The following is a 288,358-nucleotide window of genomic DNA, read 5'->3' on the forward strand; positions in this document are numbered from 1 at the left end:
ACCACTGACCCTGGCTCTGGCTGGGGCTGGAGCTGCAATGAGTGACTCTGGCGATGAAACGAATGTGTTTAGCAAGTGTCTGGCTATACAACAGACCTCAGAGGCTGCCAGCCTCAGCATCCACCACCTGTCTTCCTGTGGCCACCTCAGCCCCACGCATCAGTTACTGGTGAGTTCTGTGTTGGCCTGCATAAGAATGCCCCCTACAGGCTCACATAGGTTTGAATGTTTAGTCACCAGGAAGTGGCAGTGTTAGAAAAGACTGGAATGTTAGACCGACTGGCCTTGTTGGAGGAGCTGTCTCACTGGGAGTGAACTTGGAGGTTTTAAAAGCCCACACCAGGCCCGGTCTCCCTCCCTCTGCTTACACATCAGGAAGTAACACATGTAGCTACTGCCCCAGCACCTGCCTGTCTGCTGCCATGCTCCCCACCATCATGGTAATGGACTGACCTCTGAAACTGCCCCAATTAAGTGCTGTCTAAGAGCTGGATTGGGGGCTGGAGAGATGGCTCAGTAGTTAAGAGCACTGACCGCTCTTACAGAGGTCCTGAGTTCAAATCCCAGCAACCACAGGGTAGCTGTAATGGGTTCTGATGCCCTCTTCTGGTGTGTCTGAAGGGAGTGTCAGTGTACTCACATACACAAAATAAATAAATCTTTTTAAAAAAAAAAAAGTTGGATTAGAGCCAGGCAGTAGTGACACGCATCTTTAATCCCAGCACTCAGGAGGCAGAGGCAGGTGGATTTTTGTGAGTTCTAGGGCCACAAAGGCTACACAGAGAAACTCTGTTTAAAAAAAGAAAGGAAGCAAAAAGAGTTGGCCTGGTCATGGTGTCTCTTCACAGCAACTCAACAGTGACTAAGACAGACTCCTTTAAGAATACAGCAGGTCTACCTTCCAGAGCCTATCTCTGTGTAAGTGGGAGTGTGGCCAAAGCCATTGGCATTGCAGACTGCTGCATCACAGACTTCAGAGCATCCAAGCTACAAACCACAGATGCAGCCCCCAGACTGCAGACCCACTCATGGCCGCCGGTCCCCAGACAGCACTGGCCCCCAGGCCAGCTTTGCGTTGTAGTATTGTCTTATCCAAAAATAAATGCTGGCAAAGGCACGACACACCTCCATGCTGTCCCGGATGAGTGGACACCACCGTGCTTGCCACAGAAGGGAGTGGCTCGGTTGCAGATGTGATTGTGTGTGGATGACAGCTGTAGATATATTTCTTACGATGTCTATCTTAGTTAAAGCAACCAATCTTTCTTGAAGAAGAAACGTCTCCTCTGGGCTTCAGCCCCTGCCGGCTGCAGTGTCCATCAAGGCCTGGGAGGCTTCCCTGGGCCTTCCCTGTTAGGCAGTGATCACGAGTCTGAGCCCTTGGCCCCACTTCTGAAGGGTGATTCTGGTCTGACACTAGCAACTAGTCCATAAGCAGAAGCTTCCGTTTCTATAGCTGTGAGACAGGATTAGTAATGAGTAAGTCAGGCTTTGAGGAGAACTGGATGGTAGCAAGCACACAATGGTAGACCTCAAACGGTGCCCACCGAGCAAGCGCAATAGAAATCTGGCTGGCGAGACGCTATCATTGCAGATGGAAAATAAAAACAAAGGGAGTCGTAGCCACGGGACACGCCCATTGGCCTAGTCTGGAACTCGGTGGGGGGTGGCAAAGAATTGTGAAAGACGTGAAGAGGCTTTGGGTCAGTGAGAGCACCTGCCTGCTTCTGGGTGTCCCTCACTCCAGGGGTCTGGGTGTCCCTCACTCCAGGGGTCTGGGAGCCGCCGCTGCTGCTGCAGGTGGTCCTGTGAAATCTGGCAGCTGAAGGTGATGGCTAGAGCCCAGGCCCTCTTCCTTTGGCTGGGAGCAAGGAATCGCTCAGCAGGTGGGCTGTAACCCAGCTGCGCCCGCCTGCCCCGCCGGCCCGCCCGCCCGCTGTGACGGCTGAGGAAACAGGGGTGAAATAGACGAGGCTCTGGCCTTTCCCTGTGCATGACTAGGCACTGTGGGGAACACAGCTTGAGCTCCAGCTGGCGCGAACCAGCCCAGCATGGAGCTGGGGGATATTGGGAGTCATGGCCTTGGGCACCTTTCCAGGGGTCACAGGCGTGTGGGAAGGTGAGCTATGTACGAGTCACTCGGATCTGCCTGGATGGGCAGGACGGCCATCTTTGCAGGGGCGGTGAGGTATCCCCCTGGGAAGTGGAAGAGCACGAGCTACCAAGCTACGGAAAGGCCTGGGTGTTCAGGGAGTGGAAAGGAGACCCATCACTTAAGGTTATGGTCAGGAAGAAGGCAGTAAGTACCTGTGGCTCAGGATTCAGAGCAGGGGGTAGAAAGGGTCTTACGGCTCAGGGTCCGGCCTCCTGGGAAAAGTAGCTCTTAGCAGGAGGGCTGGGTCAATCTGGCCCCCGTGGTAAGCGCAAGGCCTGGTGCAGACAGACACCTGGGAGTTGGGACTGTCTCTAGGTGTAAGGAGGAAGCTTGTTTATACTCTATAATTGTGGAAGAAAGCAAATGACACGGCACTAGAAAGATCTCAAAATGTTAAGCAAGGGTCTTTAAGGTTTTAAAGGAAACTTCTAGCCTTCCCCGTATAAAAAATTATTCAATAATGTGCTTCACTTATAACTAACTGACTGCCAAAACTTCCCAACTACGGACTTTTAGCCAACCTGTTGTTGACCTGCACTGGCTAAAGAACATTCTCTGAGAAATTACTACAGGCTGCAGGGCAGTTGCTAGGTTGACCTTCGATGGCCTGGTGCCCCTCCCTACCATTAAAGAACACTGCAGAAATGATCTCCTTAGGGGGACTTGGGTGCGCAGGTCAATGAATCCAACTTCTTTCCTGTCATGGATATGGACTGTTAATAATTCTATAATGGTGCAAAAGGATTTTCATTAAAATCTAACTTTAAAAAAAAAAAGTCTGTATTCCAAAACAACAGAGAAATTTCCGGAGGAACACAGATGCCACTTCATCAGGACTTGAGTCATAGGACAAACTCTACATGCAGAGGAAGCCAAGGGAACTTTTATAGAGTTGAAGTTTTGCTTTAGGTTTAGACACTTGTCATGTTTGAATCGTATGCCACTTGGTTGTTCTCATAGTTTGCTTCTCTGTTGCTGTGACAAAATACTGACCAAAAGCAACCTGGGGCGGAGAGGGCTTACTTGGTTCATACGTCCTGACAGTCCATGCCTTAGGGACATCAGTGCAGGAACTCAGGCAGGAGCAGAAGAGGAGCCGTGAAGGAACTCTGAATGCTAGCATGCTCCTCAAGGCCTGCTCAGCTTTCTTTCTTACAAACCCCAGGCCTACCTGCCCAGAGGTAGCCCTGGCCAAGAGTGGACTGGGCTCTCCCACATCAATCATCAGTCAAGAAAGCATTCCACAGACATACCCGCATGACATGTGGTATGTCTGTGGAATGCCCGTTGTGATGTGACAACGTGAGGCAATACCTCACCTGAGGTCCCCTCCTCCCAGATTATGACTGGGTTTGTGTCAAGTGGACAAAACCTGACAAGCACCACCCTTAAAATATGTCAGTGAAATATATTATTTCTTCCTGGAGTGTTCTCACTGTTCAGCCTGCTGGGTTGGAGGGGTCCTATATCTTATATGTGCATCTTCAACGGTATCATACAAAGGGCATGCTCTGTTATCTGTTTCTAGCCTACCCCAAGCATAGCATCGAGCCCACAAATGTGCGAGGCCTCACTGATTTGGCTATAAAATGGTTAACCTCAGGACTGGCTCTTTAAATGGATCTTGATAGTTGTGTGATCTCCTGAGCCAGCTGGCAGGATATATACAGTACAAAAACTACACAGAGACCCTGTCTTCAGCAAGGTGTAAAGCAAGAACTGATAGTCAAGGTTCTCACCTGACTTCCACACTCACTGGGGCACCAGCACACCCAGGGATCACATACATTCACACACACACACACACACACACACACACACACAAACATAAATTGTGTCAAACTTGTTTTGACTACATAAGATACTACAATATTATAAAATAAAAATACCCTCATCATCGCCAGGCTGTGGTGGCACACGCCTTTAATCCCAGCACTTGGGAGGCAGAGGCAGGTGGATTTCTGAGTTTGAGGCTAGCCTGGTCTACAGAGTGAGTTCCAGGACAGCCAGGGCTACACAGAAAAACCCTGTCTCGGAAAAAACAAAAAACAAAACAAAACAAAACCAAAAAACCCAAAATACCCTCATCATTTTATTATTTTGTCCTCAGATATAAATATTGCTTTAAATATCTTCAAAAACAATAGTCTGATATAAAATTCCACTAAAAAAAAGACATGTGGCTGATTAAAATCAAAAGAACAAGAAAAGGACGAGGAAAAAAGACAGATGGAAACATCTCAAGGAAACTCTACTTCAGAGCATCTGACCCAAGACATAATAACACTGAATAAAGACTCTGCTACTGTATGCCACAGTAAAATTACAAAGTGGCATTAATTCAAATACTAATTATTTTATACTCACACTGAAAATTTTTCTGAAAAGGAAATCATGGCTAAAGCTCTTACCTGTGAGACAGTCCTATGAGAAGCAGCAAGGGTATCCCTAGGCGTGGTCTGATGGAAATGAACGAGGTAACTCTCATGTTCAGGTAATATACAGACAGCACCATTCAGATGGTATCAGTGGTAATTATCACATGAAGACCCAGGAGTGGTTTTCAAAAAGAAAAAATGCCATTATTATAAACATTTGCACCCTGTGTCGCTGTGGTGTGACTGTAATGTGCACTTACAGCCGAGGTCGGGTGTTTAAAAGCTACCATGTGGCATGTGGGAACTGTGCTCACAACATCTGAACCAATCCATACAAATGGTTTAGGTGACACAGAGTTCCATGGAGGATGACACAGACTAAAACGAGGGCTGGTCCTCAGGACGGCCAACAGGAACAGCTCAGAGCCAAGACCAGGGAGGCTCTGGGGTGTAGTTATCATTAGATGAAGGAGCCGGCTAGCAGCGACAGGGGATGGGCACAGCTTAGAGCACTCGCTCGAAATGTCCCAAGAATCCAGCCCTGGGACTCTAATGAGCAGCGAGGGAGATGGGAGGAGTGTCAATGTTGACCTCACTGGTGCAGTGTCCTCGAGGGCGTCCCTGGGTGCCTGTCACCAACAGCACCACTGATTTTTCTGCAGCCACCGGGGAGCGACTGAACAGTGCAAGCTTGGGCCAACCCTAACCGAGCAGTTCAGCCAGACTCACAGCTTACAGGGGAGCCGGCAGGGAAGCCAGAACATAGCAGGACTGCCCCACAACCAGTACATGGTAGAGTTTATCCAGATGGGGTGAGGGAACGGGGCCGGCCTTTAGTGGCTATCAGGAAAGCTCTAGATTCCTTCCTTCAGACATCTTCTTTTTCCTATTTTCTTGTCATTTCACAACCTGTATATGAGCACTAGCTTCAGCCAACAAGAGTGAAAGCCCAGGTGCACACTTCTGATTAGTAGACTAATTTGCCTGCAACTTGTATTATTTCAAAGGTTTCAATTGTAAGAAAGTTGGTTTCATAGCAATTTGTGCTTAGTGTGTGGTACCAGAAACTGCCATGCAGAACCATGGATATGAAATGCGTATCTCGTACAGACTAGTTACCCAGCAATCGGCTTGTGCACAGCTTATTACACTGAAATTCATTCGCCCCGTCTAGAAAAAGCCACTTATATTCATATCTCCTGTTTCCAGTCATACTTATTGCCTAACTCAAAGGATAATACATTCAAAGATTCTGGACACGCTCCAGGGAATTTCCGAGAAACTCACATTTGGATTCGTTGAGGCAAAAGAGAAGGCTGCAAAAAGTTGTGTTTTCTGAAGTGCAACCCAGCAAGTAGACATTCAGAAAATGTGGAAACTCTGGTCTCTCGGTCACACAGGATCAGCAACAAACATGTTCACCCTGGAGTCTAAAAGTCTGGCTGTCTTACTTAGAGTTACCACTGTTGTGATCAAACACCATGACCGAAAGCACTTTTCTGAGAAAGGGGTTTATTTTGCTGGCAGTTCCACATAACAGTTCATCATCAAAAGCAGTGAGGGCACAAACCCATGCAGAGCAGGAACCTGGAGGCAGGAGCGGATGCAGAAGCCACGGAGGGGTGCTGCTTACTGGCTTGCTCGTCCTGGCTTTGCACGGCCTGCCTTCTTACAGAACGCAGGGCCACCAGCTCAAGGGTGGGTACCCCCTGCAATGGGCTGGGTCCTTCCCTGTCAGTCACTAGTTAAGAAAATGCCTTACAGTTGGATCTTATGAAGGCATTTTCTCAATTGAGGTTTTCTCCTTTTGGATAACTCTAGCTTGTGTCAAGTTACCAATGAGTCAAGCCCTGTCTCCTAACGGTTCCACATTTCTCCCAATAGTGCGTCCGACCACCTGGGAACATGTATTAAAACAAACAAACAAACAAACAAAAAAACCTATCTTGCAGAGATACTTCAGATTCAAACCGTAACAATGCCAACTTAAAACTTATGATATTTGACAAGATAGGGTAAGAACTAGGTGGCCATTACCTACTTCAAAGTTGAAATGGTGTCTGAGTGGTGGGAGCACTGACACAGTGATTGACAAGGTGTCTGAGTGTTTGGGGGCGGGCACTCACACCGTAGTATAAATTTGCATTTTACTTTCCCTTAACACCTCTCATTCAGGACTTACACTCATTTTTTGGTACTATTAGAGAAAATCAGAGCAGTGGTCCTTAACACCAGTCTCAAGTGGTGGCCGCTCCAGGAAACCAAGTCATCACAGGCTGGGGAGGGGTAGAGTCTTAGGCACACTAATCATCCATCGGGAGAGGTGGCGTCCCCATTGCTGCTGTCCTGACACTCCTCTTATAAACAGCCTGGAGATAAGTTGAGGCCTCAGGGACTGGTAGCCTGAACAGCTACCATAAATTGTCACCTACTCATCTGAGAAGATTTCCTGCCGGAAGGAAAAACCCCTATGGTGAATGCATCATTCTCTCTCCTCTCTCCCTCCCTCCCTCCCTCTCTCCCTCCCTCTCTCTCTCCTCTCTCTCTCTCTCTCTCTCTCTCTGGCACTGGCAGCTCCCATGAGCTCTGAGCACAGGGCATTGGAAAGGTAACCCACGGCAGTGTCAACAGTAAGGAGGGAACTTAGGCAGAAGAAACAAACCAAAGCAAGTTGATTCTGATTAGAATGCGAATGTACTTTGGTTGGAAATACAGGGAATAAAAACAAGAAAGAAAATAATGGAGTGAAAGAAGGGGTTTAGGGCCACACCCTTTTTTGAAGAACACACTCAAATGAGGCATTTCTATGGGTCAAATTGTGGCCAGGCATATAGTTCAATTTCCAAGTAGCTCAGCTTCATCATAATGCTGAAATCGAGCTTCTAGAGGGTCTATTGCTGGCGCCTATGTGCCCCGGGACCCACGGATGCTACCCCATGTGTATACTTTCTCCTTACTCCACTAACCACCTGTCACACGGGGAAGGCCAGCTCCCTCCCAGAGCAGGCTTTTGGAATGCAGAGTGGCTCCTTTAAACTGGGTGAAAAAGAATGAGGCCCACATCTGCAAAGAAAGCCTTTCAAGGGAATGGGAAAAATGAACAAAATTTGCTTATTCCAGAAGGTCTGGGCCAAATCCCTCTGTGGTCAGGCTTGGGACCTCAACCACATTCTTGCTTTGATGTCTTCAAACACACGGATGTGCCAATGTTGAGCAAATCCATGACATATTCCTCAGAATATGAATCATTTTATCTTTCAAATACCAGAAGGGCCCCTAAGAACCGTCTAATGGAGGCTGAGGTGAGCAGAGTGCACATGCCTCATCCATCTTCCACCCCTGGGTTGTGCTCAGGAGAGCAGGGCGGGGCGTCCAGGTGAAAGGCACAGGGCTGTGGCGTCCTTGACACCCTGAACCTTCAAGTGCAGCTGCCACAGTGGCGGGCATGAAGCAAAAGGCTACCGAGTGCAGAACGAGACGAACTGGCTACGGCAGTGCCCAGTGCTGCTCCGGCCACACCCTCTCTTCTCTCTCCATCTCTACCCCCCCCCCCAAGGTAGGTTCACAGTCAGGAAAGAGGCACTGGCTCATCTTTATTGAAGAGTATCATTTCCACTATTCCTGAGGGCTTTCTTAAGAGGAGGGACTCTCAGAAGGGGGTCAGTCCTGCAGAAGAGGAATCCAGCAAGGGCCTCCTGTGGAAACCGCCCACCCGCTTCAATAGCTAAGCCGTGGATTCTTTCTCTCCTTTCTTCTTGTATGCTTACCAGCAGGTCGGCTGTCACTCGGCCACAAACAGCTGAAGTTTCCCGTCTAGGGTGGCTGTGACGAGCTGCAATAGAAAGTAGAGCACTGTATTAAGTGCTCTTTCACTTATTGAGTGGCCAATGAGAAAAGCTACGAATTTTACACGATATTTGTAATGTTCAGGTCAAAGAGCAAAATCTATTAAATTATTAAATGTGCTGCAATTGTGATACCTGCACACCATCAGTCCAATGCACACAGTACAATGCCTGCACGCCATCAGTCCAAACATATGTTCCACTGATGCTTTCGTATCTGAGATACTTTGACCTTAGAAGCATTCTGAGCCTAAGGGTAGCCATGGAGACAAGATCTTATCTCCAAAAGGGATGTAGAGAGCAAAGGACCCACGGGACATTGTCAAGCAGGCCAACTGTGCCTGCAGGAGTCTCAGGACAAGAAGGAAAAGAATCAGAAAGAATATTTAAAGAAAGATTTTATTTTATATATAAATGTCAAGAAAATAAACACCTGTGCTCAACAAGATCCCAAGATGAACTAAAGGAGCTCTCCACCCATCCGTGATGTAGTTAATATCTCAGAGCCAAACCAGGCTGAACCATAGAGATAGCAGGAAAAAGGTAGCTCACCACCAGAGTAAGGCGGTTGACAGACTAAAGAGATTGAAGGAAAGGGTGTCTGTCAACCAAGTATCCCGTGTGGAGTGAATACACTTGAGTCATGGTTGACACTTCCCAGGTAAGCAAAGGCCAAGGAAGTTCATTACACTAGACCAAGTGTCCTGTAGAAGGGTTGGGAGGTGCCCTGCAACTGAAGGAAAGGACTTTACTTCAATTCCTGAGGACTTTCATGAATGTGGGAGAGGGCTAGTAGTGCAGTCCTCCCTGAGCTTAAAGTGGGGTAGCGAAAACTACACGCTACATGTTCTTACCTCCATTGAAGGAAGGTAAGTGTACAAAAGGCTTAAACAATGTAGTAAACCAACTGGATCTAGAAAACTCAGAAAACACCAAAGAGGGTGTGCTTTCTTCTCAATCACCCTAGAGAAGTGCTCTAGAACAGACCAATTGTTAAATTACATTTCAGTATATTGAACAAGGCAGGTATAATACAAATTACCCTCTCTGTCCACATTAAATGAAGATAGACCCTAGCAATCCTAAAAATTAAATTCTTCTTTTGTTTTTTGTTTTGTTGTTGTTGTTGTTGTTGTTGTTGTTGTTGTTGTTGAGGATCTCACGTATCCTCAAACCCACTGTGGCAGAGGATAACCTTCAACTTCTGATTTCCCTGATTCCACCTCCCAAGTGTAGGGATCACAGGCATGTACAGAGAACTGAGTCACACAGTACCAGAAATTGAACCCAGGATTCATGTGTGCTAGGCAAGCCCCTGAAAGAACCAATGAATCACGGGAAACATCTTTGAAATACGACTATAGATGAAAATCTAGGATGCAAAAAGTGAGCAAAGGAGTAGGCCTAAAAACTCGTTATAAATGATTGCATTAAAGCAGAGCTCAAACACGCAACCTAACTTTACGACTTAAAGAACTAGAAACAAGTCTCTTAGGAACCACAAATCTCAGAGCTGTCCGAAGAAAGGAAATAATATTAAAAATACCTATGAACATGCAAACGAGACCGGAAGTTGACCGCTTGGGCAGAAGGGGGAACTTTTTTTTGGTGATGTAGTCACTGAAAGCTGGTCATGGTCCTGTCAACAATCCCTCATCCATTACCATGTAATAAATTCTTTGGGACACATACACACACATACATGCACACACACTCACACAGAGGACATAAGAAAGCAATGGGAGATTAATAGGATCAAAATACATTATATACATGTAAAATTCTCACTGGGACATTAAGATCATTCTGGGTTTTTAAAAATAATTTATATATATTAATTAATTTACTTTTTACCTTTTCAAACTTGACAAAGATTACACAGAAATATATACAGTGTTCAACATGACATTTTAACATATATACATTGTGAAGTAAAACTAGTTAATATTAAAAAATAGGAAAAAATCAATGAAACCAGAAATTTATTCTTTGAAAAGATCAACAGAATTGACAAATCTGGCTAAATGAACTAAGGAAAAAGAATATTAAAATTACTTAATTTGAAACTGGGTGCCATTCCCACTGATAGTACAGAAATAAAATCATTGTAAAAAGTATTATGGACAATTTTTTATTATGAGATTGAATATCTTCCCACCTAAGTGCATACACAGCCACACAAACATAAACATACCACACATATACACCACAAACACATACCTACATACATAGCACACAAACACATACATACCACACACATACACACACACCAATGCTCCCCCTCACATAAATATACAACATATATATATACAACATATATATATATCACATATACATTCATATACCACACACATATTATACACACACATTATACACATATATGCATACATACCATACACTCATAATAAATACATATCACACACACATACATGCCATACTCACATTCCCATACTGATACATACCAAACATACATATATATATATGATATATATATATATCAAACTATACACATGTACATACCACATAAACATACATACCACAAACATATTCACACTACAAACTACACAGAGAGACCATACACATGCATTCACTCCACACATACATATCCCAGACTCATTTACATGCCACATACACATATTCAAACATACCACACTACACACATATTCACATATTATACCACATACACATATCCACACATAATCACACCACATAAATATTCACATATTACACCACACACATATGAATACCAACACACACACAGTCACTTATTACACAACACATTCAAATCTGAAGGTGCCTGTAGCTAGAAAGAGTGAATCATGAATACAATCCATTATCTTGCAATGGATCTGTGTGGTAGTACACATTTGTAATTCTAACACACTAGAATCTGAAACAGGAGGATCACAGCTTCAAGGCTAATCTGGATTACATAGTAAGACCATATCTCTAAAATCACATTTTTTTTAATTAAGAAAAAAATTTAGTCCTGATGATTTCACCAGTGAATTGATTGAAAATTTAAAAAATTTTTCTTAATATTTGATGTAATATAATCACATCTTTCCCCTTCCCCTTTCCTTGCACCAAATTCTCCCATATACACTTCCTTGCATTCTTTCATAGCCTCACTTTTAATTAATTTTTGTTACACACACACAAATATATACAAACATATATATGTTTGTATATATATATATATATATATATATATTCATTCCTAAATATAACCTGCTATACACTGTTACCTGTATTATGTTTTCAGGGCTGGCCATTTGGTATTGGGTAACCAATTGGTGTGTTCTTCCCTGGAAGTCTGTTTCTCCCATTCTAGCATACCTTAGTTGCCTGTAGTTCTTTGTATAGGGTTGAGGCTTCCTGGGCTTTCTCCTGTCCACTGTGGCATGTCTAATGTTCTTCTACATCTCATGTTTAAGTAGTTATGTTGATGAGACTTTATGGGTGTAGCTTCTGACATTATCAGGAGACACAGTCTCACAGCAAAGATCCTCTGGGTCTTAGCAATTGTTTTGCCACATCTCCTGAAATGATCTCTGAACCTTAGGGACAGGAGTAATATTGTGGACCTATCTGTTGGGACTGGGATCCATAACTCTTGAGTTTTGACTGGTTGTGGTTTCTATGATGGTCTCTACCTATTCAAAGAGAAATCTCCTTGATGACAGACGAGGACTACACATATCTGTTGATATAAGGGTGAATATTTAGAATGTAGGTGGGGATCATGCTGGTTTAGTAAAGTGGTGATTATATATTCTCCTCCAAGATCCATGACTTAACTAGCCAGCTTTGGCTAGCTTTCCAGGACCAGGTATAGTTTCCCACTTGTTAAGTTGGTCTTAAGACCAAATGAACGTTGGGCTACCACCAAGGATGTGTACCACTACTACATCCTTTGGGTTATCTTGCCATACTGGATGTTGTGGTGGTTCATAGGCATCAGGTAGAGCTTTGGGTTGCTTTCTTCCATCAAAAGCTTGCATGGCACCTTCTGGAAACAGGAAAGGTAGTTCTCAGGGAAGAGGCTTTCAGGTCATTTTCAGGCTAGCAGCCTCTGTGCCCTGTGTCTGAAATCCATGGTGTCTTTAGCAATGAGGACTTGCCTTGACTTCTGAGAGAAACCAAGGGCAACAATAGTCTATAATGTTCTGAGAGTCTTTTGAACAACCCTGACCAAAAATTCAAGAAAGGGCTTCTAATTCCTTTTATTGGGGTTCTTGTTAGATGGCTTTGGGGTATTGAAGAGAGCCATGTTATCCCAGAGGAGAAATTTTTGCTTTAAGAACACACAGACACATATGCAAAGAGACATACAGACACAGACATCATAGAGAAAACAGACTCACACACACACACACACACATACACACACACACGTATCACAGAGTTTAAGGTTCGCATTTAAGGTTAGTAGTGTGATTCTTTATGGCCTTTTCCCATGCGCTCTTATGTCTCGTTTACTCCCACTCTTCTATGTATCTCTGCCTGTTCTGAATTAGAGCCTCTCGTCCCCGTGTCATTGTTCCTTGTATTCTGCTCTCTACTGCACCTCCTCCACCACGTGCCCAGAAATGACGCCTTTTAACCTTGCTGGTTTTGGAGTTAGGCCAGGGTATGGACTCACACCTGAAGACTTGGGGTTAGGAGTCCCGATGAGAGAAAATGCGTGACCTTTGTATGTCAGGGTCTGTGTCATCTCACTCAATATGATCTGCTTTAGTTCCGTTCTTTTACCTGAAAAGCTAGTTACTTCATTTTCCTTTACAGCTGACTAGTATTCCATCACTTAGATATACTACATTATCATTATTAATCAATTAAAGAGCATTTAGATTGTTTCTATTGCCTAGCTATTGAGAATTGGGCATCAGTAAACATGGCTGACCAAGTATCAGTGAAGTGGGCATATTCCAGGAAGTGAACTATCTGGGTTATGTGATAGGTTTTTGTAGCCCTTTGAAAATTATTTTTCCCACATGCTGTCCAGAATTTCTTATCTGCTGTTTTGTTGTTCTTTTCCATTCTAGCTTGGGTAAGACAAAAGTCTCAAAGTTGTTTTATGTATGTATTTCTAGTTATGATTAACATTCTTTGAGATATGTCTTAAGATTGTTTTGAGAATTCTGTTCCAGTCCAAGACCCTCGTTTTGAATGGGACATTATTTGTTGCTGCTTGCCGAGTTCTTCAAATAGTCTGGATCTTACTCCTCTGCCGGTGTGTAGCTGGTAAAGCTTCAGTTCCACACTGTGGGCTTCCTCTTCATCTAATTGAGCGTTTTAGCTGTGCAGAGCTTTTTAGGTTTACAACGTCCCATTTGTCAGCTGCTTGCTTTAATCCTTGGGAAAGTGAAGTCCTCCTTTTCCACATCAATGCCATGTAGGGCTCTGCCTGAGTTTTCTTCTAGCAGCGTGGTGCTTCAGGTTTCATGCCTAGTTCTTCCATCCATTTGGCGCTGGTTTTTGTTAAGATGATATATGGAGTTGATTTCATTCTTCTGTCTGTGGACATCCAGTTCTCCCAGCTCCATTTGTTGAAGATGCTCTTTTCCCCAGCTTACGGGAGTGGGGGATCCAAATGGATGGCATTACATGGACTCGTGTTTGGGTTTTTAATTATTGCTACTGTCTGATGGGTACATATCTGCTTTGTGCCAATGCCATTTGTTTTATTAATGTGGCTGTATAATGTATCTAAAGAACTGGAATTGTACTCATTGCTACATTTCGGGATACTTTTGGCTATATTAGAGTCTTCTGTGGTTTGATATGGATTTTAGATTACTGTTTTCTGATTCTGTAAATGAAATGGGGACTTTGATTGGGATTGCATTGAATCTATAAATAGTTTTTAGTGTAATGATCATTTTCACAATGTAATTCTACCAACCCGTGAGCATCTCTTTTCAGTTCTTAGTGTTTTTCTCTCTTTCTTCAGAGGTTTTCATTGTGGAGGTCCTTCACCTCTCTGGGTAATTTCATTCATAAGAAATTTTCTTTTGAGACCATTGTGAATAAAATTGTATCCATAACTTTCTGTACATCTGTTGGTGGTGTATTAAAAGGCCGTTTCTTTGTACAAGTTGGTTCTGAGTCTTGCCACATTTGCCGAATTTGCTTATTGTTTGTAAGAATTTTCTGGTAGAATTTTTAGGATCCCGAATGTATCATGTCATGTCATCAGCAAATATGGGTAGTTGGAGTTCTTTCCCTATTTGTATCATTTCGATCTTTTTCTCATCTTATTTTCCCAGCTAGTGCTTGAGCACAATGCTAGACAGACATGGGGATACTGGGTATCTGTGTCTTATTCCTGACTGAGATGGGATTGCTTTACGGTTTTCTCCACTGAGGATTATGATGGTTGTGGGTTCTCATATATAGCTTTCATTATGTTGAGCTGTGTTCCCTCTACCCCTACTCTATCTTGAACTTTTATCACAAAGGTATGTTGGATTTTGTCAAAGGCTTTATCTGTGGCTATTGAGATGATCATGTGATTTTTATCCTTAAGCCATTTTATGTGATACGTTAACATTTATTGACTTGCATATGTCAAATCACCCCTGCATTCAAATATATAGCCAACTTGTTCATAATCTTTATGTATGTCTACATAGCATCCATATATTCTTGAGAATTTCAATATATATTCTTAACAATTTCTTCATAAATGTTCATCAGGAATAATGTTCTGCAGTTTCCTTTTCTGTTGCTCTGTCTTTACCTCATTTGGATGTTAGACTGATACTGCATTGTATAGTTAGGTGGTGCTCCTTCTGTTTCTGTCTTTTAAAAGGATTTTAACAATGGCTGCTGTAATCTTTGAATATCTGGCAGAATTCTGCTGTGAATCCTTTGGACCTAGCCCCACCCCTTTTTATAAATCTGTAAAGCTTTTTATTAATATTTCAATCTCAACTTTTAATGTGTCTTTTTGGGTTTTTAATTTATTCTTGGTTTAATTTTGGTAGTTTGGTTCAACCTAGAAATACATCCATTATTTTTGTTTTCCAGCTTAATGGAGTACATGTTTTTAACATATTACCTTCTAGGATTCTGAATTCCTTTAGTGTCTGCTGTAAAGTTTCCTTGTCTATTTCCGAGTCAGATAATATGGTATTCTTTCTTTTGGATAGTTGAACAAAGAGTCTGCCAACCTTGTCTACCTTCTCAAAGAGCTAGCGATCTTTAGACTTATTAGTTCTTTGTGCTTTCTTTTGTTTCTATTTCATTGATGTCAGCCCTGATTTTTATTATTTCTTGCCATTGACTGGGTTTGGATCTAGTTTGTTACTTTTCCAACTTTTAAAGTTGCATCATTAAGTCACTTATGTGTGGACTGATTTAGACACTTCCCTCATAGGACTACTTTCTATGTGTCCCACAAATTTTGTTGTGCTATTGTTTTCATTTAGTTTCAGAATTTTATTTCTTTCTTGATTTCTTCTCTGACACATTCATCATTGAGTAATGACTTGATTGGTCTCCATGAGTTTTGTAATAATTACTAGAGATTTGTTTGCTGTCAATTTTATGTTTTATTGCATTGTGATCAGATAGGATAATATGGAGTTATTTCAATCTTTTTGAATTTTTAAAGATTTGGGTTTTATCCCAGTATGTGGTCTATTTTAAAAGTTTCCATGTGGTGATGAGTGTAAAGTGTATTCTTTGTTGTTTAGCTGGAAACAGTCTGTAGATAACTATCAGGTCTAATTGATGTATGGTATCAGTGAATTCTGATATTCTTGTCTAGAAGGCCTTTCTATTGAAGGAAGTGAGACAACAAAATAGCACACTATTAATACATTGTTAATATGTGTCTTTATTTCTAGTAGTAGACTGTTTTATGAAATTGGGTGCCCAGTGTTTGGCGCAATTGTGTTTGGGATAGTAATATCTTCTCAGTTAACTGTTCACTTAATTAGACTGTGGTATCCCTCCTTGTGTCCTCTGTTTAGTTTTGAAGTTTATTTTGTCAGATAGTAGAACAAAGACACCTACTTATTTTGGTCCCATATGACTAGAGTATTTTTGTCCATCCTTTTACTCTAAGACAGTACCTATCTTGGAAAATACAGACCTGTTTCTTATAGACAGCAGAGAGATGTATTCCATTCTGTCTGTATCTTTTGAAGAATTGCAGACCTTGATATTTAAAAGTTATTGAAATGTGTGAGTTGATCATAGCCATTATGTTTAGCTTGGTATTGTTTGTATTCAGTGAAACTTTGTCTTTTAATAATTATGGCATCATTTGTCTCTCCGTGATCTCTACTGAACTCATTCCTCTCTTCAGCCTGAAGTAATGTTTCCTGTATTTTTCTTAGTGTGTTGAATATACATTTTTAGGCTATTTATGTCATAAAATTTTCTTTCCCCTTCAATCAGGGCAAATAGTTTTGCTAGGTATACCATTTTAGGGTGGCTTTAATAGTTTCTCAGGATTTGAAGTACATTGCTCCATATTCTGTCATTCAAAGTTTCCATTGATAATTCAGTCATTATTCTGATGTATTTTCCATGTGACTTGGTGTATTAGTCCAGGTTCTCTAGAGTCACGGAACATATGGGCAGTCTGTATATAGTTAGGGAATTTGTTGATGACTTACAGCCTGTAGTCCAACTCCCCAACAATGGTCAGCAGCAGCTGTGGATGGAAGTCCAAGGATCTAGAAGTTGACCAATCCCACAAGGCAAGCAGGCAAGGAAGAGTGAGTCTTCCTTCTTCCAATGCCCTTATATAGGTCTCCAGCAGAGGGTGTGGCCCAGATTAAAGGTGTGTACTGCCACTCCTTTAATCCCAGATGACCTTGAACTCAGAAATCTCCTTGTCTTAATCTTCTGGAATCCATAGTCACTATGCTTCAAGATCTCCATGCCAAGATCCAGGTCAGAAACTTATATCTCTGAGCCTCCAAATTAGGATCACAGGTGAGCCTTCCAATTCTTGATTGTAGTTCATTCCAGATATAGCCAAGTTGACAACCAGGAATAGCCACTACACTTAGTTTTTTTTCTTCTGACTTTCAAAACACTTTGCTATGATATGCTGTGGGATTTTCTTTTCTAGTTTTGTCTATTTAGTGTCCTGTGTGCTTCTTATATCTGTACAGATTCCTTATTTGGGAGTTTTCTTCTCTGATCTTGTAGATCTGGTTCATTCCTTGGTTTGGGTTTCTTCTTCTCCCTCTGTGCCTATATTTTGAGGTTTGGGTTTTTTCACAATGTCCCACATTTATCCTGTATGTTCCTTTCCTATATTTTTGAAAATTCTTCATAATCCTTGCTTACTGAGTGCCAAAACAGGGTCCAGGAATGAAGTCATGCGAAGCGAATTCTAAATGTTTGTGAGAACACTTCAAGCAAACAAGACACGAATCTCATGAGTTGTTTCTTTAAAACATAAAATTGTTCTTAGCATATGTTTCTGTGCTCCTCCTAGGTATAGAAGATAAAAATGAGTTTGCTTCACATTACTCATTGTTGTTGGGTACCGTGTGGGACTTTAGCCTGCCTCGCTTATCTGCTCCAGTCTGCCAAGTCCCACGGCCTCTACAGCGGTGACACTGATGATTATCACTGGACCCAAGAGAAGACTGACATGAAAAATATCTTTAAAAATGTGTTAGTGCCAGGCTAAGCACACATAATCCTGAAACTAATGCACTGATGCTGACAGAACAGAATTTGGCCTCATGTCCATACTGTTCTGGAGGAAGAAGTTTATTTCTGATTTTAAAGGCCACAAACTATATCTGCTTTCATGTTTGAATAAATCTTCACTTATTCTCAAATTTCAAAGTGTTATACTCACTCATTTGTGCCACGGTTGAAACTCATCTTTAGCAGACTTTATCAGAGAAAACTACATTAAACTGCACACATTCTGGATTTTAAAAAATGGAAACAAATGAGACAAATGTGAGTACTTCTCAAACGCCTGTGGCATTTCTATCTCCAAACTCTTGAGCCATTAAGACAAGGGGGAAGATAATAAAGAACACACAGACACACTCAGGGGTCCACGTCTCAGTTCTGAATCCAAGGATATAAAAATTCAACCCTGCCCTCATCCTGTCCTTAATTCAAACATGGCACCCAGAACCTTAGGTCCTGTTGTTTGTGTGTAAGAGCAAATACCCACAGGCTTGTAGTAGATAAGGGGAAATATGACCTTTTCCCACAGAGAATTACATCCATCCTCTTTAATAAAAGAATAATACATAACGATTAGAAGAGACTTTAGCTGTTCCCTAAGGTTGAGTTTAAGGTCCACGACATTGAGGAACCAAATACTTGCTCTGGCTGGTTCTTCAGCTCAAGAGAAATCAACACAGTAACACTTCAAGATCAAAACGTGGAGGCCTGAGGCTCTTTTTCGTGTATATAGCCCCTGCTTTGTATACTCCTAGTGTTAGTTGCTACGCATTTGCTAAGGGAGTGTGGGGACCTGGGAACTTCACAGAAGATGAATGAGGAGAAGAGGCAAACTGAAGGACACAGTGTCATTTCCTGGGCCACTTCCGGCTGCTGCCCGCACAGTGACCATGATGTGAAGGTGATTCCACAGCTACCTCTCCTGAGGAAAGCTGAGGCGGGGTTTGTAGATATCATGATAGGTATATTTGCTAACCACATCTGAGATGTAAAAATCCCAAAATCCTAATCCTTTTTACAGGCTTATTAATCCACATTCAAAAATGATACTTCCAGCCAAAATTAATACCTCAAGGTATTTTGTTGTAAACATACACAAAATTAGTAATAGGAGAAAACCTCATGTAGCTTAGCACAAAAAAGTACGGAAAGGTGACTGAGAGATAATAGATGAAGGAAGGAAGAAAGAAAGGAGAAGGGGAGAAGGGAGGGGAGGGGAGGGAACGGCAGGAGAGGGGACAGCATGGGAAGGGAGGGAACGGCAGGGGAGGAGAGGGGAGGGGAGAGGAGAAGAGGAGAGGGGAGGGGAGAGGAGAGGACAGGAGAAGAAGGGAGGGGAGAGGAGAGGAGGGGAGGGGAGAGGAGAGGAGGGGAGGGGAGAGGAGAGGAGGGGAGGGTAAAGGAGGGGAGGGGAGGGGAGAGGAGGGAAGAGGAAAGGAGGGAAGAGGAGGGAAGAGGAGGGAAAGGGAGGGGAGAGGAGGGAAGAGGAGGGGAAGGGAGGGGAGGGGAGAGGAGGGAAGAGGAGGGGAAGGGAGGGGAGAGGAAGGGAGGGGAGAGGAGGGAAGAGGAGAGGAGGGAAGGGGAGAGGAGGGAAGAGGAGGGGAGGGGAGGGGAGAGGAGGGGAGGGGAGAGGAGGGAAGGGGAGGAGGAGAAGAGAGAGAGAGAGAGAGAGAGAGAGAGAGAGAGAGAGAGAGAGAGAGAGAGAGAGAGAGAATAGTTGCCTGCACAGCAGAGCAAAGAACAGAACCAGGCTCTGGGTCTCGGGACTCCTGACACAGTCCAGCAGAGTGGCAGCAGAGTATGTCCCAGAGCAGATCCCAGAGCAGTAGATCCCAGAGCAGTAGATCGCAGAGCAATAGATCCCTGCCAGACTTGCAATGAGACTGGCAGGACACACTAGGACCCAAGACTGAGGACAGCCTACATGGTACCTGAGGGAGATATGAGGGCAGCCACACTGGAAGATGCATAAGAAAGGTGCTAGCGGCTGCCCATTCAGACCCTGGTTCCTGGCATCCTCTATCCTTCCATCTCTCTCTCCCTCCCTCTCTCTCTTTTAAAAGAATTATGTATTTTATGTATAGGAGTACACTGTAGCTGGCTTCAGACACACCAGAAGAGGGCACCAAATCACATTACAGATGGTTGTGAGCCACCATGTGGTTGCTGGGAACTGAACCCAGGACCTCTGGAAGAGCAGTCAGCTCTTAACCGCTGAGCCATCTCTCCAGCCCCTGGGTCCTGGCATCCTGGGGACTGGAAGTACTGCTCTAAGTTACTAAGATGAAGTTCTGAAGAATTGAGAAAGGTGGCACCGCAAAACCAAAATTTATCAAGAAATGAACAAAAAAGAAAATGGAATATTTTTCAACTAAGAATCAGTCTGATGTGCAAAGCACATATTGAAAGCAAAAAAAAAAAAATGGGTAGCTGAATACTCCATCGTTGGTGACAGCGCTGCAGGTGCATCTGCAGCCATGACATGCTCTTAAAGTGAGAGTGCTCAGCCCTAAGAGAGAGAAACAGATGAAGGTCAAATAAAAGACAATTAGCTTTCAAATGTTGGCAGAACACAGAGAGTGGGTGTTAGGGGCATTAGAAATGAGAACCAGACTGGGAAAGACATTGTACGGATTAACAAAACCAAACACATTTGAAGGGGGGGAAACTTGTTTGTTAAAATACTGAAGAGTTTCCCAAAATGCAGCTTAGAAAGACAATTGATTTTAAAATAGGAAGGATCAGTGAAGACTTAGAGATGGTATGGCGAGAGTTTCAAAACTATATCCAATAGAATTCAGGAGACAAACATAAAAGCAATGTTTAAGAAGCAACTTTTAGAGAACAGCAAATTACACATCTTAGATGCCAAAAGAAAAAGAAATTTTCAAAGTGTTGATAATTTTATAGTAGTGAAAATTTTACATCAAAATAAGTTTCCATTCACATAGAAGGGAAAAAAAGCAGACATTATCAGGTATATAAGATCAAATGTAACTTCAAAATATCACTGAAGGGAAAAGTGAGATAAAAAAAGAAGCAGCAGCAGCAGCGAGTCCATAAATGAGTGGGAGCCCAGGCTCTCTCTAGCAGCAGAGACAGCAAGCCTGCAGAACTCACAGACAGCACCGCTCCCGTGTACCACAAGCAGCGATTGTTGGGAACTTTTATTTGTTCAGGAAGAAACAAACATAACGGCTTCAGGATTTTTCATGGTTAAGTAATAATTGGTTAAATTTCATTTAAATTTAATTTTCATTCATTAAAAGGTAAAGGTAATAGTTAAAACAGAATATTAAAAAGAAAAAAAAAAAACCAACTACCTGGAACTTGAAGCAGGTTTGAACTCACAGCAGCCAGGACAGCATGCACAGAGCCCTGTACAAGCTCAAACCAGACACAGTCCCAGCAGGAGAGGGGAGGGCATGAAGTCCTACCCCTCGCCAAGGATCTACTGGCAATCAACAGCTACTGGGAGATGGAGAGTCCACTTCCTTTATGGTTGTGACTCCTGCTTGGTCCGTGCTTTAGTGGACGGCCATGCATCCAGGAGTATGTGGGCCACACAAATTAAATTCGATTTTTTTTTTTTTTTAAGAAATAGAGTGGGCATCTGAAAGGAGTTGGGGAAGGGAAAATAAACACGATCAAAATATATCATACAGATTATCAAACAACATGCAGAAGAAAGAGATGGATAAGGGAGTCCAAGTCAAAGGAAAGCCGTCACTGCCTGTCTCTAGTCTCCCCGCTCAGACCTGAGGAAGGTTCCATCTCCATACCACTCGGTGTCTGGGTCTAGGAACCACTTCATAAACTTCACCCACTACTCGTTCACTACTAACTGTGCTCTGAAAAGATTAGTGTTCCATTAGTCTGCACAGTGGCCGTGTTGTTGGCAATCTGCTTTCTTGGAATTGAAAGTTAACAGTAAAACTCTCTTGGAGCTCTTGTTCCATGGGCCCCCGGGGCAAGCTCCCCCACGGTCTGAATCCCTAGTTTGCTTGAGCTGTGGCCAACCCAAACCTGTTTGTTTTTTTTTAAATAGGATCTTACTAATCCAGGTTGGCTTCAACCACCTGAGCGGCTGGCATCGCAGACCTGATGACCACGCCTGGCTTGTTTACTCCCTTTCCCAAAAGAATATATATTATTTCTTTTCACAAGTTGAAAACAATGAAAAAAAAAAGTCAACAAGTTAAGAGGTACTGTCTCTGCAGTTATAAAACAGTAACTCCAACAATATATTTTGGTCATTGCAGTTTACGTTTCCATAAATAACTACATATTATGTGTAATTTCTATTAAAGAAAGTCTGTTTTATCATAGCCAAACTGAATCACTTCAATCCTTTTCTTACCTGTTCTTGACAACAATTACCACAAAGTACCCACACTCGTCTATACAATGGGCGGTTTGTCTGTCAGACAAACTGCTGTTCTTGTATGGCCTCCCCTCAAAGTCTGTTGCTCTCTAACCTGCCTGCCCTTGAGGAAAACATGCTCATCATTCTTACAATTCACAAACTTCATTAGCAAAGCTCAGTAACACAACCAGCTGTGTAACTGGAATCCTATGTGCTGAGAAGAACAAAACTGCTGCAGCTTATTTGAGATGCATTTTCAAGTTGGGTTTATAAATCACTCAGAAAGAAATTGAGCAGAACTAAAATTATGGTCCAACTGTCACATTCCTACAGTGTGACCACAGTGAGCTGGGGCTGGAGGCCACGGCAGTGAGTGTTTGCAGACCTGGCAGCTTTGCCAGACCATTAGGGACAAATATCCTCGCCAGCCAGATATTAGATCAACAACCATTAAACATAATCTGAACCATCTTCCATGGCCAACGCTCAAGAGCTGCAATCCAGACAGCCGCCCCGCTGCTGAGTGTCCACGTGCTGTGTGAGCCCCTGGGGACCTCCAGGAGACATGCGGAGGACAGGGCCAGTGACTGACATTAGAGATGTGCCCGGCCTTCATCCCTCCTCACATAGCTTGGAAATCTTGGTTCAGGAAGAGCCTCTCCAGTGTCCCCTACACAGGCCACGCTGTGGATGTACAGAGGAGTGCTCGGGACTTGGTGTGTACACAGTATGACTCACAGCTCCCTGGGTCACTCAGACTGCATAGCTGGCTCCACTGTGTGCAGGACTGCTAGGGTTTGTTGCTGGGGCAACAGTACTGCTCTAAGATGGGAGGTCAGAGTTCTGGGAACTGTTTTCCCTCCCTCCCTCTCTTCCCTTTCTCTTCCCAAGGCATTCCATCTCTCTGCTCTATCTGTGCAGCAAGTTTAGGGAAAGGAATGCTTCTGTGACCAAATCATCCATGTCAGAGGAGTAAATTATATGATTAAAAATTACATCTCTGAGCCGGGTGGTGGTGGCACACGCCTATAATCCCAGCACTTGGGAGGCAGAGGCAGGTGGATTTCTGAGTTCAAGGCCAGCCTGGTCTACAGAGTGAGTTCCAGGACAGCCAGGGCTACATGGAGAAACCCTGTCTCTGAAAAAAAAAAAAAAGAAACAAATTACATCTCTAAACAATATTACTTGTTTCCTTAAGGAGTACATGACTGCACTCACCCACTCACAGTCATACACACTCACACACACACACTCATACACACACCCTCAATGCTGAGGTCAGCAGTGTTTTTGTACTCACAGTCTGCCTCTGCCACACAGTGTCACCGCTGACACTCGGCCTACAGTAGGCCCCATCCTCATCATATCTGCTCATATGTCGACTGTCTGCTTCACGCTAAGCTCCGTGAAAGCTCGCCTCCCACTGTCTTGTTAGCTCTGATTTTCAACATCGAATGAGCTGTCTCCATTTTGCACCTTATGTGACTTCCTCATTTATGACCTTCTGTGTCCTGTATTGCTTTTGACTCTCTGTTTTCTGGACTGGCTCTCCCTCAGGCTCCACTGGTGTGTGTGTGTGTGTGTGTGTGTGTGTGTGTGTGTGTGTGTGTGTGTGTGTAAGCTGGGAAGCAGTTCTGTGGAATTAAGGACAACACTCAAGCTTTTCCTACTGCGGTCCCCCATGGTGGTGCTTTCTCTAAAGCTGGTGTTGAATGAAAGGCCCCAGTGTGCTCATCCTGAGGTATGCACCTGCTGTGAAGCAGGCTGCTGCCAAGGATGCTGCAAACACTGCAGACAGACACCAAGAGCTTCCTTCCAGGGCAGAAATCTGAGGAGTGCTTTTCTGCCATCATCTAGAGTTGACATCACATGAGCTGACAGGAAATCACAGCAGGTCCACATGGCATCAAGGTCTGGTTTGCACACAGCATAAACCTCTCTGCAGCTGTGTGTCTGGACAGAGCATGCATGACCTGTAATGATTGATCTTAACACTGGTATGCAGGTCCTGGACACTGTATTGCAAACTGTTTTTCTTTCCTATGAAAATGTTTAATAAGATTTCTTTAGTCTTTTTGGTTTTTTCGAGACAGGATTTCTCTGTGTTGCCCTGGCTGTCCTGGAACTCACTCTGTAGACCAGGCTGGCTTCGAACTCAGAAATCTGCCTGCCTCTGCCTCCCAAGTGCTGGGATTAAAGGCATGTGCCACCACCGCCCGGCTTCTTTAGTCTTAAGAAGACTAAACTATACCATCTTCATTTAAAGTTAGAACATAAAAAAATCAAATATGAATTATACACTTTTAATTTTAATGAAAGTGAAAATTTCCAAATAATTGTTTAAATCATATTATAAAATTCATTTTTAAATCATTTTACCTCTTGAAAATTTATTCTTTGATAAAAATGTTTTCTATGTTTTTGTTTTATATAATCATCCTTTATTTGTGAATGCTCTGGGTGAAAGATGATGAAGAGATGAGACCTGAGGGAAAAAGAACACCAAGACTGGGCTAAGTGGAACTCCACAGAGACGCCAACTGACACAGGAACTGGCACTCACAATATGGCCCCCAAGACTACATGGAAGGACGCAACATTCAGGGACACTTTGAGGCTTCACTCCTAAATTCTGTGTTGCATAGGAAAAGCAGAAAGAAGAGGCCTGCCTCACATACACACACACACACACCTTTAAACCCTTGAGGGTCAGCCTGTCAGCACACCTGACACGTGAGCAGGGGCTCTGCGGATCTGTCTGCTCAAGTCTGGCAAACCTGCGTATTTTTTCCTAAGGTGATGTGATACAGACATTTAATGGGATCATGAATAAAGTGCAATTCTTCATTGCTTGTTAGTTGGTGTGAGAATTCCAACCCTTCCTCTGATGATACCTCAGAACAAGTCACCAATAGCAGATGGACGTACCACGTAGCTGCAGAGGATTCTGCATAGGAGGGGTTCAGAATTGTGACAGAACCGCTAAGCTAAGGTCTAAGCACGTGACACCTAGACCTGGGAGTTTGGAGAAGATAGGAGAAAGACAGATGTGTACCAAGAAGCTGGGCCAGGCCCACTACACTGTCGTAAGAAGGTGGGTCCCTTACAGAGAGTGACCATGGGCATGGGAACTCCAGCGTCGTAGAGCCAGCAGAAGCTGGGGAGACTACAGCAACAAGAAATCACGGCACACAGGCACAGCATTGCAGACAACATAACATGCACGATGGGGAGACACTGACATGTGATGTGCGACAGCAGAAGATGCTATATATATGGTGAGGGATAGCTGGGAAGTGAGACCCTGCCCCAGGCCCGGAGTGGCTGGGATTGTTGACATTTTCCTGGCGCAGGAGTGACAGGTGTGACTGAGCAGGAAGAAGGCAACAAAGACCTTTCATGAGAGAACAGAAGAAAGGCATTTATTTCCAACTAGAAACTCACAAGCTTCCTGGGGACTTCCTGGGATCAGGTTCTAGCACCTTGGCCAGAGATCCCAGATTCAGAAGTCAAAAAGAGTCAAAATAGCTCCACAAGATCCTACAGCTGACACGGTAGGCATGGCATTATACATGCAGTGTAGCCCTAAAGAAAGGTGTGCTGAGCAGAGCCTCAGAAGGAAGCCCCCCACTCTCTTTCTCCTGCAGTGTGGCAGGTTAGATAGTCTTATGTCACCTGGACACACAGAACCTTAAGTGAGAAAATGCAAACTCCAGCTGTAAGGTATTTTCTTATTCAATGACTGCTGTAGGAGAGTTTAGCCCATTGTGTGTGGTTCCATCCCTGACTCCTGGTCCTGGGTTCTTTAAGAAAGCAGGAGGGGCAAGCCACCAGTAAGCAGCCCCTCCGTAGCCTCTGCAAGAGCTCCTGCCTCCAGGTTCCTGCCCTGTTTTGAGTTGCTGTCCTGACTTTCTTTGATGGTAACCAACAATATGGAATTATAAGCCAAATAAGCCCTTTCCTCCCCAACTTACTTTTTTGTCATTGTGTTTTGTTGTGGCAATAGAAATCCTGACTAAGACATTGTGTTTACGCCAAAGTATGGGGACATTGATGAGCCCAAAAACAAATACAAATCTCTTTCTGATAATAGTGCTCAAAGGGAAGTGTGTATATGTGTGTGTGAGAAAGAGTGCGTATGTGAGAGAGAGAGTATGTGTGTAGATGTGTGTGTCTGTGTATAAGTGTGTGTGAGTCTATGTGAGAGAGCATGTGTGTAGGTGTGTGTGTGTTGCCCGATTGCCCTGACTGCCGACTTTAGCACACTAGTGACGAGAGAGCAGGAAAATGGGCATCCTCATCTTTGTTCCATTTACCTCTTGCTGTCAGCTATGATTCGAGCCACAGCTTTGCACACGGCAGTTCTAACGAGTTTAAGGTCTGTTCCAGTTTGCTGTTGCTGTTGAAGGTATCAGGGGTAAGTTTTAAATTTTATCAAAGAATCTTCTATTGAGACAATGGTTTTTGGTTTATTTGGTTGATATGATACATTATATGAGTTAATTTCCTTAAGTCAAGCCTGCATGCCTGTGATGAATCAGCTCATTTATGGAGTAATACATGGCAGTGATCGTATTTATATATCACTGGATCAATTTATTATAACTGCTCGAGGAGCTTCGCAAGCTCATAAAAGGTATCGTCTTGGTACTCTGTTCTTGGGATGCTCTCTGGCTTGGGATCGCAGAGATCCCAGTCGCACAGGACGATCTAGCATGCGCCTCATCTTTTGTAGACTGAGAGCGTGGGAAGAACCAGTGCTGGTCCTGAGAAGGCTCGATGTCCCACGTGACTTACTGCCGCATGCAACGCGTGTTCACCCTTATTCCCTTGTTTCTGTAAGGTTGGTAGTGATGTCCCTCTTCATTCATGACCTTGATAATTTTAAGCCTTCTCTCTTTTTTTGTATTCTTTTTTCAATTCTCCACTTTGAGAATTTCATATATTCTAACATCTGGATATATAAATGGTCTGGCAGGTAAAATATGAATTATTTATATTGTAATGATATTTTAGGCTCATCATTTTTCATCTCTCCTCAGAACTACACAAAGTATAATTTCTTTAAAAAAGCTCATCCAGAAGTAAAGAATTATTCACAGGTAATAAACAAAAGGCCGAGCTACGGGCTGTGATACAGCAGCAGGAGCGGCCCCAGCTCAGGCCTGCGGGGTGGGGCGGGGTGGGGCGGGGTGCTCTGTGGCCTCAGGCCTGAGATGAACAATCTCCAAATGCAATGAAACAGTTGACAGTTAGAAGGTGTCAGGAGGGAGGTGCTGCTCATCTTAGGGCTCACCTGTTCCTGTCACAGTTCTCTGTAACTCCAAGGTCTCCTACTATATTTTCTTTGGCCCAACAATTAAAAAACATGTGTAAGTTCAGCAATGGGGAAAAGTGGGCTCATCCTCCCTCATTCTTGTATTATCTATTATAAATCATAGAAGACCAAAGACAAAATTAAAAAGCAATAAGGAATGTCCAATGGTTTACCTTGACCAAGGAAATGAGGCTGTTCTACTGCCCAGATGAACTTAATGGGGATTAACCCAAGTGCAGCTCAGCCTTACAGCTCAGCTCAGTGACTAAATAATTTGCTAAGCTCACGACCACCCACACTTGAGAACTGCCGAGCGTTCTTTGAAAACGGCTTCCTGCAAAGCCTACAAGTCTAGGAGAGGGCCACAGAGGATGACACCAGTAACATTAGAGGTCTGAGGCTGTGTGGGGATTTATGTAGGTTGTTGGTAGGGAAGGAGAGTACGAATCTGGTACACTGCAGTGGAAAATGCCAGGCCTGAGCCACTGCTCCAGATTTTGTCCCTGTCAAACCCAAGCAAGCCCTTCCCACATTCTTTAATTTAGAGGAATTATGACCAGTAACTACACACACAGCTAAGGGATCACTTTACAGAAGCATGCCCAGAAGCTACAGCATGCCTGTCAGATTTCAGCCTTGGAAATATTAAGTTCTCCCTACTGTGCCAGTAAGAAAAAAAAGACTCAAAGGAAGTAAAATTGAAGCTCTAGGATAATAGCTCACATAAAAGGAAACCTTCTGTGATTTCTAACTATAAAAGTTGCTTCTTTGAGCTTCCATAAGGGGAATGTTTTAGGAATGCAACTGTAGTATTAGTCCAGGGTCATCTCTACCATGTACACTGTGCAATACCCACTGCATTTGGGATAACACTTTTCTCAACCATTTAATTCCCAGTTACTCCAGATTTCCATTTTCACTCTAAGGGCTGGAAGGCATCAGCCATTAAATATTTGCAAGAATACATTTCCAAACTACGTCAATTGTTTTTATGATCCTTGATGTTAACTGTGGCCATGATAAATATGGCTATTTGTAGATATTTGAAGTCTCCCAGTTAATGTGATAAACAAATAATGAAATTGGGCTTGCTATGATACAAATAACATGAAGTATGCTGGAAACATGAGCCTCCTGACCCTCTCATAAAGATCAAGCCTACTCACACAAAAAGAACATACTGGGGTCTTTCAAGGCAAGCAACAGTCTAAGCACTGGGGTCAAACAGTTGGCCACAAACAGTGTCTCCTGGTCAAATCAAACACAATCAGAAGTCCCACAGAAGACAAGGATGTAGCATGCAATCCCAGGACAGAGACATGGTTCTAAAAACTATTATACAGACAAGGATTCTATTCATAGCAAACTCCAGCTGCAGGGTAGGAAAAAAAGGAGGAAGGAAGCACAACAGAGAGGGTATGCAGAGGCATGCCAGGCATCCCGGAGGATGGCCAAGTGGGGTAATGGTGACCTAGAAAAGGTGGAGGAAGACAGAAAAAGGAATCTGGACTATGTACTAACACTATTGCCAAGATAATATAAACTGTTTCCTAGTCAAGTTATTTTAAAGTGGGTCCTCATCTTCTGTCAGTTGTCAATATCACTAAAGTATGTATAATTAGGATTTTCCTCTATACAGATGTGAGATACAAGAAGATAAACATAAAACAAGATAAAAATTGACACAGTTGAATCCAAGTTTCAAAAGTTGGAGAAACCCACACCATAACAACAAAATAACAGGAATCAATAAACACTGCTAATTGATAACATTGATATTAATGATCCTAATTACCCAATAACAAACACATAGATTCACAGATTGGATTAGAAGACAGAACAAATCTTTCTGCTTTGTCCAAGAAACATACCTTATCAACAAGGATACTGATTACCTCAAGGTAAAGACTGAGAAAGAGTATCCAAGCAAACAGACTAAAGAAAGTTTTTGTAGACATTTTAATGTCTGACAAAACAGATTTCAAACCAAAACTAATCAAAAGAGACAAGGAAGGATACTGCTTACTCGTCAAAGGAAAAATCCACCAAGATGATATTGCAATTCTTAACATCTATACGCTAAGCAAAAGGGCACCCATGTTCATAAAAAGAAACATTATTCCAATAAAATCACATATTGACCTCACACAGTGATTGCTTCAGCACCCCAACAGACAGTCTTGCCAATAGATAGACCATGCAAATAAAAAAACTAAACAGAGAAATGCTGGAGTTAAACAACGGCATTAATCAAACAGACCTACCACATACTTCAGAACCTTTTACCCAAGCACAGCGGAACATTCTAGCAGCTCAGTCAGCAGGTTTAAGGCTTGCTGGGCACCAGCTCTATTTCTCAATGTTCAGGGAGACACATAGGGTTGTCTTCAGCGATAGGACTTACCGTCATTTTATGAACAGCAAGCAATAGCATGAAATGTTTGGGAGTTTCCATGGGTATCCTTTGGCCAATGACTCGACCACATAGAACCCATTCCTGGCACTGGGCGTTTCACTTGATGGCAAAGACAATGATCTGGGGCACTGTGTCCCCCATTAGTTAGTGACTCCATTTAGAGTTCTTTCATAATGAGTATTTTTATGAAGCTCACGGAGTTATAAATATTTACAAAAATTCTACTACCTTATTAAATATCAAGACACTGCAGTTAGTAACATCAATAAGGAAAATCATATACCATCAACTGGTGCAGAAAGAACATTCAGCAAAAGTCAAGGAGTAACTGTGGGAGCAGCTTCAGCAATTTCAGAAGGGCGAACAGTTACTTCAACCTTAGAAAAAGCCTCAACAAAACATCTGTGAATCGTATCTTGCCGGATGGTGTACATGCTACTGAGAAATCGGTGTAAGAAATGAAACAGATTAGAAAGGAAGGACACTGCCCCTGCGTGTAGATCATTAAACAGGAATTCTCCCAAGAAGTCTCAAGGAAGTAAGGGAAGGAGGAACAAAGCTAACAGGGCTCACAAATTATCAAAAGCTGAAGGCGTGACTCCACCACAGAAGACTCCATCTTAATTCTGTGGCCTCGCCATGACTGTGGAGAGCAAGTCTGTGGTCACTTGTGAGAACACTGACAGACTGTTGCAGATGGCTCGCCAGGCAACTGTCCCTTTGCTTCTCTTAGTATTCTCATTGAATTCTCAGAAATGTGGGAGAGAGATCACTGAAGAAAGGGACTACATTATCTACCCCTTCATCTAGACCAGTGGTTCTCAACCTTACCAACGCTGTGGCCCTTTGATATAGTTCCTTATGTTGTGGTGAGCCCCGTAACCATAAAATTATTTTGTTGCTACTTTATAATTAAGTTTGCTACTGTTATGAATCACAATGTATATATCTGATAGTTAGGATATCTGATATATGACCCCCAAAGGGGTCATGACCCCCAAGTTGAAAACTGCTCATCTAGACTCACCTAAATGAGAATTTCACACCAAGCATGGGAACTAAGGCATTTATTTCCCTCCATTCAGACCATTATCATAAAGGTTCTATAGCACAAGCAACGTTTACCATGTATCTAATAGGAATCTAAAAATGAAAAATCTGTTAAAAATCTCCATCTATCTTGCCACATGTCCAAGAAGAACTGCATCTGGCAAGATATGTACTTTGCTAAATAGGCTCCTAGATCTTCTGAGGTTGTAACAAGAGTATCTGTTTCCATTAAAGCAAACACTTTGAATGGCTGAAACTGAAAGCAGTCAGGCTCCTAGCACCTAGCATTGACCCAGCCTTAGTCTACAGTGGGCTCCGCAGCCACTGTTCTGGTTTGGATCTGACTTCTGCCCAGGCAGTAAGCTATGGAAGCTCACATATTTTTTCTGAAATGAAGGCCTGATGGAAGTTATTCCTAATTATACGCTGGGTACAATGTCATGGCAGCCATCTACAGAAGGACCTTCTCAAGGTACAGAGCACCTGAAATACCAGATGCACACACATGTGGAGTGTCCTAGTATGTGGAACATGTCTGGAGGTATTGGCTGGGTAGCAGCTCAGGGCCTGCGATCCACTGACACAATGAGTTCTAAGAACAGAAGAAACCCTTTTTACTGTATTAAACATAATTGTCCTGGGATTGAAGAAAGCTCTCAGTGAGGGTGTGTGTATCACACTCTCTTCCATATCCTCACTTTCTGCATATGTCCAGGACCCCACTCCAAGTTACAAGGTTAAGTAAGGATTGGGAAATAAAAGCTAGGGGGAAAGGGGACAGGGAACAGGGGGGGAGGAGAGAGAGAGAGAGAGAGAGAGAGAGAGAGAGAGAGAGAGAGAGAGAGAGAGAGAGAGAGAGAGAGAGAGAGAGAGAGAGAAGAGAGAACAAGTAGGTGCTCCAAAGTTCAAAAGCACCACTGTTTATATTCAGGGCAACAAAAGTACCTACACGGTACTTTCTAAAGACAACTTTACATATAAAGAAATTAACACGTCATTTCCTTCCAGGCACTATGAAAACAGCAGCTGAGGGGCTGGCTCCACACCGTCTGTCCCCAGACTATTTTCCTTACTAATATTATCTCCACAGAGCTGCTGCTGGCAAGGATCCCTGGAAACCAAGTACCAGAGCCCCCCTATGAACACAAACACTGTTCCAAGACCTCTAGGAGCTGCCTAAAGCCACAGATAGCACAAAGCCCTATAATTCAGTACATTTTCCATCTTAACTAAGCATTTGGCAACAAGTCCTGCACTCTGAAGTACAGCAACAAAACCAATACAAATTCCTTTTCCCTTCTTTACCATCTGATGGATTGAAAGTCTGTTCTTACATAATCTTAGCAATGTCAGCATAAGCTTTGCCTTTTGTCCCCTTAAGTCAAGAAGTTACAGCTTTTCAATGGAATGTCTTCTCTGTGGTGTGGACTTTGGGAGCATTATGAAGTCAAACGAGGGTCACTTGAACACAAGCACTGTGGCACCGACACATAGCTGACACAGTATGTAGCTTAAGTGTCCGGTGTGTAGGTGGTGATCGCAGCATGGGCTCACGGAGCAAACGGCTGACTAATGTCTGGTTCAAACAGAGCAAGACAGACAGCACAGAATACTCAGGATGATAAAGAATTTTAAGCTTATACACTATTTATTACTGAATTTTTTATCACCAATGGGTGTTGAAGCTATAGATAGCAAGACTATAGAGGAAGTACTGTATTTGTTTTGTGATGATTAACTTATCAAAACATGATAACGCACAGTCAACATAGCAGAGTGTATTATATGAATTGACCTCGTGATAAATGCTAAAAATTACAGCACATGAGAGCATGCCTCCTAGCTCACTGGGCTCAGGACATTCCTGAAGCCTGCATAAGGCACATGAGGAGGCTCCAAGTCCTCAGACACAGCAGGGGTACCAGGGTCGAGCTGAAAACTAAATATACAAGAGGCTTTTCATCATCCAATAAGTTAAAACAAAACCAAAGTTTCAGTATTTGTTTCTTGGATAATGAACCATTTTGTACTCTCTGAGGTGCTACAATATTAATGGCTAACAGAGAATATGAGGAAATGATACAGACTTGAAAAAGAAAAGAATAGATAGTGACATTGTAGACACGAGGTCTTGCTGGAAATGAAGGACAATGGTAGAGGGGAGGCTTGGTACATGTCACAGCACCTGAAGGAGCAGGGTTCATGTGTGACAAGGGACAGTGGATGTGGAACAGAGAGTAACTACACTGAGTGGCATTTTCATGTATGGACTGGAGAGGGCCAGCTCAAGGGAGATGGTGGGAACTGGAGAGGCCCTGCTCACAAGGGAGACAGTGGGAACTGGAGAGGCCCTGCTCACAAGGGAGATGGTGGGAACTGGAGAGGCCCTGCTCACAAGGGAGACGGTGGGAACTGGAGAGGCCCTGCTCACAAGGGAGATGGTGGGAACTGGAGAGGCCCAGCTCAAGGGAGATGGTGGGAACTGGAGAGGCCCAGCTCAAGGGAGATGGTGGGAACTGGAAAGGCCCTGCTTACAAGGGAGACGGTGGGAACTGGAGAGGCCCTGCTCACAAGGGAGACAGTGGGAGCTGGAGAGGCCCTGCTCACAAGGGAGACGGTGGGAACTGGAGAGGCCCAGCTCAAGGGAGACGGTGGGAACTGGAAAGGCCCTGCTTACAAGGGAGACAGTGGGAACTGGAGAGGCCCTGCTCACAAGGGAGACAGTGGGAGCTGGAGAGGCCCTGCTCACAAGGGAGATGGTGGGAACTGGAGAGGCCCTGCTCACAAGGGAGACAGTGGGAGCTGGAGAAGCCCTGCTCACAAGGGAGATGGTGGGAACTGGAGAGGCCCTGCTCACAAGGGAGATAGTGGGAACTGGGGAGGCCCTGCTCAAGGGAGATGGTGGGAACTGGAGAGGCCCTGCTCACAAGGGAGACAGTGGGAACTGGAGAGGCCCTGCTCAAGGGAGATGGTGGGAACTGGAGAGGCCCTGCTCAAAAGGGAGATGGTGGGAACTGGAGAAGCCCTGCTCACACTGGGAGATGGTGGAAACTGGAGAGACCCTGCTCACAAGGAAGATGGTGGGAATTGGAGAGGCCCTGCTCACAAGGGAGACAGTGGGAACTGGAGAGGCCCTGCTCAAAAGGGAGACAGTGGGAACTGGGGAGGCCCTGCTCACACTGGGAGACAGTGGGAACTGGAGAGGCCCTGCTCGCAAGGGAGACAGTGGGAACTGGAGAGGCCCTGCTCACAAGGGAGACGGTGGGAACTGGAGAGGCCCTGCTCACACTGGGAGACAGTGGGAACTGGAGAGGTCCTGCTCACAAGGGAGACGGTGGGAATTGGAGAGGCCTTGCTCACACTGGGAGAGGGTGGGAACTGGAGAGGCCCTGCTCACGCTGGGAGAGGGTGGGAACTGGAGAGGCCCTGCTCACAAGGGAGACTATGACCTAGCGAGACCGTGCTCATCCTGGGAGGGGACTGTACCTGGGGAACTGCTGGGTTGAAGGCCACTTCAGCAACCGTATCTGTGTGTCCTGCGAGGCGGTGCAGAAAGCTGCTTGAGCCCATTTCGTACACGTAAGCCTAGGAGACAACACAAGCAGATGTCCAGGGACAGCGTGGCTAGTGACCGGCTCCAAACTATGGCTCAACTATGCTCTGTGGCTGACTCAGCATACAGTGACAGCTAACAAGACTGACATCGTGCCAGCCAAGTCACTGAACTTAGTGACAAAGCTCCTCTTACCTCTAACTGCAGGCATACCCTCTATCCCCTGTCATAAGGTCCGGCCGTCTCAGCGCCTGCTGTGAGGTTCTGCTGGGCATGGATGGACTGTATGTGAGGTGGGTAGGAGGTGACGTCACTGGCTGCATGTGGTGCTACAGGATCCATGGTTCTTACCCAACAATCCTCTGACTTCACCACAGGCTTGAGTCCCAGGCTAAGTGCTACACGCCATTCAGTCCTACAGCCTAAATGCACACACTCTACTTTCTGTTATGAGCGTCTGTGACTCCCTCTGAATAGTATGAAGCAATTATTCTTACTTATGACTGATACTTAGGAAGGTGCACAGCCTTTGATGCCAACCCTACTTAAGTTCCACATTCTAGGAGAAGATGCTACATTGTTCCTGTCTTTCGCCTGAGAGAACTGGGCACCTTCAAGTTAGAATGTAAGTGCTTTGTGGTTTTCTGCCACTGACTGGGAAGTATCTCTACCAGAACCAGCTGTACCTCCCATGTGTAGTAGCTACCTCTCTGTTGATGTGATAAAATACCATAGCCAAAGCAGCTTAAGAAAAAGTTTATTTTAGCTTAAGGCTACAGGTCTCATGGTAGGAAGGCACAGTAGCAGGTGACCAAAACAAGAACTGGCTGGTCCCATGTCCACCCACACACAGGAAGTAGAGAGAAATCTGAAGTGGGCGATGCTGTAAACTTTCCCAGCTTGCCCCAGTTACATGCTAGCGAGGCGGCATTTGCTAAGGTTCCATCTCCTTCCCAAACGGTGCCGTCAACTAAGGCCCAGTGTTCAAATGCTCAAGTCCATGGAGAGATTTTTCATTCAAGCTAACATACTACATATGTGTGTGTTCATGTTGAACACTTCATCTGAAGGACAAAATGAAGCAGGGTCACCCATCCTATTGGGATGCCGTGGGTGTGTCAAAGGCAAAGTCTGCTGCTAATAAAAAAAACCAGCCATGGAACAAGAATCCCCTTGGAACTGACTCCTGCTCCTGTGGGGAAAAAAGCTCTTTGGGTATGAAACTCCCTAGTGGCTCTATCAGTGGCTGAATGGTGATTCTGAAGTAAAGTCTACAAATGGAGTTCTGCTACATTTTAAAGTAGAGAAATAAAATGTCTGGGTTTTTTGTCTTGTTTTTGTTTCTTCATCTCTGTGTATCGTAGGCAGAAGCTGCTTCAGGTCTGACACAGCCAGGCCAAGCCAGCATCCTTTGAGGCGGGCCTACCTACAGCCTGCTGGTGGGTACTTGTGTCTTCACAGGTGAGACAGTGCTCCCAAAAGCACTGAGATACAATTATCTCTGTGAGCTGCCGATTCCAAGGCTTCGAGTAAACATCCAGGTGTAAGAATATGGATAAGCCCAGGATTCCACTAGAATTACTTTTCTGCATTTATGGAGGGGCTTAATTTGCTGAATAGCAGGGATAACGCTGGAGGGAGGGTGTGCTTCGTTTTTGTGTTTTGAGGGCATCATACTGTCTGCATACTACGTCTCTAGCAACACTGGGTGGGGTGTTCCAGAGTTTCCCATCCTCGTCTGCATGTGTCATCCCTGTCTTTAAGAAGTAGCTTTAGTTGTGTATGTGCACACATTTGTCGAGAGATGGCCACGTGTGAGTGAAGGTGCTCATGGAGGCCAGAATACAATGTCCAGTACCCTAGGACTGAGGTTACAGGCAGTTGTGCGCCACCCATAGCTGCCAGGAACCCAGAAGAGCCCACGCTCCAACAGTTGAGCCTCTTTTCCACGCCCCCCCCATCCTGCCCTGTGGCTGTTAAGGTCTGTGCCCTCTCTCCAGCCCCACCCCTTATCAAGCGGTGTCTCCTGGTGGCTGTCTGCTTTTCCTTTGTGTCGATGACACAGCCCTTTAGCATATGCCTGATGACCACACAGAGAAGTGTCTATTCAGGCCACTTTGGGGCCATCAGTCTTTGACCTTTACCTAAATTCCTTGCTTCATTTAAGACTTCAAAGAATTCTCTAACTCCACCATTCATCCCTACTTGTCCAGAATTCACAGCTCTCCATCATCAAGTAGGATACCTGGCTAACTAGACATACAGTCCACAGTAAAGACCAGACAAATGTCACTCCTGCCCTTAAAACAAAGTAAGCCTTGGCATGGGGACTGTGCTGTCACCGTTCTGCAAGAGACTGACCTGGGAAGTAAGCCTTGGCATGGGGACTGTGCTGTCACCATTCTACAGACCAACCTGGTCTGGTGTGCTGGTTCGACTTCTGTCTTTGGCTATTAGTTTTGTGGTTCTAGCTATTATCTTGGGCATATAGATTTTTTAAGTGATGTCTTAAAAATCAACTGTAGTTCTTTCTTTGATACTCCACCCCTGGCCAGTGTCCTTTGATGCTGTCTCAATGGCTTACATGTCCGGCCTACCTTCCTGCTTCTCTGTTATGACTTCCCTATGTGGCCAGGACACCCTCTGCTTTCTGCTATAGCCTCACTGATGTCTTCTTTCGTGGCCTCATTCTTTCTATGACCTCACCATGTGTCCATAATGCCCTCAAACTTTTTCCTATCAATTGGCTCAGCTATCCCTGGCTATCCTCACATCTTCTGATACAGAGCTGACCTACCTGTTCACCAGAGTTATCCGGTGTCTGTGAGTTGGGACAGAATCCAGAGAGCAGAGTAGAATGCTGAATTCTACCATTGGAGTGGCATTGCTTTTAAGTTCTCTCCATGTGGGATGTGGAAAATCCATTCACTCTTTTATGTGGACACAATCTTCTGATTTACTTTTAAAGGCTCTCTAATGTCACCATAATGGGTAGGACAAGATCTCCACCTAGATGCTTTTCACAAGTAGCTGATCAGACAAACCAGATGACTATTGGTTTGTCAGAGTACAGAATCTTTTTATCTAAGACAAAGTTTCTTCAAGTCTACTGTGGTACAGGAAAATAAAATTTCCTTTAAACTAATATTTCCTTTTCTTGTTCATGATGGTCATTACTTCTTCTGGATTTTCTAGATACACATTTTTTTTCTACAAATAAAGATGGCTTCACTGTGCCTTTCCACAGTCACAATCATGAATTTCCTTGTCTAAGTGAACAGGCAAGAGCCTCCGGTACCCTGCTGAACAGCGGCAGACTTCAGCGTTCCCACCAATGGAATGCCTCTATTTTTCCTTAGGAACATGCTAGCTTCAAGCTAAGATAATCATTTTGTCATTTTAAGAGAATAGATTTTCTTTTACTTTATGAATAAGTCTAGGATTCCACGAAGATGACTTTTCTGCATCTATAGAGATAATTGATTCTATTTTAATATTGGTTATTAATGCAGTAAGTTTTTACTAGTAGATTTCTTGGTATTTGATCTCTGCATTTCTTGACAGTAACCCATCTTGGTGTGATATACTGCTATCAACATACTGGGTTCTGCTTGTTCCTGTTTCATTTCAAAGTTATTCATTGATAAATAAACTAAATGTAGCTTTTCTCTGAAAAATTAGAAAGTTTTTCACATCAATTATATTCACTGAAAAAAGAATAATCATAATACATTCTTTAGATATTTATGATTTAAAATGGGTATTATTGAATCTTGGTGATCAAAGGAACTCTTGAAACATTTCTCTACTTTCATTCTGTAAAACTAGATCCTTTTCATTTAATTTTTCTTTGGGGGTGGGGATTTTGGAAGGAATGCTGGAGGGAATTCCTTTCTATGGAAAACTAGACTGGATATGAGTCACTCATTTACAATAGGACCTGCAGGAGTACATTAATATCATGATCAGAGGGTGTGTTGTGTCCCTCTGAACACTTCTGATTTGTATCCTGTGAGAACAAAGCGGCTGGGAGGCTGAGGCAGAAGAGTTAACTGAGCTATAGCTAGGTCCTGTTGTAAACAACCTCAAGGATGCCTCAGCATCCTCTAAACAGAAGGTGCTATCAATTCTTTTCTTTAGGTTTTATGCTTCTTGAGGGGACTGAATTATAATTGTGGCTTTTAATACATTACAAACAGATGTGATAAATGATTAAATTATTCAGTGAAGACAATTCATAGGTAAGAAGATGGTTATACTTGTCTTGCCTTTATATATTATACTGAGTATCTGCTTGCTATATACCAGGTGAAAGGAACAGTTACTGTTTACTCTTTGGCCAATGCCCATGTCCTTATTGAAAAAAAATGTCCACTTAAACCGCCAGTGATTCTCCTGTTAATATTCAGGCATGGTTTTTGCAAATGTTCTTTCATAGAGAACATAGAGGTATACAATAAAACACTTCAAATCCACTGACTTGAAGGTTAACTCTCAACCTTCCCTTTAATGTGGTTCCTCATGTTGTGACGAACCCCTATCCACAAATTATTTTGTTACTACTTCATAACTGCAATTTCCTACTGTTATGAATTGTACCATAAATATCTGATATGCAAGCAATCTGCTATGTTATCCCCAAAGGAGTTGTGACCTACAGGTTGGGAACTGATGCTCTACATGCTGTCTGCAAAAGCAGAACGACGGCCATCACTTTTCATTCCAACATGATAAAGGAATAACTGTATCTCTTCCTGTTTGTGACAGTGGGACACTGTGGTGCTTAAATGCTCAACACTCATTTCTGTAAAAAGCCAAGGTGCTGTGATATAAAACACCACAAATGAAGCCAACTGGTGACCTCAGAAAAACACTTTTCTTTCCTTACGTTACTTGGATGCAAAGTGTTAGTCACAAAGAGATTGTAAAAAAAAAAATGCACACAAACAAAAGTATGGTCAATGATGCGCAAGCCTTCAAAGCTTCCTAGAAACGCTTGCCATTGTTTCTGAAAGTTCTGCCGTATCCCAGAGAAACCAATGAATGCTGGATAAAGGGCCCGGTGCTTACATCTCGTCTTTTCTAAACTTCTTTTTTTCTCTGTGATTTCAGTGATCATTGATCTTACTTTGCATCTCTTTGAGAAGAAATCAGCTGAGCATGCAAGCATCTTGCCATCTTGATAACCTGTCCTGCTCGTTGACAGCGGCCTCTTTCTTCTCCCATGGAACCCTGAGCTCATTTTGGAGACTATGTTGGGTCAGAACAAGGAGTGATGGGCACCAGCACTACCCTGCACCAGTACCTCAAGGACAAGGCACACTGGGCACCGGCACTACCCTGCACCAGCACCTCATAAGCATCCCTCAGCTCACTCAGACCCAGGCTCTGGTTCGGGTACGACCATTTTTGTGCCTCATGTGACTCTCAATATGGAATTTTATGAGGACACTTTATAGAAGACAAGGGACCATCAAGTGACCTTTCAGACAAAGCAATTTGAGGCACACAGTGGAGAAGGAGGGAGGAGCAGCATAGTTTCTAGCCAAGGAGCTTCAAGGTCCCCTGAGGGAGCGGCCTCTCTGTGGGCTCCAGCTATGTGGCAATGTCCCACAGCCCTGGGGCACTATAAGATCTCTGAGTTCCACATCTGCAGGAGATGTGGATCTGGCAGAGAGGAAAGGTAGAGAGGAAGACAGGCAACCTCACAGGGAGAAGCCTGCAGTTCTCTAAGAACCCGGCAGAGACAGGGAGTGCCTTGTTACACACGAGCTGCGCCTATGTGTAACACTTGGTGTCACCACCTTGTAGCGTCCTACACCACACCACACGCTACAATCATTCCTGGAGTGTGTACCCATGCCTGGGATGACTAACACATGAAGACATGAATGGCGTATGTGAGAGAGTATTGTGACTCAGTAAAAATGAGCCGTTTGCAGTCACAGCTTCCTGTTACGGACTTCTAATGCTGGGTAACCGTCTTAAAATACTGTCAGGCATGAAAGAGATTTTTATCCCTGGACTCAGTGGTGCTCAAGCTCTGTTGGAAAACACTGCCTAGAAATCTGCATGCAGAGCAAGCACGTGTACATACATGTCTGTCCTCCGCACCGCAGGCTACGAGCCTTCCACAAGGACTGAAAGCAGCTCCACAGGGGTAAGAGCGGTTTGGATGCCCTTGGAAGCAGCGCACGCACCTAAGGGCAGAGGACCAGTGAGCGGAACGTGCTCGCTACGTCTTAAGACACATTAAAAGACAACAACACATTTTTCCTTTACAAAGTAAACAAGCTAATATCTTTAAAAAATTATTTCTTTGATATCTGTGTGTATACTGAGAATCAATCCCATAGCTTTTTTACATCCTAGACATCCTACAACTGAACTACATCCTTGAAAAAACTTCATATTGAGAATTACTAAATGGTATATAATTAAGGGGATCTTTAAAATAACGTAAACTCTTTTTTAAAAAATAATAAATTCGCACAAATGACAAAACTAATAGCTCATGTGCCTTTATATATGGGAAATGTTAAATAAACATTTTCTGGATATTATAAATTTTTTCAAATCGGTTTTATAAAATCACAAATTATGTAGAGAAACAGCCCATAGCTTTAGGGGAGGTATAGCCCTCCAATAGGAGGACTGAGTTCCTCAAGCACTTGATAAATGCCCTCACAGACACAAGTTAATGAGTCTATGCAACTTTAAGGTAGAAACAGACCTCAAACACCAACAAGCACGGCCCACACCCAGTGGGCACCGTGGAGTGTGTGAGGCCAAGCAGGGTCCTGGAGTGGCAGGCAAGCGCTCACTTCTGCCTTATCACGAATGCAGCGTGGGACTTTCACATTCCTTCTACTGACCAAGAACAAAACAAGCGCGCTGCTTGTTTCCTTATGAATATCTGTGTACTATGACCATATAGTAACATTTGTCAGCTGTGTTGCATTCCATATGCTCTACACAGTAATGGCTTGCAATTTGTCTCTGTCAGAGACGAAGGCTAAGGCTTAGATAGAAATGTTTTCACAAGTGGGAGAGTAAGCAGCCGGAGGGGAAGGACCAGCAGCTCAGCTCCAGGGGGCCGTGGGAGCCCAGTGCAGATGTGCAATGGAAGCAAACCACGCATGACAGGAATCCGTGTGGGGGATGGCTGTGGCTACAGTGTAATGCCACCTCTCACATCACAGCTGCATATGATGGCCCTCAGGGAAAAGACTGGCACTGTGCTCCACCACCCCAAAGTGACTACACCAAACCCATATAGCGGGCAGTCTTCTCCCGAGCATGTGCAGCCCGGTCACAGCCTTGTATTATCTGTGACCAGGGTCAGGCTGCATCCCCAGCTGAGCCCCAGCTTCCCTCAGGGCAGTGCTGTGATGCCGGCTGGCCTTACCTTAGGTTCCTCAAGTCCCACAGTCGAATCCCATCACCAACAGCTGTAGTCAGGAAAAGATTATACGCCAGGGACTGCTGGGCTATAAAGGATGACCCCTGTAATCAGATGGGGAAAATAAAAAAGTAAGAGTTTTCTGAAAACATTTACTTACTTAATTCAGGAGGGACGGGCGCATGCCACAGTGCATGTGTAGACAGACCTCCGATAATTCGCAGGAGTTGGTTCTCTTTCTACTGTGCAGGGCCATGGGATGCAACTCACATCATCCTCAGACTTCACCTCAAGCACCTTCATCTGCTATGCCATCTCACAGGCCCTAAGATAACGTTGTAAAGACTAATAACACCTAACAATACTGGAATCTAAACCCAGAAATCAACGTAACCTTTCTTAAGTTGATAGCTTTAGAGTGGGGCTCTAAACTTTAGCACGCCAACCTATGTAGACAACAGAGTGCGCATGCAACAAGGCCGGTGTCGACGTGTCGCAGCCTATGTAAGTGTGCTTGAGATACTATAACAAACTGAACATAAGATGGACCTGGAAGTCACTTTTCATTCACAAACAGGAAATGAGGACTGTCATTAGGTTTGGTGGTAACAAGCCGCACTCTAAGGATGAACGGTGCCAGAGAGCATTCTGCACGCGTCTTTAGCTCTTCATCCTTTCAGCAAACAAACCACTCAGTCTCCATTTATAGTCAAGGGATCTGATACACAGTGCTATCATAGCTGTGACGCTCACGTTAGTTATACCTAGAGTCATCCTGCAGCAGAGCTTCCAGTGAAGGACTGCCCAGAATGGATTTCCTGCGGCATGCCGTGATTGTTAACTGGTCCAGGAGAGCCCAGCTTGCTGCACACAGTACCATCCACAGGGCGTGTAGCCCTGGGCTGTACGAGAAGGGCGGCTGTGTGGACAGTACCATGCACAGGGCGTGTAGCCCTGGGCTGTACGAGAAGGGCGGCTGTGTGGACAGTACCATCCACAGGGCGTGTAGCCCTGGGCTGTATGAGAAAGGGCGGCTGTGTGGACAGTACCATCCACAGGGCGTGTAGCCCTGGGCTGTATGAGAAAGGGCGGCTGTGTGGACAGTACCATCCACAGGGCGTGTAGCCCTGGGCTGTATGAGAAAGGGCGGCTGTGTGGACAGTACCATCCACAGGGCGTGTAGCCCTGGGCTGTATGAGAAAGGCGGCTGAGGACGACAACCTACATTCCATTAGGAAAGACCACCATGGTGTCTACTGACTTTCTTGGCTGAGCGAATGAGTTTCCTGGCCAAGGGTCAGGCTGTGTGTAATAAGCAGGTCTGCTTTCAGGTTCACACATGAGGTCCTGCCCTCTCTCAGTGATGGACAGTGCCTAGAAATACAAGCCAGATTAGTTTTGTCTTCTCCTAAGTTGTTAATGTCAGGACTCTATCCATAGCAATGTTAAGGAACCGAGAACACTCGGTAAGTATTCTTAGAATGCTTTTAAATAAAGAAGAAATGTCTGATATGATTTTAAGATATCAATAAACATTAAGACAATATTTTCAATCTAAAAAAATTAATTTTATGATATAATACATAGCAATAGAAAAGTCTAGCCATCAACCCAGCTCAGGGGAGTTCTTATAGAAGAACAGTGAATTAAAGCCTGCCTGTCCAGCTTTGCACTGGAAGGCATCCTGAGATCTGGACTCTAGGTGGCTCATGGGACCGCTCCGGAGAGGCCTCCCTGACCCTGACCGCAGCGACCACTCTCAGTCCTAAGCTTCACAGTGAGAACTGGCCTGCTTTATACCAACTGAAATGTGATATCTGGGTCAAGCATGACCTAGATGTGTCTGGGCTTGGACTTGAAGGATCTCATAAACCACAGCATCCGCATGGCTGTGGTGAGTCTGACTGCTCTGAGGTGCTCTGTGTACATGTATGAAAATTTTAGAGGCATCTTCGGAAAACTAGCCGCTAAAGATGGCGCCAGCGTCGGTGACCTCATACTCTCCCCGGTAGTCCACCCCATCCCATCCATCATGTTTATTTTCAGGAAGTTAAACCAGTTATTTCCCCATTAAAAAATAAAAAAGAACTTTTTTTCCTAACATAACAGCCCCCATTTAAGAGCACACCACGGTGGCTCTCACAGGACTGTCGGGCCACAAGGCCACAGGGGTAGGGACTTGCGCACACAGCAGTCACTACACAGAAGCAGGCAATAGCCCTTCTAGCCTCAGGCAGACACATTTGATGGGCAGGTTCCTCTGAGAAAAGCATGCCTTGAACCATCACCCAGGAAGGGAACAAGCCAAGCCTGGCTTCCTCACACCCTTGAAGGCTTGCAGGCCTGTCCTGTAAAATGCGGCAGCATCACCAAAGTTTCTCAGAACCACTTTGACACTGACACAGACACAACCCCATTTTAGAGCCTGTGTCCTGGTGTCCTCTGAAGAAAATATCATCTTCAGGCTTTATCTACCATCTGACAACACACGGAATCCAGAATCTACTGCCTGGCCAGCACTGGCTCTGCCTGTAGAGCAACAACAGGTTTCCCTAACTCTGTGCACCATCCAGTCTGCTGTCCCTATCTCAGCCCTATCCCAAGAACCATGGTGGACTTGTGAGCAGAAGATGTGCCTTCTGAGGAGGGGCTACACAAAATGCTTAGCTGCTAAAGGAGGGGTACGTACCCAGATTGTGTGTGTCCTGGGAGAGTTGAAGAAGGGCTGATTTAGCTCCTGCTGAACCCTCTTAGCTTGGAGGAGGCAGGCCTGGGGGTTGGGGGTTGGGTAGGCCTGTGACACTACCCAAGGGAAGAGAGCCAGGCCAGTGGATACTGCAAGTCAAAATGATGCTAACTCTCTGTGTAGGGAATGAAGCACTGAGCACGGCTGCTGGAGGAGGAAAGCTGCTTCTGCCAGCGCGAGAAGCACTGGCCGCTGTGGCACAGCAGGGAGGCCGAGAGTGGGTTCCTTGTCCACAGCACAGCAGATAAGCCGTAAGCAAGACCGCAAGCATCTCACCCTCCTCTCCCTGTCGTGCTGTGCTCGTGACGCTGACACAGCAAGCAGACCATCTCATGAGGTTACTCCAGCACCTCAGAGCACAGCACACAAAGCGAACAGTGACTAAGAAGCAACCAGGTAACTCACAGCAGGCCCAGGCCTCCAGGTGAGGCCCAGCAATCCCACATGCATTCCCACTCGGCAGTGACAGCTCTGCTCCACCTCAAGGGGTGGCAACCTCGGCAAACAGCTCAGACTCCACCCCAGAGAGAGAGAGAGATGCCAAGTTCAGTCACTGTGCTGCACACCCTCTTAGTCACACCACACTCCCTCTAGCGTCCTTGCCACTCGTGTCTAATCGTTGAGCCAAACCAGCAGCCAATCCTGAAGTCCATGGCTGCTGCGAACCACAAGCTCATGCCCAGTGCCCCAATTCTGCAATGGCTGTTGCCATCCCCAGAGTCCATCTCAAGGTCCTAATCAGGGTCCACCAACCCAGGGAATGTTTCTGCTCCAGTCATTCATTGTCCATTCTTCCCTTTGCTTTGCCACCAGAACATAACAACCAATGTGGACTTCCTGCACGCTGGTCCTATAGACACACACACTCCTGGCCACCCCTTCTTTCTCTACCCTTTGTCCACATGTGTTTAATCAGATGGACATTGAGTCTGTGTGATTATACATTCTTCTGATGACAGTATGAGTTCCTCAGCCACAAGAACCTTGCTTGCTTTGCACCTATCTATCCTGGGAGAATAGCAATCAGAGTGCCTGCCTAGGGATATGTTAGGTTAATAAGCAGTGTGCACACATACATGCCCACAAGCATGCATGGCTCTCCGTGTACACAGATACACACCAATGCTGAGGTGGAGGCGATGATACGAGCACACACAAATGTAACCAAGCTTTGAGGAGAGGATACTAGACTAAGAGATCATCTCAAAGACAGATGGAACTGCCTTCCCACTCTATTTGATGGAACTTAAACATTTGACGAATTGTTTAAAGAAAGAAAAGGCCATTTTAAGCACAAGACTGAAATAAAATCTAAGAGATTTTGATCTCATTGAAGAGAAACTGAAGCCGATTAAGTCAGCCAGCACTTACTTTGTCTCACTAAAGAACAGGGCGCTCTTAAAGAAGACAGACCCACCTTCATAAGAGCTGCCCTCACTCCTTCACACTTGCACACAATTGCGCACAATGTCCAAGCCCAACCCTCTCCTTCCTCCCGACCCTTCTCAGTAGTCCTTCCACCTTCATGTTCTTGCTCTTCATGCCCCACTAGGTTGGATTAGCGCTGCCTGTGCTGTGTGCATGGCTGTGGGGCATTCTGTAGAGCACGGGCAACTATCAGGAGCTACAACCCCACAGACAAGTCACTATCGCCTCCTTCCAGCAGCCATCGACCACGAATCGCTCCTCACCCTGGGTAGAGCCTTCCATGCCCCTCTCCCATCCATTCTGGAGTATAATAAGTGCCTTCATCTTGTGCAGGTAGCCATAGCTGCTATACGCAGTGGCCACGTGAGGTCCAGAGCACAGCAATTCACATCACAACTTCCCATCCTCTGAGCCCGTGGGGCAGGAGAAGAAAGATTTGTTCTAGAAGTCCTACTTAGGGGTTGTCTCAGTCAGGGTTCTATTCCTGCACAAACATCATGACCAAGAAGCAACTTGGGGAGGAAAGGGTTTATTCAGCTTACACTTTCCACATTGCAGTTCATCACTAAAGGAAGTCAGGACTGGAACTCAAGCAGGTCAGGAAGCAGGAGCTGATGCAGAGGCCATGGAGGGATGTTTCTTACTAGCTTGCTTCCCCTGGCTTTCTCAGCCTGCTCTCTTATAGATCCCAAGAATACCAGCCTAGAGATGGCACCACCCACAAGGGGCCCTGCCCCACTTGATCACTAATTGAGAAAATGCCCCACAGCTGGATCTCATGGAGGCACTTCCCCAACTGAAGCTCCTTTCTCTGTGATAACTCCAGTCTGTGTCAGGTTGACACACAAAACCAGCCAGTGCAGTGTTATAACATGCAGGGTCCACTGCTAGATATGTGGCCTGCATAGTGTCTAACTATGATAGGTAGCCAGCAGGAAGTTAGTTTCCAGGATAGCTCCAGCTTGATTTAACAGGGTCCCATGGTCACGGTGTGCAGTGTCTTCAGCGATGGGTCTCACTGTTGAGCTATGGTGGGAAGTCAAAAGCACCGGCCACAGCCTGGGTTACTTGGAAGCCTCTGAGGCCTTTCGGCCAGTAACGTGTGGGAAGCAGCCCAAACCTAGCACTGGAAGACCACATGTGTACATGTCTACACTCACCCACAAACACATATATACACAGATCTTTTTCAAATCAGCATCTTTCATGCCTTAGATGCTCTTTTAGGCAATGACTACCCTTGTTGGCTGTTTTGTTATCTTTTGGTTTTGTCTTGTCATCTTGACAAAGTAGAGAGTTATCTGGAAAGAGAAGCCTCAGCTAAGGAAATGCTTCCATCAGAGGCAAGTCTGTGGGGGAATATTTTGATTTATGAGTAATATGCAATGGCCCAGCCCCACGGGTGGTGTCACTACCCCAGACAGGTGGCTCCGAGCTGTATAAAAATGTAGGCTAAGCAGGAGAAGCAAAGCAGTAGACAGCACTCCTCCCAGCATAGGCGTTAGTTTCTGTCTCCAGGTCCCTCTCTCAGTTCCTGCCCTGGTTTCCATGATGGAACTATAAACTGTAAGCTGAAAGAAACCCTTTCCTCTCCAAGTTGCTTTTGGCCAAGGTATTTTATCACAGCAGTAGAAACCTAAGAAAGTACTTAGTCCCTCAGACTGTTAACCTCGGCCTCCAATGCTTCTGAGCACATCTTTAAAACCCACAATGTGTCAAACAGGGTAACTGTCCAACAGCTCAGGGAGAAGCCGTGACTCGGAAACTGCCATGGCCTGTAGCGTATGTGACTGTCGCTCATTCCCACCGTCACACATGCATCCAGACCCACCCCAGCTCACGGGAAGACGCACTGCTAGCCATAGAGATTCACAGTTAGTCAAAGACAACGAACAAAAAGTGCCCTGCACTGTTGCCGAGGCATCTGCAGGGGCTGGAGACCCGGCCCACACACTGCTCGCACAGGGCCCGAGTACAAGTCCCATATAGAGCTCCTTCAACTCCAGCCCCAGGAGAATTCAAAACCTCTGGCCTCCAAGGACACTGGCAGCCATACAGATACGCACAAACACACATAATTTAAAAACACTAACAAATAATAAGAAATCCAGAAAAAGTTACTGTTGGCTGTGGCAACAGTTCCAAAACTGTAAAATGATAAAATAATCGGGCTCAAACACTTGAAGCTCAGAGTCTCTAACTGACGCATACAGAGTCTCACCTTATTTTGGCAGATCCGATGGGCGGGCCGGGAGTGGACTTCAGCTAGCACTGCAGCGCTGCAGCCAGCATTGAGGTCAAAAACTTCCACAGCCCGGTCCCGTCCAGCTGTGAGCACGATGTCTGCAGCAAGCCAGTCAAGGGTCCTCTCAGCAGTCTCTCCTGTGAGCACACAATGGACCTCACAAGACTCAGACATGGAGACTGACTAAAGGACTTGTGGAGTTCCAGAGAAAATACTCAGCACAACTCTACATCACCTGCCTCCCAGCTAGGGCGGGAACCGAAGAAGCTGCGTGGAGGCCACGCGGAGGCCGCGCAGAGCCTGTGAGTGGGAGAGCATCTGGTACAGGACAAAGTGGAGCTGTGCACCAGTGACTGAGATCACCGCGTAAGCTAAAGAGGAAAAGACAGAGCCCAGCTGGGTGAGGCCCCCACAGCCCTCTATGGCTTTTCATCACCGCAAGCTGTAGACCAGCACCGTGCTCTGTCACATGACCACGGCTATGAGGTGTGCCAGTCCAGTCCACGTAATCCAAGGATGCCTATCACAAGCGTGACAGGTTACTAAGGAACACACTAACTGACAAGGCATGACTCAGTAAATACAGTCACGCCTTAGGGGCTTGTCCTGCTACATCACTGCCCAGACTGTTGTTCCTCGAGGGAGCGCCTAACTATTAAGAGAAGGTTACTCCGCTACAATTACTGCAAATGATCCCACACTCCACAAGGAGAACCATTCCCCCAGCCTTTATGTCCAGCATGACACCTGCAGATTCTCAAATACCCAGAAAGGGCTTTGCCAAAGAGCAATGCTCAGTGTAAGGCACAGCACAGACTGAGAGGAAGGATACGGGAATAAAAGTCATTTACCGCGGACAGGCTGGTTATGTCTGCCCCACTCGTCATTGGGAGCCGGAAAATAGGCTTATACCTGCTTTTTGGTTTATACCTGGAAGAAAGAGAAAAGGAAATAACCAATGTTTTTCCTTCTGACTACAACTAAACATTCTACATTTAAAATCATAAAAATGAAAATAAGATTTTGCATTGTTTAATCATGATAAAATACTACGGCATTTAATGAACAAGCCCCTCAGCTTAATTTTCTAACACAAATTCTAGGGTTGTTTTTTCTCTAGGAATGCCTCGATGTAAATAATGGCATATTATATACCCCAAACACCCATTCCTAACTATGAGAAAGCAACCTTGTTCCTTAATTCTAAAATAACTATCTATTACCTTATAGGCACGCAACCAGTTACAGTGTTGATATCTCATCTTAAATATTAGTCTTTATTATTTTCAAAAAGATAACATGAACATGGGGTATTTCTTTAGTGGACGCATGATCTTAATCATGAATAATTTCCCAAGGGAAACTAACGGGTAGGGTAGCCCAGTGGGTAGCCTCAGCCCAGCTGGAGGACAGGTTAGCAAGGGCAAGGCAGAATGTCAAGAGTCAGACTGGTGGCGCAGGAAGCTAGGCCAGACCCAAGGCAGCTGCCTCAGTGTCCAGGGTGAGGACAGGTGTGTCCTCAAACAGGCGGTAGGGGGTGCTCCTCAGAAGAAGTGCTCCTCACTGTACCTGAGGCTGAGGAACTCTGGGATGGCCCCGGGGCAACGGAATCAAGAGACAGGCCCAGGCCTGAAGAGGCATAAGAGAGGTAGCCATAGAGAGACGGGAGCAGTGCGGCTGAGTCTCAGAGGACGCTTGAGAATAAATGTTCGGAGAGGTTGGCGGTCCCGGGACGGCTATGATGAAACACTGCTTCCGGCAGTCCCAGGACGGCTACGATGAAACACTGCTTCCAGCAGTGGCTCTCAACCCTCCTGACACCAGGACCCTTTTATACAGTTCTGTGTGCTGTGGGGACCCCCAACCAAAGGTTATTTTCATTGCTTCATCATAACTGTAGTTTGCTACTGCTATGAATTGTAAGTATTTTTGGAGATAGAGGTTTGCCAAAGGGGTGGCAGACCAGAGGTTGGGAGTTTCTGGCTTACAGTTACACAGAAGGATGGCCGAGAAAGAAGTCATTTAATCTAGAAAAACATGTTGAAACTAGAAAACAATATGCTGAGAGAAGACTTTCCAGAAGGAGCCAAGCAGAGGCAATCACAAGAAAAAGAACCTAAGAGAAGGCCAAGCAGCTGACCCGGCAGGGACACACAGCCAGCACCCTCAGCCATCTTCCCGGAGTGAGAGCACACCATGTAGAAGCCCTGGCTCCAGCTCGTATTGCCACCAACCGAGCTGTAGTTTGGATTATTTATTCTGTGTCTACCTAACCAGGTAAGCAGTAAAACTCTGGCAGACTGAAGCCTACAGTGCCGATCACAGAAAAGAACCAAGAGTTTGACACAGCAGTTCACCAATGGCTGGAAGGCTTTGTTGGGACCCACTTCACTCTACTTTAAGTTGTGGTGGTCCTGACAGCAGCTGCCAATTAGAGTAGGAAGTGCTTTCTGTTTTGGAATGAGATGAGGTAGGACAGGATGGAATGTGATGGGGTGGGCTGGGGCAGCATGGGATAGGATGGGTAAGGGTGGGGTAGCATGGGGTAGGATGGGCAGGGTAGTATAGGGTAGCATGGGATCGGATGGGTAGGGTAGGATGGGGTAGCAGGGGTAAGATGGATAGGGTGGGATGGGGTAGGATGATAGGATGGGTAGGATGGGGTAGCATGGGGTAGGATGGGATGGGGTAGCATGGGGTAGGATGGGTAGGATGGGGTAGCATGAGGTAGGATGGGTAGGGTGGGGTGGGGGTAGCATGGGGTAGGATGGATAGGGTGGGGTGGGGTAGCATGGGGTAGGATGGGATGGGGTAGCATGGGGTAGGATGGGTAGGGTGGAGTGGGGTAGCATGGGGTAGGATGGGTAGGGTGGGGTGGGGTAGCATGGGGTAGGATGGGTAGGATGGGGTAGCATGGGGTAGGATGGGTAGGATGGGGTGGGGTAGCATGGGGTAGGATGGGTAGGATGGGGTAGCATGGGGTAGGATGGGTAGGGCGGGGTAGCATGGGGTAGGATGGGTAGGATGGGGTGGGGTAGCATGGGGTAGGATGGGTAGGATGGGGTAGCATGGGGTAGGATGGGTAGGATGGGGTGGGGTAGCATGGGGTAGGATGGGTATCATGGGGTAGGATGTATAGGATGGGATGGGGTATCATGGGGTAGGATGATAGGATGGGCAGGGTGGGGTAGCATGGGATGGGGTGGGGAGAGTGGGATGGGATAAAGTAGGATATGGTGGCTGAGGTGGGAAAGCTATGATGGGTGGCTGGGGTAAGCAGGGTGAACGACGTAGGTTGGGTTTGGCTCCACCCTGGTTCTGACATTGCAACTCTGGCCCGGCACATGAGGTCAAAGGATGCAGCAGTCAATTAGCAGCCCTCACTCTAGCCTGGGTCATCTCACCGCACTACGATGACATGGAGTGCCCTGCCTAGGAGCACTGAAGGGCTGGGCGGTGCTGGTGCCCCAGAGACGTGATGAGTCCTGGTAGGCACACGTAGTCACTCATCAGGACATGTTTTACCTGTGCTGTTAACAGCTTTCCAATGATAACAAAACTGGAAAACACCACGTTTGATTGTATAAGGTGGTAAATATAATAGGAAAAAAGTCTCTTGATGAATATTGTGCCAGACATTTTAATACACAACCATCTTTATACTAAAACATGGTTTAAGTAGGAAGGATCTCTCATTATTATTAGAAAGTCTTCTACGTGGCTTCTCAGTATTTACACTGAATTACAGAATGTGAATACCACTGTTAAACCATGAATTACATTTCCCAGGGTTCCTACGTTAGAGCAGCGACTTAACACTTAACACTTATTGTTCATCTTTCCATTTGCCCATGGAGATAGAGGCCCAGGCAGACATGCCCTCAGAACTCCTGCAGGCAACACTGGCCCCTGCTCGTGTGGAGTGGCAGGGTGAAGGTCAGGGCAAAATCAGTGAACGAAAGGGAAGAGTGCAGAGAAGTGTGTGCTACAGCCAGGGGAACTGCGACGCCAATAACTAAAACTCCCTCTTGCAAAAGTTTGTTTCTTTTAAGTTTAAGATTTTAAAGCTCATGTCTCTAGGAATGAAGAGGCAGGTGGGGCAGCATGGGAAGTGGGCTGGCTCTTTGGGATCAGAGCAGGAAGGCTCAAAGCTACCTACCTTCGTATGTCATCCCTACAGAGGTCAATGTGGTATTTCAGCAGACAGAATTCAGGGCCAGAAGACAGCAGTATGAAATTATCCATGTAGTAGAATTGTGCAGATGTTACTGGCTTGGGAAAAGCATCTGGAGCCTGTGAGGCAGAACAGTTGTGAGAACCCAGTGGCACACTAGCAGTCTCTCCCCCAACATTACACACATGCACACACACACACACACACACACACTGTCCTCATCTTGAACATGTCTTGTCACAGCCAACTCACAGTGCTGATTTTGCTTTCTGACCCTTGCCCAAGCTTATTTGAAGAAAATTTGAAAATCTGGAGGTAAAGGAATTTTGAGACTGAATCTCACTGTGACCCATGCTGTCCTCACACCGACTCTAAATGAGGACCATCCGTCCTGCCTCAGCCTCCCTGATCAGGGCTTACAGGCTTGTGTCAGACAGCTGGCTCAGAAGACTGGAACAGTGGGGGAAATGAAGCCTTGAAGATCAAGGGTAGTCAAGCACGGCTGAAGCACAGGATGTGATGTGAAGCACAGAATAACTAAGAAGCAGGGCTCTAAAGGAGAGTGCAGACACCCCCGGACCCCAGGGTAACCCGCCAGTATGTAAAAGACCCTTTTGTTTTAATATTAAAGGAAGACCAACTTTGTGTCTCATGCAATCAAGCCCACACAGAGACCAGCACTGATCCCTGTCACAGGACATTCATTCCTCTGGTGCTGCTGAAAACTTCCAATGAGGGCACTGACCCTGACAGGTCCATCTGCCCTCTGCCCATCTGCCCATCTGCCCTCTTCAAAGGTGTCCTGTGACAAAACACCTGCCTGTGGTCATTGTTAATGCAATGACTTGCCAACCATCCAGCATCTCAGCTTAGTATCCAGACCCTGCAGAGTGTGTGTCATAAAATGTGGGTCATCCCCAACTGAGCATGTGCAGCCCAGCATTACCAAATAGTATTGCATGCACCCTTGGGTCTCTAGATCAAGAAAAGGTCAAGCTTTTGAAGCACAATATCTATCACTATCATAAACTGTTAAGTTTAAATCTCATAAGTCTCTCTGAATGTCTAAAGTGTTCACCGCCTCCGGGTTATATGCTTGCAGTTCATAAGGTCATAATTCATGAACAGAAGCGAGGTTTCTTAGCATCCTCTCTTCTCTCTACCTTAGTAGTGAGAGTTCCGTGCCCTGTCTCTCCTTTCTCACTCTATTTCCAAACAACCTTACATGCTATCACATCCAATCACTACGCTACTTCACAGCATCCTCCAGACCATCATTATTACCTCTGTGATAGAACAATGAACTAAGGTAAAGTTAGCTGTGCTTGACTGTGGCTATTTTGCCATTTTTACACCATAACAAATGTAAATATATATTACACGTGTCAATGTACATATCACACACCAAGAGTGCGTTACTATGTATTATATATGCATGCATTTCACATGTGAATGAATGGAAGAAACTGTTCCACCATCGTGTGTCTACTGTAGTAAAACAGATCCTCATTGTATCTGTTGCTGGTCTCCCCCAGAGAGACAGACAGCTGTGACCATCCATAACTCAGGGTCACTAAGACTTCTGTCTGACATCACTGACCACCATAACACAGGTGCTCACGTACACATTACCAAAAGCAGTGTGAGTTCTGTCCTGTGAACTGACCACACCCTCAGTGTCCGGTCTCGGCCTGTAGTCAGCAACCACCTCTTGTCATGGCTCCAGTAGACAGTGTTCACAGCTCCATCGTGACCTAGGTATTCAGGATAAAGAGAAGCCAAGTTTCTGCTGTAGAAGAACAGGCCGGAGCTGCGTCTGCTCAAGGAATAAGGGAAGCAGGTTCTCGCTGCCAGGCTAAAAGACTACGTCTAGCATCAGATAACCTTGCGTTAAGGGTGTTTTAAAAAATGAAAATTCAGGTTTTTCTTCTTTCCTTGCCTCTGCTTCCGGAATGATGACTCTGAGACTAATTATTTATTATTAAATACCTAGGCCATAAGCTTTGGCTCATTTCCTGACTAGCTCATAACTTATTTAACCCATTTAAACTATTCTGTCTACCATTTAGTCGGTCACCCCACCCCCTTTGGTCCTAGCCTGCTTTTCCTTTCCTGGCTCCTCAGTGTCTCTCTCAGCATTTCTGTGTTCATTTACTTGCTGGTTTATATCTATTTCCCAGAATCCTCTCTCTTCCTGCTGTGTTCTGCCTCAGCTCACTGGCCATTAGCTTTTTTATTGACAAGTGGTGCTTATAAAAGACTCTATACAAAAGCCTACTGATGAGGCTTATGGAGTAGGCCTTTCTAAAGTTCTGCCTCCTTGTGCCCAGGTTGGAGGAAGTTCTAATACCACAGTATAAGAAGTAGTGCTCTAAGAGAGAGTACAGAGGTCTCTGGACCCTGTGATAATCTATGAGTATAACTAAGCCTTTTCTTTCCGTTTTAAAGGGAGAAAGCAGAAGAACTCACTAAGGATGTGTGGGCATGCTCTGATCATCTGGCCTCACCAATGGCTGCTTTGGGTGCTGGCCTGTGCAGGTGCCAGCACCGCAGTGGACAGCACCTGCTAGGAAACCCACAGGCAGGTAGGACGGGCCTTCCGTTATGCGGCTCCTTCCGACAAGGAACACGCTGTCTCCCGATGCCACCTTTGCCCTTACAGTCTCCACAAAGCAAGCTTGAAACCACAGCCACCTGAGTTTTTTTTGTGAAAGACCCAAGGAATCAGAAGCAGAAACTTGGAGACAGCATCACGGGCTCTTCCCTGGGCGAGCCAGTGGAAGTCGGTAGAAGGGGAACTGGAGGCTGCAGCGTCAGGCATACGCAGAGCATCAGTGACTGAAGACATGCTGAACCATCACATTCCACCCCAGGGGGCCCTGTGGTAAAATCTTCAGTGTAAGGAACCACAACGTTGACAAGAATCTCACTAACAGGAGCCTCCCGCCCAGGCTGCTCTCAGCCCGGGAACTCATACACTGCAATTGAAAGGGCATTCTGTGAATCAGTATCACCCGAGCACACTGGCCAGAAAGCCACCAAAACAGAAATGGAAAGCCATAAAGTACTGTAAGTAGGATGCTACTCTGAAATGGGACCTCAAAAACAGAGCAAAAAGTTACCACGCGGAAAAATTATGCCAAATGGCTTTGCTGCCCTCTTGCGTTGAGCTCTGGCATTTTTCACAGAAGCACAAAGGACCTCTCAAATGCCCAAAGAACATTCATTACTGTGCGAACACCACATGGAGCACTGTGAAAACCTGTGTGGAAGTTGCTCAAAAGACTGGAAAACGAGTGCTGCCTGATCCAGCTATAGCATTCCACACCCAAAGGACCTCATGTCCTACTGCAGAGACGCTTGCTCGTCCGTGTTCTCTGTCGGCTCTGTTCATAACAGCCAGAACAGGAAACAGCCAGGTATCTACCAGCTCACCTACGTACAATGAGACATAGTACGTTTATTTAATAGAATATTATTCAGCCCTTGAGAAAAGCAAAATTATAAAATCTCCAGGAAAATCGACATGGATGGAAACAATCGTCCTGAGTGTGGCAACCCAGACTCGGAAACACCAACATTCCAATGTTTTTCTCTACTTCATGGGTATTATCTTTGACTCTTTCAATACTTGTATTTCATCTGGAATTCCTATGGAAGCCAGGAAATTAGTAAGGGGCCCTGGGGCGGGGCTTCAAGGGAGCAGGGAGCAGAGAGCGAGTGAAATGGTATAAAGAGGTGAAGGGCACGTTAAATGGGGCGGGGCTGGGAACGCAGAGCAGAGGAGGGGGACTGCCACTGACGAGCTTATGAAAACCTCACATGGACGCCTACGACTGTCAAAGTCAGTATACCTTAAATGTATACTACAATTGCAGGGCAGTGGTGGCGCACGCCTGGAATCCCAGCACTTGGGAGGCAGAGGCAGGCAGATTTCTGAGTTCGAGGCCAGCCTGGTCTATAAAGTGAGTTCCAGGACAGCCAGGGCTACACAGAGAAACCCTGTCTCTAAAAAAATGTATACGACACATATAAGAAGGATTTAAATGGAGCTACTCTTTAATGAGGTGACAAAAGCTACCATAGACTAACAGGCGAAAGCCCAGAGTCCAGAATGGTTACCACTGTTGGACTTACTGGCCGCTGGGGTCCCACAGAACCCCAAACATTACAGGCCATTTCCAATGCTATTGTCTACCATCCAGAAACTGCCGGTAAGACCCTGCTGATAAAGACACCACGTGCTTGGGTCCTCGACTATAAAGAGTGAAGCTGGCTGGCACCTGAAGCTACCTCCCTACCGGTGGTAAGTACCTCAGTACTGGCTCCCAGTGCTCAGAGGCTCAGTACTGGCTCCCACAGTGCTCAGAGGCTCAGTACTGGCTCCCACGGTGCTCAGAGGCTCAGTACTGGCTCCCACAGTGCTCAGAGGCTCAGTACTGGCTCCCACAGTGCTCAGAGGCTCAGTACTGGCTCCCACAGTGCTCAGAGGCCCAGTACTGGCTCCCACAGTGCTCAGAGGCTCAGTACTGGCTCCCACAGTGCTCAGAGGCTCAGTACTGGCTCCCACAGTGCTGAGAGGCTCAGTACTGGCTCCCAGTGCTCAGAGGCTCAGTACTGGCTCCCACAGTGCTCAGAGGCTCAGTACTGGCTCCCACAGTGTTCAGAGGCTCAGTACTGGCTCCCACGGTGCTCAGAGGCTCAGTACTGGCTCCCATGGTGCTCAGAGGCTCAGTACTGGCTCCCACGGTGCTCAGAGGCTCAGTACTGGCTCCCACAGTGCTCAGAGGCTCAGTACTGGCTCCCACGGTGTTCAGAGGCTCAGTACTGGCTCCCACAGTGTTCAGAGGCTCAGTACTGGCTCCCATGGTGCTCAGAGGCTCAGTACTGGCTCCCACAGTGCTCAGAGGCTCAGTACTGGCTCCCACGGTGCTCAGAGGCTCAGTACTGGCTCCCACAGTGCTCAGAGGCTCAGTACTGGCTCCCACAGTGTTCAGAGGCTCAGTACTGGCTCCCACAGTGTTCAGAGGCTCAGTACTGGCTCCCACGGTGCTCAGAGGCTCAGTACTGGCTCCCACGGTGCTCAGAGGCTCAGTACTGGCTCCCACGGTGCTCAGAGGCTCAGTACTGGCTCCCACGGTGCTCAGAGGCTCAGTACTGGCTCCCACGGTGCTCAGAGGCTCAGTACTGGCTCCCACGGTGCTCAGAGGCTCAGTACTGGCTCCCACGGTGCTCAGAGGCTCAGTACTGGCTCCCACAGTGCTCAGAGGCTCAGTACTAGCTCCCACAGTGCTCAGAGGCTCAGTACTGGCTCCCACAGTGCTCAGAGGCTCGGTACTGGCTCCCACAGTGCTCAGAGGCTCGGTACTGGCTCCCACAGTGCTCAGAGGCTCGGTACTGGCTCCCACAGTGCTCAGAGGCTCAGTACTGGCTCCCACAGTACTGAGAGGTGCTGTGCATGCTACCACAGACAAGTTATTATAAATTGTACCTGGCTTCAAACTCGGAATGCTGCAATGGGCCTGACGGGACACGGCCACTGTAATAGTGGTGTGAATATAATAGTGATAAACTATTTTCTGATTGGATTTAAGGCCTGTGCACAAATTGAAACCCATACCGGAGACCAATATCATGGCTAAGAGCCTGTGGCTAGTAGACACAGGTCCTAGGGGAGAACACAGTGCTCGTGCTCTGCTGAATGGCCATGGTGCTACACTGACTCCTGATGACGTAACCTTCGTACATCCACAGACTAGTGCGCCTCTCAACCTTCAGCACATCCACTGCCGTCCTCAACAGGCAACGACTGACACAGAGACCTACAACTGGTCAGGGTGCAAACAGTGAGAAACCATTCCCCAAGAGGCGGATGGCCCACTCAGAGCTGGATAACTCCCCTCACCCATCTTCCACTCACCACAGCATAAGCTCGCATCCTAGACTGCACCACCTAGAATCTGAAAACCAGCACACGCGATGGACCAGGGAGAATGATACAGAGATGCTCTGTATGGACGGTCACAGCCTGGTCCCTAGATCTACCACAGGAGGCTGGAAGCTGGTACTCCCCAGGCACATCCCAGGACAAGCCCATCATGGATGACTGCAGATCTACTGGGGGCATCCTCCTTTTCTCTTTCAAACCGCCCTGGGCACTTTGAGGATCCTAATGCAGACTGAACAGCTCAAGCCAGGCCAGGGACCCAACACACACGGGCCACAGGGCACATCAGGTCATAAGCGTGACCTTACCTGGTCCTGACCCATTTGCCGTCTTAGTACTTCATGGACACCCATGTCTGTGCTCTACTCCTAGGCAACCCTTAGAGTGTCTGTTCACTGCTACCCAAGCGGGTATAGAATGCAAATGGACAGAAGTCAAAGGATTTTATGTGTGTATTTGTATTCAGTAAAAATATCTAGCAAGTATACATTTCTAGAGCAGCTCCAAGATCTTATTGAAGAGCTAAGAATTGATGGCTGTAAAACCAGAAAAAACTTATGTGTCAGTTAGGAAGTTACCACGGTAGCAACTTAACGTGGCTGCTCTTAAAGGTATTGAGCTGCTTAGTGTATTAAATATCCACTAAAATCTTAAATTTCAAAATGCACTTCACTGACCAGAACTGTTCAAATGCTTTTGCCCATGAAGGCCCTGGCCACAGCTGGCCGTCTTGTCAGAGAGCTCATGCACTGGGGAGGACACCCCACCCCTTCCCATCCCTCAAAAGTAAGGAAACCTGAGAAGGCAGCTGGTGCTCCAGAGAGGCTGGCGTCGAAGACCAGGGACAGGTGGTTACCTAAGCCACAGGCCAGCTGCTGTCCATCCCCTGTTTAAAAAAGAAACAACTCTATAAAACCATAACATGGTCAACGGACAGAGTGGAGAACATTTAGGTAAAAGGTCATTTTCTCACATAGAGAAGAAGTTGATGCAGCACAGAACAAGGCCCACTCACCTTTCTCATGGCCTCCCTCCCAAGGAGTGTGCCAGGCCCTGAACCAACCCTTCCTCAGGGCCGTCATGCTGTCCACCACAGAGCCAGGCTCTGAACCAACCCTTCCTCAGGACGGCCACGCTGTCCACCATAGAGACAGGCCCTGAACCAACCCTTCCTCAGGACCATCATGCCATCCACCACAGAGCCAGGCCCTGAACCAACCCTTCCTCAGGACCGTCATGCCGTCCACCACAGAGCCAGGTCCTGAACCAATCCTTCCTCAGGACCGTCATGCTGTCCACCACAGAGCCAGGCCCTGAACCAATCCTTCCTCAGGACCGTCATGCTGTCCACCACAGAGCTAGGCCCTGAACCAACCCTTCCTCAGGACCGTCATGCCGTCCACCACAGAGCCAGGCTCTGAACCAACCCTTCCTCAGGACGGCCACACTGTCCACCATAGAGACAGGCCCTGAACCAACCCTTCCTCAGGAGTCACACTATCGTCCCCAGGGCCAGGCCCTGAACGGACCCTTCCTCGGGACCATCACACCGTCCTGTCCAGACCTCACAGAAACAGCTGTCACCGACACCATCGCAGCCTTCTGCTCACAAAAGAAAAATAAAAGGGACAAGGCCCAGGCTGCAGACACAGTGACAGCACTTTCACAACCGCCAAAGTTGAGGCATTGTCACCAAATGTGCGACTTCATAGAAGGAAACAGCAAGTATCAAAATATCCCCGACAAGAACTGCATATTAGATTTTCCAAAAGTATTTGCCTAGAATTATCTGAAAAGCAGAGTTCTGCGAGCCAGAGTAATACATTTGAATTTTTCGGGGACCCGCCAAAAACAGTGAAGAAGGTGAAGGGTAGCCTGACACCTGAAATTGCCTTCCTGAAGCCACGGGGACTCACAAGCAAGAACTTCACTCCCTTCAGACACTGTATCAGGAAAAGTGTGAGAGCCCACGAGGAGCTCCAGGAAGGCAGGCAGGGGGATGCCTCGAGAACACAGCAGCACCGGGGAAGTCGCGAGTCATGGTCCATCGGAGGAAGGGACGCGGCTCACAGGCCAGCGTCAGGACCACCTTGTGATGCCCCTGTGGTCAGATCGCTAGCTTCTGTCTGTGAGGAGAGGTCATCACAGAAGTCTGAGAGCCATCATCAGGTGCAACTGCGGTCTCGCTCCTCTGCAGACCCAAGCATGCTACAGGGCATCAGTACCAACCTCATGACTTGGTTTGGCTGTCAGCGTGACCACATCTGGAGTCAACTAAAACCCGATCAGATGGGCACACCCGTGCCGTTTTCTGCATGGGATCATTTGTGGCAGGAAGACCCACCCTGGATCTAGACCACGCCTGGTGGCCGCCCACATAAAAAGCCCCGAAAGGAGGAAGCTTTGCCTCTTTGCCCCTCATTGTTGCTGGCAGCCTCATCCACCCTGCTGCTGAGACATCCCTTGCTGGTATTAGAACCTGCTTCTTCAGGATTCCAACACAGCCTGAAGACCAGCCGACACCTCCGGCCCCATGGGCCCTTGGCCTTTCGGTCAGGAGATGGACATTATCAGACCAGCTGGACCACAGCCTCTAAGCCACTCAAGTCCTAAATATATTTTCATTATATCAGTTCCGTCCCTCTCGAGAATCCAGACCACATCAGCCAAGATTCATGCTGGGGCGGTAGGCAGAAGCCGGCTGCAGGTGAGCTGAGCAGGTGGCTCCCGGGGGAGGCCGGCTTACCTGAGAACTGCAGGCAGTTCACAGCGACAGGCTCCCGGGCCACTGCAACCTGTCTGCTGAGACTGCTGGGCAGGAAACTCTCCAGAGAGTACTCTTTACTAAGGAAAGTCACGGTAAAAAACAAGAAACAATTTCAAGTAAGATTAGAAATAAACTACAAATTAAGTATATTTCCCTTTTTGTAAATATATCATTTTATATAATTAAAACTAAAAATCTATCTAAACTTAGAAGTCACAATCATGAATAATTCTTTAAAACTGATTTGTATTTTGTATTGTCAAAAAGACATGTATCTGTGGATTTGTGTGCACACATGTACACGCATGTGCATAAGGAGGTCACAGGTCACCTCAGATGTCATTCTTCAGTGAATCTCCAGGGTCCTCCTGTCTCCTTCCCTCAATACTGTGCTTGTGAGCATGAATGCCCAGCTTTTATGTGGGTGCTAGGGATTTAAATTCGGGCCCCCTCGTTTGCATAGCAAGCACTCTTAAGCACTAAGCTATCTTCTAAGGTCCTGGTTCCACACAGCTATGAGTTGGTATCATAATACTAACTACAGGTATTTTTCAACTTACAGTGGAGTCATGGTGGGATAGGGATATGTTCTTCTAGTTGGGCTGCCTTCTCCAGCCTCAATGGAAAAGGATATGCCTAGCCCCACAGAGACTTGATGTGCCAGTGTGGGAGACACCCGGGGGGGCACCTGCTCTGAGGAGAAGGGGAGGGGATAGAAGAAGGGTGGCAGTGCACAGGATGTAAAGTGAATAAATAAAAATTAATTAATTTAAAAATCATAAGTTGGAAATGCCCTAAGCCAAGAATGGCCTTTGCACACCTCACTAGAGATCTGCAGGGCTCAGGCTCGCCCTCTGTGAACGTATGCAGACACTCCCACACGCTCAGCACAGGCACCAAGACCTGATCCAAGGCTTCCCATGGCAGGCATGGGGCGCCCCTGCACCGTACTGAGCATCTGCATCCAAAGCACAGCAGTGACAATGCCAGACTGGGCACCGGCTGCCCGGTGGCTCACTGCAAGTCGCACCTCAAGGCACTGCTCAGAATCCCAGGAAAGAATTGCACTCACACCGCTTACTCAGAAAACATACAAGTCCAAAACCAGAGTGGGTTATGTGGAATGTGTATTGATTTTTTTGTACCCATAAAGATGAAAATTTATAAATTACAGCACCTTAAGTTGGGAATGATTATATTCAGATAATCTACAATCAGTTAATAGTTGCCATGAAAAAATTGCATTCTACAGAAAACCAAGTTTGACGAGGGAAGGGCACAGGTGCCTACAGGGAGGGGCTCAAGAGTGGGCAGCACTGAAGAGAGAGCAGAGTCTACCAGGGCCTCAGCAACCTGCAGCCTGAGGACTCACTGCACCAGGAAGGCCCACTGTCCTCAGGCAACCTGCCGGTCCTGTCACCCCTCTCTTCCGGGTTCCCACATGTAAAGGGGGCTTGCCTGCTACAGGGCTAGGGCAGAATCAGTCACTAGGAGAGGGAAGGGCACATCTAGCCGGCTCCCTTGATACTATTCTGAAGATAGGGAGCCTGGTTTGCCTGTGTTTGTCACACGTTCACATCCAGCACAAGCTGGCGGCCCCCGCCCACCTCCAGCAAGAGAGCAGCACTCACCTGTTGGCATCTGGAAACTGCATCCTAAGAAAATGCCGTTCTATTTTTTATTTTTTGAAAATATAATTTTAAGCACTAAAAATACCATTTCTTTTTTTTTTTTTTATTTGTTTTTTTTTTCAAGACAGGGTTTCTCTGTATAGCCCTGACTATCTTGGAACTCACTCTGTAGACCAGGCTGGCCTCGAACTCAGAAATCTGCCTGCCTCTGCCTCCCAAAGTGCTGGGATTACAGGCAAAATACCATTTCTTAAACCTTAATGACCTTTAAGAGCCATGTCTTTTTGCTGCTTCTTCCCACAAGAGCCATAATTATACAAAAAAAAAAAAAGATTTCTCATATATAACGCAGGCTCATCACAGTAGGAACCGGCCCAGTGCAAACCAGGCTCCCTATGCTCTGGAGAAACTAGTCGGAAGAGGCCCAGGGTCAACCAGGAAACACTAAACACTCCATTAGGTCAAGAAAAGGAAAAAAAAATGTTTAGGAAAAATGTCAATATGCATGGTTGAACTCTTATCTAGAATATCAAGAACACATTTAAAATGCTATGAATATATTCTTCTTAACAGCAGAAAGTACATTAAAAAACTCAGTATCCTGACGACAGGCTAATACAAGTTAATGTGATGTACAGTGTCATTCCAATCTAAGACTACAATTCTCAAACCGAACCAAACAAGCGATAGTAAATACTCCTGAGACTGAGGACAAGAGACGCTGCTCCACTGTTAGGGGAGATTTAAGGTGGGCGTGACTTAAAAGAATTCCATCAAGATTTTTGGATCCAGCAATTTTAATATCTTTACTTGGGCCAGTAACAGGACCAAAACTGCCATATGTCCTCACTCACACGTAGACACAAGACTGCAAATACTGTATGTTTTTGCTCATGTGTGGACACGGGACCTCAACTACTGTCTGCTCCCGCTCATATGTGTAAGCTTTTTTAAAAATTAAAAAGTTGGCCTGAACATAGAATAGTGAGGACTCTCGCGGTTGGGAGGGGCCTAGTGAGAGCAGTGGATAAAGCAGGTCAGGCCCATCAGGGAACGCAGTAACACACGTGTTGAATGTCACACGGTGAGGCTGGTAACCTGTGCAATTGACAAAAGTCAATCGCAGACACTCAGCGTTCCAGGCAGCGTTTCTGTATAAATAGTAGGGGGTGTGGGGTATGTTACAGTGAGTGTTAACTTAGGCAACCCACAGTCTGTTTTTGCATTATATATTTTAAGGTCAGCCTGAGACAACCCAAGGCCCACACCCTCTTCACAGACATTCGGGCTATTTGCAGTACATCCAGGTCAACGAACCAGCCATGACCTCTAAGAAGCAGCAGTAGCTCTGTCGCTGTCCCCTCTGTGGCCTGAAATGCTTCTGGGGGGCGAAGGGGGGGGGTCAGCCATCAAATACAGTGTTTTCCTACAACTGCATTTTACCAAAAATTCACTACTTCAAAATTAATAACATAATAAAAAAGAGCAAACTGTCTAAAAACTACTCAAATGAATCAACCATATATGATTTGAAGGATGTGTGTCAGTGGCATACTTGTAGCGAAGAACGTATATCTAGTCTTAAGAATTTCACATATAGTCTTTAAGATTATCTAATCACATAAGAAGGCTGCTAAGCTGCTTCAACCTAGAGCACGCACTCGATCACATACCATTTGTACCTGTCCTTGTACTTTGAAGATCTCTTGTTATTATGTTTGATGTTAGTCTTTGGAGAAAACATCACCATACTGGAAGGAAAACATACACACAAATGTATACATAACTCTCACCAATTAGGACTCTACATTTCCTAAGATACTTATGCTTTACAAGGAAAAATTAAACATGTACGAACTTACATCATTGTTTTAAGCTGCCCCCTCTTCTTCGTGGGCTCTAAGGAGAACAGGCACGTTCTCTGACTCAGACATGTCACAACGCCACACACGTTCTCCTTAGTGACCGTGTCTAATGCTTCTCGGCTCATCATGCTGGGGCAGCCTCAGGACCACCATCATCCACATGACCTTACAGATGAGAACGCTGCACTCTTGTCCTACAGCATGACCTTCCGGGCCACCCAACCCATCCATGCACCACCATCATCCTCTCAGGGGCTGCCTTCTCGGGGCCACACTGTCATCTGTGAACTTCATCCTCAAAAGTGTGCAATTGAACTTACAAAACTCAACACACTAAAATCTCACGCGGTGTTAAGTAGATTCACAGTTTTGTGTTGGCTGTAGTCATAGCTATCCTGGTGCTCATGTGGTGAGCAGACCACCCCTGTGACACGCCCGTGACTAACTCATCCTCCTGGCAATTCATCTGTTTCTCCTTGCCGTGATCTCCCCCTCCATCTATCCATCTCTCTACCCATCCCTCCTCTTATCTACCTGCCATCTACTCAGTTTGAGGAGCCAAGGCTGCCCTGGGCTGAGTCGACACAACAGACAAGAAGTCACACTTGTCACTGGGGAAAGGGAAAGATGGTGAGATAGGGAAGGGCCGAGGGGGCAGCGGAGCTGCAGTGGCATACGGGATGACCTACCTCGGTCCGAGGCCAGGGAGAGTCCTGAGCAGGGACGGAGACCTCAGCCTACCCTGCCACGTGCTCCACATTCAGGAGACCCACTGGAGCCCCAGACTCTAGAGCAGCTATGGCTACTGTTAAAGGATTAGGTTTGATATCGTGAGCTACATCACACAAGGTCCGGCTCTGAGATAAGAGAGCGGTGTGACTACACATTATAAAGGAAAGCAGATTTGCCCCGAGAGATCTGAGGCTTTTGAAGGACTGAGGACTTGGAGACTTGGCGGCCCCATCTCCCACTGACATGATGCTCTGTTTCCTGGTCTCTACCGAGCCTCACTGTCAGACTTGCTACTTCATGTTTTAACTATCCTGAGTTTACACCCCAGCATGGGAACAAAGCCGTTCTCATCAAAGGTCTGTGGTTCAGGATGACTTTACTAATAGGTTATACAATCCCGACTGGACAGCCCTAAAAACACGCATAGAAGCTGGACGGGCTGTATTTATGAAAGGGAGGGATGGAGGGACTGGTCACAAACTTGAGAGTGAATGAACTCAAAAAAATTTAAGGCGTTTGCCAGGCCTTAGTGCTACATGGAGTTACTGTATCAGCCGTCTCCACTTCTCACACACGTCCTTAGCACAGCCGACCTTATGACTTGACGAGAACACAAGGGCCTGAGTGGAGATTGAAAGCCAGTAGGCGTTTAACAACCACTAGCTGTACAGATGCTGCCCTTGTGCTGACTGTGGCATTCTGCGCTCTTGCCCACATTTGACCCTCCTTAGGCCCCTACCCCCCATGCTCAGGTGGGAACCCAGGGCGTATCAGTTCTCTATTAAACCCCACTCCAATGGTGTGCCTGCGGCTCTGCTGTCACTGACACAGAAGACATGAAGGCTTATACTCACTGTGGTGCCGATGTGTAGCCAGATGACCTGACTTTAGTGTGGAAAACCAGGGGCCTGTCCTCCACGACACTCTTCACAGCTGTATGACATGGGGTGAAAGAACAGCATACACTTACTATCACAATTCACTGTCCTGGGAAAAAAGAACAGTCGCCCAAAACCAGGAAGAGTCAATCAAAATGACCTCTGACCTCTGAAATGAAGAGGCTCCATCCAGAAGCTAAGCCACTGAATAACAGCCAGAAATGCATCAAAAAGGTTAAAGGTTCAGAAAAAGTACTGCAAACTAAACTAAGCACGTTATGTGGGGCTCTGCTGTCTCTTTGCTTCTCTCTCTCTCTCTCTCTCTCTCTCTCTCTCTCTCTCTCTCCCCCCCCTTTTTTGTTTTGTTGCTTTGCTTTGATTTAGTTTGTTTGTTTGTTTGTTTGTTTGTTTATTTATTTATTTATTTATTTTGGTTTTTTGGATTTGTTTTTTTCCAGATAGGGTTTCTCTGTGTAGCCCTGGCTGTCCTGGAACTCACTCTGTAGACCAGGCTGACCTCGAACTCAGAAATCCACCTGCCTCTGCCTCCCAGAGTGCTGGGATTACAGGCATGCGCCACTACCGCCCAGCTTTATTTTTGTTTTAGACAGAGTTGTTCTGTGTAACAGTCCAGGCTCCTAGAACTCACTCAGTATACCAGGCTTGCCTTAAACCCACAAAAGTCCGCCTGCCTCTGCCTCGCGGGTGCTGGGATTAAAGGCATGTGGCATCATGCCCAGATAATAGCTTATGTGTCAAGCACATTTAGAATATAGTCCAGAACAGGGTCCCTGTAGGAAGAACACACAGACTGGGCCACAGCACACAGACTAACAGGAATTCCACTGAGGGGACCGCCAAGAAAAGCCACGATGCGAACAGGGGCAGGCTGCCTGCCTCACAGAACAAATTCAAGAGTTTAATAACTTACTCCTCAGCGTGGGGGGAGGGGCACAGTTCTAGATGACAGGGACCCTAGCAACACAAGGGACCTTCGTGGCCTCACCTAAGCCAGGCTGGAGATTGACAGCCAGAGGGCAAGAGGTAAGGATACACGTAGATGTGGTACAGAGATACAGATATGCAGAGTGCATCGGTAACGCTGACGGGGGGCCTCCATCTTCTTCACTAAGTCAAGAGACTTTATGAGGCTGTGAGATGGCCATTGAGGGGGGAAACGAAGGAGCACCAATCACCAGAGACTCCTACAACATAAATAACTGGGCAGAATTCTGCCATCTTCACACAGAAGTTAGCTTTAAAAAATATATTTTAGAAAAATCAATATGAGGACTATTTGGCTTCAGTTTACAACAAACCAATCAAAACCTATTCTTTAGATAGTCAAGAATAATTTATTGTGGACTGGATAATACAAGGAATTACTTCTAGTCATGACAGGATATGGCTGTGTCTAGATATTTCAGAAACTCACACTGAAGTGTGCATGATGTGATAGCAACTGCAATCACCCAGAGTCCACCACAGCATACTGCAAGTCCCCAAAATATCCCAGCAGCATTTAGACATGCCTGAGGAGGATGTCAGACCCTCAGGGGGTAGGGAGAGAGAAGGTTGGTGCATGTTCCTACCAATGATAATGCAATAACTCTGAGAGGGGCAGGGGAGGCTGCACTGGACTTAACTTTCGGCAGATGTGAATTCACAAAGTGATTCAGCAATGCTGACTGAGAGGAACTGGCTGCCTCTTCATGTGCATTTCAAAGTGTACTATACTAACCGTGTCGTTTGGTATTGGCAAGCTTGGGAAATTTTTCCTTAATAATTCCAAAATACAGTGGAGAAGTCGGCAGGACACAGGAGCTAAAATAAAAATTACCACATTGCGAAAGAAACAATGATATTATATAAAACCATTTCAATGCAACATATTACTTTTAAGGATAATGTAAGATTAACTCATGCAAATAAATATACATGTACAATATTTGGAAATTAAACTACCCATGATATTATATAAAACCATTTCAATGCAACATATTACTTTTAAGGATAATGTAAGATTAACTCATGCAAATAAATATACATGTACAATATTTGGAAATTAAACTACCCGGGCCATTATCTTTATAAATATTGACATTTTAATGGAAGTGCTATTTTAGAATTTACATTCTATTTTTTAATAAACTATTTTATGTCAAACTATGAACCATTTAGGTGTGAGTAAAATCAAATCATGACATAACAAATTAGTTCTTTCATATAGCATTAGGATGGTTGAGAGTCCCTTTTTGACCTGTGTCTCTTCCCATGAATAAGGTCTAAAATGTTGTTCACTGTAAGCACTCACACGCAATGCAATATCCAAAGACTGTACCTTGCCAGCACGGAAAGCATCCTTCCTGCACGAGGGCACTGCTGGGCGCTCAGCAGGGCAGCCAGGCTGATTTCCAATATGGCGATCTTACTCCCAAACATAGATGAAAGGATGCAAAGTGCCTACGAGACATGTTGAAGATTAGCAGCGTGGCGGGGCGGGGTGGGACCGGAGGCTTGTGGGTATGCCCAGTCTCTCCAGTCAGGAGCACAGCTTTAACAGTCTGTTCCATGTGTCAGACACGACAGCCAGGTACAGTAGTCATAATATCACATGTGAAATATCACCAGGACTGCTATTACACTGGCCCAGTGGAGAGACACACACCAGAGCACAGAGGCCTCGTCTGACACACTGCCCACCGCGCACCTGCTCGGGTCTTACACTCAGCTGCCCACCTCGCGGGTCTCACACTCACCTGCCCACCGTGCAGGTCTCACACTCACCTTGGTACTGAGGGGCTCGCTCTTCACTACACACGACCCAGCAACTTGGACACTCAGGCTCTGAAATTCTTTTTCATTGAAGACAAATATTTGCGACATTAATACAGGGGAACAAGTAGCTGGCTCATTGGTTGAGCCTGGTTATAAGCACTAAGTCAGTACTACTGACCCATATGATATGCAGAGTTGGGGCACAATGTGCAAGACAGGGTCCTTTGTCATACAGTCAGCTTGCACGGAATGTGCCGTGGCACAGATGCAGGGGAGTGAGGCTGTGAGCGCTGGCGAGGGTGTGCAGCCAGAACCGGCAGCTGACAGGGAGCACATAGTATACTACATATCCTATGCTTCTGGAGAAGCAGGAAATGACAGGAAAGTCCCATCTCACAGCACTCACAGGAGCAGAGTGGTACCGAGGCCAGAGCTGAGGGCAAGGTACCCTGCTCACGCTGGACAGCAGGCAGGCCTCAGAAGACACAGAGGGAGTTGGCCCTACCTCCCAGACAGACAGAGAAGAGCCAAGGCACACAGAGCAGGGGGCTGCTGAGCAGGGGAGGGGTGGGTAAGCATCCCTGCCTCTCTTCCAGGGAGAGACCAAGAGCACAGTGCTAGAGAGGTCAACTCCTACTGTGGGCTGTCTAGACCATGTCAGGTAATAAATCAGTACTGACCAAAGCACACATGAAGAAATGAGCCTGCGGGAGCTTACACATGTCTAGGTGCCCGGTTTGTGTGTGTGCGTAGGTGCCCGATGGGTGTATCTACCTGTCTGGTACGTTTGTCTAGGTCCTCAGTACACGTGTCTAGGTGCCTGGTACATGTGTCTAGGTCCCCAGTACATGTGGCTAGGTGCCCGGTGCGTGTGTCTAGGTACCCGGTGCATGTGTGTAGGTGCCCGGTGCATGTGTCTAGGTCCCCAGTACACGTGGCTAGGTGCCCGGTGCATGTGTCTAGGTGCCCAGTGGGTGTGTCTAGGTGCCTGATTGACATAGGGGAAAGGAGACCCTCATCAGGAGCCCAACACAAGGATGGATGGAGAGCATCATGGGAGCCCAACACACTTGGAGAGGGGAGGGTTCCACAGAATCCTGGCACACAGGGGGAGAGCCTCACAGAGTCTGAGAGACATATTTGAGAAGTGGAGGTGCTGAGTGACCAGGAAGAGCAGAAGTAAAGCTGTCCTTCAGGCTCTGCAGCACAGGGGTCACTGGCAGTCTGATCATGTGCTGTGTTTGCTTACTGATAAACTTATCCTCAAATGCAAGTGGCCAGGCTTTCTACCCCAAACTTTCACTCCCCATCAATCTTTTTAAGAAAACCATCAAGTTACAAGAGACTGACATAAAAGATTACTGAATCCGAGGTCTTACCCTTGAAATGTAAAGCAGCTTCCAATTCAAAGCTTGCCAGGTTCAATATGAATAAAGCTGTCGAGCTTCCAATCCATAGGCATTTGGTGTGCTCAGAAGCAAAACTAATCTTAGGAAGAAAGAAACAGCCTTCCTTCAGGCTAGCCCCCAACATGCCCCCCTGGCATCCCTGTTCCAGCCTTCCTTCAGGCTAGCCCCCACCATGCCCCCTGGCATCCCTGTTCCAGCCTTCCTTCAGGCTAGCCCCCCCCAATCCCTGTTCCAGCCTTCCTTCAGGCTAGCCCCCTCCCCCGAATCCCTGTTCCAGCCTTCCTTCAGGCTAGCCCCCACCATGCCCCCCCACCCCCGGATCCCTGTTCCTGTGAGGATGGACACACACCTGTGTGAATGAGCAAAGCTGTCTCCACCGACACCTCAGTTACTCACTTCTCCTATAGCTATACTCTGGAACTGGGGGCTGGGTTTCCATCCCACTGAGCGGCTGAGCACCCCTTCTGCCACTGGAAACCGGTGTCCCCAGTGGTGGCCCAGCACCCCTTCTGCCACTGGAAACCGGTGTCCCCAGTGGTAGCTGAGCACTCTCAGCTCTCATCTGTGTGGTTTGTCTTTTCTTCTGAGTTTATGAAAGTGGTTGATGCTTAAGTCATTCAGGAGCTTACCAGACCACGTAAGGATCTAGACACGTGCTCACATCCATGTCACCAATGTACCTGAAGGTGCTGCCTGTTACGCTTATGAAAACAAAGATAAGCTCTGACAGGAGCTATCTGGTCCACCGTGGCAGCACTCATCAGAAAGCTCCTATTAATACATGTCATTCAAGCTAGGTTTGCACTAAGCAGTCCCCTTCCAGCTGAACTGTCTGTCCCCTCAGAGTATCCCAGAACACCAGCGCTGCAAGCCTTCTCACTAGAGCAGTCAGCACGCAGCCCCTCCGCAGGCCCACACTACACAATCCAGCACCTTCCCCGTCACCTCACAAGTCATAGGGAACAGGAGTCAGCAGAGTGGTCCTGGCTTTGCCTGCAGGAACTCCCAATACTCTGCAACTGCAGTGCAGGCAGCAGCCCACAGCACGAGCCCAGCTGCTCTCCTGCCCTACCTATGTGGATTAGGAGGGAGCGCTCTATTCCCAGGGTCACAAGCAGCCCTGCTTAAATCTGCTCAGCTTTCTCGGGGACATGACCAGCTCAGACCACACTTCCTGTGTTCACATTTATTTCTATCGTGCTCTCAAACACATGAGTAAGATCACTTGGAGTTGTTTTTAACAGGGGAGGGAAGAGCGTGAGCTATGTGTACATTGTCACAACCCACGGGAAAGGCCTACTACCAAGATCCTACCTGTCTAGGTTTGGTAACAAGGCTTGAATTAAACTGAAAAAAATTTACTAAATTTAAGGCTTAAAACATGCACTTTTAGGAACATTTACAGTCAGTAATAATAAGCGACACACAATACTTGGTCTTTACTTCGATCATTCACAAAACCCAATTTAATGCCCACTTAAAGTTAGAAGGCATTCTGCCTGTGGCTGGGGCTCTGCTCATCATACGTACGCTTCGCACTGGGAATCCGGCAGGCAGAGGTCACAGCGCGCCAGGCTCAGGATAGGAAATGTGGCTTCAGCCTCTCCCCTTTCATCCACCTCATGTCTACAGTGGTACTGACGGTCTTCTAAAGAACAGAGTTGTTGATTATCTAAGAAGCAACGTTGCTTAGCAATCAACTAATAGAGAAGAGATGTAGGGAAGTTTCAGAAACACGTGTTGAAAGAATGAATCATAACTCAAAAGAACATTCAGACTTGGAAGACCAAGAGAAATAAAGTTAAAAACCAAAGAGCAGCCTAGACTGTGTCTGTAAGGAATGGGGCTAGGGAGGAGACTGCCAATGTAAGGAGGCTGATGCCACACTCCTAGAATGGAGCTGAGGTGCAATAAACAACGACTGTCTATGAAAGAAAGAACAAGGGGCTGGGGTTTCTCTCCATGTGGAGCGCCTGCCTAGTGAGCACAATGCTCTGGGTTCAGTCCTCGGCTCTGAAGAAAAAAAGAAAAAAAAAAAAAAAACGAACAAAAGAATAACAAAAATCATGGCTTAATACATTTGGGGGAAGTGAGATACAAATTTCTGGCCTAACTGAAAGACCAACAATTCAATCTAAAGACAAAAGTATAATGTAAAGAAAAGCAGCCCGGGGCAGGAAAGTGACGAGGAAACCGCACACACCAACAGCGCTCAGCCTTGCTCACTTCCCAGGGGCCCGGGGGGTAAGTGCAGCTGTGCAGGAGACCGATGCGGATGAGGGGACGTGATTTTGGACAGCAGAGCTGGTCAGGAGCTTAGGGGAGCGGGTGCAGTGCAGACACAGCACCTGTGATGTGTAGGGCGTGGCTGGGGAGCTGGTGGTAAAAGCAGGATCTGAGGCCTGAAGGAAATAGGTCTGCGCTGAAACTGACAGCGATGCAGTCCCTTGGGGGACAAGGCACACTGGGCTTCTCAGACAAGCCATCCATGACAGCGGTGGGCGGGGCCTGCCCTCTTGAGCTCCTGCTGTCATGACAACCCTAGGGTGTGTGCTCTAGTCTCACAGTCCCCACGTGAGAGTTAGCCTCCAGCCTGGGGCACAAACCTATGGGGCACAGTGGTATCAGGTGTCAGGCCCCAAGGCCTTCCCAAATCCGAAACCTCCCATCTACCCCACCCCACTGGGGCCCTCGAGTGTGCCACGCAGGAGGCCTGCGGGCTACACGAAGCACACCTGGCGGGTTGCACCGCTCAGCCATCACTCTCCGGGTGGCGAAAGTCTCCCTCTTCTTCCTTAGGTCCACACGTGCCACACAGTGGTAGTGATGTCCCTCCATCAAACTAAAGATCCACAGCTACAAAATCAAAATGGTAGATACAGATCTCTTTCAAGAAGGGATACTTACTGCAAAGGCCAACGGGAAGTGGGGCAGAGCACAGATAACTGCTTCAGATATGCTCTGAGGTTCTCTCAGACACTTGGCTTGCCCTCAGTGTTGCTTTCAGTCCCTTCCTGAAAGCTGCTTAGCTCCCACACAAGCGCTTACAGGGGGTATTTTGTCAGGAGCCTTTGTTCAGACACAGCTGTGATCCAGTGTCACACAGCCCATGCTACAGCCTTTGAGCCGTGAACATTTCTACCATGTGACTGGGCTCTAGCACATAAGATAATGGCTGTTGAATGGATGAAAAAGAAAGTTAACTGTCATAGCTTCCCAAAGTACATCTTCATCATGTCTGTATCAACAACCTTTATAAAATAAGCCTAAGATGTTTACATTTTTAAGAATCTGAAATAAGTGTTTTCAGTTTTAAAGTCATACAAAGCTCATGCTAACAGCTGAGCAGGCAATTCTAACTTCCGCTACATTCAAATACTACAGAGGTTTTGGGGGGTTTTTTGTTTTTGTTTTTGTTTTTATTTGTTGAGACAGGGTTTCTCTGTGTAGCCCTGACTGTCCTGGAACTCACTCTGTAGACCAGGCTGGCCTCGAACTTAGAAAGCCACCTGCCTCTGCCTCCCAAGTGCTGGGATTAAAGGCGTGTGCCACCCCTGCCTGGAACTGCATAGGATTTTTAAAACATGGACACCAAGGTCCCATTTGCAGACCAAACATCCCCCAAATCCCACCACTGACATGCACAGTGGGACAAATCCTGGCATATTGCTGGTGACAACATGAAACAGAGACTGTGCGCTTGTCCATCTTCTGTCTGCTTGAACCTCAGATGGAGCTGCACAGGGCTCTCACCTGGCCATCAGCACTGCCAGTGACCAGCTGTTGGCTTTCTTCATTGATTAGCAAGTTCAGGAGCGGGTAAGCTGTAGAGAAAACATAGGGCATTCAGTGTGGGCGGTGCTTCTTCTACTCAGCACCATTCTGAATCTTCACACCGGATTTAAATGAATACAATTTGGAAACATTCATAAGCAAAAGAAAAAAGAAAACTAAGCAAAAGAAAAAAGAAATGCTGTCCCAAATAAGACGGTGCGTATGAATTACAGCTGGCCGGGTGGGCCCAGCTGTCTGCTCACACTAAGCATCAGCACCGCCGGTGCTCTAGGCCCAGCCTGGAGGAAGAAAGGGTAGCTGCCCTTCCACCTGCCCTTCAAACCAGCAGAGCAGTTCTGCAGACTGACAACAGTGAAATCATTAAGTTAGTGATAAAAACAGCAGTTAAATAGATATCTTGCTTTAAATAAAAGAAATCCATAAAATTTAATTTTACCTAAAATATAGTCTAAAACTATCAAGAATTTGGAAGAACTACGTAAACATGTTGCGGAACACTGTATGTCCTAACTAAGCTGTAAATGGTATCCATGGTGAGTTTATAGAACAGTCTAAAATTCTGTTCCTCAAATTGTTCCACAGGATTGTCTTCAGAAAACCCAACAAGCTTTCAGAAAATGTGCTTCACTCTCCATGTGGGTAACCAGCTTGAAAGGCTCAATCTGGGGAAATCGCAGCAGTGACTCGAGCAGGTCACCAAGGCAGCCGCGTTTTCACAAGTGGGACGTCATGGGGCATCTCAAGGCAGAGGAAAGCCCCTGGCATGGCTCTTCCTGCCGTCCCAAGACACTAGTGCACATGTGGTGGAACATGGGGGAGGGGGGCAAGGGGATAGGGAGACTCCAGAAGCAACCTTGTTAGATGCAGGGAGGAAATACAAGGCTCCAGGTGAAATAGTCCCCAGATGTCACACACAATACCCCCCAGGCTTCAGGAAAGAGAGCTGGCCCATAGAAATTGGTCACACATCTGTATAATCAGATGATGGTCCAAAAGGACAGTTTGATGAAAGCAACAATTATCCTAGAATTTATAAGATGGAAAAGCTTACAACCTAATCAGTGGATTGCATGCTGTCCAGTCCTCCACTCCCAGGGGAGGACAATGTCCCAAACTTTCCCAGCTCTGACCCTGGCAGAAGAGGGCCCTGTCTCAGGCACTTTATCGGAGAGCCAATCTACTCTGCATACTTACCTAGAACAGCTGCTTGGAATCCAAATGCATATACGTACATATAAGTGTAAGTCAAGATCCTCAGAGACAGTAACTGTGACCGTCACCTGCTCACTACACAGGGGAATCACTGCTGTCTGGCTACATAATACCCACAATTCTGAATGGCTACTTAAGCGTGTGGCTGGTGATTCAGACCTCCTGTCTCTGGGACGATTCAGACCACCGTCTGCTGCACTGTCTCTGGGGTGATACCCACACCAGGACAGTTCGTTTACTCAGCCTACCAGCTAGAATGTAAGAGTCAGTCTTTCATTTACCTGTTAAAATGGATGAACTGTATATCAAGGATCCCACACAAAAGTCCCAGACCTTCAAATGAAAGACAGCTCATTAAAGACATAAAAATGCTGCCATTATTGCTAACCATGAACTAAGTTTTAAGCAATAAAAACTAATCCATATAAATAATAATTAAAGAATTAAAATTTACATATTGAATCTCTGCATTATTAAAACCCAAGGTTTCAGAACAACGGTGAAAACATCCTGATCCCCCAGAGATAACCAACCACCTACGGATCTGGGAGAACTCCTCCAAAGGTGCTAAGAAGTTAAGATGTGCCAGCATGCCCCTGGGCCTACGCCCCAACTGTAAAGGGTGCTTGCCCGCAGGACTGCATTCCAACCATGACAGCCACATGTCTGCTGTGCCCACCATCCCTTCTATGGTAGACACAGCTGCAAGGACATTCCAAAACATCAACTCTCTTCACTCTCATGACCAGTAATACAAGATGCACCATGTGTCTATGTGAAATACAAGAACACTGAAACGCAAAATAGTTTATCCAAGTAGGGCAACTTGGACTTCTGCCTCAGCAGCTGCTGACTCCCCGTGGAAGTCACCCGGTCCCATCAAATGAGTATTTCAAAAGGACCGTAGAATGTATTCTCACAGCTTCTGTGGTCAAATATATACATGTGACTTTAAGTTTTTCTTTCAGGACAATGATAAATGCTCACCCTTTATTAATAAAGTTATAGTAGCACTAGCTAACTTGGGACTGCTAGAAAGCGAATCTGCATTTTGCTTTGTGTTTTCTGAAGCTTGGTGTAGTGCTAATGGAATCCGCTCACCTGCTGGTCCTTGAGAAACAGTGTAGATATGCTCTGCTCCCTCTAGATTTAGAGTCAAGAAAAATCCTCACGGGTGTCCAGCGGCCAAATGCTGGAGACCCAAGAAATGCAACACAGAGTAACCCAGCTCCACTGGAAAACCAAACTGCACTTTTCTGTGATGGAAAAATAGCCTCCTCAGGTGTGTGCTGTAAACTGCATTCATTTTTATTTTATGTGCATGGGTGCATTGCTTACATGCATGCATGTGCATCACACATGTACAGTGCTCAAAGAGGCCAGAACAGGGCACTGGATCTCCTGGAACTAGGATTATGAGCCAATATATGGACGCTGGAACAGAATCCTGCTCCTCCACAGGAACACCAGTGCTCTTAATCACTGGGTCATCTTCTCTCCAGTTCTGCCATATTTATATCACAAGAAAAATATGCACGGTAAAAGCAACCAAACAGCAGCAGCAGATATGTCCACAATACCCCAGCATGCCAAGTCGTTCGTGCCCACCTTAAAGCTTCTGTCTTCAGACACAGAGATGAGGGTGTGTGCTTGCCAGGGACAGAACTCCACTGCTGTCACCGAGCCCTGATGGCCCTTCAGCTCTACCAGCACAGACTGCTTCTACAAGGATTTATACAAGAGGTTACTCGTGGAATTTTCTAGAATGACTGACATCATGAGATCATCGTCCACCACATAAAAAAGAACTTGTTGAAATAACTTCTACAGGGCAAGATGAAGGGCTTAGGAGGAAAAGGCACTGGCCACCACGCCTGAAAACTTAAGTTCAGACACTGGAACTCACATGGTGGAAAGAGAAACAACATCACAGTTGCCCTCTGACCTTCAGACATGTACTGTGCCATGTGTGCTCAAGTGCATATGCACACAAACATGTACAGCAGAGAGGGGGGAGGGAGGGAGGGAGGGAGGGAGAGACAGAGACAGAGAGAGAGAGAGAGAGAGAGAGAGAGAGAGAGAGAGAGAGAATGTTTTAATTTAAAGAATAAATTCTTTTTTACACATCACTTCTTCCAAATTTGGAGCTGCCCTACCTGTACCAACTTAAACCTCCGCTGCTGACGCTCTGAGGGAGGCACACGGTCAGTCAGAGATAAGAAGCATGCCTGCTGCTCACACAGGGCACCCGTGCCTGGGCACATCTCTGATGTCTTAATTGTGATGCGCAGCACCGTTGATTTGCTCTCTGAGCATTTGCCCCTCTTCAAGCACGCAACCTTAACCATCTTTCTAATTCATCTGGGCTTCCTCGGCCTAACTAATGTTAGCTCTTCCCATTGGTGGTCAGGTTTGTTATGTAGTAAAGTGTCCTAATGGGAATCTGTTGACTGACGAAGCTAGCGATGTTAACCACACCATCGGTGCTAAGAACTGAATATCACTTTCTCCAGAAGGTGCCTTCCCATACACCTCTGACCTAGAACTACCCAGCCCTCCAGCCATGACTCAGCCTCTCTCTCTCCATCCCCAGGCTCTGAGATACGGCTTACATGAGGGAAGATGTGATTTCCCTCCATGTGATCCTCAGTTTCACTCACAATAAGCCCAAACGTTGTCTAAACATAGAACTGTGTGCCTTCGTGTGGTAGTTTGGATAAGAACGGCCTCCACAGGTTCATATTCACCATGGCTCAAGCACCAGTGCCCAGCAAACTCTGGGTTAGAAACCCCCAACCTAGGAGACATTTACTTTTATATAAAGTGCCTCGATTTAGCAGCAACTGAGAAGTGAGTCACAGTGGAGAAGACTTTCGACAAACGGGCGGCTCAGCCCTGTGTTACACAGATTCTTGGGGAGCTCTGAACTCAGGAGACTGCTCAAAAAGAACTATTTTCCTAAATGTGTCTGCTGAAAGGTATCCCTAACACAAATTAGTGTAAACACCAATTCTGGTGGCTTGTCAATTACAAGATCAAGATGTTTTCCTTGGCTTCTCCCCAACATCTTTACAAAATACTTTGAACCACAATGCCATTGTAAAAGGGGAAGCAAGAATCAAATACTCACCAAGAAGAGCCACACATGAATGTACGTTTGGTTCCTCCTTGGGGTGACATCAGTCTTACCTCCACATCCATCACAGATATTCTGTTTCCGGCACACACTGCGACAGTGCGATCATCCCGACTAAATCGCAAACACAGCACTGTTTGTAAAAGGGAGCCCAGGATAGTCCCTCGAGGAGTCAGTCCTAGAGCACATTTCAGACATTTGTGTCAGCTTGTCAAGTGTCAAAAGTCCTGTGTGCAGGGTGCTGTGCAGTTCTCTACAGAGCCGCAGAGCAATGATCTCCTATGTGCTGATGGAACAGTCTTTTTCCTGAGGTTTTTCAGTTCAGGATCAATGTTGTAAGGAAACGAGTCTCTGGAGGGCCATGGGCTCCCAGAAGAGCCGTACAGAGCAAGCTCTTCACCCAGCTCCTCTCTCTATGCCCACTGTCATCCAGGCTCTGGCAGGGACACACTATGACCAAGGAGGGCAAACAGGAGACGGTGTGCCATGAGAACGCTGGCCTCTGAGGCTCTGTCCACCACATCATCACCCCTGACCAGCCTGCTGGTCCCTGGACAACAGTGCTAGATGTGCAGAGAAGATTCACATGTCGTCTCACCAGCCAGGCCAAAACTGTGAGACTAGAGACTATGGTGCCTGCCGTCCTCCTGGAGCCCCCGAAGCCACCAATAATTAGTGCAGATGTATCATCAGCTGACAAAAACACCCCGTGTGGTGGCTAATCTTAGTCCTCAACTGACTACCATCTGTAATCAACTAAAATCCAGAGTGAGTTCCAGGACAGCCAGGGCTATACAGAGAAACCCTGTCTTAAAAAAAAAACCAAACCAAACCAAAAAACTAAAATCCAAGCAGCTGTGCACAGCTGAAGGATTTTCTTGACAGGATCATTAGATTGGAAGAGCTACCCTAAATCTAGGACACGCCTTCTGTGATGGCACACAAAAAAGAACAAACAAGAAGGGAGCTTCCCCTTCCCCCCCCCCCCACTCCATTGTCTGCCTTCTCCTTCTCCCCCACCCCCTCTCCTGCTGACAAATTCAGCTGACTTGTTGCTGGGGCATTCCTTTGCTATTGGAGGGACTCTAAGACAGAATGAAGACCAGTAGCTCTCTGGGAATTCCACAGGACTCTAGCACCAAATTGGAACTGCTGAGACATCCAGTTCCATGCATTGAACTAGCAGGTTTCCAGCCTTCCGGGAGCCAGCCAATGTTGAACTATTGGGACCACAGCCTCCACTGCTCTGATAATCCAGCCCCTTTACTCACAGAGACAGAATTTCATGGGGCTCTGACCCGTAAGAGAACCCTGATAAAACACCATGGAAAGGATCTGCAGGGTCAGCTTCCAACTAGACAGGTATCCGCCTTCATGGAAATTTAGCATGCAGGAGGAGACATAGCACAGCCAACCGCAGGAAGCAAAGCAGACAGAGGAGTTACACAGAGGACTAGTGATGGCAGCCCACGGGAAGGGTCTGCCACATCTGGGAGAGGGGAGAGCGGCAGAAAGGACCAAGTGTTACAGAGTGTCGGAAAGGGCCTGTGACAAAGCAGCTCCTGAGCCCAGAGACTCCGCAGCACAGGCGGCAACCAAGACAGAACTGAAATAAAGCCCAGCAAGGGCCGAGTCCCTGCTCCTCCAGGCACAGCGTGGAGCCTGTGTGTGTGACTCTTTCTCTACCTAAGTTGCTGGACTTTGAGCAAACAATAGACATAGATGACTAACCGAGTACCCCCGGGTTGCTGGGCTGAGAATTAAATGCAAGCACAGAAAGATCAGGGCAAAGACAGACGGTAGGAAGTTAATGTAAGAACCCAGAGGGAGGCTTGTGGCTTGTGCTTGCAGCACATTCAGGTGTGTGAGAGATGCCCAGTGTGAGGCAGGGTTTAACGGTAAAGAGATGCCCAGTGTGAGGCAGGGTTTAAGGGTAAAGAGATGCCCAGTGTAAGGCAGGGTTTAAGGGTAAAGAGATGCCCAGTGTGAGGCAGGGTTTAAGGGTAAAGAGATGCCTAGTGTGAGGCCGGGTTTAACGGTAAAGAGATGCCCAGTGTGAGGCAGGGTTTAAGGGTAAAGAGATGCCTAGTGTGAGGCAGGGTTTAAGGGTAAAGAGATGCCCAGTGTGAGGCAGGGTTTAAAGGTAAAGAGATGCCCAGTGTGAGGCAGGTTTTAAAGGTAAAGAGATGCCCAGTGTGAGGCAGGGTTTAAAGGCAAAGAGATGCCCAGTGTGAGGCAGGTTTTTTTTTTTTTTTTTTTTTTTTGTGTTCAGTAGTTTTTATTACTGCTATATTACTATTAATGAAATAGTGTTCCCCAATGCACCCTCAAGACTATGGAAAATAATAGACAAAATTCATTTAGGTACTACTGAAGCTTTTTACAGACATAATTCTAACACACACATTACAATAATTTATCTGTCTAAAAATACACTGTCTGGAAACCTTGTGCCTTTAAAAATCCCATTTTTCTTTTCTTTTTTTTTTTTTTTTTTTTGTTTTTTGTTTTTTGTTTTTGTCTTTTTTTTTATTTGATATAATTTATTTACATTTCAAATGATTTCCCCTTTTCTAGCCCCCCCCCTCCCCGAAAGTCCCGTAAGCCCCCTTCTCTTCCCCTGTCCTCCCTCCCACCCCTTCCCAGTTCCCCGTTCTGGTTTTGCCAAATACTGTTTCACTGAGTCTTTCCAGAACCAGGGACCACTCCTGCTTTCTTCTTGTATCTCATTTGATGTGTGGATTATGTTTTGGGTATTCCAGTTTTCTAGGTTAATAACCACATATTAGTGAGTGCATACCATGATTCACCTTTTGAGTCTGGGTTACCTCACTTAGTATGATGTTCTCTAGCTCCATCCATTTGCCTAAGAATTTCATGAATTCATTGTTTCTAATGGCTGAATAGTACTCCATTGTGTAGATATACCACATTTTTTGTATCCACTCTTCTGTTGAGGGATACCTGGGTTCTTTCCAGCATCTGGCAATTATAAATAGGGCTGCTATGAACATAGTAGAGCATGTATCCTTATTACATGGTGGGGAATCCTCTGGGTATATGCCCAGGAGTGGTATAGCAGGATCTTCTGGAAGTGAGGTGCCCAGTTTTCGGAGGAACCGCCAGACTGCTTTCCAGAGTGGTTGTACCAATTTGCAACCCCACCAGCAGTGGAGGAGTGTTCCTCTTTCTCCGCACCCTCTCCAACACCTGCTGTCTCCTGAATTTTTAATCTTAGCCATTCTGACTGGTGTAAGATGAAATCTTAGGGTTGTTTTGATTTGCATTTCCCTAATGACTAATGAAGTGGAGCATTTTTTAAGATGCTTCTCCGCCATCCGAAGTTCTTCAGGTGAGAATTCTTTGTTTAACTCTGTACCCCATTTTTTAATAGGGTTGTTCGGTTTTCTGGAGTCTAACTTCTTGAGTTCTTTATATATATTGGATATTAGCCCTCTATCTGATGTAGGATTGGTGAAGATCTTTTCCCAATTTGTTGGTTGCCGATCTGTCCTCTTGACGGTGTCCTTTGCCTTACAGAAACTCTGTAACCTTATGAGGTCCCATTTGTCAATTCTTGCTCTTAGAGCATACGCTATTGGTGTTCTGTTCAGAAACTTTCTCCCTGTACCAATGTCCTCAAGGGTCTTCCCCAGTTTCTTTTCTATTAGCTTCAGAGTGTCTGGCTTTATGTGGAGGTCCTTGATCCATTTGGATTTGAGCTTAGTACAAGGAGACAAGGATGGATCAATTCGCATTCTTCTGCATGCTGACCTCCAGTTGAACCAGCACCATTTGTTGAAAAGGCTATCTTTTTTCCATTGGATGTTTTCAGCCTCTTTGTCGAGGATCAAGTGGCCATAGGTGTGTGGGTTCATTTCTGGATCTTCAATCCTGTTCCATTGATCCTCCTGCCTGTCACTGTACCAATACCATGCAGTTTTTAACACTATTGCTCTGTAGTATTGCTTGAGGTCAGGGATACTGATTCCCCCAGATTTTCTTTTGTTGCTGAGAATAGTTTTAGCTATCCTGGGTTTTTTGTTGTTCCAGATGAATTTGATAATTGCTCTTTCTAACTCTGTGAAGAATTGAGTTGGGATTTTGATGGGTATTGCATTGAATCTGTATAGTGCTTTAGGCAAAATGGCCATTTTAACTATATTGATTCTACCGATCCATGAGCATGGGAGGTTTTCCCATTTTTTGAGGTCTTCTTCCATTTCCTTCTTCAGAGTCTTGAAGTTCTTGGTGAGGCAGGTTTTAAAGGCAAAGAGATGCCAGGTGTGAGGCAGGGTTTAAAGGCAAAGAGATGCCCAGTGTGAGGCAGGGTTTAAGGGTAAAGAGATGCCAGGTGTGAGGCAGGGTTTAAGGGTAAAGAGATGCCCAGTGTGAGGCAGGGTTTAAGGGTAAAGAAATGCCCAGTGTGAGGCAGGGTTTAAAGGCAAAGAGAGGCCCAGTGTGAGGCAGGGTTTAAGGGTAAAGAGATGCCCAGTGTGAGGCAGGGTTTAAAGGCAAAGAGAGGCCCAGTGTGAGGCAGGGTTTAAGGGTAAAGAGATGCCCAGTGTGAGGCAGGGTTTAATGGTAAAGAGATGCCCAGTGTGAGGCAGGGTTTAAGGGTAAAGAGATGCCCAGTGTGAGGCAGGGTTTAATGGTAAAGAGATGCCCAGTGTGAGGCAGGGTTTAATGGTAAAGAGATGCCCAGTGTGAGGCAGGGTTTAATGGTAAAGAGATGTCCAGTGTGAGGCAGGGTTTAAGGGTAAAGAGATGCCCAGTGTGAGGCAGGGTTTAAGGGTAAAGAGATGCCCAGTGTGAGGCAGGGTTTAAGGGTAAAGAGATGCCCAGTGTGAGGCAGGGTTTAAGGGTAAAGAGATGCCCAGATGTGAGGCAGGGTTTAAGGGTAAAGAGATGCCCAGTGTGAGGCAGGGTTTAAGGGTAAAGAGATGCCCAGTGTGAGGCAGGGTTTAAGGGTAAAGAGATGCCCAGTGTGAGGCAGGGTTTAAGGGTAAAGAGATGCCCAGTGTGAGGCAGGGTTTAAGGGTAAAGAGATGCCCAGTGTGAGGCAGGGTTTAATGGTAAAGAGATGCCCAGTGTGAGGCAGGGTTTAATGGTAAAGAGATGCCCAGTGTGAGGCAGGGTTTAAGGGTAAAGAGATGCCCAGTGTGAGGCAGGGTTTAATGGTAAAGAGATGCCCAGTGTGAGGCAGGGTTTAATGGTAAAGAGATGCCCAGTGTGAGGCAGGGTTTAAGGGTAAAGAGATGCCCAGTGTGAGGCAGGGTTTAAGGGAAAAGAGATGCCAAGTGTGAGGCAGGGTTTAAGGGTAAAGAGATGCCCAGTGTGAGGCAGGGTTTAAGGGAAAAGAGATGCCCAGTGTGAGGCAGGGTTTAAGGGTAAAGAGATGCCCAGTGTGAGGCAGGGTTTAAGGGTAAAGAGATGTCCAGTGTGAGGCAGGGTTTAAGGGTAAAGAGATGCCCAGTGTGAGGCAGGGTTTAAGGGTAAAGAGATGCCCAGTGTGAGGCAGGGTTTAATGGTAAAGAGATGCCCAGTGTGAGGCAGGGTTTAAGGGTAAAGAGATGCCCAGTGTGAGGCAGGGTTTAAGGGAAAAGAGATGCCCAGTGTGAGGCAGGGTTTAAGGGTAAAGAGATGCCCAGTGTGAGGCAGGGTTTAAGGGTAAAGAGATGTCCAGTGTGACGCAGGGTTTAAGGGTAAAGAGATGCCCAGTGTGAGGCAGGGTTTAAGGGTAAAGAGATGCCCAGTGTGAGGCAGGGTTTAATGGTAAAGAGATGCCCAGTGTGAGGCAGGGTTTAAGGGTAAAGAGATGCCCAGTGTGAGACAGGGTTTAAGGGAAAAGAGATGCCCAGTGTGAGGCAGGGTTTAAGGGTAAAGAGATGCCCAGTGTGAGGCAGGGTTTAATGGTAAAGAGATGCCCAGTGTGAGGCAGGGTTTAATGGTAAAGAGATGCCCAGTGTGAGGCAGGGTTTAAGGGTAAAGAGATGCCCAGTGTGAGGCAGGGTTTAATGGTAAAGATATGCCCAGTGTGAGGCAGGGTTTAATGGTAAAGAGATGCCCAGTGTGAGGCAGGGTTTAAGGGTAAAGAGATGTCCAGTGTGAGGCAGGGTTTAAGGGTAAAGAGATGCCCAGTGTGAGGCAGGGTTTAAGGGTAAAGAGATGCCCAGTGTGAGGCAGGGTTTAAGGGTAAAGAGATGCCCAGTGTGAGGCAGGGTTTAAGGGTAAAGAGATGCCCAGTGTGAGGCAGGGTTTAAAGGCAAAGAGATGCCCAGTGTGAGGCAGGGTTTAATGGTAAAGAGATGCCCAGTGTGAGGCAGGGTTTAAGGGTAAAGAGATGCCCAGTGTGAGGCAGGGTTTAAGGGTAAAGAGATGCCCAGTGTGAGGCAGGGTTTAAGGGTAAAGAGATGCCCAGTGTGAGGCAGGGTTTAAGGGTAAAGAGATGCCCAGTGTGAGGCAGGGTTTAATGGTAAAGAGATGCCCAGTGTGAGGCAGGGTTTAAGGGTAAAGAGATGCCCAGTGTGAGGCAGGGTTTAATGGTAAAGAGATGCCCAGTGTGAGGCAGGGTTTAATGGTAAAGAGATGCCCAGTGTGAGGCAGGGTTTAAGGGTAAAGAGATGCCCAGTGTGAGGCAGGGTTTAAGGGTAAAGAGATGCCCAGTGTGAGGCAGGGTTTAAGGGAAAAGAGATGCCCAGTGTGAGGCAGGGTTTAAGGGTAAAGAGATGCCCAGTGTGAGGCAGGGTTTAAGGGTAAAGAGATGTCCAGTGTGACGCAGGGTTTAAGGGTAAAGAGATGCCCAGTGTGAGGCAGGGTTTAAGGGTAAAGAGATGCCCAGTGTGAGGCAGGGTTTAAGGGTAAAGAGATGCCCAGTGTGAGGCAGGGTTTAAAGGCAAAGAGAGGCCCAGTGTGAGGCAGGGTTTAAGGGTAAAGAGATGCCCAGTGTGAGGCAGGGTTTAATGGTAAAGAGATGCCCAGTGTGAGGCAGGGTTTAATGGTAAAGAGATGCCCAGTGTGAGGCAGGGTTTAAGGGTAAAGAGATGCCCAGTGTGAGGCAGGGTTTAATGGTAAAGAGATGCCCAGTGTGAGGCAGGGTTTAATGGTAAAGAGATGCCCAGTGTGAGGCAGGGTTTAAGGGTAAAGAGATGCCCAGTGTGAGGCAGGGTTTAAGGGTAAAGAGATGCCCAGATGTGAGGTAGGGTTTAAAGGCAAAGAGATGCCCAGTGTGAGGCAGGGTTTAAGGGTAAAGAGATGCCCAGTGTGAGGCAGGGTTTAATGGTAAAGAGATGCCCAGTGTGAGGCAGGGTTTAATGGTAAAGAGATGCCCAGTGTGAGGCAGGGTTTAAGGGTAAAGAGATGCCCAGTGTGAGGCAGGGTTTAATGGTAAAGAGATGCCCAGTGTGAGGCAGGGTTTAATGGTAAAGAGATGCCCAGTGTGAGGCAGGGTTTAATGGTAAAGAGATGTCCAGTGTGAGGCAGGGTTTAAGGGTAAAGAGATGCCCAGTGTGAGGCAGGGTTTAAGGGTAAAGAGATGCCCAGTGTGAGGCAGGGTTTAAGGGTAAAGAGATGCCCAGTGTGAGGCAGGGTTTAAGGGTAAAGAGATGCCCAGATGTGAGGCAGGGTTTAAGGGTAAAGAGATGCCCAGTGTGAGGCAGGGTTTAAGGGTAAAGAGATGCCCAGTGTGAGGCAGGGTTTAAGGGTAAAGAGATGCCCAGTGTGAGGCAGGGTTTAAGGGTAAAGAGATGCCCAGTGTGAGGCAGGGTTTAAGGGTAAAGAGATGCCCAGTGTGAGGCAGGGTTTAATGGTAAAGAGATGCCCAGTGTGAGGCAGGGTTTAATGGTAAAGAGATGCCCAGTGTGAGGCAGGGTTTAAGGGTAAAGAGATGCCCAGTGTGAGGCAGGGTTTAATGGTAAAGAGATGCCCAGTGTGAGGCAGGGTTTAATGGTAAAGAGATGCCCAGTGTGAGGCAGGGTTTAAGGGTAAAGAGATGCCCAGTGTGAGGCAGGGTTTAAGGGAAAAGAGATGCCAAGTGTGAGGCAGGGTTTAAGGGTAAAGAGATGCCCAGTGTGAGGCAGGGTTTAAGGGTAAAGAGATGTCCAGTGTGACGCAGGGTTTAAGGGTAAAGAGATGCCCAGTGTGAGGCAGGGTTTAAGGGTAAAGAGATGTCCAGTGTGACGCAGGGTTTAAGGGTAAAGAGATGCCCAGTGTGAGGCAGGGTTTAAGGGTAAAGAGATGCCCAGTGTGAGGCAGGATTTAATGGTAAAGAGATGCCCAGTGTGAGGCAGGGTTTAAGGGTAAAGAGATGCCCAGTGTGAGGCAGGGTTTAAGGGAAAAGAGATGCCCAGTGTGAGGCAGGGTTTAAGGGTAAAGAGATGCCGAGTGTGAGGCAGGGTTTAAGGGTAAAGAGATGTCCAGTGTGACGCAGGGTTTAAGGGTAAAGAGATGCCCAGTGTGAGGCAGGGTTTAAGGGTAAAGAGATGCCCAGTGTGAGGCAGGGTTTAATGGTAAAGAGATGCCCAGTGTGAGGCAGGGTTTAAGGGTAAAGAGATGCCCAGTGTGAGACAGGGTTTAAGGGAAAAGAGATGCCCAGTGTGAGGCAGGGTTTAAGGGTAAAGAGATGCCCAGTGTGAGGCAGGGTTTAAGGGTAAAGAGATGCCCAGTGTGAGGCACGGTTTAAAGGTAAAGAGATGCCCAGTGTGAGGCAGGGTTTAAAGGTAAAGAGATGCCCAGTGTGAGGCAGGGTTTAAAGGCAAAGAGATGCCCAGTGTGAGGCAGGGTTTAAGGGCAAAGAGATGCCCAGTGTGAGGCAGGGTTTAAGGGTAAAGAGATGCCCAGTGTGAGGCAGGGTTTAAGCGTAAAGAGATGCCCAGTGTGAGGCAGGGTTTAAGGGTAAAGAGATGCCCAGTGTGAGGCAGGGTTTAAGGGTAAAGAGATGTCCAGTGTGACGCAGGGTTTAAAGGCAAAGAGATGCCCAGTGTGAGGCAGGGTTTAATGGTAAAGAGATGCCCAGTGTGAGGCAGGGTTTAATGGTAAAGAGATGCCCAGTGTGAGGCAGGGTTTAAGGGTAAAGAGATGCCCAGTGTGAGGCAGGGTTTAATGGTAAAGAGATGCCCAGTGTGAGGCAGGGTTTAAGGGTAAAGAGATGCCCAGTGTGAGGCAGGGTTTAATGGTAAAGAGATGTCCAGTGTGAGGCAGGGTTTAATGGTAAAGAGATGCCCAGTGTGAGGCAGGGTTTAAGGGTAAAGAGATGCCCAGTGTGAGGCAGGGTTTAAGGGTAAAGAGATGCCCAGTGTGAGGCAGGGTTTAAGGGTAAAGAGATGCCCAGATGTGAGGCAGGGTTTAAAGGCAAAGAGATGCCCAGTGTGAGGCAGGGTTTAATGGTAAAGAGATGCCCAGTGTGAGGCAGGGTTTAAGGGTAAAGAGATGCCCAGTGTGAGGCAGGGTTTAATGGTAAAGAGATGCCCAGTGTGAGGCAGGGTTTAATGGTAAAGAGATGCCCAGTGTGAGGCAGGGTTTAAGGGAAAAGAGATGCCCAGTGTGAGGCAGGGTTTAAGGGTAAAGAGATGCCCAGTGTGAGGCAGGGTTTAAGGGTAAAGAGATGCCCAGTGTGAGGCAGGGTTTAAGGGAAAAGAGATGCCCAGTGTGAGGCAGGGTTTAAGGGTAAAGAGATGCCCAGTGTGAGGCAGGGTTTAAGGGTAAAGAGATGTCCAGTGTGACGCAGGGTTTAAGGGTAAAGAGATGCCCAGTGTGAGGCAGGGTTTAAGGGTAAAGAGATGCCCAGTGTGAGGCAGGGTTTAATGGTAAAGAGATGCCCAGTGTGAGGCAGGGTTTAAGGGTAAAGAAATGGCCAGTGTGAGGCAGGGTTTAAGGGAAAAGAGATGCCCAGTGTGAGGCAGGGTTTAAGGGTAAAGAGATGCCCAGTGTGACGCAGGGTTTAAGGGTAAAGAGATGCCCAGTGTGAGGCAGGGTTTAAGGGTAAAGAGATGCCCAGTGTGAGGCAGGGTTTAAAGGTAAAGAGATGCCCAGTGTGAGGCAGGTTTTAAAGGTAAAGAGATGCCCAGTGTGAGGCAGGGTTTAAAGGCAAAGAGATGCCCAGTGTGAGGCAGGGTTTAAGGGCAAAGAGATGCCCAGTGTGAGGCAGGGTTTAATGGTAAAGAGATGCCCAGTGTGAGGCAGGGTTTAAGGGTAAAGAGATGCCCAGTGTGAGGCAGGGTTTAAGGGTAAAGAGATGCCCAGTGTGAGGCAGGGTTTAAGGGTAAAGAGATGCCCAGTGTGAGGCAGGGTTTAAAGGCAAAGAGATGCCCAGTGTGAGGCAGGGTTTAAGGGTAAAGAGATGCCCAGTGTGAGGCAGGGTTTAATGGTAAAGAGATGCCCAGTGTGAGGCAGGGTTTAATGGTAAAGAGATGCCCAGTGTGAGGCAGGGTTTAAGGGTAAAGAGATGCCCAGTGTGAGGCAGGGTTTAATGGTAAAGAGATGCCCAGTGTGAGGCAGGGTTTAATGGTAAAGAGATGCCCAGTGTGAGGCAGGGTTTAAGGGTAAAGAGATGCCCAGTGTGAGGCAGGGTTTAAGGGTAAAGAGATGCCCAGATGTGAGGTAGGGTTTAAAGGCAAAGAGATGCCCAGTGTGAGGCAGGGTTTAAGGGTAAAGAGATGCCCAGTGTGAGGCAGGGTTTAATGGTAAAGAGATGCCCAGTGTGAGGCAGGGTTTAATGGTAAAGAGATGCCCAGTGTGAGGCAGGGTTTAAGGGTAAAGAGATGCCCAGTGTGAGGCAGGGTTTAATGGTAAAGAGATGCCCAGTGTGAGGCAGGGTTTAAGGGTAAAGAGATGCCCAGATGTGAGGCAGGGTTTAAAGGCAAAGAGATGCCCAGTGTGAGGCAGGGTTTAATGGTAAAGAGATGCCCAGTGTGAGGCAGGGTTTAAGGGTAAAGAGATGCCCAGTGTGAGGCAGGGTTTAAGGGTAAAGAGATGCCCAGTGTGAGGCAGGGTTTAAGGGTAAAGAGATGCCCAGTGTGAGGCAGGGTTTAATGGTAAAGAGATGCCCAGTGTGAGGCAGGGTTTAATGGTAAAGAGATGCCCAGTGTGAGGCAGGGTTTAAGGGTAAAGAGATGCCCAGTGTGAGGCAGGGTTTAAGGGAAAAGAGATGCCCAGTGTGAGGCAGGGTTTAAGGGTAAAGAGATGCCCAGTGTGAGGCAGGGTTTAAGGGTAAAGAGATGCCCAGTGTGAGGCAGGGTTTAAAGGTAAAGAGATGCCCAGTGTGAGGCAGGGTTTAAAGGTAAAGAGATGCCCAGTGTGAGGCAGGGTTTAAAGGCAAAGAGATGCCCAGTGTGAGGCAGGGTTTAAGGGCAAAGAGATGCCCAGTGTGAGGCAGGGTTTAAGGGTAAAGAGATGCCCAGTGTGAGGCAGGGTTTAAGCGTAAAGAGATGCCCAGTGTGAGGCAGGGTTTAAGGGTAAAGAGATGCCCAGTGTGAGGCAGGGTTTAAGGGTAAAGAGATGTCCAGTGTGACGCAGGGTTTAAAGGCAAAGAGATGCCCAGTGTGAGGCAGGGTTTAATGGTAAAGAGATGCCCAGTGTGAGGCAGGGTTTAATGGTAAAGAGATGCCCAGTGTGAGGCAGGGTTTAAGGGTAAAGAGATGCCCAGTGTGAGGCAGGGTTTAATGGTAAAGAGATGCCCAGTGTGAGGCAGGGTTTAAGGGTAAAGAGATGCCCAGTGTGAGGCAGGGTTTAATGGTAAAGAGATGTCCAGTGTGAGGCAGGGTTTAATGGTAAAGAGATGCCCAGTGTGAGGCAGGGTTTAAGGGTAAAGAGATGCCCAGTGTGAGGCAGGGTTTAAGGGTAAAGAGATGCCCAGTGTGAGGCAGGGTTTAAGGGTAAAGAGATGCCCAGATGTGAGGCAGGGTTTAAAGGCAAAGAGATGCCCAGTGTGAGGCAGGGTTTAATGGTAAAGAGATGCCCAGTGTGAGGCAGGGTTTAAGGGTAAAGAGATGCCCAGTGTGAGGCAGGGTTTAATGGTAAAGAGATGCCCAGTGTGAGGCAGGGTTTAATGGTAAAGAGATGCCCAGTGTGAGGCAGGGTTTAAGGGAAAAGAGATGCCCAGTGTGAGGCAGGGTTTAAGGGTAAAGAGATGCCCAGTGTGAGGCAGGGTTTAAGGGTAAAGAGATGCCCAGTGTGAGGCAGGGTTTAAGGGAAAAGAGATGCCCAGTGTGAGGCAGGGTTTAAGGGTAAAGAGATGCCCAGTGTGAGGCAGGGTTTAAGGGTAAAGAGATGTCCAGTGTGACGCAGGGTTTAAGGGTAAAGAGATGCCCAGTGTGAGGCAGGGTTTAAGGGTAAAGAGATGCCCAGTGTGAGGCAGGGTTTAATGGTAAAGAGATGCCCAGTGTGAGGCAGGGTTTAAGGGTAAAGAAATGGCCAGTGTGAGGCAGGGTTTAAGGGAAAAGAGATGCCCAGTGTGAGGCAGGGTTTAAGGGTAAAGAGATGCCCAGTGTGACGCAGGGTTTAAGGGTAAAGAGATGCCCAGTGTGAGGCAGGGTTTAAGGGTAAAGAGATGCCCAGTGTGAGGCAGGGTTTAAAGGTAAAGAGATGCCCAGTGTGAGGCAGGTTTTAAAGGTAAAGAGATGCCCAGTGTGAGGCAGGGTTTAAAGGCAAAGAGATGCCCAGTGTGAGGCAGGGTTTAAGGGCAAAGAGATGCCCAGTGTGAGGCAGGGTTTAATGGTAAAGAGATGCCCAGTGTGAGGCAGGGTTTAAGGGTAAAGAGATGCCCAGTGTGAGGCAGGGTTTAAGGGTAAAGAGATGCCCAGTGTGAGGCAGGGTTTAAGGGTAAAGAGATGCCCAGTGTGAGGCAGGGTTTAAAGGCAAAGAGATGCCCAGTGTGAGGCAGGGTTTAAGGGTAAAGAGATGCCCAGTGTGAGGCAGGGTTTAATGGTAAAGAGATGCCCAGTGTGAGGCAGGGTTTAATGGTAAAGAGATGCCCAGTGTGAGGCAGGGTTTAAGGGTAAAGAGATGCCCAGTGTGAGGCAGGGTTTAATGGTAAAGAGATGCCCAGTGTGAGGCAGGGTTTAATGGTAAAGAGATGCCCAGTGTGAGGCAGGGTTTAAGGGTAAAGAGATGCCCAGTGTGAGGCAGGGTTTAAGGGTAAAGAGATGCCCAGATGTGAGGTAGGGTTTAAAGGCAAAGAGATGCCCAGTGTGAGGCAGGGTTTAAGGGTAAAGAGATGCCCAGTGTGAGGCAGGGTTTAATGGTAAAGAGATGCCCAGTGTGAGGCAGGGTTTAATGGTAAAGAGATGCCCAGTGTGAGGCAGGGTTTAAGGGTAAAGAGATGCCCAGTGTGAGGCAGGGTTTAATGGTAAAGAGATGCCCAGTGTGAGGCAGGGTTTAAGGGTAAAGAGATGCCCAGTGTGAGGCAGGGTTTAAGGGTAAAGAGATGTCCAGTGTGAGGCAGGGTTTAATGGTAAAGAGATGCCCAGTGTGAGGCAGGGTTTAAGGGTAAAGAGATGCCCAGTGTGAGGCAGGGTTTAAGGGTAAAGAGATGCCCAGTGTGAGGCAGGGTTTAAGGGTAAAGAGATGCCCAGATGTGAGGCAGGGTTTAAAGGCAAAGAGATGCCCAGTGTGAGGCAGGGTTTAATGGTAAAGAGATGCCCAGTGTGAGGCAGGGTTTAAGGGTAAAGAGATGCCCAGTGTGAGGCAGGGTTTAAGGGTAAAGAGATGCCCAGTGTGAGGCAGGGTTTAAGGGTAAAGAGATGCCCAGTGTGAGGCAGGGTTTAATGGTAAAGAGATGCCCAGTGTGAGGCAGGGTTTAATGGTAAAGAGATGCCCAGTGTGAGGCAGGGTTTAAGGGTAAAGAGATGCCCAGTGTGAGGCAGGGTTTAATGGTAAAGAGATGCCCAGTGTGAGGCAGGGTTTAAGGGTAAAGAGATGCCCAGTGTGAGGCAGGGTTTAAGGGTAAAGAGATGCCCAGTGTGAGGCAGGGTTTAAGGGAAAAGAGATGCCCAGTGTGAGGCAGGGTTTAAGGGTAAAGAGATGCCCAGTGTGAGGCAGGGTTTAAGGGAAAAGAGATGCCCAGTGTGAGGCAGGGTTTAAGGGTAAAGAGATGTCCAGTGTGACGCAGGGTTTAAGGGTAAAGAGATGCCCAGTGTGAGGCAGGGTTTAAGGGTAAAGAGATGCCCAGTGTGAGGCAGGGTTTAAGGGAAAAGAGATGCCCAGTGTGAGGCAGGGTTTAAGGGAAAAGAGATGCCCAGTGTGAGGCAGGGTTTAAGGGTAAAGCTCATGGGGCTCGCTGAGGTCGGAGCCTGAACAACCGAAGGACTGAGCCCTGGAGAGCCCACACAGAAAGACAGGGGAGCGGGAGCTGTGGGCCAGAAACCTAGGTACCTGCTATCTACAATGCTTTTAGACATGACAAGAAATTTCTAGCAGAAAGATTTAGTCAGGAGGCTAAATTAGAAGAAGGCCCAGTAAGAAAGAAAAGAGTGCGCACGTGAGTGGCTGAGAAAAACCACAACCGAAACAAGCAGACCCAGAAGTGCTGCGAACAGACCTACCCGCAGTGTGCCCAGGAACCAAATACAACTAGGCTCCAACTCCTGTGGGGACAGGAAGCCACGCTAAGAACTGAGAGCTCTCAGGAGCTACTGTCCCTTCAAACCCAAACTTCAAATTCATTATTGCCCCAGCATCTTCAGCATAGTAAATCAGACATGGAAACGATTCATGTACTGTGACAGGCACCAAGTGGGCACTGGCACGATGACTCAGACAGAACCTTCCACCCGGGCCAGTCATCATCTACATCCACGTGAGGAACCAGAAACGTGGTAGCCATGAGTGTGGGAAAACAAACACCTCAGAGAGCACCTTATGACACAGACAGTTTGGGTCTACAGCCCCAGCAGGGCAGCTCCTTCCAACACTGTGACCGCCATTTTGTCAAAACCTATTTTTAATGGTGGTTCTTAAACACTTTAACCTCTCTTTTAACCCACCACCCACCAGAGGTAGTGGAAAAGAAGGGATCCAGGGGAAGTGGACCTGTTAGAAAGGCTCTCTGGAGCAACCCCCGTCTGGGCTGTCTGGATATCGGCAGTTCATCTCACAGGTCAGCAGTGACCGTTCAATTCACTTGAAAACACTTCATAGATATATCAGCAGTCCAGCTCGGTAGAGTCAGGATAGCAACCACGAATCAGCAGCAGCAGAGACAGCCAGGCCTCAGCCTCAGCTCAAGTCAACAGGAGGGACCAGGGCCAGAAGGAACGCCAGGCAAAGCTCCCAGCTGCGCCTCTCTCAGCGAGGAAGGGCAGCAAAGAGGAGCCATCAACAAGCCTTGCACAGCTCGCTCTGTAAGCAAAGCCTAGCTCAGCCTCCATCGCTGTCCTCCTAGCCTCACATGTCCTCCAGGGGTCTCGGCACAGGAGTCTGTCTGGGTGGACATCGCTCTGCCAATCAGCCTGAGTCCGCAGAAGCAGCAGAACTGCAGTGCACCACTAGAAGCCCTTCGGTGCATTTCTCTCTATGGAGCCCCAACAAATGCAGCTCAACTGTGCATATAAGGGAACCAATACATAAGCTGTTAGCGAAGAACCCTCTATCACGTGTCCTTTCACGTGCTTGCTTCAGCAGAACGTCCTTCCGCCTGTGTCTGCTTCAGTCAAACATCCCTTCACGAGTCTGCCTTAGCCTTTCACCTGTGTCCACTTCAGGAAAACACTCCTTCACCTGTTTGCCCCAGGGAAACACCATCTGACACACTGACTTCCCAAAGAACCCTTCAGTTTCCACTTTACCACACAGAGGACCTACAGCTTCAGGAGTGCAGCTCTTTCTAACACAGGACTATCTATATACAGCCTCGGGAGGATAGAGAGGGCTGTCTACCTATAACTCTAAGTCTATATGTAAAGAAGAGTTTACTTGGGGCTCACCATTCCAGAGAGAGCCCAGCACCATCATGGTAGAGAACATACCAGCCAGCAGTCAAGCAGGAAAAATACGGAAGGCAACTGAGATCTCATGTTGCAATCCAGAAACAAGAGCAGAGTGAGTATATGCAAGTGGTTCTTTTAAAACCTCACAGCCCAACTCTAGTGACACACCTCCCTTAATAAGACCACATTTCCTAATTCACCCCAAACAGTTCTACCACATAGGACCAAGTACTCAGACATATGAGCCTATAGGGTTGCTTCTCATTTAAACCACCATAGTACAGGTCCTTCTAACTCAGAAGTGTCTACCTATACTTTAGGAACACAGCCCCTTATAACAGAGGGCTGACTGGCCACAGCGTCAGAGATGTAGTTCTTTTTAATGTATACAATAGCAATGGCCTGTCTTCTGATAGCTGGTGTACCTGTCAAAGCAAAGACAGAGCCTCCCAGCTGTCCCTGGGCTTCGGGTCTGCGTGGTTCACTGATGCGGAGACAGGTTAAACACCATCCATCCGCCTGTCCACTTGTCACCCGTGCACTCCTGCTGCTGCTCTTCCAACCCTCGTCTACCTTTTCACCTTGCAGCTAAGCTCAACTCTCTCATCCCCTTTACCCCTAACTCTGCAGAGGCCTCAGCAGCAGCTTCTCCCTACCACTAGCGTGGCTGCCTTAGCTTCTCAATACATGCTCTGCTCACACTTCTATTGGCCCATTTCTAAAACCTCTTTAACTTGTGTTCATTCTGTAACTCGGATGGATGGATGGATAGATTGACTTACTGTGTGCTATGTGCTATGAAAGTTAATATTAGTAGTAAAACTGAAATTAAAAAAATACTGTATTCATCTCAGTTAGATTACAAGGTAGAATAAATTGGTTGAGTTGGTTGCGACTGAAACCGCCACACCTTGATAATTATTATTCAAAAGAATTGTTAAATTGTAAAAAGAGGCAAATCTGTCCGGCTGTGTTTCTGGCACACTCCACTCACCACACCAGTGAGGCACACACTGGTAGAATTCTGTGGTCACTTGGTGCCATTCAGCATCACCCTAGAAATGTACATCTGGGGTGTGGCCCTGCCTGTGCCATCAGCCTCAACTGGGAGAGCTCTCATAACACGTACTCTGTTTCTACCAGCCAGACCCTTCACACCCAGACACTCTCTGCAGACATCCAGGCCCAAGCTGAGACTCTTGACTTCAGCTCCAGTTACCTTTCTGCAGAAGTCAACAAACTTTTTCCTTATCTACACTCCCAGGTCTTACTATTCACCTGTGTGGGGGAAAATACGTTTTCTACTTAGTCTGAGTGGGAAACTTCCCTGCAGATAACAAGCTTTGCTCCTTCCTTGTTGTTTGCAACATGAAACACAACCCCCGGGGTACCTACGCGTGAGCTAAGACACTCCAAACTGTCCACAGATCCTCGGGAGTCTGCAATATTGATATTTAAAATAGGAAAATACGGAAGAAAACGCCAACACGAGTCTGCATCAGCAACGGTCAGTGGGGCTAATGACAAGGTACACTAGACCTGCAGCACTGAGGGACAGTCTCACTCCATGACCGTCACAAGTGTGTTTATACATGAGTCACTCCCTCGCGGGGCTAGGATTAAACCCACTGTCTTCTCCATAGCAGGTTTCTTAGTTAGGGTTTCTACTGAAATGATCAAATGTGATAGCCAAAAGCGACGTGGGGAGGAAATGTTTATTTCATCTTACAGCTTGTAGTTTATCATCCAGGAATCAGGGCCTGAACTCAGTGCTGCAGACTGTATGAAGGCTCACCGACTTGCTCTTCACGACTTGCTCAGTTTGCTTGCTTATATACCCCAGAACCACCTGGCCAGGAAGGGACCGCCCACCATGGTCTGGGCCCTTTTAGATTAATTATCCATCAAGAAAATGTTCTATATGTTTGCCTAGAGGACAATCTTATGGAGTCTTTTTTATCAATTAAAGTCCCTTTTCTCAGATGACCCTAGCCTCTGTGAAGCTGAAAATTAACTAAGACATCAGGCAGACAGTGTACCTGCCAGTATACATACAATAGGCATGTCCTCACTAAGACATCAGGCAGACAGTGTACCTGCCAGTATACCTACAATAGGCATGTCCTCACTAAGACATCAGGCAGATACTGTACCTGCCAGTATACCTACAATAGGCATGTCCTCACTAAGACATCAGGCAGATACTGTACCTGCCAGTATACATACAATAGGCATGTCCTTACTAAGACATCAGGCAGATACTGTACCTGCCAGTATACATACAATAGGCATGTCCTCAGCATCTCTCCATTTAGAACATTGTTAAACTGTATCTGTTTACCTTTAAGTGTCTTCTCTCTGCATTCGACCATGTTCCACATTATAATATAGTCCTCCGATGCAGAGCAGAGTAGGAGTGGATCTATTTGATTTCCAAAAGCCACAGCAGTAATCAATTGATGGTGTCCTTGCAGGGTGAGAAGCTTAAAAAACAAATAGGTTACTTATAACATCAAAAAATATAGAAGAACAATATAATTTCAAACCTAAAGTTTTCAAATGTATTTATTAGATGTGTTGACTTTTAATTAATTCATTATATTCATTAATTCATTATAATCCCTGAACACACTGCTTGCTTATTCTCTCAAGTGATCTCATCACTACACAATGAGGCACATTGTCACAAGCAGGTACATTGTTACAATGAGGCACACTGATACAATGTTACAATGAAGCACACTGACACAATGTTACAATGAGGCACACTGATACAATGTTACAATGAGGCACACTGACACAATGAGGCACACTGACACAATGAGGCAGGGTACCCACCCTTTTCTACCTTACTATTTACTAAACAGATTTGTACCCAGTACTCAATGGATGAGAAGGCATGCTGGTTATGCTGACAGCTAAGGGAGGAGCTGGAAGAGGATGAACACATTTGGACCATTACACAGCAGGGGAGATGGAAGCTCTGCTGGCTCTAACAATAAGTAAGCAAAGGTAGAGGGTGTGTGGCCTGAAGCTGCTGCTCACAGTATATAAGGAGACCAGAGAGCAAACGTACCAAGAAACTGGAAACCAGTAGTTAAGTCCAAGCAGGAAGATACTGGGATGTAATTGTGTATGCTTGTGGAGGAGCGACTAGCAATGCGAACCTGTGGGCTAGAGAACCCGCAGCCCTGATGCAGATGGAGAGAGGAGATGGACAACATCCCCCTGGTCACAGGAAGAAGGGACTGCATGCAGAGGGAGAGAGGGTTAGATGCTCAGTGGTCAGGCAGGGGGCCTTTGGTTCTTTGGAAGTTCAAGTGCATACAAGTTGATATGGCCATGGGAGCTGGAGGCGCTTGTCTCTATTAATGATATTTGCCTGCTATCCACTAGGCGCTATCTAATCCCCTGTACTCCAGAGAGAAAGAAAATCTCCCTCAAGAGTGACTTTTGGATGTTTTATAAAATGCTGCTGAGAAACGGAGACATTAAAAGACCTAAGAACAAAGACACAATATAATCAAATACATCCTTTTCAATGCCATACCATGAACACCGTATAGGATAGATACAGACCATTCATTCTGTCATATTGATTGTGTTGTATAGCAAATCTGAAATCAATCTAGGGGATGTAGAAAGTGTGGATGGATGAACACAATTCTGCTAGAATTCAATCCACTAAGACTAGAGCATTGTGCTGCCAACTCTCAGCCTTAGAATAGAAGTCCAGGAAAGACCAAACCCAAGAAGCAAAGAAACACCTGCCCTTAGCACAGCAAGCTACCAGATGCAAGCATAAAGCCTAGCTTGAAGAAGAAAGTTCACCCTGAATCACGAGATTCCAGCACTGCAAACAAAAGGGGTGGTCCCTGAACATGCGCACCTGCCAAGTGAACACCTAGTGGCCAATCAGTATACAATGAGACTCCACACCCCAGCCTTCAGAAGCACGACAGGATGGAGTAACAGGACTGCTACATCCCCCAGGGCTAGCCTGAAAGGGTAAGTATAGACAAAGTGCTATCAACCAGAACTCTGATCATCAGAGAAGACACAGCTTGGCACAGTCACTTGAGGGCTTCCTGGATATTATCCACTACGTACATACATGGCCTGTAACTCAGCCATTTCTTGTGGGTGTAGCAGAAAACAGCAAATAAATAAAGCAAGCCAATTTCCACCAGCAATACAATGGATAAAACGGAGTCTGTTCAGTATACTGAAGAGTTCTCAAAAGGAAGAACAGCAAAGCTCTCCTAAATACATGTGAACAAAAGAAACTGCTACAGAAGAATGCCTCGTGTGAAATTCCATTCACATCAAGTTTAAACCTGAGGAAAATATGTCTCTGCTGCACGGGTCAAAATGGCATTGAATACAGCAAGAGAGAAGTCCTGACCTAGCCACGGTTTCCCAGGCGTGCATACCAGTCTGGGTCACTTTTCTCCTAAACAATTTATCCTTCACTACAAAGTAAGAAAGCTCAAGCTGGCATGTGAACAGAGGCTTCATTGAGAGGAGTCTTTTCTTGTTCATATTCTTGCAAAGACCTTTTAAAGGAAGTTAATGCACGACCATTTGTATTTTAAAAATAAGAATGTGACATAATGTTGTTGTTTATCAACATCGTCCTGCCACGGCTCGGAGTTGATTCCAATGAAAGCTACTGTTTATAGAATATTAGAGAAACAAATGGGCAGGGCAAGGCCTCTGCGACCCTAGACCTAACAAGAACACCGCTGCTTTGTAACCTGCCTGGTAAGAAGGGGCCTTGAGGCTCCACACGCAGAGATGGTTCCCATCTGAAGGAAAGGCACAGTGATGCATGCTGCAAGCAAGTGGAGCGTGTGCTGCAGACTTCTTCCACTCCACCACGTATCGTTCTGCAACTATATCACTCGTGGGGCCATCGGGAGAGGGCAGCTCTGGAGGCCTTTCCATTATCATCCTGAGAAGACAAAACATAAGTAAGATGAGGACCCGTGCTGCGTGTGATGCACATGGAGGTCCAGCTAATTCACCTCTGTGAGCCTGAGCATGCACACCATGCTTACCGCTCACCCCAGCTCCCCAAAGGGAAAAGGGAGCAGTGAGCACAGAACGAGCTCTTCTGGGCCGCCACGGTCCACACTTCACAGGCCTTCCTCCACCTTCCAGGTCTCCCTCGGGACTGTGAAGGTGAACGGTCCCCTCCCAGTGACCTGGCCTGAATGAAGAACCCTGCATAAGTCGAGTTGGTGAGAGACTGCAAGAGAAATGAGGAACCTCAGGGGGCAGCATTCGAGTATCTCAGTACTCTGGTGGAAGTTAGGTTACTGTGGGTTACAACATCAGTGATTTATTCCTAAGTCTCAACAAGCATTAAATGACAAAATGTTTTTATTTTATCTACTTTATTCAATAGTTTCCTGAGCATAACCACCTTAGGCACATGTGGCAGTAAGCTAGAGGAATGACTCCACTCACCCCATCCCACTGTGGGTACAGATGTACTTGAAGGCACAGCCCACCAACCTTTAGTCGTGTGGTTTCTGGTGATAATGCTGCCTGTACCTCTCTACAAACAGCTGATGGTGACCCAGTCCATCCTTTACATTTTTATCATCAGAAGGAAAAACACAGACCTTCTTACAGAAAACCAAGAACCATGGGATTAAAGGAAAATACAGAGTAGTCGAACTGTTTAAAACTAGACCCTGGATGCTCCATCAAGTGGCCATGCTTGGTGAAAACACACGCTCCTGCTCCTGAAGCATCTATCACAGAGGATCCCAATTTACACTCACTCTAGTGTAACACACTGCTGCCAGGACTATAGAGTCTGATGAGGCTGCTCTGCTTTATGGAGGAGTAATGGTGTCAAACTGCCTGCTAAGTATTTATCTGCAAGGATTAGTGTTGCTCTCAGCTTTGGTCAGAGAACCTTCCTTCTGTGTGTAAAAATAAGTGAATGCTGAATGATCATCCATCAACGGGGCATCTATATTACCTCCTCCAAGGCTCAGGGAACAGTACTGAAGGAGGAGAAGGAAGACGGTACGAGTCAGAGAAAGCTGTGAAAAGTTGTGGAACACAGTCTTCTGGGAAGGACATGGCCAATTCCCCCTTGAATCCACAGTATCTGTGATCACCTACATGAACGTGACCCTGTCAATGTTCTGACACAGGAGAGCAAAGTGGGTCATGAGTCCCCACATCTCCCTTGGGATTTATAGGTAGCTAATTGTTGCTAGGGGGGGAAAAAAAGAGACATTTTCTTCAGTGGCTAAGTAACTGGTGAGGTGCCCACCTTCCTGCAAATACTCATTGGGTCACAAAAAAATAAACAAATGATATGAAAACTAGGAGGAATAACTGGAAAGAGGAGTGGGATTAGTCGAGGTGAGAGAAGGGGCTATGATCAAAACATAACATCCATGTGTGGGAATGTCATATAAAATCATCACTGTCTGATTAATACACACAATTAAAAACATTTCCAAGGTGGAAGAGAGCTGAGCATCAGTCAGCTGTCAGCTCCCTGACCATGGCTGCAGTGTGACCTGTGACCGGCCACCACACCCTCCTGCCGTCCCCAGTACGCCCTCCATGTTCATATCACACATGCTCTACCATCCCCACCTCCCTCAATGCCTCCTCTCCCATCCCCAGGGCCCATCACTAGTTCCCATGTCTCTACAGACATCCCAAGTTCAACAAAGAAGGAAATCAAAGCTATAATCACATCAGAGGACACGCAGCGTTTGACATTCTGAACCTGGGTTACCAAATGTATTTTCCAGTTCCATTCATTGCTTTTCAAAATTCACTATTTCATTTTTCTTTACAGTTGAATAAAATTTTATTGTGCACACACTGTTTTATTAGCCATTCTTTGGTTAAGGGACATCTAGGCTGATTTCATTTGCTAGCTATTGTGAATAGAACAGCAATGAACATAGATGTTCCAATATCTCTGCAGTAAGATATAGAGTCAGTTAAATAGGTAGGTAGGTAGGTAGGTAGGTAGATAGATGGATAGATAGATAGATAGACAGATAGCAGAAGATAGACAAATGAATAGAGAGATGATAGATGATAAATACATACATGCATACTTGACAGATGATAGATACATATATACATACATACATACATGCATACATGGCAGAAGATAGATAAATGAATAGAGATGGTAGATATAGATGACAGATGATAAATACATGTATGCATATTAGATAGATAAATAGATGGCAGAAGACAGATAAATGAATAGAGAGATGATAGATATAGATAAATGATAAATATATATGCATACTTGACAGATGATAAACAGATAAGTAGGTAGGTAGTAGATAGATAGATAGATAGATAGATACATACATACATACATACATACATACATACATATACAGTGCTAAAGGCCAGGAGCCTCCCGGCCCAGAGAACATAGTGGGGGAGGCACAGAGTAGGACTCTGATGATAGCTTTGAAGTCTGAGGGTCTCAGAGCTTTCTATAATAACTTCTAAAATGTCCTAGAAACTTTCTTGCTCTTTCTGAGGGTGAAAGACTGCTGGCTTAGGTGATTAACACTTGCGGCCTAACATCAGAGGATTAAGCAATGTGGTTTTTGTTCTATCTCAGGAGGAACTTCTGGCCTCTAACTTTCAGCCTGCTAGTCAGAAGTCAGGGAGAAAAACTGGACACTTAAAGAAATAGTTGGTGTCTTAGTCGGGGCTTCTATTCCTGTACAAACATCATGACCAAGAAGCAAGTTGGGGAGGAAAGGGTTTATTCAGCTTACACTTCTGCATTGCTGTTCATCGCAAAAGGAAGTCAGGACTGGAACTCAAGCAGGTCAGGAAGCAGGAGCTGATGCAGAGGCCATGGAGAGATGTTTCTTACTGGCTTGCTTCCCCTGGCTTGCTCAGCCTGCTCTTTTATAGAACCCAGGACTACCAGCCCAGGGATGGCACCACCCACAAGGGACCCTCCCCACTTGATCACTAATTGAGAAAATGTCCCACAGCTGGATCTCATGGAGACACTTCCCCAACTGAAGCTCCTTTCTCTGTGATAACTCCAGCCTGTGTCAAGTTGACACACAAAAGTAGCCACCAGTACAGTGAGTTTATTACTAAGTTGTAAAGAGTTTTCTTTGAAAGCTAAGGGGAAAAGTGGAAAGATCCTTAGTGGGGAAAGGGAAAAATTCTTCTAGGCAGGGAAAGGTAAAAAGTGAGAGAGAGAGAGAGAGAGAGAGAGAGAGAGAGAGAGAGTTTCTCTCTTTTGTCTTCGGTACTACATACATCTTTCAGAATACATAATCACCTGTTACAAAGTTCATCACAAGTTCACACAAAATATCAAGTCATAAACTGAAATAGACGTTTACAACAGAGAATGTTTACAAGCATATCTATTAGGAGTAATTATCTAGCTAAACAGCTATCACTTGTCTTTCACAAGTTCATTGAAAGTTTAAAACCATAACTAAGTTATTAGTGAAGTTTTGTCTAGATAAGTCAATATTTTATCTTCTGCCCTAACACCTATAACAAATCCTAGTTCCCTTTTTATGACCTTTGGTTAATTGTTTTACAACCTCTTGGAATGTGCTCTGAAAGTGAGAAAGTCTGGTTGCCATCTAAGAGCAATTAACTGATGACACTTGGGAGACTGGCAGAGTCCTCATTGCAGTTTTGACTATCAGAAAGGACCTAATATAAAAGACCCACCATAAAAGAGCATAATAATCACTGTTTTAGGAATTCTTATAGGATCATCATGAAAACTTAAGTCATCTATTTGTCTACATAGTGTCACTATAAGACAGTACATCTGTAGATCTGCTCCAAAGGGGTGTGCTATTACTTATTATATGTTTAATAATAGCAGGAAAAGCATATTAATAGCAGGAATCTTTCCTAAAATTATTCCCTCACAGCCTTGCTTAACGAGTGCTCACCTGCCACAGATTATATAATAATCCAAAGCAGGCCATTTCAGGATGATCACCTGCCAGTATATTAGCTTGTCCCATTATGGCTCCTGACAACATAGATACATAGATGCATAGATAGATACACAGACACATGACAGAAGATAGATAAACAGATAGAGATGGTAGATATAGAAGATAGATGATAAATACATGTATGCATACTTGACAGATTGATAGATGGCAGAAGATAGATAGAGATGATATAGATGATAGATACATACATGCATACTTGACAGATGATAGACAGACACATACATATATATATATAAATATATATATATACATACATACATGGCAGAAGATAGATAAATGAGGAGATGATATAGAGGATAGATGATAAATACATGCATGCATACTTGACACATACATACATACATACATATACATGCATATATGCATAGATATATAGATACATATAGATGACAGGGATAGCTATATACCAGTAGTAGTATAGTTGGGGCATGCTTAGTTCTTGTTTTAATTTTTTGAGAACCTGCCAGACTGATTTCCACAGAGGCTGCACAAATCTGCACTCCACCAACAGTGATGAAGCATTCCTAATGCCCACAGCCACACTAGCATTGCCGCCATTTGGATTCTTGATGAAGGCCACTAGGAGTGGACAGAGGTAGAATCTCAAAGTAGTTTTAATCTGCATTTCTCAAGTAAGGATGTTAACTGGACTTTGGTTTTGGTTTGGTTTTTGTATTTTTTAGTGTTTATTAGATACATATAAGCTGTTAAGGTCTTTTGTGAACTGTGCTCACCTCCAGAGCCTATTATCAATTGGGTAGCTTGTTTTCTTGTTTAGTTTTTTTTGGGTTTTTAGTATATTCCACACAATAATCCTGTCAAACAAATAGCTAGCAATGACTTTTGCTGACTGCACTGTCAACATTTTTCAGAAAGTCTGTCTTATGCCCTAATATGAGGCTTATGCTGTACTAGTAGTTTCAGAGTTTCAAAGACCTCAATTTCATAGCTCAGACCACCACTGGTCTGCTGAAGAAAAAATGTCTATCAAATGGTAACACACCATTTGATAGCACCAGCCAGACTTGGCACACAGCAGGCACCCATGAATACCCATGACAGATCGACACAGGACAGACTTGACACATGGCAGGTACTTTGTGCATAGCTGTGAGGAATCTGCATGGCCACCATGCACTGGGAACCCTGAAATGTCCCTCACCTTCAGGACACCTGCCTCTTTCCTCCAGCTCAAACAATGGAAGAGTCTTTCTGTTGCTCTGTGAATTAACAGTGTGATCTAAATTAGAATATAAATTCTCTGCTTGGGGCTTGGAAGTTTCTATGTAGCTAGTGCTTTTGTTTCTTGGAGTGGTGCTGGTGTCTTCCATGGGCAGATGCTTCAACAGGACAACTCTTGTCTGACTGAAGGGGTGGATCAGTACAGTGAGGCAGAAATCTGCAATGCCCCTCACTGGCTATAGAAACAGAGACATTGCTTTGAGACACTGAAAGATGGGTCCAGACTTTAATGTTAAACAGACTCCTGGGGTTTTACCTCAGCAACAGCGTGGGTCTGGCTGTGGCTCACGCAGAGCAGCTCCTGGCACATCCACGCTTAGGGGCACAGAGGGGAGATGACAAAGCAGCCCTGCCACCCGATGAGCCCCGCTCTCCAGTGGATAACGGGGGCTGGAGGAGTCAGCCATGCTTCCTACGTTGTTGGCCTGAGCAGCCAGGACTACTATTTCTGAGACAGAACAGTGTGAGGTATCATAAATTAACTTGTAAATGTGATCATCAGATGTAAACCTTCCACTGCGGCATTCTCTGGGCTCAGAACCCAACCTTCTTGCAGGTACATGGAAAGAAAGAGGACCCACTTTCCTATCCCACAGTGTGTAAATTCAGAGGGCAGCAATTGGAGCACCTCATGTTGCTCTTACCGTCCAGGAGCTAACGATGAATTTGTCTAATACACAGAAGGAGGAAAGAAGGCATGGCAGTGGCGCTCGCCAGGGTGGTGCTCGCCAGGGTACCACGTCTCAGGTGGGGCAGCACACGCAAGCCTCTGAGGAAGATGGTGAGTGTGGGCGATTCTACAGGAAGAAACCCAACACATGTGCACACATGTGCTGATACTTGGCCGCGCTCATGCGTGTGCCATACACATAATTTGATGCAAATTGGACCAGGGAGAAAGACTGTGATGACAACTCAAGGACAGTGTCCTAGTAGGGATTCTCTAGAGCAACAGAACTGAGAACAGGTCTACATAAAAAGGGAATTTTTTAAAAGTTTAGTCTAGCTAAATCAACAATGGCTGTCAACAAACAGGAACTCCAAAAATCCAGTAGTGTTCAGTCAGTGGGGCTGGATATTTCAGATATCTTCAGTATAAGCCGGGATCCTGAGGAAGTAGGCACTTGTGCCCAGGCAGGATTCAAGTCGCCAGCCAGAGGGAGGACAATCAGAAGAGCAAAGAACTTCCTTCTGACGTGTCCCTTAAGCAGACTGCCACCACAAGGTGTGGCACGGCTTACCTGTGGGTCTTCCCACTTCGGATGGTTGAGAAAAGTTACTCACAGGTGTGTCCAGCCACTTGTGTTTTAGTAAAGTCCAAATGTGGCCAGTTGGCAACAAAAAAATAAATGTCACCGATACAGTGCTGTGTCTTCTTTTAACATATAGTATTTTAAATGTATCCCTTGAGAATTCCATATATGTAAACAAAGTATTTTGATCCTTTCTCTCTCTCTTCCAACTCCTCCTGGACTCCCGCACAAACAAATGCCCTCCCATCTTCCTGTCCTCCTCTTTTTAGTTTTTCTTTTAAAATAACCCACTGGGTCCAATTAGTACAATCAGTATATGCGCAGGTCAGGGATACTCAGTGGGGCATGAACAACCTACCAGTCGCCACACCCCAAAGCAAGATGACTCTCTACTCCTTCTCCCCGAGAAGCTATCATTTTGCCAATAGTTCCTCGGGTAGGGGTGACGTCTCATGCTGGACTTTTGACTGGCTTGATCTTGTAGAAGTCTCATACTGACAAAAATCTTAATAGTAAAAGCAGAAAGCAAACAAACAGTGCTCTGGACTCAGCATCTGAAGTAACTGAAACTGTTTCCAAACAAGAGTGAGTGTGAGCGCCCCTGGTAGGCTAACATGGCTGCCTGGTGTTAATCCACTACAGCAGAGTGCCTTGATTACCCGCCTTCAGGAGCAGCACTGTGCCTGAGGTCCAAGGCTCTGTGGCCAACCTGTACAAGTCGCACTGCGGCTGCAGCCAGCCTCCCCTCGCTGCTGATGCTCGGCACGCTCAGCTGAAGCGCCTGTCACTCCTGCAGGCAGCAATGTGCAAGAGTCAGAGATGCGGGTATCTAGAAAACGAGGTCTTTCTACACAAAGAATCAGAGACTCACACACTGGCAGTTCCAGAGCCCGGGATTCGCTACCTGATAGCCTCTCCTCTCTTTGATCAAAGGACAGATGGCCTCCTAAAACTGACGGTCATCACAAAGTGATTTTGTCTTGAAGACATTTGTTTTTCTGACTAATAGCCAGGCAGTCACCTAGTAGTTTTCATGTAATATTTTCAGCTTCCTCCCTAGAACCAGGGGAATGTAGCAAGACTTGCATTTCCCAGCTCTCTAAAGGTCAAGGGAAGCCTGTGCTACAAGGCTCTCGCTAGCACAGCTCCACAATTATCCCACTGGGGCGCAGGCAGGATCCATGATGGTGCTCTGTTTTCTCCCTAACGATGAAGAAGGCGGAAGACCCAGAGCAGGGCACCCGTCCTCATCAGGAGGCAGCATGGCCTGTCTGCTGTGTGGAGAGACTTTGCTGTGGTAAGCTACTAATGTCCTGGGATTCCTTCCCACAGCTTTCCATACTAACATATAACCAGGTACCTGGACAGGAGATTCCGTGACACTGTGGAACCCTGCTCAATGGCTGGGGTTGGGGGGTGGCAAAGGAGGTCCATCAGGACCCAGGAAAGGCAAAAATTCATGTCATACTAACAAAAGACATGCCAAGACCTTCTAATAAGAGCCTGGAAGCCTGACCACATGTGGGCTGAGCACAGGGCCCTCGGCCGACCGCGGGGTGGGGGTGGGGGGGGGTAGCCTACATGGTAAGTCGGTGAGACTGTGAGAGCAAGCGGAAGTGGAAAGTGTGCAGCAGCACGGGGGCTTCCCGGCCAGCCCCCAGCACCTCAAGGTGCCCACATCAGGCACAAAGAGTAGTCAGGACTTGGCCTTTTAGGCAAAAGCAACTCAAAGGCAGTTACTTTTAATCCATGTAACTTTAAAGTATGAGCCAACAGGAGAGAAGCTCTATCAAAAGCAGACTTGATGAGAAGAACAGGAACGGTAACAGTAGGGGAGGCAGACGCACCTAGAGCAAAGGGGACTGTACTGGCCAGAGCCTACTGCTTCACTGAGTCTTTCCAGAACAAGGGGCCACTCTTCCTTTCTTCTTGTACCTCATTTGATATTAGTTTATGTTTTGGGTATTCCAGTTTTCTAGGTTAATATCCACTTATTAGTGAGTGCATACCATGATTCACCTTTTGAGTCTGAGTTACCTCACTTAGTATGATGTTCTCTAGCTCCATCCATTTGCCTAAGAATTTCATGAATTCATTGTTTCTAATGGCTAAATGGAACAGGATTGAAGATCCAGAAATGAACCCACACACCTATGGCCACTTGATCCTCGACAAAGAGGCTGAAAACATCCAATGGAAAAAAGATAGCCTTTTCAACAAATGGTGCTGGTTCAACTGGAGGTCAGCATGCAGAAGAATGTGAATTGATCCATCCTTGTCTCCTTGTACTAAGCTCAAATCTAAATGGATCAAGGTCCTCCACATAAAGCCAGACACTCTGAAGCTAATAGAAAAGAAACTGGGGAAGACCCTTGAGGACATCGGTACAGGGAGAAAGTTTCTGAACAGAACACCAATAGCGTATGCTCTAAGAGCAAGAATTGACAAATGGGACCTCATAAAATTACAGAGTTTCTGTAAGGCAAAGGACACCATCAAGAGGACAAATCGGCAACCAACAAATTGGGAAAAGATCTTCACTAATCCTACATCAGATGGAGGGCTAATATCCAATATATATAAGGAACTCAAGAAGTTAGACTCCAGAAAACCAAACAACCCTATTAAAAAATGGGGTACAGAGTTAAACAAAGAATTCTCACCTGAAGAACTTCGGATGGCGGAGAAGCATCTTAAAAAATGCTCAACTTCATTAGTCATTAGGGAAATGCAAATCAAAACAACCATGAGATTTCATCTTACACCAGTCAGAATGGCTAAGATTAAAAATTCAGGAGACAGCAGGTGTTGGAGAGGGTGTGGAGAAAGAGGAACACTCCTCCACTGCTGGTGGGATTGCAAATTGGTACAACCACTCTGGAAAGCAGTCTGGCGGTTCCTCCGAAAACTGGGCACCTCACTTCCAGAAGATCCTGCTATACCACTCCTGGGCATATACCCAGAGGATTCCCCACCATGTAATAAGGATACATGCTCTACTATGTTCATAGCAGCCCTATTTATAATTGCCAGATGCTGGAAAGAACCCAGGTATCCCTCAACAGAAGAGTGGATGCAAAAAATGTGGTATATCTACACAATGGAGTGCTATTCAGCCATTAGAAACAATGAATTCATGAAATTCTTAGGGAATTGTCTTTTAAATGACAAAAATACAGAGAATTAACCATTTAATTAATGAAGGTGCCACAGCAGTAACGCAGGGTCTACCATCCTGACCCGCTGTCTTACTGTGTTCCCTCAGAGATAACCTGGAATAGCACATCCCAGGCATCCTACACATAGGAGAATCAGACAGATAAGGATAAGAAAGACTACCTTTATTTTTCTAGTAAGATTACAGTGTGTGAGAGACTAAGAGAGCAACCCAAGAAATGCAGTGATGAGTGAAAGATCAAGGTACTCTGGTTGTAAAGCTAAGCCAGTGGGAAAACAAAATCATTTCAGATATGCTAAGAGCTATACATTATACACAAGTATACATGTGATTTCTCTTACTCAGGGTGCGCTGTGGCTAAAACTAGTTCGTTCCATGTGTGTATTCTTAAGAAATAAAATTGTTTCCTTCTGATTATACAATATTAAAAGTGTTTCTCAGTAGCTACACAGGTAGAGTGATGTCACTTCATTCTTGAGTATGGACACCATTAGGCAATTCAGTATCGGATGGGCTCCCACAGAAAATGGCAGCCTTGTAAAAATACCCTTGAACCTTCACTTACATCAAAAGATAAAGTTCTCCACCTTAGCTAGGAAAGGAGCTGTGCTCCAGTTCTGGTACTCTGGAGACCTAGAGACTGAGGAGAGCACTAACAAAAAGCTGTAGCTAACAGAAGTGACTTAACACAGCAAAATGGCACCCAGGTTCTTACTAAGGCTTCAAGTTCTTCCTAAATTATTAAATATGACAAAAGATCCTATCTTTATACTTAGGAGTTGGTTTGGTTCCCCCCCCCCTTGGATTTTGTAAACTAAGAAATAACTGGTATCCTGCTTGTGTCAGCCTACGTCACCAGCCACTAATTTTGAACTTTTGGGCATCATATGCATGTATTACCTAATGCTCTTATTTGAATGTGTCCCCCACAAATTTTCCATGTTGAACTCTCTTTTCCGAGGTGATGGTCTTAAGACTCAGAGGGAGGTCATCCCGGTCAGAGTGTGGAGCCTCCATGATGAGATTGGTGTCCTTGTAAAAGGTGACAAAGAACTTCTTGCCTTTCCAGTACTGAGGCCATCCATTTGTAAAAGGTCTCCAGATGTGCAATCTAGCCTGAAGAACTGTGTGCATCATCAAGGGAAAGGCCAGGCTGGGGCGCCTGGTCCACAGGAAGATGTGCACCACTGGTTAACTTGGAAGACAAGGGTGCTGGTGGAAGCTATTAGGACCAATTATAACGACAGATATGACAAGATCCGCCGCCGCTGGGGAGGCAACAACCTGGGTTCTAAGTCTGTGACTCGCATTGCCACGCTGGAAAAGGCAAAGGCTAAAGAACTTGCCACTAAACTGGGTTAAATGTACACTGAGTTTTCTGTACATAAATATAATTACAAAATTATCTTCCAGAAAAAAAGAATTAAGTGGGGGAGGGGTGGCGGGGGGCAGTGGGGTTGAGAATTGTTTCTCATATGGTGTGCTGTTATAAAATAATGCAACGGACTTGGGGGCGGGGATCATTCCTTACTAGTAGTTCTCATGTTGAAATGTATATTTTCCTTCTGCCGTGGTTTAAGACAAATCCAAAAGCGTCCCTCCCGGTACTGCCCGCGCTCAGGGGCGTGTGCTGCAGGGCTGCGGGAGGCCACTCGCGCGCGGTACTGGGGGTGCGGGAGTAGGCGGCGGGAAGGGGCCGTCGGGGACCGCAGCACTCGTGCGCACAGATCGGCCCTCCGCCGTCCGGGAGCAGGTCTCCCTGTCCCCTCCTCCCGGGAGCTTGTCGCCCGACCAGCCTGGACGAGGAGCTGGTGCGAGCTGCAGTTTGGGGCAGCCCCGCCGACCGTCCAGCCCGCTTTCTCCGGAACTCACCGAGAACGCTCGCCGCGTCGCTATGGTTACGGGGAAAAGCTGCTCGGTTCTCGCGACAGCCTGGCGTGGCCTCACTTCCGGCTCCCTTAGGCCCGTAGTTCATTCCCGAAAGCCCTCGCTTCCTGAGGGCCACACTTCCGGGCGCGGCTTCTCTTCCGCCAGCTGGGGCGAGTTCCAGCCTTTGACGCTGCGGGTGCTGCGTGGCCTGCGGGGCGTGGCGGTGAGTCCGGGGTCGGTGACCTCGCCATTCTCCAGACACCTGCGCCCCCTCCCCCGGGGGCCTGTCCTAACGTCCCCTTTCCCCGCCCGCTTCCTCCGCTCCGCTCCTCCCTCTCTGCTGTTCCCTACTCTTTACCCCTTCTCTCCCTCCCCTTCCCCACCGTCGGTTCCCGGGACCCAGGTGCCCGCATCTTGGTCTGCGTGAACGAGCACCTCCGGTCAAGCCTGTCACCCGTGCCTTCCCAGCACAGCGACTGCAGATGAGGGAGTCCCCGAGTTGAGTGTCCCAGCGATGGCTACTCCCTGGAGGTGCGCCCTGTGGATGATCCTGGTGTCCCAGGTGGTGACCCTGGTAAAATGTTTGGAAGACGACGACGTCCCGGAAGAGTGGCTCCTTCTGCACGTGGTCCAGGGCCAAATAGGAGCCGGGAATTACAGCTACTTGCGGTTGAACCACGAGGGTAAAATTATTCTCAGGATGCAGAGCCTGAGCGGGGATGCGGACCTGTACGTGTCTGACAGCACTCCGCACCCAAGCTTCGATGACTATGAGCTGCAGTCTGTCACTTGCGGCCAGGACGTGGTCTCTATACCGGCACACTTCCAGCGGCCGGTCGGGATAGGGATTTATGGACACCCATCTCACCATGAGAGTGACTTTGAGATGAGGGTGTACTATGACAGAACTGTGGATCAGTACCCATTCGGAGAGGCTGCCTATGCGGCTGACACAACAGGAGCCAGTCAGAAGCAGGCTTATGCTCCCGAGGAGGCAGCCCAAGAAGAGGAGTCAGTCCTCTGGACGATATTGATTAGCATTTTGAAATTGGTGCTTGAAATTCTCTTCTGATTCCTTGAATATGCTGGAGCACAAACCATTTTTGCACGGATCGATTACAGTTTGCTGCGAACCTTGCTACTTGATCTGGTCAAATTCTGGTTACCTTTTTCTAGACTAGGATGGAAAAATAAAGCCATACAGTTTTGTTACCTCCGTTTACTCCCAAGCAGGAAAAGCAGCAAGCACAATATTTTAGAGATTAAAATTCCTATAAAAAGGAGTCTGCTCAATAAAATGTTTAATTACATTTTGGTTAGGTGAGTAAAAAGATTACAGTAACAGGCTGTATAAATCAGATTAAACTTTCCTGCTGGTGCAGAAGTTGATAACTGTAGGATTTATTCTATAGACATTTAAATGAAGTACAGAACTTCGAGTTTTAAATAGGTACTATATAGCCAGGTTGGAAATGCAGTGACAGCTTCGCCCTTCCCAGAGCCTCTACACAGTAGGGATATGGTACCTGATACCCAAGCAAGCTTTCCTGGCAGCAAGTATTTATAAATTGTTGCTGTGCCAGTGATGACAGATTCCAAATCCAGTTGTACCAGAGGCCATTTGCCCTTTCCTCTGCTTAGCTAGATTGGAGCTCTCTGGTTATTAGGTAACTAATACTACCTAATCAGGTCAAGACAGAGTCTTAACAAGTGGTAACTTTGTTATATTCAAGAAGAAATATTTCAAATTAAGTTGCTACCTCTTTCTGCTGATCTCTGGAAAAAGACAACACTACGAAATTAAAGTCTGGGGAAATGAGCCATTTCTCTGACTTTGAAGTTGCTAATAAAGAAATAAATCAACTTGATGTTTAAGGTCATAGTTAATTTCAAAAAAAGTTTTTATTGGCATAAAAATGAAAGTGTTGAAAATAAATTGGCACCAAATATCCCAAGCATGAGGGTCGAAGCCTATTCACCCCTCTTTGCTGCTTTTCCCCCTTCTGCCCACTTTCCTGGGTGCTGGGGGAGCTCGCTGGCAACAGTCACAAATCCAGCGACCTACGAGAAAAATTGTTAGTTAATACAGAGTGGGATTTCATTTTTATAGGACTGAGTACAAACCATCTAAACTCATCCCTGAGCTATCTGTAGTGATCACTCCCAGTGGGAGGGAGCACTGACTGGTTCCTTAAGCCATGGAAGAAAATGTAAACAACCCTTAATCAGTGTAACCAATGCAGTGTGAACTCTTAGTGCATGGCCAAAAGGCATTATAGCAATCACTTGTACCTTTTTAAAAAATTACTGTTATCCTTCCTAAAATTCAAATACCATCATGCTTTTGAAAGCTCAACAACACAATTCCTAATGTGGAACCTGTTAAAGAAGCTGCCTTTCTATGGCCTTTTCCTCCTAACAGCTTCTCTCTCTTTCCATGCACTTTAAAACTAGCATCTATCCCACATACTTGATCTGAATTACTACAAAAACCTAAGTGACTATTCAAGTTGGGTATTTCTAAAGGATTTCCAGGAACCTTCTTTTATAGAGCACTATACAGTGTTAACTATGCAACTAAGTTCTTCAAATTGCACAATTACCTGTATAATGTTTTAATAGAATTACTGTGATTTATTATTTGAATCTGTGTCCATCGTAAAGTTATCTGGAATTGTCATGCTGCCTCACTTTATAAAAATGTCTTAGCGTTATGTAAAGACATAGCAGTCACTTTGTTAATAGATAAACTTTAAAAATAAAATCAAACCATTGAGACAGACTGGTGCTGTTACTTTAGTAATTTTAGTAGAAAACACCAGCTCATTCTATACCTCAAATTATACTTCCCCCAAAACCTAACCTAGGCTTTCTGCCATCTCATTTGTGCTTTGGTCCCTTGACTGCAAGGATGAAAATCAAGTATCTGTGACATGGACAATAACAGCTTGATCATAATTGGGGCATGTTCCTGCCACTTATGCAGCCTTAAAATACTGCTGGGAGATCTTCATCACACAAGATAATGTGGGTTTTGTTTTTTTCATCTTTACCTGAAGGAATAGCACCAAGGCCCACACAAAAAGTATGATAACCTCTGTCACACACATCACAGAACATCATCTCTTCTTCATGGTGGGGCTGTCCACATATAATGCATGTCTTACACTCCATACACTGCCATGGGTAGGTCTTAATCATAGAAACAAGCTCCATGGTCATATCCAAGCAAGAAGGGTGGCCTAAATCAAAACCAACACGGATAGCATTTCACAAGAGAACGTTTCACTTACGGCATATAAAATATTAGTTCCCAAGAATGGCTGACATGCTTAATATCACTATAGAAACATCAAAATACAATGTAGAGAATACACGGGGCTTTGTCTAATAAGGCACTATTTAATTGATTCTCTGATGGACACCTTGTTGACAACAATAACCCTAGCTTTTGAGGCAACACGCAGGGTGAGGTTAAAATCTTATGGAGACATCTCTACTTACCACTGTTATCACACTGGGAGCAGTGTATAAGTGATTCAGCCTTTCCTTTCTTGTTGGACTCCTTACCCTTCAGACAAATTCCACACAGAGCATTTGGAATGACCTTTGGCTGGAAGGGTAGAAGAGGGCTATAAATTCATGCCAGAAGAACTCACTATGGGTTCAAAAGGGATTCTGTTATTACCTTATCTTTACTTTTCATAATTTTCTAATGAAAATGTTTTTGTAAGACGCAACTGGCTTTAAGACAGATATAACCCTCCCCTACTGATGAAAGCCTGGCCTGCACTCCATGCACAGGGTAAATGCGTGTTGCCTAGATTAGCGCTCTGCTGCCTACACACATCTACACAAGACCAAGAAGGGAAATGGAGCAGGATGTCAAATGCCACTGATGACTGGGAAAGAAAATCCAGGTACCAGTGAGCACACAAAAGCTAAGCCTAAGGTTTAAACAACCTATAAATTCTCTTTATTTCAAAGATGGCATTTTTTCAGAGATATAAAGCTGAACCTATTAAAAAAAAAACTAAAAAGTCAATATTTGACCATTTTAATTAAAAGATGTCCCATCCATACAGTCATACCTGTAGGAATCTGAGTTATATGCATATTCTTGTTTCCTGTCTAAGGAATGAGGAGAACTATGCTAAAGGAGAGAAGTATTCACTGTGACATGTAATCTGACAAGGAGAACGTTGTCAAGTAGGAAACACACAACGCATATTTTGAGTATTATTTTTCAAATTAAAAACATACACAGAATTAGGGCTTTGAACATGGACTAGAACGAGTATAAGATGTTCCCTACACCTGAACTACCAAGCCAAGGGAGGGGCACATCTGCACATCACTATCTTGACCGTCACAAACGGTGCTCACCGTACTACAGATGCACGTGAATAAATGGTTTTAAAAGCGGGGGAGGGGGACAAAGATGATTACAGGGCAATTGTATCTCTTTTCTAAATTACTGCACCAGAGATCTAGACTCACTTTAAATATCTCACTGCCACTTGTGTACTTTGTCAGACCTAAATAATTTAATTTTTTAAAAATATTTTCTTTGCAAAAGATGACAGAGGCATTCAAAAACAATTTTTGGCTTATTTATTTTTTAAAAAGTCAACCTTATACATAAATATGATAAAAAACAATAACTAAACAATCACAAATGTCTCTACAAAATAATAAATATGGAGTTAAACAAACATATAAAATGTCCCATTGACTACTCTCCACCTCTGTTTTATACCCTGCTCTCCCAGCACCTGACCGCAGTCAGTCACTCTGCTATTCCTGCTGCATCTGCATCCTAAGCACATGCTTTAATGTGTCCTGGACATCAGCTTAAAAAAAATAGCTAGGAAATTCACTTCTAAGATTGAGTCTTAATTGCTATAATATGCAGCAGAATTTTCAATAAGCTGTACTATATGTAAAAGATAAACTTACGGTTTAAGTTAGATACTATCAGAGTAAGTCCTCTAATATCTTTTACTAAAGTCAGGGAAGAAACCACACAATATTAAATTGTGAAAAGAGAATTCCTCATAGACTCTTTACAAAGCAATTCAAAAGGAATAAAACACAAATGAATTCACATTCTAGAGCAATTCAAGTTCTATAATCACTAAAGTACACATAATGCCTATAATAAAAGGAGACACTAAGAAACTTCAGGGTTTACCTTTAAAATTATACATAATGTTCTGATTCACCACTTCACTTTGTTTCTTACCCAATGCTCTTCATCTTGTTGAAAAGAAAAATGTAGAGGGATGGGAGGGGGAGGAGGGATGGGAGAAGGGAGGAGGGATGGGAGAGAGGAGGAGGGATGGGAGAGGGGAGGAGGGATGGGGAAGGAAGAGAGGCCAATGGGGAAGGAAGGAAGGCAGTAGACAGGAGGGCAGCAGTGGGTGCAGGACACAGACCACTGGCATTTTCTAGAGATGCTATACAGTTCCACACACCAAAGCACAGTTCCTGCAGCACCCAGGCTTTAACAGGCCACAGCCTGCATCTAGGGCCTCACAGACAACGTAAAGACCAGCACTCAGAGAGGGAGAGGATGGCTCTGTGCCTCACTAAGACCCAGGGATCGCCTTTGCACGCTGCCACAGCCTTTTAGTTTTCTTCAGCCAACAGCCCTCAGCATCTCAAACAAAAGGCTTGTGTGTACTGACTTGTTAAAAAACTAGCAAAGTAAGTTGAAACTTTCCTGAAAGCACTAACATAGTATAGATTTTAATTATGTGTGCAGGCCTGAGCCTGACAGTTACACTTTTAATTTCAGGTTAATGTAACCCAAGCACTACTGTCCTAGAAGTTGAGGGAAAGCACCAGTCGTCCTATTACATCACATACATTATGTCTAACTTCCTATTCTAAAGTGTGTGTCTCAGCTTGAAGTACCCTAATATTTAGGCACATCTTGGCTCATTAATACTTTCCATACAGAGGTTAACTTTCAATAATTGTGTTCACATTAATATATACTATCTATATATTGGCTGTTCCTATCTTTGAAATACCTGAAACATTTTTAGTTACTAAAAATGTTTACAGATTATAAAATGTTTATTTTGCATATGAGGCTCCCTTGAGTACTTTAACTGAGCTTAATCTAGATGATTTACTCACTAGATGAGTGATACTATGGAGTTCTTCGTCTCTAGCCTGCACTAGCTGTCTTTCCAACAACTGTCTCTATTTACAGTGCATGATGAAACAGGCTCCTGGTTTAAATGCTTCCTCAGCCCGACGGCTGGCACTCCTGCTGGCACCTAAGACAGTGACACTGCTGGCTCCTGCAGGCTGCCTCTGAAATGTAATCTTTGGAGGTTTTTTTTTTTTTTTTGGTTTCAGTTATTAAGCTGTGACTGAAATCTTTAGTTTAAAAAGCATAGCTAAGCTATACACGTTTAAAAAAAAAAACAAACAAACTCACACAGCAGCCTCCTGAAGCTGCCCTCGGAATGGGTCCTTGCTGAGTAAGCATCAGTCCTGCGGCTATGCCACACAAGCATGTTCTAAGTGGATGGCACATGTGCACTGTCAGACGTGCTCCAGTGGGACTGACAGACAGGGACACGCAGCTCACATCGCTCTCTTTCTCTGTGTGCCATTATTGCAATGCTAACTCGCAGGTGTTTAACACTCACTCAGTGAGACTCTTACTTACAGCCTTCCTTTTGGATGCATATGCTAATACAGCCAGGCCCTGGAGGGCATGCTGTACTGTCACCACGCCCGCCCGCCTCCGGCACAAAGCTCTGTCCATCCCTTCAGTGACCCTCCTACCTCCCCTTGCACCATTACAGCAGCTCACCTCTCATCCAGCTTCTTAGGGGGGAGGCAGATAGAAAACAAATGTTAAAAATAATAGTTTCTGATAATCTATGGCCTTACTCTAAGAATATCAGATCCACAAATTAAGTTTTAGTCCTTGTAACAGAATGGTATACCAGCTATCTCCCAATGGTTATACAAAAACAATGATGTAAGTTTTCTATCCAAAACTCGGCAGAATTTGGCAACTGGATCCAACAATCCTTAGAGTAAGCCTGAATATTTTCAATGAAAGGCACTACAGAAATACCACCTCATGTGGTTGTCCACCCATCCCTACTTCACAGCTTGCCAAGGTAAGCGTCACCAGCTGTTCAGATATTCAAACTGCTAGGTAAGAATGCCCTGCACTCAAAAACAAAAGGTTCTGCCTTAAAACAGTGTTTTAGAAACTCCTATTTGTCTGGTTATTTACTTAAAGAGATGAAAACCCATTAATTGTTTATATACAGGAAATAGAAGCTATACCATGACCAAAAGTGACAAGAAAGCCACCAGAGAAAGAAAGCAGTGGACAGGTGCACAGGACAGGATGGCGGAGCGCAGCCAGCTCAGCTCTGCAGGCTCAGAGTTAACGGGGTGAGGGAGAGGCTGGCCAGGGAAGAGGCCGGTCAGGGGCTTTTTTCTTCTACCTTGTACCCAGGAACTGATTTGGACAGTACAGAACGTTTGGAGCCGTCTTTTCTTGGAGTGGCCATTTTGTCTTTTGATTTCTGTCTTCCCTGGAAGGTGTCTTCCTGGCTGTCAGGGGGGCTGTCTCCTTCAGACACATTGCCTGAGGAGCTGTCCTGTAGCAAACAAGTGAGAGCAAAGGTTCCGTGGAATCAGGACCTAGCTGAGGCTCAATTTTTCAAATGACAGAAAACATTTTTTTTTAAGTTTTTTTCCAATGAAAAATAAAAATGATTTTAAGAAATTCATTTCTAAATAGAGTAAGAAAAGCTATGTGAAAAGTTATTTACCCTTCTAATAACTATTTCTATTAGCAAGTATCCTAGTCAACTACTACACTTTCTGATATAAGTCATCAAAAATGGAATTAACAGCTCAACTATTATTACATTTACACAGCTTCAATATTTCTCATACCATGAGGATGCATAGTTTTGTATTTATAGAAATACTTATTTTTCCTGAGAGATAGAAGTCATTATGAAAGTCCTTCAAATTCATAACCATGTTCAAACTGTGAAAGATCGAAAGCCATGTCCCAAACTACCCACAACAGTACGACATATTTGTTCAAGAACAAGACCTCAGTATCTGACCATTTAATTCATAATTCAATGCTTGGTAACAACTTTATATTCACATAAATTATGAAAAGTGAATGAAAACAAATCAAGCTATCCACAGGCACCTGCGACACATCCTGGAATGACTGGGCACATAAGTGTGTCTCCTGCCTGGTTTCTGTGCATTTATACTCTGTAGAGACCCAGGCTCCCTCATATACACCCCATGCCCTCCTAATATGGCTTCATGCTGGCAGTGTAATTCACAAAGTTGGTTACTATACTGCATGTGTGTACACATGTGATCACACTGTATGCATCAGTAAACGTGATTATTATGTGCACAGAATCACACATATGTGCATAACAGATGTGTGCAAACGTGCTGTCAGGTTGGTAAAGTACATGCATTTTCTCATATTCTTTAAACTAGTTTCTTTTGTGTAAATATATCACCACTGTGGATAAAGATTTATTTCTAAATTCTGCAACATTAAAATCAGCATTTTTTTCTATTTAAATTTTGCTAACATCTAATTAAGTTCTTAGAATTAACTCTATTAATTCTGCCAGGTCAAAATCTGTGAAAAAAATTCTGGGTGTGGTATGAAAATGCTTTCCTCAAAGATTTGATTAATTTCTATTCCACAGAGCAGTGTGCTAAAGCTGGGTTCATCGTTAGTAACTTCCAGAGCTAGCTCCTCTCTGGGGACTGACAGGAGGCATCACCACACAGCAGTGGACAGAACCTTGTTTCATGGAACACAGAAGATTAACTGTTAGAAGTTGTTGTAGACAAAGGAAGAAAAGGCCAGTCAATGAAGACAGACATTTGCGTTGGCTAAAATATAACATAGAAAAGGGCTGGGGCTTACTATGTTTTTCTGAACCATGAACCACCCCAGAGCTACTGTCCTTCATGCTTGGAGAGTAAACAGCCTGCTTTTTAGCAGCTAAATTTTTGATATGAGTGCACTCTTTGGCAGCATATATACGAAATTTTTTTATACAAAAAAGGTACCTAGAAAAACTAAATATACAACACATTAGTAAACTAACATTTTCCTACAGGAAGCCCCAGTTTAAGCAAAAGGAGCACAGGGTAATGTGTGCTGCCTCAGTCCAAGAAAACTACATTTCTCTGGGACAAAGATCAGTCTATTTTGTTCAGTATTTTAATGTGCATAAATAGCACACTGGGTAGAAGAATATTAACGCTGAGTACAACTGCCTATCTTGCTCAAAATATTAAGTTTTTAAATATAAAACTTGCCCCCCAAAAAGCAATGCGAAACCTATTTATATCAACACACACTAAATATTCTTGGGAAATTTTTCTAGAAATGTATGTGACTGTCCCAATCAAACAGTCTGGTAACAGCATTCAATTTCACATTCCTCCCGTGAAGGTGCACGGTCCTACCGAAGTGCCTTTGTTCTTCCGCTTCTCATCCCCTCCGCCGTCTTCAGCATCGTCTGAGTCTCCATCACTGTCTAGTGCCGGGAGCTCTGGGTCCAGGGGCGGCTCATACAGGGCTGTGTTGAGTGGCAAGTACCGAAGCTCGTCTGGTGAGTACCTGCGTTTACAAAGACTGCCTTCATTCTTCCTGAATAGCACATACGTAAAAACTACCTTTAAGCCATCAAACTTGCTTTATGCTTCTCGGATATACTTCACACAAGTGGGTGGGGAAAATTTCATTTTGGTCATCAGGTGGGGATAAGTAATAAATTTTAGTAATCACAACACTTTTCCCCAACTGACCACACAGCTTACGCACTTGGTCCTATCTACACATAATGCCAGTCTTCCCCTTTACCCTCAAAGCAAGAACACAGTGATGACTGAGGTGTCAGCAGACAGAAGTCCAGGCAGCAAGGAGCATGCTCCTGCCCAGCCGCACAGCCGAGCTGTGGTGACTTGTGCACTGCATCCTTCCATTCGCCGAACAGGCTCAACGGAGAGCCAACGTCCTAAGACTGACAGAATGACCGCACAATGCCATCAAGTGCATGGTGTGTAACAATTAGATAAAAATTAGAAACAGTTAACAGTGATGACTCCAAGACATCGCAGAGCATGTCCTGCACCGTTTAGGGCTCCCCTAGCTCAGGCTGCACATAGCCCTCCTGGTCTCAGGGGCTCTTGTTCTGGAGGCACTAAAACACCATATCAGAACATAAGAGTTGGCAGATCACCACCAGAATTTTAGAAATTTCTAGACTGAAATTTTTTTTAAAGTTAAGATTTTGCACAATCTAAATTAGAATATCAAACAGCAAACACTCTGCCTGGCTCTACTGTAAATCCTGTTTTCTGTAGAACACCTACTCTGAGAACAGGTTTCCAGAATGAGGTCAACTGCTGGAAAAGCTGAGATTTTTGAAACAAGAGGAACCCATCTGTCCTGGTCAGAAAGGCTTGGGTGCCATTTAAGATGGAAACAGGAAGCAAGCACACATACAGGGTGTGGCCATGTCTGCCATGGACTCATCTGTCCCTTCTTTATCTCACCCTCACTACTGTCATGTCACTCTCCACACAAGTAAAGACTCTGGAGAGATCTGAAGCTGAACCTACCCGAGATTCTCGGTTCACAAAAGCTTCCCAAGGATACCAAACTCCTGGGCCATGTGCCATACTGAAAGCACTAAAGGCTGGTGCAGATGGCAGGCAGGCAGGGGTGGCACTGCAGACCGCACAGTAGGCCTTCAATAATAGAGTGGTGTTCGTTACACAGACCCAAGAGGAAAAGTGCAGACACAAACCCTACACACCTTTTGGTGTCACTGATAAACATAAAATTCTAGGAGGCCCCAAAAGCAGTGATAATTAAAGTCCTGACTACCTCTTATAGTACTCCTGGAACTGTCCGGGGATGAGAGCCACCGGGTAGGAGCCAACCTTCGTCCGCTCTGTCGGCAGCACTCTGTACTTCCCTTGAGGCACCTGGATAACCTGTGTTAAGATCAAAAGTGTGAAAAAGGATCCCAACCCCGGAATCAAGGCTGCAAGAAAAGAACTCCCATGTGATCACTGCGTCCGTGTCCCACACTGTAGAAAGCTAGCAATCTAAGTCACACAGCAGCAATAGCCTAGGGGACAGCTGGCACCTCCTGGCTGTGTGCTTTAGTTCTGAGCCTGTCATTCTCCATGTGCACAGGTTTTGAAAAAGGCAGTGTAAAAGTCTCTGGCCCACCATGGTCTTTTGTGAGGTGTGTACACTTCTTTGTAGCTCACCTGGCTCCTTCTCTGAAATGTGGGGACATCTGTGTAACCTCATGGGACTCCCATCAAAACCAAACAGACAAACTCAGCGTGCTGCTCCCACACACACTCTGGGGACAGGGCAGTTAGATACAGATGGTTCATCTTACTCATTAAACTCAATCACAAAGCCAAGGCGTTTCAGAAAGGAGGAAAGGAAGGAGGAGGAGGGTGGGAGGCAGGCAAATGGCATTTCCAATACATCATTACTAATGGTACCTTAACTTGTGGGGGAAAATAAACACAGCTGGCACCATAACAACAATGTAGTAATAATTAATAATAAATAATGATAATAATGATGATGATAATAATAATAATGGACTGGTGACCATCCTGCAGTAACAAAGGAGACCCAGGTACCCCTAAAATAAACTAGGCCACCCTACATGTGTCTGTAAGTCAAAATACGCTCTTCTTTCCTCCATGCGCTCCCGGTTTAAGTTGCTGTTAAACTCGGCGGCCTTCTTGGCGGCTTTCTTAATGTACTCAGGCACTTTGCTGGCCTCGACTTTCTGAGTGCTTTGTTGCTGCATTTGCTGAAAGGAAGACATTACAGCTAGAAGTCATACACAGTTTTATAAAAAGTCCCCCTCCCCCCAGACAGACATCAGACACCTTAAATCACTTACGGAATACTCTTTATAATGATCTGTAATCCTCTGACGCTCCTTCTCTTGTAGAATAACCGAATATTCAGCGTGTTTCGCTGGATATTCTTTTATCATTAAGTCAATCACTTCATCACTGCGCAAGGCTGTTAAACCTATTTTAGAGCACCCCCCCCACAGAAAGTAAACATTTTAAGGCCGAGTGAACATAGTGCTTAGTTACAAAACTAGCTTCTCTTTACTATCCTACAGTAACTAAAGCAAAATTAATACATTGTAAAACATAATAAAGTCAAGCAATTAAAAAAAGATTATCTTGTAAAAAAATAAATTCTTGAGTCAAATGAGTTTCTTTTCTATTTTATGCAAATTGTAAGAATACACTTAGAAATAATTATGAATGGTATACACTAACCACTAATAATTAATACAGAATATGTAAAAATTATTTCTTAATATATATTTCTTAGTCTCCAGATCTATATATCAGAAATATTACTTAGTCACATATCCAAACATTTGCCAGTCTACACACGCCATGTAACCTTCACAACATCAGCATCAGACTTTCCTACTGGCATGATGAATTCATCCTGTGAAGTGCCTGTTGACACTGATGCACTCACCAAAAACAAACCATCAGTGAAGCATATTCCATAAGGAACTAAAAGTCTGACACGATTTGCCAAAGAGAAGAATCTAGGGTTCAGTCCCCAGGACTACCGAAGATAAAGATCTGCACTTAGACACAGATTCCACACCCAAGACAGATGTTTGACAACTCTGCTAAAGCTATCATTAGACAATTACATTGTAGAATAAAAACTTTAATCATGTCTTTTACATTTTAAAAATTAAAAATGAAATGAACAACTTATTATTTAAATAATTAATTTTGTAAAATATTTTAGGAGATGGGTCGTTTATTTAATCATCTACCACCTATAAATGCTCAGCTTATAAGACACAATAGGCGCTGGTTACCTAGTGTGCACTGTGTCTCTGTGATGACGTTTAGTTCTCTCAGATACAGTTTCTCCTTGTGGGATAAATCCCGTCGCTCTAAATCTCCAAAAGCAGAACAAAGGGACTATTAAGAACTGAACCTATACATTTTACAACTTTTAAAAACTCAAAAAAAAAACCTATTTTAAGTACATTTGTTATTGAATATTGTAAGTGTAATTAGGTAACCACACACACACACACACACACACACATTACAAATTCAAGAAATAAACATTAAAAAACCAAAAACTAGAACAGTCCAAAGATAAGCGTTTACTCCACCAGGGCAGCTTGTCACGAATGGCTTCCTACAATTCAAGCTCAGCTTAGACACTAACTCTATTCCTGAGGTCATGGAGCAACAGTTTAAATTCAAAACATTGGCTAGAAAGTGATTTTTCTTTTCAAACTTATCCTCAAATAGTTAGGTATGATGTTATGCACTCTAATCTTAGCAGTGTTCTGCCCCTAAAGAACTCGGTGACACAGAAGCATATTAGCTTCATAGTAGGACATAAATTAAACACGGCACGTATGCTTGCTTTAAGCTGTAAGTACCTGGATATTTCCGCTTGAAGGAGGTCACACCCAGATATTCACTGACTTGTTCTTGAAGCATATAGTACTCTCCTGTCTCATCAGGCGGCCATTTGTATTCTATTAAGTTTTCTGCTGGGTAGTAACTGAAGCTAAGACACAAACACACATTATGCCTTATATGTGGCATTAAACCATTCAACCATATTTATATTCCAAATTATTTTCAAAACAATTTTAAGAATTGTAATTCTTTTTATTACTGCTATGCTTATGGAGAAAAATTACAAAATGGGTAAAAGGAAGAAAAATAATGATCTAAAATTTCACATAAAAAAATCCACTAAATTTCTATACATGCAAATGTATGCATGGCAATTTCTATACATGCAAAGAACCTAAGGCTGGAAAGGTGGCTCAGCAGGTAGGATGAGCATTCAGTGGCCAGCAGCACCTCAAGCAACTCGCAACCATCTTTAACTCCAGCTCAGGACCTACTCTGGTCTTCTGGTCTCTGCAGATGTCCACACCCACATGTCCACACACATAAAGATGTACAAGTTAAACTTTAAAACTCACGGCTCCAACTACTAGGACTAAGAAACCAAAGCAAGGCAGCAACTCTAGAGTATTTTTAATTTAACATTCACTACAATTACTTCATGTATACCAGAAACAACTTAAGTAACGTCTGATGCTATCTATAGATCCGTAAGTCACAGACAGCTAGAAAAGCAGAGATTCCAAGGACCACTTATTATATTGTCACCTTGAGCTTATTCTCAAGGTGACAATAAGCTATAATTTTATTTCTTTACACTTTACAAACCCAGAAGCAAAGAACAGAGCTATTCTGGAAGTTGCAGTATACTGCCCTCGACTGCAATCCTGCGTAGTGAAGTCTGTACTGAGCGTGTCGATCTAGATCATCCAACTTCTACAGGAGAGGCAGGAGTGCGACAGTGATCTGCAGCATTTATTCATTTTAAAACTAGCTCATGAAACAGCCAAACCTAGTGCTAGAAAGAACAGAAACACACAAAGCTACAGAAAAGAACCTTACCTCCTGCCATATCACATGCAAAAAAGTAGCTCAGAATGAATTAAAATCCTAAATATAAGAGCTGCCTAGAAAATCCTAAGTTAGCAACAAATTCTTAGACTTAACACTCAAAAGTTATAAAAATAGACATTAAAATTAAATTTTAAAAAGTGACACTATCAACTATAGAGGAGAAAGAGCCATCGAGTGCTAGAAATTATTTACAAACCTGATAAAGGAATTCATATGCAAATACATAAAGTCCCATAACTTGTCAGCAAAAAATAAAAAGGGAATGGACAGCTGGGCATGGTGGTGCATGCCTCTAACCCCAGCACTGTGAGCCAGCCTCATCTACATAGTGAGTTCTAGGACAGCCAGAGGAACATAGGAAGACCCTGCTGCAAAAAACAAAAACAGGAGATGGAGAAATGGACAGAGAAGTAAGTAGACATTTCTCCAAAATATAAATCAAATAGTTAAAGAGCACCTAAAAAATAAACACCACGAGCCATGGTATACAAAACATAATCCCGGTCGGTGGGTGATTACGTTATGTCTTTCTGTATGCCTGTCACCAAAACAAGCAAAAACCGAAAGTAATGTTGCAAGGTGTTGTTACTGGTGAGACTGCGGAATGGTATAGAAGGTCCTTAAAACAGCTGAACACAGAATTACCGTACGGTACAGCTTCCTACTTGTAGTTAGATACCAGGGCACCAAGAACAGGGGTTCGGAATGCCAGTGTGCACTTCAGCATTGATTACCCAGCCTGCAGGTGAGCACACAAACTGTAGCAGAGCACACAATGGGCTGTGGGTAAGGCCGACAGCACAGGCAGGCACTGCCCAGGTCACTCAGGAGCAGGGGTGGAACTGTGGCAGCCAGCAGCTCCCGGAATGTGGCGGGAAGGAGAGGGAGGAACTGGAGGGCTACACAACGCTGAGTTACTGAAGTTTTGGAAAGGGCCGAGAAAGATGGTTGTACAATATTATAAATGTAATCAGTATCTCTGAACTATACTTTTTATATATGAGAAGTGTTACAACGGTGAGTTTTATATACCAATTTTACCATAATTTTTTAATCATTCTCAGGAGCAAGACCTACTTTGATATTATATGACTTTTTTTTTATTATTATTATATGACGTTTTTAAAGATGTGGTTGTTCGTTTGCTTTGTGTACATGTACATGAACATTTGTGGAGGCCAGAAGGGAACATCAGGTCCTCTGGAGTTTACAGGAGATTAGGAGATATGGGTGCTGGTCACCAAACGCCAGTTGAGCAAGATTCTGAACATCCGAGCCATTTCTCCAGCTGATACATTTAATTCTTAATAGCTGTTTCTGCTGCCTGGGACGGGCAAGGAAAGACAAACAGTCCACACAAGTCATTACTGAGCCCGAAAGTGGCGGTACCTAAGATCCTGACTTGAAGTCTCGCAGCTCCTCGAGCTGTCTCCTGAGCCCGTTCTCCTCCGTTTAGACGGATGGGTCCCATCATTGGAGTTGTCTTCGTTATCATCCTGTTCATTAAAATGATTAAAAAACAGAACATTTAAAAATGAATTAAAGACAGTGATTATGGAATGTTCTAGTCCGCCTAAGTATCAACAAGAGAAAGCATATTTCTAACTAGTGTCCTTGGAAAACTTAATTTCTTAGACTAATTGAAAGGACAAAGAATTTGTTACGAGGCATGGAATAAAACTAAAATCTGACCTTCAATCCAAACAAAATTAAATTTTCTACTATATTTTAAACGTGCTCCGCTTTCACTTTCTTGGTGAAACACAACCAAATAGGTTGTGTTCAAATATCTTCTGCTTTTTAATAGCCACAACACTTTAAAATCAAAGCAAGCCCTCCTATTTGAGCTGGGAAATAAACATTAGCAGATTTTATAGTGCCCTTCCACTTAAAACCGGCCCACAGGAGCGCATTCTAATGAGCTACTTTGGAGATGAAGAAGGACTGGACACAGGTTACCAAGTCTAACTACATTCCTTTTCTTCCACGGCATAAATTCAACACACTGTGATAAGCTCATAGGAGATATATGTTGTTGAGCCATTCCATTAAGGAAATATGTAATCAAATGTTTTTAAAACAATTCATTTACACTTTACTCAAGGCTTAAACTCCTATTGCTTTAACCAAGGTACTAATGCTCCTAACACTACTACTCTTTCTATATATTTCAATAAAGGCCCGAGACAGAGAATGAAAAGGCAGTAGAGTCCAGCATGCCAAGTCAGCATGGCACTGCGGGATGCCCGGAGTCTCGCTGGGCAGTGCCCCGGCCATGTGGTGATGCTGCAAGCTTCTCCCAGTCCGAAAACCTAGTGGCTGAAGCAAACACCCAGTGAAGTGGCACAAGAGGACACCAAGAGCAAGGGCCTGCACAGAACTGTCCGATATATGCAAACGTTGTGACTAGCAGGAATTTTACATTTCCTTATGACTCTCTAGCACCTAGGAATTTACTAAAATTATTTTCCAAATTAAAAAACATAGAGACCATTCTCCTTTTCACTCATCAAAAATGAAGTCAAGACTTAATATTCCTTTTTAAAACTAACAATCAATTAGAAGTTGAAAGATAATCTATTTTCTAAATATTATTTTTTCATAGTATTCATATTCCATACTTGCTTGACACCCACCGTTCGTTTTAAGCACCGGAGCACTTTAAGCACTATTTTATTGATTTGTGGACACTTTAAGGATTTCTGTATGTCAACACTTGGAGTTAAAAACAATGATCCACTCGAAAAGAAACAACTACGGAAGTTGACAGAGTTGACCAGCTCACAACCATAGGAATCCTAAGGGCCAAGTTCCAGGTAAGGCCCTCTCCTGCGCACCGTCCTCGGTCAGGACCGGGCGCCAGCAGCAGCCGCCGGCGCTGCCCGGACTCCGGCCACGGACCCGCCGTCTGAGGCCCCGCGGGGAGGAACCGGCACGCGGCGCGGGCCGCCTCGGCTGGTCGGGTCCGTGGGTGCGAACCCACGTCCCGCCAAGTCGGGACCCCGAGCGCTCGTTTCGCCCGGCGTCTCCCAGACTGAGATCCCCCGAAGGCCGCCAACTTTTCCGACTTTCCCAGGCTAGGGGCGCTTCTTCTCGGCCATTCTTGCCGAGTCTTCCGGTCCCTACCGTTCCCCGACAACTTCCCACCGGGCGCACAGCTCTCTCCGAGGTCCGCGCCCACCTTCCGCCGCACTTGTTGCTCCAGGACCCGCCGTCCCGTCCCCACTCCGCTCCCGAGCCCGACCCCGGCCGCTGCCGCCGTTGGGCGGCGCGCTCTGCTCACCTTCGGGGACTGCGCTCCGGGGGAGGCCGGGTCGCTGTCGCACCGCCGCGGGGACAGCGCCGCCCCGGGCCCGGCCGCGGCCATCAGCCCCAGCGCCCCGCGCCTCCGTCGTCGCCGCCGCCGTCGCTTAGTCCCAGCCGCCGCTGCCGCCGCCGCCGCCGCCGCTGTCGCGCGGGCCGCCCGGCGCCCCGGCCCCGCCCCCTCCGCCCGCCCGCCCGGGGGCCGGCCCCTGCCGCCGCGCGCCCCGCGGCCCGCCAGCGCCACCGCCATGGCCGCCAGCGCGCCGCCGGCCGGGGCCCGCACGCCGCTCACGTCAGCCGGCCGCAGCTGCGCGGCTCCGGCCGGGGCCTGCCGCCTCGCCGCCGGCGCCGCGCCCGGCCTGAGCTCCGCGGGCCAGCCGCCGCCTCCGCCCCGGTCCCGGCCCCGGCGCCACCCGGGTTCCCGGCCGACCGGCGAGCTCGCTGCCGCCCCTTCCCTGCGCCCCCGGCCCGGCCCTCCGCGTCAGCCGCGGCTCCGCGCCGCCCCGCCCCGCCGCGGTCCCGCCCCCTCCCCTCCTCCGCGGCGCGTCAGCCGGGGGTCCTCAGTCGGCGGGGCCTGCCTAGTCCCCACCTGCCCCGGCTCCTCCCCTCAAAGACGGATCCCCGCCACGCGTGTCCTCCAACCCCACACCCGGTGCCCAGCTCCTCCCCTCGGCCCGGGGTCTTCACCACGCCGTGTCCTCCCGCCCCCCACTCCCGATCGCCAGCGCCTCCGCTGAGGGTCCCTGCTACGAGGTATCCGCCCACCATCCCTACCCGCGCCCGTCCCCAGCCCCTCCTTTCAGCCCGGGGTCTCCATGCCCCGGCGACCTCCCCTTCTCAAGGGTCCTCATCCCTCAGGGTCAACCATCCCAGGAGCTCCGCCTCTTCCCTCTTTGAGATCCCCTCTCCTGCAGTGCCCTCTCCCCAGCCCACATCCTTTGACTTTTCCACCCCACCTCTCCATCTTCACTCCGCACACCCCAAGGTCCCCAAGGCGTCCTTGGCTCCTTTGTTCTACAAGTGCCTTTCCTGCGACCTTGGCGCAGTGGCCCGGGAAAAGTCACAGCAGCACTCTGAACCGGACCCAGGCCAGGAGAACAGAGGGAAGGTCCCCAAAATCATATGGCAGTGTCAGAAAGCACGATCACGTGCAGGACACAGGATTGGGAATTCCTGGAAATGGAAGCCAGTGTGCATAGACAGTATTTATATTGATGTTAGTTCTTACACTTCGCCACATAAAAGACCCTTTGAAAGGAGCACCAGGAAGACAGCAGGCCCAATGGGCAAAGGCAAGGGGCAGAGTGCCTGCCTTAGAGCGGGATATCTGCATTATAGAGCAGCAGCTTCAAGTTAAAGTGATACACAAATGCACAACTGAACTTAAGGGCAGTGTAGGTGGGAGAGAACTTATTTGCAATTAAAAAGAAAAGATGTTAATGTTATAAAACTTGAAAGTTAAGAGACAAGAAAGACAAATATAGTAGATCTAATGTGGAAACTGGGATTCATCTATTTCTTTCCCTGCTGTAATAAAGAACTCTGACAAAGCAACCTGTGGGAGAAAGGGTTTCCCTGGCTCCGTTCAAGTGTAAATACAGCTCAGGAGTCACATCACCACCCAATCAGACTGCAGAGAGAATGCACTCTGCTCAATCTTCCCTTTCTGTGTGGTCCAGGATCCCATCCCAGGCTCGGGTGCTACCCACAGGGATCCTGTTTTGCCACCTCAATCTAAGCAAGCTATTCCTCAAGCATGTCAGAGGCTCAAGGAACCAAGTTAATCCCTCACAGGCATTATATATGAGTCTAGATTCTCATCAAGTATACACTGAGATCAAGTACCACCCGTTTGGAGACAGAAAGAGGATATTCAGGGTTATCCTTTAGTTTGGCTTGACAACAAATGAGAAGGGGTTAAGAGTTAGAGACAGGCCAGGCAGTGGTGGCGCACACCTTTAGTCCCGCACTTGGGAGACAGAGGCAGGCAGATTTCTGAGTTCAAGGCTAGCCTGGTCTACAGAGTGAGTTCCAGGACAGCCAGGGTTACACAGAGAAACCCTGTCTCAAAAAAAAATAAAAATTAAAAAAATAAAAATTAAAAAATAGAGAGAGACAGAAGACAAGGTGACACGGATAGAGGACAGGGACTTACAGTTAAGACTGGTTTAAATCTAAGCTTTAGAGGAGGAGGGATCTAGATAAGAAAACACTAATACTTTATCAGTTTTTTTCCTTTAAGCTTAGGGAGTCCTTTCAAAAGAATGAACACAAAATATTAAAACACCATGCAAAATGCATCTGCCCTTATAAGTTTTCCAAAATGTATCTTGTATTTACATTATTTGAGACTTCAGCATTTAATTTCCTATGGCAAGTCCTAATTTCATCTATTTCTGAGACACATACTCAGACTTGCCTATCCTGGAACTCACCATGTAGACTAGGCTAGCCTCGAACTCAGAGATCTACCTCCCTGAGCCTCCCAAATGCTGAGATTAAAAAGGCATGTTTCGTCATGACTGGGTATCCTCATTTTCTTAAACCTAAGAATAACTGTACCTCTGTATTGGAATCTGTAAGAATCCATACCCACCTTCTCTACGGCTTTCGCTGTGTGTTTCGCATGTGCGAGGTAACACATGAGGCTCACAGATCTGTACATGTCATTTATTTTGAAGGGGGGGGGTGAACTGCTGGTCCTGAGCTATTCACAATAAAGAGCAAACACCAAAACCAATGCCAAGTAAGACTCTGTTTCATGCTTGGCCTCCACCCAGCTGTCCCATGCCACATCCCAGATCCATCTGCTGGCGATCTGTGAGACAAAATTTAAAAGACTCAGATGGAATGTGTTAAGTAACTTAAATTACAAATAGTTTGGCTTTTTAAAATAGTGTCAGTATCTCAGAAAGTTGTATTTAAGAAATAATTTGTTAGGCTGAGTAGGGTAACCTAAGTGATAACACACCGGCTCAAAGCCCTGTGTTCTACCCTAGCACTACACAGAGACGGCTCAGCAGTTAAGAGTATGCATCATTTCCAGAAGACACAATTCCCAGTACCCACATCAGACAGCTTACATTAACTGTAACTCCAGCTCCTAGGGAATCCATCTCTCTGGCCAACTCAGGCACATGAACTCTCGAGCGCAACCCCATGCTTCCAAACGCACACATCCATGTTTAAAAAGTAAGTAAGTTTACAGGATAAGCCCAATTTTCCATTTCATGGAGAATCGGGAGTGATACTGACCGCCTCCCTTATTTTCTGGAGGCTTGAGTCGCCTTATAGTGAGTCCAGGCAGGCACAGAGAACTCTGTAATGGGGCCTATAAAGCCAGTGTACTGTGTTCCAGACAGTGGTAAGGAATCCTTCTTGTCTGGCAGAGATAGTGCCAGGTTATAGACATGCCATGGCTTCTTTGTGATGCCTGCAAAGACAAGGCAAGTGAAAGTCTATCTGTGATGGATCTAAAATGGCCAGAGACTCCTCGTGCTTCCTCCTAAAAGACAATTCCCTCACCCCTAGAATGAGGTGGCCCTCTGACTTGCTCTAAGTAACAGAATGTGACATTGTACACCTTAGGCAAAGCATCAAAGGTCTGGTAGTTTCTGGGCTCGCTTTTGTGCAGTGCTGTGCTGAGACTCCTATATGGGGAGAATCAGTCCACAGGAGGACGGCTAGAATGTAGGGAAACCCGATGGCGGCCAGCACTGGCAGGGGGCAGCATCAGGCAAGGGACAGGTTGTGTGAAATGTTCAGGTCCCGCTGCTGAGTCAGCAGCAGTTACAGCCTGTCAGTGAGCCTTCAGGACTCCACAGGTAGTTACATGCTGAGCAGCCTGACGGAATGGTGAGAGGATGCTGTTGTCTGAGAGCCTGAGTGCCAGGCTGAGTGCCAGCCAGCTTGCTATTCAGTCGTACTAGCATTCTAGCGCTTGTAAGTCCCCCCATCCTGCTAAGCTCAGCCTTGCCTTAGACCTCTGCTAAGATGTTCTTTCTGGCTTGGTAGAGCGGGTTCCTCCCACAGGCCAGCAGCCAGCCTTCCCTTTTCTGGGAAGTTCCAAGCAGCTGCTCTGGCATACCACCCCTACCTTAATTTTTCTACAGAGAATTTACTGATGTCAAATAGGATAAACACATACGAGCATTGTTATATTCTGTATTATACAGCTCCATATTATAAAAAGAAATCTATGTTTATTAAGTTTCAAATGTGTCACTTTTAATGAATGGTTTGTTGTGAGTTAACCGTTCCCTATCCCAGCTTAGAAGCACCCAGATGCATGTCAGGTTTGTACCAGAGACATAGCCATTGCAAGTGTCAGAAATGCAATTTGAGGCAAGACTGAGCTCTGGAGTGACTGACAGCCTTCTTTCCGGCCCCTTTCTACTTGTAATCTGCTGTCTGAGGTGGAGAGTAGCCTACAGGGATTAGCCTGTTGCCTTCTCTGAATAAAGTGCAACCTAAAGATTCAACTCCTGTTTATCCATGTCCCTGCCTGAATCGCATGAGCCGTGCTATTCAGTCATAGCAACACCACCTGTAACTTCCCTGCTCTTCAGTGCATGGACTGCATATGGGACAGTTCCCCATAGACACAGGACCACCTCAGCACCCATCTGCCTGTCTGTCACAGGTAGGGCCACTATAGTTGTGACAGCACCCACCTGCCTGTCTGTCACAGTTAGGGTTACTATTGTTGTGATGAAACTTCATGGCCAAAAGCAACTTGGAGAGGAAAGGGTTTGTTTGGCTTGCATATCCTCAATAACAGTCCACTCAGAGAAGCTGCAGCAAAAAAAAGCCAGCTGACCAGGAGCCTGGAGGCAGGATCTGGTACAGAGGCCATGGGGGAGATGCATACCGGCTTGATCAGCACCCAGTGCCCACCAGTCCGGCATGTCAGCATCCACAATGGGCTGGAGTCTCCCACATCAATCACTAAGAAAGTGCCCTACAGGCTTGCCTACAGTCCAGTCTTACAGAGGCAACTTTTCAACTGAGGTTCCCTCTTCTCATATGACTCTCTATGTCAAGTTGATACAAAACTAGCCAGCACAGGTTAGAGAGATGGCTCAGCGGTTATGAGCACTGCCTAGGTCCTGAGTTCAATTCCCAGCAACTATATTGTGGCTCACAACCATCTATAATGGGGTCTGATGCCATCTTCTGACATGCAGGTGTACATGAAGATTGAGCACTTATACATTAAATAAATAAAATTAAATCTAAAAAACAAACTAGCCAGTCAACTTAACACATAAACATACTATTGCTAAACTATAAATTTCCTTTCTTGTTTATCCCTAAAAATCACAATTAATACCAACATCAAATTGTAAACATTCTTCATTATCTAACATGCCTAAATGAAACTTACTGGTTAATTAATTAATATTTATTTATTGTGATCTTTTCGAGATAGGGCCTCACTATGTAGTCCTGCAATCCTGGAACTTGCTATGCTGAGTAGGCTGGCCTCAAACTCACAAAGCTCCACTTACCTCTGCCCCCCAAGTCCTGGGATCAAAGGTGTGTGCCACCAGGCTTACTGGTTGATTGATTTAAATGATACTTAAATTACCAAAATTGGTATGACCAAGAAACAAGCTATGTAATCTAGCAAATTATTGATAGCAAAATTGTATTCCTAGGTTAGTACTTTTCAGGGCCTTTGCAGTGAAAAAGCAAAGTCTCTTAAACAAAATGACCCTTGCCTTTGAGCTCCTTCAGAATGTCTCGTCCCTGGGGACACTTCACAGCTGAAAGCAACAAATGCTGGGTCACCGGGACACTTACATTTATTGCTTGGCCAGTCTTTTGAATAAATAACACTTTTATAATGAATTTGTAACGATGGAATGCAAATTCTTTGACTGCTGCCAATATTCGATCTGCCAATTCAAGGGACAAATGAGAGAAGGCTTTGTCATCGTATTTGACTTCTTTAAGACTGTCCTTTAAAAAAAATTAAGAAAGATGCTTCAATTCTCAAACCAAATGTTTTTATGTAAATAGAAAGCACATATCTAAGTAATACATACAACTGTTTTAAAACACACAAGTTCCTGAAAATAACCATTTATTTATACTTAACAATTTATTTTTAATAACAATTTTGGAAAAACTGTTTTCAAAATTATGTTCAGTTGTCAAATCCAGGTTTGGTGTCAAATGCCTTTAATTCCAACACTCAGGAGGCAAGTGGCTCTTTGTAAGTTCTAGGCCATCCTTGCCTGTCCAGTGAGGTCCAGACCAACCAAAGGTCTCAACAGTGAGACCCTGTCCCAAAATATTAATTTCAGTTGCCCTTCGTGCTCAACACCTGAGCTCTAAGTTTCTGCTTTTAACGCTGCTTTGTCGACTTGTTGTAAATAACCCAGTTTCTCACTATTTCTCACCATATCTCACTAGGGAGACGATAGAATTTCAAAAAGTTTCTAGAAATTCATAGTAAAAGAAGGAAACATTTTGTGTGTGTGTACAAACATTTGGATTGAATTTTACAAATGCCTGTTATTTCTGGGCCCAGAGTTGGTTTATGTCTGGTCAAAGCTTACTGCTCTCTCTCTCCCTACGACAGCTATGACACACCATGTCTACCAATAAACTAACACTAGGAAAAGGAGATGTAGCTCACAGACCATGAGGCAGGAGCCTTTCTTTAAAAAAGGATTTCAGATTTGCTTTAAATGTGTGATTGTTTTGCCTCATCTGTGCCCGTGCACCACGTGTGTGTCTGTGCCAGCAGAAGCCAGAGGAGGGCGTATGTCACAGGACTGGAGTTATAAATGGCTGCAAGCCACCATGTGGGTTCTCCGACCTGCTGAGCAACCATCTCTTCACCCGGGAGCCTTTCTTACAGACTGAGAGCGAAGCTGAAGCCATGGCGGAGCTGGTCAGTAACTAAGCCTTTAATTACCTGGCTTTCTGGAGGGCACCCAGGACGCGCACTGAGTTCTGGTGATAACAGGGAGTCCCCTATCAAAGCGATCCACAGGAAGGCAAAGGCAAGTCAGTGCCCTCCATCCATCCTCCTGCCCAGCTCCCTCTGCTGCGGCTCACTGACAGGTCCCTCCGCTGTATACAGCGGGCTGGAGGCCTGCACCTGGGCTGGCACCTATCGTCTTAGCCTCACTGGCTTTCCTTTACTCTAACTCAAGTGCAAGGTCAGTCTTCTCTGAGAGTAGTCCCAGCCCATTGTTTGTTTGTCTAGGAGTCTCTCCAGCTCCATATGCTGATGTCACTTTGGCCTAAGGACCCTGGGGTGGTTTCTGTAAATGTGGTTCATACCCAAGCCATTTATTCAATTTTGTTTAATTTCATTTATATGATAGGGTCAAGTAGGAGACCAAAAGTATACACTCTTAGATCGCCTATGCTATTTGTGGTGATCACAATTCTGTTCCCAAACTGTAAGGTATAATATATTTGCCAATTATCACTTAGTTTCAAATATATGGTTAGCAATGGAGGGATGGGAGCTAGTACAGAGGTTCAAAATATGCTACCTTAAAATAAACTTCTTTCTCATGTTATTTTGACCCAAAAGTACTTGAAAAATTGTGGGTGCAGTAGCCTGGCCTTCCTTATACGTCCTGAAAGCAGGAGATAAACTCTCACAACAAAGTTCCTCTCCAGTAGCAGGAGAAATGAAGAATACTGTCAGAGATGGAAGAGGAGGCAGAGCACACCACGTCTCCACGTGGCCTTACGCTCCTAGGCACAGAACCTTCTAGGAGTGCCTGCTCAGCCCACACAACTTTAATCATACTTTTTTCAATGTTCTAATCTGTATCCCAGCTAGTACCCAGGAGTTTGACTCTGCCTTTCCACACCTTAGTTATTTTGGAACCCATCAGTTGATCGATGGAATGTGAATGCAAATCCATTTCAGAAATCAAACATCAGGTTCTCCAAACCCACCCTGAGCTAGTTATAGAAAGGCATGACTGGCACAGATACACTTAGCAACTGGCAGAATGTCCACCTTGATTCTTTGACCTGCGAAAGCAAGATTTTTTATCGAAGGAAACCTCCAGTGAAAGCATTTAGAATAATCACTACCTTACTTAAACTTTACTAGTGTAATACCCACGACTACAGGGACTGTGTCAATCACTGCCACTGGGATTTTGCACAGCCTTTTTCAATGCATCTATTTGGCCTGTTCAGAAGAGATAGGGAAAGGATCGTGAGCTTAGCCAGGCAGCATCTGCAGCAGCAGCGGTTGCACAGGACGTGGTTTCACTGCTGAAGCACATTGTTTGGTACCACCTATGTAGTTACTGACCTGGAAAACAAGTGCCCTTTCCCATACCACTAAAGCCAGTTTGCTTCCAACCAGCAAAGCCACCAGTGCACGTTTCCGGTCTAATCTGCAGCGTGTCAAATATCTAACCCATGGCGGAATTGAGTTTACAGGGAACTGGTTGTCTTTCCCCATAGATTCAGACTGAGTTCAACAAACACTAAGAAGATTATAGAGCCATTTAACCACCATATTTTCACAGGCAGTCCCCATAGTGAACGAACAGACAAACAGGCAGACAAACAGACACACACACACACACACACTGGCCCAGGGTGGTCTCATACATGCTAGGCAAATGTCTATCACTGCGCATACCCCCGGTCCCTAATTACCTTTAAGATCTGCTGGATCTTAGTTTCTACCGAATGTGCTTGAAATTTCTTCAATGGCTCCATCCTATATGAGTTAGCAAACTTTAGTTTTGCAAGGGCACTTTTCCATTCTTTGCCTATGTCAGCGATTGAGTCATCAAACGGAGGTTCCACGTACTGGACATCATGGAAAGACTCTCTCAGCCTTTCTCTTAAGATCTGTGCATACTGAAAGAGGAAGGGAGAGACTACATTTCAGATTTTAACAGTTTGCACCAGTGGAGACAGAGCTAACCACCCTGAAGTCTTTCAGGCAGCCACTGCTGTTCAGTCCGGAATCCCACGTTGTTAGCTCTCAGCTTGGGGGAGCCTGTGCTTTCTGCACACAGCACAGCAGGTCTGGCTGTCAGTCTGAGACTAAACAGCCATCTAAAACAGCCCTCTAAAGGGAGGCTTTGGGTTAGCCTGTGAAGAGTACCTTGACTTAGTTAACTAAAGTGAGAGGACCTACCCACCGTGGGTGGCACCACTCCCTGGGAAGGAGACAATGGTGTGCATGAGTAGCCACTGCCCTGTGCCTCCTCAGTGTGGCTCCAAAGTGATCAGACCCCTCACACCCCTGCTGCCTCCTCTGCCTTTCTGGGTGGTACCCTGGGGCCATGACGCTAAGACGGACTCTTGTTTTATTAAAGTTACCTTTGTAAGGGTATTTTATCACACAATAGGAGCAGCAACTAAGACATACACTGTACAGATATACAAAAGGGGGCGCATATATTTAGAATACCCATAAAATATCGAAAAGGACCAAAAACAGGAGTAGCCTGAATAGAGTGGCTGGGGGAAACAGATAAAACAACTTTTTCTTCTTCCTTCCTACCTACAATCATTAAAATATTATCCATAAATTTATTTTACATATAGTTATTTTAAAAAGTAATATCTTTGGGTTACGCATTTATAAATCTTAACTTGAAAAGATAGCATAAGCAGATATATGTATGTGTACATGTATATACATCAGTTCATGATTTTTGACATGTGATTTTTTTTGACATATTTCCTTCTAAAGTATAAAATTTATATTATAAGAATTATTTAGATCCCTTTAGGTGTATCCAACCTGTGACTGGCTGGTGGGCTGCATGCACCCAGGCTATCTATGAATGCTGTGAATACAACTCAGCACACTGTAGGTGGTAATGTCATACAGCAGTTTCAAAAGGCTGAATACTACTACAGTCGTTCCTGGACTAATCTTCAGTCTCTCGTTTAAAAGTGGTAAGCTTCATTTTCATAATAACCAGACGTTTCTTCTTCATATGTAATTGCTCGGATAGGAGTGAATAGACATGTTTGCCCTACTTCTGATAGTACAGGACAAATGTTTTATTGTTTATTAAATATTGTTTATTAGATGACAAATTCAACCTCTGAATATGATGTTAGCTATGGGTTTTTAATATATGGCTTTTTAATGTGATAATTCCTGTTATTGTTTTGTTCAGTATTTTTATCGTGAAAGGGTAAATTTTGACAAAAAAAGATGAGTTTTCTTATTAGTTGGATATAATTATATATCATGCTGCTTCATTTTATGTACTGTGCTATCCTGGGAGGCTTTTAATGACTTGTCTTTGCATTCTGGAAAACTTAGGCATGGCACATAATTCTTAGAATTGAAAAAAGGCATGCTAGTTTTTTTTATTAGCATGTTTAATTTTTGCATCAATATTCATTAGGGCAATTAATTTTATTTTGGTTTATTTATTTATTTATTTACCAGCAGTTGTATATGCTATGGTATTAAAGTAACTAAGACATACATAAACATACAAGTTCAAATTTGTGTGTGTGTGTATATTTATGTGCTAGTCTAACTGAAGAGCAGCTCACTGAGATGTATAGATTTGGGATTTAGTTCATTTCATCACACAATTTTTTTATTTGCAATTTCTTAATAGTAAAATTTTTAAAAATTCAAGGGCTGAAGATCAAACAAACTTAGGGCCTCATGCACAGCAGGCAGATACTCTACAGAAGCCAAATCCAGCACTTCCTTTCTTTTTTGACAGACTTATACTCAAATTCCCCACTATAATAGATTAGATTACTTCTCTTTTAAACCTATACATTTTCCTCTCATATTTTGATGCTGTATCATTAGTGCATATTTGCAAGAATTAATGTTTCCTAGGCAACTGGCCCCATTCTTAATAAACAATGCCCCACCATTGGTTTTTGTGCTTTGGTTTTTGCCTTGTCTGAAGTCTATAGCTACTCCTAGTTAATCCTGATATTAGTGTATCTTCCTTTGCCTGTCTCCTTTTATGGCTGTATATTTTAAGTGAGTTTATTATAAACACAGTTGAGTCTTCTTTTTATCCATTCTGACAACTGTGTTTAAATTGCTGTACCTAGACCACTGACATGCAAAGTGCTCTTTTTCACATCTGGATTAGTGTTGATCACATATGCTACTCTGTTCTATGTGATGCCCTTGTTTTCTGGTCCTCTATTATTTTCTGTTGTGCTTTAAACTGAGCACTTGACAAGGCTCCTCTAATTCTTTAGCGCGTTAGTTCCTCTTCCCTGACTTCCTCTACCTCCTCTCTTACATGTAGACTTTGGCAACACGCATGTGCAGCCAATCCAACCATGTTCAGCTGACACTTCAAGGTTAAAGTGACTGGAGTTCGTCCCTCCCTCTCCTTCTCTTCCACTGCCATTCGTCTCACCTGTGTAGTACATCAGCATGTGTTTATGTGCAGACGTAATTTTATGTCTCTCCTGTTATTTTTTAACAAGCCATTATCTGTTAGAGCAATGGTTTTCAACCCTTTAACACAGCTCTTCCTGTTACAGTGACCCTCGACCATAAAATTCATTCATTGCTACTTCATAATTAATTTTGCTGTTATGAATCATAATGTAAGTATCTGATATGCAGCCTCCAACAAGTTCAGAACAGCTGTTAGAGTAAAAATAGGAACATTAAAAGTTTTAAATTAATCTTCATTTACTCACTTATCTAGATTCAAATTTCTAATTTCTCTTTTTATTGACATTTTTGTATAACGTTTTGTTTTATTGGATATACATTTCCTCATTATTTTGTCCAAAAATCTTTTCTCATTTCAGAGTACTTTTGCAGGATATAAGATCCTAGGTTGTCACATTTCTTCTCTCAATACTTTTACTTCACTCTATTCTTCATAATTTCTGAGAATGAATATAATTCTTATAGTTTGTTTGTCATCTGGCATCCTTTTAGACTTTTCTTCATCTTTAATTTCTGTTGATTGAGAATACATGCCTACATATAGATTTTGTTTGGGCATGTTTTTTTTGTTGTGTTCTCTGACCTTCCTGGCACTGTGATATGGCCTTGGAGTTATTTTAATTCACTGGACTTATATTTCTTATATTCTATTTTCTATCTGGAATTTCTATTATAATTTACAACTTTTATAACTACCTCAAAAATGTAAACATTTTTGTCTCTTTTTCAGCCTGTGGTGTTTTTTTTTTTTTTTAAGTTGTTGTGAACATTTCTATTGATACCTTTATTCTTGTACTATGTGGATCTAGTACCTACTGTCTTTGTGGTGTTCTCCATCTAGTATGCCTTGTAAATTTTTTTAAAAAAGATTTATCTATGTGAGTACACGGCTGCTCTCTTCAGACACACTGAAGAGGGCATCAAATCCCATTCTGGATGTTCGTGAGCTACCATGTGGTTCCTGGGAACTTAACTCTGGAAGAGTAGTCAGTGCTCTTAATTAATAAGCCATCTCTCCATCCTCATGCCTTGTAATTATTTTTCTTGGTAGTCAGATCAATTCATAGTGTGAGAACTTCTCTAAAAGGCCTCAAGTTAATATGGTTGAAATGCACAGGAGAAAAAGATGTAGTCTAAATCCTATGATTAGGTCTTAGGTCTTAAATGAGCCTATGCCTATGGACTGTGAATTTCACAAATTTTTCTCAAGTATTTTGTCCCCACTGCCTTCTCTCTTCCTTAAGAACAGACAATCTAGAAAGGGCTGGAGTTGGTTCACTTTCAATGGGTCACCTTTGCTTTGCAAATCTCAATAGCTTAAGTCTAGTTTACTAATTTCTCAAGAGGGCAGATTTTCTGAAGAACATAAACACATGCACACACACACCACCACCACTCCTTGCTAAAAGCAAGACTGCTCAATGACTAAGTTTCTCTGGAAACTTTAATTCACATATATAAATTAAATATTAATAATCTTAATACATGTATGTATATATTCACATATATGTGTGAATTATTCATATACCACATATACATGGGAGTGGGTAACTCTAATAATTCATCAGATACATTTCAGGTTTTCATACCCTATCACTAAAAGTTTGCGCTTTGGTGTGTTGAGTACCTGTTCCATCACTAACTTCCATGGTAGCAATCTGTCCTATAATCGCTTTTCTAACTAAGAACTGATTTTCAGTTTGCCACTTTTGTTATTTAAAATGTAAGGATTTCAACCTCCTTACATTAAGAGATTGGAATTCTGCTTTTGACATACATTGTAGCTGTGTGTGGTATTTTGGGTCTAGTTTTATTTTAGCTGGGCATAGTATTCTAGTTCTAGTTTTCTTTCAGTAAAGATGATGTTCGTGATTCATACTGTATCTGAGAAGCCTGCTATTTTCTCTTCCCTAGTTAGTTTCCTTAAAAATGTTTATATCACTGGTTTCAAGTACACCTTGGCAGGAGTTCCTTTTCTTATGCCTGGAATTCCCTGAGACTCTAATTTGAAGGCTTTTTCATATCTGTGACTTTTCATCTATTATTTAAAATGGTATTGTCACTCTTCCTTTTTCTTTAGGGACTCAAATATCAAGACTATTAAGGCACTTTACTGACAGAATACCCTTCCAGAACTTTCCCCTTCCTCATGCTAGTTTTCTGATATTAAATCTGTTCATTCTATTCACTGCACATAATCTTGGCAGTGTATTTATGAATGGAAAGATAACTCAACCTGTCGCTTAAGAAGTGCTTACTATCTTCTCTTGAACTACAATATACTCAAGGGATACAGCTACTAATGCACCATCACTAATAGTGTTTCCAAGGTTACATGATTCTTCTGGGAATAGAACACATGGAGTCTCATATTAACTCTTAATGAACCTACTACTTTTAAAATTGCATTTCTGACATTTCTTTATGTATACTAGTCACATGATTTATACTTATTAAAAGTATTTTATTCTTTCAGCTGATATGAAACCTTTATTATCTTTTAAAATACCATCAAATTTGCTATCAAAACCAGCTACTAAGACGCATTTAATCTACATGGAACCTTCTTACAAAACTTAAATAAACTGAGTTTACTCCTGTCATTATTTCAATTAGATATTCAATTATTTAGCAAAAGTGTTATTTGCTAATGTTTATGGTTTTCAAATACATGCACTAGAGAAAATGATAAAGTTGCCAACGTCTAATAATATTTTTAAGATTTTGTAATCTTTGGTGACAATGACCTGCTAATCAAATGACCTGCTAACCAAATAAGATGCCTTGCTCTGTGGACAAGCTCCGGATTTTACTAAATGGGTATATTTGGGTTGAATCCAGGCTCATTCAACTTTCACAATAGGCAGTAGATTCACAGAATCACTCGTCTGTCTCAAAGTCTAGATATCTTTAGTGTTCATAACCCAAACATTAATGTAGTATGTTTGGCAATTAGACATAGTTCACTGTTCTGCTTTCTCCCAGGTGTGTGAACGGAGCATGCTTACTCTTCTATTTGTTCTTTTCTCTGTAAAACACTGACACTGAAAAGGCATTAAAACCTGAAGTGTTGCCATCCCTCGGGGGTCATCTCCGAATGGTTCAGTCCTAAATATTCGTGTTTTCTGTTATATCTCGCTCCATCCCACCAATCACTCATGAGTCACCTGAAGTAGGTATGAAAAGAAACCACCAGTATCCTCGGACAAAGGTCCTAAGCTCAGCACTATCAGTTTTGCATTCTTGTACAAAATGTTTTCCCTGGTTACCTCAATAGAAGATGGAGCCCTGGTTGCACTAATGGTTTTCAAAGGATAATCATACAGAAATGACAATGTTTTACTGAAATATCCTTTTTTTCACTGATATCAGAGAAATGGCTAAATATCTTATATTTTTCATCATATATTCTTCAAATAACAAGGTAATATTCTTTAAAACTAAAAGCACTTCACTGATCAGAACATCAGTTTCCCCCTACCGGGGTATGTGTATGTGTGTGCTTGTGTATATTAATGTGCATATGTACGGTTTAAACTCACTAGAGGTTGTTAAACTACAGATACACTAAAACTACATTTATAAGGTGTAATGCAACTACTAGATAATTCTGGGCATTTGCAAGTCTGAAAAGAATTGAGGATGCCTGTGTAAAATCTTTGGATTTAAGAACAAAAACTCCTGAGCCTTCAACATCTAAACGATGTTGTTCTGCCCAAACTCAGTTTCGCGATGGTCAGAAAACCGGAAGGGCAGCCGTCGGTCCTGGGCTCCGGGTGCAGACAGGGAACAAGCTTCATTCACTAAAGGGTGGGAAGGCTTCCTTGGGCCTCCAGTCTCCACTCACTGACTCCTTCTCGAACATGCTAGGCCTCCTTTCTCTCTTAGACGACACCGGGGATTGATGCGTTTGGCTGGAGGGCGCCTTCGCCATTCGGCCTCGCCGCTCCATCTTGATCGGTTCACCGGGAGGCCGCGCCTCCCTCCGCCGTGTAGCCGCCCAACGCCCTGGCCCAGACGCCGCAGAGCACTAGTCTCACGCCCGCGACGCGCGCAGCCGAGTCCCGGAAGCCAGCAAAGAGAGGCGCGTGAATCATCAGAGAGCGCCGCGACCCGGAAGCCCGAGGAGAGAGGAGAAAGGCGCTGAGTCATCAGAGAGCGCCGCACCCCTGAAGCCGGGGAGGCGGGGCGCGTGAGTCATCAGAGAGCGCCGCCATGGAGCCGGAAGCGATGGAGGTAGGGCGGAGCGCTGGGTCTCATCGCTTATTCCGAGTTGTTATTCCAGGAACCCGTCCTAGCAGGCCCGCAGCGGGAAACTGTCACGCGAGAGTGTGGGTGCGCTTACAAGCTATAGGGGAAGTCAATTTACAGAACACTGTGTTTGATGAGAGGAGGGAGGGATTGTGAAAAAAAAAAACGAAAAAGGTAAATCACCTCAGGGCTGGCATCTATCACTCTACACCCTTAACTTGGTGCTTCTGGGGCGGAAGTTGTGTTTCACACCAAGGTCGAGGATGCCAGGTTTCCTCTTCTCACACTCCCTTGTAAAGTATCTCTGATTTTTGTAACTGCGGTATAATAAAGGAATGCCGAAAGGAGTGATGCATTTGTTCAGAAACCCCCCCTCCCCCGAGCCTCCGAACTCTAGAGGCAGCAAGTGTGATTAACGAAACGATTCCAGTTTCACAATGAACATTTAAAAGAGATGCATAAAATACCCTCTGTTCGACACTGTTAATAAGCACTGTTCTACACATAGAGCTATTATGGTGTCCAGAAATCGTATCAATAGCTATTATGCCTTTGTTCAGTCTGTTAAGATAGGATTCTCCTTCCACTTGAATGTAACAGTGCCTTTTACGTTTTATGTTTCAGATTTTAACTGGGGATTCCATTACCACATGCCTTTCTCCGTTAGTGCATGACTTGATTTGTAACCTTGGGTTTGAACTCACAGAAATTTGTGATATCAATAACATTGTAACTCAAAATGGCGAAGTACTATGGAAAGCAATTACAGACCGTGTGAGCTACTCGGAATTAGGTTTGTATTCTCTCTGTACTTCAAGCGTCAGTTAATACTGTCACATTAGAAATTTGTTGTCCAGTAAAACCTTCATTTGTTCTTCTTGAAGAGCTGTATATCAGAGGAGAAATATGCAAAAGTCAAGAGATGCTTACTTAGGGGAAGAATGTAACCAGAAGGGCCAAGCAGCCAGGGCCTAAGAGATACTAGACTATTCTAGTATCTTAGGGTTTGGATCCACTGGTCACTAGCTATATATACCGCATGGATTCTCTGGATAAAAGACAAGACAGAATTGGGTAGCATCTCATCATGTTACACAGAATAGCACCTAATTAACAATATGAGTTATTTCTCAAATTCCATATTTTTGTAGTTGATCAAGAACAACTAAACCTGCAGCTACACATTCTGTTCTGGTAGCAAAACCGTTTATGTTCATTTCTATTGAACTGCAAGTATACTTACCATATGTCCAGTCATAAGCTGCTCAATTTTGTGGACATTTTGTCATTAAAGGATTTCTCTGATTTTGATGTTTTTTCCATCCCCTGACATAGAGCTGTGGAGTTAAAACATTTTCTCCTCCTATAAGGGCAAAGTCTGGACTATAGGAGAAGTGTGCAGCAGTTGGGTCCTGTGAGTGAGGCTATCCATCTACACATCTCATCTCTCACCAGAGTACAGTTTGAAATTCGATATTCACCATGGTACCAGTGGACAACTTACCCAGAGGTTTGGCATTTGCATCTCTTAGAAATGAAAGAGTTTACAAACTGGAAATCCTTGTTACTTGGCAAGTTAAGGGTATCTTTTTCCATCTTTGGTCTGCTGTCGCAAGCAGGCAGGTAGATACACGTAGTTAGATAAAATATACCGAAAGTTATATTTTATTATGCTCAGTGTCATCACATACTATTCATACTCTAAATTTCTCTTAGACGACACCAGGGATTGCCTTGTACATGAAGCTTCAGTTAATACTAGAACCCTAAAGCTATCTCCCTAATTATGTGACATGTCTTAGCTGAAGGTCAGGTCCACTCTTCAACAGAAGTTCCTGATTTGAGGGTCAGGGTCCTAGTGAGAACCTCCAACTGCAGGGCAGATCACATTGTCATCTCTCCAGATGTGCAGAGTAGAGCACTGCTCTTGGTCTCTGCTTGTATACTGTCCAGTGGTCGTCACAGGGTTCTAGGCCTGTGTCTGACTGTCTTGAGTGGGTGATGTCACTGAGTTCTGGTTATCAGGTGCAGCTTTCGGTGTAGTGGGGATCCTAACTACGTTATTTTTCCATGTATTAAAAGCATTTTTACTATGCTCACTCTCCCTTTCAACTTTGAAGAGATCCCTGGGACTGCAAAAGAAGTCTAAGTAGTTTATATCCGAGGCCTGAGTTAAAGATAATACTTTGAACAACTTTGTGGCTCAGTTAGGCTTCAGAAGATAAAGTCTACTTATGCGCATAGAACAGACCTCCCAGAGAGATAACAAGGTTAGGAGATCAGAGAGTAGGTGCTTGCTTTCTTAACAGTGAATTGAAAAGAAGGTAATAATATGGGGTAAGTTCTAATGCAGATCTTGTGTGCCTTGCTTTCTGTCTTTTCCTGTGTTTCATTTGACATGTTAAAGGACTTTAATAAAGCAGTACCTGTAGTATGTCTGATTCTAGAACAGTGAGGTTAGCTGCCTTATGGAAGAGCTAAACTAAAAATCATTATAGGAAAGAAGCACATCAGAATATTTGGTTTCAATTAATTATAATGCCAAATTTGTGCTTTGAACAAACATTTAAAGAACCTTCAAAGAATTCCTTAGGTATTAAATAATTTCCTTTATTATAGTGTTTCGATATAAGCTGTTTTTATTCCAAAAATTTTAAATCTTTAAATCTTTAAAGCTTGAGTTTGGTAATAGTAAATGAATAAACATTGTTGCCTTGAGAAACATCTTTCATTGATTCTGAGCTCTAGTGTGTGTCTTCCTCTCAACAGTTGTTTCTTGAGATATTTGATGCCTTGGAAAGCTCGCAGTCTGCTGCCATCTCCCTCAGCGTGATGAAACTAGCTGCCTGTCTGGAACGAGCTTTAGGCGATGTGAGTGTGAGAATCCTCACTGTCTGCTAGATTACCTGGATGAACACAGGAACTTCAGCTCTCCTGCTTTATATTACCGGTTTCCTGTAAAATACAATGATTCTCTTTGTACATGATTAAGAAATCCTAGTTCTTGAGATCTGGGAGATGAGTGAGTAAATAAAGATACTTACTTCATAAGCGTAAGCACTTCTTGAACTTAGATTACAGCACCTGTGTTCAAACAATAAAGCTACGTATGGGCTTCTAGACCTCCTGTGACACTATGCTGCGCAGAGAGGGGGTAGAGACAGGCGGGGTAACTGGGGCTTTCCGGCCTCCATTCTAGCTCCAGTTTTAGTAAGAGACATTGTCTCACAGGAGTATGGTGGAGTGGGATGGAGGACGCTGCCTTTCTCTGGCCCCTGGGCATGTGTGGTCACCTCTGACATGTGTGCCTGAAAGCACTCACACGTGCACAAGCTGATGAGCGTGCGCTCTCTCTCTCCCTCCCTTCCTCCCTCCCTCTCTCTCTCCCTCTCTCTCTCTCTCTCTCTCTCTCTCTCTCTCTCTCACACACACACACACAAAGGAAAGGAAATCTGTGTCTAAACACTTTTCATTGTTTATTTGTACCATACTTCATACATTATGCTCTGTTTTAAAGATATTACTGCTGATTGTCATGTAATTATGTGATGGCTGCTTGAATTTTAGGTATTTTTACTGATTGGGAAAGAATGTCCCTTTCTCCTAAGAGATCTTCTTGCATCTGCAGAGCTCACACAAGTCTTTGGACATGCCGTGGTAAGTGAGCAAATTAGACATAAGGCGGAGAGTAGCGGGCCGGGGCTGTGCCTTTGGTCTTCCAAAGCTCCGGCACTCTGGGAAGGCATTAACTATTTCACCGATTAAGTGTGTTCTTCTCTTCCTTCTGGAATTGTCCCGCTTCCACATATTCCACAGGGTCTCTCGCCCCAGATTGATGATGATAGAGTAACCATATGGATCCAGCCAGAGAGGCAGGCAGAAGCACGTCACTTTGTTCATTTACGTAGTCATGATGATATTTCTAAGTCACCATAGACTACATTTACCACTTTGGAATGGTAGTATTACATTTTTGTCCTAAAATACTTGTGTTTTTAACAGGTAGGAATTTATGCTCTTTGCAGCCATTCAGACTTATTCACACACATAATATGTGTGTGTGTGTGTGTGTGTTATATTCGCCTTTATACTTTACAGAATATTTTAGAGGGACTATAACCAAGAGACTTCAAACTAAAGGGTCATCCTGGTTGTACCAGAGATCCACCAAAGTCCCATTTGGGGCTGAGAGGCCATCTTCAGTGTACACACCTCCCCCAACAGCTCACTCCCTTGCCAGCTTGAAAATAATTTTCTGATGGAGAGCCCAAGATGAGCCTGGACTGCAGACTCTTGTTGTTTACTGAATCATTAAACATATTCTATTCCCATTAGCCATCTTCTTCTGAATGGCCACTTTCATCCTCTAGATGATTTTCTTAGCCGCTGATAAACAGGATATAAAATGGGGGACCGGGACAGAGTTCTGAGGCTGCCCCAGGGAGATGTAGCTGTTGGACATGGATGTTGGATTAAATCCCTCTGAGCTTTCCCCCTGCTGGTTCTGCTTAAGAGGCCCCAAAAGCGTTTTTCACTCTGCTCTCCAGCAGCCCTCCATAAACCAAGACGGTTTCCATGTCTTTTCTTGAGGGCTGACTGGTCTCTCTCCTGAGTCTTTGCAGGCAGGCAGGAACACAGGACTTGGACAAGGCCTAGCCGGGGCTGCTGGTCTCTTTTTTTTTTTTTTACCATATAGGCCCATGCTGTCTGGTATGGAGTTTGTATTTGCCACTTTCTGCTATGTCCAGATCCTGGGTGCCTCTGATGTCTCGTGTTAAAGCCGTACATTCTGAGTGCATGGCTAGCTTCTAGCATGCCGGGTCTGGTTTCTGAAACTCTGGGTTTATTGGCTTCACTTGTGTTACTTAAATGCACAGGGGGAAATATTATTGCCTTCCTCAAGGGTCTAGGGATAAATGAGTTGATGAATCATTAAGAAATGTGTCTAGAATGTGTTAAATACTCAGTAAATGTTGATTTCAGGCCAGTGAAATGGCTCGCTGGGGACAGGTGCCTGCCACCAAGGCAGACAATTCCAACCCTAGTGTGCACTTGGCTGACAACAATTCCAACCATAGCGCACACTTGGCCAAAGCAGAGACTCAGTTCCCTCAGGTTCTCCTCTGACCTCTAGACATTGGCACACACTAAATAAAAATGTAATAACATTCTCATGTTAGTTTCATTATTGTTACTACTTACACTAGCAGAAGATGCTGGCTTTCTTAGGTGTAAGGGAGAGCATGCATTTTAGGGCTGAGTTGACGTACTCCACGATTCGGTAATCTGCTGTCTCAATGGGTCAGATGGACGTCCTGAAAGTCTTCATCGGGTCTCCCTGTGGACTCAACCTGAGAAACGTCCTGTGGCACGGCTTTGCCTCCCCTCACGACATCCCTCCGAAGTAAGTGGCTGGGTCAATGGTGGCTCAGTGGCTGGCTCAGTAGCTTTCTCCTTAATCTGCTTAAGAATTTGCTGTGTTTTGAATTTCACAAGAAGAAATGATTCTTTGTGAAAGACAAAAGAATTTGAGACATGGATGGTGAAGTTGCACATCAACAGCCGAGCAACCAGAGTGGGATAGCGTGTGCTTCAGCGCCTTTGCCCCTGGGAAGAAGCATGGGCGCCTGGATCAGTGGAAAGCCCAGGCATTCTGACACAGCGCTAGCTTTCCTCTGTGTTGTACGGCTTCATCCCATCCACGAAGAGTTCTGAAGTTTGATGGTTTCCTTTCTTAATTCCCTTATTTTTTTTTAACATTTATTTATTCCCATATGTGCCACAGCATTCGTGTGGAAGTCAAAGGCAATAGTGGGGACCGGTTCTCTCCTTCCAAATGCAGGCCTAGGGATTGAACTCAGGGCATCCAGCTTGGCTGCAGATGCCTTTCCCCACTGACCCATTTCAACCCTCCCTGCATGATTTTAATACCCCTCTCTAAGAAATGTTCTGCGTATGTGGCTATATTCATTCTCCAGGGATCTCTGTTTCCCTCCCTAGATACTGCTCTACCATGTTGCTGTTGACGGCAGGACTGGGTCAGTTACTGAAGAGTTACCTTCACCACACCAAAGTCCCACTGGCACATCGACCTTCTGTGACACTCGCAAACTTAGAGGATGTGATTGTTTTTCCCGGTAAGTTCTACATTTCACACTCCCCCTTACTATGTCTTCACAGAAGCATTTACACAGTTGGTAAGTAGCATCAGACTTGAATTCTTGGTGAAATACTCCCCTGCCATTGCCAAGATAGCCTTGTGAGTCCCTGGAAGACCCTTTTAAACTTCACCTCTTCCCACCGCTCTGGGAGGCTGTTGGCCCCGAGAGTCACAGCTAGAGCTGGTGTCTTCCTCAGAGGCGCTGCCATTCAGAAATCTTGGGGGCATTCGTGGTGTGTGTTCTTCTCTCCTCTCACCTTGTCTGCATCTGTGCTTGTGGCTACTGTGTCAGCGGTGCCAACAGTAGAAAGTTGCTGTATTTTCTGAGAATACATCTTACTCTTCTAGGTCAGTGTCCCCAGCTAGGGCACCTTGAGCCCTACTCTCAGCTGCTGCCCAAGTCCCTGAAGAGATTCATTTGTCCACTTGTCCTCTTGGCACCTTCCTGAGGCCACTCCACTGTAGCTGAGGCCTCTCCTCTGTAGCCGAGGCCTCTCCACTGTAGCCGAGGCCTCTCCACTGTAGCCGAGGCCTCTCCACTGTAGCCGAGGCCTCTCCACTGTAGCCGAGGCCACTCCACTGTAGCCGAGGCCTCTCCTCTGTAGCCGAGGCCTCTCCTCTGTAGCCGAGGCCTCTTCTCTGTAGCCGAGGCCTCGCCACTGTAGCCGAGGCCTCTCCACCGTAGCCGAGGCCTCTCCACCGTAGCCGAGGCCTCTCCACCGTAGCCGAGGCCTCTTCTCTGTAGCCGAGGCCTCTCCACCGTAGCTGAGGCCTCTCCACTGTAGCCGAGGCCTCTCCACCGTAGCCGAGGCCTCTCCACTGTAGCCGAGGCCTCTCCTCTGTAGCCGAGGCCTCTCCTCTGTAGCCGAGGCCTCTCCTCTGTAGCCGAGGCCTCTCCTCTGTAGCCGAGGCCTCTCCTCTGTAGCCGAGGCCTCTCCTCTGTAGCCGAGGGCCAGGTGCTCTCCCTTCTTAGGGATGTTCTGCCCCAGGCCACAGTCATCAGCCCAGGGTGCTGACTGATTGGCATGTCTGTCCACATGTATTCCTGACATCTTTCCATTGCTGACTGTGGTTGTGTTTACAAAGATACTTGCTCTTTTACAGGTGTGACTTACGAGGTACTCACAGCATTAGAGACAGTAATGATGAAATCCAACTTCCTATTAAAAATTATGTTGCCATATTGGGAACTGGCAGTGAGCAAGTTCAAGTCCCACAGGTAACAAGGGTGGCACGGTGCTCTTGGTGCCGAGATGCCAGGCCTGCTCGGTGCCGAGGGGTAGAGGTGAGAGGTTTCAGATTAGGCTGAACGCACGACACCTTCCTCTGGTGACTCAGACAAGCCGTGACTGTTTAAAACACTCCGCATCATCCTCTTGGTGCCACGGATATAACGGTTTTTGTTGTTGTTAGAATAAGCTTCTTAGTATTTTAATGAGTTCTTACTATAAGTAAAACATTGTGCCTCTCATTAGAGAACTCTGGGGGCGTGGATAGGAAGACAGAGAAGCCACGTGTTCCCTCAAACACAAAGCCAGGCACAAGCCAGGCACAGAGCGTTTTCAGATGGTCCGGCCATCCGCAGATGCAGTGTTTATAGGTCCTTGATGACATTTGTTCTACTGAAACTACGAAAAATGCTTCATCAAGCTTTAAAACACCCCCCCATCCCCCGCCAAAAAAAAAAAAAAGGAAGGAAGAAAAATAGCTTTAAAGTCCTTATTCTATTTAGAATTGGATCCTAGTATTTTGCTTCTCATATTAGCCAGTTATGTATCCTTGTTTTCAGTGCCATACTGTTTGAGTGGAGGCTGCAGTGCAGTCACTGAGACACCTGCTGACATACTCCGGTCCCACAGGTTTGCCGACTGCGCCATGTTGTTGCTGTCACAGCTAGAAGCTGGACTCAGGAGAGTTTTTGCTGCAGTTAACAAATGTCCTGAGAGACTGCTCACAGCTGAGGTACATGTGTTTGTCACTCACTGCAACTATAGTTACTATGTTGATAAGTTTCTGTGCTTATTAAAAAGTTTTAAATACAGAAAATTAGCTGAGCGCTTGCCTAGTATGTGCAAAACCCCAGATTCAGTCCCCAGTCCCTTACACCACACACATACACACACACACACACACACACATGCACACATGCACTCGCCCCGTGTTTTGTTTTCTGTTACAGCACACATTTATTTGACTTGTGATTATGTAAGATAATCTGTTTCTAAATTGTCCTTTAAAATTCATGATGTTGTGAAAGCATTAGCATTTTCTAAAGCCAGAACTGCTTCCGATTTTGCGTATTACCACTGTTCTTTTTAATTGTTTCTCTTTTATATCTTCCCTTTTCTGCAGTCAACAATTCTGTATACCACGTTTGATGAAGTAAGTAGCCAAACTTGGAGACAAAAATGTGAAAAAATTGATTTTCTTTTAAGATACAAATTAAAACACAATGATTAGGGCTGGAGAGATGGCCCAGAGGTTAAGATATCTTGCTTTTCTTGCAGAGGATCTGGGTTTGGTCCCAAGCCCCCGTATATTGGCACACAGCCAGGTGTCGGCATGCACTCAGTACACATATGTACATGCAGGCAAAAATACTCATGCACATAAAATAAGTGAAATTAAAATACTACTACTAATAAAAACCCACAAAGATTAACTGTAAGCATGCTTACAGGAAAATGTTGACGGTTATAGGCAAGAAGAAGAAGCTAATGCAAGATTTAACTGTGCCTCTGGGGCTGGGCTTTAGTGAGTTGAACGTTTGTCTGGCAGTCATGAAGCTGTGGGTTCATGCTCAGCACTGAATACACCCAGCATGGTGGCACACACCTGTAATCCCAACACTTGTGAGGTAGATGCAGGATTTGAAGCCAATCAATCAATCAATCTTTCAGGTTAATATTGAGGCCCAATATTGTTACTCTTATTTCTGTAGTTGTGCAAAACACAAAGTTTGAAAATGGAAACAAATGGACACCATTGGCTATAACTACTGCTGTGAACAACTGTTTTTAACCAGGGCAACAACTTTAGAAATACAAAGATTCTAATTGCATGTGTACACATGAATGTCTGTCCATGTACATGTCTGGGTCTTGTGTATGTGGCCTATGTTCATGTGTCAGCTTATTGACTCGTCATGTTTGCTGTTGTAGATACTGGCACAGCACATGGGTGACGGTAGCATCAACCAGCTTCCGGGTCTCCTTGGAGAGCCTGTCATGGTAAAGCCCACGCATCTCCAGTCACACGTCTTCCTGGTTGTGAATGTCATTTGCAGTGTGCCCAGGAGCTAACCTGCTTAAGGATGTCACCGTGGCCTGTCACAATCACCATCAGAAGTGACTGCAGTGTAGGCCTCGTGTTTTATGAATGCCTGATGACTTGACTGTCCTCTTTCTAAACTTTTTATTTATCGAGTCTATGAATTTTTACTAAAGAAAGGACTATATATTTGTTTGTAAAACTTAGCAACAGTCAGATGTCTTTTAGAATAAGTGTTGGATGATACGATTAATGTTTTGGCCCATTTTTCAATCAAGGTTTTATATTTTATATGAATACTACAGTGAGTCTTCTCTACAGACTGTAGTAAATCCTTTTGTCTGTTCCACCTTACTGAGAGAAGAGCTGGATTACACTTCCCATTCCTTGTGTGACTTTGACATCCCTCCCTGCCCTCAGACAGCACGATGACTAATCTAGCTGATAACCTTTTTCTTTTGGTCTTGAGTCCCCTGGACTCCTCCTCTGCTGGCAGTCTGCCCACATCAGTGGCTTTCTGACTTTCCCCCATCGTCTTGTAGAGAGAGGCATTGGGCATGTGCTGTCAGAGGAGGGAGCAGCCATCTTTGTTGGCTTCAGGTGCAGGAGCAGTCCATGGAGAATGCAGGGGTAGCAGGGGGCCAAGGGACAGCTGCCTGGCTGTGCTCCTTCAAGCCAGAGCAGTGACTTGGGCTTCTTTAGGGAAGTTTGTCTTCCTTCCCTCGGTGGTTGGCGCTCCGCCCCCCCACAGCAGGCTGTACTGAACAAGGGCTCCCCACTACAGTTGCAGCTGTAGGATGGGGTGAGACTCACAGTTCCCGTCCGTCTAAAACCAAGCCAGGAACTGCCTGGGACCCCTGCCATTCTCTCTCCGTCTGCCCAGAACTCTAACTGAATGTGTCTCTGTTAATTCTAAAAGGAATTCTTGTGGGATCTCCTGAACTCTCAGGAGGGCCCTCGCATCCGGGATCGTTTAAGCCACGGGGAGATGAACCTACGAGAATTCCCAGAAGCAGCGGCCAGCCATCTCCTCTCCTTCTCCTTGGTGCTCCTGCTCAGATTCACCGAGGAGGACACACTGTCGGAACTGAAGGTACCGCCAGGGGAGGAGGGCGGCCTGCCGGCGGCATGCACCGCCGCAAGCAGCGAAAGGACACGTCTTCTTACATCTGTTGATAAGCTTTCATCTTAATTTGAGTTACAGTACTACTCTGTCAGAATATTTACACAAATACATTGAAAGTCAGGGTTCTGGAGTTAAAATAATTTGTCTTCTTTGAAATGCATTTCTGCCTCTGTTCTTGGGAAGGGGGGCTGCTTGAGTACCAGCCGGCAGCTGGTGTATTCCTCACTAAAGCACAGCCACAAGAAAACAAAGCCACAAGCCAACAAAAACAGTTTTTCTAAAATGTACTCAAAATATTTGTTTCCATCCCCTAAAGTATCTCTGTTTCTTCCACCAAGGTCAACAGAATCTTAGGTCCCTGGCCTGAGACTCAGGTGCACCTCCTCCTATCAGCCCATGCTTCCAGAAGGCCCCACCTGCCTGGGCTCTGCCTGCCAGGCGGCCTCTCCCTCTCCCTCTCCCTCTCCCTCTCCCTCTCCCTCTCCCTCTCCCTCTCCCTCTCCCTCTCCCTCTCCCTCTCCCTCTCCCTCTTCTTTTCCCTCCCCCTCTCCCTCTCCCTCTCCCTCTCCCTCTCCCTCTCCCTCTCCCTCCCCCTCTCCCTCTCCCTCTCCCTCCCCCTCCCCCTCCCCTTCTCCCTCTCCCTCCCCCTCCCCCTCCCTCTCCCTCTCCTTCTCCCTCCCCCACCCCCTCCCTTTCCACCATCCCATTCCACCCTCCCCCTCTCCCTCCCCCTCCTCTCCTCTCGCCTCTCTCCTCTCTCCTCTTTCTCTCTCAGAGAAGTGGCAAATAGCTTCCAACAGACCACAACAATCTTACAAAGGAAAACGTTTAATTAGGGTTAGCCTACAGTTTCAGTGGGTCAGTCCATTATCATTACGGTCAAAACATGGCAGCCTGCAGACAAACATGGTGCTGGAGAGGAGTCGGGATCCTATATCTGGATCCACAGGCAGCAGGAAGAGAAACACTGTGCCTGGCTTGAGCATATGAATCCTCAAAGCTCACCCCAGTGACACACTTCCTCCAGGAAACCTCACCATGTCCTAACAGCGCCACTCCCTATGGATCTCTTCCTTCCCATGCTAAGGCAGTCCAGTTAAGTACTGAACGTGCAGTTCCTGGGCGCTATCATCTGTTCTTACTAGCCGTGTCAGTGGTAAAACCCAAAGAGCAAGTTACACAACATGATTGGCCAAGTGTTGGACATGCCCACAAGTGCCTGCTAAACTGGTGGAACAGAATATTTACATTTCTGAAACTAATGATTTTGATGTTTTAAAGTAAATAGCTTCAGTTGTAATAGGGTAGGTGACACTTTTGTTTTCAGTTTCAATGCTTGACAGTTATTTTTAAAGCTGTTTAAAAGTCTAAGCAAAGTTGACATCAAGGCATCAGGAATCCCCACTGCTAGAAATGAAAACTGTTGAAAGTTGGACGTCCCCGCTTCCTTCCATGGGAAGCAGCGCTTTGTCCTTTGCAGCATTCTCGTTAGCTGTGTTTGGGGGTCTCTGCTGTGCTTGTTCTTTCTGTCAGTTGTCTGTCATTCAACTGCAGTTGCAGACCGTCACTTATCTAAGTGGTCTCCATGGATGTGCGGGCCGTCCTTTGACTGTCTCTGACTGTCAGGGCGAGCTGACGGACTGTGCTCACTCGGACGGGAGTGTTAGTGAATTTGCAGAGGTAAAGCCCTGTGGCGAGCAGGAAGAACTGTCTGCTTGGTTTTGCTCTCAGTGGTGGCTGTCACTCCTTTCCGTCTTGTGCTCACATGTGTATTTCCTTCTGGTTTATTAACCTCACTGCTCTTCTCAGTGATGTGACTTGTCTTTAACTCTGGATTCTTTCTTTCCCTTGGCTTCTGCCTTCGATGTCATTCTTGAAAGCTTCTTTGCATTCTAAAACTTATAAAAATATCCATAATTTTCCTAGTGGTTTTTTGTTTTGTTCTGATTTTACCATTTCTCCAAGTAGAATTTAGTACCTTTGAGGGGTGAGATAGAGCATCCAGCTTTATGTTTTCTTGTTAAAGTTACTAGTAGCTTTCCCAGACTCCATGTGGAGAACTGGTATCTCTCTTTTGTGTCACCAGGACCCAGCCCTGGGCTCTCCTGCTAGAAGCTCTGCTCTTTGTTGAGTCTTCAGTTTAGTACTTTCCAGATATTAAAGACAACTCCCATTCCTGTGGCCTTAGAATTGTCTGTTCTCACTGTTTCTGTTCCACGTGAGCTATGTCATTAAAGTAGACACAGACCCAGAAAACACACGGAGAATAGTGTAGAATCACATAGGGAAACTGACGCCTTTTACTATATTGAGCACTACTCAAAAACTAAGGCTAGAGTTCAGCTGGTAGGGTGCTTACCAGCATGCATGGATACCTGGGTTTGCCCCAGCCTGCATGAACCAGGCGTGGTGGCACATTCACTCAGGAGGCAAAGGCAGAAGGATTCAGAGGTCATCCTTAACCAAGTAGAGTTTGAGACCAGCTTGGGATATATAAGACCCTGTCTCAAAGACAAAAGAAATTATCGAGAGCAAGTAGGTCCTGACTTGAGGCCTGTGGTGAGCCCACCCTCCCATTTAAGGTTGCTTTGGCAACCCACAGACTCCCACGGTGCCCTTCCTGTTTCCACATTCTATACTCAGGGTTCTGTCTTAAGATACGTCTTGATCTTTTACTCAGTGTTATTCCATTGCTTGAGGAAGTCACTATCACTTCCTGGAGAGGCACTTGCATTCTCAGTCCCCTCCTCTTTCCTCAACACAGCAGCCAGGCCCTTCCCCACACATCATGTCCCTCTGTGCAGAGGCTGCCTGTGCGTTCTAAGAAATGGAGTTTCTAGAGCAGGAGTGGGTGCCCTCTCCCGTCCGTCCGTCCCAGCACTCACCCGAGATTTGGCAGTACTGCTATGAGGATGCTGCCCATGGCGTGGCTGTGACTTCCTGTCAGTGAGTGAAGGTTGGCACATGTCCTGGCACTTCAGTCTGCTGCTGTCCCAGTCATTCCCTCTGCGCCATCGAGAGCACAGCAGCCCCTGCTTCTGGCTTGGACCAGCTTTTGGCTCCACAACCTTTCATTGTTTCCAGGGGACGACTTGGCTTTTCAGTCACACGTTTACATCAGTTACACACTCTGTTAGTTATATATCAGTTAGAATATACTTTAATACTTTATGTCTTTTAAATATTTATGTCTTTGGCAATTAACTGCTTATGGTCATGTACTTTCCTTCTAATTGTATTGATTTTTCAGTCCTTACAGATGCTTCCATTCATTTTGGGATCTTTTTCTCCTTGTACCTTTGTAGCTTTGCTGTGTTGGACAGGGTGCATGGGATCTTTGTAAGTCACTATGGTTGGTCAGCCCTATTTGACCGCTTTGTTGGTTATGGTTGACCACCAGGTCCGTCCTACTTTATTGAAGAGCTTTACCATGCTTCAGCTGAATAGAGTTATTTTGAAGATAGTAGTGGAAGGCTACGACTCTAAATGGCATGATGCAGAAGAAGGCACAAACCCCAGCACAGACCCATAGCGACTGCTATCACTGTTTCTACACCAGGAGGAAGCAGCAGTACAGTTGCTGGTCAGTCTTGCAGAAGGATACAGGTCCCGCTGCCACCCAGCCTTCCAGCTTCAAAAGCAGGTATGCACTGCAGGGGCGGGAGAAGGGACACCACTCCTCCTTCAGATGCATCAGCAGGGTCCCAGGGCTTTGTCCTCACAGATTTCCTGACCAGTTGGTCATTTCCTGTGTGGCCTGGTCAAGTTGCTCAGTCTACTGTGCTTGCAGCTCAGGTTCTATGTCGTAGCGTGAAGGTGGTTTTAGTCTCAGGAATGACATGTGGAGTAGTTAGTGTGGATCCTGGCTGACTGCTCCGTCACTGCCCAGAGGGAGAAGCAAGTTTTACCAAGTAAGAGATGTCATTTTTTCATCTACTATAAAAGACAAGCTTTTATTAACTTATAATTTTAAGCAAACTTTCCACCAGGTAGTTCCAATTTAGAGATTAGCTCAAATGCTTTCTGTTTTTTTATTTTATTTCATTTTTTTTTTTTTAAGATTGTATGGACGAGAGTACAGGTGCCCTTGGAGGCCAGAGGCTTCTGATCTCCTAGAGCTGGAGTCAGAGGTAACTGTGAGCCACACAACAGGTGCTTGGAATTGAACTCAAGTCCTCTGCAAGATTAGTATATGGTGTTAACTACTGTGCCATCTTCCCAGGCCTCAGATGATTTGTTTTGTGCACGGCAAGAGACAGGACCAGAACAATCCCCATGAATGCCACACTCAGGATAGCTGTTGCATAGATGCTGGTACATGCTTGCAGGGAAAGGCCTAGAGAGGCCATGCTAGAGACCCCGGCCTGACCAGTGCTGACAAAAGCATCCACTGTGAGACCTTTCCTGGGAAGAGGTGAGAGGCCCCACAAAAGATCAAAGAGACTGTCCACCTGAATCAGCCTCAGTCACCTGTGAGCTTTAGGGAGTTATGGGATTCTAGATGTCTGGGACGTCCATCCCAGCACTTGAGACAATTCACCAAGGATGCACTGCAGAGTCCCCACCCATATCCAGCTGACGTCAGCTAAGCCGGCAGTGCCCTCTTCCCAGCAGTTGCCTTCTGCTTTTATAACCTTGGCGAGGGGCTTTGACTCTCGTCAGTTCTGTGAGCTCCAGCCTTGAAAAGCTCTCTCTAGAAGGGACGTTTCAGGTAGGAAACAGCTAGAGCAGTGCAGTGACAATGTCCAGGTCATCAAATCCGCCCCATCCCCATGTCAGTGGGCTCTGGTTTGGAGGCAGGAGCATGGCTGGTGTCCCCCATGCATCTGCTTTCCAAGATATCCTTAGAAAGGTAGATACCAGAACGTACCTACAGGTATTTTAAAGAGACGGTGAGGGCGGGAGAGACAGGTTCTGGGTGATGACTGACTGCTGAGCCTCTAAGCCTGTCTGGAGACAGTCTCCCTTTGCTGGCCCCTTCTCTGGCCTTGGCAGCCCCTGGCTATTTTGGACTCTCGCCTCTTATCCGTCTTCTAATTGGTGACAGTCCTGTGCTTTGTAACCAGGTTGCCCTGGTTATCACCCCTGCAGAGAATCGCTCACGTTCAGCGGTGTCACACGGCTGCCTCTTCATTTGCTCCTGTTTTCATGGGTCAAAGCCTGCCGAAGGTTCCTCTGTGAGGCGTCCTGGGGCTGCTGACCAGTCACTGACAGTGTTGGCACACCTCCATCATCTGTGCCGTGCACTCTCACTCACACAACGCTTGCCTAAGCTAGTCACACAGTTCAGAGGAGGGGAGGTGGGCTGCCTCTTAAGTGAGGGGTCATGCCGCAAACATGGTCCTAACCACAGCAGTAGTCTGAACTGTTCGTGTGAAGTACTTGGGCTTGCCATATGGCTTTCAGATATGCAGCCTGTAACCATTTGACAGATATTTTCTAGGAAGTGATTCAATATCTGCAACAGTCGAAAACATCTGTCTGAGATCCCGTAAAACCTACGACTCAACTCTTTCCTCTCAGGTGCTGAACTGTGAGAGAAGCCTCAGGGTGTGGCCTGTGCCGCCCTTGCCAGAAGAGTGTTGTCAGGAAGTAGGCAGGTGCGTGTCCCCGGGGCTGCTGCACGTGTCCCCTGGGTCGTAGGCATCACTCCTGGACGTTGTAGTGGGCACCAGGTGCCCATCTTCCTCCCTGTGGAGAGCTGTTAGAAAGCCTTTGGGAAGGGAACTTTGGGCGCAGCAGTCGGCGGTGAGCACAGCCTGGAAGATCAAGGGCCCTTCAGCCGGGGTCAGCGATATGACAAAGGTCTGGACGCAGGAGGGCGAGAAGTGGGGACATGGGGAGGGTGGGGCAAAGCAGACTCGCCTTAGACCAAGGTTGCTGTGCATTAGGCATAATTTTGTATTACCAATAAGGAAGGAGTTTTAATTATTGGAATATACCTTTAAATATTGTGTCTTCAGATTGGAAGGTAATTCTGACGCCTGTGACTGCAACTCTTTAATTAGCAAGATTCTGTGTGAGCTCTGCCGCTACGTGCCCGGGAGTGCCTGTGCTGCAAATGGCTTGGTCGGGCTTCCCTCGGAGAAGTGAGTACTGAAGCGGCGGAACTGGAGAATTTAATGATAGCAGACTTACTGTTTCCGTTCTAAATTTCAGCAGTTTAGTATTGTGCCCCAAACGGGGTCCACGTGCCTAGTGACGTCAGTCACACCCTCGTGCATGCTGTTCGCTGCAGTTGCATTTTCCCTGCTGGGTCTCTTCCTGAGGTTCCACTTCAGATTCAGGGAAAAGGAGCTGGCAGTGACTGGTACCGTGTGTCCCCTGATTGTTACGCTGTCACTTGCAGGTGGTCCCAGCTGCTCAGTGGACTCTGTAGCACACGCATTCCTACCCTGTTCTGCCCCAGAATCGTTCTAGAAGTCCTAGTTGTGCTCCGAGGCATCAGCTTGCAGTGCCAGCGCGTGTCCGACCAGGTCATCGCCTCCTTGCAGCTGAGACACAGGCAATGGGTGGAGCGTAGGTTGCGCTCAAGGCAGCGTCAGAACTATGTACGCATGCTCAGCAGGTAGGCCGCCCCCACCCCGCCCCATCAGCGCCCCTCTTGCTCAAGCGTGAGTGACTGCCGATCTTTTCAGAGAGTAGTTACAGTGTATACCGGCTTATAGAACTTTTAAATTTGGCCTTTCGGTGTGGTCCCACCATCCAAAATGACCATCCGGGTTTAAGCCCTGGAACTGTTCACTTGAATTTGCTGGCACTACTGTTCTTCACAGTTTCTTTAGAAAAACCTGCTTGGGGCACATTTCTAGAACTCTGGGCTAAATGGTTGGTGTTTCTACTACTGTCACTGCACATACATATGTGCTCCTTGCCTTCCGTATGTTTCTCACTCGTGTAGTGTATATATGGAGTACTGTTTCAGTCCCCTCCCAAAATGGAGCGAAGGATTTGTAAGCATCCCCCTGGTCTCATGGGAAAAACAAGGTCTGGCTATAAATGGAATTTCTTGGAATCTGGCAAAGTTAAGCACACTTTCTGCTCTTGTAAGAGTCCTGTCCTGGATGATCTGCTACAGAAGGTGCTGCTGGGCACAGAGCAGGACCCAGCAGCAGGCTGGGGACAACTGGGACTGAGGCAGACTAGGAGCACTTGCTGCAGCCTGGGGGTAGCGTCACCTTGTGTTCTGAATGTGAAGAGCAAGGAGGGGCTGGGCTACGCGTCCTGTAGGCTTGAAAGATAGGCACTGGGCCGGGCGGGGCGAGCAAGGGCCGAGCAGGACTGAGGAATGGTCCTCCCGGGTGTTTGCTTTTAAAGGTCTCGGCAAAACAACTCCATATTTTTTTGTTTTGTTTTTGGCTTTTTTCCCCTTTGTGTTTTGTTTTTTCATTTTAATTTCTGTGGTAGTTTTATGTGGTGTGTGTAGTATGTGTGTATGGTGTGTGTGTGCTGTGTGTGTGTGGTGTGGTGTGTGTGATGTGTGTGTGTGTGTGTGTGTGTGTGGTGTGGGTGTGTTTGAGACAGAGCAAGCGTGTTTACAGACATAAAGCTGAGTATGTAGGGAGATGGGGAGGATTTGGAACATTTGGGAAAGGGGAAAAGTATGATCAAAATACACTGTATGAATTTTGTAATGACATAAAAAGGTGTTGATGAGGTGAAGGGTTGTTTTTCCTTATGAAACCGGAAAGAACTTGGTCAGGACGGTGACCTGCTTTCCTCCTCCTTCAGTATTGGGCTTCTGCGTGCCGTGCTTTCCCTGCTGTCATTGCTCCTCGCACTGGAGTTGGTCAGTGTTCACGCTGTTCATGGCAAAGGCGCTCAGGAGCAACAGCAGTATCTGAGGTAAGGCACGCCTGCTCAGGAGAGAGGGCATGGTGCCGAGGTGGTCTTAAGAAAGGTGGACTCTTCTTGGCTATTCCCTTGGCGATGGTTTTTAAATCCCCACAGGCTCTCCTTGGTCCTTGGCTGGTCTTCTCTGTGCATTGGATCCTAAGTTTGCGGATCACAAATTTGAACCTGATTTACTTGCGACCCCACTCAGCTTGTCAGGCTGTAGTTCTGTGCCCAGGTGCATACTGAGTGCAGACTGTGGAGAGGGCCTTGCAGGAGGGTCATAGGTCAGGGCCATGAGGCAGATCCTACCACATCCAGGTGACTCAGTTAGCCATATTAGTTGTATATAGCTGATAGTTTCAAACTTAAGGATTCTACTTTTCAGCCACATCCAGATCTAGGGAATCTGAAAGGAAGATAATCTTTTATGTACACCACTCCACATATGGAGATCCCAGTGCTCATGACACCCCCTGGACAGGGCTGTAAAATGGCGTGTCATGGTCAGTTGACTACAGCACTGTGACGCAGCCTTCATCTGTGTCCACAAGTTTTTCATAAATTAGTCAGGGAATAGGAGTCCTTACATATTGTAGCATCTTATGGATTGAAGTAGGGTGTGTATGAGAGGGCTGCGTGCCTATGTGTTTTAGACAGGGTTGCCCTGACTGGCCCTGACTCACTGTATAGACCAGGCTGGCCTTGAATTCACAGAAGTCAGCCTGCCTCTGCTTTCTAAGTGCTAGTATTTAGATTACTCTAGGGGAGGGGACTGGGGGAGGTGGGGAATTATGAAAGTCAAGGAACAGCCCCAGCCCCTCTGGCGACTAAGTCCAGGTCTTCAGGACTGTGTGGCGAGTGCCGTGCCTGCTGCACCATCTCACCTGCTCTGTACTGGTCAGTGTTTGTTGTCAACTTGAAGACCTGGAGTCTCAAGTTCTAGTTGAGGAGTTTTCTGGATCAGGTTGGCCTGTGGGCATGTCTGTAGGGATTGTCTTGTTAATTGATGTGAGAGGGCGGAGACCATGTGGGTGGCACCATTCCCTGGTTCTGACCGTCGACTATGTGAGAGGAGAGAGGGTCAGCCGAGTACCCAACAAGCAGGCAGCATCCCTGCATCCGTGTCTCTCTGCTGTTGACTTCTGTGCAGTGATGGACTGTCATCTGGAATTCTAAGCCAAATAAGTCCTCTTCTTCCCCTCTGTTGATTTTTGTCAGGTTATTTTGTCACAATAACAGAAATGAAAGTAGGGCATGGATGGACAAGTAGAGCCTTGGCAAGTGTGTGCAGGGCTGGTGACTACATTGGGGCACTCGCCTTAGCACCACTGGTGACAACATTGGGTATTGAGCCTTAGCACTGGTGGTGCTTGCCCTGGAACTTCTCTGTGTACTATGTGATACTGTCACCCATGATATCTGGCCACATGCTGATGCAGCCTCTCAGTATCCCTGAGGAATAAACCTGTCCCAGAGGAGAACCACTCCCCAGACAAAGGCCCTGTGGGCTTCACTGTGCCATTCCTATAGCATATCTTGATGAAAAAAAAAATGTAAACAACTATGGGGAAGTCTATGGTACTGGAAAAACTGGGGGTAAACCTGAGAATGTAAAAGTGCAGTGTATCATAATGAGTTGGAAAGTGCTTCCATCTTAAGGGATAACTTTAAGGAAGACTGCTTTTGTTAGTGGCCACTGTGTCATCGTAATGGTGTTTCTCTTCAGAGAGAAACATCAACACAAGGAAAGAAAGCCAAGCAGTGCAGCCTCAGCACCAGAGGAACTTGTGGGCAGGACCCTCTCTCACCGTGTGTCTGTCCTCTGTCAGTCTGAGCCAGATGGCCCTGCAGTCTCTGGAACTGTTCCATCACTTAGAAGCACCATGTCAAGATCTAAGAGTGGGAAAAGAATCTCGAGTCTTACAAGACCCATCCCAGTGTGGAGAGCATTGGCCCCAGCATTCCAGCCTTCAGCCTTTCTCTACCAGTTTCTCCTATTTTCATTTTGCATGCATTTCTTCTTCTTGAATCCAAACAGTTGTATTTTTAGTAATATTTAGCAATATTTCCAAGAGAAGCCAAGACATGTCTGCTGCTACATTCCATAATAGAACAGACATAGACGCTAACATTTCTCACTGTCCTTTTAACAGGTTCTTAAAGTTGGTCCTACAGTACACTGAGAACCTAGTGGTCTATACCAGCCGAGAGAAGAACAAATGGAATGAAACCATCACTTTTACACATGCAGTTTTGTTAAGAATTTGGACTTTCAGTGAGAAAAAACAAATGTTAATACATTTAGCCAAAAAACCCCACACAAATAAAGTTGATACAAGCTGATAGAGAAATCATGAATCAAGCTATTTTTGTTTGTGACACTGAGCTATACAGGAGGCCTTGGTAGCACTTGGTGGCAGCTGCACATCTTGTCTGTCCCATTGAATTTTACTCCCCACGATCCCCAACTCACAGTCAGCCTCTGGATGAAAGTAAAAATACCAAGTTGCTGTTCAAAACTTGGGAGTTAATTGTTCCCTCAGATTTAGCATCTTTAAAGGAACATCATCTCCGTGGTGCCCTCTCTCCAGTGAGTCACATAAAGAACACATGGTCCACAGACAGGTTATACACTTCAAGGACATCTGGTTCTCATGCATACAGACCTGTCCTTGTGTCATCAGGAGCACAGGATCCTGGATCCTGTACTGCATCACTTGAAGGGAGCGGAACCCACATGCATGAAGATATGTCCTGCGTCACATCAGAGAAACATAATTCCTGCGCATGCCTTTCTCAGCCCGTCACTCCAAGGACACGCCTGCCTTTCTGTGTGTCGTCACTTGTTGCGTAGCAGCAAGGGGCACAGGAGGTCTGCTCTGTTACCGTAGTGCGGAAGTTGATAGCCATCCCAGAAGGGCAAGGCCAGAGTTTGTCCTTTGAAATTAAATCTTCACACTTCAGCGCAAGCCATCAGGCCTTGCTCCGAACCTGCCTTGTTAATTAAGTGATTTTTAAAAACATTTACCATGAGCTCTATGTGGCCTTTCATTTTTCCTTAAAAAAAAAAATATCACTTAGGTGAAGTGGTACATGCCTGCCTGCAAAGCCAGTGCTTAAGTCAGAGACAGGAGGCTCACAAGATTGGGACCAGCCTAGTAGATGTAAGGAGACCATCCCCAACCCCTCCACCTTAAAAAGCAAGGTAAATGTTGGTGTGTGTGTGTGTGTGTGTGTGTGTACTTTCTGTCAGAATAGTCATCTAAGTGTTTCCACACGAAAGAAAAGGCTTTGCATCCAGCGCATTTAGGAAACACATAGCACGGCGGTGTGTCAGTGAGGCAGTGTGTCAGTGAGGCAGTGTGTCAGTGAGGCCAGGGGACAGACATTTAGAGACTGGCTTTCTCCTGCATGTCAGAAGAGGAAGCAATTTGCATGATACATGTACAATTCGAGGTTCTGAAACACCGTTGATGGAAGGTGCTACCTGTACTTGCAAACATGCCCTGAGGTACATGTAGTCCTGCTCGGGGTGACCAGCTCTACGAAGGAAATAGCAAACAGAAGACACAAGAGAGGCGCATACAGAGGTTCTAAAAGATAATGAAAAAGAAAAAAAAAAAAACCCATGAATGACTGTTTCCCAGCATATAGTGGGAGGCCGTCTCCCTGTTCCAACAGGACAAGCCTCTCTGGAACGCTCTAGGCTGTCCAGCAGCTAGAAGCAAACGGGAGAGGTGAGCTGTAATTCTAGCTTGGGATTCTGGGAGCAAAAGGAACGGGGGGGGGGGGGGCGTGCATGCTATGGAGACTGGGGGGGAAATCTCAGGAAGGTGACATCCCACAAAGGTGTGCAGTCTTCACCCTATCCAAGGCCTGGTTCAGTCCTGGATCAAGAGATTCTCAACTCCTGCTTGTGGCTCTCTGCCAGTGGCCTCTAGAAGGTACGAATCAGTTCAAGAGTCACCCTAGAGAAGCACACAGAAGCACTGAGGTCAGCCAGGAGGTTGGCAGCGCAGACCCAATACTGGAGAAATCCCGGCTCCATATTTTTACCAGGCCCATGGACAAGCTCCTTAACCCTGAAGGCTTGTCTTCCTCTGCGCAGTGTTGATGCTGACGTGGCCCCTGCACCCCTCATGACCAACATGAAGGAAGGAAAGCAATGTGGCAGATGCTTTGCTCTGTCCCTACGGGATCAACAGACGCTGGCTTTTACTGTTCCTCATAGACGGTGATTTGTATCCTCTCTCACACTGGGCAGTGTGTGAGTGATGTGTGTGTGTGTGTGTGTGTGTGTGTGTGTGCGCGCGCGCGCATATCCTCACTTATGTGCCCTACCTCGCCGCTATCCACAGCCTTACATGCATGAACCATTGGGAACACAGTGGCCAGCCTCGTGTCCTCGCCTGAGGTCCCAACTGAGAGTAGCTTCAGTTCTGCCAGGTGTGTCCTTTCCCTGAGGATCTGAACCTGACACAGGTGGCATGCTTGCTAACCGGTCTGGAGTTTGCCAACACTGTGAATCCCAACAGGGTCGTTAGCAGAAGCATGCAGTCTCACCGTGGCTGTGCTTCAAACAGGAATGCTGGTGGGACCTCTTTCTAGCTTAGCTTCACGAGATCTCGGGAAGAACCCGTGAGTGTTGAGAAGAAGTCACCTTGGAACACCCCCCCCCCCCCCACCAGATGCTGGATTCCATTATAGAACTTCCCAGGTCGCTTTCCTGATTGCATTTTCTCTAGTCAGACACAGGGTGGCACTCTTCATTAAGTAATCTGGCAGCTGTGTGGAAAAATGTCTCCTATGAACTCCTGTGACTCCAGGAAAATGAATTCTTTCCTTTTCATCTGGCCTCAGAGAGATAGATGCAAGATGACAAGAGTCTGGAGTGACCACTGGGCCACTGGGGCTGTGGAGAATTGCTTTCACCTGACGCTCGGCCTTCCGTTCGTTTAATTCTGTATTGATGAAAGGCATGACCAATCACAGTCTAAAAATCTTTTCTCTTCTTCATGAAGGAAGATTGGAGTTGTATTGTGTAAATTAATCCCTTGGGGGAAGACATCAGCATGGCCAGTGGTGGTGACAGGAGAATGAGGGAGGTACCAAGGTCACCATTAACCAACCACCAATCACCATACTGCTGATGGGGGAGGGGAACCCTTTGTCTAAAGAAACTGGATTGAGCTTTGCAGAAAAGGGGGGGGGGGGATGCAGGCTTGCAGAGGAGACTGGCTAACTAACCACTCTCCCCAGCTGCAGTCTGAATTCACACCTTGACACCACAGCCAGTCTGCCAACACTGCTGCCAGAGCATGGCGCCCGCCCACCCCGTGGGATTGGCTTTTAGGGACTAACAAAGAAAATTCTTACATTGGATAAAAGGGAGTGTCCGTAGTTTGTTTTATAGCCCTAATAAGTAATTTTAATGAAACTAAATCACTGTGGTACTGCCAGAGTTTGGGCTTTAGAGGGCCTGGAAGCGGTTTTTCTGTGGTGTGTGTCTGGATTGCAGAGTGTCCGAGTGAATTAGCTGGCACCAATTAAGATAAGTCTTGGATTGCATCAGACGTTCTCCAAATAAGACCCAGGATGGATACGTGATGTCCCCTTGACACATCATTAATTAATTGAAAATGAAATATGCTCTGTTCAAACAAGCTAGCCATAACGCTAAGCCCTGCACCAACCAACCAATGCTTATGGTTTTTGGAGCCTTGTAAGCATAGACTTGCCATTATCAATATTAAATGCCACCTTTACAGAAAGCTTACATGTTTCCAAAGTCCTTTGCAATCAATTGCTCAGGACTTTTAATCCCCCCAAGACAATGTTATTAATTCCATTTAAGAGGACACTTAGCCTAGAAAACCTGGAACTCACTCCCCTGAGAGGGAGGCAGGGAGGGCCAGCCCTCAGCTGGCAGCCTGTGTGGAGATTTGCTGGGCCTGGGCTTAGCCACTTAGTGGTCCCTCTGACAGTTCCTCTGAATCCCAGAAATGAAATTTACAATCTCAAAAATCTTAAAATGTAATCTCAAAACCTTCCCAGCAGCTTTGTCAGGGAGACAGAAATCGCCCAGCAAAATGCAGGATCAACAAGAAAGCACTACAGTCCAAAGGCTGGGAGGCCAGGCCTTAGGTTATGAGGTTCAGGAAATGCCCTGTCAGAGCAGAGGGTAGGGTCTGCAGGTAATGCCGGGACAGTGGCCACAGAGGCCTCCAGTCTCTCTGTTTCCGTCTTAATTAACAAGCCCTGGAGAGTATCTTAGGACCTTTCTCAGGTCTCAGCATGTAAAATTCTCACAATACCAAGTTTATTTAGAGATTAGCCTTCTCCACAAGCTGTGGCTGCTCACTTCCTACTTAAGACATAATTATTTTCCATGGTCCTATGCTAACCCATCCTCAGGAGCCTCTCTGTGAGTTGCCAGGCTTGCTGGAGTCAGAATCCTAACTATCCATGTGGACTTGGTGAGTCTACACTTCCTGCTCCGTTTTTGTTGTTGCTATGTTTGTTTGTTTGTTTGATTGTTTTTCCCATATTACCTTAAATGGTAGAAAAGCTAATAGTTGTTTTCTTCTTTAGTTGGGCCCATCCTGTCCATGTCCCAGATGAGGTTTAGACCTAAGTTAGCGGCTGAGGGTCTGCTAAATCAACGGAAACATTGTGTTGTGTTTATATATCGATCTTCAGCTGTTGTGAGCTGTTTTGGTCAGTGGTGGGAATAGGAGGCGTGAAGTCACACCTTAGGGGTCCTCCACGAGGTGTGATACTCACAGGCTGACAAATGGTGGGATTATTGCTTCCCTCAAGTGCTGGTTATGTCCAGATGGTGCTAAATATCCGGTGCAACACCTCCCATCCCTCCGCCCAGCTCCTCTGCACCCCCTTGAAGTCCTGTGCCTGAAGCCCCCAGTGCTTTCAAGTCCCTGTGCTGGAATCTCCTTGTGTTTTTCCAAGTGAGTCTTCAAAACCATTCAGGAATCCGTTCTTATCATGCCTGTGACATTCTGTGTGTCACCCTCAGTCTACCCCAGTCCTGTGCCATCACACCCAATTTCATGATTTTTTTTTTTTTTTTTTTTTTTTTTTTTTTTTGGCAGAGGACCCCTTTAAGAGCTGCCAGGAAGAGCAGCGTCCATGGCTACCCACAGGCCAGGGCCGTGCTCCAACGCCAGAACTGTGCAAGCCAGACTTGCTGAGTCTGCAGTTACGGCGTCTGTGCTTTTATCTCTTTTTCCACTGCTTCCGCTCCTCCTCCGTTTTGGAACATACGGGATAATATGCTCTGGTCCCTTAAGGATGTAGAGGAAGGAACCATTTCCATATCCACTTGACTCAAGTTACCAGTCAGCTGCTGGCTGAGCAAACTGACCTCAGATGAGTCACAACCTCGCTCACACAAGGTCACAGTTCAGGCAAACTCTGAACGTCCAGTTGAGAGGTTGATGTCTGCACTCGAGAATCTAGTGTAAGCAAGAGGGCGGGGGGGTGATGCTTCGTTCCAGCAGCTCTCAGGCACAGGGCTCAACCCCATTCCGGAGACCACAGTGAGACCATGAGGCCCAGCGGGGATGGGTAGCCAAGGGACAAGAGCTGACAGATCAGGCAAGGTACAGGGCTACTAAATGGGGCCCTGAAAGGCCGCTAGGCTTCCAAAGTCAGGGTGCTTCCAGCCTGTGTGTGTGTGTGTGTGTGTGTGTGTGTGTGTGTGTGTGTGTGTAAGCTGACCTCATAGTTAAGGTGCAGGGTGACAAACTACAGGTCACAGAGGCCACAGGAGGGACTCAGGCAAGTGTCACTGTGACTGGAATGACAGGAGCAGGGTTACCTGTGAGCCACCACTGTGATCCACTCATGTCACCACCCCCAACACCCCCCACTGCATGTCACTGACCCAGTGTGTTATCAAAATTGATCTCCGGGTCACCGGTGAAGTGAAGGGCAACAGGCTTTACGCTACACACCGGTCAACATAAGGACACAGGTCACATCAAGGGGCGTTATTAGATCACCGGGTCAGCACAGAAACCCAATCTTCCACCCACCAGAGGTTGTTGCAAGTTTCCATAATCCAACGGGTTTGATTCCTCCGCACTCATCTTTTCCTGTCTGGCTCCTGGTTCCAGGAAAGCTCTGGGCAGGTTGCAAATGTCTGAATTGAAACAGCTCTTCCAGGGAGAGGATACAACAGACACTGACAGCAGGGCAGAGATATCTGCTTTGCCATGCTGCAAAAAGCTGCAGATCCCACCTGCCCTGACTAGGCTGGCTTCCAGAGCAAGCAGGCTGATCTCAGCCACAGTGTTTCCACATGCCTGACACCCTGCAAACCATGGAATGATGCCTGGGTGTGCTAAGCAGAGGCAGCATCCGGAAGCGCCTGACTTCCTGGTGTCCCGGGGACTGTTGGTAAGGAAGCCAGCTGAGGAGCTGCTGCAGCGGGAAGCAGCTCAAATCAGGGGTCCTAGCAATTGCTTAGGAAGTGGATTTCATCATCATGAGTTGCAAAGTAGAGACAGTAAAGGAGGAAATGGAAAGTTGTTGGGTGGGGAAAATCACTCCATAGTGTTTGAAGGTCACTCCTGCAAATACTATATAAAACTGAAGTTATTGTTCACCGCACCACAAAGAGTGGTCCGTAAAGTCAAAGGTAGTTGAGTTTGTCTTCCTAGAAAATAATATTGGTTAATGAGGCTGTACGTTTCACAGAAAGTGTTCAAAGTTTAAAAAATAATTTTATACTGCAAAACTTGAATATTATATCTATATTGTTAAACGGGATACAATTCACATAGATCAGAAATCAAGAACACCAGAATATATAATATACAGCTTGCTTTCCACTTACACGCTCCACAGCCCTCAGAGTAAAAAAAATTATTTCTTATTGATTTCCAGGACCTTTATTTAATAAGGTCATGGATTAAGAATCATGATTAAGTTTCCAATGCATATACAATCAGTTTATTTATGCTCACATTCATCCTAAGTCTTACACAAATGATAGCATATTATTATAAACTATACCACACCACAATGCTTTGACGAACAATATAGATTGGAGAATCTCCCACACAAAGAACATCTTCAATTTTTTTAGTAACTACATAAAATTTGAGAGTGTTATGTTTGTTTTCGCTTTTTTTTTTTTTAAGCCTTAGCTCTGGCTGACCTGGAACTCTCCGTAGACCCCGTTGGTTTGAACTCACGGAGCCCCACGCGCCTCTGTCACGATTAAAGGTGCATACTACCATGCCCTGATGCTGCACAGAACTTTAACATTACACTCTTTGCTTATTAATAAACACCGACTTAGCCCGTATATTTTGTCACAATAAGTCAATTAAGTCTTGCATGCATGTCACGATGCCCCGGTCTTTATAGCCATCATTTGGGGATGACAATGCTGGGTCAGAGATGCATAAAATTAGCCTCCCAGTGTCTGAGATTCCTCCATCCCAAGCTTCAGTTACTTCTGGTGTTTGAGGTTCCTCCATCCCAAGCATCAGTTACTTCCGGTGTCTGAGGTTCCTCCATCCCAAGCATCAGTTACTTCCGGTATCTGACGTTCCTCCATCCCTAGCTTCAGTTTCTTCCGGTGTCTGAGAGTCCTCCATCCCAAGCATCAGTTACTTCCGGTGTCTGAGGTTCCTCCATCCCTAGCTTCAGTTACTTCCAGTGTCTGAGATTCCTCCATCCCAAGCATCAGTTACTTCCGGTATCTGACATTCCTCCATCCCTAGCTTCAGTTTCTTCCGGTGTCTGAGAGTCCTCCATCCCAAGCATCAGTTACTTCCGGTGTCTGAGGTTCCTCCATCCCAAGCATCAGTTACTTCCGGTGTCTGAAGTTCCTCCATCCCAAGCATCAGTTACTTCCAGTGTCTGAGGTTCCTCTATCCCTAGCTTCAGTTACTGAGTATTATAAAGATGCTTTGCAATTCGGTCAGCCTGAATTTTTCAGTTTTCCTGTTATCAAGGAGGCACAACATCTATTTTCTCTTTCATTGGAAGGTCTACCCAAGGCTTTTTCCCTATTGAGTTCTCAATATTCTCTTTCTTCCCGGCTTCTAGGATCTCTATATATTAAGGGCATAAGTTGTAATAAGTGATTTAAAACAAAGTTTTATTTCTCCTCATCGCCTGTTTTGACTTTTTAATTTTCTAATGGTGGATTTTCACGAGTAAGTCAATATTTTTGTGAGGTTGAAATTAAAAAATCTTTTATTATGCTTAGATTTTAGTTAGAAAATCCTTCACTTAGCCCTGAGTTTATAAAGAGCAATTTCCCTGGTCATGATTTCTCTTGTTTGTGTGTGTGTGTGTGTGTGTGTGTGTGTGTGTTTTAACATTTAAATATTTCATGCATTTGGATTTCTTTTGAAACACACTATAAGGCTGGTAGATATGGTTGTAGCTCTTTTTTTTCTCCAAACACTGATCACAGCCTTCCTTCCTAAGCTTCCTGCACGGGCGGGCTCTGGTCTATGCTGCTTCACCTAGTTTGGAAGTTCATATTTTTATGACCAGCTGCGCAGTCGCCTTAATGCCACATTCTACATAGTAATTTTTCAACGACCATCTGAGTTATAACTTATATGCTAGCTTCCCACATCTTTTGGTGTTCACCTGTAGTTTTATGCCTTTTCTTACTTTTTGTCTTACTTCATATCTTACTTTTATCTAATGCAATAAAGATTTAATTGTTAAAAAATTATAACTTAAAAACTGACAGAGCTTCAACTTCCCCCTCTCTGAAATCTTTGTTTAAGGGCTTTTCTGTCTTTTCCTGAAGTTTGGAACCAAATTCCCAGCAGTGAAAGTATATGTAAAAACATAAAGATCATAAGAACCCTCAACCGATATGTTTTTCAAGTATATTAATCTATAAAACATGCCAGGGAGAACGGAATCTTGCAGTGTCCAACCCACTTGTGCAAAGCTGCCATTGTGCTGACTTAAATAATCATATGTGAAAATTTTAGGGTGTTTGAGTTTCATTTCACAAAACTTTCCACTTCCACACTAGACTTATAACTAGAAATGTCTTTTCTTTATGACTCTGTAGGGGATTCCTTTACATCTTCAAAGCTGTTCATTCCTATATGCCCATTTCATAAACAGTTATGGCAATCAATAGACTTTCTAATTTGTATGTCTTGATTTTGTTTTTCAGGGGTGGGATATTGCTGAGATAGATGTAATTGTTATCATATAAAATTCATTTATTCTTTTAATGCTGGATTTCATTGCTATTTAAGAGTCTATGGATCTAATACCAAGTTTTATTTTTGGACCCATTAAAAGGTAGAATCACCTATAGCCAGCCAGCCATGGTCTCCCTGTTTGTAATGCTGTTCACATCCAAGTCTTACTGTCATTGTTTGTTTTTTGTGGAAGAGATGCTGATCTGCATGCACACAGACACTCATCAGAATGAGCAGAAGAAATAGAGGACCAGGTACAGGGTGGGCAGGGCAACACACGGTCAGGACGGGGGGGGGGGGGCGAGGGGAGGGGGAGGGAGCAGCCCAGGTGGAAGTCAACTGACAAAAGAGGACCACAGCGGACGAGATTAGCAGGAGCTTCCTAAAGAAGTGCACACGTTTAATTCCAGCACTTGGGAAGCATGTGAATCTGAAGCCACCCTAGTCTGCATAGTGAATTCTCGGTTCATCAGGGCTACATAGTAAGACACTATCTCAAAGAAGAGGAGGAGGAGAAGGAGGAGGAAGAGGAAGAAGAGAACAAGAAAAAGAAGAGGAAGAAAAGGAGAAGAAGAAGAGGGAAGGGGGACAAAAGAAGGAGGAGAAGGAGAAGAGGAAGAGAAGAAGAAGAAGAAGAAGAAGAAGAAGAAGAAGAAGAAGAAGAAGAAGAAGAAGAAGAAGAAGAAGAAGAAGAAGAAGAAGAAGAAGAAGAAGAAGAAGAAGAAGAAGAAGAAGAAGAAGAAGAAGAAGAAGAAGAAGAAGAAGAAGAAGAAGAAGAAGAAGAAGAAGAAGAAGAAGAAGAAGAAGAAGAAGAAGAAGAAGAAGAAGAAGAAGAAGAAGAAGAAGAAGAAAAGAAGAAGAAGAAGAAGAAGAAGAAGAAGAAGAAGAAGAAGAAGAAGAAGAAGAAGAAGAAGAAGAAGAAGAAAAGAAGAAGAAGAAGAAGAAGAAGAAGAAGAAGAAGAAGAAGAAGAAGAAGAAGAAGAAGAAGAAGCAGCAGCAGCAGCAGCTTAATAGAGTAACGTTTGCAGAGAAGAGCGTCTGTTCATACTAGTGATGAACACGTGTCCTCCACTGCCATCTTACCGTGTGAAGCTTGGCTGTAGAAGACAGTGGGACGCGTGTGCTTTTCTGAGCCGCACACAGCCCCATCCATCAGGATCCCTCACGTTCCCGTGGAGAAGCCTGAGTGGAAGGCAGGGGTGGGTGACCCTGTGTCCTCTGCCAGGGTTGTTCCTGACATCATTTTTCCTTTAATGGGCACTGGCAAGCACTGGATAAGCTGGACACTTTGTTTGCCAATCCAGACTACCCCACACTTTGCAGTCTGGTAAAGAGACTCCTACTATGAAGCAAAATTCCTGCTCAAAATCTGTCTCGCCTTTACCCTGAGATTCTTCAAGGCAATCCACAGTGGATCCCAAGCATGCTGGGCCAGGGGTCTAGCTTATCAGATGCTGTCCCAGCAGGAAGGAGCTTTGGTTGGGTCTGAGACTAAAGGACGTGGTTCCATTAACTGTCCCCAGGAAACCAATCGCTCCCTGAGTCATCCTCTCCATCTGTCTGGAGAGAGCCGGGCTGAGGCAGTAATGTTTTCTTTGTAAAAGAACTGGGTTTGAAACCATTCGTGGCACATCGAAATAATTTTCTTGGTAGATATATGCTATGGTAGTTAATACTGATTGTGGACTTGATGGGGTCTAGAACCACCTAGAGAGAAACCTCTGGACCTGTCTGTCAGGGAGTTTCTAGATCAGAAGACCCATCCTAAATGGATAGTGTCATTTCATGGTCTGTCCTGTCCCAGCTGAATAAAAAAAAGAGAAGGCAAGCTGAGTACCACGTCCATCCTCTCTATTCCTGACCAGAGAGAAAGTGTAACCAGCTGCCTCTGGCTTCTGATACCAGGATTTCCCTGCCACAATGGACTGTACCTTCAAACTGTGAGCCAGAGTAAACCCTCATTTCCTCAAGTTGCTTCGGTCAAAGCAATGAGGAAAAAAATAACTAAATTGCATGCCCACAAATGCGATCTCTGTGGCATGGCCTGACCTGACCTGAAGTCGCTAGGGATCTAGAGAAAAAAACCCTCTCCTGGTCTTAGAGGTGCGCCACCTCCAAACTTCTCTCAGGAAATGGAAACAGCTTCCAAATGTGAAAACTAGAGACCTGAGCGTGCAGCGCCTCCCCACCCCACACACCACCCAGATCTTTAGTGGAATGTTTAAACAAGCACTGATAACAGGTTCCCCCCCCCCCCCACAGCCCAAATAAAATTTTACAAGGAGAACAGGTGGGTCTGTTTGTAAGATCAACTTTCCCCAAAGCAACAGTCAGACAAGCATCTCAACCTTGCCACTTGGTTAATGTTTCTCCCGCCCGCCCCAAAGCAACGCCCCCCCCTCCCCTCTGTGTGCACGGCTGCCCCTTTGCTTTTCACCTGCAGCCTGCAGGAGTGGCCTCAGTCATGACACAGCGTCAGTCTGTACTTGAATCCTAGATCTCCTCCCCTCCCCCATGGTCTGTCCTGCAGCTGTGGCCTGTGGATACCTGTGTTTCCCTGGGGTCTGCAGGTGTGCCCCTTGAATGCTCCACCCTCGCTCTACTGTCCCTTCCCAGATCCCTTTGGGATGTCTCCATCTCCTGCCTGATGCCTGCCCAGGCCACAGACCCAGCCGATGAACTCCTTGGTGCTTCCCACAAAATTATATCACATCCATAAGATGTTCGGTGGATGCCTCGGGGTTAGGAGGTGACTCTCCCTGTTGTACATCCTCTGAGTTCTTCAGCTCTTTGTTCCTGCCCCAGGGAAAGTGCACCGAAGGCAAGCCTTGAGGGCTGGAGGTCAGGGGCTTTTCTCCCATGGCAACACAAAGCACAGTGTACACGCACAGGAGACAAACGTGAATGGGAGGCAGAGCTCAGGTTCCCCTCCGTGGCAGACACCGGAAAGGCAGAGTCAAGGATGCCCCGGGTGGTTGGAACAACGGAACATAGTTGTTGTCCTGGACAAGATCATGTCCTTTGCTCAATATATTAATATATTGCCTTTATACTAAGTCTCTTGCTAGCCTTGAAAACTTCTCTGGGTTCCCCTGAACGAGGTCTACACACACACACACACATACACACACGTAAGTCTGTCTGGGTTGTGGATGAGGCTAGTCACTGACATATACACAGACACACAGACACACACACACACACACACACACAAGCCTGTCTGGGTTGTGGATGGCAGGCTAGTCACACACACACACTCACACACACTCATACAAGCCTGTCTGGGTTGTGGATGGCAAGCTAGTTACACACACATGCACACACACACTCACACACAAGCCTGTCTGGGTTGTAGATAGCAGGCTAGTTACTCACACACACACACACACACACACACACACACACTCACACAACCCTGTCTGGGTTGTGGATGGCAAGCTAGTTACACACACATGCACACACACACACACTCACACACAAGCCTGTCTGGGTTGTAGATAGCAGGCTAGTTACTCACACACACACACACACACACACACACTCACATAACCCTGTCTGGGTTGTGGATGGCAAGCTAGTTACACACACACACATGCACACACACACACACACACAAGCCTGTCTGGGTTGTGGATGGCAGGCTAGTTACTTACACACACACACACACATGCCTGTCTGGGTTATAGATGGCAGGCTAGTTACTCACGCACAGACACACAGACACACGTGCGCGCACACACACACACACAAGCCTGTCTGGGTTGTGGATGGCAGGCTAATTACACACACACACACGCACACGCGCGCACGCACACACACACACACACAAGCCTGTTTGGACTGTGGACGAGGCTAGCCACTTATCCACACACTTTGCTTTCCTCTGATTGAATTCTAAACCCATCGTTCTCCGAAGCTCCTGCAGCCACCGGAACTTGTCCTTGGAATCAGCATCCTAGCAACTCAATTTCTTCCTCCTTAGCCTCCGAGCCGGCTCCTCAGCCTACCCGGAGCATGGGCTCTACAGTGGTAACCATGGCTCATTGGTCCCCGAAGGAACCTGTGTGGCTGCAGGGGCCCAGGGCGGACTTTGAGGTTGGGCTTGCTGTTGGCAAAACTCCAGTTCCGGGCAGCTCCCAGTGCCCTGCAGGTCTATCCTCGGCCACACTCCCGGAAGCCTTGCAGAACCTCCTGGGGAAAAGATCCAAACCAAACCTGTCAGCCACACTCCCCTGGGTTTGCTTCCTTCTGGTGGCTGCTGTGATCCGTACTCCTGTACCCGAAGCATTCCCCTGCCTCCCTGCCTCTCGGTGCTCCCAGGATGATCAGCTCCTCCCAGGATGATCAGCTTCTCCCAGGATGCGCACAGCTTACAGCCACTGTGCTGCCTGCTTTCCGATGCTCTCCCCGTGTGAGGTGGGTTACTGGTTTCTGCTATATGTTAACTCTGTGAGACTACAAGACCGAGCCTCCCCTCGCCGGTTACCTGAAAAGCAATTGCTCCACTGGTTTCCTGGTAGTAACTCCTTCTCTATGACGGGATAATTCTGAGATTCGTTGATCCCTTCCTGGAGCTAGTGTGTAATCAGGTCACACATGCCCAAGAGGCCATGGGCACTGACAGCCTCCCACTGCAACTGTGCAGCATTTTTAATTTTATTGAAAAGGGAAGTAAAAACACTTTATGATAAAATTAAAGATTTTCATGGAAAATATTTCAGATAAAATAGAAGCGATACATAGAAAAACATGTTAAAATTGACAATTTTCATGGAAGATTAAAGAGTAAAGTGGTAGACATGTAAAACATTGCTAAATTAATTGAAATATGAAATAGAAACATTTTTGATAGAATTGAAGATTTACATGGAAAATATTTCTGATAAAATTGTAGAAAAATGTAGAAAACCGTGCTAGAATTGAAGATTATCATGGAAATTTTTATATAGATATAATAATGGTAGGCATAAAAGTATTCCTAAGTTGATTGAAAGTGAAATTATAAACATTTTCTGATAAACTTGAAGATTTGCATGGAAACTATTTCTGATAAAATTGAAATATATAGAAAAACATGTTAAAATGAAAGATTATCATGGAAATTGTACATATAAAATGATAGGCATAGAGATAATTCTAAGTTGATTGAAGGTGGAATTATAAACATTTTCAGATAACATTGAAGATTTACATGGAAAATATTTCTGGTAAAATTCAAGAACTGTCCGAGTTTTGGGGTTATCACAATGGAAGTTCTTCTCCTGCCTGTACCACAGCCTAGGCCCATTACCCTCTCCCAAGGGCAGGGTTAGCAAACAGCCGGATAACAGGGGCTTTAGTCCTGTGAGCCTGTGGGCTCTGCTCCATCTGCCTTGAGGCCATAACTGGAGGCTGTGCCAACAGGTGGGTGTGTCTGATTCTAGAAAAAAAAAAAAAAAGCTAGCTGAAGCTGCCTAGGGTTAACAGTTGTAATCTGCTGGAGGGCCTGCCATCCTTGGCTGGTAGGCCATCTGGCTGGTGGGAGCAGTGCGTATCTGCAGTGGGTAGTCAGGCGTCTCTGCTGTATATTGTTTATTTTGCTGTAGAGGAAGTGAGCCAGCAGAGTTTGTCAGGTCCTCCCATCTGTTAGGTGGATCACAGTTTGAACCTTTGAGGTCTGTTTGACCTCTGCACGGCGGCACTTTCCCTAATCCTGAGCCATAGCCCTGCTGTTCCTACTAATGAGGGGTATGACCTGGGCAACCACAGCAGGTCTCCCTAATGCTAAGAAGCTCTTGGCTGGGATATGAATGCTGGGGTCCAATGCCTTCCCCGGATCATTTCTAAGAGGATTCAGATTCTTTCCCCTTGAAGTAACTCCGTGTGGCATCAGGAGGATGGTGGGGTATAGCCTTGGGGGTCTGCTAGTCTGAACCCTAGGCCCTTATCTCTCACATGTAGCTCTGGATGGTACCGATTGCACCCCACCATTTTGTCCTTGTACTGAAAATACAACAGGCTTCAGAGAGCACTGGTTATGTATGCCCTCCTTGAGTTCTGTGTATGCTGCTAATTTCTCACGTTACCTCAGTACTAGATTAATGGTTCTGAGTGCAAGTCCTGCAACCCCAAGAGCCAGGTCTGAGCAGAAGGCAGCATTCAGAGCCCACGTGGACCTGGCTTCCAGTTCTTGGCCTGGGTAGATACAGTCCTGCTGAGAGCCCCTGGGTGTCAGGGGAAGGGCTCTGGCAGGAGACAGCAGCAGTGTGTAAGCATGGGAAGGTAGGTCATAAGAGAGTTAAGATGTTCAGTATCAATCGTTGTGCCGGTGGGAGCAAACATGAATTAAAAGGTCAGCTATTGAAGTTTTAAGTCCGGTTTGTTTTTACCAGTTTGAAAAGGTTTAGAATTAATCTGCATCATTTCAAAACTTGCTTAATATCATCTAATTCAGTGGAAATGATTGGAGAATGGTTTTGATGTCCAGATTAAGTAATTTGGTTGCTACTGTTTCAGAAAAATCATTCTTTGTGGTTTCACAGTCTATGGCGGTTAATGTCTCTAAACCAGACGCTGCAAGGGTCTGAGAGTGGATACCTAGTTAAGAAAAATTAGTTTGTTTTTTTAATGTAGAACTCATAAAAGTACGAGGCATAAAACAAAGGTCCCTGAGTATTGTTTGGCCACGGTCGCTTTATCTTCAGTAAACAAACATCTCAGATATGGTTGGAGGCCTGTTCCCAGAGGTTGGCCTGTTGGACACATAAGCCCTTGAAAACATCAATACGCATCAGCCCTAAAGCACAAACACACCTGTCCTTTTCTACAAAGAAGACTTAGGATTTTATGCCCTTGATTAATCTTAAAGTTATAGAGTTGACGTTTCCATGAGAAATTTTGGGAAAGAACAGGAAATTTAGGTCCCAGACAGTTTACAACAGGAACTGCTCTGCTCCACACAGCCCGTGGCTTGGTGGCGATCAAGTATTTGATTGAATCACGCCTGGTGTGTGTTGCAATTCCTTCATCTTAGTCTCCAGGATGCATCTACACCGTCCTTGCCTGGTGAGCTCTGATATGCTCTCTTTTGATTTGTAGAAATGATTATTTTTTGATGAATCTTGACCAAAGTGATGAGGCTTTCCCCTGTGCCCTGTGCTTTGCTATCACATCGCAGTGTCAGACCTTACTTTTATCCGTGCATTCTGCCCTCCGGATGCCCACCACTGTCTCCATCACTGTGGGGAGTTTGACATGTGCGGGTCGGTTTCTTGCTTTTTCTACTCTCTCCCATTCCCTCTGTTTCTCCCTCCACCACTCGGTATTGGGCACGCTGATATGATATGAGAACACCTCAGATATATTAGGTCAATAACTTATAAAAATTAATTTTCCTGTTTCTTTTTACATTCCATTATGGCTTTTTAAACTCATCTGAATGGAGCTTCAGGGAGCTGGACTTAGAACATCTTGGATAAGAAGTCCAAGGGGGGCCTGGAGTTACTGAGCCCCTGTTGTATGGAAGGCAGGCAAGAGAGGAGCTTTCTCTGGCCTACCCACCTCAGAGCAGAGCCATCTGCGGGGACCTAGAGGTCACTGGGACAGTGCTGGAGTTTGCTAAAGAACATGTTGAAAACACAGTTAAACAACACATGAAGCTTCTCAGTAACATCTGCTTAGAGCAGTGGTTCTCAAACTGTGGGCCATGACCCTTTGAGGTGGGTGTTGCATATCAGCTATCCTGCACTTCAGATATTTACATTACAAGTCACAACAGTGGCAAAATTACATTATGAAGTGCCAATGGAATAATTTTATGGTGGGGGGTGTCACTACAACGTGAAGAGCTGTATTAAAGGGGGTCAACTTTAGGAAAATCGAGAACCACTATTTTGGAGTAACTCATGTGATTTCTGCAGATAAATTAATCTCTCCACATTAGTCTTTTAGACCAGACAGGAGTCTTCGTCTCCAAGGTGCAGGAGCAGTGTGTGCAGTCCAGAGGGCCTCAGTGACTAGAGGTCTTTGGGGAGCATTTCCCGGGGGAGGAGTTAATCCCAGACTGAGTCTATGATTTACACACACCTCATAGTTAAAAGCCCTACATTCTAAAGGGGCTGCTGGAACCTTTGCCCCCTGGGAACAAAAGCAGGAGATTAGCTCTGTGTTATCAATCAGCGTTGTCAAGATGGAATAAAAAGGCTAACTTTAAAGGCTTCACCTGTTGAAGTATTAGAGCTTCCAGTGGAATCAAAGGTCACTCTCGCTCGAGGTTTTGTGTCTTGAGTCCTCAATTGGGCACCCTGAATTATCTTTAAAAGTAGCCTCAAAGCACCGGAGATGGATTAGCACCTTAATCTTAATAGCACGAGGCCTGTAGTTAGGCTTGGGGCTCACTGGACTAGGTGGCATTGTCTAGGGCTGTCCCTGGCATGCGGGACTATTAGAGGTGGGCGGGGGAGGGGGAAGGATGGGCTTTGTGCCTCAGAGCCTTTGACCGGCTTTAGGGGTATTCTCAGAAAGCTCTACCAGCTGAGTTGGTGTCCACCCTCGGACAATGGGATTTGTCAAAAGCCAAACAAATGAAATCTTGGGCTCAGGCAGGGAAGGGTGGACACCCTGCCTCTTGTTATGTGGACAGCAGTGGTAGCTGGGTACAAGCATGAGCCTGAGAAGACTGGACATGAAAATGCTACCTGAAACCCCTCTCCCTTCAACGTCGGAATCACACCAGCACGACTGAAGCTGACTAGGTCTCTGACTGATGTCCCTACCCAGTGGCAGCAGTCATTTCTGTATGTATGTAGACAACAGCCTACTCTAGAGTAGTCTCAGACACAAGGATGAACAGAGGCTTCAAAGCCCTGGCTTTGAATCAGGGATACATTGATGGTTTTTCATAATGTCAATATATATCAATAAATTCCCAATTCACGAGATGCCCACATAATAATCTCAGAGTCAATTGATAATAATACTGATATAAGCTGTCTACCTAGATTAGACAAGTTACCCCAATTATTCTGTCCTTTACAATATTTATAGCTACCTGTGGCTATTTAAAGCCACACGGACTCCAGAGCGTCTTCCTCTTTCTCCATCTTCCTTCTTTCTCCTTCTTCTTCTCTCTCTCCTCTCCTCCTTCTCCCCCAAACTTTTCAGCTCCACCTTTCCTTCCACTGCCCAGTCACCTGCTCTAGCCTTTATTTTACAAGTTAAGGTGAGGAGAAGGCTCGCAAGCAGTCGCCTGTGTCTGTGATTCACTCCTTGTCTGCAGTAGCCCTTCCTGGGAAAGCAGAATTAGCATAAACAGCACCAGGACTATCGAAGACACAAGACTGGGTTCCCACAAACCTCTGGATGGCCCAGTGAAGGCAGCATAGCAGAGGGCCGCGTGATCAGTGGGAGCCAAGCCACAGGGAATCTCCTAGGACAGTTCGGGGGTTCTCTACCTACGCGTCAGCTACAGGCACTGATAGTCAGATGCCAGGTTGGCAGGGGCCGTCACCGTCTGCAAGGTCAGGTGTTCTTTATGGCGCCAGGTGAGGTGTTATATCCTTCCGCAATCTGTGTGCTCAGTAAGATCTGGGCCTGGCTTTCTTGATGGGATTTTAAATTAAAGCACTCATATGGCTTCAATTTACCTAGATAAATGTATAGAGTGGTGCCTTTTTTTTTTTTTTTTTTTTTACTTTCAGGAATAAATTATTGATCAGTCCCTGCCCTGCAGGGAGGTACAGGACAAACATCACTGTCTACTTGTTCACCAAGATGCAGCATCATCCTGAACTTAAAATATAGTCATTTAGGACAAGACACGGTCCAAAAAAACCACGGAGTAACCTAGAGCAGAGGACAGTATGGTCTCGACACTATTAATGTCTTCGCTGCCTGTCAAGATTAAGGTGACAGGACAAGTCTCCATGCTAAGACCCTCTTCTCTATAGAGCCTGTCCCACACTGGCTGTAAAGACAGATTCAGGAATGTGTCTTGCACAGTGGCCACGAGAAGTATTTCTGTCTCTGGCTCACTGGTCCTGAAGAGACCATGCATTGCAGAGTGTGTCATTGCGATGCTTAGGACGACAGCTGAATGGGTAAAGAGATACCAGAACATCCACCTGTGGATAGCTGAATTTGTCATCTGCCATCACAGGGCTGTCTCTTCTGGCCTCTGAAAGGGGCCTCACTTTCGTTCCCCACCTGTCCCTGCCAGATAGCCTCCCCAGTCTCCAAAAGCTCCTATGTTCCAGACAGCTTTGTCATTGGGTGCACGTTAGCTGCTCCCCCCCCCCTGCACCCCCCCCCACCCACTTACTATCTCCATTCTCAGCCCCAGTCCTCCAGTACCACACAGACAAGAGCCTCTTGCATGGGGAGATGCGCCCTCTGCAGCCTGCACCTCACAGGTGCACCCTTGCTTTCTGCTCCTGTCCTTCCCCATCTCACCCTGATAGGACCCTTCCGGAACAGTGCATCTTGAGACAGTGCATCCTGGGGCAGTGCATCCTGGAGCAGTGCATTCTGGGACAGTGCATCCTGGGGACAGTGCATCCTGGAGCAGTGCATTCTGGGACAGTGCATCCTGGAGCAGTGCATCCTGGGGCAGTGCATCCTGGAGCAGTGCATTCTGGGACAGTGCATTCTGGGGCAGTGCATCCTGGGGCAGTGCAACCTGGGACAGTGCATCCTGGGGACAGTGCATCCTGGAGCAGTGCATTCTGGGACAGTGCATCCTGGAGCAGTGCATCCTGGGGCAGTGCATCCTGGAGCAGTGCATTCTGGGACAGTGCATTCTGGGACAGTGCATCATGGAGCAGTGCATCCTGGGGCAGTGCATCCTGGGACAGTGCATCCTGGAGCAGTGCATTCTGGAGCAGTGCATTCTGGAGCAGTGCATCCTGGAGCAGTGCATTCTGGGCCAGTGCATCCTGGATCAGTGCATCCTGGGGCAGTGCATCCTGGGACAGTACATCCTGGGGACAGTGCATCCTAGAGCAGTGCATTCTGGGACAGTGAATCCCGGGACAGTGCATCCTGGAGCAGTGCATTCTGGGCCAGTGCATCCTGGAGCAGTGCATCCTGGGGCAGTGCATCCTGGGGCAGTGCATCCTGGGACAGTGCATCCTGGAGCAGTGCATCCTGGGGCAGTGCATCCTGGAGCAGTGCATCCTGGGACAGTGCATTCTGGGACAGTGCATCATGGAGCAGTGCATCCTGGGGCAGTGCATCCTGGAGCAGTGCATTCTGGGACAGTGCATTCTGGGACAGTGCATCATGGAGCAGTGCATCCTGGGGCAGTGCATCCTGGGACAGTGCATCCTGGAGCAGTGCATTCTGGAGCAGTGCATCCTGGGACAGTGCATCCTGGAGCAGTGCATTCTGGGCCAGTGCATCCTGGATCAGTGCATCCTGGGGCAGTGCATCCTGGGGCAGTGCATCCTGGGACAGTACATCCTGGGGACAGTGCATCCTAGAGCAGTGCATTCTGGGACAGTGAATCCCGGGACAGTGCATCCTGGAGCAGTGCATTCTGGGCCAGTGCATCCTGGAGCAGTGCATCCTGGGGCAGTGCATCCTGGGGCAGTGCATCCTGGGACAGTGCATCCTGGAGCAGTGCATTCTGGGCCAGTGCATCCTGGAGCAGTGCATCCTGGGCCAGTGCATCCTGGAGCAGTGCATTCTGGGACAGTGCATTCTGGGACAGTGCATTCTGGGACAGTGCATCCTGGAGCAGTGCATCCTGGGCCAGTGCATCCTGGGGCCTGTGTATTCCCACCAGTCCGCTAGTCTCTACCACCAGTAGACAACTTGCTATTCAATCTTTCTCCAGAGCTATGACAAGACACTCATAGGCCTCCTCCTCCTTCTCTGTTGGCCTTTTCCTCCTTTGGGTCTAAATGTGGCCTAGAGGCCCCTAGTGAATGGTATATACTCAATGAATACTGAATTTCCAAAATTGACTTTTCTTTAAGATCATTGGCTCATTCACGATCTTGGTTAAGAAGGGAGAGAAAATGGTGTACCTGGGTCATGTCTGTCTCATCCTCCTTGCATTACCATTAAGCCAGGATGCTAATCCTGGCAGAGATTGGCACTTCCCCAAGTGCATTTGCTGATTGGCCCTGCCTTTCATCCCTGGCTTCCTGCCCTGCATCAACCGAGTCTCCTAGTAACTGTGAGCAGTGGAGGAAGGACGACTGTGAAAGAGCAGGGCTGGCTCGGCGGAGGTAGACTGGGTCCGGGAGAACTTACCAGAATGCTCGATCCTTGCTTTCTTGGCAAGCCTCCATTTTCATTTTATAGCCGTTCAGGGAACACACTCCCCACTGTCTGCCAGAATTACCTCCAGGGTCGTGGGAGCTGGTGACAGCTGAGCGGGCGGCAGCATGGTCACAGCTGTAAGTGCTAGATAAGGACTGTAATTGCTACTAGTTAAAAAAAAAAAAGAGGCCAGGAGTATGGGGGTAGGGCTCCCCCACTGTCCACCGCGGCTTCCCACTGTGAATGGCGAAGATAACCATGTGTGCCCAAAGCCCGTTTGTCTTTCCTTGTTGCACAGATAGAAAAACTCTTCACTTGGCAACATTGGCAGATTCTAGGGGCAGGGCTGATCCTGGCCATCCTTCCTCTCAGGATCCCTGCTCCCTGGCTGTGCTTAGCAGCCTGCTAGCTTAGGGACCCGAGTCCTGAATGACCATTTAGTGCAAAGCCTACGTAGGTTGAGGTACAAGTGCATCCTAGAGCAGTGCATTCTGGGACAGTGCATCCTGGAGCAGTGCATCCTGGGGCAGTGCATCCTGGAGCAGTACATCCTGGAGCAGTGCATTCTGGGACAGTACATCCTGGTCCATGCCTCTATACAAGGAACTCCTCACACTCTTCCATCCCATCCACAGCGGGTGCTTTCCTGTGACCTCGTGGTTGGCTGTGGTCTTAGCTGCTGGCTGTGCTATGGATGAGAAGAGACACCATGACCAAGGCAAATAGTAAGAGAAAAAGCATTTCATTGGGTTCTTGCTTCCGGTTTAAAGGTTTAGTTCGTTATCGTATCAGAGAACACAGCAGCATTCATGCAAGCAGGGAAGGGGGTGGGGATGTGGGGGGCAGAGCGGGATAGAGGGACAGAGGCTGCAGGGGTTAGGGGTATGGGAGTGGGGGACGCGGAGGGGGGAGGGATACGGGGGAGGGAGCGCAAGTGAGCCCCGGGGCTAGTATGAGATTTGAAACCTCAGATACCACAAGTAACACTTCTTCCAAACAGTCCATACCCTTGTAATCTTTTCAAATAGAGCCACTCCCTGGTGACTAGGCATGGGGATATGGCCTACGGGAGCCTTTCTCGTCCAAGCCACACAGCTAGCAAGGTGTGAGTTCCTCCTCCACTGATGTCTTTCCCGTCAACCACTCACTCGTCAACCACTCACTCGCTACGGCTACTCACATCCCACATGAGCAGAACTCAGGTTTCAGAAGCCAGGCGGGGACAGAAGTGGAAGGTAGGTGGTGCCCACAGGGGCTAGGAATGTAACTCTCAGCATGAGTTTTTAAAAAGGAAACACTGCTTTGGGAGGCGGGGCGTGTCTGTAGGCCAATGGGCGTCTTTGTCTTTGGCAGGAGCTTGCTTACGGCTTCCCACTACCCCTAGTCCACACTCCCACGTGCATTTCTTTAGTTAGCACTGACTGTGGGCCTGAATCAGACTGAGACTGAGGACCAGGTGCAAAGCCTCTGCTTCTTGGGTGGCTCCAGGAATTCTTGGTGAATAAGCAAGCCTGAGGGATTGGAAGTTCCAGTCTCCACGACAGGAGGACACAGAAGGGTTGCCCTAGCTGGACAGGTGTGAGAAGGGCACACATGGGAGATTTGACCTGTAACTCTATGCTCATTTTTTTGTTTTGTTTTGTTTTGGCAATGTTGTGTGTGGACCCAGTGCTTGTCATGTCTGAGCCGTGTCCAGTGTCTTTGTGTGTGCAAGACTCGCTGCAGCCAAAGGTGGTGGTGGCACCCATGAGGAAGACAAGGCAGGCCTGAAGATGAACTGTGAGGACTGTGAGGGTGTGTCTTAGGATTAAAGATGATAGGACCAGAGGTCAAGGCAAAGGAAAGGAAAAGGCAGAGTCAGGGGTGACACTGTGATTTGGCCTGAGAAATTGTGCATTTAATCTCTTTATAAGCAAAATAAAGGGCATTTAGCGACCCCCACCACGGCACGGCATGCACTCACACCCAAGTGGTGAACAGAACAGAAGCAGGGTTGCAGGGGAGACCCCGGGGCGGGGCAGGGCAGTCTGTGAGCCTCATTTGTGGGCAGCATCCTTCCTGAGAGCTGTTCGAAATCTCCTATAACAGGTTGCGGAGGAGATTTTCTGGAAGGCAAGGAGAATGTTGGAAACCTAGAGAGGAAGAAACTGCTCAGGAAGCAAGTGCCCTTCACCTTGGGCAAGCCCCCAGGGAAGAAGGCTTTGCTGACCCTGGCTCCTGATCAGTCAGAAGGAAATTTCCAAGAGCCCAGACCACTGACTAGAAAGACCGTAGGGCTCGTTCCCTACATATTTATATATTTTTCTTTCTTTCTTTCCTCCCTCCCTTCCTTTCTCCCTCCCTTCTTCCTTCCCTCCCTCCCTTCTCCCCACTTCTTCCCTCCCCCACTCTGTTCTTTCTTTCCTTCCTCCTGCCTCCTCTCTTTCTTTCTGCCCCAAAATAAAAATTCAAGTTCTATAGCAGCAGGGCTGACAGTCACTGCAGGCCCTGCAGCACTGCACCTATGTGGCAGGGCACACTGGCAGCCTGATATTGTGTATCTAGCAAGAGTGTGTATCCATCAGCAAGGAACACAAAGTAATGCAAATGTTCTGGGACTGAGAAGCAGCTGCAGCTTATCTCCACTAGGTTTGTGTTTTATGAAATATCATGGAAATTCTTCAGGTAGGACTGAACAGAAAGCAAAAGAAATGGTATTATGGTCAGTAAAAGAGGCTTTTATTTCTTTTATTGTCTTTAAAATGTGCAGAATGAAAGAGAACAGCGTTTGCGACATTCTGCATGTCCCAGACAGAATACAACACACAGGGCACAAAGGGACCCGGGATAGGCAAAGCATCGGGGTTCAGCACCAGGATAAAGACAAGTTTAGCCAATTGTGCTTTGCCAAAACCAAAATCCACAGGCAAGATCTGAGTCCAGAAGGAGCCCACTGGGATGTCCGGGGGCACTTGTCCAAGTGCTTAGATGCTTCAGGAGCTGAACCAAGGGCAGGCACGTGGTTAGAAATAGAAATAGAGCCGGCTCATGAAGAACGAGAAAGCACTGAGGACCGTGGACGTGGGCTAGTGAGTCATGCACAGGGTGACACCGATGTTCTTCAGCCTTTGCTCTCCTGCTGTGCGGTGCTCTTATTATGTGAGTGCATATGTTCATTAGGAATCATAGAACTGCACCAAAATGAGTCGTTCACTGTTTACAAATTAACAAGAATCAAATCGAGAAGAAAAAAACAAACTTTCTCTTTAAAATGTATGCGCTCTGACTTTTCACTAAATATGTTAGCCTGAGGAATGCTCATCTCATAACCGCTGAAATGCCCGTCAGCATCCCTGGTGTGGTGTCACTGGGCACCGCCTGTGTCTCCAAGCCAGCTGCCTGGAAAGGTCATCACACCAGTCACTGAGAGGCTTCTCTTAGCAAATGAAAGGCTCCTCCTTTGTTGCGTGCGTGTGCCTGTGTGTGTGTGTGTGTGCACGCACATGCAAGTGCCTGTGTGTGTGTGTGTGTGTGTGTGTGCATGCACATGCTGTGCCTGTGTGTGTGTGTGTGTGTGTGCATGTGTGTGTGTGTGCGCACATGGGACTGTGTGGGCACAGGCACATCTCAGTCAGATCTTGTGTATGTGACCTTACCTGACAAAGGAGATGCAAGCGTATAGGACTGCTGTAGTCAATCAAGTGTCCTAAGATAATTTCAGGTCTTGCCAGGCCAGCCCCATCCTCGCCACCTAAGTGAGATTCCATGTCAGGTAGACTCGGTATTGGGCTACAGAGAGAGAGCTTGCCTAGCATTTACCAAGCCCTATATTTTGTTCTTAGTATTGCGGCGTTTTGGTGACTGGGGCTAGGACAACTGTGGCTAGCTCAGGAGATAGACAGAGTACTTGTAACCTCAGGAAGCTGGAAACAAAAAAGTCCTGGTTCTTCCCAAAGCCTTGTTGACACCTGAACTCTGACAGGTCAATAGAACAGACACTAGGTCAAGGAGAGCTTCTTGGACTTTGAGGAATCAGAGCAGGGAAAGCACCAGTTTGCCTTGGCAGATGTCATACTGGCCCTTGGAGGGCTTTCTGTTCCTGCTGGCAGCGGTGACGCACAGACCTCTTTGAAACTCATGGTGTTGAGGCTCTAGGACCTGAGAGCCTGTCACTCCCTGGCAGGCATCACCATGGCAACCCTGTATGTCTGGGCCCCACATCTGGGTGAAGCCCAGGGGCTTTCCAGTCTTGTGCCTCTCAGGGAACAAAAGCCATGACCAGGGCAGGTTTTGTCTTATGCCCTAATTAGAAATCCGTCTTCCTCTGGCCAGGTCAACCTCATGAGGTTCTCTGACTCTCTTCAGCTCAGTTTTCCCAGCCCTGGTTGGTGAGCACAGCGGGAGAGGGAGAATTATACAACAGGCAGGTCTGTCAGGGCAGCTCCTCTTCCCAGGCAGGTTGGCCAGGGCGGCTCCTCTGCCCGTGTCCTTCAGTCCCCCGCACCACAGCTGCAGCCTAGTCACACACTGTGAGATGTGGGTTGGGGCCAGAAACAAACACTGGCAGATGGTGACACTCCGGTCTCGGCTCTGACGATCCGCAAGAACCTCCAGTTGGAAGGACCAATTACCACCCCATCCCCTCGGGGAAGACCTATCAGATGTACGTGGGCTTGTAATAATGATTTGGAAGAAGCTGCCCTCTGGGCACAGCGATCTGGGCATGCAAGTCAGCAGGTTGTAATTAGTTAATTAAACGCCTGGACTGACAGAATGGCCCCATGGGTCGCCTCCATGCAGGCCGCTCCAGACAAGAGCAGGAAATGCAGGAATCTGCGGGGCCTTTCCCCATAAAAGGTCACTGGAAGGCAGAGGAAGGACGTGGTGGGCAATTCACGTCTGAGGCACAGAAACAGACATTCACAGGCTCTTGGCATCCGCGGATGCTGGGGTCATGGCTGCTGTACGCAGGAGGCTAACACAGGAAATAAGCGGTCTCTTGGAAGAGCCTGCACGGGAGAGCCTAGCGAAAGGATAGCGGGCCACGGAGAGCTGGTGAGGGAGAGGGGCAGAGGCAAAGAAGCTGGCAGACAGGAGCAGCTGTAACGGAGTCTGTTGAGGTCCCGCTGTTGTCAAAATAAGCTTTTTTTTTTTAACCCTGAGAGAAACTGCGTAGGTACAAGGGATTTCACTCGAGCAAGCTTAGCTTAGAAGGGAGGGAGACGACCAAATGGCTCAGATACCCCTGCTGATCCTGCCTGTCCCAAGGCTGCTGAGCATATTCAGTTTATCTAGCGGATCCCCAGAATTCATCCGGTCCTCATCTCCCTGTGCGATGGGGGCCTAGCAGCTCCTTCTAACTCGAAAGCCTCCTCCTGCGACCCGAGTTTCAGCCAGGGTTCTCAGTGGGCCCATAGTAGTGCAGGGGACCTTCACACATCCTCTCTGCTCCATTCACCTCATGGGGAGCCACACGATCTTGAGATAACAAGGCAGGCCAAACGGTTCCTGCCGAGTCCTCATTGGTCTGCGCATGCTCGCTCGCTTGCTCTCCAGCCTGCCCTGCGTAGCTCTCAGCCAACGCTCGCCCAGCCTGTAGTTTGCCCTCTCTGCTCCTTTAGTTCCTTGAGTATTCCAAGACAGCTTACTGCCGTGTGTTCATTCTCTTTAGATGGACCTGGAATACCTTTCCTGTAGTCTCCAAATTGGAGCAATTAAAAAAAAAAAGATTTATTTATGAGTACACTGTCTTCAGACACACCAGAAGAGGGCATCAGACCCCATTACAGATGGTGGTGAGCCACCATGTGGTTGCTGGTAATTGAACTCAGGACCTCTGGAAGAGCAGTCAGCGCTCTTAACCAGTGAGCCATCTCTCCAGCCCTTGGAACAATTTTTAATGGATCCTCTAGGTTTTCCAGATTGATCATATGATATTCACAAACAATAATAGTCTACTAAGCTATAGTGTATATTTTATTAAAGACAAATTTAAAAGTTGCTGGGAGCACATTATTACTCTCAGATTCTGAACATAAAGGTCCATTTGATGGGGCTGTCTTCTCAAAGGAACCTGAAGATACAAAACCTGAGTTTCAGAGTGCGGACAAAGATACCAGAAGCTTCGGAGGAAGGATGGAGGTAACGGCATCCAGCAAGCTGGGCTCCTGGAAGACCACGAGGAGCTCTGGGGTCTCGTTCTACCTAGATCCCAGACTTGAATCTGTAACAGGCTCTTCATTCTCACCAGCCCGTCTCTTTACCTCAGATGCCTATAATCCATTTTAAAATTTCAACTTGGAAAAAAATGTCTTTACCAATGATGATAAAGAGAGCCTGTATCGTACTGGGTGCAAAAACCACACTTGTGGGTGTTGTGAGTGGCCTCAGCTCATTCCTTGAGTTCACTGAATCTTCAGAATTTATAGCAGGTTACTGTCTATGAGGCCCTGTAACACTAGGTGGGTCAGTGGCCCCAGGGGAAGACCTGGCTGGGTATGCATCTGTGCGTGTGTGTGTGTGTGTGTGTGTGTGTGTGTGTGTGGCCAGCCTCAGGTGCTCAGTTGTCATTCTTCATGTTTTTCAGACATGCTCCTTTATTGGCTTGGAACTTCCTGGTTAGGTTAGGCCGGCCGGGCAGTAAGACTCAAGGATTTGTATTGGCTTTGCTTCCCTCTTGCTGAGTTGTAGGTGGGAGCCATCATGCCAGGATTTCACCAGGGTTCTGGGGATTGAACTTGGGTCCTTGTGCTTGCAAAGCAAATACTTAACTGACGAAGCTGTCTTTGTAGCCACCTTTCCTTCTGCTTGAGAACTCTTGTATTCACCAACCTTGCTGTCCTTGTAGAGTTACTGATGACCAGAGAGAGATCCCAGTTGATTTTTCTTTTGTGAAAAGTTTATGGAGGCTAGTTTAAGCCGCTCATTTGCAACTTTGGTGTGACTGTAAGTTATAAAGTGAATTTTTATATTTATTTCTCCCTCTTACATTCAAATCTTCTAGAATACTTACTGGGAACTTACACTTTGATGGATAATTCTTCTAGCACAAAGAATCTTGATAGATATCTGAAAATTAATCAAAGAATTGACATTAAATTCATTTTAATGATTCAATGCTCAAATATTTTCTTCTCTCAAGGTCCATGTCTAGATTCAGGCAGGGGTAGACCAGTTACCTCATTTCCTAAGTGCAGTATTAATCAGGTTACAGTTGTGCTTGGGGTCCACCAGAAAGCACTGTATGTCTTCAGGGCATTTTCTTCTACCCTACAGTACTTCTTCATGAAGATAAAGGGCACAGAATACCAGAAATCTTTCAGCTTTCTTCTAAGCCTTCCTCTCACAAGCCAGTTTTTGGTCATTTAATAGTTCCAAGTAGGTGATTTCTGGGTTCCTTCACATCATTTCCAGCAGACAGGGGTCCTGAAGGACAGGACTTTCCTACTGGATTGCCTTTCATTTGAGGTTACCTGTGATTGACTCCCTGGCTCTGAACGAGAGGGCCACACTTGTGGGCTATTTCCATGCGAGTCAAGTGGGAGGTGCAGTTCAGCTCTTTCTATACTTCACACTCATCGGAAGATAATTTGAGGAGCTATACATTAACTGTAATGACAACCTAGCTTCTGACTTTTGAAGATGTTTCTCTAAATCTGAAGAAGTCTAGATGTGAAATAAACCAGATCGTAGTCCAGTGAACTACCTTAACATGTAGCAGTCACTATGGAAACAGACATGATGACCTAAATAAAGTTGGCTGTGTATAATCTGGGTTCTGAACAGAGAACTGATATTAATTGATCCAATTGCTTCAATTCCTGCTGTAAAATCATAAGACAATAGCAATGTTTGGTTTGGTTTGAGACAGGGTCTCACTATTTAGTCCTGGTTGGCTTGAATTTGCTATGTAGACTAGGCTGGCCTTGAACTCAGAGACCTGCCTGCATCTGACTTCTGAGTGCTGGCTTGTATTATCACACCTGGCTATAGAAATGGTCTTTAATATTATTGTCAACTTGCCATGATCTGAACGAAATGGAGTGTGATTGTGGGGGGCGAGGATCATATGTAGTAGCTGTGATAAGAAAAGGTGTAAAAAGAAAAATATTTTATGCTTTGGCTTTCAATTTGGGTTGGTGTTTTCCACCAAACACAATCTTAGCAATGCAAGCAGGATTAAACAGAAATCCGTCTTTGCTAAAAAATAAAAAAATGAATCAACAAACAAACAACAACAACAAAGCATATCTAAAAAAAGATAGTCTGGAGGGGTGGCTCCGTGGTTAAGCACTGGCTGCTTTCCGGAGGGCCCAGGTTTGATTCCCTGCATACTAATAACCCTCTGTAAATCTAGTCCCTGGGGATCCAACACCCTCAGTCTTACAGCACAGACACATGGTGCACAGACATATATGCAGGCAAACACCATACACATAAAATAAAAATAGGTAAATCTTCAAAAAGCCAAAAGAAGACAAAGACATATGGTATCACGTGCTCAGTGGTACAAATGCGGTACTGTGCAGAAAATACCACAGAATGGTGCATTGGGCAAATGTCTATTTTAGAATTTAGCATCAACAAAGTGTAAACATAGATGTTTGACTCATAAACAAAAGCTTCTTTTATGGAAAACCTTTGCAGTTTTGATAAAACCTCAGAGATTCGGGGCTGCAGTGATCCTGAAGGTGAACTACGGGACATGCTTGTACCTTGCAAAGCCCCTGGATTAACAGTTTCTTGCAGCTAAAGCAGCTGAATTACATAGCTGCTGGTTCCCATGGGCATGCTTGCCAAAGTTAGGTCTCTGAGCCCTCCTTCTTCTCACAAGTCATTAAAACCCATGCAGATGTGAGCCTTTAAGGGGGGCTGGCTGGTCAGCAGGGATCCCCCTATCCCCCAGGGCTCTCACTCCCTTCCCTTTCCTTGAACAAGGCCTCCATCTGGCTGGAGGCTCGGCCAGGCCTGGGCCATCTGGCTGCACCTGCCCATCACATGGGAACACCTGCCCTGCTGGGGCTCAGTCCCCAGGTGCTCCCTTTAGAGATAAGCCTTATTGCTGTTCCCGTCTCTCTCTCCTCTCTCTCTACCACGGAGTTCTGCATTTTCAGGGAGGGGGGGGTCTCACCTCACTGACTAATTTTATTTCTTTGCCTAGTGAGTCCTATATTGAAGCTAAGCAGAGACATGAAAGGAACCAGTGAGGTTAAAGCAGTTCCTATCGCAGGGAGAGACTGGCAGCTGCCTGGTCTTTCGTTTGTTTTTCTACACGTCTGGCTCCTTGGCTCCCTTTAGCTTTCTGTGGACATTCTGGGTCAGTATTCCTAGGGGACTCAAGTGACCAGGATGGCTATTTGTGTGTGTGTGTGTGTTGGGGGGGGGGGTTATAGAGAGTAGCCCTATTCATCAGGACCACATTTGGCAGAATGCTTCGGAGATAGGCAAACAGTAGGCCCCAAGTCACACTGGTGGCAGATATTCAAGGGTCTGCTTTGGCTGGCAGACCTTCCCATAGGTTGTGGCAGAGCTGACTCTGACACCCCCCAACCCGGCTTCAGCTTAGTGGGTTCAAAGGAATCCTAGTTGAGTCTACATTTCGTACTTTAACAACATGAGCTAGAGCAAATACCAGACCCGGGGAAACCTCCCGTTTTTTAAAATCTGGAAATAGGAATAATGAAACTCACAGCTGCAGGAGATAAAGGTCAGTGCCCCAGTAGCCTCGAGTAAATCAAGTAAATCTGTGGTACTTAATGAGACTCCATCAGTGGCATCTACAGGAAATGGTCTTGTTTTGGGTGTACGTCTACAGTTTCCACCTTAGGCAGATTTTCTCAAACTCCAATGGCAACTAGTCTGCTGGGTTTTTCGTTAAAGTGAAGAATGGCTCTGTGAGTCTATGGGGAGTCCATGTCTATAATACAGAAGTCCATAGATGAATCTCAGGGATACTGTGGACAGTTTGACTCTACAATGCCACACCCGACAGTGCCACACCCGGTCTTGCTATCACCATGTGGGCATCAAAGGTATCTAGCGTAGTGCATTGCAGTAGGTATCTGTGTGACTTTTTTTTTCTTTCCTTTTTGGTAATGGCCAATTCACTGGCGAGCTGCACAGCTGAAGGAAGCAACGTTGGGTGTCGCGAATGTTCCAGGCACCATGACGCAGAGAAGGCGTGCTTTGCTGATGAACCTGTGCTGAAGAATGTGAAAATCAGCAAGAGGAAATATGTGTTTAGACTCGTGAGACCTATGTGACAGAAATCTACTCATTCTCAGGATACCCTTGTCGGAGATGTCAGAGTGGGTGCTGTCCATGATGGCGGAGCAGTAAACTTCAGAAGAGCTCTCCGTTTCCTCTGTCCATTAGAGACTCGGTGCTGGTCGACTGGGCTAATGACTCTGTGTGCTTGGCTCACCAGTGTCTAGCATAGAATGAGTGTGCAGAAGAAATCAATGAACATACTCGATAAAAAATAAAGAATGGAGAATAAAAAGAGCCCCGGCAGCGATGCACCACAGAGAGGTTTGAATTCAGGTGCGTGGGTGCACAGGGCAAGACGCACCACCATGGTGGGGTAGATACTGAATACCTGCACTGAGATGTTTATGACTGAGCCATCACAGAAACCCAAACCCAGCATCACTTAGCTGGTCGTGCCTTTTTAATGAGCGTGTTACAGTTTCTCTCTTAACCCGGCTAGCTCCCACATAATTGAGATTGGACCATTATATTTATTTCACCTGCTTAAAGGCACAACAACTGAGCAGTAGTATTCTATTTTAATCATCCATGCCAATCTGGCTACCTCCCAGCAAAATATCCATGATAGGTGCATTTTATGGCTTTCTCTGCTCCAGGTCCTATTCCCGTGGTGGTCAACCCCCCACTTCCTCTCTCTCCTGCCCCTCTCTGGCTACCAGGAAGTCCTGGCCTATTCTCCCCCCTGCTCAGTCATTGGCTGTTAAGCTGTCTTTATTAATTCATCAGGGAACAATCGGGGAACTGGTGTTCACACAGATTGAGACAGGAGATTCTCTGAATAAGAATTGCAACCAGATACAGGGAAACAGAAATCAACATGTGAATACTCACACAACACACACTAACATTATGCCCACACTTACTTCCCAGTACTCTGCTTTCCTTTCTAGACCCCTGGTCACTAGTCCTACCAAACTCAAGCTGAGGATGACACAGAAGAGCCAGTCATCTGGGGCTGCTCCCTCTCTACATCTGGGAAATGGACAGTAAGGAACTAAAGCTGTTTGTTCTGTGCTGTCACTGTTGTTCTAAGCATGACATCTACAGTATCTACCCCCTCAAACACACAGTATTTATGACCCTCCTTCTTGTCCCCTACTTCCATGATGTGGGGTTGGTAACAGGAGTGGGTCAGAATTTGGGAGACATAGATAGGAGTCTTCTGACTTCACCTTGACCCTTCCACACGGCCCTGATTCTCAGAAGTATACCTATGTACCCTGGCACTTAGGGGGACCATGACCACGAAGTCTTTTTTTTTTTTTAATATTTTTATTTTCTATATTCCTTGTTTACATTCCAAATGATTTCCCCTTTCCCAGATCCCCTCTCCCCATATGCCCCATAAACCTCCACCCATTCTCCAATCACCTCCCTCCTTTTTCTCTGTCCTTATATTCCCCTCCAATGCTAGATCAATCCTTTCCAGGATCAGGACCCTCTCCATACTTCTTCATGGGAGTCATTTGTTATGCGATTTGTGCCTTGGGTATTCAGGGTTTCTGGGCTAATTAATATCCACTTATCAGAGATTGAATTCTGTGTGTATTCTTTTGTGACTGGGTTACCTCACTTAGGATGATATTTTCCAGATCAAACCATTTGCCTAAAAATTTTGTGAATTCATTGTTTCTAATTGCTGAGTAGTATTCCATTGTGTAAATATACCACATTTTCTGTATCCATTCCTCCTTTGAGGGACATCTGGGCTCTTTCCAGCTTCTGGCTATTATAAATAAGGCTGCTATGAACATAATGAAGCATGTGTCTTTATTGCATGCCGGAGAATCCTTTGGGTATATGCCCAGGACCACAAAGTCTTTATTCTGAGGGAGACTGTGCCTGCTTCTCCCCTGCATGGAGGGAAACTGTGTTTATATAAGCCTGGCTCCAAGAAGGCCATGAAGATGGGTTTTCTGGAAAGTCAAGTGTTGTCCCTGGGTCAGAGCAACTGGGGACAATCAGCCTGTATGTAGTACCAGCCAGAGTGAGAAGTGCATCCTTAGAAACTAGGATGGAGAGAGCTTACTCTGCAGAGGCAAAGTGGTCAAACCTGACTCTCAGGAATCCTGGGTATGGCCTGAGACTCATTCCCACAGGGAAGATTCCTGAATAGGAAAAGAGGCTCTCTGTGTGGTCTTCAAGATAGACAGAAGGAAGAACCACAATTTGTGAGATCTGCATAGACCTTATATACCACAGCATTGTCTACGCTCTGGATGCCTCTCTCTCTGAAGGGAGATGCTGAGATGGGATTTTGAGAAGGAACATAATTGGGGAAAAAAACCCACTACACCAAGAAGCCTGTGTATGGGCTGTAAAGTTGAGAGAGATATAGCCTATTGCAGTGCTAGGTACTTAGGCTATATCTAGAATGGCTGGAAACCCACCCATCTGCAGACCCTGCTGCACGTGACCTTGTACCAGTGAACCTGAGATAAAAAACCAAGTCTGTTTCTAATGCAGGAGATCCCCGAGGGATCAGGGGGACATGTGGAGGCAGGGGGTAGGGCTGAGCTAAGCAGGAAAGTCCCCATGAGGTGTTCAGGTCTTTCAAGGAGAACCCCCACATCAGAAGGGGTGCATACCTTGGCCAGTGCTTCCTTCTGGCAAGAGCTATGGAATCTTTCATAATGGGTGTGAGATAAGAGGCCATGAGGTAACTGGATACAGGAAGGGTGGCTCCAACCCCTTCCAGAGCTGGCACGACCTCTTTCCTTTTGAGGTGGCTTTCTTGTCAGGTGGAAGGGTGCAGCCGGCCTCCCTCTCCAGTGAAGGTCACCGTTGCAAAGAGCTCTGGGGTTTCCTGGCATGCTGTGTGTCGCTGTGGATTCCTCTGTAGCATTACATGTGCAAGAACATGGAGTTTACCTCATGCATCTGAGGCATATGACATGGAATTATGGGATGCACATGGGGAGTTATGTGGTGTGGTCCATGCGGTCTCCAGACTTGCTCGTCAGTGTTCCCTCCTTCCCAGTCAGTCACCACCGCTTCAGTCTCTTCTTGTTGTGTCTGTGTCCACGTCTCATAAGTAAGCGAGATTTGAAGCACTAATTTTCCCATGCCTGGTGGGTTTTACGTAACATAAAGAACTCCAGTTCCATCCACACGACAACAGAAGTCGTGATTGCTTTTTCATGACTTACTAATGTCACATGGTGCAAATAAATGCATCTCACTGTCGTTGTTGGCTCACTCACTGGAGGGCATGAAGGTTGAATGCATAGCTTGGCTCTTAGGCCGCACCACACTGTACATGGAAGTGCAGGTGTCCTTCCCACAGATGGACTTTATCTCCAGAGAGTATTGGCTAGCTCTGTTATTATCTACATTTTTATACCAGGGTCCCACTTTCCACTAGGGGTGTGATAGAAAACACCTTAGTGTAAAGCTCTGTAACTGGAAAACTTGGTGCATTTTCTTGGAATTCTAAGGCACCAGGATCAGAGTAAGTGCTCCCAATCCAGTGCCTGTGGTGTTTAGCATTGGGCCGCGCTCTACGTGGGCCACACCCCCTTAGCCTTGTGTACATGGTATTTGTGTATGTTACTTTCAGACAGGGAATCTGATATTGGTACTGAGGTGCCTCATGTGGGAGTGTTGGGCTTTGTGGGATCAGAGGCTGTCACACAGCATTTCACGGCAAATGCTGTCCTTACTATGGAGGGGGGTGAGTGTCCCTGCTGTTATGGGCTTGTGACAAGCCAGCCTCCTCATGTGTCTCATCCTTTGTGTCTGTATCTTCCACATTGTCGGTGCCATCATGGGCTGTACCAATGTGAAGTCCCGCACAGAGAGAAGGACATTTCAGCGAGACCACACTCACCAGGCAGGCAAGGTTGCCTGATGAATTTCATGGGGACCACTAAGAGCTTCTGTGCCAGGGTAAGAGGTCAGGAGAAGGCAAAGGTTATGGTCCCCTAGGGATATGTTTTGGCAAAGGTGCCTCTCTTGGTGGCATGGCAAACCTGTAAACGCTGTGCTATGGCGACAGCTCTGTGGACTTCTGATACCTTCCTTTATGGATCCCAGTGCTTGGGAATCTGGCTGTTACTACTGGATAGCATGGTCTATCTACAAACCTGAGAGGCTCTGTGCCTGTAGACAGCTTGATGCTGGTCATGTGGGCATCGCTTTTTTTTTAAAAAAGCTATTTTATTAGGTTCTAATGACTACCACCCTCCCAACCTTTATTCCACTCTGATCCTTTCCACCAACCCCCAATACTAGATAGGAGAGAAAGATTAGAGATAAAGGGGCTGTAGACCTCTTTAGGTTACTTCCTGCTGATTAGGGACATTGAGTTCCTTCGGGGAAAGTCCAAGCTTTGTTCTCAGGATTTCATAAACTTCCTGTCAAACCTAACAACAGCAACCAGGAGCAATAATCTCCACAGGCCCTCTAAGGACTCTCCCATTTACACCCTCTCCAGAGTCCTCAGAATTAAACTATCTCCAGATGGCAAAAATCACACCCCTGCTAGTGCACGAGGCAAATCACAATCGCCTGCCGTGAAGCAGCCTCTTAGATTCCACACCTGGGATTAGTGAATAAACATATTCACTCAACATAACTAGGTTTTTAAAGAAAGCAGGATTCTTACTACAGTTCTGCATTCCTGGCCGCCATTTTTAAACAGCCATAATTAAGACCTTGAGAGGAGGTCGCCGGGTGGAGCAGCTAGGCAGGTACTGAATCTGGGTAAAAGCTGAACTAGAGAGACGAAGCTTCAAGCGGCATTCAGAGAACTGGCTGGTAGGAATTTTCCCCTCTGGGCACGAATTCACGTGTTCTCATGAGACATGCTACTAAACTTGGACTATGCTTGAAATGGAAAGAGGTTAAGATCAGCAACCAGAATGGATCTAGAGGAGATAAGCTTTGTCCTCAAGGTGACGCCTACTACCTAGTGTTCACCTCCCATTATCATCTTTTAAGATTGGTCCCTGTGGCCACTGAACGTGGCAGAAGGGGTCTGTGGGGTTGCCAGGTTAGGCTATGGATACATTATGGCTTCTCTTTTGCTCTCACACTTGTATGTCTTGCCAAGCTCCACGTCTGGGCGATTTTCTCCCATCCCTGGGGAAAGCCTTCTGATTCCATGGCAGTGAGCTCATCTGGCAGTGATTCCTCTGGTCCCTGGCCAGGCTTCGGCTCCACAGCCTCATGAAGCTCCTTGGACCAGAATCTATCTGGAAAAGTCTTGGCTTTCACAAATTGCATGAGATAATTAATATTTGTTGTTTAAACTATTAAATTCTAGCTCAGTTTGTTACAGAGCAGTGCATGACTGGTACTCAGTCTTCTTTCACTCAGAGCAGAAGACTTTAATGATAATGTAATAATGAACTTGCTGCGGCCCTTCAGCTCCCCATCCTGGTGTCCTGGTGCCCTGGTATGCAGGGTCATTTGTTTGACCTGGAAGAAGACTCTACCCATCACCTAAGAGATGCTATAAAAGAGGGAAGCAGATAGTCAGCTCAGGAGTGTTATCAAGAGACCTCTTGTCATCATAACAACATCAGCAATGGAAAGATGGCTCAGCAGGTAAGAGCACTGGATGCTCTTCCAGAGGTCCTGAGTTCAATTTCCAGCAACCACAGGGTGGCTCACAACCCTCTGTAATGGGATCTGATGCCCTCTTCTGGTGTGTCTGGAGACAGCTACAATGAACTCACATAAATTAAATAAATTAAATAAATAAATAAATAAATAAATAAATAAATATTTTAAAAATAACCATAAAGACACTGTAACAACATCAGCGTGCCTCGGAAATTTCCAAGTTTTTTGATTCTGGCCAAAGAATGGATAGACAGAAATTTCAGGAAACACTTTCCCTGATGTTAAGAGAGTTGAAAAAAAAAAAAAAAAAACCACACAATTGAAAGTGGCCCACAAATCGCAGGATGATCTTTCATCTTCATTAGCTCTTCCTGACACTCACACCATGTTGACATGACAGTTACACTTCCCCTCTTTCAGCTCCGCTAATACACATGCTGATCTGAAAGTCTGTATGTAAACTGGTGGCCCAAGAGCCTGGAGGTATTCTGTGATGTGTTATCCAGAACCATGTGTCACTGGTTCAATTTATATTAATTAAATTGGAATAAAATCTCAAAGTCACTGGGCCAGGGAGGTCACAGCCTCCACTCATGGCCTCCATACTGGATTGTGTTAGGGGATATCCCATCATGCAGAGCACTGTGGGTCAATGAAGGTCTAAAACCACTGAATCCTAAGTCTTCCCTCTGTAGCTGATAGGTCATGGCCATGTTGTCTTGACCTGCTATCACTCTGGAGTTGCACCAGCTAGGGACTCAGGACATCCTAGAAAGAGTGGTCTGGCCTCATTCTGGCTCCTCAGAAACCAGGCTTGTTTCTGTTACGGTGCCATATTGGAAATGATTGATGAGATTCACACAGAGCAGAGATGTATGGATAGAACAAAATGGCCTCACAGTTCTCGGGGAGATCGTCTTGGAAAATCTCAACAGGGACCTGGCCTTTTAGTAATGACACACTAGCTTCCTTCCTTGGCTACCTCTGAGTACACTGAGAGCTCGACGCTGCCTCCTCAGCAGGGCTGTATCTATGGCTGCGGATTAATGACTTCTGCTGGCATCGAGACCAGGATTGCTCCAGTTTGGTGCCAAGCTGTGCACACTGTTGCCTTTGAGAGTATTGGGTGTCACTTGGTCATGTGCAACAGATCTCTCAAGCAGCAGTCAGCCAGTTGCCAAAAGTCCTGGGCTTTGGGGAACTCCAATCAACAGCTGCTACCTCTGCTTGTCACCTCTCTGCGATGGCTGTCGGTTGTCTACACTGTCACAAGGCCGAGCTAAGCTCCTTAATGTTGCCTGGGCACAGTTTTCTCTCTCAGTCTTCCTGACTTGTGTCTACCCTTCCTTTTCTCTTCTCCCACACTCCTTCTTACTCTATTTACAAATTTTTGGGAGAATGGTGCCCTGTCTTCTTTATGTTATAAAGATGATGGTGCCTTTTGTCCTCTTGCTCTATCCTGGAAGTCGAGGGTACAGTGGTTCCCTTCAGGAGGTTTCGGATGCTGGTTCTCATTTCTCCATTTGCTTGGATGCTACTCTAAATCTGCATCCTCAACTTGATTCTTTGGTAGAAGGGCTGTATGATGATGTACAGGTGCTGGTTGTATGACCATAGTCAGAGGCACTGTCTGGAGCATTCGCTTAGAGGAAGGTGTACTAAACATGGGAAGAGTCATCTTAGAGGATAAAAAATTTAGGAACTGCACTTTATACACTTACAGCTTCAACAATAAGCTAAACTTTATCTGAAAAATGTTTAGACGCACCCATGGAGGGTAATGGGCAAGGGAACAAAGTTTTGTGTGTGTGTGTGTGTGTGTGTGTGTATATCCTATTTATTTATGAGACATGAAGAAGAGAAGGGGATAGATGAGATGGCGTGAAGGTGTAATTGGGTGGGGTATGACCAAGGTGCAAGCATACCTGTCCTATGAAAATGTCCTATGTGACCATCACCTTGTACTATGTAAAACAGTTCATAAAACATTTTCACACATTCCCAAAGCAAAGAGGGAAGTGCTGGTGGTTCCCTCACTGAGGCTCAAAGAGCCTCAGCATCCTGCTGTCCTCTGGCTCTCTCCGTCTCTCCACACACTTCTCAGCCAACCCAAGACAGACACATGAGCTCTTTCATATCCCTAGAAGTTGGTTCTCCTTTTTACATCACCACAATGTCACAGCAGCTAGTCCTTGATGTCCTGTGGTGTCCTTCCTCTCAGGGCCTTGTCCCCTGTCTGTCTACATAGGTCTTTCCACATGGTGGTGTGCGGTCAGATGCCACACAATCAGACTGATTCTGATGACAAGGCCTAAAATCCTGATCCTATAAAACATATTTTTACTACAGAAGCAGGGTTCATTTCCTGTGGATTTGAAAGTGGATCCCATATTCTGGATGCTTCTGGTTAGATCTTTGTGGACATTTCCTCTCTCTCTCTCTCTCTCTCTCTCTCTCTCTCTGTGTGTGTGTGTGTGTGTGTGTATGTGTGTGTGTGTGTGTGTGTGTGTGTGTGTGTGTGGTGTTATTCCCACAAATCAGCATCTAAATTTAGGAAGTACAGTGAGATCTACCTTATCTTTATATACACCTCCAGAGCCAGGCTCCCTGCTACCTCTGGAGTCAGCGCAGGAGACACAAGTAGCCAGGCTGAAGACTCAGGACAGCAAGCTCGGGGGTATCTAGAGTTGTTTCTGATTGAGGCTCAGCATAGCACAGAGATGTGCCACAAAAGGATGCTTTTTGGAGTTGGAAGCACTTGAACATGTTTCTTCAACTTCAACCAAGTGTAAAGCCCTCCCCCCCCCCCCTGCCCCCAGTTCTCCGTCTCAGGGTGGCGTCCCAGAAGCCTTGCTGGCTTCTCTGGTAGAATGTGTGATCAAGTTTCTTAGGTTTGCTCTATCTGCTTTCTCTTTAGCTGTTCTTAGCTCTGCCCTTACCAGGTCTCCAGAAGCAGCCTTCTCATCACAGCCACCAGGGTCCTCTTCCACATGCTCCAGATCCACCCTTGACCATCTCCTTGTCTGACCCCACCCTCTCCCCGGTGAGGATGGCTGTGAGAAGACTGGATATCTCTTACATAACTCACAGTATCCCGAGCACATCAGGCAAAGCTCTGAGGCCTCCTCCATTTTGGCCTGCTCCTCGTCCATATCCTAGCTGCTGTGGTGTTTGAGATGAAACTAACTTTTTTCTCCTAGGAAATACACCCACGAGTGCCACAGACACTGGAAAGCCTGACCTAGGGGTCTGTCCTCTGGGACAGGGGCTGTGGGAACTCAGCTAGCATGGGCTTGACCGAGAGTGGCTGGGCATGTGAGGTCAAGCACTGGCCAGAAGGTAAGACAGCTAGATGGCCTGGGTGTGCCTCACAGCCCTTGAGAACAATATGAAGAAGTCCACGTTGGCAAGCACAGCATACGCGGGCCTGAGTTCACCCTGAAGTGATGAGAGAAGGTGGAAAGGGCCCTCGATGGTCCATTCTTACCTGGACTGGGTTTACTGTGGGCTAATTTGACTTTATCAAGTTGTGTCTCTTTGCCACTGTCTCACTGTCCAGAGATGAGGAATCACAAGCAAACTGCGGTTTGCTTGTTTCTCCTCTTTAAATCACATTTTCTCCTTTCTGGGCGGAAGAGCAAGAGTCAATGGAATAAAAGATCTGTCTTGTGGGAAAGAACCACTAGTATCAGAGCGCATAACAGGCTGAGAATATTCACCAAAGCATAAATATGGAAGAAACAATGTTAGTATTCTGGGCTTGAAAAGGAGCTGAAGATATTTGAGATTCTACAATGCACTCAGTAAAATAAGGAATAAAATCTCTCTCCCTCCCCACCCCCCCCCAAGGATGTGAAATAAATTACCACAGCTTTAGAGCCTGGCTTTTCTAGAGGGCAAATCTAACAGGGGTCCAACAGAGATGCAATCAAGCTGTCAGCAGGATGAGGTTTCTGTGAGGATTCCACTGAGATTCCTGGCTACCACCAGTTCCTGGAGCACCTGGTGTTCTCAGACTAAGGCCCTATACCACTCTGACCTCAGCAGACATGTCACAGGCTTGCACTTTGGCCCCACTAACCTTGAGCCCCTACCTAGTCCCTGTCATTAAAGTCATGTCCAGAAGAATCCAGCATGATTGCAAAGCTCAGGCTTTGAGGTGTCAGAGTGTGGGTGTACATCAGGGGGCCTACTGATTTTCAGCAGGTTGGTTTGTTGAGTCAGGGTCTCATATAACTTGGGCTGGTCTCCAAATTTCTGTATAGTTGAGAATGACTCTGAATTCCTGATCCTTCTCTTTCTAGGGCTGACTGCACGATGGTCTTGGTGAGCTTCTCTGGTAACCAATCTTTGCCTGATTCTGGACCTATGATAAGCTACTATGGCTCAGGGTCTTTATATGCATGCTTAGTGTCCCTGAACAGGAGGGTTTTGGGGACCTTTTGAGGCTCCTCTCTCTACTAGTCCCCCAGGAGATAGGCTCTCCCTGCCATGTCTACGCACAGTAGGAATGTTGAGGGCAGTCCTTCTTTCTGCAGGAGTTTCCTTGTTCGTGAGCTTGATCCTTCTCCTTTGAAGGCTCGTGATCCTCACTCTGTTTCTCCTCTTATCTCTTGATAGTTTGGATAGAAATTGGTAGAAATTCCAGATTCATGTATTCCACTGAAGTTCTTGAGGTTGAAGAGGAGCTCTATATGCTGGCTGTGACCAAGGGAGCTGAAGGCAGGGCTGTAGGACTTTGCCAGCAGTTCCTGAACCAAATCATTGCCTGGGGACCCTGATCCCACAGGCCCTGCTGCTCTTTCCTGGGCCCACAGAGGGTTGGAGCCTCCTAGTCAGTCCTAGCTCTGAAGTCCCCTTCACAGTGACAGGTGAGAAGCTGCCAGGTAGGAGATCATAGAGGGCTGTCTTTCTCCAGCGATGTAGACAATAGGGAATAATTTGCACAGTCCACATAGCCATAGGTCCATCTATGCACATGTGTATATGTAATTAAATTTGTTTTTTGTTTTTGTTTTGTTTTGTTTGAGAAGTTTCTCTGTGAAGCCCTGGCTGTCCTGGAACTCACTCTGTAGACCAAGCTGGCCTTGAACTCAGAAATCTGCCTGCCTCTGCCTCCCAAGTGCTGGGATTAAAGGTGTGTGCTACCGCCACTGCTGCCTGGCTATATAATGAAATTTAAAAGCAAATGGATAGAACTAGAAAAAAAATGATCCTGAGTGAGATCACCCAGACCCAGAAAGACAAATATGGGATGTGTTTATTAATACCCAGATATTAGCTGTTAAGTCAATGATAGCCAAACTCCATGCAATCCATAGAACCCAGTCTGTTGCCAAGAATATAAATTGTTCTCCACAAACTGATGACAAGGCCCTATTGCTGAAGACAACACCCACACAACTCACTGAACACAGAGGAGTCGAGCTAGGGCCTATATAAAGCCTTTCCCCTACAGGTTTAGCGTCTTTGGTACAGGAAGCTACTCTGTATGCTACTAAAGGAGAAATGTAAATACAGTGTAGTCACAGACCCTTTGATCCATCATGGTGTCCTGTCTGCAAGCTATGATAGTGTAATGGTGGCCCAAGCTTTGTAGGAGTAAACAACCGACATCTGATTTGACATAAGGCCACTCCACAAAATGAAGCCCATACCCAACTCTGCCTGGGGTGACCAAGAATCTGGAACTACATAGGTCAGGGACCTGGGGTACAACCAAATACTTCTACTTAAAGAACTTAGCAATAAAATGACTCCTAATAACATCCTGCTACACTTGTCAATCGGTGCCTGGCTCAGCCAGCAACAGAGAAGCTTCCTCCTGCGGCAGACAGGAACCCGTAGAGAGACCTCCAGCCAGACGTCACGCAGAAAGTTAGAGACCTTAGAAGACTCAGTCCTAAGCAGCACATCTTCATCAAATCTCTCCTCTTGAGGCTCAGTGAACCCCGTGGAAGAGGAAGTGGAGAGAATATAAGAGCCAAAGGGGGCATCGGACACCAAGGATACAAGGCCTTCTCATTCACGATCTGCACACACGAACTCGGAGGCTGAGGCAGCATGCGAAGGCCCCGCACAGATCTGCACCGGATGGGGGTCCTAGAGCTGAAAGGGGAAGGGGACACACCATCCTAACCAGAAGCTATCTCCTATTGAGATCCATCAGCAAATGAAAATTTTGCTTTCTTTACAGGAATCTCACTGAGGAAACAAACTACTCTTGAGGTAAGTCACATGCATGGTAGTAGATAGCGAACAGGAAATAAAAACTCAGGGTCTCCTCATGTCGTGTTCAGCCTTCTTAATTTCTATTTTTGTCTTTATCCTTTTTATTTATATATCTTATTTATTTCTCTCCTTATCCTGCAAGTCATTTGCATACATATATATATAGTGGGCTAATATCCATATATATGGATATTATATATATAATATAATATGTATTATATTATATAGTGGACTAATATCCATATATTATATATTAATAATATTTAATATCTATACTATTAATATTAATATTTTTATTTTGTTCTTTTATCTTTTTTTTCTTTTTTTGGTTTTGTTTTTCGAGACAGGGTTTTTCTGTATAGCCTTGACTGTCCTGGAACTCACTCTGTAGACCAGGCTGGCCTCGAACTCAGAAATCCGCCTGCCTCTGCCTCCCAAGTGCTGGGACTAAAGGTGTTCACCACCACTGCCTGGAAATATATTTAATAATTAATAAGTATTGATATATTTAATAATAATTAATAATATCCATATATATGGATATTAGCCCACTATTGGATCTGTAGTTCCTAAAAACATTTTTCTCATACTGTAGGCTGCTACTTTGTCTGAATGCTGGGTGTCTTAAAGGCAGATTTATTTAATGTTTAGCATTTATTCAGAGATAGTTACTGGTCCAGATGATGTACCTGGCATTTTATAATCAAAGCTTCCTCAAGATCCTAGGCATTGAAATGCCTCAAGAAGAGAATTCTTTCCTTAGGAGTCACAGAGGTAGCAAGAGAGGTGAGGCTTGCATCTCAGTGTGTGTCCATACACCATGCAACCTGGAGACTCTTGGCTCCCTGCTAACAGTTGTGCCATCTAGTGGTTTTTGTTTTTGTTTTCTTTTAGCTTTATGAGACGACAGGGTTTGACTGTGTCTCCCAGACTGGCCTAAAACTTTCATCTAACCTGATTCTCCCTCCTGGGACTGCAGATGTGTGACACCGAACCCAGTGGTCACGGTGTACAGAATGGACAGCTGAGCTAGAGGCGGGCGGTGGCCTGGCTTTGGGACTCACTCAGAGGCGGGGGCTTTGAGGTGATGATTGGCACTTTGTGAAAGTGGAGACAAGATCTGAGGATCGCGACCACAGGGTGGCTGAGGCGTGAGGCTGACAGAGGCGGCGAGCTGACATGGGAGGAAGGGACACCCCAGCTGTGAAGCTTTGAGGTGAGGTTGGGAGTCACAAACACTTATCTTCTGTGTGGTTTTGTTATACAAAATGCACCATAGCCTGTGTGTTCCGCAGACCTTATCTTCAGGCTTGGAAATCCCCTCAGTCACAACCTGGACTGCTACATCTAGGAGGGGCATGGGCAAATGAAACCTACAGCAGTGGTTGGGAAACTCCGGAAGTAGACAGCAGGGTATGGCTGCCAATGGGCCACACGCCCCATTTAATCATGCTGAAGACATAAGATGGCGGCCAACTTTTCTGTCCTGATGAAATCTGCTCTTCCTTTCCTAGGCACCTAGCTAATGATACAGCTGTATACCTGTGTGTGTGGTGCTGTACCATGTCCACCTGCCCACGGACATCCAGTGACGCTCATATAGGTGAAGATCAGCTTGCTGGGGTGGTCAAGACTGGGGAATGCCATCTGAGATCGCTTGCAGGGGACTGACCAGTTCGAGCACTCAGTGTCTCAGGCACTGAGTATTAGGGTCGGTCTTCCCACAGCAGGGTCTCATCAGCAGGGTGTCCTTATGTAAATGCAAAAGCAGACTCCTGGAATTAGTGTGTATGGGGCCAGGTCATGCAGGATCACATACCAGGAGGATGTGGGAGCTGGGGGTGCACTGACTCCCCAACATTTGCAAAGGAGGCACTGCCACAGTGGAGCCCCACATCAAGTTCCTCACAGCAATAGGCTCAGGGTATGGATCCATGTGTCTTTCTTGGTGCAGGACCGTGGAAGGGAAGACCAACCATGAGGCCCTGCTGGCCCTTCAGAGGGTGTGTGAGCAGGAGCAAGGGTATTTATTGCCTTTCACCACCACCCCCCCTCTGCCTCCTCCCAGCTCCTCTCTGCCCAGACAGAACAGCAATGTGTCTCCAGGCAAAGTGACCAAGCCGTCTCAGACAGGCAGCTGGTGACAGAGCAGAGCACGTGTCTCCTCTGTGGTTTTAATCTTCATACTTCACAGGACCGCAGTCTGATTGATGGAATTTTTTAAAGCCTGCTTTCTGGAGGCCGGGAGCCTCCTCCTCACCCGCACGGAACATATGTGCACATATTCCCCGGGGTGGCGTTTGAATGTGTGCATCGTGTGGCTGCGTTTGTTTAGTGTGTGCCTCTCCCCATCTGAGGGGACCTTTCCCATGACCCTCAGCTTCCTCGGTGGGCTGTTCGCTGCTGTCTGGGGTGGGGACCCTTCTGGGAGCAGCCATCCCCCTCGCACAGCCATGCTCCAGGCTGGTGGGTCATCTGATGCTGCATTCTTCTTCTCCAAGGCTGCTGGAGGAGGGGGCAAGGAAGAGGAGAAGGAATAAAAGATCCCGAACAGCTCCCATCTGTTGCGGGAAGATCATAATGCTTGCATTTACAGAGCTTTTCAACTGAGGGGCTTCGAGCGTTTTATTATTTTATGAGCGCCCAGAGTACACAGAGCGCAGGCTGACTCTAGCAAGCCATCTTGGGACGGCTGTGGGGAGGGTTGCTGGCCAGTCACAGGCTCGGGATTCTCATTCTCCTTCTTTTCTTTTCCTGTCATTGTGGTCTGTGCCTTTCTTCTACCATCCTGCATGTCAGCCTGGCCTCGGCCCCTGGACAAGGTTTCTCCTTGTCCTCTGCAGGTCTCCCTCCCCTCTGGGCACTTGACCATCTTTACAGGTCACGCTTTGTTTACGTCTCTGGTAGTCTGAAACTCCTCCTTGGCCTCCTGGGTATTCAAAGTCTGTGATGGGCTATTCTGCAACTCCTCAAACACCAATTCTGACACTTGGGTCTAGCCACTGGTCCACCTGAGCCTCTGGGTCCTCCTCATCTTTGTGGACAAAAACGATGGCCACCCATGTTTATGTCAGCAAATCCTCAGGAGGAGACACAGCCTCCCCATTGTCCCTGCCTGTGGAGGTCCAGGTGGGAAGCTGTTAGTAAGTCCCCCTGTCATACCCTGGCCCAAAGAAGCTAGGTGTGGCTATATGAACAGGCCAGGGTAGCGAATGTGACAGCAAAGTCCTCCTGTCATGTAGAGCAGCACTGGTAGCATTTCAGTGTCCCTGGGCAGGGAAAGCAGCAAATCTGAGCCCTGAGCTTAAGAAGGTAGCAGGCTATGCCTATTGTGGGCTCTTCCCTCTCCTCTGACTTTAGAGGTCTCTTCCTGAGGGATCTATGGGGTGGAGAAACTCAAGCCTGAGTCACAGCCTCCCTCCGGAGAGCCTTCTAGAATTCTAAAATGCACAAAAGGATGGTGGTGGGAACCATCTACAGCAGAGGTTCTCAACCTGTGGGTCACGTCCTCTGCATCTCGCATATTTACAATACGGTTCATAACAGTAGCAAAATTACAGTTATAAAGGAACAGCGAAATAATTTTATGGTTGGGGATCACCACAGCATGAGGAACTGTATTAAAGGGCCAGAGTGTGGGGAAGATTGAGGGCCGCTGATCTGCAGAGACCTGAAGAAGGACTTTGTTACTGACACTTCCGCCACCCCAGCTTTGCAGCAGGTGCAACAGACACGCTGAGTGGGACCTACGGGTGCTTGCCTGTGTGCAGATCCTTGGCACACAAAGGTTCTCATCACACAGGAAGGCAGAGGGACATAGTCTAGCACCCTCTCCTCCCAGAGCACCTGTCTGTGGCTGGCAGCAGACTCCAGGAAGCCTGCCCCTTCTCCTTTTTTGCTCACAAAGAAGTGATGGAATCCCTAGCCCCAGAGCTTTCTACATAACAAGACTATGCAAAGTTCAGGGTTCAGAGTCCAATCTTCTGGAAGCTAGCTTTCTTAGCACATTGCATGACTGTAATTGTCTTGTCATGGCATGTTGTATGATTGGAATAGTCTTGCCATGACATGTTGTATGTTTAGGAATGGATTGTTGGTGCTTCTGTAAGCTGTTTGATTATCTTTGGATAAATATTAATTCACAGTAGTTACATTAGTATATTGCCGTGCCACTACACACACATACACACACACAAGCGCACACACACAAGCACATACACATTACACGAGCACACATCCGAGCACACACAGGAGCACACATACACAAGCACACCCATGAGCATTCCCACGAGCGCACACCCATGAGTGCACACACACGAGCACACACACGAGCACATACACACACACATGAGCACACACATGAGCACACACACATGAGCACACATACACATACACATGCACACACACACACACAAACGAGCACACACACACACACGAGCGCACACACAAGTGCACACACACGAGCACACACACACTCGAGCACACACACAAGCACACATACACAAGCACACACACATGAGCACACACACACACACAAACACATGAGCACACAGACACACAAGCACACACACAAGAGCACACAGACACACAAGCACACACACAAGCACACACAAGAGCACACACAAGAGCACACACACAAGTGCACACACATGAGCACACACACGAGCACACACAAGCACACACACATACACACACACACACACACGAGCACACACACGAGCGCATACACACACGAGCACACACACACACACAAGCACACACACATCTTTCTGCGGACATACGGACACTCAGCAGCATTTGTCTCGTGTCTTCACTTTAAATATTTAAAAAGGAGAACGCAGTGTTATGGGAAAAGCAGCTTAAGATCCAGACCTGGTGGCCTGAGGAAGTGATTTTGCCTCTTGATGTTTAGCTGCTTTATTTTTAGCAACAGCACACACAGCCCTGAGCCCCTTCTGTCTGTGATTTTCTGGGTAACGCATCATTATGGAGATCCTGTGTGTTTCTCTGTTCAAGACGGTATTCTCTCAGCGCAGAAGGGAAGCCATTCTCTCCGCTCTCTCTGAACTAGAGGTCAATCAGCCAGCCTGGAAGGGCGTGTGCCCTGTGGAAATCCCAGCCCCCAAGGGCGAGAGACCCGTGGCTTGGGCCTGGGTATCTGTTGTGTCTTTGCACAGTAGGTTGCTTGCCAATAGTGCGCAGACATGAAGTGGCCACATTCCTGGCTCTGGATGGATCCAGAGAGGCTGGATCCAGTGGCTGCTAAGAAAGAATCAACAGAGCACACACAGGCTTAGCCTGTGTGCTTGTGCATGTCTCAGGGGTGTGAACTGCGGGCAAGGGTGTCAGAAGATCAGAATTCGAGCCTGCCTGTGAGTGGGAGTAGGGTAGTACAAGTGTGTCTAATGGTGAATGAAGATCGGAGAAGTGTGGTTACATATCGGGGCACTAGTGTGAATGAGCAAGTCAGAGTGAGTGTGAATCTGAATGTGTATCAGAACTGTCAGAATGAATCTCAAATGTGTGTATTAGTGAGTTGTCAGAGTGTGAGTTTGCCTCAGGGTTAAGTGTGAGAGGAAGAAGTGTGGGTCCGAGTGGATGAATCTGGAGAGTAAGTCTGAGAGTTTGAGTAAGTGTGGGGAGCTTGTCCGAGGTGTCTTAGTGCGGGGAGTGTGGATCAGAGCAGGCACCTCTACCCATAGGCTGTGTTCTGTGGTGAGCTGCTTCTTCATGCTTGGGCCTGGGAGGCTGCAGATGGGGCAGGTGAGCCGTGAGGGAATTGGGGTGCGGGCACATCTTGCATGACGCCCCCATTCGCACATCCATGTTCACAGGCAGGCACAAGCCTGTATTGACTTCACTAGCTGGGTCCCCCAGCTTCCAGCCGAGGGCTCCTTCCTTCCCTTTCCCGTGATCCCGTGGTCTCAATCAAGCTGCTTTCTGCTGGGTAGGCCGACTGCTGGGGCTGTAAGCTTCCCTCTACCCCATCACCCTAGCCGCATCCCGCGAGATGAGAGCTTAAGGCAACGGTCACGTTGGTGACTAGGTTTTACGCGGCCGCTCAGCAAGCTCCAGCCGCCTCACTGGCTTTACTTCCTCTCCTGAATCCCGGTTCTGCATCGGCATGGACCGTATTAACCAAAACACCAACACCAGCACCGGTGCACACTCCCTCGTGTTCGTGCATGCATGAACTTGCTCACGCTGCTCACGAGTGCACACCATACCCTTATTCATTCACAGCCGCACGTACCACACACATGCCGGCATGCATGGACATATGCATACGTTCACACATGAACATGATGTCCGCTTGCATGCCCTCCTACACACTCACTCACAATAGGTTTACATGCTCACATGTATTCACACATGTATACACATACTCACACTTACAATCTCTATATCAAACTGTGCATATGTGCAGGTGAACACTCACAGTTGTACACACTTCTATAAGCTAACACATACGGAGAAGCTGGCTATCCCTCATACACAGAAACTATATATATATGTATATATATATATATATATATATATATATATATATATATATATATATATATACAGATACAGAAACAGATACAGATACAGATATAGATAGCTTTGTAAGGACTCCATGAAGGAACATTTCACAGGTATCCATGTTGAGATTGCTGCTGGCCGAGTCCTGTAGCCAACAAGAGGACTTGTAATGGCAGGGCTAGGGCCACTGGCCCCAGCCCACTGAGCTTCCATTGGTGGCAGAATGGCCAGACGGTAGCCTGGTTCAGGACAAGCACCTCACACCTGAACTTAAGTCGATAGGATCCAGGGTCCTAGTCCCACTGCCTTGAGCAAACCATTCAACTCTAAAATGCTGATCGGGCCTCTCATGAAGAGAATGATGGTACTGGACCAGGGAACTGTGCCAAGTACCTTGTAAATGGGATGACTGGCATACAGACCTATTAAAGCAGACAGAAGAGAAGCAAGGATATGCTTATCATGGAGTCGGATGCAGGCAACTACCCCTCCAGCCATGTTAGTCACTGGATCCAACACTGTGCACATAGAATGCTCATGGAAGCCAGGTGCTCTTACACCTTTCCACTGCCGTCCTAGACGTAGGCCACTGTGTAGACTCACTATGCACTTCCCTATCCGTGCATCCCAGTGTGGGGCTTCCGTCTGCTTCAGCTGGCCAGGGTCTCTGAGCTCGCAGTTGGAATTTGCCACTGGATAGAAGGGGTGCCCATCGTGCCGGCAGTAGAGCCACGGGAAGAGGTTCTTGGAGAAAGTGCAAGAAACACTGAGGGCGGATAGTCAAAGTATTGTCTGCTCTCCTACATGAAGTCTGTGGGCCTCTGGGACCCATGTTGCCTTTGGAGTTACTTTTCGCATAGCCTTCATCCTATTGGTCTAGGAAGCTTAGCTGGGTCGAAACTGGGCAGCACCTCTCTTCCATCACAAGGTATCCTGGGATCCTTCACACGCCGCAGTCGTATGCAGACTTGAGCCTGGCACTCTCCCTACTCAGCACCTAGCCTTGAGATCTGTGTCATCACAGTTTCTGAATCACAGGCCCAGGGACACTCCCTGCAGTGAGCTTAGGGTGGTCATACCAGGGACATGGCCAGTTCCCCCAGATGGCTTGTTATACAGCAACACAGTGTCAGCATGTACAAGGACTGAGATTGGAGCGTGAGTTGGGAGATAGTTTCCGTCTAATTGCATCAAGCTAGGCTTTTACCCTAAAGAAGCCTTTCAATCTTTGAAATGGGTTTTAGAAAGTAAGGCTTTCGCCTGCCTTCCACCAGTTAAAGTTACTTGTGGCTCAGACTTGTAGGACTATGGCCACTTTGCCTCCCTTTGTGTGCCTTCTGATGCCAGCTATTGGCTGGCAGATTGCTTGGGAATTTGATGTAATTGTGTAGCAGCTTGAGAAAGGGGTGGGAGACCTCTCTCTCTCCCTGTGAACATGCGATTTGGGAGTGAATTACATTTGTGTATACACCTGTCATTCAAATGTGACGATCTAAGGGCGTCACAGGTTGGGACTTTTCATAAACAGCCTACAAAACTCTACACATTTTTCGGTGAAGAACCAGGTATGAAGCCTCTTAAGGACTTGAGCAAACCATGATTTGTTTCGACTGCACAGCTCTGCTGCCGACTACAGAGGAGCTACCTGACTGGAGACCGGGGCAGAGCATGTGCCTCTAGCCGCCGCCATCTTACAGGAAGCACAATCCTTTTGTCTTGCTTGCTCTATTCACTCGGGATGTTGTTTTCATAGGATACGTGTGTACATAGTATTGTGAGCCAGCCCATCTCTCCTACTTCACTCACACAGGTACTCTAAGTTCTTGCTTGGAGGCATCAGTGCACCCTGTCTATCCCAGCTTCTGTAAACTATCAACATTACCTGGAAATGTCCATAGAGGAAAAAGAGGCAGGCCATGTCTGTCGTGGTTGTGTATTCACAGTGGGCAAATCCTTTGCTTCGATGCTCAGATCTTCCACTGTCGGTCCAGTCAAATAGTACTCAAGTCTAAGAACGGGTAAGGTCATCTGACATGAGCTGAGAGGATGAGATACAATCTCAGGAGACATGAACTGGGGTGGCATCTAGTGAGGGCAGTTGTGTTATCCAGAAGTACAGGCTACCCAGAAGGCTTTGCAATACCCAGTAAGGCAGGCTAAGCAAACAGGTTGAGTGTTCTTCTAGAGATGTTTGTGACTGGACCCTCAAACCTAATCTTTTATAGTCCCTGATTGTTTCTAACATCAAATGTTTTCTAGGCTTGATTCTATTTGACTCTTGGTCGTATCCCAAACCAAACCGGCACAGGAAAGGGAAAAGGATGCCTCATTTACAATCACGGAGATCAGGGGTGGGTATAGAGACTTCCAGTGCCTCCCAGACCACACAGCATTGCTGAAATAATGGAGTAGGGCCCCCATTCATGTGGAACTGAATACACTTTTGGAAGTGGGATGTAACACCCAGGGCTCCCTGTACAAACAACCCCTGCACGTACCCGGTGGTTCTTTGACCACCAGAGCCACTAGAGCTGTGGCTCTCAACCACCCTTTCGCAAGGATCGCGTATCAGATATCCTGCATGAATCATAAGTTAAGTAGCAAAATCGCAGTTATGAGGTAGCAATGAGATGATTTTATGCTTGGGTCGGGGTGGTGGTGGTCACTACAACATGATAAACTGTATCAATGGGTTGCAGCCTTAGGCAGGTTGAGAACCCCTGCTCTAGCGCCAGCTCTAAGTAGACTGTCTCCATCTGGCATTAGCCAGTTCCCGTTGCTACAGTGTGAGACAGCACAGGCACTTTATAAAGGAAAGATTACTCAGCTCACTGTTCTCCAGGGCAGAAGTCCAAACAGCACAGTGCCATCCAGCGCTGGCAAAGGCTTCTGTAGCCTTGAGGAGAAACCCATCAACCCATCAAATTCCTCGAGGTCTAGTGGGCCACGGGCAGTCTCTTTTCCTCTGTGTGACCTTTCATCTGCAAGTCACGCACTCCTGGCCCCCGACTGCTGCATGTTTCCATTCACTCGGTTTCCTCACCTGCAGCCCTAGGAATAGTTTCTGTGTATATCAAAAAATCTCAACGGGCAACAGGACCGTCCAACGCAACTGAACAAGGATGACATCAACAAACGTGCCAAATGGACAGGGGGAAGCCCACACGGCCTCAATCCTACACAAAGACCACAGGCAACCAAGTATAGCCAGGAATGGGAGAGGTGGTCCTCCTCGGGAGGAGCACGCCAGCTGGCGGTCAGCCCCGATGATGTACATACAGGTAACGTTGTGTGGATGCAACGAGTGATAATTATGAATACACATGTATGTACAAGTATGTATATGCATGCAATAACAATGAATGAAAAAGTGAATTTGAAGAAGAGTAGGGAATATATATAATATATATTCAAACCTATATATATATATACATACATACACATACACATACACATAGACACATCTTCTCAAGGTTTCAAACTTGCTCCCTTGGGACCTAGCCCTGTCACACTAATGCTTGCCCAAATGCCATCGTGTTTTACTTCCTCACCAATGTCTGTCTTCTCAGGGCCTTAGGGTTTCTTTGTAAATATGTTCAAATTCCTTGAAGTCTAGTGGACTTCTTTATGGAAAAAAGGGATGAAAATCTTTCCTAGGTACTTCTTTTTTTTTTCCTTAAGTCTCTTGTCTTCTTGTTTTTTTCTTTATTGGATATTTTTATTTATTTACATTTCAAATGTTGTCCCCCTTTGTCATCGGCTCCCCTCCACAAATCCCCAATCCCATCTTCTTGGAGAGGCCTCTGTGAAACAGCTGACATACTAGTGAGGCCTTGCCCAGGCCGCCATCCTAGAGGAGCTCAGCCTGAGGCAGGTCCTGGGCCTCGGGAACAATAGTGTATTGTTACCAGGGCCAGCTCATCTTCCCTTTTAATTTTCCTTTGGAAAATAAATCCTCTCTCTTTGTGCTTGGAAGGCTTAGCTTTAATCTCAGGTTCCCCTCTTAGCTAATGAAGTGGTGCCCCACAGGATAGGGACAACATGTGACCTCATCAGCACATGGGCTGCGGAGAGCTTAATTTTAAGGAGAACTTCAATGGTTATATCATTGTTAATTGAAATTCTACTCATAAGTATTTTTTACCTGTTCCGCTAGGCCTCGGGACTGTTGTTCAGGGTTGCTGCTGGGTGGGGGCTAAGACAGTAGCTGGCCCTTTCATTCCGCATTCAGAAAGGGCCCCGGATGGTGTACTTTTTAATTCACTTAATCTCTGCAACAACCCTACTAAGCAGGTGGCTTCCCATTTTACAGATGAGGAAACTAAACACAAGGGACACCTTTCCAGGCCCTTACCCAGATGTCACATGACAGGGGGTGTCCCCTGTCCTCCAACGTCCTTGTGCCACCCCTCCTATGCAGATCCTCCAAACTGTTTGTTTAGAAGCCCATCCGTATGCTGGCGACTGCTTCAGAAAACAACATACATTTATTTTCCTGGCAGAACGTAAAGAATTTCTCTAGCAGTCAACAGAAACTTTTAAAGCCATCTTAACTCTTAGAACTTGAGACCTGTTCGTGGGAGGAAATGCTTAGTGAGTGCGGGGCACAGGTGGTGTGTGTGTGTGTGTGTGTGTGTATGTGTGTGTGTGCATGTGTGTATGTGTGTGTGTGCATGTGTGTATGTGTGTGTATGTGTGTATGTATGTGTGTGTGTATGTGTGTGTATGTGTGTGTGTATGTGTGTGTATGTGTGTGTGTATGTGTGTGTGTGTATGTGTGTGTGTGTGTATGTGTGTGTGTGTGTGTGTGTGTGTGTGTGTGTGTGCAGAGCCTAGCAGACGGCTGCTGGCATTTATCCATATTCAAACACACAAGGATTTAGGTTCTAGTCCCCGTGCACAGGGCAGGACCAGAGCACCCACAGTGAGTGGACTGGGCAACAACAGCCTGGGATGTCTTATGGAGGCTACTGCATGCAGGTATCAGCATTGAGAGAGGAAAAAAAACATCTTGGTTCAGGTTAAGCTTCCAATAAGGCTTTAGGTTCAGGGAGGACTTGCTGTAAGTAGGGGCGAGACCTCTGCTCAGCCAAGCTCTGGTCCCTGAGGACCCCCAGGAGTAGGGCTAGGAAGCCTGGGCGAGAGCCAGTCACCCATCCTGCCTTCCACATCCTTAGCTGAACCACCTTCTGGGTCCTACCCAGGAGTTGTGCAAATCCGATATCAGGTCCCTAAAACCAGTAGATGGCTCTATCTGTGTGGTTAGTAATGATGTCTCCATTACCTGCCGAGTGCACTGGTGACGACGGCCCCTGAGAATGATGCAGCTAAAGCATCCCTATCACTGTGTATTCTTGCTGTGATTTCTGTGGATGTTCGAACACACACTGTGTGGTCCACCATGTTCAGTGTTGTATGGGATTACAGCAGGAGCAAGGGGCGACACACCAGCCAAGTTTGTGGCAAACCGTGACATCCAGATTTGTGTAGGCACTCTGATGCTTGTATGAAGCCATAGTACTGCTAACAGAGCATGCCTCAGAATGTGTCCAGTTATCAGGCGAAGGGGTGACAACAATATGTCTGATAACTTACCTCCTTCTTTACTTTTATTTGCCAGACAAGAAGCCAATGAATTCAGTAATGAAATACAAGGTTGGCGAAATGCTCAAAGGATCTCATCCACCAGGACTTGTCCTACTCTGAAGACCCTACCAGGTTGTGAGGGCTCAGGCTATGATTCCTCTGCCAGGCTTCTGACCCACTGACACCTCTATGACCCATGGAAGGCCCAGAGCTCTCTGCAGACTCAGCATCTCAGTGTCTCTCACATGCAAGGATGTGGTTGATAGATAGTTTTCTCTTCTTGATATAATGGATGTTGGGCACTGCTGCGAATCTATGTCAACTAGAGCTGCATATTTTGTGGACACGTGTGCTGCTCTAAAAACATATACTTGTTCATTTCAGCTCTGCAGCCCAGTTCTATGTTCCCACCATTCTGTAGTCCCCTCTTGAGTCCTCTGTCTGTCCTAGAAAAGGGCAGTGCTCTAGACCTTACTGAGCATGCCTCATATTCCAGTCAAAGCCTAAAACCTGGCATCAAGCAGACACCTAGCACAGATCTGTTGAGGGTGAAGGAAGGGAGGTACCATTGCTGTGTATCCAGTCAATAGCCATGGGAAAGGAAACATTTCCATACGTGGATAGAGTGTATCTAAAGACAACACAAGCTCAGAGCCTCAACTACTGCTTCCTTCACACTTCCTTCATCTGATAGTCAACCATTTTGATAGATAGTCAACCACCCACGAATCATCAACTGCCTGATAGTCAGTCATCTGATAGATAGTCAACCACTATGAACTGAGAAGACCAAAAGGATGCACCCTCTGTGTCATCAAGACACAAAGGGAAGAAAACCAGAGATGTGATCTGCCTTTTTTGTCATAGACACTATAGATCATGGTTCTTGGGGCTGAGGGAGACACAACCCTTTGGTACCATCATCCAATGGATACCTCTATCCCCTCTTCTCTTCCAAGTCAGTACTCTTTGTGTCTATAGCTTTCTTTCTAGATTTTTCTCCATGGTGTCAACTTGCCATTTATGTTCCTTAGTTACTGAAAGATGGACAGTGGAAGACAGCACCAAATCCCATCCTGTCACACTCCACAGCACACGACACCATATTATAACTTAACACTAGCCTTACTCCACCACATGACACCATTATAGCATACATTATCATATCATACAACACCAAATCACAAAATACCACACAACACCATAGTGCGCAACACAGTGCCATACTCCACGTTTAAGTACCTCTTAATACTGCAGTACATACCACCATATGACACTAAAACATACCATGTAGCATCACAGAACAACACACCATAAAACACAATACTTCAAAACAGATATAACGTTATAGACTACACCAAATTGTAACTCTCTATATAAAAGAATACCCAACCTCCACCACATATTATACAGCATGCTATATAACATACCACCAAATAGCACAATACCATACGATGCTGTGAAAAACCACACCAGAAAAGGACATCACCAGAAGAGTACACTCATGCATCACACCACAAATACAGTATTCTACAACACCAAACAATGTACCACACAATACAGCATATTGTACCGCATGATATATCATCCCACGTCCAAACTACTGCTCCTTTAAGCACACTATCAAGTAACACCCTCTGCGGTGTACAAAGACACACTACACGGCATGTGTCACACCTTATTATATAATACAAGGCAATGCTAAAATACCACACCACACCTAACCCTTGCTCATTAAAACACCACACCACAAAACATAACAGGATATGCCATAGTGTACCATCCCACACCACACAAAATATCACCACAAAATACCTTACCACCCATACCATAAAACCACCCCTCACTCTTTCCCACCCTCTGTAAGCATGCTTCAGCCCAGGGATACCTACCTATGAGTAAATACTGGGACCACCAGGGCTCCCGGAAGGCAGTAATGACAGTCTGCCCAGCTGGAGGGAGAAACAAGCATTTGTTTGGACAATTTGCATCCGCTCCTTCCAGCTACTTCAAACTGGATAAAAGAGAACTCTGTATAATATACACAGAAACTCCTGTTACCGGCAGAATCTTAAAATATTTATACCGCACACAAACAATGCCAAGGAATTCCCTACGAGTCATATATTGACTTAATAAACACAGGCCCATTATGTAGCATTTGTCTTCGTTATGTATAACAAATTATTGATTATAGTAGATTAAAATCTGAAGGCAAAGATCTCAAGATCAGGCTTTTATATACAACATGCTGTGGACTTGGCTTCTACAACAGCAGAGACTAGAGAATGTTGTGCCCTTCATCTGGGGACTCGTATGAATGGACTTTAGGAACCAGGGCCTCTTAGAGAGGGTGACAACTGGCCCATGAGCTGTCTATAAGCCATTTTAGAGAGCTGATGTCACCCTACACCTCCTTCAGGGTTCTCACAAGAGAGAGGGCCCACCTTTGTCCCTCCTCTGCTCCAGTCCCAACCTCAGGGAGGTTGGTCTTTCCATATCATTTCTCATCTCCAAGGCCAGTGTTATCCAGCAGGAAGGGAGAGGTTGTCCCACAGAAGCCAAATACTCAACATCTGCCCAGCTGGAACACATCCACTTTGGTGTGAGCTGTGTCTGGGACTCGGCCAACAGAGGAACATAGAAATCCGCCAGTTCTCAGCTTCATACTTCACAGTTCCTGGCTCCCCACCGACAGCACCCACTGTTTCCAGGCACTGAGGTTCCAGGTGACAGGGGTTTTGTGCTGTTGTGTTAGTTTCAAAGATAGGCCCAGATAGATCTGCTCCTCAGGAGATCCTTGAAGAGGGAAAGATGTGGCTGGTGATAAAATATCCTTTCTAGTAACGGGAGACAGATGCAATGTATGTGTCTGGGTAAAGTTACCTTGTGTGAGATGCTGCCCCATGAGACTTCCTCCTGAGAATGAGAGATTGGGTAGAAGAACCACACCGGGAAGATAATGGCTATCTGTTCTGAGAGTGGCATGAGTAGAGAGGCCGAGATGTCCTGCCATTTCCTGAATGTCTCCTTGGCAGAGCCTTCACTCCTCTGCTGTAGCACTGCTGGCCACCAGCTGTCTCTCCCTTTAATATGCACTCCTTCTTTCTAATTTGGTCCTTCTTGGTGGCAGTCACCCAAGAAACCTTTTCTTCCCCAGCTAAGGAGTGGGGACGTCTTAGCTAGGACAGTAAGAAAGCTCTCCCTCTTGGCTCTTAGGATAAAAAAAAGTGCCGACTAGAGTTCTTGGCAAGACCTTCCAAGGATGTCCCCCAAACTTCATCTAACACCAGAAAGTACAGAATTAGCAAACTGTTAGATAAAACGCATTCTATATCGAAAAGTAAGAAGTATGCAAGTGGTAGTAAGCTATACAGTTAGTTATTATCGAAAGTTTCATTCAAAGGGAGACTGAAGGAGCAGAGTGGTCCAGCAATTACTCATGTAATCGTCTCAGTTTGAAGCCACTGGAGACTACAGCTGAGGACTTCCACATTGATTCCTCTCTGCACTCAGGGCTCTGCCCACACCAGGGATCCCAGGCCCTTTCCCATTCCAGCTGCTACATCTGGGTGTGACAAAGGGTCCCAGAGCATGCTTTGTCACCAACCAAACACAGAATAACAAACATGTGTCCCTGGCTTGATTTCTGAATTTGTTTGTATACTCTGATAGAAAAACGGAGCTTATTTGGTAAAATGCTTAAGGTATGTTATCAATTAATTCGGGAAAGCCTAATTTAAAGTTAAGTATGGGCTTCTTTGCAAGACCGAGGAAACAAATCCCCGGACTGCCTTGTCGTAGAGACTCAATGTTCAACTTCATATTCTAATCTTATTGCCTATTAGATATAAAATAGGCTTTGGCCTGTTAGACTCACTCACCTTCCAAACGCTGAGGCTATGGAGGAGAACATGGAGGAGGGGTATGGAGGAGGGGTTAGGACGTGACACGGAGGATGTAGGGGAAGAGGTAGAGGGAAACATGGAGGTAGACATGGAACATGGAGGGCCGCACGGAGGAACACATGGAGGGGTCAAGGATGACACATAAAAGTTGGTGAAGGAAGAAAGTAGAGGAATATAGAAGACGTGGAGAAGGACATGGAAGGAATGCGGTCTTGACAAAGTATTTTACGGAAATTAAATAAGCATTCTTTCCCCAGATTTCCTGCTCCCCCGTGGCTAGAGAGCATAGTAGAGGCAGGTCTATTGACATCAGGTGTAATGGCTAAGAGCATCTGGCTTTGACCTCTAGTACCTAGTAACTGCTACTAGTTGCTCTCAGGGCTGGAGACTTCGTTCTTTTGATCCTTTCTGCTTTTCTTCGTGAAGTAGATAGCATCTCACCCCAGAGAGGCCTGGAGGAAATGTGTGCTGAGCAGTAACCAGGGGTTGCCTGTTTCTTTGAGGCAACAGGGCAAGCACCTGAAGAGTGTGTACTTCCAAAGTGGAAACTGCTTTCCCTTGTTCTCTGGCTTGGTTAAACACGGGCTTATTGACACGTGAGGGAAGACCCCCAACCTACTTACCAATGATTGCTGTAAGCTGCCAGGATCTCCTGGTTTCTCCATAGAAAGAAACCCCTGTTGGGGGGAGTGTGGTAAGCCTCCATTTACCATGTAAACAAACATTCATCGTGTGGCCAGTATGTACCACACTGAGGAAATGGAGGCAACCCTGTGCTCATTTGAGCACATGCCTGAACCTAACTATCAGTGTGATTCTGCGATGCTACATGGAGCAAATGCTGTGCTTTAGACTCAAGGTCAAAACAGGGCCACTTGGTCCTAGGCAAGCCCCTCCCTGCCCCCGGATATCCTTGCCTTGCTTTGGGTCGTTCACAGTCTTTCCCTCCATTCTGTTTCCTAACACCAGTGCAGCTTCTTCACGTGATGTCTCATGTGTTGTTTAGAGCACAGTAGGCAGTTGTCACCAGCAAGAGGCAGTGAACTGAGAGAAGCGTGACAGATGTGGAGTAAGACTAAGACGGTGTCACAGAACTGAAGCGAAAGCCGTTCCTAGAAATCTATGCTGCCTGGATGATTTTGATGGTATGTAAAGTGTCTTCTTTTAAAATGAGTATTTAGGAAGCTAAAGTGTTCACATTCTGAGCTTAGAAGCCTGCCTGGTGGCTATAAATCCTTTCACTGGAAAGGTTGATACATGCCCCTCACACATTTTCTTCTGAGGGGGTGGCAGCCACTAGCAATCCCTCCATGTTTCCACAGAGAAGCAGATGCCTGGGAAGTGTGCACAGAAGCTACCCGTTGAAGAACAGGTTAAGACATCTGTCAGGAAGGCTGGCCAGCAAACCCACCTGGGCACCACATCTGGGATAGATCATTATGGCCAGAGAAGGAAGTACATGCAGTATTCCTGGGTTGACTTGCAAAACCATTGATTTATTAATGCTAATTCTGGTAGCATCATGTCATGTTGGAGGACTTACAGAAGCAGGGTGAACTGAAGACTTCTCTGGGTTGGTGAGGTTCCTCCTCTCAGGTGGGAGTTCTTAGCACCTCTGTCTTGGATGAACTCCTGACGCCCTGTTCCCAGCATCTCTGTCTTGGGCTGGCTCCTGACACCCTGTAAAGAGGACTTAAAGCTCCTTTTCAAGGGTTCCCCCACAGAGCCTATTTTCAGAATGGAGAACCTGACATTCCCTGTGGCCCTCTTTCAAGTCTGTAGATGCCTTCCCAGTACCTTCTACCTTAAGCTCATGTTGCACATGGACGAGGAACTCTGCCCTCATATGGGGCATCTTAGAAAGAGTGTTAGGAGAATGAGGGGAAAATGTACAATTTCTCTAAGTTTTCAAACAAGAGATCTTACAGGTTGGGTTAGCAGCTAAGATTCTACTGGAACGGTCTACGGAAGCCTGTAAGAGATCTTTTCTTTACGTACAAGGCCCATCATATGCCGGATGTTTAAAGGACTTCATGTGCCAAACATCTGGATACTTGGTCTTTAGGATAACACACAGCTGCAAACCTAGAGACATCTGGTAACCACCCAATAGTCTACATCCACCAGATGTTTATCATCGTGCAGGCAGGCAGGCAGGCAGGCAGACAGGCAGGCAGGCAGGATCTTTGTGAATTTGGGAACAAAAGGCTGAGCCCCTCTTCTTTGCCTCTCACAAGCAAACCCCTACAGGCATATGCCTGGGAATCTACCCCACTGACATGCCCCTTGGGCCCTGCTGTGGTAAGGATATGTGAGGCCATGTGTGGATGGGCTCCTTATGAAAGAAGCAGGGAAGGAGAGTATGTCTATGAAGGAAGAAACCCAGGATACAGCAGGACATCTGGTCATCTGTATGCTGGTCCTTGAGATGGGCAGAGTGAAGATTCCCCTGGAAGAGGATTCTGCTAGGTGAAGCTAGTCAGGGTTTCAGAGGCTATGTGTCAGAACACATCTCTGTAAGAAGAAGAGGCAGAGAGGAAGAAGTCTGCAGCACTGGGAAGGGTTGAGAGCATCTTCAAAGGCTGAAGTTGAATATGGTTGTCACAAAAGATGAACAGGAGTGGGCAGGGCTGAAAAGCAGACAGACAGGGGTGTGGCAGCTTCTGGTTTGTCAAGGGTTATATGGCTGCAGAAGGCACACTTGAAGACAAAATGAACCAGACGGGCACGGTTAGGTGTCCCTGGGTGTGATAGGGATGTCAGCACCATCCAGAAACAAATGATATGAGATTTATAGAATGGGAAAGCCCTACTAGACCATTTGGAAGCCCTTCCTGTTTTCCCATGTCTTCCTCCATGGTGCTTAGGATGAAATGATCAACTATTTGCTGTGAGTTTTCACACAGACATTAACAGATTCTTCTTGAATAGTCCTGGATGAAAACAGAGAGATGCCCCAATATCTATGTGCTGTTTATCTCTTAGTGTGCCTCAGGCCTGGGCCGCCTCCTTGTCTCTCCTCTTTGGTGACTCCAATTTGCTTGCCACAATCCTAGGGTACTCAATTTTTCAGGTCTCTGTATCCTGTACCTCAGTTCAAATCTGATCATGTCCCTGCTATGGTTTGAATGTGTCCCCTGAAGTTTAACCTCCATGCCATAGTAGTTTGGAGGTTGAGAGTTTCAGCACCCATGAATGGACCACATTTTGTAAGGTGGGTCAGTCATGGTGAGGTGGGCTAAGCACTCCTGGTCCCCTTGTCCTCTAACACTAAAGCAATGCACCGATAAGACATTTGCCTAATGCCAGGCTCTTTTCCTAGACGTCTTAGGCTTCACGGTTGAGAAATAATCTTTTCTTTACAGAGTCTGTCACCGCAACATAAAACAATGTCACATAGCTGCTAGTGTTCTGGAAGCAATTCCTGACCCTGTGTGGTGTGGTCTCCGCTCCATGTTGACTCAGCCTTGGTTGGTATCTGTACCCAGGACTTCAGAGCCTCCACCACTGCCCACCCCTCTGCCCCTGAACCCTGCTCCCAGGTCTTGGGCTTTCATGAGGGTCATTCTTCCTCTGGGTCTCCTCCAAGAGGCCACTTCATCCTCAGAATCATTAGTAGCTCTCATTTTGGTTGTGGGGAATCATAGGAACCTTGATGGTGATGGGTACTGGAGGACTATTCTCCAGTGTGGACCACACCCTGGTTGTGTACTCTGCAGAGAGCGGGGCTGTAGGTAGTATGCATGTCCATCTCCTTAGCTCTTGCATCCCAGCATCTGTACCTGGGCTTTGTACATACCAGGTGATCAGTGAGTATTTTTAACTTAAGCTAATATATGAATTAATAAGAGGACAGGTGGCTAGGAATTTGATCTATACTGCAGGGGGGAAAAGCCAGGTTTGGTTCAGAGAGGAACAGGTTATGCATAGTGTATTCAGCATTCATTACCCTTTGACCCCACAGCTAGATTGGATACTCTGTGCTGCTAGCTTAATGTTGAAACAAAAGTATTTATCACTCTATGCATTTATCTATTTATCAGTCTATTGTATATAACCTACCAGCTATCATTCATTACCTATCATTTATGTGTTTGTTCTCATTAATTTTATCAATCATTACTTCATGGAACTTGGTATCTATAATTCATCTACATATCTTTATTGTTGTCATTTATGTCTGTCCCTGCATCTTTGTATCTATTGCATAGCTAACACTTATTGGTTGCTGTCACCACTTTATTGTATCTAAAGACAATAACCTCTATAATTATCATTGTCACGTATCTATGAAATCCCTATCATGCACCAATCCACAACCGTTCTTGGAAAACTTAAGCTCTCATTTTCTCCAGATATCCTTAAGACAGAAGGACATAGAGACATAAGGACAGAGGGACAGAAGGACAGAGAAACAGAGGAACACATTCCTGTTCATTTTTTTTTAGTTTTTTTAAATTTAATTAATTTAATTTTTACTTATTCACTTTACATTCTGCTCAGTGTCCCCTTCCTGGTCACCCCCTCCCACAGTCCTTCCTCTACCTCCTCCCCTCATCATCTGAGCAGGTGAAGCCCCTGGGTATCTCCCACCCTGGCACTTCCAGTCTCTGTGAGGCTAGATGCTTCCTCTCCTAGTGAGGACAGACAAGGCAGCCCAGCTAGAAGAACACATCCACAAACAGGCAGCAGCTTTGGGGATACACCCCCCCCCCTGCACTCCAGTTGCTCAGGACCCACATGAAGACCAAGCTGCATACGTGTGGGGAGTCCTGGGTCCAGCCCATGTGTGTTCTGTGGTCAGTGGTTTAGACTCTGAGAGCCCCAAGAGTCTGATTTAGTAGACTCTGTTGGTCTTCCTGTGGAGTTCCTATCCCCTTTCCTGTTCATTCTTTAACCAGAGTCAGCTGTATGTCCATCTTGGTGCTCAATCAACACACATGGGTCTTCTGCTATCTAATGTGTAGAAGGAGGACTGCCCTCTGTTGTGTCTGCAACTACAGGGGCTTCCAAGCTTCCAACAGGTCCCTGACTGGGATGTTACCACTTTACTTTTCAAATAGGATGATCAGAGCACAGAAGATCTATAGGCAGTAGAGACATGACTGAATGGTGATGCCCAAGGCTGAGGTATCTAAGAGGTGCCCTGTCTTTCCAAGCCATCACCCCCTGCACTTGCACAAGTTCTCGCAACTTCCTCTAAGCCTCCCTTCCTGGGAGCTGGGGAGAAATGCTTTGTCTGTGAGTTGCTCTGAGCTTCTCAGAAAAGAGAACCTCAAAAAGTTAGGACAATGCCATGACTGTCAAGTCCAACTTGTTCCAGGCCCCAACACATGAGGCCCTCTCACCTGCTGAAACCATTTCTGCATTTCCTGTCCTAGACCCTACTCTGCCCCAGGGACTGCTGTGGGTTTCCAGGCTCTGATAAAAAGAGCTCACAATGGGGGGAAGTGTTACTGACCTGATTTCTTTCCTAGTTATCGCTAAAATAATAACTCCCTGGAAGCTGCCACCTAAGCAGGGCTGGGGACACTGGCTCTCCTGGAAACACTGCATCTGGCCTCCTGCCCTGGCCCAGCCCAGAGGACCTGGAACCCTCTGAGGAAAACTTGTGATGAAACTGCTTCTCGGTGAGCCCTAGGCCAGTGCTGGGGTGCCTTCCATGGCCCAGAGGCCTAGCACTGTGGGCAGGAGACCCAGCTCCAAATTGGAGGTGGAGTGAGTTCTAGGGAGATCGTACCCTTTGTTCTCCTATTTGGCCATCCTCCGAAGACCCTGGAGGATATGCCAACAGCCTGGGGAAGTTGGTAGCACTGTAGATATCAGGGCTCTGTCCCTGATCCTTCCCAGAGTTGATCATGCCCTCAGCTTGAGTCAACCCACTTGCCTGCCTGTCTGCGTTCTTTCTCAAGTGTCTGTTCACTCTCTAGAGATTCGCTGTCTGCTCCCAGAGCCAGGTAGCTTGGTGTTGGCTTCTCTGTTAGCCCAGGGTCACAGGTGCTCTGAGTTCCACTCCCCCTGCACACACACACACACACACACACACACACACACACACACACACACACACCAGGTGGATGTGTAGCTGTGCAAGTCTGTGACCATAAGTGTACTTAAGAGGTGACAAGGATGAGAGGGAGGAGCCTGGGGAAAAACAGGATTTGCAAATGAGTCTGGAAAGTGGCTGAAGCTGGCCTTGTGTGTCCGGATTACCCTCTTCCGGGGCAGATGAAGAAGGACAGGCCTTCCGGAAGCCTGCACATGTAGTAGAGGAAGACTACAAGTAGGTGAAGTAGGCAGGGTGTTCTGATTAGAACAGATTAAGTAGGCTGGGACTCCATTATCAGCCGCAAGGAAGGAATACCAGCCCCTTACTCCATATTGGGTTGAGCTAAGTGTAGCTTCAACATAATGGGAAAAATGCCAAGATCATAAGGCAGCAAGATTGGGTCTGCTGGCTATCCCTCTCCTACCCAAAGCTGTTTATTACCAGGTATTCGAACAGCTGGTCGGCCTTCCCTGTTCTGTAGGATTCTCCCTGTCACGATGACTTGGTAGTACCTCAGATCAAACAACTCATAGCTGAAGATCATCAAGCCACAGATCTTCACTTCCACTCTGGCCACAGCAGCCAGGACACACGAAGCTCACACCCTTGCTTACACAGTGGTTTACAGCTGGAGCCATCCTAATTATGTGAGTTTCAGCCCCAAGGCAGCTTCTCTGGGCCCTTCTCCCATAGTTCACACTCGACCTTGCCATTACGTGGGTTTCTTTGCTCTGCCATGGCTGCAAAATGTTTGTCCACAGAGGTATCAGGAAAACACTCAGGGTTCCTGGGGTTCCAGAGTGAACTGTTCGGAGAAAGCCCATCGGTCTGGCATTTGGAGGGTTGTGGAAACGAGAAGGGTGAGACGATCTCTTCATTCTTTAAATGCACCTTAGAGCACAACACTCGGCAGAGTGCAGAGGAACAGGGCAGACTCAGCCTCACGAGCAGAGGCCTGAATGTGCCAGGCACATCGCCATCCCAGCTCTGAGTACCAATGTACAGTCACGGCTTGACACGGTTCAACACATTTGGCCGTGTGGACTTCCATGCTCACGAGAACATGGAAGAAGATATACAGTTGCTCTCTCTCACCACAAGGTCTTCTGAAGCCACGGGCCTCTGTCAAGCCTCCAAGCTGATAGGGGCATGAGCACAGCAGCACCTCTCAGTAATGAGAGAAGCAATATGTCCAGCGTTGGCCCCAACGCCCACACAAAGACTCTGACCAACATGTCAGCCAGGATGCCTGAGCACGTGGCAGAACAAGAGTTACCCCCAGCAGCCAGCTACCTGGCCAGCTGCCTGAGCCTCGGGATCCTGCTCCCTTCATCCTGCAGACTTCTATCTGTGCAACCATAGGTCTGCCCAAGGATGAAGCCTCATGAGGGTGAGCATCTCCATCAGCTCTGAGGGCACAGTTGCCTTTACACCCAGAGCTTCCTCTGGCATGTGGTGGGATCATGGCATAATCATCGAATGGGTAAACTGGCAAGACACGAAGGACACACATCCTAAGCCATGTGGTAGCATACGGAGACGTTGTGTGAACCCCATGTCCTTTGCCTGCATGTAAGATCCCATCCATCATTCCTACTTTCTGTATCTTAGTTTTCTTGGGGGAACGGCTGTACCTTAGAAAATTACTGGGGGGACTATCCAGCTATTTTAACATGAGAAGGTATTTCTAGAATAATGCAGAAGATGAAATCCTGAAGCAGCTACCTCCTCAGACCCCTGGGAAGCACACAAGTCCTCCGATGGTTCTGCACAGCTCGGGCTTGTAGGAAGAGGTTTGCATGTAATGAAGACCACGATGTGCCCTTGTCATAGGGAAATATTCCAGAGAACAGACATAACTTTGGGTTCCATTGCTAAAGGAGAAGCTACTTCTGAAGAAAGTAGCGTTCACCTAGCATGAGGATGAGCAGGCATCCTCTGGAGACTGGGAGCAGGAACTGAGCTGAGACCCTCAGTCCTGCCAATAAATGGGGGTTTTAAAGAGGCCTGCAGCCCAAGGACCACAGCCAATGCAGATTCTAACAGGCAAGACACCAAAACTGACTAGGTGGGCCTTCTGGTTTAAAGGCTGTTACAGAATAAAACTTTTTTTTTATTGAATATAATCTTCATTACATTTTCAAATGGTAAAACTCTTCCCAGTTCCCCCCCCCAAAAAACCCCAACCCCTCCTCCCACCCCCTGCCTCTAAGTATATGCCCCTCTACCCAAACCAATCCTCCTTCCCCCTCCCCCTCCCCGACTTCCCTTTGTTGGAGCTTCTATTGAGCCTTCACTTGACCAAGGACCTCTCCTCCCACTAATGCCTGACAAGGCATTCCTCTGCCACACTTTTGGCTGGAACCATGTGTACCCCTTGGTTGGTGGCTTAGAGCCTGGGAGTCCTGAGGCGTCTGGGTGGCTAACGTCGTTGTTCTTCCCATGGGGCTGTAAACCCCTTCAGCTCCTCTGGACCATCCTCCAGCTCCTCCATTGGGGACCCCATGCCCAGAACAATAGTTGGTTGTTAGCATCTGCCTCTGTATTTGTAAGGCTCTGGCAGGGCCCCTCCGGAGACAACCATGGCACACTTCTTTTGGTACACGCTTCTTGTTGTCCATAGTAGTGTCGGGGCTTGGTGACTGTTTATAGAATGAATCCCCAGGTAGGGCAGTCTCTGGGTGGCCTTTACTTCAGTCTCTGATCCACACATTGTCTCCTTTATTGCTCCTGTGAGGATTTTGTTCCCTTTCCCAGAGGAACCAAAGCACCCTCACTTAAGTCCTCCTTTTCTTGAGCTTCCTGTGCTCTGTGAATTGTACCTTGTTTATTTTGAGCTTTTGAGCTAACATCCACTTATCAGTGAGTGCATACCATGTGTGTTCTTTTGTGACTGGGTTACCTCGCTCAGGATGGCACTTTCTAGTTCCATCCATTTGCCTAAGAATTTCATGAATTCATTGTTGTTAATAGCTGAATAGTATTCCATTGTGTATATATACCACAGTTTCTCTAGAATAAAATCCATTCCTCTAGAATAAAACTTTCAGTGGGGAGAGGCAACACACACGTCTACTTACAACAGATAGAGAACCTACCATAGACCATCCAGCGTACAGATACCACCAAAGCTCAACTTTGTGAACCAATGAGGTCATTTTTTTTATTGATTCTTTCTGTGAGTTTCCCACCATGCTCGCCAGTTGCGCTCATCTCCCTGTCTTCTCATATCTGCCCTTTACCCTTGTAAACCACCCCCACAATAAACAAACATAATAACAACAAAAACAATAAACAAAATAAACAAACAAAGCATAGGAAACATCTCATTGTGGAAGCTGTAGTATGTCTCAGTGTGACCCACAGTCTAGCCCTCTGTCTACATATCTTCACTCGCAAACATTCATTCAGTGCAATGAGCATTTCGTTTGGCTCAAGGTCTGGTTTCTGTGACACCATCAACATCAGATCCTCACTGAGATCCCTCCCAGGTATCCTGCTGTTGCATTGTGTTATGGAGATCCTACAGCTTTGGATCAGCAGAAATGTCCCTAGTGCCCCAACTGTTCAAGTGTAGATTTGGGGGCGGGCCAACTTAGAGCCTTGGATATGGGCCCAGTTGGGAGCTGAGCTGGTCAGCCCATCAGCTCTCCCTAGTCTGCACCACCAGGGCGAGCTCTCCAGCACGGCTCTGGCTAGGCCACCGAATGCCGGCCATTGGCAGGATGCAGGGTCAGCTCTTCTGTTCTCATACCACCGGGCTGGATCACCCATGCCTCCACCATCAGAGCCAGCTCCGCTGTGTTGCCAGGCATCAAGCTAAGAAGAACAAAGGACTGCCACTTGCTCTGCCCTTGAGTGATATAAGAACATCACCACCAACAAGGTGTCTCTTTTCCCATTACCAGGGGGATGAACCGATGAGTTTTATTGGGATCACTTATAGCAATGTGAGTGAGAGGTTACTCACAGGAGCAGAAATGACTCAAAGACAGCTGCATCACTGAAACCCGCCCAGCATGGGTGACGGCTCACAAGCTGGGAACCTGGAACATACGACAAATTTGGAGGGCGTCCTTTCCAGGTGTCTCACTTGGTCTAAACCTCTTCCAGACAGATCACTGGTTTCTGCTTCTTCCAGGAAACTGATCTGGTCTGAGAATCTTCTTTGCAATTTAGCTTCGCTCTGTCTGAGAGGGACTGTCAAGTTTTATTATGGATTATGATAGGGAGGAACATAATGAATCTAGTCAGTTTCATGGACTTCCTGAAGCTATTCTGAGTGGTTTGCCTTCCTGCTTAAGGAGCCTTCTTGCAAGATGGAATGTCTTAATCCAGACACTGTTCATAACATACAGGCGATGGTAACGTCACGAGTCCTCTGTGCCAAAGCATTGTGCAGCGACAGAGAAAGAAAACAAGTAATGCCACATCAGAGATGCTTAGGAACAGTTGCACACACCATCTCACGTGTGAGATACGGAGTTTTTATGCACACTCTCTGATCTTTCCAGGCCAGGCTGGTTCATGCATAGAAGAAGAAAAGGCTGACTTCCTGAATCTTGACTATTTGGAATCAAAGCAAATGTAAATTTATATCAAATTCTTTCACATGAACTCTAGGTCACACGATTCGTCTGTCTGTGTCAGAGAAGGTGGACTAAGATGGCTTCGGCCAGTGGCTTTGACACAGCAGCTTATGAGGTTGGTGAGGTTTATCTTTGATTTCTTTCAAAGAGCGGAGTGACGCCCTTCCGATTGTCACTTCCCATCAATGCTGTCTTCCCCATAACACTTGCCCTCTGTAAGGAAACTTTCCCTGCGTTACTTGGGATGGCTGCAGGCTGCAGAGGACTAGGGGAACTGGCCCTGAACCAGACTGCAGTGACAGAAGCCAGTCATGTGACAGGAGCATGGCAAGGATTGGATGACACACATTGGTGATGGCCAAGTGTGGATTTGGTGAACCTGGAGGTGTCCTTGTCACAGACTTCACTTTGACAGGCTCTCTGAGGGGTTAGATCATGCTTGAGTTCCAGGATTTCTACTCCTTTTCAGCCTCAGACATGAGCATGAAACATGAGCTCTCAACGCCTCACTGTTCCCATCTGCATAATGGGTTTCACAGTCATGGGGCCCGACACACAGTTTGGGAGGCAGAAAGCCTGCCCAATTCACGCTGAACACATGACATGAAAACCACTCATCAACATTGTGACCACAGTGTGTGTGTGTGTGTGTGTGTGTGTGTGACACCATGTCCAGTGATTCAGTTGTTCTGGGATTAAGCCCCAGTCAAAGATGTGCTGATTAAGAGCAGGCAAACAAGTCCCACTTTGAACATCTTAGTCAGCAGAAGCAACTAAGATACAGTTGTTTGTTATCACCTCAGGCCAAAGCGCAGTTTATCTTGGTGTTGACCCAAACAGGCCACAAACCAAGACAAATACTCTTTGATACAATCCGCCTCACTTGGGCCTTCTTCTGGTCATCCTGTGCTGAACAGGGAGAAACCTGAGAAATTGTCCAATGAGAAAAAAGTATGAAGAACGCTTTAGAAAGAGCAGGGACCTCTTTAGCCATCGCCTGAGTGTCTCCTGACGCAGGCATCTGCAGGGATTTTGGTGGGATAGTGATTGTTTCCAAGCCCAGGGAACAAAAGACCTAAACACGAACTGCAAGACCCTGGGTGCACACTCAGTGACTCCTGGCTCACCTCGGGGCCCATTCTGTGTACTGGACGCTTTCCTGGGCAGTGTACAGGTGCAGTCAGGGGACAACTTCCCTTGTAAGGAAAGTGTCCAGAGAATAAAAAGCCAGTGCTGTGGGATTGTAGAACCTAAGGGGCCAGAAACATCCAACTGGGCTTGTTAGCAATGAATATATAAGACATTGATATTTTGCATTTGCCTCATTCTGAAAAAGAAAAGAAAGAAGGGAGAAAGAGAGAAAGAAAGAAAAAAGAAAGAAAGAAGAAAGAGGAAGACAGGAAGAAAGAAAAAAGAAAGAAAGAAAGAAAGAAAGAGGAAGAGAAAGAAAGAAAGAAAAGAAAGAGGGAGAGAAAAAGAAAAACAGAGAGAAAGAAAGAAAAGAAACAAAGAAAAAGAGAGGGAGAGGAAAAGAGAAAGAGAAAAAAAGAGAGAGAAATAGAGAGAAAGAAAAAGAGAGAGAAAGAGAGAAAGAAAAAGAAACAAAGAAAGAAAAAAGAAAAAAGAAAGAGAGAGAAAGAGAAAGAAAGAAAGAAAGAAAGAAAGAAAGAAAGAAAGAAAGAAAGAAAAAGAGAGAAAGAAAGAAAGAAAGAAAGAAAGAAGACTACAGAAGAGCAAGTATTAGATCTTTGTCAGGTGACCATGCCCCCAGGTACTCCAGAAGCTGAGGCAGGGGAATGGTTTGAACTCAAGAGTTTGACATCAGCTTGGACAACACAGTAAGACCCTATCTCTAAAGGAAACAAAATAAACACCAAGAACTTGCTCTGTGTCTTCAGCTGAGATGGGACCTCTGCTGTTGGGTTAGGTGTGGTCAGAACAGGAGGCCTACACTTCACAAAGCAAAAGGACTCTGCAAGTCGCTAGTGTTTTATGAGCAGGTGAGAGGCTTTGCATGGGAAACCGTGCATCTGTGACTGAACGGTGAGGACCGGAGAGAGCATCCTTCAGGATCTAGTTCTGCTATGTGGACATGTGGGCACATGAAGGCCCCTCCCCACCCCAGCTCTGAGTGAGGACATTCACTGGTCAGAGTGTTTCTAGATGGAAACTGTAGAGTAGATGGCTCTGTGAGAAAGTCAGGAACTCGGGGAGAATTGTTCTCTGGTCCAGGGACTAGAGCCACCCATTGGGTCCTCAGCATTCCTCTGTTCTGAAGGAAAGTGACCCTGTGAAAGATGTCTACAGGGGAGGTCTATTGACAAGCCACCTCTTAGAAGGCTGTGATGGTTCCTGGGAATGTGCAGAGCAGCTAGTCCCTAGTTCTAAGGTATCTTCCTATTGCAGATCCAGGGTTAGGAAGAAACACGTTGGGAAGCTCCTCAGGTCCAGGCTGGAGCCAGTGAGCTAGCTGTCCTGCAGAGAGAGGAAGCTGACAGAGGAGAGGGTCCTAGGGCCCACAAAAGTGCCCTATTAGTTATAGGTAAGTGGTTGCTTAGCCACTGGCATCCTTGATTCCAGAAAGACAGTGCTGTTTTAGTAGATGGTAGATATATCTTGGTTGACTCTTTGAAGAAAACTAAATGTCAGGCTACCCTCAGGGTTCCCAGGCATGAACACACAGTGATGACTGAGTTCCCTCATAGCCGCTATGGCAAAAGTTCCATGTAGACACCAATCCAGGTGAAGGGCCAACACACCACCACAGAAAGCGATTGATGCAAAGGTAGCCTTGACTGTCTCTGATATGCCCCAATAGTAGAGGAAGCTTATTCTTATTTAAAGGCAGAATTTTCCCCGCTGGGGACTTGTGCCCTCAGACTTCAGTGCCTAGAGCTAGGGTCACATGTACTTGCTGCTGTGTTTGCAAATGCCAGCCCCCATGAAAGCCCCCGGAGACAGACAGACGCCATATTCAGGCTCCTGAACCCAGCCTAAGTTTGGGATCCAGTTGGTCTGAGAAGAACCCCCAGTGTTCCCGCATTCATGGGATATGTGCATGGCCAGGGGAGTCTGAGCTGGCAATGCTCGCCTCCTCGAACCCTGACTGTGTGAAGCTCTGAACGTAGTTTCCTTTACCCTCTTTCTCCCAACTCTTAGAAATGGAGTCAGGTCCTGGAAAGCCACACGCTGGTCGCTGGTGGTCTAAATGGCTGCCAGGCCCTTCACAACATGCAACAGTGACCCAGCCCTTGCCCAAAGAACACCTGAGATGTAAATGTAGAATTTACAGCCCGGTTCGTCCAGGCAACTTGCAACTTTCCTCAGGCTTCATCTTTGGAGCATGTCTGCCTTCCAAGGACACCAAACCCCATCCCCACCCCCATCTCTATCCTACCCCACCCCCACCTCTATCCTACCCCACCCCCACCCTCACGCCTCAGACTTGTGACAAGTCCTACTGCCAAGAAGGAGAAGATGACCACTGCTCAGTGCTTAGAAGAAATATGTCACTCACACATGCAAGCTCACATCTATGCATCATACACATAGACATAAGCATATGGAGACACAGGTACAGTGCATTTACCTGCATGCACAGACATACATGAAATCTTGTGCAATTACATTACACAGACAAGCTACACACATATATGTGCACTCTACATACACTTATTCACATATGCAGGTGCATCTCTCTCTCTCTCTCTCTCTCTCTCTCTCACACACACACACACACACACATACACACACACACACACACACACACACTAAAGGAGACATTGTTTTCCATGCTTTTCCTCTGTGACCTCTGTGATACCGACATGTTTAGATACCATGATGAACAAATCTGAGTAGAGGCCATTGTGTGTGTGTGTGGTGTGTGTGTGTGTGTGTGTGTGTGTGTACATAGTATATGGGCAACAAGGTTGTATTGAAATGTAGGAAAGACAGGTGGTCACTTGTATCCGGACTGGAGGTTACTGAGGTTACATTTATTTTTTCAAGGGCAATTGAGTAAGAGGTACTAGGGTTGCTGGGCCTGGTGTGGGGATAGGAGAGCAGCCTGGAGGGTGGGGGCCAAGAGAGTGAGTCAGAGTTATTGCTGCCATCCATATTCTGGCTGGTGACTGGGAGGACAGGGTGGGGAGTGGGGAAGGAAGGGAAATTGAGGGTCCCTCCCCCTCCGCCTGCTGTGATAAAGACAATGTCAAAGGAGAGGGTTCTCTGCCAAGGTGATGCCCGGACAGAGTGAGGTCACTGCCTTTGGGTGAGACTGGTTTCCTAACAGGAGGGAGGCAGGAAACAGCGGGGAGCTGACACTATGCCAGCACCAGGAAGGGAGGCGGTCAGGCCTGGACACTCCTGGCTGGCACTGAGTGTGCACAAGCTCACTGCACCTGCAAAGCCACGGGGTGCGCAGGGGTTGAGGGCACTTGTACTGCGGGGATCGTGCGAGAGGCTGCTGCAGAGCTGGGACCCAGGACTGTGGCTCAAAGCAGCTTCCTCTAGGGTGAAGACTGCTTGACCATTTCACACAAGGACGGTTTTCTTCTCTCCACAGTGGGAAGTTGCAGCCATTACTTTCAGCTGCCTGACTGTGGGAGCCCAGTCCTCTGGTTCCTTTAGGGTCCCTCACAGGTCAGAATGACTTCTAGCAGAATTCACAATTTGCCTTGTGCCTTCCGTTCTAGGGCCTTTCCCTACTTGGGGACTGGACCTCTCTGTGGCTAATACACTGGGGACAACTCACCTACGAAGATGTTGTGTACTTGAGCACTGGCCTCATCTGTCCTTGTCACTCCGCCCTAGAGTCTGTCACTGGGCCATTATGCGGTCAACCTTACCATTAGGATATTAAAAATGTTTGTCATTTCATTATTCCACACAAGCTGGGGGACCATTTTTCTAATTTTTATGAGAAGGACTGCTGGAACTTGGGTAGGGACGTCATAGCCCATAGGGTGGGTTAAGGAGGCTGTCGTCCCAATGCTAAAGCTTGCCTTCATAGGCACGAGTCCCATCTGTACCTCCTCCCTCAGTTTGTCCAGGGTCCTTCTATGCTGTTCAACAGAACTTTCCAAGTTTTGCATCTTACCTGTAGGTTTGCTTTTTTTTTCAGATTTCCCATTCTTGTGGTTCATAGTTTTTGTCACTATTAAAAAATACCTTTTCTTTTTTGCTTTTTATTTTACTTTTGAGATTATTATACAGTACAGTCCTTGTTTAACCTTTCCTTGCTCTCTTTCAAATTCATGTCTTCTTCTCATTGTCACATGTATATATATATATATATATATATATATATATATACACATATATATACATATATATATGTATATATATGAGTGTATATAATATATATGTATGTGTATATATTTTTTTCAAAATATAACCTGTCCAGTCTGTATAATGTTACCTGTATGTATGTTTTCAGAGCTGACCATCTAGCATTGGATAACCAGTTGTCCTGCTCCTCCCCAGGGAGGACTCTTTCTCCCACTCTCAGCATTTCTTAGTTGCCCGTGGTTCTTTGCGTAGGGTTGAAGCCTCCTGGGCTTTAGCCATCCAGTTTGGTACATCCATTGTTGTCCTCTTCCAGCTCACAGCTAGGTGGTCTTGTTGGTAAGACTGTGGGAGTGACATAATCTCACAGCAAACTCCCCGATCCTCAGACTTTTACCGTCTCTCCATGCCCTCTTCTACAGTGTCCGCCGAGCCTTAGGTGTGGGACTGTCTTGTGGGTGTAACCATTGGGACTGGGCTCATCCACTCTGCATTTTTGATTGGTTATGGTTTTCTGTAATAGTCTCCATCTGTTGCAGAGAGAAATTTCTTCACTTATCTGTGCGTATAAGGACAAATATTTAGAATGTAGTTGGGGATTGTGATGCTTTAGTAAGTGGGTAGTTGTAGGTTCTCCTCCAGGATCCGTGAATTCATTAGCCCTGGGTAGTGAGCTTGGCTAGATTTACAGAACAAAGCTGAATTTGCTTCTTGCTGAATGAGTCTTAACTCCAATAAGAGAGCTGCCAAGGCATGCACACTGCTACTACACCCTTAACTTTATTGTGCCATGGTGGTCACTGTACTGGCTGGTTTCGTGTGTCAACTTGACACAGGCTGGAGTTATCACAGAGAAAAGAGCTTCAGTTGAGGAAGTGCCTCCATGAGATCCAGCTGTGGGACATTTTCTCAGTGATCAAGTGGGCAGGGCCCCTTGTGGGTGGTGGCATCCCTGGGCTGGTAATCTTGGGTTCTATAAGAGAGCAGGCTGAGCAAGCCAGGGGAAACAAGCCAGTAAGAAACATCCCTCCATGGCCTCTGCATCAGCTCCTGCTTCCTGACCTGCTTGAGTTCCAGTCCTGACTTCCTTTGGTGATGAACAGCAATGTGGAAGTGTAAGCTGAATAAACCCTTTCCTCCCTAACTTGCTTCTTGGTCATGATGTTTGTTCAGGAATAGAAACCTCGACTGAGACAGTCACTGTTGTGGTTCATGGTCACCGTAGCAGGGTGGGACCATTGGTGGCCTTCCTCCTTTGGAAGCTTGCATGTACCTTCAGGTGCCCCGAGAGCTAGTCCCCAGGGAGGAGGCGTTCAGGTCAGTTCCAGATCAGGGGCCTCTGGTCCTGAGTCTGAAGGGTATGGTGTCTTCAACACTAGGGAACTTACCTTCTACCCCTGAGGAGAGCAACCGAGAGCAGTAGCAACAGCTGTTTTGAGGATCTCTTGGACAACACATGACCGCCGCCGCCGCCAAGTCAGATGAGGACTTTTCATGTCTAATTTTGGGGGGTTTTGTTAGATGGTTTTTGGCTCTTGGAGGGAGCATTATCACCTCAAATGGGAAAATTTCAAGTAAACCATCTATATATACCTATACACAAAATTATGAGTATTATAGGTTTTTATTTTAGATAAATAGGTAATAGTGTGTTTCCTTATGACTTTTCTCCCTACCCCAAACCCCACCCCATACTAGGAATTGAACTTAAGGTCTTACACGTGCCAGGCAAGCCAAGAACTGAACCTCTGTGCTGTGTTCTTAGGACTACACTCATAAAAATAGGGTTAGAGTTAGGATTTGGGTTAGGATTTAGGGTTAAGGTTAGGGTTAGGGGTTAGGGGTTAGGGTTAGGGGTTAGGATTAGGGGTTAGGGTTAGTAGGTTAGGGGGTTAAGGTTAGGGTTAGGGTGTTAGGGTTAGGGGGCTAGGGTGTTAGGTCAGGGTTAGGGTTAGGTGGTTAGGGGGTTAGGGTTAGGTAGTTAAGGGGTTAGGGTTAGTGGGTTAGGGTTAGGGTTAGGGTGTTAGGGTTAGGGTTAGTGAGTTAGGGGGTTAAGGTTAGGGCTAGGGATAGAGGGTTAGGGTTAGGGTTAGGGGTTTTGGCTTCTTGACATTTTTGAGACAGCATCTCTTGGTTTTCTACACAGGCTTTGAACTTAATTCTTTCTACCGCAGTCTCCCAAGTTAGCTGGTACACCACCAGACCCAGCTCACAGAGGAAACCTTTTAAAACGTAACATTTCTAACCATTGCTGCCCTTAGACACAGTTTTCTTTTCTGTGCTAGTCTTGCAGTGAACATCTTACCATGCTAGAAACATTTCTAAGGACTTTCCCAGCAGGTTTGTTTGTTTGTTTGTTTGTTTGTTTGTTTATACAGGATTTTTTTCCATTCGTTTAAAAACATTCATATGAAGCCCATTGGGCTTCAGTGTAGCATTTTCAAACAGAACTTGGTTTTGATTCTCCTTTCCTCTTCCCATCCCCCACCCCCTGCTCCCTCCCCTTCAGCACCCTCTTTCCTTGACTTCAAGTCAGGCGTTACAGTATCCATCCCCGTTCCTCAACACCTCTTTCCTCCTTCTCTTTGTAGTTGTGTAGCCAATATATCACAGCCACAGCTACTCCCACATATATACACATATGTAAACCCTAAAAACAAGGGTCCACACATGACAGTGATCACGATAGTTGTCTTTTTGAATTTTAAACTGGCTGGGTTTCTTACTGATTCTGAATAAAGGTGATGACAATGAGCTCGTGCTTGAATTTTCCCTGACTCCGAAGGATGTGCCTTTAAATTTCACATCAAGACAGCCTGACTTGACAAGATTCCAGATTTCTCAAAGGGGCCTAGGCTCTCCTAAGGGCCTTGCTGCTTCAGAACACTTCCCTCAGGTTTCCTTTATGTCTTTGACATTGTATTAGGACAACTTTAAGCACATCCAAAATAGAGAATATAAGTCTACGGTTTGAAAGATGTGCCCTTTCAAAATCCATGTGAAGTCTAATCCCCTAATACAACAGAGTTGAAATGTGGGGTTCTGTAGGAGGATATTAGATCCTGTGACTTTATGCACAAAGGAGTGTCTTTTAAAGGGACTTGTAGGAAGTAGCAGGTCTGGAATCTCCTCAGAGTCAGGCTGTCTTGTGAAATTAATTTGTTTATGAGTAGATTTTACTCCCTAGCACCTTTATACATGTACACAGTGTAATTTGTCCTGTCTTGCAATTTATCCGCACCCATTTACCTCCACTAGGTGTGTGTGTGTGTGTGTGTGTGTGTGTGTGTGTTTGTGTGTGTGTGTGTGAGAAAAAGAGAGAGAGAGAGAGAGAGAGAGAGAGAGAGAGAGAGAGAGGGAGAGAGAGGGAGAGAGGGGGAGAGAGGGGGAGAGAGAGAGAGAGAGAGAGAGGGAGAGAGAGGGAGAGAGGGGGAGAGAGGGGGAGAGAGAGAGAGAGAGAGGGAGAGAGAGGGAGAGAGAAATAGATAGAGAGGGAGGGAGAGGGAGAGGGAGAAGGGGAGAGGGAGGGAGGGAAGGAGAGGGAGAGAGGGAGGGAGGGAGAGAGAGGGAGAGGAGAGAGAGGGAGAGGGAGAGGAAGAGAGGGAGAGGGGGAGAAAGAGAAGGAGAGGGAGAGAGAGAGGGAGAGGGAGGGAGAGGGAAAGAGAGAGGGAGGGAGGGAGAGAGAGAGAGGAGAGAGGGAGGGAGAGGGAGGGAGAGGGAAGGAAGGAGGGAGGGAGGGAGAGAGAGAGGGAGAGGGAGGGAAGGAGGGAGAGAGACAGACAGACAGAGAGAGGAGAGAGAGAGAGAGAGAGAGAGAGAGAGAGAGAGAGAGAGAGAGAGAGAGAGAGGTGGTTTCCTCAGAGCCATCTATGTGATTTTGAGTTTGAACTGACCGTCAATAAGCCTGGTGAGCTCAGCAGTAGCTTCACGGTTGGGTACCATTCCTCTTTTCCAGGAATATGTTGGTTGCCAACAGATTGTTAGTGTGTGGGAGGGGCCCCATGTTTTCCTTCTGCCTTCCTAGTTGACCACTGGGGCAATTGAATTCTGTGGACTCATTTCTAGTATGCACAACTGCTGTGAATTTGTGGAACATGTCCATGTCCTGCTCAAAAGATGGCCTTTCACGTCCTTCCAACATCCTGCAGCTCTTACATTCTTCACACTCCCTTTTCCATGATGCCTCCAAGGACACAGGAAGGCAGTGCCCTCAATGGCCCTTTATGGTCTAACTTTGTGTGCAGCCACGGGTCTCTGTTCACTGCCAGGAGAGGCCTCTATATTTAAAGCTGAGGGTAGCCCTTATCTGTGGCTATAAACATAGATATTTAGGTTTGATTCTGTGCCAACTAGATTATGTAGCCATACTAGATATACCCCCACGAAAGTCATCAGCTAGAAACAGAATAGGGGACATTTTACATTAAAATCATGGAAGGTCTTTTTCTCCACGTCTTTCCAACCCTATGCTATATAGTTTGAGCTACTGTGGGGGTTACTATGTTGTTGTCTCTAAAAAGGTTGTCACCTTGGTGTCATGTGACTATCATAGTATTTGAGAGAAGAGTTGGTATTGACTACTGGAGGGTAAAATATGGCTACCCTAGCCTCAGCAGCTCCTTCAGGGACTCAGGTGCATGTCCCGAGGCATTTGTGGGTGCTTGAATCGTAAGCACAAGTGGACTTAAGAGAAGTGGATGAGCTGGGATGCTAACAGCCTCTGTGAAGCCTTCTAGAAACCTAGAGGACGGTGGATGGGCCGAGGTTCACATTTGGCTACTTTGGAGGCATCATAAAAATGCTCTTATCCAAACTGGTTGGCACGGAAGCATTCCTCACCGAGAGGTAATGAGGGGAAGTGGAAAAGATTAGGAAGAGTCAGCAAGGACGCGGTGGTGGGGCCTCTTTCAGACAAGTGTGTAGCTTCCCTCTATATGTCTACACACAAGCAGGCGGGAGTTTATTAAACCAGGGAAGGGCGTGAAAATGGTGCCCCATACATTCTATTGACAAACCGAGATGGGAGCAGAGAGAGGCTACAAGGAGGGGCAGACACAGGCCTGCAACCTCCAAAAAAGCAAAAGCTCTTTTTACAAAGGGCATGTAGCAGTCACAGATACTTAAGTTACATTTTAATCTATGTAAAAAAAAAATCTGTGTGCAAGATGAATGCAATGATGGCCACCGGTACCAACTGTGGTTATGACAGGGTAGAGCCTCTATGGCTTTTCCTTACTTTTTGGCAAGAGCACTTAGCATGCAAACCAAGCACTCCAGCACTAAGCATGCAAAGTAAGCACTCCACCACTAAGCCCTAGTCCAGCCCTGACTTCCCTTACCTGTTTAAAATATTAAAGCATGACCATAATTCTTACATGAAAATGTTCTTTCCTAATTACTTGTGAGGGGAAAAAAAGCAATAAGAAAATAAATACGTGCAGGAACAGTTCACGAGCTGCTTGACCCAGCTTGCACCTTTGACGGGGATAATAGGCAGGAAGAGCGCTGAGGAGGCAGCCAGGCTGGCAGGCTCAACAGTCAGGGGTAGGACTCAGGAACGCCCAGAATGCCTGCCGGGGTGGATCCACACGGTGCAGTGCTTAGTTACTGGGTTACTGGGATCGAGAGGAGACACCTCACAGCTTTCTTTCCAGTGATTTAGGGACAAGTATGGCTGAACGAGCCCTGAGGCGCTGTGGCTTCCATTAAGTGGTCCCCCCTTTCAGAATGTCACCTCTGCTTCTCTTGCATGTTGTTCCTGGCTTGGAAAAGAGGGACAGAGCTCGTCTGAAAGAAATAAAAACAAAATTATTCTTCTAGAGAAATAGCCTCCCAGTTCCCTTTGGCCATGTACCCGGTTTCTAAATCCCATCATTTCCAGCTAATGTAGTTCTCACAAGGTGAAGCTTTGGTGTATCACTGAGGTCTCTATCTAGGTCTTCCTGTTTTTTTTTCCCCCTTAAATCTCATTTTCTTTAGATGATTACCTTTTTAGTGTTGAGGGCAACTGTGAGAACTTAACAAACTTAAGGATCCTTACTCCAGTTGACAAAAATATTTGCTTATTTATTTATTTCATCAATGGGCTCAATAGAATTAGGAAAAAAAACATAATTTTTTTTTAGGTGTTAGTACTTAGTGGACAATATAAAGCCAGAGAAATTATGGGTACTGCTATGGCGAATAATATGCAGCATTGTGTTTTGGTCTCTTTTCCAAATAACACATTTGTGAGGGACCTGATCAGCTTTGTGCAAGGTCAAGGTCGCATTTGGAGTCCTCAACAAGACTGCCGGCTAAACAGTTGAAACCATCTGGGCTCCACCGATACACACGTGAACAGTCCTGAGACATCACATTCACTTCTGAAGATGTGTAAGGCCCAGAGCGGGAACCACATAGTTGTTCTAGGGAAGAGCCCTGTGTTCCATAGGACATCGTGTTTAATGTAACCAACCACAGATGTTGACTTTTCCTTATCTTAGTCTATACACTGTAGGCTTTAGGCAAAGTGGGTGCTGTAGAATTCAGAAGGTCTCCCTTCTTTCCCAGCCCTGTTCAGTTTTCAAATGTCACCCAAAACCCAACCAGCCAACAAGTAACAACAGAAAACAACCTGTCACGTGAGCAAGAGCCAGAAAGAAATCCCAGCACAAAATGCAGCAATTAGGTGTTGATCTGAGTTTCTGATCAACCAGGCTCTCCCCTAAAGTTTCTCACAGTCCTGGTTGACAGGACAGAGTCTCCACTTGGCTCCTGTCCTGACCATACACTGTGGTGTCTCCACATGCCTCATGCACACGGCATCTCTCAGTCCTGTCACTGGCACACTCTCCTTCCTGGCCTTCCTTGTACATATTCGTGACCCCTTGGAATTAAGTAACATGTTCCATGAGGAGTTAGCCAGGTCACTTTGTGAGGTCCAGATAAAGCCCCGGGGTCAATTCAAAGCAAGAGCTGCAATCACATGGCCTCTGAAGCTAACAATCTACCTGATACTGGGCCACAAGAAGGCCAGATGGATCTCCGGTTTTGGCAACAGCCTTCATGGTCTTTGAAGCTCAGGGTGAACTACTTGCAATTGTAACATGAACCAGTTTTCAGTCCAGAAAACCACATCCTTCTTACGTACTCTTCAAAATGAAGAGGAAAGGGGAAAAAAAAACCCACTGATAACAAACACATAGTCCAATCCATGAGGTAGCTCTTCTGAGACAGGAATAGTCACAGAACGAATTGAGGGTACCTGTCCTTCCGGGGTGGCCAATGGCTTCACACCACACCCCTAGCCTTGGGAAACTATGACATGTCTCTATAAAACCTAAGTTGAGAAAGACTGGGTCACAATCATTGACAAAACATTGAGAGTGGCATTAAGATGAAATCAGAGAGAGAAGACTAAGCAAGCGTCAATGTGGAGAAAAAAACTGCAGACATAGCTGTGCCTTGGCACAGTGTGCATGTGATCATGTATGCATACATAGGTATGAGTGTGCCAATGTGTGTTCCTGCAGGCAGGCTACATGAACGCCGGCGAACATGCTCATAAGTATGCATTTCCCTTGAGGCAGACTCTTTGGTCCTCTCTCGGAGAGGCTGATGTAATCATTCTGACTGACCAGCCTGGTTAACATGGTGTTCTCTGTGCACAGGTTGTGAATGTTTATGGTGTTCATGCCCCTTCAACCACCCCTCAAAATTTGCACTATCTTGTGAATCCTGGGGTTCACATTGCCGGTCTACATTCAGTTTTTGGCTGCCATTATGACAGTGTAGAATATAAATTAGAGCCTGGGTTATCAGACATTATGGCCATACATGTTGGGTGTCTGATAATAAAAATTAATCTGCTAACTGACTTCTGATTTGCTCCTTTATTCAATACTTTGCCTTTCTCTGCTTAACCACATGGGAAGATAGCTCAGCAAGGCAGGGGACTGGACTGCTAATGTGACCCTAGGACCACGGGGAGACACCTGCGCTCTGGAAGGGAGCTGACCTGGGTAAAAACTATGTGTTAGAGACACTTGGCTCTCTTTTTGTAGGTGACATTAATCTGACCAGGCTGACCAGAGGATGCCAGAAGTTCCTGTAGTCACAGCCTGAGACAAAAGCTATCTAATCGTTCATCCAGTAAATTCCAGAGTGAAGGCCTAGTTATTCAGGAGTTCCTACCTGGACCAAGGCGACGGCACTTGCTTTAGTGTGATCTTTCCTGCTCTTGCACCAACTGCCCTTCATGCAAGCAGCCCGATTCAGTGTTTTATGGAGGAACACCTGCTGCCCAGATCCCAGGGAGCCCCGTTAGAAAGGAGACGAGTTGACCATTGGGAATTACACGTTATCTAAAGTGGGAGTTCTGTGCTCTCTCTCACAGGTTTCAGACTACCAATTGCCTGGCAGATAGGCAGATACAACTCTACATTCCAGCTCAATGATAAATTCATGCCTGCGTTTTGGGGGGTCAAGGTGGGAATGGAGCTGTTCTTGACACACAGACACTGGAACCTCCTGTGGACTGGGGGTTTTGGCACATGTGTACTTAGAGCATGCATTCATACATGCGTGCGTGCGTGCGTGCGTGCGTGCACAGCTTGTCTGGGTCTGTACTTCCCCCTGCACCCACATAGCTGCACACACACACACACACACACACACCTATGCACCCATTATTCATGACTGGCTCAGGTAGGGGAAGAATTGGACGAGAAAGCCCCACATACACAGTCCATCTTTCCTCCCAACCAAGGCAGATACCCAAAGGGAACTTCTAATTTCATGGGTCACTAGTTTTCTAGAGAAGATTTGCTATTGCTGTGTCAAATTTATAGTCTTGTTAAAGACTCCTTTTCCTGAGAACTGTCATTCATTATCAAAGAGGAAGGGGAGCGATGCCCCTCGTGGCTCACACTGCACCTGGAAGTGCAGGGACAGTCAGTCATTAACAGTGACAAGGCAGCTGTCTGTGGGCCCAGCTCTGCTCAGCCAAGCAAACCCAGGAGACCTGGGGGTTGAGCCCCGTGAGGAAGCTGAGGTTGTCCCCTTTCAGTGATGTCCACTGCAGGTTCACCCGAAGCTCAAGGTGGGACAGTGACACTCAGCTCCTGCTGATCATGGAAGCAGCATTTTGAGTTGATGCACAAACTCTGCTACTGTCCATTGCGTGTTGGTTGGGCTGGGAATAAAATAGAGTTTCTGTCATCGTTTCCTCCCGGAAATCTGATCGGAGGTTAAGTTGGTAAGTTTATGTGAAGTGCTTAGGGAGCACCTGGCAAGAGATAAGCAGATAGGAGAGAGGCATATGGTCCATTGACACAGCTGCCTCCACAAAATACTGAGGAACTGCATGGGTGGGGGGGCACCTCTGAGGCTCAGGATCCCCAGGTCCTTCCCAGCTCTCCAGAATGGGGGGATGCACAGGGAGGGCGGGCACTCAGCACCACAGCTCAGTTTTGGATTTAGAATATTCCAAAATTGCTCCAAGAGAGTGGCTCAGAGCTCCCTGCTTGCAGGTAAGGAAACCAGAGCCTCGGATAGCACCTGCCCAGTGAGCTTCGGCAGTGAGGAAAGCAAGTCTCAGGGAAGATGCAGAGCCCAGAGCCCGGCAGTCTTCACTTCCACTTGGAGCCAGAGGAGTCACCCAGGAGGAGGGTGACTCAACCGCGGTGGTACAACCTCATGGGATGCCCTTTAGTCATCCTGGTCCTCACCTTGCAAGACACTGGGGCTCCCTAAGGCTAATAATGATACACGAGACCAGAGAAAGAGGAAGGCGTCGGGCCCAGGAAGTTTATTTTGTAGGCAATTTTCACATGCTTGTTTAATCTATCACCCAGGTCATTTGTCAAGCTTCTCTGCTGTGCCTCATTCCCAGCAGCAGCAGCCTGGGAAGGAGGAAGAGAACACTTTCCAGAGTCTCAGTGGGGAGGAAGTGCTGTTGACAGGAGCCTGAAGTGCAAGGCCCCCCGGGTCAGCTCCCAGGACACGTGGGCGTTCACCCACAGCGCAGATCAGGAGTCCGGAAATTAATCGCATCCGTGGTGATAGCTCTTCTGCCCAGGTGACCACGATGCTGAGCCTGGGCTCCTCAGAAAGAGATTCAGCCAACTGTGGCAACCCCGTTGATTTTGGTTAGCTAACACGGAGCAAGGAAGTAGTTTAACCAACATTTTGAAGCTTGAGTTATTCTGTTAGGTGAAAAAGTCAGTTCGGGTTTGAAGGACTCTCTCACACACATTTTAACTGCTCACAAAACTTGAGGACATAGTTTTCCATGCTCGAAGAAAGGTTGGTGCCTCTGTTGCCACTTAAGTTTCACGTCATATTGTATACGCAAACTACTGTAGCAACAGCCTGACTGGAAGCATCACTTTGCTGTCTGTGAGTTGAGAGCACAGAATGCTTACAACACAGAGCGTGTTCACAGCCTCTTGCCCCAAGCCCGAGAGTCACAGACACCTTGGCCACACCTGATTCTGCAAAGTCTTTTGTTTTTAAATCTACAGAGTGTTATTGAAAACCTCCGCGTTAGCTCTCACAGAATCAACTCTCTTCCTCGTTTAGGCACATACTGCAACACTTTATGCAATTTGTTCATTAAAGTATTTGGTGTCTCTGCAATATGTGATTCATAATAGTTAAACCTAAACAATTACAACAGATACAGATCAGCTGAAACGTGACTCTAAGAATATATGTAGCATATGGTAATGATACATTGTTACTGCCTCCATTGACACCGCCAATCTTCATCTCTATCATCATCACCATCCACGCCTCCATCAGCACCCTCCCCAGCCCATTATCACCACTACTATCTCTATTATATCATCCCCATCCCCATCATTCTAACATCATCCCCCAGCCCCACCTCACCATCACCATCACCATCAAACTACATTCTCTTCCCCTCCCATCCCTGCTTTGGCTTTTTGAGATGGAGTTTCTCTGTGTAGCCCTGTCTATCCTGGAACTTTCTTTGGAGAGACCAGGCTATCCTCAAACTCAAGAAGCTACACTGCCTCCTGAGTTCTGGGGTTAAAGGAGTGCAGTGCACAAGCCGCCTTCTTACCAACATCATTACATCATTCTCATCACTATCGTCCATTATCACCACCGCCACAACAGTCATCAAAGTTAGCAGTTTTGAGCATTAATATTAGATTATAATTATGAACTATCTCGTCTCATCTTTCTGAAGCTCTAGAAAGTAGCAAAAATCTTGTTCATTTTTCCATCTCATACTCAATGTGTAAGAATGGAAAGCCAGCTATAGGCTGGTGGCACATCCTTTAAACTCCTCACTCAAGAAACAGAGGCTAGTGAGTTGAAGGCCAGCCTGGTTGTCATAGCCAGGTTTGCAGGGTACATAGAGAGACCCTGTCTCAAGAAGAAGGAGGAGGAGGAAGAAGAAAAAAGCAGCAAAAAGAAAAAGACAAAATGGTGTTGGAGAGATGGTTTGGTGGTCAAGGGCACTTATTACTTTCTCAGGCGACCCATGTTGTGTTCCCAGCACCCACTTGATGGGGCACAACCTTCTGCAACAATCCTGTTTGGGGGTTTTCAGTGCCCTCTTGTGGTCCTATGAGTACTGCATACACGTGATGCACAAAGGTGCATGCAGGCCAAACACCAATGCACGTAAAATAAACATTTAATTCTTTAAAAAGGAAGGAAAGGTGAGGAATGAGAACGGAGGGATCGCAGCGAGGATGCACGCTACACAGTGAGCACGAGCGGCCAGCAGTGCACGGAAGGCCAGCACTGAGAGCGGGTTGCCTTGGTGAGAATGCGTGGTCAGCAGGAAGGGTGGATGGTCCACGGTGAGAGCAGAAGTGCTACTGTGAGTGAGAAAGTCAACACTGAGGGTTGGAGGTATAAAGTGAGGAGATGCTGGCTGAGGTCGGAGGAGCTCTGAGGTCACAGAGGATAACGGCGGGAAGACCTTCTCGGGACAAGAGGCTCTGAACACGAGCTGTCTTGTAACATTATGTTCTCCAGTCATGGGTTCCTACAAGGTCTTTAACATCGAGAGTTCCCATCCACTGAGGCCTTTCCACACAATGGTGGGCTCACAGGTAGAGGAAATTTAATCCTGTAACTCATACTCCAGGTGGGTCTTCCCCAGTTGCTTAATTCTTTCTGGAAACATTCTTACAGATGCTTCAGAGGCTCTTTCTTAGTCACTTTGACTTCTCTGAGTAAAGTCAACATGACAACCAAAATTAATCATCACAAGGTGTGTGCTTCAGGCACCAGTGACTAGTGGAGGCAGCATTTGCCTTTCATAGTATGTGATAGTACTTTTTGTCATCCCAGTAGGACCGACCTACTGAACCCACTGGAAACAGCGAGATAACCTCCTAGATCACCTGATGTCTTCCCTATATCCAGGCTCTGGTCCGCTGTAGATCATGTTTGAATTGCCTCCTAAAGGATCACATGCTGAAAGCTTCATCTCCAGATAATAGATCATGAAATCTAACCTCGGCAGTGGATCAATACATTGTTGGGTCCATTCTGATTGGAGAATGTGGAGTCCCATGGAAGTGAATTATGGAAATGGACATTTCGCCTTGGCTTCTTGTCCCTCTCTACTTCCTATCACAAGATAGAGTTTCATTTTTTTAGTTTTGCCCATCCATCCTGATGAGTGAAATACAGCAGCCAGCGGACAGTAGACTGAGAGAGAATCCTCCGAAACCAAGAGCCAGAATACATCTTTTCTCCTTCAGGTTGTTTTGAATCAGGTATTTTGTCTCAATGACAGGACAGAGACTCGTGCCCAAGGGCAGAAATGGGATGGAGACAGAGATGGGGGAGCTGTCGGGCATAGATGTTCCCATGGGTGCTAAATCATACTTTGACCCTCCCCAGCCTCCTGAAGTGGTCATAATCCCAAGACCCCATAAATCCAGGTTTCTTTACAAGAATGTTTCCTACTTATTTGTCTCTGGTGGATGGTCAGTTTCTGTGTTAACTTTACTGGATTTTGTGGCCAATGTTTTTTGGGCTCGCTAGGACTCAGCATCTTTGGACTCCAGTCAGTGCTTCCTTATCATGAATCCTTCTGAAGGGACCATGCACACAGCTCTCCCCTCCCAGTTCCCCACCTGAAACTGGGACCTCACCCTTCAGCTCTGCTCAGACCAGGTCAGCCCTCTCTTACCTCTAGGAGCAGTGCGCTATGTGCCTCAGGTCCACATAGATCTTTGTCCACACCCAGATACAGGATCATTTACTCCTCAGAACGCTATGGCACGGAGAGGACAATGCCCCTGGACATCCATGCCAGGACTGTGCCTGTGTTGTACAAAAGGACTTGGTGTGTGTGTGGGGGGGAGGCTCTCTTCTGGCAATGAGTAACAGAAAACGCTTTGCTTTCAGTTCAGTTTATATTGTTTGTTTCCGCTGTAACGCTGCTTCCCTTTGTTATAAATTATTTCAAAAGGAAATCTTTCTCTACTCCCTCCCTTTGAAGACACCAGCTTCTGGGCGGCGTGATGCCACAATGGTCTCTCCCTGGGACATATATCTGGATGGAGAATGTCCTCTGACCTCTTTATGGGGAGATCAGATATAGGGACCCTTCCTCCATCCATCTTGGGTTTTTTTCCCCTCAGAACATCACACAGATGCCTCAACACACAATACCATGGAAGAGGTTAGGGTGGCTCCTTTGCTTCACTCCAAGGCTTGACCTGAGGCCTCGACCTGTACATGCTCGCTCTCGCCAGTGTAACAAGGCCCTCCCATGTTCACTGTTTTGGTCCTATCGCATGAGGCCATGGTATGAAGCTGCCATGCTCACTGGCTGGGCGGCTGTGTGTGGATTGACTCAGTTCAAGCTCAGAGGAGGACACTTGACAGTGGCAAGCCCAGAAGAGCTATCCGTCTACACAAGCTCCTCAACAATCCATTTGTTACAGTTTGCATCTCACAAATACCCAGAGTGGGCGCCATGTGTTGAAGGTTTGGTTCCCCATCTGATAGTGTCAGAAAGTCTACAGAGCAGGACCACGTGGATGGAAGGTCGCTGAGATATGCTCTTGATATTGTGGTCCCAGCTCCTCCTTTCCTTCCTGGCTGCCATTAGCTAAGCAGCCATGCTCTTTCGTGTGTTTCCTGGGGGGATCTTCTTCCTCTCTACAGAGCCCCAAACAATGCAGGTAACTAAACACTGACTGAGACCTCAACATTACGTACCAAAAGATATTTGTCCTCTTTCATATTTAATTTTAAGTGTTTTTTTTTTCCAGAGCACTAGCAAAATGGTCAATACCAGATAGGAATGTTACAACACAGGGAAGTCCATCATGGTCTTCCTAGAATTTTTCCCTTGACTTTGGAGACTTCCGGTGCCAGAATTATTCATCAAGCCAGGGGTGGTTGTTGTTGTTGTTGTTGTCGTCGTCGTCGTCATTGTTGTTTTTAAACAAACTTGTGTGCAATGTTTGAAGATTCTTAGGATCCAAAGACACACACACACACACACACACACACTCACACTGAGACAGATCCATACATCCGACCTAAGCAACTTCTCTAAAATGCTTAGAGTGAATGGATATGTTCCCAAAAGAATGTTCTATTCATTCTGTGGAGATGCCCAGGCTTTCTTTATCCTTCAGGTTTACCAGCTCTCTTGGTTGGAGGCAGACTTGTCTCAGAATTAAGGTTCATTTGTAGGATTGTGTAGACAGTACAGTGGAGGTAAGATCAATGATTCACCATCCTGCCCAAGGTCACAACAAATATTTGCAGCACCAAATGTTGACATATAAAACTGTAATGGGACCTGCGTTTGATTCCTTGTATGCTTTTTGTGTCCAGCTCTGGTCAGAAATAAAGATCCCATGCCCTCCTTCCTGCCTCCCAAAAGCTACCATTTATGTCCTGTATTTGGGTGTGAAAAGGAAGCAGGTGCAGGCAGATCAGCTAGGGACTCGGACTCACATCCCGGAGGGGAACACGCACGCAGCCTCGAGCAGTAGAAGGCAGCCACAATTGCCCCATGTTGGGACACTTCCCTTAAGATCAGGGCTGGATGTAGGCCATGTGCTTCCTTCTTAACCTGAGGAGAATCCTGAAGGAACACTTTGGGTTTATGGTTCTTCTGATCCAAATCGTACCCCCTAAACTCCTGTGCTGGAATCCTCAGTCCTAAGGTGATGATATTTAGACGTAGAACTTTGGGAGGTAATGTGTTCATGAGGTGAATCCCAGAATGAGACTAGAACTCACATAGATGGACCCTCAAGAGAGCCTGTACTGGTCCTGTCAGGTGAGGACATGGAATGAAGCTGCCCTCTATAAACCACAGAGGCCCTCTCCCAGGTCCATACCATAGATGCCCGTTTGCTGCTCACGTGCTCTGTTATGCCGATGATGCTGGCCTGCAGCTGCGGAAATCTCAGTAAGCGTCAAGTTCCCTGGAAGAAATCCAGCAACCCAAAAGATGGCAGGAAAGTCACACCTGTGTGGAATTCACACCTGTGTGGTGTATTCACACCTGTGTGGAATTCACACCTGTGTGGTGTAAATGGTATTTAATAAACTCTTTTCATTTTTTATTTAACATAGTCAGGCTCCCAATAACCGAGACTGAGTCCTATGATTCAGTTCTTCAGCTTTAGCACAATGACTGGGTGAATGACCCCTAATATTTTTTTTTCTATGCTAAAAATAGAGTAGATGAGCTTCCCAAGTACTTTCGGTTTGGGTCTCATGGGTTATTTTGCCTCAGGGAACATTTCATTGGGCCATGCTCCTCCTCCATTGTGTCTAATTGAGACCTCCTGTTCTGGCTATTCTACACCTCTCCTCTTTCCCTCCTCCTCCTCCTCCTCCTCCTCCTCCTCCTCCTCCTCCTCCTCCTCGCAGTCCTTACCTGTGACCCTGTAACCAAAGCCTCGCCTATCTCTGTTCTCCGCAGTAGTTGGCTGTAGCCACTTTTATTTAAGCAGTAACTTTAAGTTGGGGTGCAAGGCTTATACAACAAAGGCCCCGGGTAAGTGAGAATCCCCTCATCTGGGGCCACCCAGATCTTGGGGGTTCAGAATTTAGCATTTATACACCCAGCCCCAGACCAGCCCTGACCGTGGGGTTCTGCCTTCCGACTTTTCCCCAGGCTGAGATTTGTTTCTGTTTGGGGGAAACACACCATTTGGATTTATATTAATGCTCTGTGTCGGCACCCACAGCTTCTTGTAGCTTCCTCTGCCCCGATAAGGCAGGCAGAGCTGCAGAGGGACCCAGCAGTCAACCGTGGACACTAATAGCGAGAGTCACTGCTACCACAGGAAAGGACAGTGACCAGGCCAGGAAGGGGCATTTCCTTTGGCCCCACCTGGCAATCAGGCCGAGCATTGCAGCACAAAGTCCAAGGGTCCTGGGTTGTTTGTCTTGGCAGGCGTTTTTATGACCATGACTGTTATTCATGGCCCTGGTTATCCTTTCCTGAGAGCTGCTGCTGCCTCATGATGCCGCGGCACCATTATGATCTACAGCCATGACAATGACACTCTAGGTGGAGGGGAAATCTCATTTCCTGGCTAGGGGGCCATCCCTCAGGGCATTCTGGCCACCTCGCCATGGCCTTCAGAAAGGACATTTCCAATCACCACTGTGTCTGCCCTGCTGGAGTGTGGCCTTGCATGAGCACTGCAGACCTCGGGGACAACAGAATTCACAGGCACTGCTTATGACATGGTCACCTCGGAGCGCAGTTACAAGGAAAGTAGGTGCCTTGTGTCTGAACACCGGAAACAACAATACAGAGGCAACGTCCTCTTCATTTCCTGAGACCTGGAGGACACAAACCAAGCTAATTCTCCACACTCGTCCTGAGCTGCCACAGACCTCTCAGGAGAAATCCTTTGAAGGTTGTTTTCCTTTGAACATGCCAAGTGCTGGAAATGGAAGGATAGGACAGTAGTCCCTTATCCAAGCTGCTAAAACATCCCAAACTAACTTCATTGCTAGTCTTCTCTGAATCATGTCTGGGTGTTTGTTGGGGACAGTAGAACCACTGACTTGAGAGATATAGACTTGGATCTACATCCAGTGAAGGCATTTGGCTCTAAACATATCATTTTATCTGGACGAGAGGTGTCTCCTCTATTATGCAACCCCAAAGTCAGGCCTGGACCCTCTGGCTGAACTTAGGGAAAGATTTGTCAATAATCATAGAGAACTTAGCATTTGGGAAGGAAGGACAAAAATGAGAATACTCAGTTAACAACATAGGGCTGGACTAATCTTAGACAAACACCGACCCAGTCAGTAGTCATATACATCCCAAGGACTTAAAGGCATTGGGATAGAGGCCACCCCCGTGTGAAAGCCTGTGTCCAGAGCTCGTTGGCTTTGGCCACTGTGGCAATGCTGTGGCATGGCTAGATTTGTACACATGGGACATAAACGTGCAAGTAGCAGTGTGTGCCTGTTACCTTGGATTTCATCCACATCTTTCCTGGAGTCCAGCAAACCCAGAACTTTGTAGCTTTGCTCAACATCTGAACCTCAGATAAAATCAGAGGAGAGTGGGTCCAGGCCTGAAGGACTCCTATTTAGCCTCTAAGAGAACCCCAGAAAGCCTATAAAGCAAGGTGTCTGTGCCTAGCTCAGGCAAGCCCCCAAGCTGAGGAGAGAAATGGCTAGAGCCATTCAGAGAAGAGGTTTGTGGTAGGGAGAATGAGTTCAAGAAGAGGGGAACACTTGGGTCTCTCACAGGAAGAGACAGGACTTCCCACTGCTAAGGCTAGCCTTTCCTTGTCCAAATTAAAAAGTGTGCCCTATTTGTCAGAATTCTCCAGCAGCTGGTACCATCACTGCACAGAAAACTATTTCCACAGAAGTACCCCATTCTTTGGCAATCTTGAAGTGGCGATCCTGATGGGTCCTTCTTGGGCATCAGTAAGAGCATACCTGCAGTTGTCTACCTAGAAGCTGTGGATGTCCCCAATCCATATGAGCTTTTGTATCAGGGTGTGACAAGGAAATTTGTTTTCAGGAAACTTGTCCTTTCCAAGCTCCCCCACCCCCACTGGCTCTGTCCAAACATGTCTCAGTGAGTCGCCATTGTAAGCATCATCACTCTGAGGTTGGGAAGGTGGGGAACAACAGCTTAAGTCACTGCACATCTGGACAACTGATCTTGTAAAGTTGGGGAAACTGAGGTTGTAGTGAGGTGACTTTCCTAAGCCCCAGCAAAGTCATGTGATCTCACTGAGAGTGGTTGCACATCCTGGCACACAGGAGGATGGCAAGACACAAAGATGGGCCCGACCACCTCCTGTGACATCTGAATGGGATTGCCTCCCCCCACTAGGTGAGGCTTCTTCCAGGCTGTGTTCTTCGGTAAAGAGCAGCACTGAGCTCAGAGGGCCCTGTGACACCCTGCCTGGGACACACACACTTTCTTCTGGAGCGAGTCTGGACCAGTTACCCTTTCTCTTTGCTGAGGCAAAAATACCTGACGAAAGCAACTTAAGTAAGGATTCAATTTCACTCACAGTTCAAGTGGACAGTCTGTCATGGCGGGGAAGGCATGGCAACAGGTCACACTGTATCCACAGTCAGGATGTAGAGTGAGTTGCTGGTGCGAGGCTGTACCTCTCTATTCTAGTTCACAGAGTGTTGCCGATCAAACTAAGAGTGGGTCTCCCCGCCGCACACACTTAGGGTGGGTCTTCCCACCTCACACACTTAGGAGAGGTCTTCGTACCTCAGTTAACTCAATCTAGAAACTCCTTTTAAGACATGCTCAAGGGAAAATTATCGCCACGGTGCGAGGACATTCCTCTTTCTGGGAATGAAGGTCTTAGACATCCTTGTTCCGCACAGCCTTTCCGACTCCAACTGAGATGGCTGACAGATAAGTCACTGTTCCCACCTCTTGACTATACTTGGATGTCACCAGGTCTCAAGACTCCAGCAGTGTGTGACCTGAAGGATGTCTCTGGGAGCCTCATGGGTCTCTTCCCTTGGCTGGTGACAGGCCGATTCTCTGCAAGGCAGTAAGGGAAAGCTTTGCTTTAGGGTAGTGGAAGCAAGTACTATTTTAATTATACTCCAGTAAAGAAACAGTCAGTGGAGGTTTAGAGATTCTACTCATTTGAGATTAGATGCTTAGATCCAGTATCTCTTGAATTCTGACTAGTGGAATAATGTTGCCCCCTGCTTTTCTTGAAGGATGTATCATACACACTACACTAGACATTAAATATGAGAAGCTGGAAGGACAGCTCCATGTTGGGCAGTACGACAGTGGAGATGCTATGGTGTCTGCTTCTGTGCATAGCTAGCTTCCTCTCAGCCGGCCTCATCACGAGATTGCCATTCTCTGGTCCTGGCTTCCACAGAACCCTCACACATGTCCTGGAGAGTCTAGTCTACCTGCCTGGTCTGTGCCAGTGTGGGGACTGAGGGCAACCATTTTCTAAAGACTGTGAAGCCCCAGACTGAGGAGCCATTGATGCTGGAATGTTAGCTGCTAGAGGTGCTACCAGGAGATTCTGTCATACAGGCTTTGTCATTGATATTTGGCCTGAAGGTCCCTTTGATGATTTGAGTAGGTTTGGCCCTTATAGACTCATGTGTTTGAAGGCTTGGCCCATAGGGCGTGGCACTATTAAGAGTTTTAGCCTTATTGGAGGAGGTGTTGCCTTGTGAGAGGAAGTTTGTCACTGTGGAGTTAGGGCTTTGAGGTTTTAAATGCTCAGGCTACACTCAGTTTAAAAGAAATCTAGTCTCCTCCAGGCTGCCTTTGGATCAAGATGTAGAATTCTCAACTCCTCCTCCAGCACCATGTCTGTGTGCCGGCTGCCCCGCTTCCCACCCTGATGATAATGGACTGAAGCTCTGACACTGTAAGCCAGTCCCAATTAAAAGTTAGCCTTTTAAAGGCTTGCCTTGGTCATGGTGTCTCTTCACAGCAATGGGAATCTTATTAAGATAGTCCCCTCTTGACAGTCCTGAGGAAGACTCAGGAGAGATGTCACTGGGGAGACCACGAGGCCTTAGGGGACCGGACAGCTGGAGTTCTGACTGAGGGAGTCCAGCATAACTCTGTCAGTAAAGCCGGAGGAACTAAGAGGCACCGCCTGAGGATGTCCGCAAAGCAACTCAGAGGCATAAAGGGCTGCTCGCTGTGGGCTGAGACGTTTCACAGCAGAGGTCAACTGCTGTTCATAGGCCTCGCGCCATGTCTGGCCAATAATCAAGAGCCCTGAGAAGCTGTGTACAGATATCCAGCTGGAGGGTCCCCAGATGGAGAGAGTAAATAGCGTGTGCAAAGGACACAGTATAAGGACACAGAGAGGCAGTCTTGGCAGCAGATAAGACTTCTCCTGGGCTCCGTGAAGCAGCTGTGGCCAAAGCATCCAGCCCCTCTGTTAAGCCATCTGTCCTGTGAGACCTGGAGGACCATCAGGGCAAATCAGCACAGAATCTCACAGAACAGCAGCAGCAGCCCTTCCATGGGTCTGTCGGTCCAGGGAGCTAGGGAAAGGCCTGGCCAGGTTTTGTTTTGTTTTCCAGGAAATCTGTTTGATCAAGGATGTACTATGCCGAAAGTCCCATTTGGTTCGTGTGTCTGTTCATGATCATTTTTCTCACAAGATACCAGCCACGGTGGATGTCCTCTTTGTAACTAATGGCATCAGTAGTGACCTTGTCTTCAGGCAAGGTCATGTGCTGTTGCCTAGATGTTTCACGCCACCAGAGCCCTGACACAGACACCGCTGGTGAGTGGCAGAGCCCTGCTGCATTCAGGTGCCCACAAGGTCTCCCTACAGCAGCACTGGGGACCCCTGGTCCACCCAGGGTTGCAGCTTCTCTGGTCTCACCTCCATCCTGAGAGCCAATTGCTGAGGTCTCAGGCTCTGCTCTGTCTCTGTGGAGAGGTGAAACTACCCGGCTCCTAGAAGTCTGCCCGGGACCCCACAGATGCCTTTTCCAGACTTGCCACCTGATTTGTTTTCTCAAAGGAAGCTGGTAGCAGTATGGGCCTGACCCTGCAGCCCTGGCTCCTGTAAAGTGATCCCAGCATTGCAGGAAGTCAGCAAATCACAGCTTGTGATGACAAGATGGGCCTCATAAGATCAGCACCCTGTGTGATGGGGGAACCTGGCCCCTATGTGCCAGCGGGATCTGATTTACAGCCTTGATGGCCACCATGGGCTAGGGGCATGACTGTTGGTTGTCCTGTGAAGAGCAGGAGAGTGAGAGTAAGCCACGCCTTTTCTCTTCTGTTCTACAGGAAAGCCCTGGCTGGGGACAAGTAAACACGAGCCCAGGAGGGTTCTCAGCCCACAGCACCTGGGTTTCCAGAGCATCTAATTCTTGCTCCAGTCTGAAGTCAGAAGAGAAGGGGCCACACGCATGGAAGCATTGTGGAGATCTTTCCAAGTAACAAAGAGGAGGTGATTCAAGGTCCAGATGTTGATGCCTGGCAGTTGAAGTAAAAAGCCACATTTGTCGCATAGAATGTTTTTATCCCTTCCAAGAAAGAAATGAAAAATGCCTTAGAAAAAAATAAAACTACAGACAAGTATGAAAAAATAAAAAAAAATAGCATTAAGAAAAGAACCATGTTCACAAAGATCTACAAGAAGAAAACACTGAAGAAACTATTTTAGGAAAAGAAATGTAATACATGCACACACACACACACACACACACAGCTAGAATATTCCTAATGAAAGGAAAACCAATTTAAGGAAAAAGGATTATATTTACATGGCCTGAGAGACCCATGGTGGTTGAGACAGAATTAATAAAGAAATCTTAAAACAAATCTTCAAAAGCATAAAAAGGACACATTGTGAGTTCACAGCCTCTGATGTCAGAGGTCACTGTAAGGCAACTGTAATTAAGACGCTGGCATTGGCGAGAAGGTGGAGAGACAGCCAGGCACGAACTCCAAGGTTCTTGTCACGTGATTTCAGCCAGCGATACCCATGCAACCAAAACGAAAATGATAGAATGATAAAAATAAGAGCACAGATTGACTAAGCCACTGTAATCATCTCAACAAATAAAACAGTATTACCCACAACTTTGTCTGGCATAATTGGGTTCACATAAGGAAGAAGCACACATAGATTCTGGTCTTAGGGCATACGTAAAGGATAACTCTTATGAGGTTAAGATTTTAAATGTTAGAGTTAATGAACAAAGCATTTAGAAGAACAATTTATGATCTCGGTTTAGGCCAAGATTTCTTAGCAACACCCTCAAAAGCATAGTTCCTGAAACAAAATATTGGCAAACTGTGCTTTGTCAAAATTTAAAAAGTAAAGAAAAAAGTAAGTTATAGATGGGTAGGATGGATACATTTAAACAAGCATATTTTAAGCCTAAAACTTAAATAATATGTATGCCCATAATAATATGCCCATAATATGTAAAGACTTGTGCTATCCTCCAGTGATAACCTCTTTTTTTTTAAAGTTTTTAATTATCTATTTCTTTTTTGAGTTTATATCATTTCCTCCTTCCCTCCTTCCAAATGCTCCTACACACCTATCCTAGCTATTTTTCAAAATTCATGACTTCTTTTCTCATAAATGTTATTATATATAAATTATATATAATATAATATTATATATATAATATTGTGATGCTTTGTATATGCTTGGCCCAGGGAGTGGCACTATTAGGAAGGGTGACCTTGTTGGAGTAGGCATGTCACTTGAGGCATGGCCTTTAATACTCTCATCCTAGCTGTCTGAAAGCCAGTCTTCTCCTAGCAGCCTTCAGATAAAGATGTAGAACTCTCAGCTCCTCCTGCACCATGCCTGCCTGTGTGCTGCCATGCTCCCACCTTGATGATAATGGACTGAACCTCTGAACCTGTAAGCCAGCCCCAATTAAATGTTGTGCTTATAAGAGTTGCCTTGGTCATGGTATCTGTTCACAGCAGTGAAACCCTAACTAAGACAAATATATTCCTAAATATAAGTACAACCTGCTCAGTTAGTATAATGTCTCTCTCTCACACACACATTTGGGTGGGTGATAATGTGGTATTGGATAACAAACTAAAATGCTCTTCCCTGAGAAAGACTGTTTCTCCCACTCTCCCCATTCCTTAGTTGCCTATAGTTCATTTTACAGGGTGGAGGTCTCCTGGCTCCTCCCGTGGTGTCCACGTTAGCATGTCTACTGTTGTCCCCACTCGGCTCATGTTTAAACAGTCATGGTGTTGAGCTTTTATGGGTGTAGCTTTTAGAGTTCCTAGGAGAACAGTCTCACAGCAAGCTCCCTGGTCCTCCTGCTCTTACCGTCCTTCTACCTCCTCTTCAGTAATCATCTCCGAGCTTAAGGGTAGGAGTTGTTTTGTAGGTCTGTCGGCTGGGTCTGGGCTCCACAAGTCTGCGTTTTGGTTTTTTCATGGTTTGCTGTAATGCTCTCCCTCTATCCAAAGAGAAGCTTCCTTGACAAGGGGTGAGGACTACACTTATTTGTGGGAAGAAGGACAAATATTTAGAATGTAGTTAGAGATCATGCTGGTTTAGTAAAGTGGTGCTTTTAAGTTCTCTAAGATCCATAGCTTCACTAGCCCTGGGTGGTCTAGGGTCCCTGAACCAGGCTTCATTTCCTTCATGTTGAATGGTTCTTAAGACCAATTAGAGAACTGTTGGTCTCCGCCAAGGTATGCATGCCGCTGCTGCACCCTTAGGGCCATCTTGTCATGCTGGTCACAGCTGTGGTTCCTAGTCACCATCGCAGGGTAGGTTGGTTACCTCCCTCCCTTGGAAATTTGCAAGGCACCTTCTGGAATCATGAGAACCAGTTCCCAGGGAGGAGGCTTGTAGGTCAGTTCCAGCTCAGGGCCTCTGGGGACTGTGTCTGAAGTACATGGCGTCTTCAGCAGCAGGGACCTAATTTCTACCTCTGAGAGGCCATCAAGGGCAGTAGCAAAAACCTGGAACGCTTTGAGAGTCTCTTGGAGTCAACGATAGTTTCTCCTACCTGGCGCTGGGTTCACATGACTTGTCCTTTGGCTGCTCACAAATACTTCTGCATTTATTTTCCTCTCCATGCCTAATTGGAACCCGAACTCCCCCCCCCCCCCCATGTCCCCCAGCAGATGGCACGAATCCTGCTATTCTCTTCTTTTTGCACCGCCCCCCCCCAATGCTGCCCTTTTATTGTCCCACGTTTTTTTGCAGTCACACCAGGAATGTCTCTCCTAACTGAAGATCTGGAGCTAGGAGTCTCACGGGAGAAGGAATGCGTGATGGTTTTCTCTGTGGTCCGGGTTACCTCATTCAGTATGATCTTTTCTAGGCCTTCAAATTTTATGATTTTTTTTTTCATTATAACTGAATAGTATTCGGTATTGTAGTTGTGCCACATTTTTGTTTTCCATTTGTCAGCTGAAGGGCATTTAGGTTGTTTCCATGTCCTAGGTATAGTGAGTGGAGCAGCAATGAACGTGGCTGAACAAGCATCTGTGGCGTGGCGCGTGGCGTGGCGCGTGGCGTGGCGCGTGGCGTGGCGCGTGGCGTGGCGCGTGGCGTGGCGCGTGGCGTGGCGCGTGGCGTGGCGCGTGGCGTGGCGCGTGGCGTGGCGCGTGGCGTGGCGTGGCGCGTGGCGTCCTTTGGGCATGCGCTAAGGAGTGGTAGAGCTGGGTCCTCTGGGAGATCTCCTTTAGATTGTGGAGGACTTCCCACACTGATTTCCACAGCGGCTGGACCAGTTCGCAATCTCAACCAACAGTGAATGAGAGCTCCCTCGTCCCCACACCCCTTCCACCATTTGTTGTTGGTTATGTTGATCTTTGATGTTCTGCCTGGGATAAGATAAAAATCTCAAAGCTGTTTTGATTTGCATTTCCCCAATCATTAGGGAGGGTGAACATTTTTTTTGAGATGTTTCTTAGTCATTTCTTCCTTCTGAGAACCCTCTGTTCAGATCCCAGGCACTTTTTGGAATGGGTCATTTTTTTAAAAGCTCTTTGTTTTTGTTTTTTTAATTAATTAATTAATTAATTAACACTCCATATTTTATTCCCCCATTCCTCCATCCACTCTCCAACTGTTCCACATCCCATACCCCCTCCCCCTTCCCCTGTCTCCACGTGGATGTCCCCACCCCCCACCCCACCTGACCTGGGGCCTCCAGTCTCTTGAGGGTTAGGTGCATCATCTCTGAATGAACACGGACCCAGCAGTCCTCTACTGGATGTGTGTTGGGGGTGGTGTACGCTGCCTGTTTGGTGGTCCAGTGTTTCAGGGAACTCAGGGGTCCATATTAATTAAGACTGCTGGTCCTCCTACAGAGTCGCCCTTCTCCTCAGCTTCTTTCAGCTTTCCCTAATTCAACAACAGGGGTCAGCTACTTCTGTCCATTGGTTGGGGGCAAATATCTGCATCTGACTCTTTCAGCTGCTTGTTGGGTCTTCCGGAGTGCGGTCACACTAGGTCCCTTTTTGTGAGCACACTCCATAGCCTCAGTAAAAATGTCAGGCCTTTGGACCGCCCCTTGATCTGGATCCCACTTTGAGCCTGTTGCTGGACCTTCTTTTCCTCAGGATTCTCTCCATTTCTATCCCTGTAATTCTTTCTGACAGGAACAATTTGGGTCAGAGTTGTGACTGTGGGATGGCCCCCCTCCCTCATTTGATGCACTGTCTTCCTGCTGGAGGTGGGCTCTACAAGTTCTCTCTCCCTACTGTCCGGCATTTCACCTAAGGTCCGTCCCTTTGAGTCCTAAGAGTCTCTCACCTCCCAGGTCTCTGATTCGTTCTGGAGGGTACCCCCCTCCATCTCCTATCTCCCTAGGTTGCCTGTTTCCCTTCTTTCTGATGGCCCTCAGGGCTTCAGTCTTTTTCTCTCACCCAATACCAGTTCAGGTTCCCCACTCCCCCCTATTCCCCTAGCCCTTCCACTTTCCCTCCCAGGTCCCTCTCTCCCTCCCCACTGGTGATGGCTTTCTTCTCCCTCCCATCAACACAGAAAAGAACATGCATGCAATCCCACTGTGGTGTGTTTTGTGTTGTGCCTGTGTTAGAGCACTTTTCTTCCAGGTTATTATTTTATTTTATTTATTTTTATATTTACTGTTTTATTTTCTATTTCTATTTTATTATTATATTATTTATTTATTATTCTTCCACGTGTTATTTTATTTGAGGCTTTTGTAAATGGAACTGTGGCCATGAACTTACACTGTGTCTTTGTCGTTGTGATGGTATAGAAAGCTATGGATTCTGTATCTTTCTGTTTGTCATTTTCAGAAAACTTCTGGTAGAGTTTTGCATCTCTCTGATGTATAGGGTTATATCATCTGCAAATAGGGACAGCTAGACTTCTTTTCCTATTGGTATCCCTTCAGTTTTCCTCTCTGGCCTCAGCTCCTGCCAGAGCTTCGGGCACAGTGTTGAGAAGGAGTGAAGACAGTGGACAGCCCTGTGCTGCTCTGACCTTAGTGGGATTACTTCAGATTTAACTTCATTCAGAACGACGTTGGCCGTGGGATTCTTATACATATTCTTATACGTTCCCTCAAGTCTTACATCCTCTAGGGCTTTTATCATGAAGTGAAGTCAGATTCTGATGCTCTTATTGAGGTGATTATATGGTTTTCCTTTAAGTCCATGTCTGTGGTTTACTACATCTATTGACTTGTTTATATTAAACCATCCCTGAATGTCAGGGATAAAGCCAACTTGGTCATGGAGGATAATATCTTTTATGTATTCTGTATTCTGTATTCTGTTTCCAAGAATTTTATTGAGCATTTTTGACTCTATGTTCTTCAGGGATATTTTCCTCCTCCTCTCTCCTCTTTTCCTCTTCTTCCTCTCTTCCTCTTCTTCCTCTTCTCTCCTCCTCCTCCTCTCTTCCTCCTTTTCCTCCTTTTTCTCCTCCTCTTTTCTTCCTCCTCCTCTCCTCCACCTTCTCCTTTCTTCCTCCCCTTGTCCTCCTCCTCCCCTCCTCTTCCTTTTCCCCTCTTGCTCCTCCTTTTTTTTAAAAAAAAAAATCGAAGAAGGAGGATTAGCTGCAGATCTTTCAAAGTCTGGTAGAATTCTGTTCTACCATCTGGCCTGTATTTTTTTTTTTTTTTTTTTTTTTTTTTGGTTGCAAGGGGGTTTTGTTGCTATTTCAATCCCATCATTTGATATGGGTCTGTTTATATTTTTTTACTTCTTGATTTAATTTTGATGTAAACAACTACTTTAAAAATTAGGTAAAAGAGTTGATACATTTAATATATATATTTAAATTTTTAAATATATTTTAAATTATTTAAAATTTAAAATATATTTAAAAAAATAGGTAAAAGGTCAGGAAGCTAGAATAAAATCAGCAAATCAGAGGATGCCTAACATTGCTATTGATTAGAAATATTCAAATCAATACCACAGACATGTCACAACATGCTCATTAGGAGTGACTGCATATTTTTAACTTCTGTCGATATTCAATGTTGGTAGAAATTGCAGTGCAGAATTCTCCAGCATTGCTGATAAAAATGAGAAAAAGAAGAAAAGATCACAGACGCTTTAGAAGACGCTCAGTGTTTTTTGTTGTTGTTGTTGTTGTTGTTCTTGTTGTTGTGTTGTTTTTTGTTTTTAAACATTAAAACACAAGTCTGCAATCGCTTCCTAAGTCTTTCACGGGGAAGCGAAAGTTTATGTTCACACAGTGTCTCACGCTCAGATCTTCACAGTCGTTTATTCATGAAATGACCTCAGTCACTGAATGAATAAACAGGCTGTAGTTCACTTAGAAAATGAAACAGATGCAGAGATTGCACATTGGACGATTCCATTCATGTGAAAGTTTAGAAAAGGGAAGCCACAGTGCTGAGGAGCGGTTACTGGGCCCAGACTGACTGTAACCTGCAATAGCATAAGAAAAGTTCATAGAGAGGGAAATAATTTGCATACGCTGCTAGCAGCTTCAGGGCTATACACTTATATTGGTCAATCTCTGACTGCTGCCCATGAGACTTAGTGAATATTCCTTTATGTGAATTACACCTCAGGAAATTGCTCACCTTCATGCCCTCTGCAACTCCTTTGCTTCCTTAGATTTCTTCAGATATAATTCAGGACACCCTTTAGTCCAGGTTCAAGGTCGATTTCTGGGCGCAAATGCCCAGCAGGTGACATTTAAGCCACACAGAACTTCCTAACAAATGTCATAATTTGAAGAAAGATTTGTTCATCAATTCAGTAGAATCTCCCAAATCACCCGATGATTTTAAGAATTTGACAAGACTGAAACCATCCCGTTTCTATCTGACTGACTTGACATCCTCCTACAATGGTCATGAGCTCTTAGGGCGTGGTACTTTCTTTCAGCTGACGGATAAGCTGTCCAGTCACTGTGCCACCAGCACTGCTGATGGCCTTGTCCCCTCAGGGATCATTCCACAGTCAGGTCTTTTCACAGTCCCCATAGCTGCTGTCAGATCCCACTGCTGGGTGACTGGTATCTATAGGTAGAAACATTCCAGTATCTGACAACCTGGAGTCCATGCTGGAGACAGGAATTCAGACCCTCGTGCAGAAGTATCCATGACATCTATATCTTCTTTGACCAACTGGCTGTGAGAAACCTGTGAATGTTTTCATTCCTTATCTGTAGTGTGACAATATTTCCGGGAAACATAAGAAAACAACTACTCACTCCATAGGGAGTCAATGACAGGCCAAAGGAAGTCAGGTCACTACCAAGGTCTAACTTGGGTGATCCAATGAGTTTATTGGTGTTACTTATGGGAGCGTTGATGAAGGGTTACTTAAAGGAGCAGAAATAACTCACAGGAAGTGACATCACCAAAGCTCACCTCAGTATGAGTGACAGCTCATGAAAATTGGAAGCCTGGTGGTAACCGGACATCCCTGTAAATACATAAAGCTAGACACTTGGTAACCTAAGCTCAAGAACTCACTCAAATTAGACCCAAACAACCTAATGGCCATAAGAGCCTGGAAGAGAAACAGTAATTGATCTTCAGAACCTTAAGTTAGGCAATGAGTTTTCAGACATAACACAAAGCAATGAGTAGAGAGGGTGGGGGCGCGTAACGAGATAAACGATAACTTTGGGTTTCAAAGGATGAAAGCAAGAAAACGAAATTCAACCTACGGAACAGTGGAAAATGTCTTCATATTGTATATCTGATGAGGGACTTATATCTTGGATAAAGTACTCTTAGAATAACAAATACATGCCTGGCACTCCATGATTGAGGAGTTTACAGACCCAGGGGCAAATCTACAATTATTATTCAGCTAAATGGAGATGGTCTCCTATTACTCTAAATTCATATCTCTCTACTAGGAATTAGTGAAGTTCTTCTGTCAGATCTCACCAGAGAAGTTTCTTTGTGTAGTAGATAGTGGTTAATTGTTGAGGTTTTGTCTATCATTGTTTATTACAGTGCTAAGTGCTGACCTCCAAGATCTGGAGTCTGCACATAGCCTCTGGGACCTTGTTTGCCCCCAAGTTAATTCTGATTGGTAAATAAAGACACCAGTAGCAATAGTTGGACAGAAGAGAGATAGGGGAGATTTTTGCAGGGCTGGAGAGAGGAGACCATGAGGAGAGGAAGAGAGAGAAGGAAGTGGCTATGAAAGAAGAAGAACGTGGAAGAGGGAGAGAGAGAGAACCACCATGGGGTAGGAATGAAAAACAAACAAACAAACGAACAAACTGTGGTCCTGTGGGCTGGCCAATTAGAGCTAAGAATGGCCCAGATAAAACATAAAAAAATAGCTGGGCAATGGTGGCACATGTCTTTAATCCCAGCACTTGGGAGGCAGAGGCGGGTAGATTTCTTAGTTCGAGGCCACATAAAAACAGATAACTGTTTGGGCATTTATCACTCCTTATACGTCACAGTATACCATTCTACTTCCTCTCCAGGACCAGAGATATTCTTCTCCTACTCTTGGACATCTTAGCCCCAAGTTCTAAAGCCACTGGACTCCAGGACATCTGCCTTTACATTATTAAATTATTACATTATTACATTAATGCATTATTGACCTATAAGTTCAGCAGTGGTCTCCTGCTTATGGGATTTAGACCTTACTATAATGAAACATATGGATTGCAGAACTGCAGTCCTTTGAAGTCATGGGTACAAGGCTAGTTGGTGACAGACAGTACCTTGTATGAACTCAAAAGTTCTCTAGAAGGCTGCTTCTATGCTGCATCAGCATCTAATATAAGGTTGTCAAGGAGTCAAGAACCAAAGAACTAAGGGGTAGAAGTGGGAATTTTTAACAGTACTCTTTATCTCTGGCAACCTACTTGCAAAATCTGCACTTTCTGTTCCACAATAGAATGCTCTAGTGGCTTAGAAGTCTTGGTTCTAGTGCAGGAATGGTTTCTGCCAGGAGTCACAACAGTGATGGCATTGAACTGGAAGTTAAGACTTTCCTCTGGCTACTTCTGGCTTCTCAAGCCACTGAGCCAACATCCTGAAGAGCAAGTTACAGTAATGACTGGCCAGGACTAGTTACAGTATCACAGGGATGACTGGCCAGGACTAGTTACAGTATCACAGGGATGAACAGGACTTAGAAGGTAAAACTGCATGATAGCTCCACAACAGAGAAGATGAGGAGTACATGGGGAGTGCAGGGCCCCTTGGTATCTCTTAGGATTACCAGGCACTTGACTAAAGTTGGTGGAAACTGCAACAACCCAATCTAGGCAAGATGAAACATGGTCCAGACCTGTCAAGAATGAAACTGTGGGCTCCAAGCAAAGAACCAAGGGTGGCCGAGGCGCTTGCTGAGCGTCTGGAATGGCTAAGTGTTGTTGTGATTGTCATCGCTGTTTGTCAACTTGACACAAACTTCAGTCATTAGAGGGGAAGAACTTCAGTTGATAAAATGCCTCACCAGAATGACCCATGCGGGTAGGCAAGACGGTGAGGCCTATTCTTGATTAATAGTTGCCCTGAGAGGGCTCAGCTCGCTGTGTGGTACCCCCCACCCCCCAGGCAGACAGTCCTGGGTTGCATAAGAAACCAGGCTGAGCAAGCTATAAGGACCAAGCCAATAAGCAGCAGTTCTTCATACCCTCTGTCCCCGTTTCTGCCTTCAGAGTCCTTCCTTGAGTTCTAGCCCTGACTTCCCTTAGTGATGGAATGTTACCTACAAGTATAGGATGAAATAAATTATTTTCTCCCAACGTTGCTTTTGGCCACCGTGCTTCATCATGGCAATAGGAACTCTGAGACATGGCTAGACTTGACTGGGACTTCCCAAGGTGCTGCTAAAGCATCCATTATTCTCACTTGCTGGATGAATTACCCTCCAGGCTTTGGTCAGCATTGAGGAGTCTCTCTCCCACTAACAGGGAAAGCAAGTAGTGTAGTCCTTGGTTGGATTGCCTGGGAATATCTCCAGAAGATCTGCACGCATGTGAGTTAGTGGACAGATGGGACTGGTCCAGCCTCACTGTCAGTGGCTGCATGAAATAAGCTAAGCCTTCAATAGAAGGAAAGGGTAGACGAAAGGCAGAGATGCACCCGCTTTTCAGAAGCTGGGTTGCTTCTCCTAGTGCCTCAACCCTAGGATTCTGGCCTTCCGGTTCTTAGAGTCACTCCAGGGGCTGTCCATGCCCTGGGCTCTCCTCCACAGCTTGAGAGTCATGGCGTCTGCTTCTTAGGTCCTAAGACCTTCACACTTTGTCTAAGATACAATACACTAGAATCTTCAGCTGCTGAGCAGCCACGATAAGGTTAACCTCCAATTCTAGCAAATCTCTTCTCATATATCTACCTGTGTATAGACAAAATGTGCTGGTTCTATCTCTCTGTCGATCCCTGACACCCTTCCCCCACCCAAATTCCACATGGGACTATTCAAAACAGCTAAAATATGGAAACAATCCAGATGTTCATCAACTGACAAACTGAAATAAAACCCATAATAAGTACAACTGCAGCTTTAACAATGCACTTTTGAATATAATCTTCATTATTATTTCAAATGCTAAAACCTTTCCCGGTTTCCCCCCCTCCACCCGCTCCTCCCACCCCCTACCTCCACCTCCCCACCCCTTCAATTTCCCTTTGTTGGGGCCTCTGTTGAGCCTTCACAGGAGGACCAAGGACCACTCCTCCCAACAAGGCATTCCTCTGCCACATTTTTGGCTGGCACCATGTGTACCCCTTGGTTGATGGTTTAGTCCCTGGGAGTCCTGGGGCATCTGGGTGGCCGACATCGTTGTTCTTCCCATGGGGCTGTAAACCCCTTCAGCTCCTCTGGACCACCCTCCAACTCCTTCATCGGGGACCCCACGCCCAGTCCAATGGTTGGCTGCTGGAATCTGCCTCTGTATTTGTAAGGCTCTGGCAGGGCCCCTCCAGAGACAACCATGGCATGCCCCTTTTGGTATGCACTTCTTGTTGTCCATAATAGTGTCGGGGTTTGGTGACTATTTATAGGATAAATCCCCTGGTATGGCAGTCTCTGGGTGGCTCTATACTTTGTCTCCTTTATTGCTCCTGTGAGTATTTTGTTCCCTTTTTCTCAGGGGAACCAAAGCACCCTCACTTAAGTCCTCCTTTTCTTGAGCTTCCTGTGGTCTGTGAATTGTAACTTTATTTTGAGCTTTTGGGCTAACATCCGCTTATTAGTGAGTGCATACCATGTGTGTTCTTTTGTGACTGGGTTGCCTTGCTCAGGATGACACTTTCTAGTCCCATCCATTTGCCTAAGAATTTCATGAAGTCATTGTTTTTAATAGCTGAATAGTACTCCATTGTGTAAATATACCACATTTTCTGTATCCATTCCTCCACTGAGGGACATCTGGGTTCTTTTTAGCTTCTGGCTATTATAAATAAAGCTGCTATGAACATAGTGGAGCATGTGTCCTTATTACATGTAGGAGCATCTTCTGGGTATATGCCCAGGAGTGGTATAGTTGGGTCCTCAGGTATTACTATGTCTAATTTTCTGAGGAACCGCCAAACTGATTTCCAGAGTGGTTGTACCAGCTTGCCATCTCACCAACAATGGAGAAGTGTTCCTCTTTCCACACATCCTCTCCAGCATCTGCTGTCCCCTGAGTTTTTCATCTTAGCCATTCTGACTGGTGTGAGGTGGAATCTCAGTGTTGTTTTGATTTGCATTTCCCTGATAACTAAGGATGCTGAACATTTCTTTATGTGCTTTAGAGCCATTTGAGTTTCCTCAGTTGAGAATTCCCTGTTTAGCTCTGTACCCCATTTTTAATAGGGTTATTTGACTCTCTGGAGTCTAACTTCTTGAGTTCTTTGTATACATTGGATATTAGCCCTCTATTGGATGCAGGGTTGGTAAAGATATTTTTCCAATTTATTGGTTGCCATTTTTATCCTATTGACTGTGTCCTTTGCCTTAAAGAAGCTTTGCAGTTTTATGAGGTCCCATTTGTCAATTCTTGTTCTTAGAGCATAAGCCATTGGTAAAAATGCACTTTTAAGAACCAAATGTGTATTGAATGTATACATCCTGCTTGCCATAGTTCCCTGAAGAACACATGTCACCATCTACAAATATAACTTATATTGTCATAAGCCATCTAGCAATGATTTAAAGTACAGAGGAGGGCATGTGCAAGCTACAATGCATACCCCATTTTATAAGGGGACTTGGGCATCCACAGATTGAGTATCCATGATGTATGTATTTTAGGGAAAATCCCTCATGGAATCTCTCTCTCTCTCTCTCTCTCTCTCTCTCTCTCTGTGTGTGTGTGTGTGTGTGTGTGTGAATGTTATTCAATCATTAAATAGGAACAACGTGTTAACACATACTAAGATGTAGATGAACGTTAAAAACATGAGGCAAAGTATAAGTGGTGAGTCACAAACACCAAGGACTGAGTGATTGTATGTGAACCACTGTCAAGACAGGACAGATGACAGAGACACAGCGTAGATTAGGGTCGCTCGGGGCTGCAGGGAGGAGAAAAATGGAAGTAAGCGTTGATGACAGCAGGTTTCTTTTGAGGGACAATGAAAAGTTCTAATATTAAATTATGGTAATGATTGTGCAACTCTGCAAGAATGCAAAAACCATTGAATACTGCATTTGAAATGGGCAAGTTTCATGGCATTTAAAAATCACACTTTAATAAATCTGTTAAAAGACCTTCTTTGAGTGACACTTGAATTGTTAATTCAACAATGTTTATCGACTGCAATTTCTACAACTGTGTTTCAGAGAGTCCAAGTGCTGTACCAAATGTTAATATATGCTTTTCAAAAGGGAAGCAACATGGCGTGTGTGAGTGAACTTAAAATATGAGGAAAGGGTGCTCACAGCGCTAAGGTGCAGGTGTTGCCCAGCGGCCTGTTCCCCAGGAAAGGATTGGGAGTTTTGTACAGCAATGTGAACTCAGGAGGACAAGGGACACTAGCCGTGTGTATCCCACCCTGTACGAGGCTTCCATCTCTCTTACAGAAAGCAAGGACAGACTTGGAGAATGACAGAAGACAAGTCAGAACAGCGTGCTGGTGAATTCCAGCAAGGCTCATGGTGATGCGCGCTCATCTCAGTGATTGCTGCAAAGGTCTCTGGGAGTCTCAGACTCCCAGAAAGTGGCTTTGTAGCCTCTGAAGTTCCAAAGGACATACTCAGAAACAAGGACAATTTGATATACATTCTGTGAAAAAATTACTGTTAAAACCCCAAAGGAAACCAAGTAAGCATGAACCAGGACAACAGGCTGCTTGTGGTGTTTTTTTTCTTTGCAGACACTTACAGCTGAACTTGTCTAGCCAAATCCATTTCTTATGTCTCATGGGGTCACCTAGGGATGTTCATGTGGGCTACGCCAGTGAACTAAGTCCCTGGGTATGTTCTGAGTCATTGTCCCCCATTCCCTTTGACTGACTTTAGGATGTTAAGTAACTGCATCCCCTACCATAACCCTATGAGAAAATCTAATTATGAACACAGGGATTCAGACTTGCCAAGCAGACGGGCACAAATGTTATGGCTCAATAGTTTACACAATTCTTTGTTTTGTCTTACCAAAAGGTTTCTTTAAAACTCTATTGGTCAGGAATGACTGAACCATTCTAAATGCCATTCATTTCAAAAACACTATTTTTTCTTCCTTGTTCCAGGTATGAGAGAGCTAATGTGCACCTGTATCTGCAGATTCTGTGCTGACTGGCCCAGTGTGGACACTGGTACACTGGTCGATGATCCTATGTGGGTGCAGTGCAGCGTATCAGCATCATGATGTACTTCAGACAAGTCTTTAAGCTCTCTGGGACCTGGAAGTTCTGCCCTAAGAACTGGGGGGGGGGGGGAGGATGGGAGGATGTGACTCCTTTCTGCCTGCTTCTTTCCCTGTGAGGAGAACAAAATTTCTGACAGCCTAGAGCTAGGGAATTTAGAACGTCTCTGGTTCCGGCCATTATGAAGATGAGACGTGTAGCGCTAAACATAGAAAATAGAATCTCCATGATTCAGCAATCTTACTCTTAGGGCAGAAAAATGACATTCAAAACAAGGGTTTGTCCATAGATGTTCATAGCAACCTTGTCCTCAGGAGACAAACACTGGGAATACTCAAATGTTCTCAACAGATGAATGGAAAAGAAAACCAGGGCCTATCCGTGCAAAGTGATGCAGCTATAAGGAAAGTGTGTGAGGGTGTATGTGTGAGGTTCTATGTGTGTGTGAGTGAGTGTGAGAGTGTCTGTGTGAGTGTGAAGGTATTGTGGGTGTGTGGGTGTGGGTGTGAAGGTGTATGTGTGTGTGAGAGGGTGTATGTGTGTTAGTGTTAGTGTGAGAGTGTGTGAGTGTGAGGGAGTGTGTGAGGGGGTAAGGGTGTATGTGTGTTAGTGTGAGGGTATGTGTTGAGTGTGAGGTTGTGTGTGTGTGTGAGGGTGCATGTGTGAGTGTGAGGGGGGTGTGTTGAGTGAGAGGGTGTGAGTGTGTGTGTGTGTGTGTGTGAGGGCATATGTGTGTGAGAGAGGGTATGTGTGTGAGGGTGTATGTGTGTGTGAATGTGAGGATATATGTATGTGTGAGTGTGAATATGTGTGTGAGGGTGAGGGTGTGTGTGTAAGGGTGTGTGTGTGTGAAGGTGTATGTGTGTGTGAGTGTGAGGGTGTATGTGTGTATGAGGGTATGTGTGTGAGTGTAAGGGTGTATGTGTGTGTAAGTGTGAGGGTGTATGTATGTGTGAGTGTGAGCGTGAGGGTGTATGTGTAAGTGTGAGGGTGTGTGTGAGTGTGTGTAAGTGTGAGGGTGTGTGTGTGAGTGTGTGAGTGTGAGTGTGTGTGAGTGTGAGGGTGTGTGTGTGAGGGTGTGAGTGTGTGTGAGTGTGTGTGAGTGTGAGGGTGTGTGAGGGTGTATGTGTGTGAGCAGGAGTGTGATCATGTGCATGTGTGTAAGTGAGTTCATGCGCATTCATTACAACAGGCAGACATCAGGCTCTGTGAAACCTGTCACCTGTATATGACCACCAGCAGAAAGAGTTCCTACTTCTATGATGTGTCCTCAGGAGGCACATCTGTGGGGCTGTGTGTCGGTGCTCACAGGACTGGAAGGGTAAGTATGGAAGCCCTCCCGAAACTCGGCGTCACTTCCTGTGGTAGAACATTCCAGAACTAGACAGAGGTGGCCTTTGCACTGAAAACTGTGTTCTTCAGTAAGGCTTATTTCAGAATGATTCAAGGTCACATCAACAAACCGTTATTCCTTTTTAAAATTTTCTGGGGCTGCTCCTTTGCCAAGACTCAGTGAGATGGTGTGTTCCTCTACAGACGGAAGGAGAGCTCTTCTCTTGAAAGAGGCTCAGCACAGCAGGTGAAATACAGACATGAAATACAGACATGCCATTGTACATGAGGCTGGCAGCTGCTTGTCTGCCCTGTGTCCCTAACAGGTCAGCAGTTTTGCTACCCGAGAGCGGCTCCTCTGGGGTTCAGCTTTTAACTCAACCGAGTGAACAGACAAACTGATAGCAAAGACTTCTTGAGGCAGATGCAAAGGAGGCGTTTTCTCCTGCTTGATTACACTATTTGGTCATGTCTAACGGGTCACAGTTTGGGGTGAATAATAAACCTTCTCTCTGGCTGCCCTCAAGCTGCGAAGGCCTCGGAATCCAGATGAGCATCGAACGGGAAAGAGTACAAACAAAATGGGAATACTAAATCCTGGAGGAAGGTTTCTCCTGAAGGTCTTGCACGCAGATGCTGGAAAGGGGCAGAGTATGCAGAGGGATGGGGCTGCATTGGGCTGCAGGGGGGAAGCTGAGAACCAGGCCTGGAGCCTCCTTAGAACCCAGCCACCTCATGGGTCCTATAACCTGGACCGGCCTTAGGGTCCAGGGCACTCCTTCCATAGCACTGGAGACTCAGAGTGTCAAGGGATAGCTCCGCACCCCCAGGGGGAGCCATGCCGACAGAGGCAGGCCACTTGGAGGCCAAGGACACATAGTTAATCTCCACGCTTATTATTTTATCTACCCTTTGATATTGAGGGGAAAGTTGGGGTGCAGCTCCTGTACTCAGACCCTTCGATTCCCAGCTCCTTCTTGGATACTTCTTAAATCAGTTGCTGCGGTGAGCATTCCATAAGGGAGGAGACCATAAAAGGAGAAGGGAAAGCCCCCGCTGACGTGAGAATTCTACCAGCAGCTTCCACTGGTCCATTCCCCCTCGAGCTAGCTCTCCACCCCTCGGGGCTTTCCAAGGACCTTCAGAGCATCTGCTGAGAGGCCAGACGGTTCTGGGAAGCTAATTGTCGATGTCCTGTGCCTGTCCGAAAATGCTATTAGTAGAGTTCAGTCAAAGGTTTAAATCAATTTGGCCAAAAATTTGTTGAGTGGCCACCGTAAATAAGGTTCTGAAAAGTCTGAGATGGATGGCTTTTCAAACATGAACTTGAAATGAATGGTTTTAGCAGTAGGGCCAATAGAAATTCCATTATTGGACATCTAAAGAATAAGATTTAATTTAGGATTTGAGGGAAAACAGAGTCTGTTGGCCAGCAGGAAACATGGACAAATAATTCAGCATGACAAGAAATTCATTTACAGTTAACTTATGCTAGTTTTAACAAAATTAATAGCTTTATCTGTGGCTTAGACGATCTAAGATAGTGGTTAATAACACGTGTCTATGTGTCATGAGGAAAACCACTCTCCAGCCCTTGCAGGGGGCCAGTGAGGCTCTCTCCCTCCCCCACGAGGAAGTCAGAAGAATCTCTGAGAGGGAAGCAGTGAGCATCCAAGGAGCCAGGTCAGTTATCAGTGCCTTCCAGTCAGGGCAAGTCATGGAAGGAGTGAGTGCAAATTCCTGATCGAGGAGTTGTCCTGCCGCAAGGACTGACTGAAGTGACAGAAAGCTTCCAGAGCTGAGGGTACGAAGCAAAAAGTCACAGACACCCCAGTGGACAGCAGGAGCAGCTCAAGGCAGGAGTTCAGACACTGATCAGTTTTCATTAATTTAGATAAAAACAAACAACAACAACAACAACAAACCAGCAAAACAGACAAAAACCAAAACAACAGCGAAAAGACCCATAGGGATAGAGGTTGTCATATTGCACAGTGCAGATCTAGAAGAAGACTCTTCAAGGTACTTGACTTAATCTTTCTCTCTAGATACCTTTCTGAAATCCTCATGTGATGCTGGAGGGAAAGCAGGGGTTGAAAATGGTACCCGGAGGACTCACAGTTCTGTCTCGACAATGTGGAGATTTTTAGATGATCAATGTCTAAGATCTTTGGTTCCGAGACAAAGTGTGGTTCCCGTCACTCTTCGTGGCAAAGACCGTGTTAACTGGCAAGGCTGCTAATTGCTGTTTTGAAGGGGACCTTCACAGCCTGAGAGATGGCATCCCCTGAACCTTCTTTTCTCTACGGTGATCACAATACTGCTCTGCCCAGTCAACGGAGAGAAACACAGACCAGTAACAAAGCTGAGAGCTGAAACCCATTATACCCGTGGAATATGCCACGCCTGGAAGCCCCTGGAGGAGTCACATGAGGCAAGGTGGGAGGGCTCGTGTAATCTATGTTTAAGCTTTCAAGCAACACACAACTTGTGAGTCTGTCTTAGTCAGGGTTTTACTGCTGCGAACAGAACAATATTTAATTGGGGCTGCGTTACAGGTTTAGAGGTTTGGTCCACTACATCGAAGTGGGAACATGGCAGCACCCAGACAGCATCCAGGCAGTGTCCAGGCAGGTATGGTGTAAGAGGAGCCGAGAATTCTACATCTTGTTCTGAAGGCAGACAGGAGAAGACTGGCTTCCAGGCAGCTAGGTGGAGGGTCTTAAAACCCATGCCCACAGTGACACACTTATTCCCACAAGGCTACACCCACTCCAACAGAGCCACACCTCCCAATAGTGCCACTCCTTGGGCCAAACCTACATAAACCATCACAGACTCTGCAGATGATTTTATATTTACAAAAAGGAGCCTTTCCATAATTTATCTCCCCATTGTACTGGTTAGGATGGGTTCCCATAAGACTCTGGAAGCAGTGATCCTAAGCATGTGAGTTCCGAGGATCATCCTTAATGATGCTGGATACCGCAGACCCACAGTTAACACTTCAAATGTGCGTCCCTGAGGTCAAGTAAGTTCTTAGACTTCATTTAACCTCTAGACATATATCTGGCCCTCAATGCCAGATGCCAAACCAACACCTTGGAAGCAAACAGAAGGAATGATGAATTTCTTTAACAAATTGGTGTAAAAAAAAATGACTCAGTCATGAAGGAAGGTTGACCTAGGGTGGAAATACTGAGTCTGGGAGCTTCTTACGCAGCAGGAAGCCAAGAGTCGCAGATGCCCAAACAGAAATGACAGCCAAGTTCCTGTGGATGTCCTGCAGGCCATGGACACCGACACGGCTGATGCAGTACACTTCCTACAGAGTACCCACCCAGCCAACACCCAAGAGACTCTTGTGTATAGCTGTGTAGGTTCAGAGGGTGCTACGCTTCCGTCAGAACCCTAAGTGACTCTAAGAGGCACGAGACCAAGAAATGAAGTTGTCTGTGGTCATCATTTACATAGAGAAGTCCAACACGAGTGGTCAGGCACGAGAACTGAACTAGTGGCTCAAAAAATCAGTACCCTGGAGGAGCAGATGAGGTTCACCTCTGCCCTTCCTAATACTTGCCTGTCTTCCAAACCCTGAGGAGGCCCATTTTTTTGTCCTTCCTCAAGCAGGCACATTCTCCAGATGCTGAGGAGACCCATCTCTTTCTTCACACAGACTCATTACCCATACAAGAAGGTTCCAACTCCTTGGCTTTTTGTTGAACTTAGAAATCCGAGCTGGCATCCAAAGCCTTCGTGTTTTGTCCTCAAAATTCAGAGATTCTATAGAGAGGAGATCTGGAAGTGGAAGATCAATGGTCACAATTCTGACAGGACTTTGAATGTCATCCTGTGCTGTGTAAGGTCCTTGTGTGGGACCCACAGTTCAGTAGCTATGTCGTGTGCTGGACTATTCTTCCCAGCCCTGGCAGGCCTGTGAGAGGCAGTGACCAAGGTTTGACTCAAAGTGTCAATCCCTACCTGAAAGTGGGACAATACCAAAGAAATGTGTCAGGTTCAAGGCTAAGTGTCACATCCTGACCCTTGCCACTAACAACTGTGAGATGTCACTCACCCCAAGTGCTGTAGGAACCATCATTTTTTTTTTTTTGCCTTTTCATCTTTTCTTCTGCTGTCCCTCAGACTAACAAGAGGCCACAGCCTCACGCTATCTCAGAAGGGGATTTCCTCAGACGGATGTCACCTTTACATCTTGCAAGCGTTCCCCCTAGTTGCCCCAAGAAGCACCCAGAGTGAGCCACCTCAGTGCCCACTAGCCTGCTCCAGTGAGCTGGCTATAAATAGCGTTCATCCTTTTCATCAGCTCTGTCCACCACACTTCCTGTGACATGAGACATCAGCTCTGGTGGCTGAAATCTCACCCTGCTCCTCAGCCTCTCTTTGAAGGGATCCGTGAATGCTGCCTTTTCTTCCGCTGAGAGGAAGATGGTGCCCCTCTGTTGAGCTGAGCATGGCGGAGAGGCTGGGTGGGAAAGGTGGCACTCGACACTGACCCTGCATCACTAAAGCAAGGATTTGAACCCACAGCACTTGCTGACTGGTGAAGGGGGAGCTGTAGAGGTGGGAGAAGAGTGCTGAGCACAGGGGCCTCTTAGACCCTCCACATCTCTCCCTCCCTGGAATGCTTGTGTTGAAGATTTGCTTTTCCTCAACAGACACAGAGTGTCAGGGGTCATGTCTTTAGTTGGGTTAAAAAAAAAAACATTGAGGTGGGTTTTTGTGTTGTTGCTGGGTTCCCGCCTCCCCCCAACCCCTGGAGGTTTTCTCACAGTCTCTTATTCTTTCTCACATCATGGTTCCAGATCCTCTACTGACAAGGCACGCCATTGGGGTGTGTGGATGACAAGATCAGTAGACTGTCTACATTCTTGGTATTACACTCTAGCCACCGGACCCGGATACAGCGATGGAGAGGTCGTTGTAGTTCATGTGAAGACGCTGGACAGGAACAAGAGGGAAGCTTGCAAGCCTTTGCCTAGTTGTACTACACTACCCTGTAGAGGAAGGGTGGAAGTGGGAAGGAACTGTTCCTTTGCCTGTTTAGATTAGAGCTCTGTCTGCATACCATGTCGACAGACATGTCCAGAGTGAGCCTAGAAGAAGGTTTAGGGTTAAACAATATGGAGGTTCAGGTAGTAGAAAGCTTTGTCTCTGAGGATAGGAGCGTTCTAGATATAGACTGGAACCCACAGTGAACACGGGGAAGAGAGACGCGGCTGGTGGGAGACAAAGCTTAGAGGAGGTATTCCTGGATCTAAGTCAGAGAGCTCAGACGTGGTACACAGAGACAGGCGCAGGCAGAGAGCCGCCTGCTATCTCTGAGTGGGAGGTAAATGGAGTAGCAGTGTTCCTGTGTGTGGGCGCCATCTACCCTGGGGTAGCCCGCTCATCTGCTGAGGACCTTGTGAATAGAGAATTGTTACCATGGACAGCAGCCTCTAAACCCTGACAGGACCAGGCAGCAAAGCTTCAGAGCAAGCAAGGAGCAGGAGACTGGCCTTCATTACACACGTGTTCAAAAGCTTTGCTCCTGAGCCTGCGCTGAAGCCGACCCTGTTATTTATGCTCGTTCTCATTATAGGATGCTTCTGTGGCTCTGGGGACTGTATTAAGTGATTCCCAGAGACATAGCCAGTGGAGTGAGCTTCACTCTCTCACACGTAAGAGTCATTTCTTATGAGCCTAACAATGCCCATGGCAGAGAGCGGTGCTTTCCGGTTTCCTGCAGGTGCAGCGTGTGTAACGTTGGCATCTACCCTGACAGCCAGCCACACTATGCACTGGGAAGCGTGGACACATTTGAACTAGAATCCACAAACAGCAGAGAGCAGTATATTCCAGCTCCCAGGAAAAACTAAATCACTAAGATAAATACTTTTTTTTATTATTCTAAGCAATTCAAAACCTCTTATAGAAAAGCTTTATCTTCTAGAATTATCAGGGAGGGGGAGGAGGGGGTGACGGCCTCAGAGAGTTTTTCCCCAGCACTCAGGCTGATGTGAGGGAAAATTCCACTGTTGAGAAGACTGAGATCTCAGATCTTATCCTTGGCAGCTTCAGGGCAGTGATGCCCATTTGATTAGCATCTCTTTGTTGCCCTCATCACACTCACACTGGAGGAGAGTGAGGCTCCGCAGTGATTGGCACACACCAACATCTGTGCAGAAGGTGTGGCGTTTCTGTCCACCGAGACATGCTGCAGGCTGAGCTGAGGTGAATCACTTCACCTTCCCCGCCCCTCGGCCTGACACATCTGGCACTTAGCATCCAATGTGAGCTGCCTGTGGCTGGCTGCTCAAGATCTGTGGATTGGTGAGAATGTGGGAACTGGGCAGCTTCACTGATACCCAGGGACACTGTGATGCATGAATAGCTCTCTGTCTCTTAGGGAACAAAAAACGCTTTGGGACAGGAAGCACGATAGTCTGTGTGGGGCTCAGCAGAGTCGATCCAGGGTCCGGGCTCCACAATCCACCTGTTGTGTTGCATTTGGGCAGATTCCTTGCATTCCAGAACTCTCTCATTTAGATGTGTCTACACACTGTTTTGTAAAGATTGAATGAGATTATTTATACACAAACCCTTCCTATCTCTGTAGGTGGTAATTGCTTGCACCCAATTTTTTTGAGCCACAACCCTGGAAGTCAGATGAGACCTGTCTTCTCCATTTTATGTTTCCATCAACCTCATCACTTACTGTGCTTGGTCACGTCTGACTCAAGATGTGCCAGGCAGCTAGCTTCTGCATCTAGTCCTGTGGCCTACACTTTTTCTCTGTGAGGAATGGGTCCGTCCCCAAGTCCTCTGAGGAAAAAGACTCTTCTGGGTCAGCTGCAGCCCATCTCTGTTTCCCTCTTGTCAGTTCCTAGAGCTGGTGCCAGGGTCCACAGGGTTTCCCTTTTGTGATACTTCCTTTTACACTTGGGATGAAATGCAAGCTCCTTGCACGGTCTGCTCCTTCTGCTGTCTGTCTCTTCACACCCTGCCCTTCTCTCCTCAAGGCTATACTTCCCTGACCAGAGACGCCTCCTTGTGTTGGAGTTCCTCTCCAGTTTCAGGCTTCCCCAGATAGGTCAGCTCAGCAGGACTCTTTTCCTCCATTCTGGGCTTCTTTGGCCCCAAGTCTCCCTCCTGGAACGTCATTCTGGTGTCATTAGCCCTTGGCAATATTTAGCTTCGCATCCATTTATGAGATCATACATTCCCAGTGTACAGTTCAGGGTTATGCTATCCCTGTGCAGATACAGTGCCTTCAGACACCTCGGTGGGAGAGCCACATCAAAGGTTTCTACAGCTCTACCATTAACCAACTGCTGATTTAGTATCACTTAGGAAGAATCTGTCTGTACTGAACACATACAGACTTTTCTCTGCCATATACTCAAACTCACTTAAGGAAGAAACGATGTGTAGGACCCTGGTGGGGGAGTATTTATTTAATTCCTGTTGGAAATTCCTTATCAACCTATGGTGATAAATGATTTACACTCAGGTGAGAGTGTAATGATACAATGATAAGAGAGAATGGACAGGATATGACCTTATCCTGCACAGCATTGCAACCACCATTTGGAGACGATTTCAAATGTGTCCAGGAATGTGGCAGATTCTGTGCAGATACGAAACCATCTGTGTAAAGATGGACAGCAGCCTTGGATTCTGGTGTCCACGATGGTCCTAGAACCAAACCCCAAACCCCCTGAGGGTGGGAAATTCTCTGAAATTCTCTGTGACTTTGTGCGAGGCTGCCCTCCCAAGAGGGCACAGAGATGCCAAGACATGCCGTGTCTGTCTACTATGCCACTTGATAATATTTAAGAGAAACAAATGACAAAATAAATGTGTCTTGCACGCTATGGCCTGACACCAGAGGGTGGAGGGAAGCATGCCCATGGCAGGCTGGTAACCAGCCACAGCTTGAGACTTCTGGGGGGAATTACCTTAGGGAGGCGACAGACTGCTCTGTGGGCTGGGTGTTATTTTCATTCAGAGGCAAAACGAAGATGTGCTGCTATGGGGAGAGTAAATCATTTGTTATCCTGCATTGATAAGGAATTTGTTAGCATTTCTTTTAGGGTCTGCCCAGCGGTTACCTAGCAACAGCCAGGTAGAGCCTGACATGCTATAAAAGGGACTGATTGACTTCCCTACCCCCCTGTGTGTGTGTGTGTGTGTGTGTGTGTGTCCCCTTTCTCATTCCCTCTCATCCTCTCTCTCTCTCTCTCTCTCTCTCTCTCTCTCTCTCTCTCTCTCTCTCTGACCCCTCTCTCTTTCTCTCTGGCCCTTCTCCCTCTTGTGTTCTCTCTTCACATGTTCTCGACCAACCTCTTCTCTCTCTCTCTCTCTCTCTCTCTCTCTCTCTCTCTCTCTCTGTCCCCACTTTTTTTCTTTCTCTGTCTCTACTCCCTTCTCATGCCCCCAAATAAACTTCATTTTATTCTAGTCCAGTCACATGTCTGGTACCAGGGGGAGGACAGGAGATGGCCTCGGCACGAGCCTGCTAAGGCAACCACTCCTACCATGTCATATTTTACAAAACATATCAGAATATCCAACAGGAATTAAATAAATGCTCCCCTCATCAGGGTCCTACACATTGATTCTTCCTTAAGTAAGTCTGAGTATATAAATTCTGAAAGATGCTGTTATGGGTTGGATCTAAAATATCCCTCAAGGTTTATGTTAAAGGCTTGGCTCCCAGCGGATGGTGGTCTTAGAAGGGGATTGAATCAGGAATGCTCTGATGTCATCAGCGGGTTAATCTATAGATGCCTTTTCCATTTGCTGGCATTTGGAGCTGGTAGAAACTAGGAGGTAGTCCTAGTAGGCAGAGGAAGGCTACGGGAGGCATGCCTTTCAGGTGCATGTCTCAAATACTTGCCGCCTTTCCTGCTTCCTGCCCTGCCACAGGCCTAAAATCTATAGAATGAGTTGACCATATCCCAAACGCTCTGAAAATGTAAGCTGAAATTAATTTTCTCTCTTTAAGGTAGATTATCTTAAGTATTTTGCCACGCATGTGTGTGTGTGTGTGTGTGTGTGTGTGTGTGTGTGTAAGAAAAATAGACCTTCCTTTAAAAAAAAATAGATTGAAAGACAAATGGGTTACTGGCCAGAGACTATAAGTAATGGAGAGATGGTTATTGAACCTTTGAATTCAGGGTGTGGGCAGGCAAAGAGTTATCCAAGAAGCAGAGGAAGGCAGTAAGTCTGTTTCCAGTTGGCCATCCATTAACCAGTCAATTTCTGTGAGAGACACACTGACCTTTCTTCACAGCTATAGCTCAAGGGACAGCAGCTGTGGATGGGACCTTCATTTACAAACCCCTGAGGTCTATCATCACCCGAAGGCTGAGGGAGACACAGCACCCAGGCTGAACCTTGTGCAAGTGACTCGGTGAGGAAGGCTTGCTGATCGTCACTCTGCAGTGTGAACACTAGCGGTGAGGAAGGCTTGCTGATCGCCACTCTGCAGTGTGAACACTAGCGGTGAGGAAGGCTTGCTGATCGCCACTCTGCAGTGTGAACACTACCTCTCCGGGCTCCCAGACCCATCTCCCTGCCACGCATCTGCCCCATGGCTCCCGGACTCGGATGTTCTCCTGAGAATGAGGTGTGAGCACCCAAAAGGAAAGAAGAAGCAGGTGCCGGTCCACCAGGGGACACTGGGGCTGCGGGAGGAGGGGAATTCCAGTGCAGCGTCAGTAAGGTCACAGAGAGAGGTGGGGGGGCTCACAGAGCAGCCCCTGATGAAGTGCGTGCGGCAGAGAGCTGGTGGCTGGGCTCCCCACCCCGCTTTGTTACATTTTCTTCTGAAAACAGGAAGGAAGTGGTGTGTTAGACTTGATGGACGGAATTCCATCCATATTCATGTTACTGATTTCCACACCACGGTGCGGGGAGAGAGAGCTCTGTTTACCTGCCAAAGACAGATCTGACCTTCCTCGTCAGCCTCTGGAAACATTTTTTCCTAAGTCTGTTGGTAGGCACGAGAAGCTGCCGCTGGCCTTCTTCCTGTCCACTGCCAACCGCATCTGCCTTGCAAACGGCTTTTGGGCCAGAATATCCCCTTGCAGGTAGGTAAGCAGCCACCATAGGCTCTCACCCCTCTGCCTGTATCCCACTGTGTATGAATCCCCTTGGCCTTTTGTTTCCTCCTGGAAGGCTTGTCTGGCCTCAACCGCTTTCCACATCCCCACACCCAGGCACTCTGACACTGATGTGTGGTAGATGGAGGCAGACATAGGTGAGAGGCATGTGAGAGAACGGGTCAGTGGAAGGGCTGGAAGGTGCGCAGTCAGCCGATGCTGGCACACCTTGTGGTCGGTCTGCCCACAGCACCAATCGGAACCTTAGCAAGGGACCTTCATGGGGTCTCGGAGTGCAGGAGCTTGAACACCAACCTATCTCATTCCTGTGTGACTAGAGATGGTGCCTTTGCATAGATGGGAAGTAACTGGGCCCCTCCCTGGCTATGGATCCTAGCAGATCATTCTGGAATATCCCATGATTCCTCAGCAAGTTGGTGTAACTGGCACATGCTAGCGTTGGTTTGTGTACCTTGTGCTGATACAGGCTGTTGTTCTACAAAGAGTGTGCAGGTCAGGAAAGGGTCTCACATGGAATTTTACAAACACTCCCAATGGAGGTTTTAGCATGTCTCTAAACCCAACGAGAACAACTCATTTCCAAACTAATACAAACCTGCTGCATGATTTGCTAAAAGAATCCTGGGGTCTGCAGCATGCCAGTTTGTTATAAAACCTTTTCCCGATTTACGTTGGCCACAGCCTGGTGCCTTCCGACCCCAGGGCAACTGGGGCCTATGTCCTCCTCCTCCAGAACTGAGGATGTGGAGATATCCTAAAACCCCATGGTTTAACCAGTGTTGTTCATGGTGCTTTGTCCTGGATTAACTCAGAGACGCCAAACCTGGAGAGCTTGGGTGGGTGTGGCCGCATCTCTCTCTGTCCTGCATATCCTGTGCCTAAGCCTGTAAACTG

The 288,358-nt window shown here is 46.3% G+C and overlaps 5 protein-coding genes and 1 pseudogene across 15 annotated transcripts; 2 read left to right on the plus strand and 4 right to left on the minus strand.

Annotated features, from left to right (window-relative positions):
• Nucleotides 1-8,149: 8,149 nt before the first annotated feature.
• Nucleotides 8,150-111,475, minus strand: Wdr27 (WD repeat domain 27). The gene is made up of 25 exons (XM_052169276.1): nt 111,392-111,475; nt 99,588-99,780; nt 97,168-97,309; nt 78,960-79,084; nt 77,379-77,492; nt 76,052-76,103; nt 74,517-74,587; nt 73,499-73,619; nt 72,294-72,411; nt 70,734-70,837; nt 69,364-69,431; nt 68,918-69,039; nt 68,318-68,400; nt 66,553-66,631; nt 64,775-64,852; nt 61,450-61,547; nt 59,500-59,589; nt 54,389-54,510; nt 52,742-52,875; nt 49,415-49,512; nt 48,559-48,680; nt 42,170-42,267; nt 40,859-40,961; nt 34,695-34,793; nt 8,150-8,365 (listed from the first exon to the last, which is right to left on the minus strand). The coding sequence occupies exons 2-25, from the start codon at nt 99,777-99,779 to the stop codon at nt 8,315-8,317; spliced, it is 2,484 nt and encodes an 827-aa protein (XP_052025236.1). The 5' UTR covers nt 99,780; nt 111,392-111,475; the 3' UTR covers nt 8,150-8,314.
• Nucleotides 111,476-111,514: 39 nt separating this feature from the next.
• C23H6orf120 (chromosome 23 C6orf120 homolog) lies at nt 111,515-113,256 on the plus strand. 2 transcript variants are annotated; one of them, XM_052169275.1, is made up of 2 exons: nt 111,515-111,611; nt 111,857-113,256. In XM_052169275.1, the coding sequence occupies exon 2, from the start codon at nt 111,903-111,905 to the stop codon at nt 112,458-112,460; it is 558 nt and encodes a 185-aa protein (XP_052025235.1). In that variant the 5' UTR covers nt 111,515-111,611; nt 111,857-111,902; the 3' UTR covers nt 112,461-113,256. The 2 variants fall into 2 exon arrangements, with proteins under 2 accessions (XP_052025235.1, XP_052025234.1); XM_052169274.1 differs by having other exon boundaries at nt 111,517-111,611; nt 111,792-113,256.
• A 15-nt stretch (nt 113,257-113,271) lies between these two features.
• Nucleotides 113,272-129,470, minus strand: Phf10 (PHD finger protein 10). Of its 2 annotated transcripts, none has more exons than XM_052169273.1 (12): nt 129,261-129,470; nt 127,367-127,473; nt 124,924-125,054; nt 124,342-124,419; nt 123,379-123,512; nt 123,136-123,285; nt 122,328-122,437; nt 120,902-121,055; nt 118,876-119,031; nt 114,893-115,001; nt 114,442-114,630; nt 113,272-113,449 (listed from the first exon to the last, which is right to left on the minus strand). In XM_052169273.1, exons 1-12 carry the CDS (start codon nt 129,342-129,344, stop codon nt 113,364-113,366), a joined length of 1,488 nt encoding a protein of 495 aa, XP_052025233.1. In that variant the 5' UTR covers nt 129,345-129,470; the 3' UTR covers nt 113,272-113,363. The 2 variants fall into 2 exon arrangements, with proteins under 2 accessions (XP_052025233.1, XP_052025232.1); XM_052169272.1 differs by having other exon boundaries at nt 124,342-124,425; nt 129,261-129,469.
• Nucleotides 129,471-131,985: 2,515 nt separating this feature from the next.
• On the minus strand, nt 131,986-144,804 carry Dynlt2 (dynein light chain Tctex-type 2). 2 transcript variants are annotated; one of them, XM_052169472.1, is made up of 4 exons: nt 144,541-144,804; nt 137,933-138,139; nt 135,086-135,244; nt 131,986-132,098 (listed from the first exon to the last, which is right to left on the minus strand). In XM_052169472.1, exons 1-4 carry the CDS (start codon nt 144,643-144,645, stop codon nt 131,988-131,990), a joined length of 582 nt encoding a protein of 193 aa, XP_052025432.1. In that variant the 5' UTR covers nt 144,646-144,804; the 3' UTR covers nt 131,986-131,987. The 2 variants fall into 2 exon arrangements, with proteins under 2 accessions (XP_052025432.1, XP_052025433.1); XM_052169473.1 differs by lacking the exon at nt 135,086-135,244 and having other exon boundaries at nt 144,541-144,787.
• Nucleotides 144,805-144,807: 3 nt separating this feature from the next.
• Nucleotides 144,808-166,369, plus strand: Ermard (ER membrane associated RNA degradation). Of its 8 annotated transcripts, none has more exons than XM_052169463.1 (18): nt 144,808-144,929; nt 145,569-145,737; nt 146,315-146,454; nt 147,714-147,815; nt 148,512-148,601; nt 150,251-150,348; nt 150,945-151,081; nt 152,209-152,323; nt 152,964-153,066; nt 153,457-153,486; nt 154,266-154,334; nt 155,294-155,467; nt 159,060-159,143; nt 161,024-161,100; nt 161,464-161,589; nt 161,850-162,068; nt 163,232-163,345; nt 165,490-166,369. In XM_052169463.1, the coding sequence occupies exons 1-18, from the start codon at nt 144,909-144,911 to the stop codon at nt 165,677-165,679; spliced, it is 2,058 nt and encodes a 685-aa protein (XP_052025423.1). In that variant the 5' UTR covers nt 144,808-144,908; the 3' UTR covers nt 165,680-166,369. The 8 variants fall into 8 exon arrangements, with proteins under 8 accessions (XP_052025423.1, XP_052025424.1, XP_052025430.1 ...); XM_052169469.1 differs by lacking the exon at nt 144,808-144,929 and adding an exon at nt 144,937-145,028; XM_052169464.1 differs by lacking the exon at nt 163,232-163,345.
• Nucleotides 166,370-234,704: 68,335 nt separating this feature from the next.
• On the minus strand, nt 234,705-234,820 carry LOC127674304 (uncharacterized; annotated as a pseudogene).
• Nucleotides 234,821-288,358: the final 53,538 nt, after the last annotated feature.

Source organism: Apodemus sylvaticus, chromosome 23 (assembly GCF_947179515.1).
Source record: "Apodemus sylvaticus chromosome 23, mApoSyl1.1, whole genome shotgun sequence".
Classification (NCBI taxonomy): Eukaryota; Metazoa; Chordata; class Mammalia; order Rodentia; family Muridae; genus Apodemus; species Apodemus sylvaticus.

Bases quoted from the DNA above. Each gene is read 5' to 3' on its own strand.
- Wdr27 (XM_052169276.1), bottom strand. From the start codon at position 99,779: ATGATAATGGAAAGGCCTCCAGAGCTGCCCTCTCCCGATGGCCCCACG. The intron at 79,085-97,167 runs GTAAACAGATAC...AATGTGCTCTAG, and splicing joins CAGAGAGAAGACACTTAAAG to GACTGACTCCTCGAGGGACT. The intron at 59,590-61,449 runs GTAAGCCGGCCT...TTTTTTAAACAG, and splicing joins GAACTGCCTGCAGTTCTCAG to GGGATGGACAGCAGCTGGCC.
- C23H6orf120 (XM_052169275.1), top strand. From the start codon at position 111,903: ATGGCTACTCCCTGGAGGTGCGCCCTGTGGATGATCCTGGTGTCCCAG.
- Phf10 (XM_052169272.1), bottom strand. From the start codon at position 129,344: ATGGCCGCGGCCGGGCCCGGGGCGGCGCTGTCCCCGCGGCGGTGCGAC. The intron at 123,513-124,341 runs GTAACCAGCGCC...GCTCTAAAATAG, and splicing joins AGAGACACAGTGCACACTAG to GTTTAACAGCCTTGCGCAGT. The intron at 115,002-118,875 runs GTAGAAGAAAAA...CTACCCTTCCAG, and splicing joins AATCAGTTCCTGGGTACAAG to CCAAAGGTCATTCCAAATGC.
- Dynlt2 (XM_052169472.1), bottom strand. From the start codon at position 144,645: ATGGAGCGGCGAGGCCGAATGGCGAAGGCGCCCTCCAGCCAAACGCAT. The intron at 138,140-144,540 runs GTGAGTGGAGAC...TTCCTCTTTCAG, and splicing joins GCATGTTCGAGAAGGAGTCA to TATGCACAGATCTTAAGAGA. The intron at 132,099-135,085 runs GTAAGTGTCCCG...TTTGTCTCACAG, and splicing joins AGACTGGCCAAGCAATAAAT to ATCGCCAGCAGATGGATCTG.
- Ermard (XM_052169463.1), top strand. From the start codon at position 144,909: ATGGAGCCGGAAGCGATGGAG. The intron at 150,349-150,944 runs GTAAGTGGCTGG...TTCCCTCCCTAG, and splicing joins CCTCACGACATCCCTCCGAA to ATACTGCTCTACCATGTTGC. The intron at 155,468-159,059 runs GTACCGCCAGGG...TTTCTACACCAG, and splicing joins ACACACTGTCGGAACTGAAG to GAGGAAGCAGCAGTACAGTT.